The following is a 256099-nucleotide window of genomic DNA, read 5'->3' as shown; positions in this document are numbered from 1 at the left end:
CCCAGCCCGGCTCAGCCCAAACCACAGGTCCCAGCCCAGTTCCAGCCCCAAGCTCCATCCCCAGCCCAGCTCAGTCCCAGCCCAGCTCCAGCCTCTAGCTCCAGCCCAGCCCAGTCCCAGCCCAGCTCCAGCCTCTAGCCCCCAGCCCCCAGCCCAGCTTAGTCACAGCCACAGCCGGTGTGGAGTGGGGACTAGGCCCTAGTGCCTAGTCTGTCTGGGTTTACAGGGGCCCCACATGGCCAGCTGCCTATCTAGGAAAGTCCTGCTTCCTTCCAGAAAGGCTTGCTGAGGCCGCCTCCAGGGGAAGTGAGAGCCCACAGGGAGTGTGTGTTTAGGGCAGTGCAGGGAGGGTGCTGGGCCAGAGGGTGGAGGAGAGAGTTTGGTGGGTAACCTGGAAGCAGGGTGTCATATATATATATATATGTATTTATATATATATATATATCCTTTTGTTACCATTGTTTTATTGTTGTAGTTATTAGTGTTGTTGTTATTGATGCCGTTTTTTTTTTTATTGTTGTAGTTATTATTGTTGTTGTCGTCGTTGTTGGATAGGACAGAGAGAAACGGAGAGAGGAGGGGAAGACAGAGGGGGAGAGAAAGATAGACACCTGCAGACCTGCTTCACCGCCTGTGAAGCGACTCCCCTGCAGGTGGGGAGCCGGGGTTCGAACCGGGATTCTTATGCCGGCTTGATGCCGTTGTTAGATAGGACAGAAAGAAATGGAGAGAGGAGGGGAAGACAGGGGGGAGAGAAAGACAGACACCTGCAGACCTGCTTCACCACTTATGAAGTGACTCCCCTGCAGGTGGGGAGCCAGGGGCTACCACCCGACTCCCTAGCAGGGTGTTCTTTGCTGTGTGTGAGAGCCCCCAGAATCTGCACAACCCTAGTACTTAGGAAGAGAGACCCACGAATGTGAAGAAAGGTTATTTCTTTGCATAGAGTGGGACAAGTTTAACCTAGAGGTGAAGACAAAGGAGAGTAGATAACCAAAAGGCGGTCCCACCATGACAGAGGGCTTGGTTTTTCTATGACCACGAGGATGAAGGGATTGGGAGATTTACTCTTAGGATGATAAGGGCATTTCTCTGCCTTCTTTAGTTAAAAGAAAGACATAAGGGGCTGGGGATCACTCACCCAATGGAGCACTGCTGTGTGTGAGGACCTGGGTTCCAGTCTATGGTCACCACGTGGGAGCATCTACATGGGGAAGCTTCATGAGTCAGTGGAGTAGTGCTGTGATGTCTCTCCTATCTAGGTCTATCTTTAAAGCAAAACAACAAAAAGTGTGCTGGGGGCAGAAGGATTATGCCAGGTTGGAACCCCAGAAAAGAAAATTAAAGAGAGAGAAGAAAGATAGGAGTGAAGCTGCTCCTCTAAAGCTTCTACTACTGGGCTTCTGCTCCCTGTCTGTCATCTGCAGAAATTATTGGACTCATCCCACCCACACCTCTCATATCCCAGTGGGTGACCCATACTGCACTCTGTCATCTTTCCAGCAGTTCCCATACCTTTGCTTGCATTCCGGATACCCTAAGTTTTGTTTTGTTTTTCTAAGAGAGAGAAAGAGAGATCTGCAGCACTGCTTTACCACTTATAAAGTTTACCCCCTGCAGGTGGGAGACCAAGGGCCAGAACCCAGGTCATCAGACATGGTGATATGGGTGCTCTACCCAGTGAGCCACCACCCAGCCCTGGCACCCTTAATCTTTTATCTTTTTTACCCCTTCCTGTATTCCATTCTCTCCTTATCTGGCTACAGTTCCATTTTTCTCCATTCCATTTTGACCATCTCTTTTAATCTCCTGATACTCTGTCCTTGTTAACATTTGTCCAGCAGAATCCCAATTCCAGATAAACTCTGTCTTACTTTCTCCTCATCTGCCTAGTGGACAGAGGACCTTGCATGGTTAGGAACTCAACTGGATACTTGGTCCAGCTAGGCTTTCCTCTGTTCTCTGCAAGGACTTGTCAGGCCTTCACTCTCCACACCCTACATAGACTGTCTCTATGTGTGAAGAAAATCCAGTCCATCAGGTGGAACCTCACTTCTCACCATGCCAGTGGACAAGCTCAGCATAGGCATTCCTCCAGCCATCCCACCTGAAACTGAACATAGTATCTCTTTGGATCCCATCTTGCTCTCACAGTTCCTGACTCCAAGAAGTTGCCTTCATCTCTTCTTGAAAATAAAACAGGGACCAGGGACATTACTCAGCAGTAGAGCATAGACCTTGCATTTTTGAGGCTCTGCATTCAATCCATGGTACAAAGTATGACAGCATGCTGCTCTGGTCTGTCTTTCTCATCCTGTCTCTCTTCTGACCCATATTCTTAAAAAATTAATCTGGGGGTCAGGCAGTAGTGCAGCGGGTTAAGCACACATGGTGCAAAGCGCAAGGTCCCGAGAGTAAGGATTCCAGTTCAAGCTCCTCGCTCCCCACCTGCAGAGGGGTCATTTCCCAAGTGGTGAAGCAGGTCTGCAGGTGTCTATCTTTCTCTCCCCCCTCTCTGTATTCCCCTCCTCTCTCCATTTCTTTCTGTCCTATCCAACAACGACATCAATAACAACAACAATGTAATGACTACAACAACAATAAAGGGCAACAAAAGGGAAAAAAAGCAATTAAAAAATTAATCTGTGGTCCGGGAGGTGGCACAGTGATAAAGCTTTGGACTCTCAAGCAAGAGGTCCCAAGTTCAATCCCCGGCAGCACATGTGCCAGAGTGATGTCTGGTTCTTTCTCTCTCCTCCTATCTTTCTCATAAATAAATAAAATCTTTAAAAAAAATTAATCTGGGGAGTCGGGCAGTAGCACAGTGTGTTAAGCACATGTGGTGCAAAGCGCAAGGACTGACGTAAGGATCCTGGTTCGAGCCCCTGGCTCCCCACCTGCAGGGGAGTCGCTTCACAGGTAGTGAAGCAGGTCTGCAGGTGTCTATCTTTCTCTCCCCCTCTCTGTCTTCCCCATCTCTCTCCATTTCTCTGTGTCCTATCCAACAACAATGACATCAATAACAACAATAATAATAATAACTACAACAACAATAAAAAAATTAATCTGAAGTGAAAACAAACAGAAAATTTCTCAGAGCACATCCTTTCTCATTTTGTGTTTCACTCTCAAGAGTTTTAAGACTCCGGGGCTGGGTGGTGGCTGACCTGGTTGAGTCACCTTTTACTATGTGCAAAGACCTGGGTTCAAGCCCTTGAGCCCCACCTGCAGGGGGAAAGCTTTGTGAGTGGTGAAGCAGTGTTGCAGGTGTCTCTCAGTTTCTCTCCCTTTCTTCCTCCCTTTTCCTCTCAATATCTGGCTATCACTATTCAAAAAATAAATAAATAAAGATAATTGTTTTAAAAGTTTTAAGTAGTGGTCTGGGAGGTGGCACAGTCGATAAAGCACTGGGCTCTCAAGCATGAAGTCCTGAGTTCAGTCCCCAGTAGTACATGTACCAGAGTGTGTCTGGTTCTTTCTCTCTCCTATCTTTCTCAGGAATAAATAAATAAATTCTTTTTAAAAAATAAGTTTTAAGTACCTCCATATCCTCATTATTTAAAAAATATATTTATTTATTATTGGATAGAGACAAGCTAGACTGAGAGGGGAGGGGAAAATAGGGAGGAAGAGAGACAGAGTAACACCTGCCATGAAGCTTACACCCTGTAGGTGGGGACCAGGGGCTTGAACCTGGATCCTTGTGCACTGTAATGTGAGCACTTAACCCGGTGCAGTACCACCTGGCCTCTAATTTCCTCCTTCTAAGTCACTTCAGTCTGGTTTTTGCCCCATCACTCTGAAAACAAAATGGTTTTCATCAAGGTCCCAGAGAGTGTCAAATCTCTGTATTCATAAAATTTTTTCACTAATTTTAGGTATTTCTCAGGGACATTCATTTTTTTTAATTGTCTTTATTTAAAGATAGCAACAGCCAGAAATCACAGGGAATGGGGGAGGTAGGGAGGGAGAGAAACAGACACCTGCAACACTGCTTCACTACTCACAAAGCTTTCCCCCTGCAAGTGGGGACTGGGGGCTCAAACCTGGGTTCTTGCACATTATAACATGTGCTCAACCAGGTGTGCCACCACCTGGCCCCTTTCAGGAACATTCAGAACCTCATTGAACTCTCCTATTTTTTTTTACTAAGTTTTGATCTTTCCTTTTTGTAATTATTTTATTAAAATATATTCCCCTTGGAATATATATATATATATCACAGATGATGAAGCAGGTCTGCAGGTGTCTATCTTTCTCTCCCCCTCCTCTCTTGATTTTTCTCTGTCCTATCCAACAATGACAGCAATAACAATTCTTCTTCTAGCGTTTGCCCTTCTTCCGTAGCCAGTCAACAGCATCAGGTTGAGCCTGATGTCTGCTTGTTGCTGGCTTTGAAAGTGACTGGGATCCATGTGGATTCAGTCGGCTAGGAAGGTTCATCAGTTTCCCCAATAAATGGGTACTCACGGGATGCACCACGAGAAGGTCGATCCAATGCATCCCAATAACAACAATGATAAACAACAAAGGCAACAGAAGGGGGAAAAACAGCCTCCAGGAGCAGTGTATTCATAGTGCAGGCACCAAGCCTCAACAATAACCCTGCACGTCAGGGAGATAGCAAAATGGTTATGCAAACAACTTTTATGCCTGAGGCTAAGTGGTCTCAGATTCAAAAGGTGCTCTGGTAAAAAGGAAGGAAAAAAGACATCTATTCCTCTTATACTATGGAATCTATGAGATCAGGGACCCATGTCTCTGGGCCTTAATATCCCCCCAGTGACCTGTCTCTTTTTTTTTTTTTTTGCCTCCAGAGTTATCACTGGGGCTGGATGCCTGCACTATTAATCCACTGCTCCTGATGGCCACTTTTTTCCACTGTTGTTGTTGCTGGGTAAGACAGAAATTGAGAGAGAAAGACAGACACCTATAGACTTGCTTCACTGCTGATTAAGTGACCCCGGTGCAGGTGGGGAGCCGGGGACTCAAACCTGGATATTTGGCAGGGTCCTTGTGCTTCGCACTATGTGCACTTAACCCCATGCACTACCGCCTGCCCCACCACCATGACCTGTTTCTAATTACATTCTCTACATGGATGCCTGAGAGAGCCCAGATTTTTATATAGCTTAATCTGGTTGTCCCGTTCCTGTATAGAATTCCCCAACTCTTCCCAGATTATTTTTCTCCCCATTGGTAAGTAGCAAGACTGAAAATATATTGTGTTCAGTCCCCTGCATAATCATAAACCAGAGCTGTGTAGTGCTCTGGTAAATACATGTATTCTTCTTCTTCTAGCGTTTGCCCTTCTTCCGTAGCCAGTTAACATCAGGAGCTGCTTGTTGCTGGCTTTGAAAGTGACTGGGATCCATGTGGATTCAGTAGGCTAGGAAGGATCGTCAGTTTCCCCAATGAATGGGTACTCACGGGATGCACCATGGGAAGATCGATCCAGCGCATCCCAATACATGTATTAAGGAGGTGGAGGTAAAGTACATGCCTTGTGTGAGAGACCCTGTACCACACAATCCTCAATCACCAGAGCACTACACAGCTCAATCCTCAGCACCACATCAATGACAGAGCAGTGCCATTTACTTCTGCACTCCCCCTCTCATAAAAAATAAACTTGAGAAATAAAGAATTTTGAAATGGTTCTTAAAAATGTATCAGTAATAATTTTCTAGAACTTTGAGGTCTCAAACATTACCAGGATTCAAATTTGTAAGCCCATAATATTTAAGGTTTGGAATTCGCCATAAATCACAGAGTAGGATTGACTGGGTGAGAATCTTCCTTATGCTACCTACCCCCTCTGGCCTGAGAGTTACTTCTGTTATCAGGATGGTAACTTCTTTCTGTGGGTTTCACTGGTTGCTTTGTTAGATGCTTCCTTCCTCTTTTCAGTGTTCAGTTATTTATGTAATAGTTCATATTTCTCCTGTTGGTTTCTTTAGTTATTAAATTGATGAAATGATTGATGAAAAGCCACATGCTAAGGGGTCGGGCGGTAGTGCAGCCGGTTAAGCACACATGGCACGAAGCGCAAGGACCAGTATAAGGATCCTGGTTCAAGCCCCTGGCTCCCCACTTAATCAGCAGTGAAGCAGGTCTGCAGGTGTCTATCTTTCTCTCTCATTCTGTCTTCCCCTCCTCTCTCCATTTCTCTCTGTCTTATCCAACAACAATGACAGTAATAACAACAATAATAACCACAACAACGATAAAACAACAAGGTCAACAAAAGAAAAGGGGGAAAAAATGGCCTCCAGGAGCAGTGGATTCGTAGTGCAGGCACCTAGCCCCAGCAATAACCTTGGAGGCAAAAAATAAAATTAAAAAAGAAAAGCCACATGCTACTGTTTGGGGTTTTTTTTCCCTTGCTGCTGAATAATTCATGTCTAACATTTATGTTTTAATTTTTTGAGGGAGATGTGAGATTGCACCCCCTCAAACAGTCTTTTTTTTTTTTTTTAACCAGTGCACAGCTCTGGCTTATGGTGGGGGGGGATTGAACCTGGGACTTGGGGACTCACACATAAGAGTCTCTTTGCATAACCATTATGCTATCTACCCCCGCCCGCAAACAAATCTTGTAAAACACATTTCCTTAGTAAAGGTCAATAAACAAATAAAAATTAAAATGTTAATTACAGGGGCTGGGTGGTGGTTCACCCTGTTGAGTACACAGATTACTAAGCCAGAGAAGTGCAGTTATCACTCTGGCACTGGTAGTGCTGAAGACAGAACTCAGGACCTCACATTTGAAAGTCTTGTACTCTCTCCAAACACAATGAACTATTTCCAAATTTGAAAACTGTATTAGAGTGTTTTAAAAAAATCTATGGTTACTGATTACATTATACAGTCAAATCAATCATTGTTTGTATAGACTTCTACAAAAATCCCCCGGTTCCCCACCTGCAGGGGAGTTGCTTCACAAGTGGTAAAGCAGGTCTGCAAGTGTCTGTCTGTCTTTCTCTCCCCATCTCTGTCTTTCCCTCCTCTCTCCATTTCTCTCTGTCCTATCCAACGACGACAACATCAATAATTGTTACAACAATTTAAAAAAAGGGCAACAAAAGGGAATAAATAAATATAAAAAAAATTAAAAAAGAAAGACATATATTCAGGTGGGCAACCTCCAAGAGAGAACTGCCTCTAGTCTTATTTTTTGATTTTAGTTATTTTATAAGTTAGAAACGCATTTAGCCTGGGCCTGGTGGCGGCACACTAAGTTAAACACCCATAGTATGAAGCGTAAGGACCCACTGGAAGATCCCAGTTCGAGCCACTGACTCCCTACCTGTGGGGGCCAGGGGTGTGTGTGTGTTGTCTCTTCACAAGTAGTGAAGCAGGTCTGCAGGTGTCTCTCTCCCTCTCTATCTCTCCTCTCTCAATTTCTATCCTATCCAATAAAAATTTAAAAGAAAGAAAGAAAAAAGAAAGAAAGAAAGAAAGAAAGGAAGAAAGAAAGGAAGAAAGAAAGAAAGAGAAATTCATAGTGCTGGCACCGAGCCCCAGTGGTAACACTTGAGGCAAAAAAAAAAAAAAAGAGACAGAGATAGAAAGAAATGCATTTAGCTGTAACAGAAGCTTAACCAAACAGGGCTTTATCCCCACCCACAAAACAAGCAAGCAAACAACAAAAAACAAGGAAGTCCAGAAATAAGCCTTCAAGGCTCACCACAGAGGCTCCAGGACACCTTGCAGCCCTCCCCCTGTGCTTAGCCATCCCCCACCCTGAGTGTCCTTCATCCTCTAGTTTATCACCTGACTGCACAGATGGAGGCTTATTTTTTTTAAAAAAAATTTTTCCCTTTGTTGCCCTTGTTGTTTATCATTGTTGTTATTGCTGTCATTGTTGGATAGGAGAGAGAAATGGAGAGAGGAGGGGAAGACAGAGAAGGGGAGAGAAAGACAGACACCTGCAGACCTGCTTAACTACCTGTGAAGCTACCTCCCTGCATGTAGGGAGCTGGGAGCTCAAACCTGGATCCTTGTGCTTTGCGCCATGTGCGCTTAACCTACTGCACCACCGCCTGGCTCCCTGGAGGCTTACTTCTAACCTGGGACCTACACCCCCTTATTCCCACTCCACACCCCCACCCCCAGCAGCAAGGAAAAGAAGGGGGTTTGTAAAAGCACTTTCCTGGCTGAGTTTTTACCAGAAGGGAGCTGGAGATGGTTATACTACCCCCCCCTCAGATAAGAGAAGCAGAGTGAAAGAGACCACAACACCAGAGTTTCCTTCAGTGCGGTAGGGGCTGGGCTTACACTCATGGCAAAGCAACACAATACACAAGTGAACTATTTAGCCAGCCCTTTGGGTCAACTTTTTTTTTTCCCTCCAGGGTTATTGCTGGGGCTTGGTGCCTGCACTACAAATCCACTGCTCCTGGAGGCTATTTTTCCCCTTTTTGTTTCATCATTGTTGTGGTTATTATTATTGTTGTTGATGTCGTTGTTGTTGGATAGGACAGAGAGAAAGGAAGAGAGGAGGGAGCTGGGCAATAGCTCATTGGGTTAAGCACACATGGAGCAAAAGGATTCCAGTTGAAGCCAGGAGCTCACCACCTGCAGGGGAGTCACTTCACAGGCGGTGAAGCCGGTCTGCAGGTGTCTGTCTTTCTCTCCCTCTTTGTCTCCCCCTCCTCTCTCTATTTCTCTCTGTCCTATCCAACAACAACAACAATGATAACAATAACAACTACAACAAGTGCAACAAGTGCAACAACAAGGGCAACAAAATGGGAAAAATGGCATCTAGGAGCAGTGGATTCATGGTACAGGCATTGAGCCCCAGCAATAACCCTAGAGGCAAAAAGAAAAGAAAAAGAAATGGAGAGAGAAGGAGAGAAAGACAGACACCTACAGACCTGCTTCAGCGCCTGCCAAGCGACCCCCCTGCAGGTGGGGAGCTGGGGGCTCAAACCGGGGTCCTTACGCTCGTCCTTGACTTCGCGCCATGTGCGCTTAAAACACGGTGCGCTACCGCCTAGCCCCCTGGGTTGATTTTTGAAGACAAAGACAGAGACATAAAAAGGAGAGAAAGAGACCACAGCATCTGAGCTTCCTCCAAGGTGGTGGGGCCTTGGGATAGGAGCAGTATCCAGGTGAATTATCTTGCTGGCCCGTTGTACCATTTCTTAAAATTAAGATTTCCTGACTTGAGAAATCTCTATTTCAGTTGCAACCAGACTGTAACCTCTTCACAGACAAGCCTGTGGGGGACTGCTGTTCATTTAGTTGTGGAAGTCAAAGTTCAGCCTGAATATGAACTCTTCATTATGGTTACAGTGGCATAATCAGCACATGTTTTGAAAACTCCAATTTTGCACCAGTATTTTCTAAAGTTCTTTGGAGAACAGGAAATGTGTAAATTATTCATGATCCTAAATCCAAAAAGTTCAGTATGACAGCATGAATCACACATGAGAATTAAGGAATTGCAGCATAGCTAAGAAGGGCTCCCAGGAGTTACGTATGAACCTGTGCTATGAAGACTATGGTGCTCAAACAGAGAGAGAAGCTGGAGACAGCAGTGACTCAGACTGACAGGGAAGGGGCTTTACTTTAGAAAGAACACGTGAGAATAGGTGAGCCACAAACATGAGGGAAATAAGAAAACATATTTTAGAGGGACATGATACAATTTAATGTCTGTGGAGAAAAGACTGCTAAGTTATTGTCATCTTGTACAAATTATTTGTTGCCTTGCCTGTGAATCTACTATTTAAAAAAATTATTTCATGTGTTATTGGATAGAGACAGAGACACCTGCAGCTCTGCTTTACCACTTGCAAAGCTTGCCCCCTGCAGGTGGGGACAAGGGCTTGAACCTGGGTCCTTGTGCACTGTAATGTGAACACTTAACTAGGTGCACCACCGTCTGGTTCCCACAGTTCAATTTTCAGTTGAAAAACTTGGATGTTGGGGGGCCAGGCGGTAGTACACTGGGTTAAGCATACATAGTATGAAGCACAAGGACCCCTGCAAGGACCTGGTTCAAGGCCCTGGCTCCCCACCTGCATGGGGGTCGCTTCACAAGCAGTGAAGCAGGGTTTCAGGTGTCTCTCTGTCTGTCTCCATATCTATAGACACCTGCAGACCTGCTTCACCACCTGTGAAGCGACTCCCCTGCAGATGGGGACCTAGGGGCTCGAACTGAGATCCTTAGGCTAGTCCTTGTGCTTTGCTCCACCTGCACTCAACCCGCTGTGCTACAGCCCAACTCCCTGTTTCTTATTTTTAATTACTGTGACATACTGTGTGACAGCTGGGCCTAGCAGCTCTCTCGATTGTGGGTGATATTTATATACGAGCAAACATTAAAAAAGAAAATGCTGCAGACAGTGGGGAAAGGAAAACCTTCTTGCTGACTGCTTGTCATAAACGAGAGCTGCCTAACGGCCAGGCTGTTCTTCAAATGTCTGCGCTGCATTTAGATGGCCACAGAGCTGCTGTGCGTGGTGGGGAGGAGCAGAGGCAGAGGAAGGGCCTATGTTATGTGTCGCTGCCCAGCGTGGGCAGATGTGTGGGCGACCCAGCCCACAGGGATGTGTGGGCAACCCAGCCACACAGGGCCCTAAAGTCTACACAGGAAGGTCAATGTCATGCCTGATTATGTCTGAAGATAAACTAGATGAGAGAGAGAGACAGAGAGAAAGAGGACTTTCTCTTGTGGCTCCTAAACATTTTTTTGGTTAACCTAAAACATCAAAACGTGGACTAGGTAGCTTGTTTATTTTGTGAGAGCCGTTCTTGAACCTTCTCTGAAGGCCCTGGAGACTGCGTGCGTGCGTGTGTGTGTCTAACATTTAATGTCATCTGATTCTACAGTGAATCTGCTGCTTTGAAAGCTCTGGTTGAGAGGCTCGGGTATGCCAGAAAGGGGAAAAGTAAGACACTGGAAAGCTAAGCAAAAAAAATTTTTTTGGTGGAAAAGCAATCCTGGTAACTACAGGCTTTCACTGGGGCTTCAAGAGTTCCTCCAACCTAAAGAGTAGATGCCTTAAAATCAGGGGATGCTGAAGTGAAGCCTAATATCAAGTCACCCCTGTTGAAGATAGGGCACCAGGCCTCCCCTTGAATACCAGTGAACCAGCACTGACACCTTCTCCCTAGCTGGTGTTTTCTTCTCTCCTTGAACTTGGGTGTGTTTTGCAGGGGCAGCAAACTCATCCCTGTAACCGGTGCTGTTTGAGATAAGCAGCTGCACACACTTGTTGTCCTGTAATAGCTGCAGACATGCTTCTGGCACTTTCCAGAACTGAAACACAACACTCAGGCTTTTCTGAGGCTTGGGTTTATTTTTGTTTGGTTGGGCTTTTTCTCCCCCAGACTACTAACAGATGTCTGGCAGGGCTGTACCAACATGTATAATAGTGCTCACAACTTGGCAGGTGTTCATGTGACTCTCTCTTCTTTGAATTTTTGTTTTATTATTATTATTTTTTTTTTGACAAGAGCACTATTCAGCTCTGGCTTATGGTGTTGTGGGTTATTGAACCTGGGACTTTGGCACGTCAGGCATGAAAATCTGTTTGCGTAACCATTATGCTATCTACCCTCCACCCATTCTTTGAATTTTCTAAACCCTTGTTGTTCCCTGGGCTTCACTACTCCAGGCTAACCTTTTCAAAGAGAGACTGAGACGGGGGTTGGGGGGTGGGGGACAGGACGATGGGACACTGGTACCAGGCTCAAATTCCTTTCAGTGTTTTTGTTATTGAAAGGCTCAAAGCTGTGGTGTCTCCCATACTCTAAATGAAGGGTAAAGTTGGCTCAGGAGCAATGAAATTATGCATGCACAATGCCCTCGTTTAGCAGAGTTTTACAAAAATATGAATGGGGGGGTCAGGGGGTAGCGTAGCGGGTTAAGCATACATGGTACGAAGCGCAAGGACTGGCTCACGGATCCTGGTTCGAGCCCTGGTTCCCCACCTGCAGGGGAGTCGCTTCACAAGTGGTGAAGCAGGTCTGCAGGTGTCTCTCTCTCCTCGCCTTCCCCTCCTCTCTCGATTTCTCTCTGTCCTGTTCAACAACGACATCAATAACAACAATAGGGAGTCGGGCGGTAGTGCAGTGGGTTAAGTGCACATGGCACAAAACGCAAGGACCGGCATAAGGATCCTGGTTGGAGCCCCCAGCTCCCCACTTGGAGGGGAGTTGATTCACAAGCAGTGAAGCAGGTCTGCAGGTGTCTATCTTTCTCTCCCCCTCTATCTTCCCTTCCTCTCTCAATTTCTCTCTGTCCTATCCAACAACGATGACATCACAAACAATAACTACAACAATAAAACAAGGGCAACAAAAGGGAATAAATGAATATAAAAATTATGAAAAATAATAACAACAATAAGAAGAACAACAATAAAAAAACAAGGTTCAACAAAAAGGGGAAAAAAAAGCCTCCAGGAGCAATGGATTCACAGTGCAGGCACCAAACCCCAGCAATAACCCTGGAGGCAAAAAATAATAATAATAATGAAAATTGGACACGTGATATGTCATGGATGAGTGAACCTTGAAGACTTTAGGATAAGTTACTTAAGCCAGACACAAAATGACACATTAATATATTAAGCATTCAGAGTAGTCAGATACTGAGAAACAAATCAAATTTGAGAGGAAAGTAGGGGTAGAGAGAGAAGGAGAAAGACACATCCTCTCAAATTCTCTCACCCCATCAAAATAAAATAAAAAATTCTAAATATGAGAAATTATGGGAGAAAAGTAGAAAAAGAAATTATGGGGGGGGGGAGGAAACTACTTAAGATCACACTGCCTAGGGAGCAGGAAATAGCTTTACAACGTAGAAGCACATCTGACCAAACGTGACAGCATGATAGTGACACATGGAAACACTATAGGTGGCCCTTGGAAAGCTTCAGGCATAACGTATCAATGCTGTGCTAGCTCTCCATTCTCCTATGAGATGATGAAACATGGACCTGTGGTGCTGGCATCTAACAGGTTGACAGTCTCAGTGCCACATAAAAAAAGGGAAAAGAAAAAAAGAAGGAAAAGCACCGCTGAATTTTATACACAAGAGGTAAGCTGGTGCCAGATGCCAGAAAAAGACACACACACACACAGGCACATGCACACACAATAAAATAACTCTGAATTTCTTTATTTTTAATTTCTTAAAAGCCACATTTATAGCACACTCCAAGACTGTTACACAGCCAGTTTGCTGCTTTGTTACGCAGTTATGTCATCAAAATTTCAAATGGTTAGTGATCTTGAAAACTAGTTCTGCTATTTCTGTATAGTTGATAATCACTGCTTACTTACAATCTTTAAGAGCAGTAAACATTTCAGAAATGTAATGAGAATATAACAAAGACCATACCTTGAAATGTTATATAAAAATTATATAAGAAAAAGCAAAAATATTTATTTAGAAAGAAATATTTGGTATTTAAAATAATGGTAATGGGGAAACTTTCAAGTATCAATCATATATATATATATATATTTAAAAATTTGCTTTCTTTCTGTGACTAGGTGGAAAGTTTGGGATTCAGTGGTTCCAACCTGACTTTAGCATTAGGAGGGAAAGTTAATTGTGTTGTAGTGACTGCATTTAAATCCATAACCAAGCCAATGTACTTTTTGAGTGTGACACATGCTTTATATTTGAAATGACATAGTCAGTACTAAAAATGGTTAAAAGTGGGCCAGGCAGTTGAGATTTGTTGATTAATTTGGTATGTGAGTTATTTTATACACACTCTCCATAATTCAATGACTCATCTCTCAAAATTGCTTGCTCTATTTCTCTGAAAGCCAACAACAATGTAGTATGAATGGAATGTAGTATTTCACTGACTTCATTCAAATGTGAAGCATGGTTAAATGCATAACTGCACCGTGACTTACAACCTAGCCATTTCAACTAAATATACAAAAGTTGAAAGCTAACAATCTGGACAAAGGGCAGGGGTAGACAGCATAATGGCTTTGCAAAGAGACTCATGCCTGAGGCTCCGAAGTTCCAGGTTCAATGCCCTGCACCACCATGAACCAGAGCTAAGCAGTGTGCTGGTAAAAACAATTTGGACAGTTATTAAGTCCTTTGTCACTTACTTCTTTCAGAAACCTACAGTTCCTTTTCTTTGATGAGTACAGGAAAGCAGAAATCTTATAACACCAACTAAAAGAATACATTTCCTTTTTGAAATTGTGGTCACGGTGTGGAAAAAGAAGAGAAGGGCTCCTTTTAGGTCCATAAAATATTCAAGGACAAATGCATGCAGAGCAGGGAGGTCAAAGAAACAAGATGGTTGCAATATAACATCCCTTACAAACACACCTGTACTTTTCTCCCATGTTTGGAAATATTAAGTTAAAAAAGATTTCACTGAAACTTAATACTACCATAAATCCTGGAAAATCAGGTCTATTTTTAGGTAGGTAGCCTGTAGTTGTTAAAGGATAATATTATCCTGTTGGTAAGATGAGAGGTAGTGACACTTTATTCTCTCAATGCCAAGCTAAAAATTCCACACAAGTGGCATATGGGTTACAAGAAGAAAAAAGCACAGAAGCACCAGTGTACCCTCCTCATGTTTTGCTATCTCTAGTCATCCATAGCTTCCTTTGCCACTGGAGGCTGACAGTCACTGCTGATAGTCAACTCGGAAAGCAGGGGCTGTCTGTTACTCATCATGCAGGACTGGTGGACCTCCATCATCTTTTAAGAATGATGCAGCTTTTCTTCCATTCTTCTGAACATGATCTTCATTCATTTTCTCCAAAGCCTCTATCTACAAAATCAATACACCAAAACTATTAACATCCTACTTAGTGAAACTATGTTTTAGACTGAGTATTTTTTTTTTTTTGTCACCAGGGTTATTACTGGGGCTCAGTGCCTACAACGTGAATCCACTGCTCCTGGTATCTTTTTCCATTGTTGTTGTTATTGGATACGACAGAGAGAAACTGAGAGAGGAGGGGAAGACAGAGAGGGGGAGAGAAAGACATCTGCAGACCTGCTTCACTGCTTGTGAAGTGACCCTCCCCCCTGCAGGTGGGGAGTTGGGGGGGCTCAAACCCGGATCCTTGCACTTCTTACCATGTGTGCTTAACCTGGTGAGCTATAGCTTGACCCCCCCACCCCCCAGTTTGTGTTTTTACTCTCTGGAAATGAGGTCATTCCTAAAGATTTTGCCTTTGACATAGTTACAGTAGTGTGTGTGTGTGTGTGTGTGTGTGTGTGTGTGTGTGTGTGTGTGTGTGTGTAATTAATGAGGGGAAGGGCAGTCAGAACACCAGTCCATGGACATGGGGTGTCAGGGAACCAAGCCCAAAGTTGCATGCAAGCAATGCATCAAGTCTACTGTTGATTCACCTCCCCAACTCTTACAAGTATGTTTTTCACTTGACTATAAAACTAGTGATCCGGGAGGTGGCGCAGTGGATAAAGCATTGGACTCTCAAGCATGAGGTCCTGAGTTCGATCCCTGGCAGCACATGTACCAGAGTAATGGCTGGTTCTTTCTCTCCTCCTATCTTTCTCATGAATAAATAAATAAATTCTTTAAAATAAATTGTGTCACTTCACACTTTAAAAACAAACAAACAAAAGAAACTAGGATCAGTATTTATTATCTTTATCAAACTGATAATTGAAATCACGTCTTTACTATGCAAAGCTTTCAGCGGACAGGAAAAAGGAAGTCTCAGTCTATATTCAATGACACTGTCTCATTACTGCACAAATGCGTGGAGCTAGGGGCTGGGTACACTTCTTACTATTCTTTCTCCTCTGGCCTTAAGCTGTCTTACGGCTCAGTCAATTCAAGTGCTACCCCAGAATTCTGGGACAGACTATACTTATTCTCAGCCTTGAAATACTATTGGGAATTAGCCACGGCTTTACGTCTTTCAGTTTTTAAAATGGCACTTTTGGAAGGATTTTAAAATTGTGTTTATTCTGTCTGTTTTTGCCAAAGCATTGCTCAGTTCTGGCTTATAGTGGTGTGGTGGATTGAACCTAGGACCTGAGAGCCTCAGGCATGAGTGTCAGTTTGCATAACCATTATGCTATCTTCCCCACTGTCTTTTTAATTTTTATTGTCACAAGGTTACTACTGGGATGCAGTGCCTGCATGATAAATTCACTGCTCCTGGCAGGCTTTTTTCTCCCACTCTGATAAAGAGAAACTGAGAGGGAAGGCGGAGAGAGGGAGATACCTGAAGCGCTGCTTGCCCACTCATGAAGCTTCCCTCCTGCAGGTAGGACCAGGGAGCCTGGACCAGGGTCTTTGCACAATGTAACACGTGCACTCTGCAGGTGCATCACACCCACCCCTTAGTTTCCATTTTATTAAAAGTTCTGTAGTCCTACATTGTAATCACTGGGGGTATTTTTATGAAAGGCAACTAATAACTTTCTATGCTTAGAGCAAGAACCATATTTTAATGCTTCTTATGTCACTCAGAATGTTTATCAGTGACTCATTCATAAAATAGTAGTATATAGGAAATGTTTTATTTATCTTAACCAAACCATTAACTTGAAGAAGTGTTTAATGATATCTTTATCACACACTTAAGGTTGAGAAGAAAAAAAAAAAATCTCAAGAAAAGAAAAATGTCAGGGGCTGGGTGGTTGTGCACCTGGTTGAACACACATGTTACAAGGCTCAATGACTTGGGTTCAAGCTCCCGGTACCCACCTGCAGGGGGAAAGCTCTGAGTGGTGAAGCAGGACTGCAGATGTCTCTGTGTGTCTCTCTCTCTCTATTTCCCCTTTCCCTCTCAATTTCTGGCTGTTTTTATTCACTAAATAAAGACAATAAAACAATTAAGAAAAATATCCAGCTCCCCACCTGCAGGAGGGTTGCTTCACAGGTAGTGAAGCAGGTCTGCAGGTGTCTTTCTCTCCCCGTCTTCCCCTCCTCTCTGTCCTATCTAACAATGACGACATCAATAATGACAATAACTACAATAGTAAAAAACAAGGGCAACAAAAGGGAAAATAAATTAGTAAATAGATAATTTATAAAAAAAAAAAAAGTCAAATTAGTGGTCTGGGAGGTGGCACAATGGATAAAGCACTGGACTCTCAAGCATGAGGTCTTGAGTTCGGTCCCTGGCAGCACACGTACCAGAGTGATGTATGTTTCTTTCTCCCTCTCTCCTCCTATCTTTCTTATAAATAAAATATTTAAAGAAAAAGAAAGTCAAATTAATGTTGTTTTCAGGGAATAGCAACTCAATCCAATTCTCCATAAGCAGCAAGGTAAAGTTGGGCAGGAAAAACACACCTCAGCTAAGAAATCAGCTTCACTGTCTGCTGAGATGTTTAAGCCTGAAACAGCATTGAAGAGTTCTCGTTCGTTAAGGGCTTCTTTTACTCCTCCTTTCTGGAAAAACTAGTAAAGAAATAGAAGTTAGTAACAAAGGTCTCTCAGTAACAAAAGAGAGTAGCAAAATTCTCTTAGAACTGAAAAATGGAACAGTTTAAGACACCACTGAGTTATTTCCGTATTTTTGAATCATTGATTCACTCACTACAGCTCTAGCTTGTTCTGCCTCAGTTTGTCTTCTCTCACATTTGTATGTATTTCTGAATTCAGTGTCCTACAGTAACCTGTAATGTTGGAAAAGTAATGATATATTTTTCTATGCAAAAATGTCATGGCTTAAAAAAAAAAAGAACAAGTTTTTAATTTTTATTTATTTTACTTTTTTTTTTTTTTTTTGCCTCCAAGGTTATTGCCGGGGCTTGGTGCCTGCACCACAAATCCACTGCTCCTGGAGGCCATTTTTTTCCCTTTTGTTACCCTGGTTGTTTTACCATTGTTGTGGTCATTATTATGTTGTTATTGATGTCGTTGTTAAATAGGACAGAGAGAAATGGAGAGAGGATTGGAAGACAGAGAGGGGAGAGAACGACAGACACCTGTAGACCTGTTTCACCGCCTATGAAGTGACTCCCCTGCAGGTGGGGAGCCGGGGGCTTGAACTGGGATCCTTCTGCTGGTCCTTACGCTTTGTGCCATGTGCATTTAACCCACTGCGCTACTGCCCGACCCTCTTTATTTTTATTTTAATGAGAGAATGATACAGAGTGATAGATAGAAGCTAGAACACTGCTCAGCTCTGGCTTATGGAGGTGCTAGGGATTGAATGTGGGACCTCAGAAATGAAAATCTGTTTGCATAACCATTATGCTATCCCCTCAGCCCTGTTATGACCTTTCCAACAACCCAATTATTATTATTTCTCTTTCATTTATTTAATAGAACAGAGAAGAAGTTGAGAGGGGAAGGGGAGTTTGAGAGGGAAAGAGAAAGACACCTGCCATACTTTTACCACTTGAGAAGCTTCCTCCCCTGCAGGTGGTGACCAGAGACTTGACCCTGGAGCCTTGAGCATGGTGACATGCACTTTACCCACGTGTGCCAATGTGTGGGTCCTACAGTACTTAGAAAGGTCATGACTACATGATTTTTTTTTTTTTTTTTTTAGAAATAACTAAACAGATGTGGCCACCTCTCTGAGTACTGAATTTTACATCCTCTGATTCTCTTCTCTGACTCACAAAAACAGTGACCAGACAGTAAGATCAGCTTCAGTGGTAATAAGAGGGGCAGCTAGCAGGCAGGCTTGCTGTGTGAAGCTCAGAGCAGACAGTCCAAGTCTACTTGAGAGGGCCAGTGAGACAGTTCACCTGAGAGTGTGTGCTCTGCCATGCAAACAACTCAGGACTGAGCCTTCCCATATCCCACATGGGACCACTATGTCACTGGGCAAGGTTTTGATATTGTGGTATTCTTCCTTCTCTGTCTCCCTGACTCTACCTGAAGTCACTGTGGGAAGGAGAGAGGAGGAGGATGAATAAAATGTCATTGTTGAGAAGTGAAACCCCAGCAATGATAAATAAATATGAAATGTCTATTTGACTGTATAAATATTTGGAGACAAAATAATAACTTACTCTATGCAGAAATTTAATAGTCTAATAAAAACTTACTAACTTGGATACTTAACAGCTCCAATGAGGCACATAAGCCAATTCTCACTAAAAATGACATCTGATAACTGACCCTTATCTTTTTTTTATTATATTTATTTACTTATTCCCTTTTGTTGCCCTTGTTGTTTTATTATTGTCATCGTTGTTGGATAGGACAGAGAGAAATGGAGAGAGGAGGGGAAGACAGAGAAGGGGAAAGATAGACACCTGCACGGTTCAAGCCCCCAGGCCCCACCTGCAGGGGAGTCTCTTCTCAGGCGGTGAAGCAGGTCTGCAGGTGTCTATCTATTTCTCCCATTCTGTCTTCCCCTCCTCTCTCCATTTCTCTCTATCCTATCCAACAATGACGACAACAATAATTACAACAATAAAACAACAAGCGCAAGAAAAGGGAATGAATAAATATTAAAAAAAAAAAAAGATAAAACACCTGCAGACCTGCTTCACCACTTGTGAAGTGACTCCCCTGCTGGTGGGGAGCCAGGGGCTCGAGCCGGGATCCTTACCCTGGTCCTTGCGTTTTGTGCCACCTGCACTTAACCCATTGTGCTACCGCCTGACTCCCCAACCTTATCTTTAAAGCAGGTAGTAATTAGATGCTTCTTTCACTTTCTAAGAATATGGCACCTTACTTATCTCTTTTTTTTTTTTTTTGCCTCCAGGGTTATCGCTGGGGCTTGGTGCCAGCACTATGAATCCACTGATCCAAGCGGCCATTTATCACATTTTATTGGCAAGGTCAGAAAGAAGATGAGAGGGGTGGGGGAGAGAGAGAGGGCAAGAAACAGAGAGACACCTGTAGCCCTGCTTCACTGCCTGTGAAGCGACCACCCTGCAAGTGGGGAACCTGGGGATGGAACCAGGATCCTTCTACTGGTCTTTGCACTTGGTACTATGTGTGCTTAATCTGGTGCGCTACTGCTCAGTCCCCTTACCTTAATTATCTCAAGAATGTAAAACTTCAGTAAAAATAGCATAGTAATTTAAAAAGACATCCATTTTATTGATTTCATATGAGGCAAAGAGAAGCCAGAGAAGCATTCCAGTACATGCAATTGGGGTTGACTGGGGATCCTCAGGCAGGTAGCTGCTGCACTCTACCAGATGAGCTATCTCCCCAGCTATTGCCATTTCTTTACATGCCTACCTGTGAAACATTCCTACAGTCACGGAATAAAAACTCCAGGCCATGAGGATGTGTTGGCTCTACAGACTGACTGACATCAATCAACCAGACCTATTGAAATACAGAACACACAGTCATCTCCTTGGTCCAAGTCACTTACCTCAAATAATAATTCGAACTGAATAGTCATAAAAGGTGCCCCTCACCTTCCCAGCATGCCAAAGCATGTTGTATTCACTGAGGTCAGCATGCACCAGTGTGCACTCATGATATAACTGCTGCATCAGCTGTGAAGAGTCAGAGCAGACATTTATTTACAAAAATAGACAACTCTAGCTTACCTATACAATTTGCATGTCTGTAGCAATTAATACTTTCTAGGAAAAGCAACACTAGGTTAAAGAATTTACTTCTTTCTCTTTGTCCAGTCTAGGCCAGGGGTTCGAGGTAACAGTGAGACAGTGAAGAAAATACATGTAAGGCATCCTATGTGGCAGTGATGGGAGCAGGAAATTAACAGGTCAATTTGGATTCTCACATAAGGCGAAAGCAGCTGTGTTACACTCACTAACTAGAGGATCTACCTAAGCCTATCACCACAAATGTTAACCTAACACTCCATTAGGATCTCTGTAGGATGGACACAACTATGAGATACTAAGTATTTCTAGTCAAATATAGTGCGAGAGAGGTATTCATATAAATTAAGTGATAGTATACCACCCTTCCTACTGGCGATCTTTAGTTTTAGGATAGAACTAGTAAGCTTTGCTTACTAGTCTACACAAATAGGATCATCTTAGCTGTATCTTTAAAAAGTATCTAGGTAACACTTTATTTTTAAAATTTTTTAAAATATTTATTTATTTATTTATTTTCCCTTTTGTTGCCCTTGTTCAACATTATTGTGATTATTATTGTGGTTATTGATGTCGTTGTTGGATAGGAAAGAGAGAAATGGAGAGAGGAGGGGAAGACAGGGAGGGGGAGAGAAAGACAGACACCTACAGACCTGCTTCACCACCTGTGAAGCGACTCCCCTGCAGGTGGGAAGCCAGGGCTAGAACCGGGATCCTTAAGTCGGTCCTTGTGCTTTGCATCATGTGAGCTTAACCCTCTGCGCCACCGCCCGACTCCCTAGGTAACATTTTCATAGTTACAGCAGCTGTTCCAAGACACAGAGCTACATGAACACTGTACAAAGCATGCTTCTCTGCTGGCCAATTAAAACAATACAGAGGGCTGGAGAGATAGCCTAATCTGTTAGAGCACAGGATTTTCATGCCCGGGGCCCTAAAGGCCCCAGGTTCAATCCCTGGCACCATCATAAACCAGAGCTGAGCAGTACTCTGGTTAAAAAATTAAAAAAGTCTTATGCACACAAGATCAAAATATAAGCAGTTATATATTTCTAAATGCTAGTAATACATCAATCATCAGGATATGTTGGTTTATTTATTTATTTATTTATTTATTTTTAATTACCACCAGGGGTATTGCTGGGGCTCAGTGCTTGCTTCTGCCCGCCACTTTTTTTTTCCTATTTTGATTTCTGATAGGACAGAGAAATTCAAGGCGGGGGTGGGGAGCTAAAAAGATAAGACACCTGCAGACCTGCTTCACCACTTATGAAGCATCCCCCCTGCAGGTGGAGAGCAGGGGCTCAAATGCAGGTCCTCGTGCATGGTACCACATATGTTCGACCAGGTGTGCCATTACTCCCCTCCCCCATCACACTGCTTTACAACCATGATAGAACACAGGACTCTATGTCTGAGGTCCTACAAGTCCCTGATTCAGTCCCTTCCCCTCTGTATTTCTTGCCCATAAAAATAAATAAGCTGGCGTCTGGCCAGTTAAGTACTTATAGTACGAAGCATAAGGACCGGAGCAAGGATCCGAGTTCGATCTCCTGGCTCCCCACCTATAGGGGAAGTCATGTCACAAGCAGTAAAGCACATCTGCAGGTGTCTATCTTTCTCTCCCCCTCTTTATTTTTCCCTCCTTTCTAAATTTCTCTTTGTCCTATCCAACAGCAGCAATATGGAAAAAGTAGCCTCCAAGAGTAGTGGATTCGTACTATATTTACCCTGGAGGCTAAATAAATAAATAAATAAATAACAAAGATGGGGGGAGGCATGTGGTGGTGCACTGGGTTAGCCACATAATAAGTAGGAAGCACAAAGGCTTGCTCAATAAAGAAGGTTTGAGCCCCTACAACCCCACCTGCTGGGGAGGTAGAGGTCACTTCACAAGGAGTGAAGCAGTCAGCAGGTGTTCTGTCTTTCCCTCTCTATCTTCCCTTTCTCTCTCAATTTCTCTCCATCCCATCCAATAAAATGGAGAAAATGGCTTCCAGGAGCAGTGGATTCATACTACAGGCACCAAACCCCAGTGATAATCCTGGAGGAAAATTAATAAAATAATAATAATAATATAGAGGAAAAATGTAGTGGATCAGTTTTTTTTCCCTTCGAGGGTTATTGCTGGGGCTCGGTGCCTGTACTATGAATCAAATCCACTGCTCCTGGAGGCCATTTTTTCCCTTTTGTTGTCCTTGTTGTTTATCATTTTTGTTATTACTGCATAGGAAAGAGAGAAATGGAGAGAGGAGGGGAAGACAGAGGGGGGAAGAGATAGACACCTGCAGACCTGCTTCACTGCTTGTGAAACAATTCCCCTGTAGGTGGGGAGCCGAGGGCTCAAACCGGGATCCTTAGCCGGTCCCTGTTATTCATGCCACGTCCACTTAACCCGCTGTGCTACTGCCCGACCCCCCTTTTTCTTTTTATTTGATAGGATAGAGAGAAACTGAAAGGGCGGGGAAAACAGAGAAAGACACCTTACAGACCTACTTCATCACTCATTAAGCTTTCCCACTACAGGTGGGGAGTGGGGGTTTGAACCTGGGTCCTAGTACATTGTAACATGTGTGCTCAACTCGTGTGTGACTGAACTATTTAACACACACTTTGCTATTCAGACAATTCTTTAAAAAAAAAATTTTGTTTATTTTTTTATTGTATAGAGACAGAGAAATTGAGAGGGCAGGGGCAGATAGTGAGGGAGACATCTACAGTACTGCTTCACTGATCATGGGGAACAGAGGCTTGAAACCGGGTCCCTGTGCTTTGCAACATGTATGCTCAACTAAGTGTAACATTGCGTAGCGCCAAATACAACTTCTTCATGTTAATATTTCTTCATAATTTTAGTTGTACTTTTATATCAGCATAAAACAGTACTATTTTAGGTGTTTTTTTTTTTAAGTTTAGCAGAAATATTTTTAAACTATTTAAAGTCAGTTTTGGAAGTAATACTTACATGAAGAGTCTGACAGTAGGCTTCTTTCATTTCTTCACTATTAAGCTTTACTTCTTTTAATTTAGGGGCTGGGACTTGATCGTGGCCAATAAAAGACATGACTAAAATGTGTTTCTTGAGCAGTACAACTGTTGGACAGGGAATTCCAGCTCTCTGCATCCTATATAGAAACATATGATTAAGAATATAAAGTTCAGCAGGAGGACAACATTCTCTATTCAGCAACAAATATATCTGACATGGGTCTAACAAAAGAAGGCATTATATCTACTGTGGAGATGTGGGAATTCAGAGACAGTTAGACACAGTCTCTGTCATCATGAAAACCAGGGACTGGGGAAAACCACAGATAGGTCAGGAGAGAACAATGCAGAATGGTATATACATTGGCAGGGGTGGGCTATGTATGTAGCTATGGCTACACTTAGTCTATCAGGGAAGGCATATTAGAAGAAATGGGCCAACAGAATTAGCCAGATTAAGATAGTGCTAGGGGAGTGCTGTAAGGGCTTGCTGAACTGCACAGAGGTGTTAAAGAGCAAGTCCATTTGGGAAAATGTGAATAAATCCACACAGCTCATTTCTAGTAGGAGGAAGAGATCTATAGGTGATACTACAAAGCTAGGCAAGCTCCATGTCACAAAAGGACTTAGGGTTTTATAGTAAAGACTATGGGAACAGTTGAAGAATTTCAAGGAAGATAGTGATGAGACCACAGAGGTATAGAAAAATGATTTATTATTCTACTTAGCAGCTCAACTATGTATTGATAGAAGAATTTTGCAAATGATAAATAAGGAAAATTGTTGCTGGAAATAAACATCTAAATAAAATAAACATCTAAAAAAACCACTAAAAGAATTCACTGATTAAATAAACTGCTTAGAAAATTGAGTTCAATAAAGTTAAATGCAATTTGCCCCGTAAATCCTGTCCTCACCAAAATATCAAACATCACATATAACAGATTTTTTTCTGAAAGAAAGAAAAAAGTTACAAGCCTCATAAGAAGAAGAAGAAGACGGAGAAGGAGGAGGAGAAGAAGAAAGCATTTAGATATATGGCAAAATGTCTTAGTCAGAAAATGACTTAATTTCTTTAAAATTTTCCTGATGAACAAAAAAATTCATCCAAAGATGTTACATATATGGAAATATTTTCCTACAAAGTCTCAGTAGATACTAGCATTACAAGACTTTTCATAATTTTTTTCATAATATCTATAGATGAGTTTAAAAGAAAGCATGGATTTTATTATATTGGCCTTTCTAGTAGACCTAATAGCATCACCTGAGATGATTTCAAGCATGATGATTTTCTTTACCTTGTGAGGTTGTGCATTTCTTTTTCTGCCCACATGCGGATGATCTTACGTGGATTTAGTTTACTGAAGCGATCTTTAAACCTGAAATCATCTTTAATGTATTTGTCACGGTTCTTAAACTCATTAAGGGTTGTTTTAAATACCTTGATGGCACATTCTGGAGGTATTGCTTTACTGTCTTCCTTTTCATCCTCCATGCTAAGTGGAAGAAAAAAAAAATTGATTTAATAAAAAAGCAAGGTCACAAATAATGTCAAATTACAATTCTGTGGGAGCAAGAGGGAATCATTAAAAACAACAAAGTAGAACTGGTTTTCTTAGATGTGAAGATAAGTAGAGGGGTCCCTGCCCTATGTGTACACAAGGCGGTGATAGGGAGAATAAAATAAGCACATTAGATTAGAAAAACAACTAACACGAGCGGGGGGTAGATAGCATAATGATCAGCCTCATGCCTGAGGCTCCAAAGTCCTAGGTTCAATCCCCCTCACCACCATAAGCCAGAGCTGAGCAGTGCTTTGGTTAAAAAAAACAACAACAAAAAAAACACTACAGTTGAGAACTGGCACAGTACAAAGCACAAAGATCCCAGTTCAAGACTCCTCACCTAAAGGGGGGGGGGGTGTCACTTCACAATTTGTGAAGCAGGTCTGCAGGTATCTCTCTTCCTCTCTATCTCCCCATCCCTCTCAATATCTCTCTGTCCTATCCAATAAAAGGCCACTAGGAGCAGTGGATTCATAGTGCAAGCACTGAGTCCCAGTGATAACTCTGGAGGTAAAAAAAAAAAAAAAAAAAAGAAAAAGAAAAAGAAAGAAAAAAGAAAAAAATGATCAGAGCTACTGATACCCAAGTTCAATGGAGAAGCAATTAACAGAAGCCAGAACTCCTTCCTACCTTCTGCATTCATTCCCTAAAGAATTTTGGTCTCTACCCCAAGAGAGGGAGAAATGTTAGGAGAAGATGTCCAAAGGGCTCTGAACTTCAGTTCCATCAAGATGCAAAGAGAGAAGAGGGAAAAAAAGGGAAGGATATTCAGAAATTGTCATAGGTGTAGGTGTCACCTATACATATATCCTCAGTTTGTACCTTTGAGATCTTTACACCTATTTACCTAAATACCTAGCACGTGTCTCAAAACTAACATGTCTAAAACAAAAACTCTTGATAATTCATCCTAAATCTTCCCTTCCCCCGCTCTTAGAACTGGTACCACCCATGTATTCTCATCAAGAATCTAATCTTTCAAGTCTTTTCAATCAGACAGCATATATTATTGCCTTTTAGCTTAAAACATGACAACTGTTTGATACTCTTCATTTCAACTACCACCTCTTTGCCCATTTCAACCACTGCAGTATCTCCCAACCCAACTTTAAAAAATGCAGCGTCAGGGAATGAACACAAGACCTTAGGCACGTGAAATACCACAGTAGCCTTCCCAGCCCAATTTCCCACTTTTTTTTTTTTCTTTTGAGACGGGAAGGCGATACACTGCAACATGGCCATGTAGTTCAAGGTGCTCCCCCGTAAGGTACCAGTGCTCAAAACCAGATCTTCTTACAGTGATGAGAGACCCAAATATTTCACAACAGCTGGCAACTACTCTCCTTAGATCCCTGAATGACTCAGCTTTATGTGACAGGCTTCTGTGTATTCTATTTTCTTTCTTTTTTAAATATTTATTTTGCCTCCAGGGTCATTGCTGGGGCTCAGTGCCTATGCTATGAATCCACTGCTCCTGGAGGCCATTTCTTTCCCCTTCTGTTGCCCTTGTCGTTACTATTATTGTTGTCGTCCTTGTATAGGACAGAGAGAAATCGAGAGAGATGGGGAAGACAGAGGGGGAAGAGAAAGACAGACAGACACATGCAGACCTGCTTCACTGCTTGTGAAGCAACCCCTCTGCAGGTGAGAAGCTGGGGGCTCAAACGGGTATCCTTATAGCAGTCCTTGTGCTTTGTGCCATGTGTGCTTAAATGCTGCACTACCGCCCGGCCCCTGTATTCTATTTTCTTACTATTAGACTGCATAGACTTAAAGGAGGCAGACTTATCCAGAAGCTTCCCCAGAGCACCATTCTAGTATATGCAGTGCCAGGAATTGGAGCAGGAATGTTAGAAATCTCATGTCCAAGCCTCTACCAATTGAGCTATTTCCCTGGGTACTCAGTACCCTCCTCCTAGCTTAATACCAAAGGGTCTAATAGTGGTAAGATCATGGATATGGGGGGGCAAGTCCATATTCAAATTTCATCCTGCCACTTAGGGCTATCCGTATATAATTGCAATAGTGAAAAATAATGAAAAATAAGGGAAAATAAAAACGCTAGTGGAATATATATGGTTACCACTGGATGGTGGCATTAGGATGATTGTGTTTTTCTTTATCAATCCTTTATACTGTCTAGTCTTTCTATAATACATTTAAAATTACTATTAACATTAAATTTAATTTTGTGTAGGGGCCAGGTGGTGGTGAACCTGGTTAAGTGCACACATTACAGTGCATAAGGACCCAGGTTCCCCAGGTTCAATTCCCTGGTCCCCACCTGTAGGGGGAAAGCTTCACAAGTGGTGAAGCAAGGACTGCAGGTGTCTCTCTCTCTTTTCTCTGTCTCTATCCAATAATATGTAAATAAAGATTAAGAAATATTTTTTAAAAATCTAATTTTGTGTAAGTGCATTACAATAGGTAGAAAGAGTAAGTTTCTGTTGATGTGCAAGTACTATATTTCACCAATTTACCTCCCTCCATATGCATGAAAGACAACAGATTCCTTTCCTGTACTAATACAGCCAGTGATTGTCTCCAGCATTCCAGAGTTGACCATTTTATACATGAGTAAACGTGTCTTGGGGTCAACTGCTTTTTCCTGGAAAAGACAAAGTATTAAGTAAAAATGACCTTTAAATCATAAAATATTTTCTGAACCATTTCTAATATCTACCCTATGCAACAAATATGTGCTTATTAACTTTTATCATTTAATTTGTGTATATGTAGTACTTATAAAGGAGTTTCGACAAGGTATAATTAATTCCTCTAGTTATAATGTCTTTAAAAGTAAATATCTAAAAGAATTAGTAGCTCAGTCAAAATGATTCTATCTTCAAAGACTGTAACATCTTATCATATTATTATATTATAAATCTAATTAATATATTCAATAGTATTTGTATTACCTAGTTACTGTATTGACTTTATAAGCTAACACACTAGTATTATTGTTTTATATGAATCACTACACTATATGATTATTAATACTTATTTAACAATGTTATATATCACACTGCATTATAATAATCATCTTAAACATTTGAACAGTCATATGCAATTTAAACTAGACAGCGCGAATGAGGATCACCCTAAACTATTAATTTTGAATAAGTGACTAATAATTATTACAATGAATCTAAAAAGTCAACTAGCAAAGCTTGGATTTTATTTACATACTTGATCTGAAAAGTTATTCTCACAAAAAAAAAAAATCAAATGTGAAGTTTTCTAGTTGAATATTTCTACTGAAGAAAAATGTAAGATACTTACTGCAGTAGAATGCTCCTTTTTCTCATGGAGACGGGCACTTCGACGTTGCTCTGAGTAGGCGTGTTGTTTTAAAGCATTGAAAACATGGTTTGAGAGCTTTAAATCCATGCCAATCCCATCGCCTACCTGAAATCCAGGTGCAAACTGCCAAATAAGAATCAGCATCAGAATACTTTAAAATGTGGAGAGCAAAACCAAAAAACAGTGAATTCTATCTTTATTTGGAACAAATTCCCTATTCAATACATGTGCATGCAATGAAAACACAACACACAGACATTAAAGAAAAAACAAAGGCACCTGCTAATAAACAACAGGAATCGTAGCATTAGTATTATTATTTCTTAGTCTTTTTTTGTTACTGGGGCTTCACTGCTACAGGCCAATTTTTCCAGAGGAAAAAAAAAATCAGAGACAGAGAAAGACACCACAGTACTTCCTCCAGTAGGGTAGGGGTGGGTGTCCAGGCTTGATCCTGAGTCATGAGCATGACAAAGCAAGCATACAGTGGTCTGGGAGGTGGCACAGCGGATAAAGTATTGGACGCTCGCTCATGCATGAGGTCCGGAGTTCGATCCTCCGCAGTGCATGTACCAGAGTAATGTCTGATTCTTTCTCTCTCTTCTCCTATCTTTCTCATTAATAAATAAATAAAATCTTTAAAAAAATTTTTTAAAAAAGCAAGCATACGATGGAAGTGAGCTACCTTGCTAGCAACAGTTTTATTTAAGAAACTGCATACATCACCTTATATTTTCAACTTATTTTAATAAGCCCCTGATTTAGAGATAATACTCTCAGGCTGGGGAGACAGCATAATGTATATGCGAAACTTTCATTATTCCATTTTTAAAAAAATATTTATTTCCTTTTGTTGCCCTTGTTGTTTTACTGTTGTTATTGATGTTATCATTGTTGGATAAGACAGAGAGAAATGGAGACAGGAAGGGAACACAGGAGGAGAGAAAGACAGACACCTGTAGACCTGCTTCACTGCTTGTGAAGCAACTCTCCTGCAGGTGGGGAGCCGGGGGGCTCAAACTGAGATCCTTATGCCGGTCCTTGCACTTTGCACCATGTGTGCTTAACCCGCTGTGCTACCACTCAACTCCCTTAAAATAATTTTTAAAGATTTTCTTTATCTACTGGATAGAGGTAGCCAGAAATCAAGAAGGAAAGGGGAGATAGAGAAACACCTGCCGCGCTGTTTCACCACTTGCAAAGCTTTCCTTCTTCAGATGGGGATGGGGGACTCGAACCTGGGTCCTTGTGCATTGTAACGTGCACTCAATCAGGTGTGTCACCACCCAGCACCCCCCCCCCTTTTTTTTTTACAAGAGCACTGCTCAGCTCTGGCTTATGGTGGTGCAGGGACTTTGGACTTTGGAACATGGGACTTTGGAGCCTCAGGTATGAGAGTCTGTTTGCATAACCATTATGCTATCTACTCCCACCCAAGATTTTTCATTTCTGAGGCTTTGAGATCCCAGTTTCAATCCCCAGCAACACCATAAACCAGAGTTGAGCAGTGCTCTGATCAGTCAGTTGGTGTGTCTATCGTTCTATCTGTATCTTTTTCATTAAAACAAATAAATAAGTATTTTTAAAAAGAGAGATAATACTCTCTATTACTTACATTTTCCATTCTGGCTGTGTTCTTTCTTCCACATACTACTTCGTCATGTTTGGTGGTAATATCTTTTCCTTTACCAATAAAACCCTTTTTGGGAGTAGGAACAGGTTTTGCTAAAGGTGATTAAAACAAGTCAAAAATGTAAAAATAGCAGACTAAACTGTTACAGTCAACATTATCTGAAAAGATATTTAATCTAACAGTAAATCGCCAAATTAGAATTAAATATAAGACGCAAGGATTCAATGGAAAACTTACTTTTTCTATAGCCCCACTAAAAAAATAAAAGTAGGGGAAGGGGTAGGACAGTGTAATGGTTATGCAAAGAGACTCTCATATCTGAGGCTCCAAAGTCCCGGGTGGAATCTCTCTCCCTGTCCCCCTCCCCCCAAGCCATAGCTGATCAGTGCTCTGGTTAAAAAAAAGAAAGTAGGGAAAAAAAAAAGAAAGAAAAAGAAAAGTAGGGCTGGGGAGATAGCATAATGGTTATGCAAAAGACTTTCATGTCCAAAGCTCTGAAGTCCCAGGTACAATCCCCAGCATCACCATAAACCAAAGTTGGACACTGCTCTGATCTCTCAATCAATACATAAACCAAATATTATTTATAAAACAAGAGGGCAGGTATATATAGCATAATGTTTATGTAAAGAGACTCTCATGCCTGAGGCTCTAAAGCCCCAGGTTCAATGGTTCAATCCCCAGCACCACCATTAGCCAGAGCTGAGCAGTGCTCTGGGAAAAAGAAAGAAGGAAGGAGAGAAAGGCATCAGTACCTGGTCTGTAAGGATCATCACGGGTATCTTGCCAATCAACCTCATCTTCAGAGCTATCACTGTCTTCATAAGGATGTACTTTTCGGTAATTTTCAAAGGAGATGGAAACTTCAAAAACAAGAATAGTTGAAGATTCACTTAGATAGATGTTAGCAAGCACTTTTTTCTACCCAATGGTGCTGTCACAATAAGATCGTAGTACCTTTGCTATCTCCATTGAATTTTTTTTCTTCACGCCTAAGCTGTGCATCATATTCTCTGTCAAATTCCATCTGTAGCATCTGAGCCAGCATTAGGTCGCTGGAAGTGTCAATGTTTTCTCCAGTAATAAATGGTCCTTCAGCAACACTATTCAAAATAAGGCAATGTGAACTAATATAATGTGCTCATATAAACAGATGCTACCAGTTATGAAAGTAGGATGGACCTTGTCAGTGTCAAAACTGTTGAAAAGGGCAAAGAACTTTACCAGGTTATTTACTCTTTTAAAAAAATTTTTTTTGTATTATCTTTATTTATTTGTTAGATGGAGACAGCCAGAAATCAAGAGGGGAGGGGTGATAGAGAGGGAGAGAGACAGAGAGATACCTGCAGCCCTACTTCACCACTCACAAAGCTTTCCCCTTACAGGCAGGGATTGGAGGCTCGATCCTGGGTCCTTGTACACTGTGACATGTGCGCTCCCCTAGGTGCGCCACCACCCGGCCCCTATTTACTCTTATTTGTCCAGCTACCCTCTCCTGTGAGAGCAACAACTAAGTGGTGAGAGAAAACTAAAGAAGTTATATAACAATAATTCCAAACTGAGACCCAGAATTCATTTGCTCTGATCAAAGGAGGGAACATATTTGTAATCATAAATGTAATGGAGCACACATATGCTATGTATGCAAATTATATATATGATTAACACATAAAACAAAGATTTGATCAAGACTACTTATTAATTTGGAGATCATCTGGCTCAACCTTAGTATTACTAAAGCCCGCAGAAAAGAACACAAGACAATACCAGGAGGCCAGGTGGTGGCACACCTGGTTAAGTGCACATGCTACAGTGTACAAGGTCCTAGGTTCAAGACCCTGGTCCCCATTTGCAGGGGGAAAGCTTCGTAAGTGGTGAAATAGGGCTGCAGATGTCTCTCTGTCTCTTTCCCTCTCTACCACCCCCTCTCCTGTCAATTTCTGTCTCTATCCAATAATAAATAAATAAAATTTAAAAAATTAAAGAAAAAAAAAGATAATACCAAAAGCCAGCCACAGAACCTGGACCAAAATACAAACACCAGTTTCCCCAGCATGACGTTCTTCTTACTCACTACATTCCTTTCCTAGATATATTTCACCAGTACGGTGCCGGGAAATCACTAACTACGTCCTGAACTCTGTTGGTAATCAACTGCTGGTTAAATAGCCTCTTTATGAGTCTTACTTACACAACTTCAGGAAATGCAGCAGCCTCCTCTTGTAGTTGCAATTCCTTCGCCAACTCTTCACTCATCACATCAGTCAAAGAACACGATATTGTATTTGGAGGGGTAGCCCATGGACACTATTAGAGAAATATAAGGAGATGTGGATTAAGTCCATAATAATAAAGTGCCTTCCAAACATGAAAATAAGATTAATCTTTTTATTATTATTATTTATTCTTGGACACGAACAGAAAGAAATTGAGAGGGGAGGGGGAGACAGAGACACCTGCAGCCCTGCTTTACCACTTGTGAAGCTTTCTCCCTACTGGTAGGAACCAGGGGCTTGAACGTGGGTCCTTGTGCACTGTAATGTGAGCTCTTAAGCAGGTGCACCACTGCCTGGCCCCTTGAGGCTGATCTTTTTTTTTTTTTTTAAGATTTTTTTTAGTTATTAATGAGAAAGGAGAGAGAGAAAGAACCAGACATCACTCTGGTAACTTGTGCTACTGGGGATTGGACTCAGAACCTCATGCTTGAGAGTCTAGTGCCTTAGCCACTGCACCACCTCCTGGACCACAGAGGTTGATTTTTTTTTTATTTTATTTTCCCTTTTGTTGCCCTTTTTTTTTGTTATTATTGTTGTTGTTATTGATCTCGTCATTGTTGTTGGATAGGACAGAGAGAAATAGAGAGAGGAGGGGAAGACAGAGAGGAGAGAAAGACAGACACCTGCAGTCCTGCTTCACTGCCTGTGAAGCGACTCCCCTGCAGTGGGGAGCCGGGGGTTCGAACCAGGATCCTTAAGTTGGTCCTTGCGATTTGCGCCACATGCGCTTAACCCGCTGCGCTACCCCGACTTCCTAGGTTGATCTTTTTAAGAATATAAATAGTTGGGCTAGGGAAATAGCCTAATGATGATGCAAAAAGACTTGCAGGACTCAGGCTCCAAGGTCCCCAGGATAAACCCCAGCACCAGCACAAGCCAGAGCTGTGCAGCCCTAGGCAGTCTGTCAGTTTTCTCTAATAAGTAAAATATCTAAAGCATTTGAGAACTCAGATAAAAAAGAATTAAAATAATTAAATAATAAAACAAATGATGACCTAGTAGTACAAATCACCTTAAAAGATAAAGCAATGGGAGCCAGGTGGTGGCGCAGCAGGTTAAGCGCACACGGTGCAAAGCGCAAGGGCTGGCTTAAGGATTCCGGTTGGAGCCTCTGGCTCCCCACCTGCAGGGGAGTCACTTTATAAGTGGTGAAGCAGGTCTGCAGGTGTCCTTCTCTCCCCCTCTGTCTCCCCCTCCTCTCTCCATTTCTCTCTGTCCTATCTAACAATGACAACATCAATAACAACAATAACTACAACAGCAATGAAAAACAAGGGCAACAGAAGGGAAAATAAATAAATATTTAAAAAAATAAAAAAAAAGAGAAAACATCAGATAGCTCAAATCCAATCAAAGATAAATGTATGCTACAATAGCCAAAAGCACTTTTTAGTCTGTTTGGGGAGGACGTGCCCTTTTAGTTGAAGGAAAGCACAAGGCTGACATAGCGTCACTGTACCATAGGGAAAGAGTTAATGCAATAAATACCCTTTATTCTGATTCTCAGATCACCAAGCAGCCTTCTGAATATAGCTGGCTCCCCAGCTAGGTTTTCTTATAAGAACAGACTGTACCAACTAACAGAAGACAAAGCCCACCCAGAAGTTATACCTCATTCTAATGTATCAAAATTTTTTTTCCTTTCTTTTTTTAAATTTTTTTAAATATTTATTTTATTTATTTATTCCCTTTTGTTGCCCTTGTTGTTTTATTGTTGTAGTTATTATTGTTGTTGTCATTGTTGGATAGGACAGAGAGAAATGGAGAGAGGAGGGGAAGACAGAGAGGGGGAGAGAAAGATAGACACCTGCAGATCTGCTTCACCGCCTGTGAAGTGACTCCCCTGCAGGTGGGGAGCCGGGGGCTCGAACCGGGATCCTTATGCCAGTCCTTGTGCTTTGCGCCACCTGCGCTTAACCCGTTGCGCTACAGCCCGACTCCCCAAAATTTTTTTTAATTGAAAGAGAGGGAGAGGGAGAAGGAGAGAAAGAATGAGAGGGAGAAGGAGGGAGAGGGAGAAGAGGGAGAGGGAGGGGAGGGAGGAAGAGGAGGGAGAGGAAGGAGGAGGAGGGAAGAGGAGGGAGAGGGGGAAGGAGGAGGAGGAGGGAGAGGAGGAAGAGAGGGAGGGAGGAGGAGGGGGAGGAAGGAGGGGGAGAGGAAGGAGAGGGGGAGGGAGAGGGAGGGGGAGGAAGGAGAGGGAGAGCAGGGAGAAGGAGAAGGAGAAGAGGGAGAGGAATTAAGCAGAGCACTACTGGAACTTTTTATGTAGTACTACAGATCAAAGCCAGGGCTTTACACATACAAGGCAGATAGGTATTCAACCAGAGTCACCTTCATTTTAATGTAAAGAATCAATGATCTCTGTATAAAAAAGTGTATGGGAGTTTCTCAAGACATCTTAGGATACACTAATACAAAAGCAAAAATAATAAAAAAAAAAAAACAGATTTCTGAACTTTAGAAGCTGAGAAGGATTCTAGAAAGAGCATCACTACAATTACTTTCTGACACTCCTTTTGAATTAGCCTTCCTCAGTGATATCACTATCTCAGCCCCCTTGAAAATGTAAATTATATTGTGTTGGAGAGGGGGCTTACAAGATTTAAGCCCCAGCCAGCACTCCACATGCAAAGTAGTTTGGTTCTCTCTTTTGTGAAATGAATAAATAAACTACACACACACACACACACACACACACACACACACACACACACACACACACACTTTTTACTTTTTTTTTTTTCTTCTCTTTTTACCGGAGCACTGGTCAACTCTGGCTTATGGTGATGCGGGGGATTGAACCTGTGACTTCAGAGCCTCAGGCAAGACAGTTGGCACTTTTATAACTTCTGGCTTCCTTCTGTGAACTCTAGATGGAACATAACACTGTGTCTTTGCCTAGAAACGTTATGTTTGATCAATTTCAAAATCCAGCTTCCAGGGGGAGTCAGGTGGTAGCTCAGTGGGTTAAGCTCACGTGGCGCAAAGCGCAAGGACTGGCATAAGGATCCCAGTTCGAGGCCCAGCTCCCCACCTGCAGGGGAGTCACTTCACAAGCGGTGAAGCAGGTCTGCAGGTGTATCTTTCTCTCCCCCTCTGTCTTCCCTTCCTCTCTCCTTCCCTTCCTCTCTCCATTTCTCTCTGTCCTATCCAACAATGACTACAACAATAAAATAATAAGGGCAATAAAAGGAAATAAATAAATATTAAAAAAACAAAACTCAGTTTCCAAATGAAGCTCTAATTTAGACCTGCCAATCACATTTAAAAATGATTAGCAGCATTAAAAGACAACACTGAAATACTATGGTTGAGTCGCTTAGATACACAACTTACACAGATAAATTCACATAGTGGTGCAATTACCGTAATGATATGAATCTATTTTATAGATTTAGAAACAGATGCACTAAGTTTTTTTTTTCCCCTAAGATTTTAATCTTATTAAAATAAGATTGAATACATTGAAGAGACAGAAATTGAGAGGGGAGGCGGAGTGATAGAGAGGGAGACAGAGAAACTTGCAGCCCTTTACCACTTTGTGAAGCTTTCCCTCTGCAGGTGAGGACCAGGGACTTGAACCCAGGTCCTTGTGCATTGTAATGTGTGTGCACATAACCAGGTGCACCACCACCTGGCCCCTTGCACTCAGTTTTTTAATACAAGTTTTAACACAAATGAAAGTATTGAGATCTGAATCAAGGCAGTAGGACCCAAGAGGCTGTACCTTAGCATTTTACGCTATTAGTCACTATCCCGGGAGGTGAGAAGCAAACCAATACTGACTTTGGTCTCAAATGCGTCAGTTAGGAATGCCCTTCATGACCTGACCCAAATCATTCTTTCCAGCTGTATCTCTCACTTAGTCTATGGACTAGCATACTTCAATGCCTTCCTATGTATCTTTCTCCTCAATAATTTTTCTCTCTTCTCTATTTCTCTCAAACTAAATGTCACCTCCTCCATAAGGCTGTCTCAATTTAAAGCTAGGTCCTTTGACTTGTATCCCTACAGGGGCATGGCATACTCACTCTAGTAGAGATAATGCCGTCAGTCACAATAAAACATGAACAGTTTGAAATTCTTTACTCCTCATAGTCCAGAACAGAGTTTTAGAGAAAGAGACAATCTACTATTAAGCAACTAATATGTACCAAAAGAAAATACTGTGGTGAGTAGATAGCATAATGGTTATGCAAAGAGACTCTCATGCCTGAGGTTCCAAAGTCCCAGGTTCTGTCCCCCACACCACCATAAGCAAGAGCTGAGCAATGCTATGGTTTAAAAAAAAAAAAATTCAAGCCTGAGGCTCCAAAGTCCCAGGTTCCGTCCCCAGCTCCACCATGAGCCACAGCTGAGCAGTGCTCTGGTAGCTCTCTCTGTGTATCTTTCTCTCTGTATCCCTCTTTCACTAAAAATAAATAAATAAAATATTTTTAAAAAGAGAGAGAGAGAGAGAGAAAAAAATATTGAAAATTTCACAGAACTTTCGGCTTGTTCCCAGGCTATTGAAGGCTGGTGCTTTTCTATATCACTACTATAGTCCTTTTCTCTATCTTGAAGTTACTCCCTTCTGATGCTTCTAATCTTTTGCCAGCAGTCAAAATTTCCTACTATGGTGTTAAAGCTTGAGAAAAAAACCCTCAGAAGAGATGTAAATTGGTAAGCTTAACTGTGCTATTCTGAGGACAGAACTGATCAGGAAGGGAACTCAGAGACTGTGGACAGTGCGAAGGCACCCTAATTCCATTCCTGTTGATCTTGCTCAGCAGAGTCTTGGGCTTTCAGGCTGTATTTCTCTAAACCTCTGCTGACCAGCTACCTCAGCTGGGCCACTTCACACTGCAGCAACTTCCTCGAAAAAGGGTACGATTTCTAAGAGCTTGCCTTCTTCCACAGTTGAAATCAAATCCAAACTCTTTCAACAAGCAGTCAAAAGTTCTTCCTAAGTTTGCTTGAACTGTGTAAGGGATAGGTTCGGGACAGGGGCAGTCAATAGTCCTCTAAGGGCACAAGGAGCTCACCATCCCAAGTGGATGAACTGGGGCTGAGGTTGCTGCACCTGGTTGAGTGCACAGATTACAATGCACAAGGATCAGGGTTCGAGCCCCTGGTCCCCATCTGCAGTGGGAAAGATTTGTGAGTGGTGAAGTAGTGTTGTAGGTGTCTCTCTCTCTCCCTCTCTATCACCCCCTTCCCTCTCAATTTCTAGCTGTCTCTACCCAGTAAATAAGATTAAATAAATAAATAGAACCATAATCCATGGAGGGTTTCTCTTTTCTATTGACTCAGAAGATATAATCTAGACAGACACACATACACAACAGAATACTTAAAAGGATAATTCTACATCTTGAGATAAGAATCTCTGAAATATGATCTGTGATCTAGCTTGGTACAAAACCATTAATATATATTATTTTAAAGTACTTTTAGATTTGCAGAAAAATTATCACAAAAATAGTACAAAAAGTTCCCAAGTACACCAGACCCAGTTTCCCCTGGACTAGTATCGACATCTATCACAATTAATGGATCAGTATTTATACACTATTATTAACTGAAGTTAATTCAATACTTCAGATTTCCTTAGCTTTCCCCTGATGTCTTTTTTCTCTACCCTAGGATCTCACTCAGACCCACATTCAGTCATCATATCTTCTTAGTCTCCTCTTGGTTTTAGTTTTCTATGACTTTCGTTGTCATTGATGATCCTGACAATTTTCAAGAACACAAAGTATTGTTTCTTTGGGGGGTATAGGGGTGAGTAGATAGTATAATGGTTATGTAAAGAGACTCTCATGCCTGAGGCTCCAGAGTTCCAGGTTCAATCCCCCACACCACCATAAGCCAAAGCTGAGCAGTGCCCTGCTTAAAACAACAACAACTACTAATGTATTTTTTTTTTATTGGCTAGAGATAGAGAGAAATATAGAGTGGAAGACAGCTAGAGAAGGGGAGAGAAAAAGAGGCATACAGCACTGCTATACCACTGATAAAGCCACCCTCTGTAGGTAGGGAAAGTACTTTTTATAGTTCTCTCAAAAAGAGCTGCCCACTTTCTCACAGATTGCCTAGTTTTCTAATTTATATCTGCCCCCCTTTTTTAACCAGAGCACTAATCAGCTCTGGCTTATGGCGGTGTGGGGGACTGAACCTGGGTCTTGAGAGTCTCCGGCATGAAAGTCTCTTTGCATAACCATTAAGGGTTCCCAGCCTCCCCTTTTAAAAAATATTTATTTTCCCTTTTGTTGCCCTTGCTTTTTATTGTTGTTGTAGTTATTATTATTGATGTCAAGGTTAGATAAGACAGAGGGAAATGGAGAGAGGAGGGGAAGACAGAGAGGGGAAGAGAAAGATAGACACCTGTAGACCTGCTTCAATGCTTGTGAAATGACTAGCCTGTAGGTGGGGAGCTGGGGATAGGTGGGGAGCCAGGGATCGAACTGGAGTCGTTAAGCTGGTCTTTGCGCTTTATGCCACGTATGCTTAACCCGCTACTGCCCACCCAACTCCCCAATTTCCCCTTTTTAAAATGTCCCCTAGGGCTGGGGTAGATAGCATAATGTTTATGCAAAGAGACTCTCACGCCTGAGTCTCCAAGTCCCAGGTTCAATTCCCCGCACCACCATAGCTAGAGCTGAACAATACTCTGGTTAAAAAAAATAAAATACCACCCCCCCAAATTTCTTGTCCACAATATCACAACTATCCAAGTAACCTTTACAAAAAGGCAAAATAATTCTATACTCAATAATTTTTTGCTTGGGAAAATAGGTTTTTTAAAATAAAAATTCTATTAACATTAACATAGGATTTGCATATAATTTATTATAAATCTTTAAATTTCTCAGTTTTAATTCTTATGTGACAAATTATCAATAAATATGACCAGTGTAATAAATGTTCTTTGGGGTTCTTAATTAATTAATTAATTAATTAATTTTGGTAGTCTCCAGGGCTTCACTCCAGGCAGACCTTTTCAGACAGAAAGAGCATACATGGGGCTGGGTGGTGGCGCACCTAGTTGAGCGTACATGTTAAAATGCGCAAGGACCTGGGTTCAAGCCCTTGGTCCGCACCCGCAGGGGGAAAACTTCACAAGTGGTGAATCAGGGCTGCAGGTGTTTCTGTTTCTCTCCCTACCTCCCCCTTCCCTCTCGATTTCTGGTGGTCTCTATCCAATAATAAATAAAGATTAAAAGAGAGAGAGAGAGATAGCAGACAGCACAGCAACAAAGCTTTCTCCACCGCTGTACTCTCCTGGGGCATACTGGGGGCTTGACTTTTGGGCACATGCATGGCAAAATAATAAACTATCTCACCAAGCCCTTGTCCTCAATAATTTCTAAGAGTATGAAAGGGTCTTCATGAAAAAAAGCTTGAAAATCACTAGCTTTCAACATTCTTTCCATCTTTCAAGACTCTCCTCAAATCTCTATCTCTTCCAAGTAAGTTTCTGTAGTCATATCTTCCATAAGTTAAAGGAGAATTAATTAAGTACACCTGGTGTGAAGAGCAAGGACCCTCGTAAGCATCACGGTTAGAGGTCCCGGCTCCCCACCTGCAGGGGAGTCACTTCACAAGCGGTGAAGCAGGTCTGCAGGTGTCTATCTTTCTCTCCCCCTCTTTCTTCCCCTCCTTTCTCCATTTCTCTCTGTCCTAACAATGACGACATTAATAACAATAATAACTACAACAATAAAAAGCAAGGGAAACAAAAGGGTAAATAGAGGAATACATTTTTTTTTAAAAAAAGGAGAATTAAATAATACTTGCAGCTTCTTTCTACTAGTTTTGCCTACTGAGATACTGTTTTCTGTAAACCCCACAATTCTTTGCTGAATGATAAAAATGAAATATTATATTTCTGAGATGTACACTTAAAGGAAAACATGGATAAGTTAGCGATTATTACTGAATTGGTTTTGTATGTGAAATCTGTTCTGAGCTTAGTATGTATCTGAACACCACAGTTTGTTCGATTTGATGTTCTTACGAGTCATTATGTATGCTTAACTCGAGGAATTTATAAGTTAGTATCTATCTGCTAATTCTGTCTTATTTCCTACTGATCTTGGCTCTGTAAACAAGGTCTTAATAGAAAAAAGACACCCTGGACCCGGGTGGTGGAGCGCATATGTTACAGCGCATAAGGAGCTGGGTTCAAGTTCCCAGTCCCCACCTGCAGGGGGAAAGCTTTGCGAGTGGTGAAGCAGGTCTGCAAGTGTCTCTGTCTCTCCCTCTCTCTGTCTTCCTCTCCTCTCTCCATTTTTCTCTCTTCTATCCAACAACAACAGCAATGACAACAACAATAATAACAGCAATGACAACAATAACAACAACAAGGGCAACAAAATGGAAAAATATGGCCTCCAGGAGCAGTGTGTTTGTGGTGCAGGCAACGAGCAATAACACTGCAGGCAAAATAGTAATAAAAATAATGAAACTAACTGGAGTTGTTGTACTGCACCAAAGTAAAAGACTGCGGGGGGCAGGGGGGGGAAGTACAGGTCCTGGAACATGATGGCAGAGGATCTAGTGGGGGTTGTATAGTTATGTGGAAAGCTGGGAAATGTCAAGCATGTACAAACTATTATATTTACTGTCGACTGTAAAACATTAGTCCCCCAATAAAGGGGGAAAAGAAGAATAGGAAAGCTTTCAAGGGAGGGGATGGGGGAACGGAGCTCTGGTGGTGGGAACTGTGTGTGGAGTTGTGCCCCTCTGATCCTATGGTCTTGTCAATATCTCCATTTCATAAATAAAAATCATATACATATATGAAATATTTCATATAACTGTGTAGAGGGAGAGAGGCCATGCCTGGATTCATCTTCTACGGGAGGGAGGAGTGAATCAGAGGCAGGATGGCCGTACTCTGCTAGGCAAACAGCCTGTCCGCACCACCCCGCCGGCTGCGGACTATTCTGTTGACTCACTGGCCGACTATTCTGTTGACTCAGGGCCGACTCTCCCTGCCTCGCTCTCCGGCACCTGCCGGTCCGCCCGCCCGCACCCAAGGACGCGACCCCAAGGGGCAAGCCGGACCCTGCCCGCCCGCCCGCCCCCCCGCCCCCCCGCCCCGGCAGCCCTCCGCCGCCCCCCAGCCGCCGGGCCCCCACTCCACGGCCGCGGGTCCCCGCCCGTAGCCCCCCGAGTCTCCAGAGGAGCCGTCTGTCGGTCTGCCACCCCCTCCCGCACCTCCAGAGGGACCAGTCCCGGTGACAAGCCAGGTGCGCCAGGCCAGACTATCCCTCACCTTGCGGGGTTCCCAGGCCGCTGCCCGCCCGGCCTCTGGCGACGCCACTCCGACAAGATCCATGTGAGAGAAAGAACCCGCGACAGGACCAGAGAAGAGAATGCGGCAGGGCTGGGAAGCTGCCACCGCCGCGGAGAGAGGCGGCGGGGTAGGTGCAAAGTGTTGCGGGTGCTGGAGTTGAGGTGACAGATGGCGGCGGCGGCAGCAGCCGCGGCCGGAACTGCAATTCTTCTCTTCCGCCTCGTCCGCTGGGTCCGTCGCTTCCGATTGGCCGCTGCGGCGCCCCGGCGGCCTCCGGCCCCGCCTCCAGTAGGGGCGGGGCGTCAGGAGCGGGGCGGGGCTGGTGGTCGCTGGGCTGGTTGCCGGGACCCTCAGGCTGTGGCCTCCCCTGGTCGCGGTCTGTCGGTTCTCTCCTCGCGTCTCCTTCTTCCCCTGCCACTGCCCAAGTCACGGCTGAATCTAATTAAAGTGACTTAGGCTGCGTTAACGGCAAACCCTACTCATTCACCATCTCCTGGTTTAGTTTTAGATCGGGATGGCAGGAAGGACAAGTAATGGCACGTTGAGATAGGGAAGGAAGCTGAAGAAGGCGGATTCAGGTGTTGCTACCTTTGTCTTAGGAGGCGGGGTATGGACCAGGACAGTGTGTAAAGTGTGTGTTATGGAACTCTGAGCAAAAATAACGCTGTGTAGTGAAAGGCTTTAATTCTTTTTTTTTTTTTCCCAATGGGGAGTCTCATAAAATGACCACATTAAAAAAAATAACTAAGGGGGCGAGACGGTGGGCGCACCTGGTGAAGCACAAACCCTGGTGCCCACCTGCAAAGGGGAAGCTTCATGAATGGTAAGAGGGGTGCAAATGTCTCTCTGTGTCTCTCCCTAGCTCTTTCCTCGTCCCCTCTCAATTTCCCCCTCTGCCTTTATCCAATAATAAATAATAAATAAAAATGCTTTTAGAGACTTTAAAAATATAGCTAAGTATTACATTTCACTTACTATGAATGCATTGTTCAAACTAAAGTGTTAATTGTAGTCCCTAATTTACACCGAAAGGTAAAGTCTTGCTGGAGCTAAAAAACAGCTATTTCATTATTATATCGTTTATGGGAGGCTTACTAGATGTTGAAGTAAATACTTTAAACATAATAGTGAATTCTGATAAACTTCTTTTATTTTTAGTTGATAGGACAGAGAGAAATTGAGAGAGGAGAGACAGGGAGTAAGAAAGACCTGTATCACTGCTTTACCTCTCAGGAAGTTTTTCCTCTACAGGCTTCCCCTGGCCTTGAACCCTGGTCCTTATGCATGGTACCACTGCCAAGTCCCCACCCCCAATAATTCTATTTTACGGATTAGAAGACTGGAATTTGAATAGTCTGTTGTCACGCATAATGAATTTTGTGATTTGAACTGGCTCCTGAATTAAAAGAAAAAAGTTTTTTTTGGGGGGGGCATAGGAAATTAAAATACAAAGGATTTTAATAAAGTTAGAATAAATATAGTGGGGGAATGGCACAATGGAGATTAGGAGTTAAGAGATGGGGCCGGGCAGTTGTCTGTCTTTCTTTCCCCCTCTTCCCCTTCTCTTTGAATTTCTCTCTGTCCTATCCGACAACAACAGCAACAACAACAACAATGGCAATAACAACAATAATAACAAGGGCAACAAAATGGAAAAAATGGCCACAGGAGCAGTGGATTTGTGTTGGTGCAGGCACTGAGCACTAGCGATAACCCTGGAGGCCAATAAATAAATAAATAAATATTAAGAGATAAAAGGGGCTGGGTGATGGCACACCTGGTTGAACATTAAAGTGCTCAAAGACCAAGGTGTAAAGCCTCAGTTCCCACCGGTATGTGGAAAGCTTCTCAAGCTGTGAAGCAGTACCCTTCCTCTTCCTCTCACTCTCCCTATCTAGCCCTTCTCAATTTCTCTATCTCTATACAAAATAAATAAATAAATAAATATTATCTTCTATTATCTTTATTTTTTGGATAGAGACAGTCAGAAATTGAGAGGGAAAGGGGAGATAGAGAGACAGAGAGACACCTGCATCCCTGCTTCTCCACTTGCAAAGCTTTCCTGCTGCAGGTGGGGACCACCGGCTTGAATCCCAAGTCCTTGTGCGTTGTAACATGTGCGCTCAACCAGGTGCGCCGCCACCCAGCCCCCAAATAAATAAATATCGAAAGGGTTAAGAGATAGCAGACAAAATAACAAATGGTCAGGATGTGGAGAAATTGGAACCCCTTCGAATACCTAGTGGGAATGGAGAATGGAGCAGCAGCTAGCTGTCGTGGCAAACAATTTTATGGCTCCTCAAAAAGTTAAATAGAATGGATCCAGCAACTCCACTCCTAGACAGACACCCGAGAGAACTGGAGATAGGTACTCAATCAAATGAAAATGTCTCGGTCCATAATATAGGTGATAGTTGCGAAAAAGTCTAGAGACAACAATACATACTATTGTTAATGAAAGATGACAGGTGAACGCATCACCTATGTAAGATAGAAATTCAACATTCTGGAAAGACAAAAACTACAGAAACGTTAAGATAACTCCTGTAAGCGTTGAAGGGTTCAGTCTTGAGCCAATCTCACATTCTCCCCACCGGGTTCCCAGGTTCAGATTGTGTTGTCCTGCCCCGGGGAGGCAGGGCCCCTTTAAGAGGCAGCAGGGGCTTTCCTCGAGCTGATTGGCCGAGCCCCGAGCCACGTGGCCCTCCCAGCAGAGGCTCAGCACCAGGTCCTCCGAGATTCAGGCTCCTGTAGATCCTGGTAGTCAGGGGCGCGGATTCACCCATGTGCTTGAGGAACTGCCTAGTCATTGTCTCTTTCTGCACCTGCTTCGCGGCTTCTTATCTTATCAACAAGGTGAGGGGGTGACCAAGGGGAGGCTGCACGTGAGAGATCTGAGTTCTGTGATCAAACGTGGTGGAACGTGCAACTACAGGTTTTTAACTCCAGGTTTTTCCCTGATGATGATGAAGGGACATGGTGGAATGCACTCGTAGAAAAGGAATTTGCTGCATAATGTTCTAATCTGTAAAACACCTGTGAAGTTTTGTAGGAAGCCAGGTTTTTTTTTGTTTGCTTGTTTTTAATCTGGCTTATATCCGGGAATTTCATTTTAGACTGTGTGGACTACTATTAATAGAAAGAAAGAAAGTGACTGGTTCCTTCTGGAAGAGTAGAAGAAATAACACACATCCTGCTTTCTTTTTATTTTATTTTTTATTTGTTTATTATCTTTATTTCATAGAGACAGCCAGAAATCAAGAGGGAAAGAGGAGGTAGAGAGGAGAGAGACCTGTAGCCCTGCTTCACCACTTGTGAAGCTTTCCCCCTGCAGGTGGGGACCAGGGGCTTGAACCCGGGTCCTTGCACACTGTAATGTGTGCGCTTAACCAGATGTGCCACCACCTGGGTCCCAGCTGCTTTCTTTTTTAAAGACACACCCCTGTTCTAGAAATTTTATTTATTTATTTATTTATTTATTTTACCAGAGCACTGCTCAACTCTGGCTTATGGTAGTGTGGGGTATTGAACCTGGCACTTTGGAGCCTCAAGCATGAGATTCTCTGCATAACCATTATGCTGTCTACCACGCCCAGAAATCTGTAAGAGATTTGAGAGAGCAAATCAGCCCATCTCCTTCTGACACCTATGATTCATTCACCAATCTGTATTTATATTTCCATTGCAGGCATTTCCAATATAGTCAGAGCTTTTGGGTGAAATTAAAAATAAACGAAAATATGAGTTTATTTTTTCTTAAATCGTACCACGAAAGCCTTTTTTTTTTTTTTTTTTTGTGAAACCTTTTTATGAAGAGTAGAAAAGTACTATGTTCTTGTTTTGTTAGGAGGAGAATGGCTGACCTTAGACTTTGTGGTCTATCCTAGGGTAAGGCATCACCCCTTGTCCTGGATTTCAGAACCAAAGAGGTGATGCTGAGCCCCGGCCCACCTTCCCCACTCTACTGCTCTCTCCCCACTAGTATTTCTACCAACATGCCTCCCAGTCAAAAACAACAGAAAAGACCTGCCACCAACAACAAAACAAGACAAACCTCTTGTCTGGAAAAGTGTCGTGCTGTGCGGAGCGAAGAGGCACCTCAGAGTTGGATGAGAGAGAAGCAGGTTGGGCCACGTGGAGGTAGCAAAAATGGCCGCCTCAAGTAGTAACCTTCCCTGCATCTAAACACTGAAGTGAAGAGACAACAAGAGAGTGAGGTGTGGAAGAAGAAGGGTTTTTATGGGAATAGCTCTTGTGAGAATGGGAAGGGGGAGGAGTAACCATAGCACTCCAGGATAGGATAATAACTCTAGCAGGAATGGGAAGGGGGAGGAGTAACCAAAGCACTCCAAATATCAAGGGGCATAGATAATGCCCTGAGGGCACAACATGCCAGAACAGGCCTCCAAGAATGTCCCAACTCACGGGAACTAGCAATAGCCTGAGGGGACAACATGGCAGATGTGACTGCATCTGCACAATTTCCCAGCAGAAAAGAACACTGTATATTTGTATATATATATATTTTTTGGTCATTGAAGTTAACATGGGGGCTCTTCACCTGCATACTGTTTTTTGCTTCTAGTGGATTTTTTTTTCAACATAGGGTGAGAGATGGAGAGGGAAGACGAGAGACACCATAGCATTGCTCCACTGCTTATGAAGCTTCCTTAAGTGCAGGTGCTCCTATTTGGTAACCTGGGTCCTGGTACATGGCAAAGTGGGTGAATGATCTCCTAACCCCACTGTACCAGTTTTTGTTACTGTGAATGTCTGTCTTCGGTTTGTTCAGAGGATTCTTCTAAATTCCCAATCAAATGTTTCACTTTAAGACAGAATAACCTGCCTTTTATTTACACATAATTATCAGAAGAGGCAGAATAATACATCTTCCATGAATACCTACAAGTGGCAAACGCTAGAAGAAGAATACCTACAAGCCATGACATTAGTTTAAAAAAAAATGTATTGGGGCCAGGTGGTGGCGCACCTGATTAAGCGCACATGTTACAAAGTGCAAGACCTGGGTTCAAACCCCCTGTCCTCACCTGCAGGGGAAAAGCTTTGTGAGTGGTAAGCAGGGCTGCACGTGTTTCTCTGTCTCCCTCTCTACCACCCCCTTCCCTCTCAATTTCTGGCTGTCTGTATCCAGTAAACAAATAAAGATTAAAAAATTTAAAAATAAATTTTAAAAGGGAGTCGGGCGGTAGCGCAGCATGTTAAGTGCACGTGGCACGAAGCGCAAGGACCGGCAGAAGGATCCCAGTTACAGCCGCTAGCTTCCCACCTGTAGGGGAGTAGCTTCACAAGTGGTGAAGCAGGTCTGGAGGTGTCTATCTTTCTCTCCCCCTTTCTGTCTTCCCCTCCTTTCTCCATTTCTTTTTGTCCTATCCAACAACGACGACATTAAGAAAAACAACAATAACTACAACAATAAAACAAGGGCAACAAAAGGGAATAAATAAATATTTTTTAAAAAATAAAAAAATTTAAAAAATGTACCTGGGGACTAGGAGATGATTCACCCAGCAAAATGCAGATGTTACAGATGTTACCGAGCCACCCCATGGTAGCACCATGTAATGGGGACGGTTCGCCAGTCTCTATACTTCTCTGTTTCTTACTTTTTAAAAAATAAGTAAATAAAACACCAGCTGAAAGTGGTGTAATTGGACTAGTGTGGAGCCTCAGGGAAAAGCAAAAACAAACAGAAACTCTGGTTGCAAAAAAAGAAAAGGACAAAAGGAACTGTGCCTACAGGCTGGGAGGTGGTGGTAGGGTGCACATAGTACAGTGCTGAAGGGGGTAAGCTTCATGAACAGTGAAGCTGTGCTTCAGGTATCTCTCCCACTGTATCTCCCCCTTTCCTTTCAATTTCTGTCTATCCAAAATAAATTTTCAAAAATGTATCTTAGCAAAATAAATAAATAAAATCTGGTAAGCAGATAGCATTATTTAGTTCACAAGAATTTTTTCTTGGGGCTAGGTGGTGGTGCACCTGTTGAGTGTACGTGCTACAATACACAGGGACCCAGGTTCAAGCCCCCAGTCCCCACCTGCAGGGGGAAAGATTTGTGAGTAGTGAAGCATTGCTTGCAGGTGTCTCTCTCTCTCTCTCTATCATCCCCTTCTCTCTCAATTTCTGGCTGTCTCTGTCTGATAAATAAAGATAATAAAAAAAATATTTTTTGGGGGATTAATGGTTTATGGTCAACAGCAAAACTATTATTATTATTATTGATTTAATACTGATTGACAAGATTGTGGAATAAGAGGGATATAGTTCATACAGTTCCTACCAGCAGTGTACCATATCCCATTCCCTCCATTGGAAGCTTCCCTATTTTTTGTCCTTCTGGGAGTATGGACCAAATATCTCTTTGGAGCGCAGAAGGGTGAATATCTGGCTTCTGTAATTGCTTCTGAACATGGGCATTGACAGGTCAATCCATACCCCCAGCCTGTTTCTACCTTTCCCTAGTGGAATAAAGCTCTGAGGAGGTGGGGTTCCAAGATACATTGGTGAGGTCCTCTGCCCAGAGAAGGCAGGCTGGTGTCATGGTAGCATCTTTCAACTTCTGCCTGTGAGTGAGATTATCCCATATCCATCCTCTTTCTGACTTACCTCACTTAACAAGATCTCTTCAGATTCCGTCCAAGATGAGGGGAAGAAAATGAAATCACCGTTTTTAATAACTGAGTAATAGTCCATTGTTTATATAGACCACAACTTACTCAGCCACTCATCTGTTGTTGGACACCTGGGTTGCCTCCAGGTTTTGGCTGTTACAAATTGGGCTGCTATGAACATAGGTGTACACAAATCTTTTTGGATGGTTGTGTTGGGTGCCTTAGAGTATATCCCCAGGAGAGGAATTATAGGGTAGGTCCATTTCTAGACTTCTGAGAGTTCTCCAGACTGTTCTCCACAGAGGTTGGACCCATTAACATTCCAACCAGCAGTGCAGGAGGGTTCCTTTTTCCCCACAACCTCTCAGGCATTTGTTGCTGCTACCTCTTCTGATGTATGACATTCTCACAGGAATGAAGTGGTATCTCACTGTCTCTATTTGCATTTCTCTGACAATCAATGACTTGGAGCATTTTTTCATATGTTTCTTGGCCTTTTGGATCTCTTCTGTGGTGAATATTCTGTTCATATCCTCTCCCTGTTTTTGGATGGGATCATTTGTTTTTGTTGCTGAGTTTGGTGATCTCTTTATATATTTTGATTATTAAACTCTTGTCTCATGTATGGCATGTAAAGATCTTCTCCCATTCTGTAAGGGGTCTCTTTGGGTGGTAGTTTCTTTTGATGTACAGAGGCTGTTTAATTTGGTGTAGTCCCATTGGTTTACTTTTGTTTTATTCTTCTTTGTAATTGGATTCATTTCACTGAAAATGTTTTTAAAATTTAGATGGGAAAGATTTCTGACAATATATTAAAATTTTTTTTTTGTTATCTTTGTTTATTGGATAGAGACAGCCAGAAATTGAGAGGGAAGAGGGTGGTAGAGAGAGACAGAGAGATACCTGCAGCCCTGCTTCACCACTCACAAAGATTTCCCCCTCCAGGTGCGGACCAGGGGCTCAAACCTGGATCCTTGTGCATTGTAATCTGCTCAAGCAGGCACACCACCACCCAACCCTGTTGCCAATATTTGAGTATTTGATAGTTTCTAGTCTAACATCCAAGTCCTTGATCCATCTGGGATTTACTTTTGTGTTTGTTGAAGTATAGCGGATTAGTTTCATTCTTCTGCATGTTTCTACCCATTTTTCCAACACCATTTGTTGAAACTCCCCTCCCCCCATTTAATAGTCTGGGCACCTTTGTCGAAGATTAGATGTCCATAGGTGTGGGGCTTACTTCTAGGCTCTCAATTCTATTCCACTGGTCAGTGTGTCTATTCATGTTCCAGTACCAAGCAGTTTTGATGACAACAGCCCTATAATACAATTTGAGATCTGGGAGTGTGATGCCTTCAGTTCTGTTCTTTCTTCTCAAGATTGTTTTGGCAATTCTAAGTCTTTTCTGGTTCCAAATAAACATTTGTAGCTTTTGTTCTATTCTAAAAAATGTGGTTGGGATCTTGATGGGAATAGCATTAAATTTGTATATGGCTTTGGCTAGTATATTCACTTTAATGATGTTAATTCCAGCCCATGAACATGGAGTATTGTTCCATTTCTTTATGTCTTTAATTTCTTTGAATAGAGTTCACAAAACTTTTTTTTTTTGCTTACAGGGTTATTGCTGGGGCTTGGTGTCTGCACTACAAATCAAATCCATTGCTCCTGGATGCCTTTTTTTTTTTTTTCCCATGTTGTTATTGTTGTTGCTATTGTTGTTGGATAGGACTGAGAGAAATTGAGCGAGGAGGGGAAGACAGAGAGGGAGAGAGAAAGATAAATATATGCAGACCTGCTTTACTGCTTGCATAGCAACCCCCCTGCAGGTGGGAAGCTGGGGGCTCGAACTGGGATCCTTGCTCTTCACACTATGTGTGCTTAACCTGGTGTGCTATCGCCCAGCCCATACACAATTTTTAATCCATCTGGGTGTGTATTTGCATCTGTTACATTATTTTTGTGTTTACTGGGTTATTACATCATCTTTAAAATTAAAAAAAAATTATTATGGATAGAGATAGAGAAAAATTGAGGGGGAAAGGGAGGGTGGGGAGAGATGGAGAGGGAGAAGGGAGGAGAGAGAGGAAGAGGGAGGGGTGACTAGGTGGTGGTGCACCTGGTTGAGCGCATATGTACAGTGTGCAAGGACCTAGGTTCAAGTCCCGGTACCCACCTACAGGGTGAAAGCTTTGGGAGTGGTGAAACAGGGCTGCAGGTGTCTCTCTCCCTCTCTGTCTCCTCCTCCCTTTTCAGTTTTGCTCTGTCTTTATCCAATAAAAAATAAATAAATAAATAAATGTATTTTAAAAAGAAAGAGAAAGAAAGGGAGAAAGAAAGAAAGAAAGGGACCAGAGTACTGGTCAGCTCTGGTTTATGGAGGTGCTGGGGATTGACTTGGGACTTTAGAGCCTCAGTCCTGAGTCTTTTGCATAACCATTATTCTGTCTCCCCAGCCTTGCTCTTGATAGATATTTCCTTTCATAGTGTTCTTTCTTTGTTCTCTAGCAAGATGAGATGATTGCTTCAACATTTTCCTTTCTCCCTCCCTTCCTTCTTTCCTTTCTTCCTTCCTAGAAAAACACTGTTCATCTCTGGCTTATGATGGTGGTAGGGAGGATTGATCCTGGGACATTGGAGCCTCAGGCATGAGAGTTTGTTTGAATAACCATTATGCTATCTGTCCCCACCCTGCTTCAGTAATTTCTGTCTTTCCAATACCTAGGGCATAGCTAAAGTGCATCACAAAATGAACTAAAAAACCCTTATCTTCATGAAAGTTGTTACAGGAGGTGCAGAGCACAGCCCAGATGCTCATTTAAAAGAAATATTTATTTATTCCCTTTTTTGCCTTTGTTGTTTTATTATTGTAGTTATTGTTGTTGTTATTGATGTCGTCTTTGTTGGATAGGACAGAGAGAATTGGAATGAGGAGGGGAGGACAGAGGGGGAGAGAAAGATAGACACCTGAAGACCTGCTTCACTGCCTGTGAAGCGACTCCCCTGCAGGTGGGGAACCGAGGGCTCAAACTGGGATCCTTACTCAGGTCTTTGCACTTTGCACCACCTGCGCATAACCACTGTGCAACAGTCCAACTCCCCAGATGCTCATTTAACCCTTTTTCCTGCCTCTAATTTAGAATGAAAAAAAAAATACTGGGGGATGAGAGAGAGGCAGGTCAGGGGTCATCTTGACTTACTTTAGGGAATTCTGATTTTAGGGAATATTGAAGGTGCATCTAATAAATACAGGCGGTGGCAGTCACAGGTGCTTAGGCAAGAGGAGTCATGTGTAGACTAATCAGTGGGGAAAATGGATAAACTTGCCCAACTCCTGTGTACTACGTGTCTTATAAATCACATGAAGAACCATTGGAGTCCATTCTGTGTTCCATAGTAGAAACAATAAGAAAAGATATTCATGGAGGGAGATAACATAATGGTTATGCAAAAAGACTCTCACACCTGAGACCCCAAAGTCTCAGGTTCAGTCCTATTCCCACCCCCCACTCCCATTACCCTAAGCCAGAGCTGAGCAGTGCTCTGGTAAAAAAAAAAAAAAAAGAGAGAGAGAGAGAGAAAAAAAAAAAGAAAAGAAAAGAAATGGGGAGGGGACGGAAAAGATATTCAGAAGGAAAAAAATCAGAATTTTTTTCCGCTGATAAATTGCTGTAAATGTGCTCTAAGATGTACTCGGGGTTGGCCAAGTAGGTCACTTGGATAAAGTGCTGCTTCGCTGTGTGTATGTTCCAGGTCGAGCTCATCATCATATAGAAGGAAATGCCAGTTCTGTAGCCTCTTTCCCTGTCTCTCTGCCTTTCTTTCTATCTGAAAAAAGTCAGCCCTGAGTGGTAATGCCCAGGAGAACAAGCATACACACACACACACACACACACACACACACTGAACAGAAATACAAGCTTATAGGAGCTGGTTACTTTAGCTTGATTAACAAAAATTCTTCAAAAAAAATGCAGGGGCCAAGGGAGATAGCATAGTGGTTATACAAAGAGACTCTCATCCCTGTGCCACCATAAGCCAGAGCTAAGCAGTGCTTTGGTTAAAAAAAAAAAAAAACTAACTAGAACTAACTAGAACTAACTAGAAACATATTCTTAGGATGCAAAAACTAGACAAAACCTTGAAAGTGAAAGAGAAACGATAAAAGATGATGATGCTTTTCTTTGTTCTTCTTTTATCTTCTCTCCTCTTCATTCCTTTCCTTTTCCTTCTCTTTTCAAATCACTGTACTGGGGGAGATAATAAATATTTATAAGGCAATTACTGTCAAATGAGTGCATAGCATTATCTTTCTGTGGTAGCTCTTTGTACCCCACTCCCAACACCTGCTGTGCTGAGTCCTCCTCTTCCTCCAGGCTTTCCCCCTCTGATTCTCTTTAGATTCCTTGTCTCTACTGCTATGAATGTGTTCTCCTGGTCCTGTGCGCAGTACTGCATGTCTGTGTTCTCCTGGTCCCTGTGCACAGTACTGCGTGTCTATGTTCTCCTGGTTCTTGTGCACAGTACTGCATGTCTGTGTTCTCTTGGTCCTTGTGCACAGTACTGCGTGTCTGTGTTCTCCTGGTCCCTGTGCACAGTACTACGTGTCTGTGTTCTCCTGGTCCTTGTGCACAGTACTGTGTGTCTGTGTTCTCCTGGTCCTTGTGCACAGTACTGTGTGTCTGTGTTCTGTTCTTTGTACACAGTACTGCATGTCTGTGTTCTCCTGGTCCCTGTGCACAGTACTGTGTGTCTGTGTTCTGGTCTTTGTGCACAGTACTGCATGTCTGTGTTCTCCTGGTCCCTGTGCACAGTACTGCATGTCTGTGTTATCTTGGTCCTTGTGCACAATACTGCGTGTCTGTGTTCTCCTGGTCCCTGTGCACAGTACTGCGTGTCTGTGTTCTCCTGGTCCCTGTGTACAGTACTGCGTGAATATGTTCTCCTGACTCAGTGATATGCCTGACCCATTGAGAATACTTAGATTTATCTTTTTCCCTCTCCTTCTGCTCTGACTTATGGGAACTTTGTTGACTACAGCATGAACTTCTTTTTGCTTAACCCTTATGCTATCCCCCAAGCCCATACTTATGTTTCTACTATTAAGACTTTCTTTGATTATGTCAATTCTCTGATTCTTTGATTATATCAATGGTTTATCAATTCTCAATAATTTAAGAATGTCCATTAATCTCAGGGTTTTTTTTTTCAGTATGTCCTGTCTGTCTTGAAATTTACCTACCCTACATTATTTCAGGGGTGAGTATTTTCTCTATACTTTTTATGTATGTGTAGTAAATATCCAACTAACATCATTAAGTGCTCCTTAAAGCATGGATAGGCTGTTTCTCTCCTCTCTTCCTCTCCTTTCCCGGATCAACTAGGAATACCAAAGGACAGTACCTGAGACTGAAACAAGACAGGACTAGAATGACTACAGGAACCCACCAAATTACCAGTGAGTGCAAACACATGTGGCTGGTAACAGAGAGGAGCCTAGGGAGAGACTAAGTGGCTGGTAACAGTCCCGCGGTTTATCAATTGAGACACCACCTCCAGTCTGTCCCACCAACAAGAATACAGCTGAAGGGAGGAGAGGACTTCCCAGAGACTCACCAAGTGCAACTCTGAGTCTCCATTGCTACTGCCCTCTGAATCTGGAGCAGCAGCTGGGAGGGACACCAGGGGACAGAGATCTAACCAGGAAATTCAGGAGAAGACCTGTACCTCGGTGGCATAGCTGTGGGGCTGTGAAAGTCTCTTTGCATAACCACTGGATTATCTCTGCCACACCCTGCCTTATCTCTTGGTTAGGAGTCAGTGATTAAGTTAAGAAGTCTACTTATAGTTAGAAGCCCTTAGGCTCCCATAGCCTACAGAGAAGAAAAAAAAAAAGCTTTAAATCACTGAGCTCCAACTCAGGGATTAAAATACTATTGAAACAACTGTTAACTTTCACCACTGTGAACCCTTTAATTACCTCACTTAGACACAAGTCAATCCAGGAAATAGTGATCAGTAATTTGGAAAGTACTAAGAGAGGGAACTCATAACATAATATATAAAATGGATAAACCAACAAGAAGAAATATTGGAGAAACGAACCAGGACAACAGTCCAGCTAAAAGCCCCCCAAAGGGTGAAGCACAAAATAACAAGTTCAACATCCAAACATTAACTAAGGAAATAATCACAGGAGTGAGTAAAGAGTTGTAAGAATTGTAATCAGAAATACAGGAACAACAACAAAAAAAAATACAGGAACAACAAATGAGACTCTGGAAGAAAACACTAACTATCTCAAGGTTATTAGAGAGCTGAAAGCTGAAATAGCTGAACTAAAAACACAACTAGTTGAACAAGCTAAAACAGTATCAGAACAGGGAAACAAATAGATGAACTCCAGAAAACAGTAGAGGGCAGAGAGAATAGAATCAGTGAGGCTGAAGACAGAATTAGCAAGATCGAGGATGAATTAGAGACAACTAAACAAGAAGTAAGAGATCTCAAAAAGAGATTAAGAGATGCTGAAAACAACAACAGAGACCTATGGGATGACTTCAAAAGAAATAATATATGCATTATTGACTTACCAGAGGAAGAAAGAGAGGGAGAGGAAGAAAGCATTCTTCAGGCCGTAATAGCTGAAAACTTCTCTAGTCTAGACAACATCAAAGACATAAAGATTCAGGAAGCCCAGAGGGTCCCAAACAGAATTAACCCAGACCTAAATACACCAAGACATGTCATACTTAGATTGGAAAGGAATAAGGATAAAGAAAGGATCCTCAAGGCTGCAAGAGAAAAACAAAGAGTCACCTACAAAGGAAAACCCATAAGATTAGCAGCAGACTTCTCCATACAAACACTACAGGCCAGAAGAGAATGGCAAGATATCTATCGAGTGCTCAATGAGAAAGGCTTTCAGCCAAGAATACTATATCCTGCTAGACTGTCATTCAGACTAGATGGAGGCATCATAACCTTCTCAGACAAGCAACAGTTGAAAGAATCAACCATCACCAAGCCTGCCCTGAAAGAAGTTCTGAAAGGTCTCCTATAAACAACCAGACCACCACAAATAGGACATATATCAGAATACTCTAAAACTCTACAAGAATGGCGTTAAAATATCTTCAATCTTTGATATCAATAAATGTCAATGGCCTGAATTCACCTATTAAAAGACACAGAGTAGGAAGATGGATCAGAAAACACAACCCAACAATATGTTGTCTACAGGAAACTCACCTAACTCAACAAGAAAAACACAGACTTAAAGTGAAAGGATGGAAAACTATCATACAAGCCAATGGCCCACAAAAAAGGGCAGGAACAGCTATTCTCATATCTGACATGATAGACTTTAAAATAGATAAGATTAAAAAAGATAGGAATGGACACTACTTAATGCTCAGAGGATCAGTCAATCAAGAGGACTTAACAATTATTAGTATCTATGCACCCAATGAGAAGCCATCTAAATACATCAAACTTCTACTGAAAGAGCTACAGCAATATATTAACAGAAACACAATCATAGTAGGGGACTTCAACACCCCACTATCTCAACTTGACAGATCATCCAGGAAGAAAATCAGTAAAGAGATAAGGGAGCTAAATGAAGAGATAGATAAACTAGAACTATTGGACATTTTCTTTCATCCCAAGAAACTGGAATACACATTTTACTCAAATCCACATGGATCATTCTCAAGGATAGACCATATGTTAGGCCACAAAGACAGCATCAGCCTATTCAAGAGCACTGAAATCATCCCAAGCATCTTCTCAGACCACAGTGGAATTAAACTAACACTTAACAATCAACAAAAGATTAGTAACAGTCCGAAAATGTGGAAGCTCAACAGTACACTTCTTAACAACTTCTGGGTCAAAGAAGAAATCAAGGAAGAAATCAAAATGTTTGGAGAGTTCAATGAAAATGAAGACACAAGCTATCAAAATATTTGGGACACAGCTAAAGCAGTCCTAAGAGGGAAGTTCATAGCTATACAAGCACACATTAGGAAACAAGAAAAGGCACAAATAAACAGCCTGATTGCACATCTTAAAGACCTAGAAGAAGAACAACAAAGGAATCCTAAAGCAACCAGAAGGACAGAAATCATTAAAGTTAGGGCAGAAGTAAATAACATTGAGAATAGGAAAGCCATACAAAAGATCAATGAAAGTAAATGTTGGTTCTTCGAAAGAGTAAATAAAATCGACAAACCTTTAGCCAGATTCACAAAACAAAAAAGGGAGAAGACCCAAATAAATCAGATACTAAATGAAAGAGGAGATATTACAACAGACACTGCAGAAATTCAACATATCATGCAAGGCTTCTATGAACAACTATATGCCACCAAGCTAGAGAACCTGGAAGAAATGAATGATTTCCTAGATACTTACCAACTTCCAAAACTAAGTAAAGAGGAAGTGGATAACATGAACAGGCCCATCACAGCTAATGAAATTGAAACAGTTATCAAAAATCTTCCCAAAAATAAAAGTCCTGGACCAGATGGTTTTACAAATGAATTCTACAAAACTTTCAAAGAAGAACTAATACCTCTACTTTTAAAAGTCTTCCAGAAGATTGAAGACACTGGAATACTCCCTGCCAGCTTCTATGAAGCCAACATCACCCTGATACCAAAAGTAGACAGGGACACAACCAAAAAAGAAAATTACAGACCAATATCTCTGATGATCATTGATGCTAAAATACTGAACAAAATTCTAGCCAACCGGATACAGCAGTATATCAAAAAGATTGTTCATCATGACCAAGTGGGGTTTATCCCAGGCATGCAAGGTTGGTTTAATATATGTAAATCAATCAATGTGATCCACCACATCAACAAAGCAAGACCAAAAACCACATGGTCATATCAATAGATGCAGAGAAAGCCTTTGACAAAATACAACATCCCTTTATGATCAAAACACTACAAAAAATGGGAATAGATGGAAAATTCCTGAAGATAGTGGACTCTATATATAGCAAACCTACAGCCAACATCATACTCAATGGTGAAAAACTGGAAGCATTTCCCCTCAGATCAGGTACTAGACAGGGATGCCCACTATCACCATCACTATTCAACATAGTGTTGGAAGTTCTTGCCATAGCAATCAGGCAGGAGCAAGGAATTAAAGGCATACAGATTGGAAGAGAAGAAGTCAAACTCTCCTTATTTGCAGATGACATAATAGTATACATGGAAAAACCTAAGGACTCCAGCAAGAAGCTTTTGGAAATCATCAGGCAATACAGTAAGGTGTCAGGCTACAAACTTAACATTCAAAAGTCAGTGGCATTCCTCTATGCAAACACTAAGGTAGAAGAAATTGAAATCCAGAAATCAGTTCCTTTTTCTATAGCAACAAAAACAATAAAATATCTAGGAGTAAACATAACCAAAGAAGTGAAAGACTTGTATACTGAAAATTATGAGTCACTACTCAAAGAAATTGAAAAAGACACAAAGAAGTGGAAAGATATTCCATGTTCATGGGCTGGAAGAATTAACATCATCAAAATGAATATATTACCCAGAGCCATCTACAAATTTAATGCTATCCCCATCAAGATCCCAAGCACATATTTTAGGAGAATAGAAAAAATGCTACAAATGTTTATCTGGAACCAGAAAAGACCTAGAATTGGCAAAACAATCTTGAGAAAAAAGAACAGAACCGGAGGCATCACACTCCCAGATCTCAAACTGTATTATAGGGCCATTGTCATCAAAACTGCTTGGTACTGGAACATGAACAGACACACTGACCAGTGGAATAGAATTGAGAGCCCAGAAATGAGGCCTCACACGTATGGACATCTAATCTTTGACAAAGATGCCCAGACTATTACATGGGGAAAGCAGAGTCTCTTTAACAAATGGTGTTGGAAACAATGGGTTGAAACATGCAGAAGAATGAAACTGAATCACTGTATTTCACCAAATACAAAAGTAAATTCCAAGTGGATCAAGGACATGGACAGAATATTCACCACAGAAGAGATCAAAAAGGCCGAGAAACACATGAAAAAATGCTCCAAGTCTCTGATTGTCAGAGAAATGCAAATAAAGACAACAAGAGATATCACTTCACTCCTGTGAGAATGTCATACATCAGAAAAGGTAACAGCAGCAAATGCTGGAGAGGGTGTGGGGTCAAAGGAACCCTCCTGCACTGCTGGTGGGAATGTCAATTGGTCCAACCTCTGTGGAGAACAGTCTTGAGAACTCTCAGAAGGCTAGAAATGGACCTACCCTATGACCCTGCAATTCCCCTCCTGGGGATATATCCTAAGGAACCCAACACATCCATCCAAAAAGATCTGTGTACACATATGTTCTTGGCAGCACAGTTTGTAATAGCCAAAACTTGGAAGCAACCCAGGTGTCCAACAACAGATGAGTGTCTGAGCAAGTTGTGGTATATATACACAATGGAATACTACTCAGCTGTAAAAAATGGTGACTTCACCGTTTTCAGCCAATCTTGGATGGACCTTGAAAAAATCATGTTGAGTGAAATAAGTCAGAAACAGGATGAATATGGGATGATCTCACTCTCAGGCCGAAGTTGAAAAACAAGATAAGAAAAGAAAACACAAGTCGAACCTGAAATGGAATTGGAGTATTACACCAAAGTAAAACAGGTCCATGAAAAATGATGAATGAAATAGTGGGGGTTGTATTGTTAAATGGGAATCTGGGGAATGTTATGCATGTACAAACTATTGTATTTACTGTTGCATGTAAAGCATTAATTCCCCAATAAAGAAATAAATTATTTTTAAAAATTAAAAAAAAATTTATTGTGCACATATGAGGACCCAGGTTGGCAGAGCCAACCAACCAGCCAACCAACCACAAAAACCTGTGCTCCTTTAACCTATATGCTGAGGAAGTATGTCTCATGTGAATTTCATGATCTCAAGTATCTGTGATAAGAAAGAAATGGAGAACTGCCACTTGCAGCACCAGAAGGAATCAGTAGCTGTTTAAAACAGTGAAGTAGTACTTTGTACTTGTTATCTGTCAGTGGGAGCTTGAGAAGTATTTGCAGATTAAAGGAAGAGTGGTGGCTGTGGGTCAGGTTGTTGAGGAAAAGTCTAGGAGACAAGAAGAGTATCAGTGTCAGCACTGAAGGGGACAGCTTGACTCAGAAACAGTAGAGGCTGAGGAAGGATGAGTCTGAAAATTGGGATGGTAGTTAGGAGAGTGGGAGAAAGAGCCATGAAAGGATCAGGTGTCTAAGTGTGTGTGATTGTTTAGATCTGCTGTCTCAGGATGATGTTTGAGGCCTTTGTGACGTTTACTTTGGCTCTTCTCTTTGTCAGGTGGCAGACATTGATTGGTGGACTTTTGCTTCATGTGTCATGGAAACTGGGATGGGTGGAGATCAACAGAAATTCAAGGTACAGCAATTTCTTCTGTGTGTAATTCATGACCCAGATCCTACTACTTTTTATGTGATTTAATGTCTTTTGTTGTTATATTGGGGAATAGGAGTATTTATTTGACTAGTAGTTCCCTTCCACCTGGAGACTCAATAGTCAAATACAGCTTGGGGTGTTATTCCTACAATACAAAATTTGGTTGAGGTATATAGTTTATACTGCATCCATTTGGCTTTATTTTAAACCATATGAAGAAATAAATGAGTTATTAACTCAGCTTTAAAATTGCTTTAATATTTTTATTTCAAAATTATTTCTTACGTATAGAGGAGGTAGAAGTAGTGCAAAGAGCTTCCATACTTTTAACTCAGAGCCCCCAGTGATAATTCTCTCTTGATAAATACTTACGTACACATATACAGGTCTATAACTCTTTCCATGAAGTATTTCTAAGTGGATGTTTCACATAAAGTTTTTCTTCCCTCTGTTTCTAAGTTCTTTTTTTTAAAAAAATATTTGTTTATTCCCTTTTGTTGCCCTTGTTGTTTTATTGTTGTAATTATTGTTGTTATTGATGTTGTTGTTGGACAGGACAGAAAGAAGTGGAGAGAGGAGGGGAAGACAGAGAAGGGGAAAGAAAGACAGACACTTGCAGACCTGCCTGTAAAGCAACTCCCCTGCAGGTGGGGACCCAGGGGCTCAAATCTGGATGCTTACGCTGGTCCTTGCGCTTTGCACTTACGCTTAACCCGCTGCCCTACCGCCCGATTCCCTCTAAGTTCTTTAGTATGTATTTCCTAAGAGCCTGGTCATTCTTTTACATGACTAAATATAACCCAAAATCAGGAAATCAACATTGCTAGAATAATATTTTCTGTAGGTAATATCCCATTTTGCCATTTTTGTCAATGGTGTCCCTTGTAGACCACCCAGAATTCTGATTCGGTGTCTAAGTCAGATCACCTAGTACATTTGTTGTCACTGTTAAGGCAGCATATTGGGTGGTCGGAAAAGCCGTCACATTTTTATGGAAAAACATAGAAAGGGCTAGGAGATGGCATATCCTTTTTGCTTAGAGAAGCTTTGAGAATGTGTCCAGAATAAATATTAATAATTTTGACTTCTCCAAGCAAACATTTTCTTTTTTCTTTCTTTTTTTTTTGCCTCCAGGGTTATTGTCGGGGATTGGCGCCTGCATTGCAAATCCAGTGCTCCTGGAGGCTATTTTTTTCCCCTTTTGTTGCCCTTGTTGTTTTATCGTTGTTGTGGTTAGCATTGTTGTTGTTATTGCTGTAGTTGTTATTGGACAGGACAGAAGTCGAGAGAGGAGGGGGAGACTGGGGAGGGGGGCTGGAGGAGAAAGATAGACACCTGCAGACTTGCTTCACCGATTGTGAAGTGATCCCCTGCAGGCGGGGATCCAGGGGTTCCCGGGATCCTTAAGATGCTCCTTGCGCTTTGGGCCATGTGCGCTTAACCTTCTGCACTACTGCCCAACCCACAGAGCAAATGGCTTCTAAGACTTGTGGGAACTATGGTGGTTATCTTTGGAAGGTGGGAGGATGGGGACAGAGAACTTTGGTGGTGGGTATGGTGTGGAGGTATACACTGTAATTTTATAATCTTATAATCTACTATTAATCACAAATTAAAAAATGGAAAAAATAATTTTGACTTCTGCTGAAAATATGAAACTGGAGAGCAAAAAACTAGTACAAAGAGGTTTTATTAGAAGAGGCCCTGGGAATACAGATTTGGATTGATTTTCCTGGATCAACTCCATCATAATTCATATTTGAAATAATATTCTGTGCAAGATACATAGCTAATTGAAAGAAATAGTTAATTAAGTCATAATTTTGTGTTTCAATGGTATGGTGTCCTCAGCTTAATAAAATTACTTTTGGGCAGGGAGGTCGCATTACAAGCAGTAAAGCAGGGCTTCAAGTGTCTGTCTTTCTGTCTCCCCACCTTTCCTTCCCCTCTCAATTTCTCTCTATCCAGTCTAATAAAACAAGAAAGGTAAAAGGGGAGAAGGAAAAAATGGCTGCCTGGAGTAGTGGATTCATAGTGCTGTCACTGAACTCCAATGATAACCTGGTGGCATTAAATAAAAAAACAAAAATAATTAGATAGATCCTAGGCCAGATCGATAGGGTTAGCAGTTAATGATATTTATATACTCTGTCCTATCCAGAAGAGAAAATCGAAAAAATGGCCACAGGAGCAGTGGATTCGTAGTGCAGGCACTGAGCCCCAGCAATAACCCTGGAGGCAATAAATAAGTAAATTAATTAAAATGAATAAACTAGATAACTGGTTACTGAGTTTTGGACTGGGTTCCTCATGTGAATGGTCAACATGGGGTTCCTATTTTTACAGTGTTCACAACTGATGATTTTATAATTTCTGATGTGAATTCTATAATTACTAATGATAATTTTATTTTACTTTTTAACCAGAGAACTGCTCAGCTCTGGCTGATGGTGGTGTGGGGGACTGAATCTGGGACTTTGGAGCCTCAGGCGTGAGAGTCTCTTTGCATAACCATTATGCTATCTACTCCCCTAATGATAGTTTTAAAAGCATTAACCTTAGTCACAATTTTAAATCTTAAGAGCAATGTCATTGTTCATACGTAAAAACCTTTAAATTTTTAAAAAATATTTATTTATTTTCCCTTTTGTTGCCCTTGTTGTTTTATTGTTATAGTTATTATTGTTGTTATTGATGTCGTTGTTGTTGGATAGGACAGAGAGAAATGGAGAAAGGAGGGGAAGACAGAGAGAGGGAGAAAGACAGACACCTGCAGACCTGCTTCACCTCTTATGAAGCGATTCCCCTGCAGGTGGGGAGCCTGGGGCTCGAGCAGGTCCTTGTGCTTTGCGCCACGTGTGATTAACCCGCTGCGCTACCGCCTGACTCCTTATATAAAAACCTTTTAAGGACCAGCTAGTTGTCAGAGTGTACACCTTACCACGCATGTGGCTCTGGGTTCAATTCCAGGCACTATGTGGAGGCAGCTCAGACAAGCACCAGCTGGGACTCTATGCGTGTTAGAGTGGTCTTTTGGTGACCCTCTCACTCTCCCTAAGTACATAGAAATTGGACCAGGGAATCTATTTGGTGTTATTATGCACATACAAGATATTTGGTTTATTCTCTAATGTTGTGTAAAATTTAAAATGCTTTTTGTAGTAAGATATACATAAGACTTGCAGTTTGTAAACAGTGTTTGAATGTGTAGTTCACATATGTGCATCTCACATGGCACTGGTACATTGCCAGTGTTGTACAATTACTAGCCATTTCCAGAACTTTGTCATTACCCTAAACAGAAATTCTGTACCCATCAAACAATAACTTTCCTTTTTTTTTAAAAAAATATTTATTTATTCCTTTTTGTTGCCCTTGTTGTTTTATTGTTGTAGTTATTATTATTGTTATTATTGCCTTGCTGTTGGATAGGACAGACAGAAATGGAGAGAGAAGGGGAGGATAGAGAGGGGTAGAGAAAGATAGATATCTACAGACCTGCTTCACCACCTGTGAACCAACTCCCCTGCAGGTGGGGAGCTGGGGGGCCTCGAACTGGGATCCTTTCACCAGCTTGCGCTTTGCACCACCTGCGCTTAACCCGTTGCGCTACTGCCCAACTCCCAAATAGTAACTTTCTGTTCTCCCTCTCCTTGGTTCCTGGCAAATCACTGCTATGCTTTCTGTCTCTATGAATTGGCCTATTCTAGCTATTCTGAGTGTACCTGTTGTCCCCTTTTTTCTTTTCACTTGATAGGACAGAGAGAAATTGAGAAGGCTTGGGGTGGGGGTAGAGAAGGAGATGGCGAAACACCTCTTTCCCTGCTTCACTGCTTGTGATGCTTCCCCCCAGAGGCACTGGGGACCTGAATCCTTGAGCATGGTAATAATGTGTGTGTTCAACCAGGTACACAACCACCTGGCCTTTCCTGAGTCTACCTTTAAGTAGGATAATAGTCACCTTTTATGACTGGCTTATTTCAGTCAGTATAATATCTTTAAACTTAATCCATGTTGTATTATGTGTCAGATTGTCATCCCTTTATAAGCCTGAATAAAAATTCTATTATGGGTGTGGTTATAAAAAATGTCTCTCATGTCTGAGGCTCTGACATTCCTCCCCCCCACCTCTCTCTCATTTATTTTAGTCTTTTATCTGCTTCATATTTTCATTGCTTTCTGGGGGGGGGGGTTGGGAAGCAGAGAGGAGGAATAGCTAGTAGAACTGAATGAAGCCAAACATTGTCAGGATTGTTTTTTCTGAAATTTTATTTATTTTCCCTTTTGTTGCCCTTGTCTTTTTATTGTTGTTGTAGTTATTATTGTTTTTATTGATGTCTTCGTTGTTAGATAGGATAGAGAGAAATGGAGAGAGGAGGGGAAGGCAGAGAGAGGGAGAGAAAGATAGATACCTGCAGACCTGCTTCACCACCTGAGCCAGGGGCTTGAACTGGGATCCTTAAGCCAGTCCTAATGCTTTGTGCCATATGCGATTAACCCGCTGAGCTACCGCCCGACAGGATTGTTTACCAGGAGGAATTGGTTCCCTGGAAGTAGAAGATAGAGACCCACTGGACACTTGTGTTACCTGAACTCTTGGTGTTCCGAAGTCACACCCATCTCAGAAAGTTTATAATCATATCCACCTTGTAGCCCTTGATAAAGCTCTTTTTATTTTATTTATTATTATTATTATTTTGCCTCCAGGGTTATTGCTGGGGCTCGGTGCCTACACTATGAATCCACTGCTCCTGGAGGCCTTTTTTTTTTTTTTTTCCATTTTGTTGCCCTTGTTGTTGTCATTATTGTTATCATTGCCATTGCTGTTCTTGTTGGTGAATAGGACAGAGAGAACTCAAGAGAGGAGGGAAAGACAGAGAGGGAGAGAAAAGACAGACACCTGCAGACCTGCTTCACCGCTTGTGAAGCAACTCCCCTGCAGGTGGGGAGTCGGGAGCTCGAACCTGGATCCTTATGCCGGTCCTTGCACTTTGTGCCATGTGCACTTAACCTGCTGTGCTACCACCCGGCCCCCCTCTTTATTTTTATGTGTTCCTGGAGAATTAACTCAATTTCATGAATATTGATGAGTGATCTCAATCTCCCCACCTTTTTTAAATTTAGAGGGAGAAGGAGGGTAGCCTCACCATAGTACTGCCTACCATCTGAGGGAGAGAGGGTGAGAGAGGGCAGCCTTACCATAGCACTGCCCTACCATCTGAGGGAGAGAGAGGGTGGCCTCACCACAGCACTGCCCTACCATCTGAGATAGAGAGGGAGAGGGAGGGTGGCCTTACCACAGTACTGCCCTACCATCTACATAGCTCTGCACATACTGTTCAAGGTGCTTTCATGTGGCTCCATGTCACAGACCCTGGGCCTTAAGTCATGCATTCTACCAGGTGAGCTATCTCCTGGCCCCTCCCTTGTTACACTCCTTAGACACCATTTTTACCTCTGTCTCTTGTACATCCTTAAGCGATTTCTTTTTTTTTCCTTTTTTAAATTTTTTATATTTATTTATTTTCCCTTTTGTTGCCCTTGTTTTTCACTGTTGTTGTAGTTATTGTTATTGATGTTATCGTTGTTAGATAGGACAGAGAAAAATAGAGAGAGGAGGGGAAAACAGAGAGGGATAGAGAAAGATAGACACCTGCAGACCTGCTTCACCGCTTGTGAAGCGACTTCCCTGCAGGTGGGGAGCCGGGGGCTCAAACCAGGATCCTTCCGCAGGTCCTTGTGCCTTGCACCACGTGCACTTAACCCGCTGTGCTACCACCCGATTCCCTCTTTTTCTTTTCTTTTCTTTATCTTATTTATTTATTTATTTTACCAGAGCACTGTTCAGCTCAAGTTTATGGTGGTACAGGAGATTGAACCTGGGACTTTGGAGCCTTAGACATGGGCCTCTCTCCTTCCCTCTTTCTCTCTTTTAACAGAGCACTGCTCAGCTCTGCCATATGATGGTGTGGGGCAGATTGAACCTGGGATTTTGAAGCCTCAGGCATGAGAGCCATTTGCATAACCATTATGCTATCTATCCCCATACTATTTTTAAATTTTTTTTATTGCCACTAGGATTATTGCTGGGCCTCAGTGCTTGTATAATGAATCTACTGCTCGCATCAGCTATCTCCCCCCCCTCCCTCCTTTGTTAGGACAGAAAGAATTTAAGAAGGGGAGGGGGAGATTGAAGAAAGAGAGAGAGAGGGATATTGCTTGTAAAGTTTCCCTCCTACTGGTGGGGAGTGGGGGCCTGAACTCAAGTCTTTGCTTATGGTAACATGTATGCTTAACCAGGTGTGCCACTACTTGGCCCCTCCTTAGGTGACTTTATAGCCACAAACCTGAAGCCATATCAGTTAGGTTTGTCAGAGAGTCTGTGTCTCATTTTGAGTGGACCTTTTATTTATTTATTTATTTGTTTGTTTGTTTTAAAAAGAATTTATTTATTTATTTATGAGAAAGATGGGAAGAGAGAGAGAAAGAACCAGACATCACTGTGGTACATGTGCTGCCAGGTATTGAACTCAGGACCTCACGCTTGAGAGTCCAATGCTTTATCCACTGCACCACCTCCTGGACCACTATTTATTTATTTTTAATATTTATTTATTCCCTTTTGTTGCCCTTGTTGTTTTTATTGTTGTAGTTATTGATGTCGCCGTTGTTGGATAGGACAGAGAGAAATGGAGAGAAGGGTAAGATAGAGAGGGGGAGAGAAAGATAGACACCTGCAAACCTGCTTCACCACTTGTGAATCGATTCCTCTTCAGGTGGGGAGCTGGGGCCTTGAATTGGGATTCTTACCCCCATCCTTGCGCTTTGTGTCACGTGTACTTAACCCGCTGTACTACCGCCCAACTCCCAAGTGGACCTTTTATTTGATCACTGCTGGCACAGCTCAGCCCTCTAGTCACTCTGCCCTTAGCAGAGGCTTGCTACCTGGTGCTCAGGCTATGTCCTCTGTATGTAATTTGGGTGGGCTGCTCTTTCATTATCTCAAACAGAAATTCTGTACACATTAAACAACTCCCCATTCTCCCTCCATGCAGTTGCTGATAAACCACTGTTAATCTTTCTGTTTTTATGAATTGGCCTATTTTAGGTACTCTAAGTATGTCTAGAATAGGTGCTGTGTTGTGGTACCACCTCTTTTTCCTACTGGACTTGGTTTTCTGGATATGTCATTAGGGAACTGGAGCACAGTTTTAGGGTGTGACTGTACTTGTGCAAAGATATTAGGAGTTGGGGGGCCGCGTGGTGGTGCACCCAGTTAAGCACACATCATACTATTTGCAAGCACCCACACAAGGATCTGGGTTCGAGCCCATGTTCCCCATCTACGGGGAGACACTTCACAAGTGGTGAAGCAGATCTCTCTATCTCCTCCCCTCTCAATTTCTCTCTGTCCTATCAAATAAGATGATGGGGGAAAGGGGAAAAAAATGACTGCCAGGAGCATTGGATTCATAGTGCTGGCACCAAGCCCCAGCAACTGGAGACAAGAAAAAAAAAAGGTAAAAATATAAGAAATAGAGAAAAAGGTATCAGAAGTTGGATGATACTGAAAGTGGACACAACACACAACAGCATGAAGATAGAATCTCTTGTTGGTATTGTGGAGTTGGGGCTGTGTTGGAACTGGAGAAGGCTGGCACAGAGCATTCACTTAAACTGTTCTTATCTAGTGCACAGAGTTCAGATTGCCTCTCAAATAAATTGCAGAACTGGCACATTTCTGATGTGGTGGTGGTATGCCGCATCAGTTAGTCTGTGACCACACCTTTGTGGACTCCACCTAGTGACTCCAGGAGATTGTTCTCCTCCCAGGATGTTTGCCCAGCAACTGGCTATTACCACTGAGTATTGGATGATGCCCTCACTGCCGCCTGTCTTGGGAAAGATAGCACAGGCTTTCTGTGACAAGCTTGTCATTATATGGGAGTGACTGCCATTGCCAGGTCACTGTAGAGCACCGAAGTGATTTTTTCCTACCAGATATTGAAGTCCTGCCTATTAAGTCCTGCCTATTAAGGCTTTTGTGTTTCTCGAGCGTGACCTCAAAAGATTAGCATGACCTCGGTCACCTGACTGGTGGCACAGTGAAGCCACATCATCCTTCTGTTGTAGGGACATGACAGAAGACACACTTGGGTGGGCTTTCACTGGACACCAGATGCCATTTTCCATTTCCTGTACTACCAGGCTACACGCTCAGATTAAAAAAAAGTAGTTGAGGGGTTGGGTGGTGAGACACATTGTTGACCGCACATGTTACAGTGCACAAAGACCTAGGTTCAAGGCCCCAGTCCCCATCTGTAGGGGAAAGCTTTGCAAGTGGTGAAGCAGGACTGCAGGTGTCTCTCTGTCACTCTCCTTCACTATTTTCCCTTCCCTCTCGATTTCTGGCTGTCTCTATCCAATAAATAAATAAAGATAATAAAAAAATTTAAAAGTAGTTGTTAACCCATTGGCTACTTTAAAATTATTATTATTTTATTATTTTCTTTTTGGATAGGACAGAGAGAAATTGAGAGAGAAGGAAGAGATAAAGAGGGAGAAAGAAAGACAGACACCTGCAGACCTGCTTCACTGCTTGTGAATCGACCCCCCCTGCAGGAGGGGAACGAGGGGCTCAAACAGGGATCCTTGAGCAGGTCCTTGCGCTTTGTACTAAGTGTGCTTAACCTGCTGCGCCACTGCCTGACCCCTGGTATTCACTACTTTTTAAAACTAGTACATGATGCACTTCAAAACTGTAAGGTCATATGGCATAGTTCCACACCACACCCACCACTGATGTTCTGTGTATCCTTGCCCTATAACCACTGAAGTTCTCACAAAGTCATAGTTGGTAACTTTTTTCTGGAAGTTATATATTTATTACCAGGAGAGAAAAATGAGAACCAGAGCATCACTCTGGTATGTGTAGTACCAGGTATCGAATTCAGGACCTCATGCTATTTTTTTTTTTTTGTCCTCTATTTTTTTTTTATTTTTTATTTATGATAAGGAAACACTGACAAAAACCATAGGATAAGAGGGGTACAACTCCACACAATTCCCACCACCAGAACTCTGTATCCCATCCCCTCCCCTGATAGCTTTCCTTTTCTTTATCCTTCTGGGAGTATGGAGCCAGAGTCATTATGGGGTGCAGAAGGTGGAAGGTCTGGCTTCTGTAATTGCTTTTCCACTGAACATGGGTGTTGGCAGGTCGATCCATACTCCTAGCTTGTCTCTCTTTCCCTAGGACCTCATGCTTTTAAACCCAGTGCTTTAGTCACTGCACTACTTCCTGGGCCACAGAGATTAAAAAACTATTTTAATTTTTTAATAGTGATTGACAAGATGGTGGGATAAGAGGGGTTCAGTTCCCACCAACAGAATTCCACATCCCATCTCCTCCATTAAAAGCCTCCCCTATTCTTTCTCTTTCTGGGAGTATCAGCTATAGGTCATTATGGAAGCAGAAGGTGGAAGGTCTGGTTTCAATAATTGCTTCTCCACTGGACATGGACATTGACAAGTTGATTCATACTCCCAGCCTGTCTCTTTCCCTAGTGGGGCAGAGCTCTGGGGAGGGAGGGGCCCAGGACACATCGGTGAGGTTGTCTGCCTAGGGAAGTCAGGTTGGCGTCATGGTAGCATCTGCAATTTGATGGCTGAAAAGCATTAAAATATAAAGCAGAACAAATTGTTTAGTAAGCAGGAACCTAAAGGTAAGAGTATAGCAGATGAGATTTGGAGGTCTTCATGTTGGAAGAAGCTGAAAGTCTATTTTAGGTATATTCTAAAGGGCCCATAACTATTAATATTTGCCTGAGCCCTGTAGCAAACTTGCAGGTGGGCTGAAAGTATTGTCTGGGAAGATGATATTAGAGTTGGAAATAGGACTAGAAAGCTGGATCAGGGCTAGGGCAGCTCCCAAACAGGGAAGACTATATAAATACCCCATCGAAAGACCTAGAATTGCCAAAACAGTCTTGAGAAAAAAGAACAGAACTGGAGGCATCACACTCCCAGATCTCAAACTGTATTATAGTGCCATTGTCATCAAAACTGCTTGATACTGGAACATGAATAGACACACTGACCAGTGAAATAGAATTGAGAGTCCAGAAATGAGCCCCCACACCTATGGACATCTAATCTTTGACAAAGATGCCCAGACTATTCAATGGGGAAAGCAGAGTCTCTTCAACAAATGGTGTTGGAAACAATGGGTTGAAACATGCAGAAGAATGAAACTGAACCACTGTATTTCACCAAATACAAAAGTAAATGCCAAGTGGATCAAGGACTTGGATGTTAGACCACAAACTATCAAATACTTAGAGGAAAATATTGGCAGAACTCTTTTCTGCATAAATTTTAAAGACATTTTCAATGAAACGAATCCAATTACAAAGAAGACTAAAACAAGTATAAACCTATGGGACTACATCAAATTAAAAAGCTTCTTCACAGCAAAAGAAACCACTACCCAAACCAAGAGACCCCTCACAGAATGGGAGAAGATCTTTACATGCCATACATCAGACAAGAGTTTAATAACCAACATATATAAAGATCTTGCCAGACTCAACAACAAGACAACAAATAACCCCATCCAAAAATGGGGGGAGGACTTGGACAGAATATTCACCACAGAAGAGATCCAAAAGGCCGAGAAACACATGAAGAAATGCTCCAAGTCTCTGATTGTCAGAGATATGAAAATAAAGACAACGAGACACCACTTCACTCCTGTGAGAATGTCATACATCAGAAAAGGTCACAGCAGCAAATGCTGGAGAGGGTGTGGGGTCAAAGAAACCCTCCTGCACTGCTGGTGGGAATGTCAATTGGTCCAACCTCTGTGGAGAACAGTCTGGAGAACTCTCCGAAGGCTAGAAATGGACCTACCCTATGATCCTGCGATTTCTCTCTCTGGGGATATATCCTAAGGAACCCAACACATCCATCCAAAAAGATCTGTGTACACATATGTTCTTGGCAGCACAATTTGTAATAGCCAAAACCTGGAAGCAACCCAGGTGTCCAACAACAGATGAGTGGCTAAGCAAGTTGTGGTATATATACACAGTGGAATACTACTCAGCTGTAAAAAATGGTGACTTCACCGTTTTCAGCCTGTTGCATGCTCTCCCCCTGCCAAGAAAATTGGTTCAGTCCTGCTAGTTTTCGCTGACAAGCTTGTCCACGCCCCCAAGGAACCCCGCCAGAGTTCCAGAGTTTCAGAGTTAGAGAGTGCTGGGTGCCGCCACGGGGGAAAGAGGCAGCAGAGTTCTTGGCGCCGCCTTGTGAGAAGGAGAGTTTTGTTTGGTGATTAGTTTGGGTTAGTTTATAAATCATTGTTCCTGAATAAAAAATACAGCTTCTCTGCCCAGCTGTGTGACCTCGAGTCTCTGTTACCTGCCTGTGAAGCTAGCCCGGCCAGCTGGAGCCTCCGAATTTTAACAACAAATGGCGCCCACGTGGACCTGACCTGCGCATCTCTCAGATAAGTGAAGACAATTTGGCTACCTATGTACTATAGCCTTCTCTTCTGCTTGTGAAGAGATCTCCAAAGGCCTCTGCCCTTTCTTCACGAGACTGTTTTGCTGTTTCTGGAACATTTATCTCTGGACCACTCTGTGGTTTCCACTCGCTCGGGTGCACTCAGAACAGCCAGCGGAGTCGGAAAGAGCCAGCGGGCAAGAGGCGAGGCGTGGAGCTGCCTTTTCCAGCTGGTGGAGCAGCCAGCCAGCCGGCTGCGCCCAGACAACCCCGCGAACAGCGCCCACAGCCCCGCAGCCCCACAGCCCCGCAGCCCACAGGAGGCCGACGCCAGCACACAGGAGCGTGACGCCAGCACACAGGAGCCCAACACCAGCACGCAGGAGCCCGGTGCCATCACGCTGGAGCCCGATGCCAACACGCTGGAGCCCGATGCCAACACGCAGGAGCCCGAGGCCAGCCCACAAGAGCCGGCTCTCCACCGCGTGGCACAGGGCACTGGACATGAGATCCCTCCACACTGCTCGGCCACTGCGAGCAGGGCAGCAGATATGACAGGGCCATGGAACGGGGCAGCAGACATGGCAGGGCCATGGGGCAGGGCCACGGAGGCCTATCATGGCCACCACCCCTGGGCACCTCGGCCCGTGCCTTCTGCACGGCTGGCCTGCCCTCCCTTGGGCTATGAATTCTATACAGCTCCCAGACCTCCCGGACCCCCCGGGCTCCCTGCTGAAACTGGGCACCCTGGCCGAGATCTCCAGCTCTGGTCTGAAGGCAGACAAGCTGGAGTACGCAGAGATTTGTGCAGAGATTGCAACCTGCAATTCCTAGAAGTGGAGCTGCACGGGAAGCCACCTCCAGATGATGACCCCCCCCCAACAACTAAGACAGTACACATCTAAATTCTTGTTTAAAATGACATGTCTTTGTAACAAAGGTTTCTCTCCTTGTGTATTAATGACCATGTTTATGTGTGTGTTTAAAGTTTGGTAAACAGTAACTTTAAGGCTAAATTCTTACTAGGCAAAGTTAAATGAAAAAGGTTTTCAACATAATTCTCATAAAGATAAAATTAACTTACATTTAAAGTCTGAGGTAAAAATTAGTTAACATCAATATATTTTAACTAAGTTGGTCTAAACAAGACCTGCACACACCTAGGGTGTGTCTCCATCTTGAATGGATGTAACAAAAGGCTAAATAGACTTGTCGATATGTAAAACTCTCAATTACCTTCTCTATTAGAAATGGTAGATTGCACAATGGCTATGCTAATTATTCTCATGCCTGAGGTTTCCTTTCCTGTGCACACCTAGGGTGTGTCTCCATCTTAAATGGGTGTAACAAAAGGTTAAAAAGACATTGTTGATATATAAAAGTCTCAAATTCCTTCTCTATTAAAAAGTTTAGGTTGCGCTGTGGTTATGCTAATAACAAGTTTTGTTTCATAGTAAGTAAATTGTAGCCAGCTGCCTTTGGGACTCTAGGCCGTTCCCCGCCCCCATGCAAATGTCCGTCGAGACATGTACGCCCCCCAGAGGCAAAAAATGTTTTTTTTTAAGCTGATAAAGTTTTGTCCACAGAGACAAAAAATGGCCCCCTCAGGCCTTCCCTTGGCAGCACACTGGTTCTTGTTACTTGCTTACATGTTTCTCCATGTTTGTGCCAGCTTCTTTTTTAAAAATGCCTGTATGATATAGGTTTCTGTTCACCCCACACCCTTAATACTGTAGTCATTTAGTTAAAAAGAAAAGGGGGAATTGTTGTATGCTTTACATTGGGTTGTTCTAGCTCTCCCCCTGCCAAGAAAATTGGTTCAGTCCTGCTAGTTTTCGCGGGCCCGCTTGTCCCCGCCCCCAAGGAACCCTGCCAGAGTTCCAGAGTTTCAGAGTTAGAGAGTGCTTGGTGCCGCTGCAGGGGAAAGAGGCAACAGAGTTCTGTTTGGTGATTAGTTTGGGTTAGTTTATGAATCGTTGTTCCTGAATAAAGAAATACAGCTTCCCTGCCCAGCCGTGTGACCCCAAGTCTCTGTTACCCGCCCGTGAAGCTAGCCCGGCCAGCTAGAGCCTCCGAATGTTAACAACACAGCCGATGTTGGACGGACCTTGAAAAAATCATGTTGAGGGGTCGGGCAGTGGCGCAGTGGGTTAAGCGCATGTGGTGCAAAGCGCAGGGACCGGCGTAAGGATCCCGGTTCGAGCCCCCGGCTCCCCACCTGCAGGGGAGTCACTTCACAAGCGGTGAAGCAGATCTGCAGGTGTCTATCTTTCTCTCCCCTTCTCTGTCTTCCCCTCCTCTCTCCATTTCTCTCTGTCCTATCCAACAACAAATTGCGTCAACAAGGGCAATAATAATAGTAACCACAATGAAGCTACAACAAGGGCAACAAAAGGGGGAAAAAAATGGCCTCCAGAAGCGGTGGATTCACGGTGCAGGCACCGAGCCCAGCAATAACCCTGGAGGAGGAAAAAGAAAAAAGAAAAAATCATGTTGAGTGAAATAAGTCAGAAACAGAAGGATGAATATGGGATGATCTCACTCTCAAGCAGAAGTTGAAAAACAAGATCAGAAAAGAAAACACAAGTAGAACCTGAAATGGAATTGGCGTATTGCACCAAAGTAAAAGACTCTGGGGTGGGTGGGTGGGGAGAATACAGCTCCATGAAGGATGATAAATGACATAGTGGGGGTTGTATTGTTAAATGGGAAACTGGGGAATGTTATGCATGTACTAACTATTGTATTTACTGTTGAATGTAAAACATTAATTCCTCAATAAAGAATTAAAAAAAAAAAGAAAGAAAAAAGCAAACAGGAGTCGGGTGGTAGCACAGCGGGTTAAGTGCAGGTGGTGCAAAGTGCAAGGACCAGAGTAAGGATCCCAGTTTGAGTGCTCAGCCCCCCACCTGCAGGGGAGTCACTTCACAGGCAGTGAAGCAGGTCTGCAGGTGTCTATCTTTCTCTCCCCGTCTCTGTCTTCCCCTCTTCTCTCCATTTCTCTCTATCCTATCCAACAGTGATGACATCAATAACAATAATAATAACTACAACAACAATAAAAAAAGAAATTAGATATATATATTTCTTCTGTCCTGCTTTACTTATGTTTTGGGAAGCAGGAGAACTCATGTTTTCACCAAGGCCTGCCCTTTCATTCAGAGAGAGAGAGAAAGAGACAGAGAGAGAGAGAGAGAAAAAAAAAGAGAAGGAAACTGAGAGGGCTGGTGGAATAGATCATTTGGATAGCATGCTGCTTTGCCTTGTGTCTGACCCAAGGTTGGGTCTAGCTCCTATCACATTAAAGGAAGCCCTTTCCCCTCTCCTTCTGTTTCTGTCTTACAGGATTCTTGAGTTCATGGATGAGAGGAGTATGTAAACTGTAAAACAAATACTGACTTTCAATTGTGTGGCATTACAGTTTTAGGCAATGCCTAAAGTCAACATATGGACTTTGGTATCTTGGTTGCTTGCCATTTTCATGTTTGGAAACTTTTTAGGTCCACTAGATGTCAGTGTTACACAGAATTTTTGGGCATTTAGGAGCAGAGAATCTTGACTGTTTCAAGGGAGCAGTTGTGCATCAATAATACATGCTTTCTTGGTGGCGTAGTGATAAAGCTTTGGACTCTCAAGCATGAGGTCCTGAGTTCTATCCTTGGCAGCACATGTGCCAGAGTGATGTCTGGTTCTTTCTCTCTCCTCCTTCTCATTAATAAATAAATAAAATCTTAAAAAAATATATATGCTCTGTCTGGAAGGAAAAGAAGTTTCTTGATTTAATGAGCCTTTATCTTAATAACAACAATTTTAGAATTCGTGCCAACAAACTCTTGTTTACTTTATATAAAATGTTTACATAAAGTTGCCCTCCCTAGCCATAACTTTTCTTTTTGTGAGAAATGGGGGGTGGGGGGGACAGTGCACCACCTAGTTGAGCGCATATGTTATAATGCACAAAGTCCTGGGTTTGAGCCCCTGGTCCCCATCTGCAGGGGGAAAGCTTCACATGTGGTGAAGCAGGGCTGCAGGTGTCTCTCTGTCTCTTTTCCTTTCTCTATCTCTCCACCCCCTCTCAATTTCTTTCTGTCTTTATCTAATAATATATATATATGTATTTTTTAACCAGAGCACTGCTCAGCTCTGGCTTATGGTGGTATGGGGATTGAACCTGGGACTTGAGAGCCTCAGGCATGAAAGTCTCTTTCCATAACCATTATGCTATACCCCCACCCAATAAAAAATATTTTAAAAAATTATTAAAAACAATTTTAAAAATATTATTAAAAATTAAAAATATTATTAAAAACAATTCTGTGCTGGTTAACACTTTATTTTTATGTCTTATTTAATTTATTTTATTATATTTTATTTATTATTGGATAGAGACAGAGAGAAATTGAGAGAAGAGGAGGAGATAGGGAGAGAGACCGAGAGACACCTGCAGCCCTGCTTTACCACTTGTAAAGCTTTTCCCTTCGTGTGGGGGCCAGGGCTTGAACCTGGGTCCCTGTGCACTGTAATGTGAGTGCTTAACCAGGTGTACCACTACCTGGCCCCATTTATTTTATTTTTTAAATTTTCTTATATTTATTTATTTTCCCTTTTGTTGCCTTTGTTGTTTTAGTTATTGTTGTTATTGATGTCGTCATTGTTGAATAGGACAGAGAGAAATAGAGGAGGGGAAGACAGAGAGGGGGAGAGAAAGACTGACACCTGCAGACCTGCTTCACTGCCTGAGAAGTGACTCCCCTACGGGTGGGGAGCCTGGGAGCCGGGGGCTCAAACTGGAATCCTTATGCCGGTCCTTGTGCTTTGCACCACCTGCTCTTAACTCGATGCGCTACCGCCAGGCTCCCCATTTATTTTATTTTACTTATTTATTTATTTTTTATTTTCCCTTTGTTGCCCTTGTTTTTCATTGTTGTTATAGTTATTATTGTTGTTATTGATGTCACCGTTGTTGGATAGGACAGAGAGAAATGGAAAGAGGAGGGGAAGACAGAGAAAGGGAGAGAAAATGGACACCTTTAGACCTGCTTCACTACCTGTGAAGCTATTCCCCTGCAGATGGGGAACCGGGGGCTCGAACCGGGATCCTTATACCAGTCCTTAACCCTCTTAACCCGCTGTGCTACCACTGGACTCCCATTTATTTTATTTTAATGAGAGAGAGATACAAAGAAAGACCAGAGCACGGCTCAGTTCTGGTTTATGGTGGTGCTGGGGATTAAACCTGTGAGCCTCAGGCATGACAGTCTTTTGCAGAACCATGATGCTGTCTTCCCAGGCATATAACTTTTGAGCAGATACCTGAGTAGTGAGACACTAGGTCCTGAGGCTATCAGGAGAGAGAGGAGACTGGACTAAGAAAGAATAGCAAGCCTTTCAGTGCTTGGCTTATTCCACAACTTCTAGTTTTTCAGACTCCAGTCTCTTTCTACTTGTGAATGGAAGCATCATTGTTGGTGCTTTTGTTTATTTTGGCAGTGGAACCCCTAGCTAACTCCTTTTCAATTTCAGATAGAGACAGAAAGGAAGAGAGATATAGGCTGGGAACGAGAAATAGAAAAAGGAGAGGCTTCATAGCACTAGTACGCTATTTGTGAGGCTTCTGTTTTTCATGGTGCTCTCAGAGGGTTTGTACCCAAGTCCTTGCACATGGGCAACAAAATGGGGAAAAAGTGACCTCTAGGAGCAATGGATTCGTAGTGCAGGCACTGAGCCCCGCAGCTATAACCCTGGAGACAAAAAAAAAAAAAGGGCGGGGGGGGGGGGGCAAGAATAAGGTTCACTGCCACTTAAAAAAAGAGTCACATTTGTACTCTCTTCCAGCCTGCAGGAAGACTTTTCATTTCTAGATCACCTGTGGCCTACTGTGGAATCAGTGACTCTTGGTCCCATGCAGAATGGGACTGTAGGCATGATCTTTGTGGACTTCCATCACTCTAAATGAATGTCACAAGTCAGGTCATTTTAGGGGTCAGGTGGTGTTGTTCCTGGTTAAGTGCACACATTAGGAGTCATGTCACTTTAAATATCACTCAGCGGGGGTGGGCAATAGCACAATAGGTTAAGCACACATGGTACAAAGCACTAGGACAGGCTCCCCATCTGCAGAGGGGCCACTTCACAAGCGGTGAAGCAGGTCTGCAGGTGTCTCTCTTTCTCTCCCCCTCTGTCTTCCCCTCCTCTCTCGACTTCTCTCTGTCCTATCCAACAACAACAACAACAGTGACAACAATAACATTAACAACAACAAGGGTAACAACAAAGGCAATAAAATGGGAAAAATGGCCTCCAGGAGCAGTGGATTTGTAGTGCAAGCACCCCAGCAATAACCCTGGAGGCAAAAAAAGAATAAAAAATAAATATCACTCAGGGGTAGTTAGACAGCCTCTGTTGTAGTGTTTGGTTCACTTGAAGGGTCACACCTTTGAGCTGAGTCCTTTGGATACAAAGTGACAAAAGTATTCTGGTCTCTTTCCCCCTTTCCAGATCTGATGTTTTGACCTGGCTTCCTGCTTCATTCCTGTTTGTGGGTATTATCTACGCCGGTTCTAGAGCACTGTCCCGGCTGGTAAGTGCAACTGCCACTCTCTCCTCTTGCCTTTTGCTTTTTAACTTATTGCATCTTGAGTAGTATCAGAAAATGCTAGATTTGGGGTGGGGGAGATAGCATAATGGTTATGCAAACAGACTCTCATGCCTGAGGCTCCTAATTCCCAGGTTCAATCCCCTGCCCCACCATAAGCCAGAGCTTAACAGTACTCTTGGTGTTCATCTCTGTCTTTCTCTCTCTCAAAAATAAAATATATTAAAAAAAGAAAGAAAAGAAAATGCTAGATTTAGTGAGATTGGGGAGTAAGTCTTGAATGTGAGGTTAGCATGTGGTCTTTTAAAAAATTATTTAGTTATTCCCTTTTGTTGCCCTTGTTTTTTGTTGTTGTAGTTATTGTTGTCGTCATTGATGGATAGGACAGAGAGAAATGGAGACAGGAAGGGAAGACAGAGAGGGGGAAAGAAAGATAGACATCTGCAGACCTGCTTCACCACCTGTGAAGTGACTCCCCTGCAGGTGGGGAGTCAGGGGCTTGAACAGATCCTGACGCTGGTCCCTGCGCTTTGCGCCACTTGCGCTTAACCGGCTGCACTACTGCCTGACTCCCTGCATGTGGTCTTTTACCCACTTCCCGGGATCCAATAGGCAAAGAGAAGGGAAGAATCAGTTTATTCTGTAAGCTGGAGAGGCGCATACAGTGGGGAGATCATCAGCCAGTAGGGCACGCGCCTTGCTTCCGCATGAAGTGTTGAGTGTGAGCTCCAGCACTGCATGGGCACGCAATGGCAGGGGGCCCTCCGTGCATGGCGGAGTGGTGCTGTGCTATCGTGCTATCATCTCTTTCTCCGCTCCTCTTTTTTTTTTTTTTTTTTTAAAGTCTTTCTCAAAGAAATAAAGATGGTGGGCTGGGGAGGCTGTTCACTGGTGATATTGCTCATGAAGTGAAGCACTGGGTTCATTTTCTGGAGCAGCAGTAAAAACAAACACACACAACTAGATGGGGAGGTACAGGTGGAGGAGCAGAGTGACAGGTGGGAATATCCAAGGCCCCTGCACAGAGAACACCAACCCAGACTGTCGCCAAGAGCAGGCAGGTGGGCTTTGCTTCTGGACAACCAGAACTTTGTTTTCTAGTCACATGGGCCAGGGCATTCCCAGACAGCCGGTCATGAATGCAGATACCTGCCAAGAGTCCACCACCAACAGTTGGGAGTGCTAGTTAAACCAATACCCACTTTGTTCTCCAGACCTGCTCCTCAGAATCAAATTCATCAGAGGTGGGGACTGACAAGAATACGTTTCTTCTAGTTACATGATAGAGAATACCTCACACTTGGTCATTTTCCCACTAAGAGCAAATTCTCTTCATACAACCCAATAAGAACAACAACAGAAAGATAACTCAATGAAAAGAGGGACAAAATGGGGCCAGGTGGTGGGGCATCCCATAGAGTACACACGTTCACATGCACAAGGACATGGATTCAAGACTCTGGGCCTCACCTGCAGGCAAGAAGCTTTGCAAGTGGTGAAGTAGTACAGCAGATCTCTCTTTCTCTCTCTCACTCTCTCTCTTTCTCTCTCTCTTTTGTTTTTGCTTTTTCCAAAGAGAAATTGAAGGGGGTGGGGGATAGAGAGGAAGAGAGAAAGACAGACACCTGCAGGCCTGCCTCACTGGCTTCATGAAGCATGGCCCCCTGCAGGTGGGAAGCAGGGGTTCAAACCCAGGTGCTTGTACATGATTATACGTTTGCTTAACCAGGTGTGCCACCGCTCAGCCCCCCTCTCCTTCTTTATCTTCTCTTTCTCTCTGTTTTTTTTTTTTTTGTATCAGTGATTTATTATTGATTTACAAAATCGTAAAATAACAGGCGTATAATTCCACACCATTCCCAACACGAGAATTTTGTGTCCCCAACCTAGATGCTCACTAGCACATGACTGGATAAAGAAGTTCTAGGATATGAACTCAATGGGGGACTGCTTGGCAACTAAAAAAGATGTGTCCTCTGGTACAAAAAGGGTAGGACTAGAGGTGATCATGCTTAGTGAAACAAGTAAGGAGGTGAGACACTGCCAAATGGTTTCACCTATGTATACAATATAGGTAATTGAAACACACATGACAAAAACACTTGCCAAAAAAAAAAAGGTAGGCAAACTATCTGTAAGATTGTGAGAACTGTGGTGTTATTGTTTGGGAGGGAGCACAGAACTTTGGTGGTAGGTGCAATATAGACCTATTCTCTTCTAATCTTTTATTCAATTACTAATAAAAAAAAAGTAAAAGAAAAAATCTCTTATATCACCATGATTCAGATAGTCAGAACCAGGTTTGAAGATGAGTAACAGCAGTCACACATCTTCCCATCTTTGTACTATGATTGCTGTTTTGACCTCTCAAAAAACAGTATGGTCTGCCAGGCAGTGGCGCACCTGGTTAAGTGCTCACATTATAATGCACAAGGACCCAGGTCCTTGCGCTTTGTGCCACGTGCACTTACCCGCTGCACTACAGCCTGACTCCCTTGATATTAACATTTTTAGTTCATGATTCATACACTTGACTAGATGGAATGGGGAGAAGCATCCTGGGTGGGCCTAAGAAAGGACTCACAGTGCACTTTGCTGTTCCTCCTCAAATACAAGGCCTGCACTGGCTTACTGCTACCTCTTCCTGATTCCAGGCTTCTGTAGCTCTGCTGCCTCATTGTACAGAGAGAGGGTGCCTCTTCTCGTTTTTTTTTTTTTTCCTCCAGGGTTATTGCTGGGCTCGGTGCCTGCACCATGAATCCACCGCTCCTGGAGGCCATTTTTTCCCCCTTTTTGTTGCCCTAGTTGTTGCAGCCTCATTGCGGTTATTATTGCCATTGTTGACGTTGCTTTGTTGTTGGATAGGACAGAGAGAAATGGGGAGGGGAGGGAAAGACAGAGAGAGAGAGGAGAGAAAGATAGACACCTGCAGACCTGCTTCACCGCCTGTGAAGCGACTCCCCTGCAGGTGGGGAGCCCGGGGCTCGAACCGGGATCCTTACGCCGGTCCCTGCGCTTTGCGCCACATGTGCTTAACCCACTGCGCCACCGCCCGACTCCCCTCTTCTCGTTTTTTAGCAGACAAAAGATTTAATAAGGGGATTGGGTGGATTGGGTGGTAGTGCAGCGGGTTAAGTGCACATGGCAAAGCGCAAGGACTGGCATAAGAATCACAGTTTGAGCCCCTGGCTCCCCACCTGTAGGGGGTCACTTCATAGGCGGTGAAGCAGATCTGCATGTGTCTATCTTTCTGTCTTGTGGTGCTTGCTGGTGGCTCAAACCAGACACTTGTGCATGGTGAGCTAGCCTGTGAATGTTTTTTTTTTTTATGTTTGTTTCCATCATCATTTTATGATTGCACTTCTAGCAGAGCCACACAGAGAATGCCACTAGGATTCTTGCCACATCTACTTGAAGCAGCACTGGCTGATTTGGAAATTTGGTATCAGGATATGCTGCCAGTGTTTTCATCAGTACTTGAGGGATATAGGATCCACACGGACTAAGTGAACTTTATGGAATTTGTCTGCCGATGTGCTTGCTCACCCTTCAGCAGAAACAATACTAGCTCTTTGTACCTAAAATTAAAATTAATACATAAAGAAAGAATTCCCAGTGGTTAAAAAAAATCCTCAGAAGTCCATCATCAATGTTAATATTAAATTAACCTTCTCTGGCAGATGGGGGTTCTAACCCCACACGGTGTTTCTCAAAGCAGGTGACCCACAGGCAAGGGCCAACTGGCAGACTCTTTGTTACCTATCCATGAGGAGAGTATGGCAGTTCTACTCAAAGCATACTGTTTACTTAAACTCACATTCTCTTTTTCTTTTCTTTTTTAAAATTATTTTTAAAAACATTTTAATTTATTAATGAGAAAGATAGGAGGAGAGAGAGAAAGAACCAGATATCACTCTGGTACATGTGCTGCTGGGGATTGAACTCGAGACCTCATGCTTGAGAACCCAATGCTTTATCCACTGCACCACTTACCATTCTCTTTTTCATGATGAGACATTTTGAAGAAGAAAGAGAGGCATTGATTTCCATTCTGTGATGTTGTTTTCGCCGGGCTGGCTTCACGGGCGGGTAACAGACGACCCGGGACTCATGGCTGGGTTGTACGCAGTATCTCTTAATTCATGCAGGACTCAGCACAATCTAAGCCGAGCTAAGCTAAAACTCAAACTACAAACAATCTTGTCCTTATAAATATACTAGCCCAGTTGGGTGGGAACAGGATGCAACATAGAGAGGGTGGAGAGAAAAGTGACTGGTGAAAATCAAGAGTGTGACAAGGAGAGGGGGCGGGGCAAAAACATATGAACCAGTGGGGATTGAACCAATGTCCTGCAGTGGTTATGTAAATAGAATACAGTGGTTATGTAAATAAAATACAGTGTTAAGCAGGGGGTATTAAACCAATGAATCAGAAGGGGTCTCATGCATACCAACACTGTGAAAGCTTATTTTCTGGAGGGTCTGTGAGCTAAATGCCATTGACCTAGCTTTCGATAGTTTGTAGAGAGAAGCTGCAGCAATTCCCCCTGAGCAACGGGAAACAACCTCCCACAAAATAGACCCCATTTGAGTGAGAAGAGGGCAGAGTGGAGATGTTGATGGTTGCCTTGTAGTGAGATAATTCAACCCAGAATGTTTATGTTTTTATTTTTACATAGATGCTTAAAAATTCAGAGTGGATTAAACACGAGGCATGTGTACAGATTGTGTCAGATAGAAAACAGGCATCAACATGCTGGTGCCAAGCTGTCTGTTTAATGACTCCATAAGGAATGGGGGGAGGGTGATGCTCAGTGAAAAATCTGTGAGTGTATTGTTATGCAAAAACTCCTCCCACTTTGGAGGTAGCTCTGCTCCATAAAGAGCTTGATCTTTTTTTTTTTAGAATTTATTTTTTAAATATTTATTTATTTATTTATTCCCTTTTGTTGCCCTTGTTGTTTTATTGTTGTAGTTATTGTTGTTGTTATTGATGTTGTTAGATAGGACAGAGAGAAATGGAGAGAAGAGGGGAAGACAGAGAGAAAGATAGACACCTGCAGACCTGCTTCACCGCTCCCCTGCAGGTGGGGAGCTGGGGGCTTGAACCGGGATTCTTATGCTGGTCCTTGCGCTTTGCGCCATGTGCGCTTAACCCGTTTTGCTACCACGACTCCCAAGAGCTTGATCTTTTTTTTTTTTTTTTCCTCCAGGGTTATTGCTGGGCTCTTTTTTCCCCTTTTTGTTGCCCTAGTTGTTGCAGCCTCGTTGCGGTTATTATTGCCATTGTTGACGTTGTTTTGTTGTTGGATAGGACAGAGAGAAATGGAGAGAGGAGGGCAAGACAGAGAGAGAGAGGGAGAGAAAGACACCTGCAGACCTGCCTCACTGCCCGTGAAGCGACTCCCCTGTAGGTAGGGAGCCGGGGGCTCTAACTGGGATCCTTACGCCGGTCCCTGCGCTTTGCGCCACGTGCGCTTAACCCACTGTGCCACCGGCTGACCCACGAGCTTGATCTTTTAAGACTTTGAAGTTCTATTCTCCTGATGTGCAGCACCTGAGAGGAGGCTGGCTTAATTCTGCAAGGACGCCTGGCAGCTGACAGTTCTTTAGAGATTTTGTCACCTCCAACTCTTAATTAAATTATATGAAGAGTTAAGGGAAGAAAATGATTCTTCTGACTGTCCATCCAGCAATATATGTGTTAGGAATGTATTTTGCACTGTGGACTTGAACAAAGTGAGATGTGCTTATTCTTATTTTTTTAATGTACTTGTGGTTTTTGTTTTTTATTACTGATTTAATAATGGTTTACAAGACTATAAAATTAGAGAGTTATAGTTCCACACTGTACCCACCACCAAAATTTCTGTGTCTCCCCTCCCCCCTCCCCCTCCCCCCAGGTAACCCTAGTTCTGGCATAACATGGGATACTTTTTTTTTTGACCAGTTCCTATATTTTTATTCTGTTTTTTTTTTAAAGATTTTAATTATTTATTCATGAGAAATGATAGGAGAGAAAGAATCAGACATCACTCTGATACATATGCTGCCAGGGATTGAACTTGGGACCTCAGGCTTGAGAGTCCAAACCCTTATCCACTGTACCACCTCCCGGACCACCACTATATTTTTATTCTCTACATTCTACATAGGAACAAAACCATGGAGTTGTTGCATTCCACCTCCTTGCTTACTTCACTAAGTATAATCACCTCTAGTTCCACCCGTTTTGTCCCCCGAGGATACAATATCATCTTTTTTAATTGCGGAATTGCATTCCATTGAGTATAAACCCCATAGTATCTTTAATCCACTTGACTGTTGATGTGAATTTAGATTGCTTCCACTCCTTGGCTATTGTGAACAATGCAGCTATGAACATAGGTTATGACATGGTTTCTGACCGTAGGAACCTTCAGGGGAGTCAATGAGAGATACAGCTCAACTTGGGGATAGCCACCAGGCTTATCCACTGTTAGTGTGTACCAGATACTTCTAAAAATCCTCTTCAGAAAAAATGAAGTCAAACTTAACTGCTCTCATTTCAGGTGGGGAAACTGAGATGTCAGTGATTTGGCTAAGGTCAACAACTGATAGACTTTAAAACAAAGGTAGAAGCTCCAGCTAGTTCATCTCCAAAACCTTCCCTCTTTTACCTAGATCACAATCACTGGAGGAAATCAGACTGTTAGGATTGATATAGAGAGACAATAAACCCTTGTGGTTGTCTCCCTTCTACTCAGGATAATTTGTCATTCAGCTCTACTGCTCCAGTCCTCCATACAGAACAGTAAGATTTTGATGAGGGCTCTGGCAGCATGCATGGCCATTATCAGCTGTGAGTACTCTTATTACTGTTTTCCAACTGAAAGTCTTACCAGCTAGCTAGGATAGTCTCAAAACCTGTGCTGCAGACCAGATCTGCAAATTCCAGCATTGGTGAGCTTTCTGGGGAGAGACCAGTTCCTTGTTGGTCACGTGGCTGCTCAAACCATACTATTTTTTAATTGAGGAAGTCAGTCAGCAGCTTAAGCTTCTAAGCTTAGTATGTCTCGACAAGCCTGCACTTGGTTTTCTTACCCCGTTCTTTGATCTTGGTCTCTTCCCAAGTACTTGTCAGAGTTTCTCTCTTCCATGAGAACAACAGTCACTGAAGACATTGAGATGGGAATTGAGTGGAGATGTCAGTGAGAAAACACATGGAAAACCAGAGCCAGGTGGAGTAGGTTGGCTAAGTAAACAGGAGCTCACCTGTGGGTCTCCTTCCCCTTTCTTTGGGTCTAATATCATGTAAAGGAACTTGGACCTACAAGGGGAAAAATGTGTAAGTGTTGCAGTGGAGTGGAGACTCTTTACCTAGCAATCCTTGTTACTGCTGCTGAGAGGCAGCTGGCCTTCTCTTTCATCTGGTTTTCTTATCAAAGGTGACCAGACTTAATTCACATTATTTAAGATATGGGATAAGTAGCAAAATTGGAAACCTCTCCTCTGAATTTTAGTAATGATTAAAAAAATATTTTTGTTGTATAAGAGAGTCTACATTCTGGCAGGGGTAAATGGCATAATAGTTATGCAAAGAGACTCTCATGTCTAAGGCTCCAAAGTCCTAATTTAATTCCCTACACCATAAATTAGAGCTGAGCAGTACTTCTCTGGTAAAGAGAAAGAGATGGAGGGAGAGAACGAGGGAGGAAGAGAGAGACAGAGAGGGGGGGGGAGGGAGAGAGAGAAAGAGAGAGAGAGAGAGATCGTGATCGCATTCTGCTCCATTCTGTGCAGTTTCAGGATTGAACTCAGGGGCTCATGCTTGTGTGACATGCATTGTGCTTGCTGAACCACTTCCCTGGCAGCTTTCATCATCTTCTTTTTCTAGATAAATATGGATTTTGAGGGAGATACTTCATAAAATTGAATTTGGAAGTGATTTCTTAGATATCAAACATGCAACAACACAGAAAAACAGACTTCATTCAACTGCAAACCTGTTAAATATCAAAGTACATTATAAATGGCAAAAAAAAAAAAGATCACTAAATGAAGGGAAACGTTTCATTTGAAAATCATTCATCTAAAGAGGAGTATTGAATTTTCTTTCTCTTTTTTTAAAAAAATTTTATTAGTGATTTAATATTGAATTACAGAATTACAAGTCAACAATAGTATAATTCCATACCCTTCCCGCCACCAGAGTTCTGAATCCCTAATCCCTCTTTGTAAGCTACAGTAGTTCTCCCAGGGTTGCAAATATAGGTTAATAATTTTTTTTCTTCATTTTATTGGATAGGACAGAGAGAAACTGAGAGGAGGGGGAGATTGGGAGAGAGAAAGACTCCTGCAAACCTGCTTCACCCCTTATGAAGCAACTGGGGGTCTTGAACTGGGATCTTTGCTTAGGTCCCTGCGCCAAATGTATGCACACAATCCCCTAACTTTTATTTCTACAACCATCTCTTTATAGTTGTATATAGTTGCCTTTTTTTTTTTTTTTGAGGTCCCATCTTCTCTTCAAGTTACACATATCCCAATCACTACATCCAAATATCCCTCTTTTTCTCTTTCTTCCTCAATATTTATTCTTTTTTTTTTTTTTCTTGGTGGTAGAGTGTACTCTTTACCATGTGCAAGGATATGGGCTCCAGTCCCCCTTACATGGGAGCATCTACTTGGGGGAATAAGCTTCACAAGTGGTGGAGTGGTGCTGTTGTCTCTCTATCCTTCTCTCTCACTATCTTTTAATAAAGGAGTCCACCAGGAGGGGTGGAATTACAAAGGTATGAATATTTATTCATTTATTTGTGAGAGGAAGAGAGAGGGGGAACCAGACCATCTCTCATGGAATGTTGGGGATTGAACTTGGCAGCCTCATGCTTAAGAGTCTTTATTTTATTCAGTATATCATCTCCTGGGCTTCTCTAAGAAGGGATATTGAAATAAACTTCTAGGACCAAGGTGAAGCTGTTCCTGTCCCAAGTGCCGTATCTTCAAATTGAACTGTGCTTTGCTATTAGAATGTAAAGTGGGACCATTACTGTAGGAAACAATATGGTGGTTTCTCAGACAATTAAAAATAGAATTATCAGGAGTCAGGTGGTAGCACAGTGGGTTAAGCGCAGGTGGCACAAAGCTCAAGAACTGGTGTAAAGATCCTGGTTTGAGCCCCCGGCTCCCCATCTCTGTCTTCCCCTCCTCTCTCCATTTCTCTCTGTCCTACCCAACAACAACGACAACAATAAATAACTACAACAATAAAACAACAAGGGCAACAGAAAGAAAGAAAGAATGAGTGAATGAATGAATGAATAAATAAATAAATAAATAAAAGTAGAATTATCAGGGGTCAGGCAAAGTGCAAGGACCTGCGTAAGGATCCGAGTTTGAGCCCCCGGTCCCCACCTGCGGGGGGGGGGGGTCACTTCACAAATAGTGAAGCAGGTCTTCAGGTGTCTGTCTTTCTCTCCTTCTCTCTGTTTTCCCCTCCTCTCTCCATTTTTCTCTGACCTATCCAACAACAGTGACAGCAATGGCAACAATAACAATAACAAGAGCAACAAAATGGAAAAATTGGCCTCTAGGAGCAGTGGATTCATAGTGTAGGCACTGAGCCCTAGCGATAACCCTGGAGGCAAAAAAAAAAAAAGAATTATCATAACCCTGCAACTTCACTTCTGGACATACAGCCACCAAATTGGAAGGCAAGGATAGATACATACTTACACACTCATGTTCATGACAACCTTATTGACAATAGGCCCAAAGTGGAAGCAGCACCAATGTCTACCATCAGATAAATGGGTAAACAAAATATATTATGTACATCCAATAGAATATATTGGGTTGTAGGAAAAGTCATGGTGCATTTTTGCATAGGAAATGTCATGCCTCCTCTAAAAGCCTATATATATATTCATATTTTATATTGAATATATATTTTATATTGAATATTGACTATATATTCAATATTTTATTTATTTATCTATTTACTTTTACCAGAGCAATGATTAGCTGTGGCTTATGGTGGAGTGGGGGTGGAGGTGGGGCAGGGATTGAACCTGGGATTTTGGAGCCTCAGGCTTGAGAGTCTGTTTATATAAACCTTATGCTATCTAGCCCTGCTCCGTTCAATCTTTTTAAAAAGAAGGATATTTTATTTTTTAAGGTACTATCTTTTAAAAAATTAAAAAAATATATTTATTTATTCCCTTTTGTTGCCCTTGTTGTTTTATTGTTGTAGTTATTATTGTTGTTACTGATGTCATTATTGTTGGATAGGACAGAGAGAAATGGAGAGAGGAGAGGAAGACGGGGGAAGAAAGATAGACACCTGCAGACCTGCTTCACCGCTTGTGGAATGACCTCCCCTGCAGATGGGGAGCTAGTGATTTGAGTGTAAGTTCTAAGATCTTAGGAGTGTATTTTCACACTCACACTTAGGTGTAAGCCACTGCAGCCTCCACCAGAGCTCTGTGCCACCTACTCGGTGACTGCCATAGTTCTCACAAAACCCAAGAGACAATTTGATTACTATTTTTTTTACAAGCTCATTTGTTTTAGTACTCTGTATTCCACATATGAGCAAAACTGTGTGCCAGTTATCCTTCACTTAGCGTTGGTGCTTGGGTATTTAGATTACTTCCACATTTTGCTGTTATACATAGTGCAGCTGTGGACGTAGTGGGTGCATATATCCTTTTAAATTAGTACTTCTGTGTCCTTTGGATTTATGCCTAGAAGTAGTATACTACTTACATGGATTGTAAGATACTTCCATTTTTGTTTAAGAACTCAAGTGGTTTCCCATAGGAGCTGCCCCAGTTTGGTATGAGTGTCATGAGGGTCATTTTTCTCCACATTTTCATCAAGGATTTCCATCTCCTGCTTTGTTACTGTCGGCCATTCTCACATAGTGCAGCTATGTGTGAGGTGGCATCTCAAGTGGCCTTCCTTTGCATCTCCGTAATGGTAAGTCCTGTGGGGCATCTTTTCTTATGTCTGTGGACCAACTGTCTTCTTCAGAAAACTGTCTTTCCTAGTCTTTGCTTACTTTTTTTTTTTTTCCTCCTCCAGGGTTATTGCTGGGCTCAGTGCCTGCACCATGAATCCACCGCTCCTGGAGGCCATTTTTTCCCCCTTTTGTTGCCCTTGTTGTAGCTTCGTTGTGGTTATTATTATTGCCCTTGTTGACACAATTCGTTGTTGGATAGGACAGAGAGAAATGGAGAGAGGAGGGGAAGACAGAAGGGGAGAGAAAGGTAGACACCTGCAGACCTGCTTCACCGCCTGTGAAGCGACTCCCCTGCAGGTGGGGAGCCGGGGCTCGAACCGGGATCCTTACGCCGGTCCCTGCGCTTTGCGCCACATGTGCTTAACCCACTGCGCCACCGCCCGACCCCCTGCTTACTTTTTTATTGAGTTGTTAGTTATTGGATTTCCTCACTCTTCGCATTATATGTGCTTCACATTATATGTGTTTTGACATCGATTCCTTGTCAGATGTGTGATGTTCAAGAATCTTCTCCAAGCTGCTTGGTTGCCTTTTTATCTTGGTGGGAGTACCTTCCAATGTGTAGAAGCCTTTTCATCTGATCAAGTCCCATTTGCCTGTTCTTTTTTTTTTTTTTAATATTTATTTATTCCCTTTTTGTTGCCCTTGTTTTATTGTTGTAGTTATTATTATTGATGTTATTGTTCTTGGATAGGATAGAGAGAAATGGAGAGAGGAGGGGAAGACAGAGAGGAAGAAAAAGATAGACACCTGCAGACCTGCTTCACCGCTTCTAAAGCAATGCCCCTGCATGTGGGGAGCCAGGGGCTCGAACTGGCATCCTTATGCCGGTCCTTGTGCTTTGTGCCACATGCGCTTAACCCGCTGCGCTACCCCCCACTCCCATGTTCTTTGTTTTTAAAACAGTTTCCCTTGCACAGTTTTTGTTCAATATTTTTAGAGACCAAGGGAGATGGAGAGAGGTGCTGAAGTACCTTTCACCTTCCATGGAGTTCTATCCATTGTCCTTATTTGTTGTTAAAATTTTCGGGCTCTTGCTGGGCGGTTTAGCTTCACGGCGGGTAACAGAGACGCGGAGACAACGGCTGGGCAGGGAAGCTGTATTTCTTTATTCAGGAACAACGATTCACAAACTAAGACAAACTAATCACCAAACAGAACTCTGCTGTCTCTTTGCGGCGGCGCAAGCACTCTCTTACTCTGGAAGTCAGGAACTCTCCAACTCAGGAACTCAGGCACTCTCTCTCTTACTCTGGAACTCTGAAACTCTCGTACTGGGGAACCCTCTGAAAACTCTGGCACTCTCGAACTCAGGAACCCTCTCCCTTACTCTCGAACTCAGAAACTCTCGAACTCATGAACTCAGGAACCCTCCCTCAGGGTTCCTTGGGGCGGGGCCAAGCAGGCCCGCGAAATTAATTGGACTGATCCAATTCTCTTGGTTTGGGGAGGGCTAGAACAAACCAATGCAAAGCATACGACACTTATTGTCAGTGATCATGGAGCTCTCAGGTGGGACTGGGGAACAGCCCCAAGATCTTACACATAGAAGGCATACTTTCTACCAATGAACCACCTGTAAGCCCAAGAATTATCCTCATTAAAAATTATGACTTTGGGGGCCAGGCAATAGGGCACCGGGTTAAGTGCCCATAGTACGAAGCTCAAGGACCTGGTTTGAGCCCTCACCAGTAGGGGGTATGCTTCATGATTGGTGAAACTAATCTGCAAGTGTTTATCTTTCTCCCCCCTTTTTTATCTTCTCCATCTCTCTCAATATTCTCCCTGTCCTATCCAATAAAAAATGGAAAAAATGACCTCCAGGAGCAGTGGATTTGTAGTGCTGGCACTGAACCCCAGAGATAACTGTGGAGGAAAAAAAAAGATAAAGAAAATTATGATTTTTGGGGGCTGGGGGTGGTGCACCTGGTTGAGCGCATACATTACAGTGAGCAAGGACCCAGGTTCAAGCCCCCAGTCCCCACCTGCAGGGGGAAAGCTTCTGTGAGAAGTGAAGCAGGTCTTAAGGTGTTTCTCTGTCTTTCTCCCTATCTTCCCCCTTCCCTCTCAATTTCTGGTTGTCTCTGTCCAATAAATAAAGATTATACCAAAAAATTATGACTTTTTTTTTCTTGTAGTGTTGGAGTGTAAATTCAGGGCATCTTTCATGTGTGATATCATTGCAGAGTGGGCCATTTTTTTTCCTAATTATTTTAAGAGGGGAGGAAGAATGATGGTGAAACAAAGGGGAGATGCCATAGCACTACTCTACCCCCCATAGAGCTCTCCTTGGAGCTTTTCATAGCCTCCCATGTGCTCTTGAGACTCCGACTCAGGGCTTTGAACATGGCACATCATGCTTTTTACCAGGTGAGATTTCTCCCAACCTAGGATAACATTTTTACAAACTAGAGTCTTCAAAGAAATCTAGGCGAGATTTTGGAAATGTTTGGTTGTTGAAAGAGTCACGACGTATTTTTTTCTTTGCAGAAATGCAACATGCCTTTTCTGACAATCCAATAGATAAGATCACAGAAAGACATATCAGGAAATAGACATTTATGCTGTAATATCTTACAACATAAATCCAGTGAGGCTTTGAATTCAGCTTCAGCTTTCTGCAGTCAAATAAGAGAGAAGACTCTTGGGGTTTGTCAGATTAGATTAAGACCACTGCTTTTCTGAAGAAAGCAAAGACTCTTCCTTGCTCGTAGGTCTTGAATCCTAATAAAGGGTAAACAGGGTGACTTAGTGTGGCAGGGTTGTCATTAATGTCCTTATAGCAAATATAGAGATGATCTTTTCACTAGGCTTTGAATAGGACAGAGAGAAATTGAGAGGGAGGGGAAGATAGAGAGGTAGAAAATTAGACACCTGCAGACCTGCTTCACCACTTTTGAAGCAACCCCCCTGCAGGTAGCTAAGTGGGGCGTTTGAACTGGGATCCTTATGTGGGTCCTTATGCTTTGTACTATATGTGCTTAACTCGGTGTGCTACTGCCTGGCCTCCAACACTCACATATTTAAAAATCATTTAAAGAAGGTGTCGGGCTGTAGTGCAGCAGGTGGGAGTTGCTTTACAGGCAGTCTGCAGGTGTCTATCTTTCTCTCCCTCTCTGTCTCCCCCCGCCCCCGTTGCTCGCCTTCTTATCTAACAACAACAGCAATAGCAACAATAACAACAAAGGCAGCAAAATGGGAAAAATGGCCTCCAGGAGCAGTGGATTCATAGTGCAGGCACTGAGCCCCAGCAATAATCCTGAAGGCAAAAAAAAATTTTAAAGAGAAGATAATATTGGCTTTCTACTACAGAAATTAAAAGAGTGCTTTAATAAAAGAATCAGTCACATCTCTGCCAAGACAAGGCCAACCTTTGGGTGGATTTTCCACAGAAAACTGTTCTAAATTGGTTCTAACACCTGAACAAATACAAGCCTGCCAAGACTTCAAAATTCTACCCTAGGAAAAATGGAAATAATGAAAACATTTAAGTAATCATTACCAATTTCTTTTCATAGCCAGAGAAGAATTTCCAATGGTAATTGGACAAAATGTTGAATTTTAAGTTAGTGGAATCAAAGAATGAATTACTTGAATTTTGCACCTGCATAACTAAATGAATTAGCCTGCAGCATAGTTGAATTACATTTTGCATAAAAGATGATTAATCTGGGTGGAGGTAGACAGCATAATGGTTATGCAAACAGACTCTTCTGCTTGAGGCTCCATAGTCCCAGGTTCAGTTCCCTACACTCCTATAAGCTAGAGCTGAGCAGTGCTCTGGTTTAAAATAAATAAATAAATAAATGATGATTCTTATTTTTCTGGCGTTTGCCCTTCTTCCGTAGCCAGTCAACAGCGTCAGGTTGAAAGCTGTCAGGAGCTGCTTGTTGCTGGCTTTGAAAGTGACTGGGATCCATGTGGATTCAGTCGGCTAGGAAGGATCGTCAATTTCCCCAATGAATGGGTACTCACGGGATGTACCACGAGAAGGTCGATCCAATGCAACCCATAAATGATGATAATTTGATTTTAAGACAGTTGATATGTGGCCAATTTTTCATGATGGAATTCATTGGTGAGGCCATTCCTAGCACCTTGACAATGTAGAAGAACTTAACTTTTCTGATCCTTTTATCATCAAATTAGTATCTAAAACATCTAATTATTAAAAACAGATAGGGAGATGGCAGTTGGCTGTGTCAAAGACTTTCATGCCTGAGGCTCCAAAGCCGCAGGTATAATGCCTTCATTACTGTAAGCCAGAGCTGAGCAGTGTTCCAGTTAAAAGGATAAGTACAGAAATATTAAAAGAAAAGTTAAAAGTAGCGGAGTGCAATGCATTCCTTTATTGATCAGAGACAACACCTTTATATATATATCTTTAACCGGATGTGTCAAGTGGGAAAAGGAAATGACTAGGAGAGGGGGTGGAGAAAAGAGTGTGAAGGTAGAAAGCTTCCATAGCAGCTGTTGCGAAGGTCCTAACCAATGGGATTAACCAATACCCTGCAGGCAGGGCGGTTCTCAGGCAAAACAATGATTATGTAAATAGACCACAGCATCAAGCAATTCAGGGGAGCTGGCGTAATGCCCATCACTGTCCAAGAAGATAACGAATTATTTCACTTGCTGCTTTGTCGTGTATACAGTTCAAGTTCAAGCCTGACCCTCAGCACACTGAGGGAAGCTTTGGTATTGTGGCCTCTCTCACTCTCTCTCTAAGCAAAAAGGAAAATAAAACCTTTTCTTAAAAAAAAAGTAATTCCACCCAGAAGTAGGTTAGCAATATCAGTTTTAAGAAGATTTATTGTGGGCCCTGGTGGTGGCACACCTGGTTAAATGCACACATTACATTAGGCAAGGATCCAGGTTCAAGTCCCTGGTCCCCACCTGGAGAGGGAAAGCTTCACAAGTGGTGAAGCAGGGGTGCAGGTGTCTGTCTGTCTCTTGCCCTCTCTATCTCCCCGTCCCATCTCAATTTCTCTCTGTCTCTGTCCAATAATAAACAATAGGAAAAGAATACATTTCTTTATTCATCTGTAAGAAAGAGAGAGAACCAGAGCACCACCCTTGGCACATGTGTGAGATTCCAACACTTTATCCACTGTGCTACCTCCCAGATTGCTGGCTCTGTTACAGATATTCTTAAGTTTGTCTTCTGTGCTGGAACAGCTTCCTGCTCCAGGCCCTCCACTAAAGCTGTGGACATGCACTGTCAGTTATATTGACACCCTTTGCAGGAGTGTTGTCCAGCTTCCCCACCTCCACTATTGCTGTCATTTCTGCTAGGGGTTACAGGTTAGAGGTTGTTGTTTTCACTGGGCTGGCTTCACGGGTGGATAACAGACGACCAGAAACTCATGGCTGAGCTGAGAATGCAGTTTAATCTTTATTCACGAGCGGGCAAACAACCTAATCACCACACAATGTGCTCCTCCATCTTTCTCCCCCGGCGGCAGAGTCAGGAACTCTGGAAGTACATAGGATAGGGGGTGGGGAGAAGGGAGAAGCACGAAACTAGCAAGGCCTAAACCAAATCTCCCGGAGGTGGGGGGAGTGAGACCAAACCAGTGTAACAGAAAGATCATGTAAATAGACTACGTCATCAAGCAGTGTTAACAGAAGAGATTCCAGAAGCATACCAACAGTTCCCCCTTTTCTTTTTAACTAATTGACCATAGTATCAGGAGTGTGGGGTGAACAGAAACCTATATCGTACAGGCATTTTCAAAAAAGAAACTGGCAGGGAGTTGGGCTGTAGCGCAGTGGGTTAAGTGCAGGTGGCGCAAAGCACAAGGACCGGCATAAGGATCCCAGTTCGAACCCCGGCTTCCCACCTGGAGGGGAGTCGCTTCACAGGTGGTGAAGCAGGTCTGCAGGTGTCTATCTTTCTCTCCTCCTCTCTGTCTTCCCCTCCTCTCTCCATTTCTCTCTGTCCTATCCAACAACGACGACAACAATAATAATAACTACAACAATAAAACAACAAGGGCAACAAAAGGGAATAAATAAAATAAAATATTTAAAAAAAAGAATAAAAAAAAAAGAAACTGGCACAAACATGGAGGAACAAGTAAGCGAGCAACAAGAACCAGTGTGATGCCAAGGGAAGGCCTGAGGGGGGCGTTTCTTGCCTCTGTGGGCAAGGCTTTATCAAGCTAAAGGACCTTTCTTGCCTCTGTGGGCTTTTCTTGTCTCAACGGGCATTTCCTGTCTCTTTGGGAAATACCTAGCATGGGGGGGGGGGTATGGCCTAGAGTCCCAAGGCAGCTGGCTGCAGTCAGTCTTTGAGAAACCCAGCAGCATAAAGGAAAGCCACTGTAGTGTTGTGTACCAGTAAGTCCGATAGAAGTGCCAGTTCAAAGCAGATGTCCACTGAAGAATTGCCAGGGGGTGGAATGTTGCATGAGGAAGGTCAGCCGCTGGAATTCTGCTCTTCTGTAGAGAACTTGACAGCTGTAATTCACTTACATATGAAACTAAACTTGTAGCAGGTTAGAAGTTTACCACAATTGATATAATTAATGATTATAATTGGTTTAAGTATCTTTATAAATTTGGAAGGTCTTTTTTGTTTCATTTTAAGGCTCCTAACCAATCTAAGTGCAATAAAATGTGGTAAGGCAAAGAACTGTTGCTAGAGCCTCAGGCATGAGAATCATTAACATAACCATTGTGCAATCCACCATTTCTAACTGAGAAGGTATTTGAGAGCTTTACATATCAATCACGTCTTATTTAACCTTTTGTTATATCCGTATAAGATGGAGACATACCCTAGGTGTGCGCAGGTTTTTTAGACCAACTTAGTTAAAATATATTGATTTTTAACTACTTTTTACCTCAGACTTTAAATGTAAGTTAATTTTACCTTTATGAGAATTATGTTGAAAACCTTTTTCATTTAACTTTGGTAAGAATGTAGCCTTAAAGTTACATTTCTAACCTTAAAGTTAATGTTTACCAAACTTTAAACACACACATAAACATGGTCTTCAATACACAAGGAGAAAAACTTTTGTTACGAAGACATGTCATTTTAAACACGAGTTTAGATCTATACTGTCTTAGCCGTTCGGGGGGTGCGCCATCTGGAGGTGGCCTCCTGCGCAGCTCCACTTCCAGGAATTGCAGGTTGCCATCATTGCACAAATCTCTGCGTATTCTAGCTCCTCTGCCTTCAGAGCCGAGCTGGGGATCTTGGCCAGGGGGCCCAGTCCCAGCAGGGAGCCCGCGGTCTCCAGGTGGTCTGGGATCTGCCCAGACTTCATAGCAGGAAGGTGGGCGGGCTGGCCGTGCAGAAAGCGCAGCCCTGCCTGCCATGTCTGCCGCCCTGCTCCCGGAGGCTGAGCAGCGTGAAGGGAGCCCGTGCCCAATGCCCTGTATCCCGCAGCAGTGAGCTGGCTCCTGCGGGCAGGCGGCGGGCGGAAACCAGAGTGTGGCTTAGAATGAAATGTTCCAGAAACAGAGAAACAGTCTCATGAAGAAAGGGCAGAGGTCTTTGGAAACCTCTTCACAGGTATAAAAGTAGGCCATTGTGGCTTTACTTATCTGATCTTCTTTGGTTTGTTGCATGTGTGTGGAGCCGAGATTCTTGTCCCTGTTCATGGCACCATTATGTTGTTTTCGCTGGGCTGGCTTCACGGGCGGGTAACAGATGACCAAAACTCGTGGCTGAGCTGAGAATGCAGTTTAATCTTTATTCATGAGTGGGCAAACAACCTAATCACCACACAATGTGCTCCTCTATCTTTCTCCCCTGGCAGCAGAGTCAGGAACTCCAGAAGTACGTAGGATAGGGGGCGGGGAGAAGGGAGAAGCGGGAAACTAGCAAGGCCTAAACCAAATCTCCCGGAGGTGAGGGGAGTGATACCAAACTAATGTAACAGAAAGATCATGTAAATAGACCACGTCGTCAAGCAATGTTAACAGAAAAGATCCCAGAAGCATACCAACAAGAAGTATCTTGTCATCCTTATATTAAAGAAGAGAAAACTAAGGTTTTAGATGAGGTGGAACAGGGAACTGAAGTCCAAATACTGGTCTGAAACCCAAGCCTAGGCTTGTGCTTTACCTTTTCTGCCTCAGAGGAAAGTGGAGCAGCAACAACAAAGATAATAATTAAATCCCTTGCTCCTTAATCTTGCCCTCTTACCTTCTTAAGCTTATAAATTCATGGGACCAGGTGGTAGTGTACATGTTGCAGTGCACAGGGAGCTGGGCTTAAGCTCCTGGTCCCTACCTGCAGAGAAGAAGGTCCATAAGCAGTGAAGCAGGACTGTAGGTGTCTTTCTTTCTCCTTGTCTACCTCCCACTCCTCTCTTGAAATCTCTCTGTCTCTCTCCAAAACAAAACAAACAAACCAACAGTCTTCTCAATTCAGAGACAAGGGAGAGGCTCCAGTACTGTCACTTTGTGTCCATCTCCTACTCCTCTCCCTCCTCCACCTCTTCCTCCTCTTTCTTACTCTCATCATCTCATTTAGACTTTGCATTTCACTATATCCACAAAACTGAGTTCTACTCATTCTGGCTTAGGTATTTCCTCCTTTGTGCCTCATCACAACGCCACAGGGACAGTTTCCTTGTCATGTATCCACACGTTCATGAGAAGTGTCTGGACCTGGCACAGTGCGTGATGTGCAGTAGGTGCAGTAATTCTTGCGACTGAGGATACCCACAGGAGGGGACCTTCTACATCCACTCTACCCAGAGTAGTACTGTGAGTGTCAGAGTGCACTAACCATGCAGAAGTGCTTTCCCTGGAGAGATTAATATACAGGAGTGTTGCAAGTTTCCATAGTTCTTTATTTTTAAGTCCAAGTCAAGAATCATGCAGTTATGAGATCAGAGAAGATACTTTCATGCTTATTATTCTGTTTTCTTTTAGGCCATTCCTGTGTTTCTTACTTTGCATAATGTAGCTGAAGTTATCATCTGTTGGCACCAGAAGTGTTTCCGGAAAGAGGTAAATAATGCAAAAGACCAATTTTTCTTCATATGTTTAATATTTCCAAAACATACTAAAAAATTTTTTTTCACTTTTGTTGCCCTTGTTGTTTTTATTATTGTTGTTGTTATTGATATCATTGTTGTTGGATAGGACAGAGAGAAATTGAGAGAGGAGGGGAAGACAGACACCTGTAGACCTGCTTCACCGCCTATAAAGCAAACCCCGTGCAGGTGGGGAGCCAGGAGCTTGAACCAGGATCCTGATGCTGGTCTGTGCTCTTTCTGCCATGAAAAAAAAATTTTTTTTAATGGCCCAAATTAGTGTCTCCTGCTCCCTGCCATCTGTTTTCTGTTAAGACTGCCTGGTGGGGGAAGGGAGACAGGTGTTAGCTCACCTGGTAAAGCCATACTGCACGTGTGATACGACCCAAGTTTAAGCCCTCAGCCATACTTGGAAGCACTTGCATGAGTGGGAACTTCATAAGTGGTAAGATGATGCTGAGGTATCTCTTATCTCTGTTTTTTCTAATTTTTTAAAAATAATTATCTTTATTTGCTGGGTAGAAAAAACCAGAAATCAAGAGGGTAGGGGAAAGTAGAGAGGGAGAAAGACAATCAGTATTTTCCTTGGGGGTCTCAACTGTTATTTCCCTAATACTGCCATTCCTTTCCTCTAATGTTGTTTTCATCTCTGTGATTAATAAGTTTATTATTGCTTGCATACTTTTTTTTTTTTTCTGCATACTTTTCTTATCTATGGTTACTTCTGGCTGATTTGTAGTTTCTTCTGGGTTCTTGTCTTCATTCATTGGAGTAGCAGTTTTATTTGTTTTTGATTTACCCATTTTTTTGATTTATGTGTTTCTTAATTTTATGCTCTGTTGTTCCTCAGTTGTTGTGTCTTGAGTACAAGCAACACTGTACTAAATACCTTTCTGACAAATGCACTCACCAACCTCAGGAATTATAATAGCAACTGAAGCAAGTATTGAAGCAGTTTAGTCACTACCAGTTAGCCAAACAATGTCTCCAGTCCGTGAAAAAATAGCAACCATGTCCAAGTGAAGAAGAACGAGAAAAGAAAGAAGGGATAGCAAGAACAGACAGTTATGCAAATCTATTATCCACTGTATATTCTAGGGGTAACAAGAGGAGAAAGGGAAGTAGAGCAGAGATACACACATAGAGAGTCCGCTCTGAGTCAGATTTCTTCCCCAAAATAATTCACAAATTCAGAAAGACAAAGAAGGAAGAAGTGTATGACAAGTTAAAAAAAAATAGAAACAAGAGAGAGAAAAGAGAAAAGATAAGAAAAAGAGCTGTAATTAAAGAGCAGTGAAAGGAAAGTTTTTTTTTTTAATTGATTACTTTATTTTTTATTTTATTTTATTTTATTTATTTATTTTAATTAGCTAGGAGGAGGAAGAAGGGGAGAGTCTGTAGAGGAGGTAGGAGTAACGAGAGAAGTTCCTCTCACAATAGATAAGATGCCCACTACCCTAGCAATGAAACATACCCTAAGAGTTAATTGTGATCAACCTAAGGGGTGGGGAATATATGCCTTTATATAATATTAATAATAAAATAGAGCAGTGTAAAAAACCCTGACCCAGATTGCCTCAAGCCTCCTGAGCAGAGGCAGCTGATTGTTAAGAAAAGAAAACAAAAACCCTCAGGACTAGACAAGGATAGCAGGAATAGATAGTTATGCAAATCTGCTATTCACTGTATATTTGTATATTCTAGGGGTAGCTAAAGGAGGAAGGGAAGTTGAGCACAGATACTCGCAGAGAGAGTCCACTCTGAGTCAGACTTCTTCCAAAAAATAATTCCCAAACGTGTATCAGTGAATTCAGAAAGCTGTAGGATTAAGGAAGAAAGGATGACAAGAATGAGAAAAAGAAAAAGAAAGAAAGAGAGAGAAAAAAGAAAAAGATAAGAAAAAGAACAGTAATGAAAAAGTGGTGAAAGGAAAGAGTTTATTTATTTATTTATTTTTTATTATTTAATTAGCTATGCAGGTGGGGAGGGAGGGAAGGGAACTGCCTGAGTAGAGGCAGCTGGTTGGCTACTTAGAAAGAAAAAAGGTCACAGGTTTCAGAAGGGAATAGACATAGAATGAATGATACTCCTTGGTGGGACAGGAATCTTGGTAAAGAAGCTGAGCAGGGGATCCTGCTAGGAGCTGGTTCCCAGGGACTGGTTATGGGGGGGGGGAGGGGGAGGAGGTGCGCTTTGGGAATAATAATTTAAAAGAAAATTTTTTTTTAATATTTTATTTATTTATTTATTTATTTATTTATTCCCTTTTGTTGCCCTTGTTGTTTTATTGTTGTAGTTATTATTGTTGTTGTCGTTGTTGGATAGGACAGAGAGAAATGGAGAGAGGAGGGGAAGACAGAGAGGAGGAGAGAAAGATAGATACCTGCAGACCTGCTTCACCGCCTGTGAAGCGACTCTCCTGCAGGTGGGGAGCCGGGGTTCGAACCGGGATCCTTATGCCGGTCCTTGCACTTTGCGCCACCTGCGCTTAACCCGCTGCGCTACAGCCCGACTCCCAAGAAAAATTTTTTTTTTTTTTCTCTTTCTTTCTACTCTATTTTTTTTAACCCAAATTAAGTTATAGTCACCTCCTTGGTGTCACCGCTAGGACCCCTTATTGACTGGCCTACTAAAGGCAGAAAATCCTACTGTTTCCAGTCGATGTGGTCAGAGCTCAAGCCACTAGCAGCTTCTCAGTCCGCCATCTTCCAGGAACACCTCCCCCCCCCCCCGGCTCCCTATTCTTCATCCATCTCTCTGGGAGTATGGGCCAAAGATCTTTATGGGGTGCAGAAGGTGGGAGTCTTCTGTGTTTCTCCTCAGAACATGGACACTGGCAATTTGATCCATATCCCTGGCCTGCTTCTATCTTTTCCTGATGGGATAAGACTCTAGGGCTCTAGGGTGAGGTTCCAGTACACATTGGTGAGGTTGTCTTCCCAGGGAAGTTAAGATGATGTCATGGTAGTGTCTGCAACTTAGGCCGTAAGACATAAAGCAGGGGAGTCGGGTGGTACAGCAGTGGGTTAAGTACACGTGGTACAAAGCCTAAGGACCGGAGCCCCCAGCTTCCCACCTGCAGGGGAGTTGCTTCATAGGCGGTGAAACAGGTTTGCAGGTGTCTATCCTTTTTCTACCCCTCTCTGTCTTCCCTATCTCTCTTCATTTCTCTCTGCCCTATCCAACAGTGACAACAATAATAACTACAACAAAAAAACAAAGGCAACAAAAGGAAAAAAAAAGACATAAAGCAGGACAAATTGTTAAATAACCAGGAACCTAAAGGTAAGAAAAGAGCATATGGAACTAAGGGTCTTCATGTGGAAAGAAGCTAGGAAGTCTATTTTAGGTATGTTCCTAGAGGCCCATGATTTTAGTTAGCTGCCTGAGCCCGACAGCTAACATGCAGGTGGGCTGAAAGTATTGTCTGGGAAGATGGTGTTAGTGTTGGGAAAAGGACTGAAAAGCTGAATCACAGCAGAGAGTAGCTCCCAAATATGGGAAAAGTTTATTAATATCATTAACTGTAAATTCCATCGATCTGACCTAGGGCCCATGTCTATTTAGCACAGGAGCCTGTGGAACCTCTGTATCCATGTCAGTCTGAGCTCACAGTCCATGGTCACAGCTGGGAACATTCTAGGCTGCACTCATTTCAGGACGCGTCTTCTTCAAGTGGCATCATTGGCTGATCTAGTCTCCCTTCAGAGAGTGGGGGAGTCCCTACCACTGCTGCTCTACAGTGAGGGCAAGGTCTTGTAGTGACCAGCCTTTTGCCCTTATTGTAATTAAAAATTTAAATACTTTTTGGGAACATGGGTTGGAGTGGGCTTAAGGCAATGAAAGGTTTATTAAGTGGCAGTTCAACAGTATAGAACGGTAGCTTTCAGGTACAGCAAGATAGGCAGTTACCGGCAGAGATATAGGTTACTCATTATGGCTGTTGAAGAGAGTGTTAGAGTTTACTGGCTAGCTCAGTTACACATGTTCAATTCCCAGAAGCAGCTATGATGGGCACCTCGAGCACACAGGAAAGCAGGAAGCCAGGAGAGCAGAGTGCAGGAATAGAGAGCCTCTTCTGCCAGGTGCAGTTTAAGTTCCGTCCTGACGTCAGCCCTATGCTATTTATATCATGACACCCCTTATGCAGTTTTTGTAGTCCTTACTTTATCTGACTAACTTAGTTTGGTTTTTTTTTTTTCCTCCAGGGTTATCATTGGGGCTCAGTGCCTGCACTACAAATCTGCTGTTCCTGGAGGCCATTTTTTTCTCATTTTTGTTGCCCATGTTGTTGTTATTACTATTATTATTGTTATTGCTGCTGTTGGATAGGACAGAGAGAAATGGAGAGAGGAGGGGAAGATAGAGGGGGAGAGAAAAATAGACACCTGAAGACCTGCTTTACCGCCTGTGAAGCAACCCCATTGCCCATTGCAGGTGGGGAGCCGGGGGCTTGAACCAGTATCCTTATGCAGGCCCTTACGCTTTGCACCATTTGCGCTTAACCTGCTGCACTAGCACCCCCCCCAGGTTAGTTTTAAAGTGATTGAGAGAAATGAAGTAGGGGGTAGGAAAGGAGGGTGTCTAGGCCCAAGGTGTACATATGATCAAGTACTTTATGGTGTCTTTTTTTTGTTTGTTTTAAAGGCTTTCTTTATATATATATATATATATATATATATATATATATATATATATATATATATATGTTTATTCCCTTTTGTTGTCCTTGTTGTTTTATTGTAGTTATTATTGATGTCATCATTGTTGGATAGGACAGAGAGAAATGGAGAGAGGAGGGGAAGACAGAGAGGAGAAGAGAAAGATAGACACCTGCAGACCTGCTTCACCACCTGTGAAGCGACTCCCTGCAGGTGGGGAGCTGGGGGCTCGAACCGGGACGCTTACTCTGGTCCTTGCACTTGTGCCACATGCGCTTAACCCGCTGCGCTACCACCTGACTCCCATTATGGAGTCTTTTTTAGGTCTTTCTACTTGCTTGCTGCACTTGTTGAGTCTAAGTCTATTCACTGCAGACATTGAGCCCTCAGACCTCGAGGTATATACTACCCCCTAACTTAAGGATACATGTGCATCTGTACCTTGTCCCTAAAGATCAGGCTATACCCAGTATCTCTTTATTCATGCAGGACACAGCACAATCTAATCCAAGCTAAGCTAAACTAAAACTAATATACTTGCCAAGTAGGGTGTAAACAGGATGTGATGTAGAGAGGGTGGAGAGAAAAGTGACTGGTGAAAATCAGGGTGTGACAAGGAGAGGGGGCGGAGCAGGCGAGAATTCTACCACTGAACCACCAATGCCCTGGAGGGAGGGTGGTGCTTAGTTAACAATGGTTATGTAAATAGAATACAGTGTTAAGCAGGGGGGACTAAACCAAATGAAACAGAAGAGGTTTTTAGAAGCAGAATTAGAAGCATACCAACAGGGTACAGTATAGAACTGTACCCCGTAATCTTATAATCTTGTAAACCGTTATGAAGTCACTAACAAAAAACTAAAGATTAATCACAAAGGCTAAGCAGGAGTCAGGTGAGTGGAGGGGTAGGAGAACAGGGTGTCCCAGGAGGATGAGCGGCACGTATGAAAGACAGGATGGAGGAAGAGTCTGGTAGAAGGCACTCTGGACCAGTGTCGGTTAAGTGTGGTCAGAAAGAGAGGAGCACTTAGGGCAGGATTGGAGAGAGACACCGTTGCAGCTTAGCTAGGAGTTTGGGATTTGTGCTGGAGGCAATAGACAGTCAGAGATGACCAGATTCACATGTTTACTGTGACCCATCTGGGGGGTGGGGAGTGCTGAGAAGTTGTAGGAAGCCAGGGGACCCTGTAATAATCTCTGTCCTCGGTGCTTCTGACTGACTCCACACACTTGGTATCTCCCCTCAAGCAGGGAAGGGGCACCTTTCCCCTGACATTTTACTTATCTCACCATCTTGCAATTTCCATATTTCATCAGTTCCTACATTTACGGTTTTTTCACATTAAATCTTTAAAAAAAATGTTTTAATCTTTATTTATTTGATAGAGACAGCCAGAAATTGAGAGGAAGGGGGAGATAGAGAGAAGGAGACAGACACCTGCAGCACTGCTTCACCACTTGTGAAGCTTTCCCTCCTGCAGGTGGGAACAGAGGGTTTCAACCCGGTTCCTTGCGCACTGTAACATGTTCACATTAAATCTTTTCACTATGTAAAGTCAGGGTGAGGGGGCTGGGCAGTAGCACAATGAGTTAAGCACACGTGGTGCAAAGTGCAAGGACCTGTGTAAGGATTCTGGTTCGAGCCCCAGGCTCCCCACCTACAGGGGGGTCACTTCACAAGTAGTAAAGCAGGGCTGCAGGTGTCTATCTTTCTCTCCCCTCTCTGCCTTCCCTCCCTCTCAATTTCTCTCTATCCTACCCAACAACAACAGCAATGACAACAACAGTAGCAATAATAACAACAACAAGGGCAAAAAAATGAAAAAAATTGGCCTCCGGGAGCAGTGGATTTGTAGTGCAGGCATTGAGCCCCAGTGATAACCCCAGAGGCAAAATAAATAAATAAATATAAAGTCATGGTGCTGTTTTTTTTTTTTTTTTTGCTTCCAGAGTTATTGCTGGGGCTCATTGCCTGCACTACGAATCCACTGCTCCTGGAGGTGATTTTCCCCACTTTTTTTTTTCATTTAAGAAAGGATTAACAAAACCATACGGTAGGAGGGGTACAACTCCACACAATTCCTACCACCCAATCTCCATATCCCACCCCCTCCCCTGATAGCTTTCCCATTCTCCATCCCTCTGGGAGCATGGACCCAGGGTCATTGTGGGTTACAGAAGGTAGAAGGTCTTGCTTCTGTAATTGCTTCCCCGCTGAACATGGGCGTTGACTGGTCGGTCCATACTCCCAGTCTGCCTCTCTCTTTCCCTAGTAGGGTGGGTCTCTGGGGAAGCTGAGCTCCAGGACACATTGGCGGGGTCTTCAATCCAGGGAAGCCTGGCCAGCATCCTGATGGCGTCTGGAACCTGGTGACTGAAAAGAGAGTTAACCCCCACTTTTTTGTTGCCCTTGTTGTTGTTGTTGGATAGGACTGAGAAAAATTGAGAGAGGAGGGGAAGATAGAGAGGGGGAGAGAAGATAGACACCCAAGAGGCCAGGTGGTGACGAGCCTGCTTGAGCGCACATGTTACAGTGTGCAAGGACCTGGGTTCGAGCCCCTGGTTCCCACCTGCAGGGGGAAAGCTTTTTGAGTGGTGAAGCAGGGCTGCAGGTATCTCTCTGTCTCTCTCCCTCTCTATCATCCCTTTCCCTCTTTATTTCTGGCTGTCTATCCAATAAAGATAATTTTAAAAAATTAAAAAAATAAAATTCTTAATAAATTTAAAAAAAACACCGCAGACCTGCTTCACTGCTTGTGAAGTGACCCTCCTGCAGGTGGGGAGCCAGGGGCTTGAACTGAAATCCTTACTCTGGTCCTTGCACTTTGTACCATGTGCACTTAACCTGTTGCACCACCGCCTGGCCCCCATGAGGGTGTTTTTTTTTTTTTTAATTTTTTTGTTAACTTTATTTTATTTACTGGATAGAGACAGCCAGAAATTGAGAAGAAAGGGGGTGATAGAGAGGGAAAGACAGAGACACCTGCAACAGTGCTTACAAAGCATTCCCCCTGCAGATGGGGACTGGGGGCTTAAACCTGGGTCCTTGTGCATTGTAACATGTGCGCGCAACCAGGTGCACCATGCCCCATCAGGGTGCTTTTTAATCAGTCGTGTGCCTGTATACTTTCTCTCTCTTTCAGAAGTATATAAACTAATTTTTATAACCCGTGACAGCTTTGGTTCAGTGAAATATAGTCTAATTTTCACTTTGCCTGCCTCTTTTGAACTTTCTTGTGTGGGGTGGGGGCGAGGGGAAAGGATAACCTGGTTGTTTCTTTCTAGCCCCAGGGCCCAAATGGCATTGAATTAAATATTTACTAACTGGTCATTGAGGTTCACAGTCAGACCAAGAGCTGCTCAGGTTTGGGGAGACTGACTCATGCTTTTGGCTTCTTATTCACAAATGGATGCTCTTCTGTGAGTTCCAAGTGAAATGCTTTAAAGGAAGGTAGCTCAGGGGCCGGGAGATGCTGCACCTGGTGTGAGAGGCTTGTAACCACGCATGAGGATCTGGTTCTTAAACACCTCCCCACCCCCCCACCCCCCCACCCCCCCACCCCCGTTGCCTCCTGCAGTGGGGAAGTTTCTTAAGCAGTGAAGTAGTACTGCGGGTGTCTTTCTCTCCCTCCCTATGTATTTGTCTCTGTCTCTATCCAATAAGGAAAGAAAGATGAAGAAAGGAAGGGAGAAAGGAAGAAAAAAAAAATGGCCTCCAGGAGAAGTGGGTCTGTTGTGCAGATACCAAACCCTAGCAATAAACCTGGTGGCAAAACATAAAATAAAATGTAAGTAAATAGGTAAATGAGGAACAAACATGAAAAAAAAAGTAGCTGAGTGTTAGGGAGATTGCTCAGCATTAGAGTCCAGGACTTGCATGTTTGAGGCCCCAGGTTGAATCCCTGGCATCACTACTAGTCAGAGCTCTGCCTACTCTTGCTCATAAAAATAATAAATAAATTTTTAAAATGATAATTTCCTCAGTCTGGGGCTGAGATCTAGGCTTCCTTATAGGGCATTACTTCCTGAGAGGTAAACGAAGTCAGATTGATGATGCAGAGTGTAGCACAGGTCTGGAGGGTCCTGGTGGCCACTTCCATTAGGCAAAGCCCAGAGGCTAGTCTTCCAGGCAGCAAGGACCTGCCCTTGAAAAGAATTGGATGAACACCAGCATCAGTTCTTGTCAAAGCAAACTAGGAAACAATTGGATGGATTTCATATCTTCCTTGTTATTATAACATTCTTCTTCCCTTTATGAATGTAATAAAAGTAATGACTTGGAAACCGTGCAGAGAGAAAACCTCCAGAAATCAACTGTGATTTTATTTTCCAGAGGAAACAATTCTTTCAGACTGTTTTTTGTTTGTTTTAATTTTTTCTTTTTGCCTCCAGGGTTATTGCTGGGGCTCAGTGCCTGCACCATGAATCCACTGTTCCTGGAGGCTGTTTTTTCCCCCTTTTGTTGCCCTTGTTGTAGCGTTGTGGTTATTATTGTTATTGTTGATGTTGCTTGTTGTTGGATAAGACAGAGAGAAATGGAGAGAAGAGGGGAAGACAGAGAGGGGGAGAGAAAGACAGACACCTGCAAACCTGCTTCACCACTTGTGAAACGACTCCCCTGCAGGTGGGGAGCCGGGGACTCGAATCGGGATCCTTAGTTGGTCCTTGCACTTTGCGCCACCTGGCTTAACCCACTGCTCTACCCCCTGTTTGTTTTAATTTTTATTGGATGTCAGGCAATGGCATACCCAGTTGTACACACCTAACCTGGGTTCAAGCCTTTGGCCCCTATCTATAGGGGAAAATCTTCACAAATGGTGAAGCAGTATTACAGGTATCTCCCTTTTTCTTCTATCTCTCCTTACTCTCTCAATTTCTCTCTGTCCTATCAAATAAAGGGAAAAAGAAAAGGTTTTATTAAAGATGTATTTACTGGGGGCCAGGAGGTGGCGCACCTGGCTGAGAGCACATGTTACAGTGCACAAGGACCCAGGTTCAAGCCTCTGCTTCCCACCTGCAGAGGGAAAGCCTCATGAGTGGTGAAGCAGGGATGTAGGTGTGCCGGGATAGCCTGAGGGTACTTCTTCCCGAGCTAGTGCTCTCTGGGTTGGAGAGAACTCAACTGGAGCCGATCTAGGCTGCTGCGTGGGAGAGGGATCAGGAACTCGTGCCGCACCAACTTTGCAGGAGATACACTCTGGAACTCTCGGAGCCAGAAAGCAATTTCCAAGTGTCTTTAATCAGAAGAGCAGCTGTTTTTATACTTTCCAAGTAGGGTGGAAACAGGATGTGATATAGAGAGGGTGGAGCGAAAAGTGACTGGTGGAAGATCAGGGTGTGACAAGGAGAGGGGGTGGAGCAGGTGAGAATTCTACCACTAAACCACCAATGCCCTGGAGGGAGTGTGGTGCTTATGTAAATGTAAAAGTGATTTATGTAAATAGACCAAAGCTTTTAATGGGATTAAATCTATCCCTATATAGGCATATGGTTAAGCAGAAGCCAGGGGGAGCTGGCATACTATCCAACACAGGTGTCTGTCTCTCTCCCTCTCTATCTCCCTACCTCTCAATTTCTATCAAATACATAAAGATAATTTAAGAAAAAAATCTTTAAAAAATTTATTTATTAATGAGAAAGAGAATCAGAGTATCACTCTGGCATGTGCAATGCCAGGGGTCAAACACAAGACATCATGCCTGAGAGTTTAACACTTTATCCGTGGCAACACCTCCCAGGATGCTCAGAATTTTTTTTCTCTGCAGTTATATAGATGTATTACACAAATGACAAAAATATCTCCTATTTTCCATTGATGAATTTGTCAGGAACCCCTGTCCATATTCTTGTTCTTCTTCATAGGGAACATGATGTGTTAGGGAAAACGATGTGCTAGCCAGTCCGTTTGTAGACTCATAGGTGGCTGCGATAGTTCAACATTGAAATCTTTTTTGTGGACAGGGAAGATAGCTCAATGGTTATACAAAAGCATGAACAGGCTCCAAAGTTCAGGTTCCAAAGCTCTGAACTACCATAAGCCAGAGCTTAACAGTGCTCTGGGGAAAACAAGCAAATTAAGCTTTGTGGGGAAGACTGTTGTGGAATGTTCTTAACATATTGGGCTATTGGAAAGGTGATGACGTATTTTTCTGTGTAGTAATGTTCCATGACATTTCCAACAGCCTGGAATCACATTCCTGCTGATTCATCCTGGAACCTTGAGGCTGCCTTCCTTCCAGACTGTTACCTAGAATTGATTGAGGAGAGTGAAACTAACCTCCTCTGGACCTTGCTCCCAGATGAAGAGCACAAATTATTGAGCTGTGATTCATTGTCACATGTGATGCCTGTCACTGCAGAAATAGCAGGCAGATGCCACAGAACAGTGTCTACAGAACTAGTTCTTAGTGGATGTGTGTGCACACACGTGCAGTTTGACTGTTAGTGGTGTGTGGTCTTACAACCTTCACACACACACACACACATACACACACATACACACACACAGATTGATTTTTGTTTTGTTTGTTTAATCAGAGCGCTGCTCAGCTCTGGCTTATGGTGGTGCTGGGGACTGAACCTGGGACTTTGGAACTTCAGCCATGAAAGTCTCTTAGCATCACCATTATGCTATCTACCCCTACCCCATATATATATTTTTAATTGAAATTACTTTATTTAAAAAAATTTTATTAGTGATTCAATATTGATTTTCAAAATCATAAGGTAACAGGGGTATAATTCCACACCTTTCCCACTACCGGAGTCCTGTGTCTCCACTCTCTACACTGGAAACTGTGTTAGTTCTCCCAAGATCACAGATATGGGTTGACTACTATTTCTATAAATATATCCATTTTTTTTTCTATGTTCCTGCCTTCTTTTCCTTTCTGAGTCACACCTACTACTTCTGAGTGTCCTTATTTTTAGTTTTTTTCCCTCTCTTCTCTCTCCGGGTCCTGATGGAATTGGAGTTCAGAGCCCTCTGATCATCTTCCCCTAGCACTTATTCCTCTAAGAGTATGGGCTAAATTTCTTTATGGGGTACAAAAGGCGGGAGTTCTGGCTTCTTAACTTGAAGACATTATTCAACATTAAAATGTTGCCATCCATCCATTTGCTTCTTCAACATGTACTAACTATATACTATATACCAGATATCTTGCTACAGAGATCTGGAGGACATAACTTAGTACACTCACAGGACTCAGGTTAAGTGGAAGAACTGTCTATTAAACAGGGATGGTGATGCCTCCTGAGCTGGAACAGAGTTCAGGTGGAACCATCAGTAAGTCTGCATGGAAGTGTCATGGGCTAGCTCTGAACTGAGGTCAGATGGGACAGGCAGGGCTTTTCCAGGTGGACCAAAAGGGGAGGGACGGTGGGCGGGCACTCTGGGCAAGTAGAAGTGGCAGCAGTGAAGGCTAGTGTCCTGGAATGGTCAGTGCACTTGTCGCTGCAGTAATAGCAGATGGGCTTCCTCAGAATAGTAACCTACATGGTCATGTACTAGAGCTGGGTCCACCCAAACCCTGTGAACTTGGGCTACTGTAGTATCTACCTTGAGACTGTTAACTAACTCCTAATGAAGTGGTAATAACAATGGGCAAAGAGCAAGTAGCCTCGAGTTTGCTAGCTTCCCCAGAATAATGTTAGCTATTTATCAGTATAACATACTGACAATATGACTGTGTAATTTTTGTAGATGAATAGATAGAGGCTCTTTCTTCTGGAAATTGAAGTCTTTCAGACACAGGATGGGTTTGCTCCCCTACAAATTAAGTTCTAAATAGTTGCTGGCTGGACACATTGCTTGTGGACAAGCGTTCCTTGTCACACCCATTCATCTTGTTCTCTCTCAAACTGTTAAGATGCCTGTGAGATTTAGCTTGGGGATCTTTTAGTAATACATTTTCTGATAATGGAGGAGTTATTATCCAAGTGTTCTGAGTTGGGTCGCCTTTCTTTGTCATCCTTCTATACTGAGGGATGTGTTCTTCCCTGCCAGTAGCAGTGCAGTTAAGGTTGGCATTGTCTCTTTTCTTTTGAGGCAGATTCCACAAAGAAAAGAGATCAGAGGTTCTAAAGATTCAAACCATCTTTTTGTACACAACCAGTCTGCTTATTAATGATGTCTGTTTATTAAAATGATGAAAACTGGATTATTTAGGGGCCACACATTACCATGCACAAGGACCCAGGCATGAGCTCCTGCTCCCTACCTCCAGAGATGCTTCATAGGCAGTGTCTGTAGGAGTCTGTCTGTCTATTTCCCTCTTCCCACTCAATTTCTTTTTGTCCTGTCAAAAAAAAAAAAAAATAGAAGAAAAATAATATGTCCACTGGGAACAGTGGATTGGTAGTGCTGGTACCAAGTCCCAGAGATAACCCTTGTGGCAATTTAATAAAAGGGTTAGAGGGGCCGGGAGGTAGCATACTGGGTTAATTGCACATGGCACGAAGCGCAAGGACTGGCATAAGGATACCGATTTGAGCCCCTGGTTCCCCCCCTGCAGGGGGGTCACTTCACAATCGGTGAAGCAGGTCTGCAGGTGCCTATCTTTCTCTCCCCGTCTCTGTCTTCCCCTCCTCTCTTCACTTCTCTCTGTCCTATCCAACAACAACGACAGCAATAACAACAATAATAATAACCATAACAACGATAAAACAACAAGGGCAACAAAAGGGGAAAAAATAGCCTCCAGGAGCAGTTGATTTGAGTGCAGTCACTGAGCCCCAGTGATAACTCTGGAGGCAAAAAAAAAAAAAAAGGAAAAAAAGGGCTATTTAGTAATGCATAGGAATTTCAGATCACCTTCACAGTCAACCATGTTGATCCTGTCAACTCTTCATGCTTTTATTTTGGTCTTGGTTTTTTGTGTTTAGATAGAGAGGCAGAGACACAGTGAAAGCGACCACAGCTCTAAAGCTGTAGGGGTTCGGGCTTGAACCTGAGTAGTACCCGTTGCAAAGCAGTGCTCTACCCAAGGGAGCTATTTCATCAGCCCCAGCTCTTCATTTTTAAACAAATATGGTCACACTTCAGACTTTATCTGAACTGCTGTGGAAAAGTTAGTTTGTCCTCAATTAGAGAAAATAATCTTTCTTAAGTGTTCAGGATATTTTTAAACATATATATTTTAAACTTCTTTAATGGTTTATAGTCAAAAGTAAAATAAAATACAGTAGCTTGTACATGTGTAACATTTCTCAGTTTTCCACATAACAATTCAGCCCCCACTAGGTCCTCCTCTGACATCATGTTCCAGGACCTGACCACTCCCCCCACCCCAGAGTCTTTTACTTTGGTGCAATACACCAACTTCAGTCCAAGTTCTGCTTAGTGTTTTCCCCTTCTGATTTTGTTTTTCAACTTCTGTCTCTGAGTGAGATCATCCCATAATCATATTTCTCTTTCTGGCTTATCTCACTTCACGTGATTCCTTCAAGCTCCATCCAAGATGAGGTGAAGAAGGTGAGTTCACCATTTTTAATAGCTGGGCAGTATTCCATTGTATGTATATGGTATATACACTATAACTTTCTCCAGGATTTTTTTGTTTTTAATGTTCAGAATTAACCTATGATCCTATCTGACAGCTTTTTCCTAGCTTGTGTGTATGTGTGTGTGTATCATACCATTCCTTGGTAGAACTTTCTTTTTCATTGCAAAGAAATACTTCCCTTAAATGAACTAATTAGGGGTCTATAGAAACAAGTCTGCCTGAGAGTCTCCCTGTGGCTGGGGAGGTAGTTCAGTGGGTGGGTGGAGTGCTTACTTATGCTTACTTTGTAGGAACAGCCCTCCTTCCACCCCTAATAACACCATAGTCAGAGAGATGCTATGTTTGCTCTCCTTAAATAAATAAGTCTTTAAAAGAGGAATTTCTGGTCTGGGGAGATATACAAAAAAAACTTTCATGCCTGAGGCACCAAGCGTCCCATGTTCAACTCCCAATACCACCTTAAACTGAGCAGTGCTGTGGTTAAAATAATAATAATTATATATATATGTAAAGAATCTGGCCATTTCAGGGAGCTTTAAGTGTCAAGGTCCTATTTTCCAGCACTACCCCCCACCATAAAATGTTTCCTTTCTCCTTTTTTCTCTTTCTTTCTTTTTTTTTTTTTATTTTTTTTTATTTTTTATTTTTTTATTTAAGAAAGGATTAATTAACAAAACCATAGGGTAGGAGGGGTACAACTCCACACAATTCCCACCGCCCAGTCTCCATATCCCACCCCCTCCCCCGATAGCTTTCCCATTCTCTATCCCTCTGGGAGCATGGACCCAGGGTCATTGAGGGTTGCAGAAGGTAGAAGGTCTGGCTTCTGTAATTGCTTCCTCGCTGAGCATGGGCGTTGACTGGTCGGTCCATACTCCCAGTCTACCTCTCTCTTTCCCTAGTAGGATGGGTCTCTGGGGAAGCTGAGCTCCAGGACACATTGGTGGTGTCTTCAATCCAGGGAAGTCTGGCCGGCATCCTGATGACACCTGGAACCTGGTGACTGAAAAGAGAGTTAACATACAAAGCCAAACAAATTGTTGAGCAATCATGGACCCAAAGCTTGGAAAAGTGGAGAGGAAGTATTAGGGAGGTACTCACTGCAAACTCTAGTATACTTCTGCTTTCTTACTTTGGTGCCATATTCCAAACTCAGTCAATTTCTGCTTTGCGTTTCTACTTCTTTTTTTTTTTTTTTACATGCATAACATTCCCCAGATTCCCATTTAGCAATACAACCCCCACTATTTCATTCATCATTTTTCATGGACCTGTATTCTCCCCACCCACCCAACCACCCCACAGTCTTTTACTTTGGTGTAATACTCCAATTCCATTTCAGGTTCGACTTGTGTTTTCTTTTCTAATCTTGTTTTTCAACTTCGGCCTGAGAGTGAGATCATCCCATATTCATCCTTCTGTTTCTGACTTATTTCACTCAACATGATTTTTTCAAGGTCCATCCAAGATCGGCTGAAAACGGTGAAGTCACCATTTTTTACAGCTGAGTAGTATTCCATTGTGTATATATACCACAACTTGCTCAGCCACTCATCTGTTGTTGGACACCTGGGTTGCTTCCAGGTTTTGGCTATTACAAATTGTCCTGCCAAGAACATATGTGTCCACAGATCTTTTTGGATGGATGTGTTGGGTTCCTTAGGATATATCCCCAGGAGGGGAATTGCAGGGTCATAGGGTAGGTCCATTTCTAGCCTTCTGAGAGTTCTCCAGACTGTTCTCCACAGAGGTTGGACCAATTGACATTCCCACCAGCAGTGCAGGAGGGTTCCTTTGACCCCACATCCTCTCCAGCATTTGCTGCTGTTACCTTTTCTGATGTGTGACATTCTCACAGGAGTGAAGTGATATCTCATTGTTGTCTTGATTTGCATTTCTCTGACAATCAGAGACTTGGAGCATTTTTTCATGTGTTTCTCGGCCTTTTGGATCTCTTCTGTGGTGAATATTCTGTCCAATTCCTCCCCCCATTTTTGGATGGGGTTATTTGTTGTCTTGTTGTTGAGTCTGGTAAGCTCTTTATATATGTTGGTTATTAAACTCTTATCTGATGTATGGCATGTAAAGATCTTCTCCCATTCTGTGAGGGGTCTCTTGATTTGGCTAGTGGTTTCTTTTGCTGTGAAGAAGCTTTTTAATTTGATGTAGTCCCATAGGTTTATACTTGCCTTAGTCTTCCTTGTAATTGGATTCGTTTCATTGAAAATGTCTTTAAAATTTATGCGGAAAAAAGTTCTTCCAATATTTTCCTCTAAGTATCTGATAGTTTCTGGTCTAACATCCAAGTCCTTGATCCACTTGGAATTTACTTTTGTATTTGGTGAAATACAGTGATTCAGCTTCATTCTTCTGCATGTTTCAACCCATTGTTTCCAACACCATTTGTTGAAGAGACTCTGCTTTCCCCATGTAATAGTCTGGGCCCCTTTGTCAAAGATTAGATGTCCATAGGTGTGGGGCCTCATTTCTGGGCTCTCAGTTCTATTCCACTGGTCAGTGTGTCTGTTCATGTTCCAGTACCAAGCAGTTTTGATGACAATGGCCCTATAATATAGTTTGAGATCTGGCAGTGTGATGCCTCCGGTTTTGTTCTTTTTTCTCAAGATTGTTTTGGCAATTCTAGGTCTTTTCTGGTTCCAGATAAACATTTGTAGCATTTGTTCTATTCTCCTAAAAAAAGTGCTTGGGATCTTGATGGGGATAGCATTAAATTTGTAGATGGCTGTGGGTAATATATTCATTTTGATGATGTTAATTCTTCCAACCCATGAGCATGGAATATCTTTCCACTTCTTTGTGTCTTTTTCAATTTCTTTGAGTAGTGACTCATAATTTTCAGTATACAAGTCTTTCACTTCTTTGGTTAGGTTTATTCCTAGATGTTTTATTGTTTTTGTTGCTATAGAAAAAGGAACTGATTTCTGGATTTCAATTTCTTCTACCTTAGTGTTTGCATAGAGGAATGCCACTGACTTTTGAATGTTAATTTTATAGCCTGACACATTACTGTATTGCCTGATGATTTCCAAAAGCTTCTTGCTAGATTCCTTAGGTTTTTCCATGTATACTATCATGTCATCTGCAAATAAGGAGAGTTTGACTTCTTCTCTTCCAATCTGTATGCCTTTAATTCCTTGCTCCTGCCTGATTGCTATGGCAAGAGCTTCCAACACTATGTTGAATAGTAATGGTGATAGTGGGCATCCCTGTCTAGTACCTGATCTGAGGGGAAATGCTTCCAGTTTTTCACCATTGAGTATGATGTTGGCTGTAGGTTTGCTATATATAGACTCCACTATCTTCAGGAATTTTCCATCTATTCCTATTTTTTGTAGTGTTTTGATCATAAAGGGATGTTGTATTTTGTCAAAGGCTTTCTCTGCATCTATTGATATGACCATGTGGTTTTTGGTCTTGCTTTTGTTGATGTGGTGGATCACATTGATTGATTTACGTATATTAAACCAACCTTGCATGCCTGGGATAAACCCCACTTGGTCATGATGAACAATCTTTTTGATATACTGCTGTATCCGGTTGGCTAGAATTTTGTTCAATATTTTCGCATCTATGTTCATCAGAGATATTGGTCTGTAGTTTTCTTTTTTGGTTGTGTCCCTGTCTGCTTTTGGTATCAGGGTGATGTTGGCTTCATAGAAGCTGGCAGGGAGTATTCCAGTGTCTTCAATCTTCTGGAAGACTTTTAAAAGTAGAGGTATTAGTTCTTCTTTGAAAGTTTTGTAGAATTCATTTGTAAAACCATCTGGTCCAGGACTTTTATTTTTGGGAAGATTTTTGATAACTGTTTCAATTTCATTAGCTGTGATGGGCCTGTTCATGTTATCGACTTCCTCTTTACTTAGTTTTGGAAGTTGGTAGGTATCTAGGAAATCATTAATTTCTTCCAGGTTCTCTAGCTTGGTGGCATATAGTTGTTCATAGAAGCCTCGCATGATATGTTGAATTTCTGCAGTGTCTGTTGTGATATCTCCTCTTTCATTTACTATCCGATTTATTTGGGTCTTCTCCCTTTTTTGTTTTGTGAGTCTGGCTAAAGGTTTGTCGATTTTGTTTACTCTTTCGAAGAACCAACATTGATCTTTTGTATGGTTTTCCTATTCTCAATGTTATTTATTTCTGCCCTAACTTTAGTAATTTCTGTCCTTCTGGTTGCTTTAGGGTTCCTTTGTTGTTCTTCTTCTAGGTCTTTAAGATGTGCAATCAGGCTGCTAATTTGTGCCTTTTCTTGTTTCCTAATGTGTGCTTGTATAGCTATGAACTTCCCTCTTAGGACTGCTTTAGCTGTGTCCCAAATATTTTGATAGCTTGTGTCTTCATTTTCATTGAACTCTCGAAACATTTTGATTTCTTCCTTGATTTCCTCTTTGACCCAGAAGTTGTTAAGAAGTGTACTGTTTAGCTTCCACATTTTGGCACTGTTACTAATCTTTTGTTGATTGTTAAGTGTTAGTTTAATTCCACTGTGGTCTGAGAAGATGCTTGGGATGATTTCAGTGCTCTTGAATAGGCTGATGCTGTCTTTGTGGCCTAACATATGGTCTATCCTTGAGAATGATCCATGTGGATTTGAGTAAAATGTGTATTCCAGTTTCTTGGGATGAATGATTCTGAAAATGTCCAATAGTTCTAGTTTATCTATCTCTTCATTTAGCTCCCTTATGTCTTTACTGATTTTCTTCCTGGATGATCTGTCAAGTTGAGATAGTGGGGTGTTGAAGTCCCCTACTATGATTGTGTTACTGTTAATATATTGCTGTAGCTCTTTCAGTAGAAGTTTGATGTATTTAGATGGCTTCTCATTGGGTGCATAGATATTAATAATTGTTAAGTCCTCTTGATTGACTGATCCTCTGAGCATTAAGTAGTGTCCATTCCTATCTTTTTTAATCTTATCTATTTTAAAGTCTATCATGTCAGATATGAGAATAGCTGTTCCTGTCCTTTTTTGTGGGCCATTGGCTTGAATGATGGTTTTCCATCCTTTCACTTTAAGTCTGTGTTTGTCTTGTTGCATTAGGTGAGTTTCCTGTAGACAACATATTGTTGGGTTGTGTTTTCTGATCCATCTTCCTACTCTGTGTCTTTTAATAGGTGAATTCAGGCCATTCACATTTATTGATATCAAAGATTGAAGATATTTTAACGCCATTCTTGTAGAGTTTTAGAGTGTGTTGATATATGTTCTATTTGTGGTGGTCTGGTTGTTTATAGGAAACCTTTCAGAACTTCTTTCAAGGCAGGCTTGGTGATGGTTGCTTCCTTCAACTGTTGCTTGTCTGAGAAGGTTTTGATGCTTCCATCTAGTCTGAATGACAATCTAGCAGGATATAGTATTCTTGGCTGAAAGCCTTTCTCATTGAGCACTCGATAGATATCTTGCCATTCTCTTCTGGCCTGTAGTGTTTGTATGGAGAAGTCTGCTGCTAATCTTATGGGTTTTCCTTTGTAGGTGACTCTTTGTTTTTCTCTTGCAGCCTTGAGGATCCTTTCTTTATCCTTATTCCTTTCCAATCTAAGTATGACATGTCTTGGTGTCTTTAGGTCTGGGTTAATTCTGTTTGGGACCCTCTGGGCTTCTTGAATCTTTATGTCTTTGGTGTTGTCTAGACTAGAGAAATTTTCAGCTATTATGGCCTGGAGAATGCTTTCTTCCTCCCCTTCTCTTTCTTCCTCTGGTAAGCCAATAATGCGTATATTGTTTCTTTTGAAGTCATCCCATAGGACTCTGTTGTTGTTTTCAGCATCTCTTAATCTCTTTTTGAGGTCTCTTACTTCTTCTTTAGTTGTCTCTAATTCATCCTCAATTTTGCTAATTCTGTCTTCAGCCTCATTGATTCTATTCTCTCTGCCCTCTACTGCTTTCTGGAGTTCATCTATTTTGTTGCCCTGCTCTGATACTGTTTTAGCTTGTTCAGCTAGTTGCCTTCTTAGCTCAGCAATTTCAGCTTTCAGCTCTCTAATAACCATGCGATTATTAGAATTTTCTTCCATATTCTCATTTGTTGTTCCTGCAGTTCTGATTACAATTTTTTCAAATTCTTTACTCACTCCTGTTATTATTTCCTTAGCTAATGTTTGGATGTTGAACTTGTTGTTTTGTGCTTCGCCCTCTGGAGGACTTTTAGCTGGACTCTTGTCCTGGTTCGAGTCTCCAATATTTTTTCTTGTTGTTTTAACCATTTTATATAAGTTAACATTTTTTTCAATCCCTGAGTTGGAGTTCAGTGGTGTAAAAGCCTTTTTTTTTTTCCCCTGTAGGCTATGGTAGCCTGAGGGCTTTTAAACTATCAATAGGCTTCTTGGCCTAATCACTGACTCCTGACCAAGAGATAAAGCAGGGTGTGGCAGAGATAATCCAGTGGTTATGCAAAGAGACTTTCACAGCCCTTCAGCTATGCCACCGAGGTATAGGTCTTCTCCTGAGTTTCCCGGTTAGATCTCTGTGCCCTGGTGTCCCTCCCTTTTGCTGCTCCAGATTCTGAGAGTAGTAGCAATGGAGACTCAATGTTGTACTTGGTGAGTCCTTTCCTCCCTTCAGCTGTCCCCTTGTTGGTGGAGCAGACTGGAGGTGGTGTCTCCACTGACAAACTGTCGAACTGTTAGCAGTCACTTAATCTCTCCTTAGGCCCCTCTCTCCTCTCTGTCACCAGCCACGCGTGTTTGTACTCACGGGTGATTTACTGGGTTTCTGTGGTCATTCTAGTCCTGTCTTGTTTCGGTCCGGGTGGTCTCCTTTGGTATTCCTAGTTGATCCGGGAGAGGAGAGGAGAGGAGAGGAGAGAAAGCGATCTCTCTTTTTTTTTTTTTTTTTAGAGTAACATTATTTATTGCTTTTTATTGCAGAAGGTAATTGATACACAACTGTTGACTTGTTTTAAGGCCAAAAAGGAGTTAGCAGGAAAGTTAATCCTGGAAATAGTTGAATTAGGTCTATCTGTAAAGTAATTTCAAGAAGTTATCTTATTCTGTACATATAGTTTCTGTGACTTCACTTAAATGATGCTATTTGGTAATGAGTCTTCAGTATGTGCTGCTAATAAACCAAAGGGGGTAGGAAGAAAAAATACTCCTCTTTGTGAAGGAATATAAATAAGTAGTTACTGTGCTTAGCTAACTTCATTAAATAGCGTCAGTAAAATGGAGGCAACTGGCTAAGAATAATTGGTGAAAACTTTGCTCATTAATTTATACATGGTAGCTGGTGACAAGGCACTAAACTGCTATTCTGGTATAAACTGCTTGGTAAAGCTTTGCTGAAAAAAGCCCTCAGTATGAGCAGAAGTTGAACCCTATTAGATACAAAGCAAGAGGGACCTTTTTGCATGTGTGTGTCTTTCCATTTTAAGTTAGAGTTAATGCTTATATTTGGTATAAAAAGATAGCTCTGACTTTCAAATTGTAGAAATAATGATCACTTAATTGTCATCTGAGTAATAGCACTACTTCATAGCTCTATTTTCTTTTTTTTAATATTTATTTTATTTATTTATTTATTTTTAATTTTTAATTTTTATTTATTTATTTTTTATTTAAGAAAGGATTAATTAACAAAACCATAGGGTAGGAGGGGTACAACTCCACACAATTCCCACCGCCCAATCTCCATATCCCACCCCCTCCCCCGATAGCTTTCCCATTCTCTATCCCTCTGGGAGCATGGACCCAGGGTCATTGAGGGTTGCAGAAGGTAGAAGGTCTGGCTTCTGTAATTGCTTCCTCGCTGAACATGGGCGTTGACTGGTCGGTCCATACTCCCAGTCTGTCTCTCTCTTTCCCTAGTAGGGTGGGTCTCTGGGGAAGCTGAGCTCCAGGACACATTGGTGGTGTCTTCAATCCAGGGAAGTCTGGCCGGCATCCTGATGACACCTGGAACCTGGTGACTGAAAAGAGAGTTAACATACAAAGCCAAACAAATTGTTGAGCAATCATGGACCCAAAGCTTGGAAAAGTGGAGAGGAAGTATTAGGGAGGTACTCACTGCAAACTCTAGTATACTTCTGCTTTCTTACTTTGGTGCCATACTCCAAACTCAGTCAATTTCTGCTTTGTGTTTCTACTTCTTTTTTTTTTTTTACATGCATAACATTCCCCAGATTCCCATTTAGCAATACAACCCCCACTATTTCATTCATCATTTTTCATGGACCTGTATTCTCCACACCCACCCACCCACCCCAGAGTCTTTTACTTTGGTGTAATACTCCAATTCCATTTCAGGTTCGACTTCTGTTTTCTTTTCTTATCTTGTTTTTCAACTTCGGCCTGAGAGTGAGATCATCCCATATTCATCCTTCTGTTTCTGACTTTTTTCACTCAACATGATTTTTTCAAGGTCCATCCAAGATCGGCTGAAAACGGTGAAGTCACCATTTTTTACAGCTGAGTAGTATTCCATTGTGTATATATACCACAACTTGCTCAGCCACTCATCTGTTGTTGGACACCTGGGTTGCTTCCAGGTTTTGGCTATTACAAATTGTGCTGCCAAGAACATATGTGTCCACAGATCTTTTTGGATGGATGTGTTGGGTTCCTTAGGATATATCCCCAGGAGGGGAATTGCAGGGTCATAGGGTAGGTCCATTTCTAGCCTTCTGAGAGTTCTCCAGACTGTTCTCCACAGAGGTTGGACCAATTGACATTCCCACCAGCAGTGCAGGAGGGTTCCTTTGACCCCACACCCTCTCCAGCATTTGCTGCTATTACCTTTTCTGATGTGTGACATTCTCACAGGAGTGAAGTGATATCTCATTGTTGTCTTGATTTGCATTTCTCTGTCAATCAGAGACTTGGAGCATTTTTTCATGTGTTTCTCGGCCTTTTGGATCTCTTCTGTAGTGAATATTCTGTCCAAGTCCTCCCCCCATTTTTGGATGGGGTTATTTGTTGTCTTGTTGTTGAGTCTGGTAAGCTCTTTATATATGTTGGTTATTAAACTCTTATCTGATGTATGGCATGTAAAGATCTTCTCCCATTCTGTGAGGGGTCTCTTGATTTGGCTAGTGGTTTCTTTTGCTGTGAAGAAGCTTTTTAATTTGATGTAGTCCCATAGGTTTATACTTGCCTTAGTCTTCCTTGTAATTGGATTCGTTTCATTGAAAATGTCTTTAAAATTTATGCGGAAAAAAGTTCTTCCAATATTTTCCTCTAAGTATCTGATAGTTTCTGGTCTAACATCCAAGTCCTTGATCCACTTGGAATTTACTTTTGTATTTGGTGAAATACAGTGATTCAGCTTCATTCTTCTGCATGTTTCAACCCATTGTTTCCAACACCATTTGTTGAAGAGACTCTGCTTTCCCCATGTAATAGTCTGGGCCCCTTTGTCAAAGATTAGATGTCCATAGGTGTGGGGCCTCATTTCTGGGCTCTCAGTTCTATTCCACTGGTCAGTGTGTCTGTTCATGTTCCAGTACCAAGCAGTTTTGATGACAATGGCCCTATAATATAGTTTGAGATCTGGCAGTGTGATGCCTCCGGTTTTGTTCTTTTTTCTCAAGATTGTTTTGGCAATTCTAGGTCTTTTCTGGTTCCAGATAAACATTTGTAGCATTTGTTCTATTCTCCTAAAAAAAGTGCTTGGGATCTTGATGGGGATAGCATTAAATTTGTAGATGGCTGTGGGTAATATATTCATTTTGATGATGTTAATTCTTCCAACCCATGAGCATGGAATATCTTTCCACTTCTTTGTGTCTTTTTCAATTTCTTTGAGTAGTGACTCATAATTTTCAGTATACAAGTCTTTCACTTCTTTGGTTAGGTTTATTCCTAGATATTTTATTGTTTTTGTTGCTATAGAAAAAGGAACTGATTTCTGGATTTCAATTTCTTCTACCTTAGTGTTTGCATAGAGGAATGCCACTGACTTTTGAATGTTAATTTTATAGCCTGACACATTACTGTATTGCCTGATGATTTCCAAAAGCTTCTTGCTAGATTCCTTAGGTTTTTCCATGTATACTATCATGTCATCTGCAAATAAGGAGAGTTTGACTTCTTCTCTTCCAATCTGTATTCCTTTAATTCCTTGCTCCTGACTGATTGCTATGGCAAGAACTTCCAACACTATGTTGAATAGTAATGGTGATAGTGGGCATCCCTGTCTAGTACCTGATCTGAGGGGAAATGCTTCCAGTTTTTCACCATTGAGTATGATGTTGGCTGTAGGTTTGCTATATATAGACTCCACTATCTTCAGGAATTTTCCATCTATTCCTATTTTTTGTAGTGTTTTGATCATAAAGGGATGTTGTATTTTGTCAAAGGCTTTCTCTGCATCTATTGATATGACCATGTGGTTTTTGGTCTTGCTTTTGTTGATGTGGTGGATCACATTGATTGATTTACGTATATTAAACCAACCTTGCATGCCTGGGATAAACCCCACTTGGTCATGATGAACAATCTTTTTGATATACTGCTGTATCCGGTTGGCTAGAATTTGGTTCAATATTTTCGCATCTATGTTCATCAGAGATATTGGTCTGTAGTTTTCTTTTTTGGTTGTGTCCCTGTCTGCTTTTGGTATCAGGGTGATGTTGGCTTCATAGAAGCTGGCAGGGAGTATTCCAGTGTCTTCAATCTTCTGGAAGACTTTTTTAAAATTTTTTATTTAAGAAAGGATTAGTGAACAAAGGCATAAGGTAGGAGGGGTACAACTCCACACAATTCCCACCACCCAATCCCCATAACCCACCCTCTCCCATGATAGCCTTCCCATTCTCTAGCCCTCTGGGAGCATGGACCCAGGGTCGTTGAGAGTTGCAGAAGGTAGAGGGTCTGGCTTCTGTAATTGCTTCCCCGCTGAACATGGGCGTTGACTGGTCGGTCCATACTCCTTCTGGAAGACTTTTAAAAGTAGAGGTATTAGTTCTTCTTTGAAAGTTTTGTAGAATTCATTTGTAAAACCATCTGGTCCAGGACTTTTATTTTGGGAAGATTTTTGATAACTGTTTCAGTTTCATTAGCTGTGATGGGTCTGTTCATGTTATCCACTTCCTCTTTACTTAGTTTTGGAAGTTGGTAGGTATCTAGGAAATCATTCATTTCTTCCAGGTTCTCTAACTTGGTGGCATATAGTTGTTCATAGAAGCCTCGCATGATATGTTGAATTTCTGCAGTGTCTGTTGTGATATCTCCTCTTTCATTTACTATCCGATTTATTTGGGTCTTCTCCCTTTTTTGTTTTGTGAGTCTGGCTAAAGGTTTGTCGATTTTGTTTACTCTTTCGAAGAACCAACATTTGCTTTCATTGATCTTTTGTATGGTTTTCCTATTCTCAATGTTATTTATTTCTGCCCTAACTTTAGTAATTTCTGTCCTTCTGGTTGCTTTAGGATTCCTTTGTTGTTCTTCTTCTAGGTCTTTAAGATGTGCAATCAGGCTGTTTATTTGTGCCTTTTCTTGTTTCCTAATGTGTGCTTGTATAGCTATGAACTTCCCTCTTAGGACTGCTTTAGCTGTGTCCCAAATATTTTGATAGCTTGTGTCTTCATTTTCATTGAAATCTCGAAACATTTTGATTTCTTCCTTGATTTCCTCTTTGACCCAGAAGTTGTTAAGAAGTGTACTGTTGAGCTTCCACATTTTGGCACTGTTACTAATCTTTTGTTGATTGTTAAGTGTTAGTTTAATTCCACTGTGGTCTGAGAAGATGCTTGGGATGATTTCAGTGCTCTTGAATAGGCTGATGCTGTCTTTGTGGCCTAACATATGGTCTATCCTTGAGAATGATCCATGTGGATTTGAGTAAAATGTGTATTCCAGTTTCTTGGGATGAATGACTCTGAAAATGTCCAATAGTTCTAGGTTATCTATCTCTTCATTTAGCTCCCTTATGTCTTTACTGATTTTCTGCCTGGATGATCTGTCAAGTTGAGATAGTGGGGTGTTGAAGTCCCCTACTATGATTGTGTTACTGTTAATATATTGCTGTAGCTCTTTCAGTAGAAGTTTGATGTATTTAGATGGCTTCTCATTGGGTGCATAGATATTAATAATTGTTAAGTCCTCTTGATTGACTGATCCTCTGAGCATTAAGTAGTGTCCATTCCTATCTTTTTTAATCTTATCTATTTTAAAGTCTATCATGTCAGATATGAGAATAGCTGTTCCTGCCCTTTTTTGTGGGCCATTGGCTTGAATGATAGTTTTCCATCCTTTCACTTTAAGTCTGTGTTTGTCTTGTTGTGTTAGGTGAGTTTCCTGTAGACAACATACTGTTGGGTTGTGTTTTCTGATCTATCTTCCTACTCTGTGTCTTTTAATAGGTGAATTCAGGCCATTCACATTTATTGATATCAAAGATTGAAGATATTTTAACGCCATTCTTGTAGAGTTTTAGAGTGTTTTGATATATGTTCTATTTGTGGTGGTCTGGTTGTTTATAGGAAACCTTTCAGAACTTCTTTCAAGGCAGGCTTGGTGATGGTTGCTTCCTTCAACTGTTGCTTGTCTGAGAAGGTTTTGATGCTTCCATCTAGTCTGAATGACAATCTAGCAGGATATAGTATTCTTGGCTGAAAGCCTTTCTCATTGAGCACTCGATAGATATCTTGCCATTCTCTTCTGGCCTGTAGTGTTTGTATGGAGAAGTCCGCTGCTAATCTTATGGGTTTTCCTTTGTAGGTGACTCTTTGTTTTTCTCTTGCAGCCTTGAGGATCCTTTCTTTATCCTTATTCCTTTCCAATCTAAGTATGACATGTCTTGGTGTCTTTAGGTCTGGGTTAATTCTGTTTGGGACCCTCTGGGCTTCTTGAATCTTTATGTCTTTGGTGTTGTCTAGACTAGAGAAATTTTCAGCTATTATGGCCTGGAGAACGCTTTCTTCCTCCCCTTCTCTTTCTTCCTCTGGTAAGCCAATAATGCGTATATTGTTTCTTTTGAAGTCATTCCATAGGACTCTGTTGTTGTTTTCAGCATCTCTTAATCTCTTTTTGAGATCTCTTACTTCTTTTTTAGTTGTCTCTAATTCATCCTCAATCTTGCTAATTCTGTCTTCAGCCTCATTGATTCTATTCTCTCTGCCCTCTACTGCTTTCTGGAGTTCATCTATTTTGTTGCCCTGCTCTGATACTGTTTTAGCTTGTTCAGCTAGTTGCCTTCTTAGCTCAGCAATTTCAGCTTTCAGCTCTCTAATAACCATGCGATTATTAGAATTTTCTTCCATATTCTCATTTGTTGTTCCTGCAGTTCTGATTACAATTTTTTCAAATTCTTTACTCACTCCTGTTATTATTTCCTTAGCTAATGTTTGGATGTTGAACTTGTTGTTTTGTGCTTCGCCCTCTGGAGGACTTTTAGCTGGACTCTTGTCCTGGTTCGAGTCTCCATTATTTTTTCTTGTTGTTTTAACCATTTTATATAAGTTAACATTTTTTTCAATCCCTGAGTTGGAGTTCAGTGGTGTAAAAGCCTTTTTTTTTTCCCCTGTAGGCTATGGTAGCCTGAGGGCTTTTAAACTATCAATAGGCTTCTTGGCTTAATCAATGACTCCTGACCAAGAGATAAAGCAGGGTGTGGCAGAGATAATCCAGTGGTTATGCAAAGAGACTTTCACAGCCCTTCAGCTATGCCACCGAGGTATAGGTCTTCTCCTGAGTTTCCCGGTTAGATCTCTGTACCCTGGTGTCCCTCCCTTTTGCTGCTCCAGATTCTGAGGGTAGTAGCAATGGAGACTCAGAGTTGTACTTGGTGAGTCTCTGGGGAGTCCTTTCCTCCCTTCAGCTGTCCCCTTGTTGGTGGAGCAGACTGGAGGTAGTGTCTCCACTGACAAACTGTCGAACTGTTAGCAGTCACTTAATCTCTCCTTAGGCCCCTCTCTCCTCTCTGTCACCAGCCACGCGTGTTTGTACTCACGGGTGATTTACTGGGTTTCTGTGGTCATTCTAGTCCTGTCTTGTTTCGGTCCGGGTGGTCTCCTTTGGTATTCCTAGTTGATCTGGGAGAGGAGAGGAGAGGAGAGGAGAGGAGAGAAAGCGATCTGCTGCTCGTAGCTCCGCCTCCGGAAGTCGAAACTATTTTATTTATTTATTCCCTTTTTTTGCCCTTGTTGTTTTATTGTTGTAGTTATTATTGTTGTTGTCGTTGTTGGATAGGACAGAGAGAAATGGAGAGAGGAGGGGAAGACAGAGAGGAGGAGAGAAGCGACTCCCCTGCAGGTGGGGAGCCGGGGTTCGAACCGGGATCCTTATGCTGGTCCTTGTGCTTTGCGCCACCTGCGCTTAACCCGCAGCGCTACAGCCCGACTCCCATAGCTCTATTTTCTAAGGAAGTATAAGGCTTCTAGTTCTTTCTAGTCTAATAAGTTCTTTGATATTTTCTGGTCCTTCTCATCTTTGTTTGTAAGGAAAACATTCTTCAGATACTTTTTTTAAAAAAAGAAAAACATGTATTGGGCGGAGGGTAGATAGCATAATGGTTATGCTAACAGACTTTCATCCCTGAGGCTCCGAAGTCCCAGGTTCAATCCCTCACACCACCATAAGCCACAGCTGAACAGTGCTCTGGTTAAAAAAAAAAAAAATTATTCCCTTTTGTTGCCATTGTTGTTTTATTGTTGTTGTTGGATAGGACAGAGAGAAATAGAGAGAGGAGGGGAAGACAGAGAGGGGGAGAGAAAGACACCTGCAGACCTGCTTCACTGCCTATGAAGTGACTCTCCTGCTGGTGGGGTCCTGGAGGCATTATGCCAGTCCTTGCGCTTTGCGCCAACTGTGCTTAACCCTCTGTGCTACGGCCTGATTCCCCTTCGGATGCTTTTTAAAATAGTCTGCTTCCTTTTGGATAGTCCTGTCCAAGAAACAGCAGTCTGATTTTTTAACTTTCACCTCATATTCAAGCATTTATAGCACTATTCAGAGTCAACTAGATTAATAGGAAAGTTGGAAGAGACAAACTGGGATAGAATTTGAGTAAGGGGTCGGGTGGTGGTGCACCTGGTTGAGGGCACATGTTACAATATTCAAGGACCCGGGTTTGAGCCCCCAGTCCCCACCTGTAGGGGGAATGTTTCACGAGTGGTGAAGCAGGGCTGCAGGTGTCTCTCTGTCTCTTTCCCTCTCTCCCTGTCCCTCCCCTCTCAAGTTCTCTCTGTCTCTATCCAATAGTAAAATAAATATATTAAAAATAATTTGAATAAGAGCTTATATATACTTTTTCTTACATAGCTTACATTGATTTTTTCTCTCCTTTTCTTGGTGTGTAACTTTTGAAAGTTTGACCCTGATGTCATTTTCTTTTTTCTTGAGTAAATATAATTCTAGTGGTGCAAGTGATGAAACTGCACATCCAGAGGGCTTTGCCCAAGTCACTCAGTGCTGAACTGCTCAGTCATCCTTCATCTAGTCCCAACAGAAGAACTCCTGACAAGCACAATAGGTGTTTAAGTTCCAGTTGACTCACTCATAATTTATTTACCTCTTAATCTAAATATCTTCTAGGGGGAGGGGGAGAAAGTTTTGTTGTTGCTGTTGTCTCTGAGCCTTCACAATTCCAAGCAGACTTTCTCAGGTAGGAAAAGTGAGACCAGGGACTAGACATTAGCTCACTGGGTTAAGTGCACATAGAACAAAGAACAGGACAAGTGAGACAGATGGGGAGAGATGGGAAGATGCCACAATGCCACAGCTTCCTCCAGTGTGAGGACCTAGCTCCAGCCTAGGCCCTGTGTGTGACCAAACAGGTGCATTATCCAGGTGAACCATCTTGCTGGCCCGAAAAAAATCTTAAAATGTCAATTGTGGGGGTTGGGAGGTAGCACAGCGGGTTAAGCACACATGGTGCAAAGCGCAAGGACCAGCGTAAGGATCCTGGTTCGAGCCCCCAGCTCCCCACCTGTAGAGGAGTCACCTCACAAGTGGTGAAGCAGGTCTGCAGGTGTCTGTCTTTCTCTCCCCCTCTCTGTCTTCCCTTCTCTCTCAATTTCTCTCTGTCCAATCCAACAACAACATCAATGGCAACAGTAACAACAAGGGCAACAAAAATGGGAAAAATGGCCTCCAGGAGCAGTGGATTCATGGTGCAGGCAGGCACCAAGCCCCAGCGATAACCCTGGAGGCAAAAAGAAAAGAAAAAAAAGTCAATTATGTCTTTTTGTTTTTATACAGAAAACTGCCCCTGTGAAGATCTGTAGGTAAGTTTAAAAGAACAAACAAACAAAACCCCACAAACCACTAAAAATACAGAGAGTTAACAGAGGTAGCCTTTATAAACACTCCACTATTGCCATTTTTTCTTATCTTAACATTTACTGTATCTCACTCCTTTTGTTCTGCTGTTTAATTCCTAAGGGCACATGACTCCTGTTATATTTCAGCCATGGAACCCCAGAGCTTCACTAAGACTTGTACTAAACCAATAAGGAATGAAATGGAAAACTTCAGATATATAGTATCATACGATTGCATATAGCCCCCATGCTGTACCCTACACCTTCTTGACATAATTTCTAGCAGGGAGTTTAACCTCTCACTTCAGCCCTCTGATAATCATTAATCTAGTTTTAGTTTTGTCTTGTCAGGATGTTTTCTTCTTGTGTAAGTCGCGTAATTGTGAGTGGCATAACCGGGTCTGATTACTCAATTTTCCACTAGTATATTTTAGGGGATCCATAACTTTAAAAATATCTCACTGTGTTACATGCTTCAGAGGCACACTGTTTTTCTCACATGAGCCAGCTGTGGCCATGCGAATGTCCTGTCCAGAACCATCTCTGTGAAAACGGCTAGCAGAGCTATAGAGAAGGAACTGTCTAGCTAGCAGTAAAGCACTACCAGCTGGAAACTACACAGGAAGCAGAGTTCTCACACGACCCCAGGGGAGTTGGTGTTGAATCCACAGAATCTTTGCTTCATCCAAATTGTGATCAATGTATTTCAAATCTCACATCCTCTGCAGGTAGCCTTTGATGTTGAAAAGTGAAGCTGTGTGTTTCATCTTCTTTTCCACAGTGCCCTCTTCCTCTTGGCTGCTGCAGGGTGTCTTCCCTTCAATGATTTCCAGGTAAGTACAGGTCAGCTCACTTTGCCTTCCAAGTACCTTTTGCTCTCTGCAGCTTGTGTGTATGAGCAGAATTTCTTGGTTCTTCCTATGGGAATTAAGATAGCCCTGGTCTATGAAAAGGCATTTCAAAGCGCTCAGACTGGGTGCCTTTGGACTTCGGGCGCCTGTAATCTGTGCAGTCTGCCTTCTGTAAGTGCCACCTGCAGACCAAGGGCTGAGTGGCCCACGGCCTCTAGCATTTGAGGCAACGCTGAGTCTTTTCCTTCATCGCAGCAGCCTCATCTGCAGGGTGATTTTTTACCTTGTTATTCTGAGTTTTTCTAGACTAGGCACCAAGACCCTGTAGTCATCTCACTACTGGGTCTCTTTTTACTTTTTCTTTCTCAGTATTAAGTTCCCATCAAGTGTCCAGCATTGAAGCAGACTCTGGGATCATAAAGAATAATTGTCCTGTAGTAGGCCAAAGTCTAGTTAGGTAAGGGAGAGCAAGAATAGATAGCAAACAACTAATCATAACCCAGGAAGCCAGTACTCTGTCTTAAGGAGGTATGGGATGTTGGTGGTACCTGGGGAGCCTTGGGGTCTTGGGAAGAAGAGGACCTGCTGTGTCCAAAGCTATATATTCTTGATGACATTTCAAAATCCCACAGTGATTACACAAGGCTAGCCACTTAAAAAAAATTTTTTTTTGTTATTGGATAGAGACAGAAATTGAGATAGAAGGGAGAGGTAGAGAGGAAGAGAGACAGAGAGACGCCTGCAGACCTGCTTCATTGCCTATGAAGTGACTCCCCTGCAGGTGGAGAGCTGGGGGCTCGAACCAGGATCCTAACTGGTCCTAGTGCTTTGCACCACCACGTGTGCTTAACCCACTGTGCTACTGCCCGACTCCTAAAGCTAGCCACTTTTTTGTTTGTTTGTTTGTTTTCTCTTTCTTTTTTTTCAAATATTTTTGTTGCCCTTGTTATTATTGATTTTGTTGTTGTTGTTGGATAGGACAGAGAGAAATCAAGAAGAGGAGAAGACAGAGAAGGGGGAGAAAAAGATAGACACCTGCAGACCTGCCTCACTGCTTGTGAAGCGACACCCCTGCAGGTGGGGAGCCGGGGGCTTGAACCAGGATCCTTACACAGGTCCTTGCGCTTTGTGCCACGTGCGCTTAACCTGCTGCACTACTGCCCGACTCCCTACTGGCCACTTTTATTATCTCCATTTCCCAGCTGAAGAATAAGGGTTCCTGAAAGATCACCAGCTAACTAGAATTTAGCACAGACCTTTTTTATGCTAGAGCCAGATTCTGCTTACTAGACCTACACTGTGATGGGTTAGGAATCAGCCAGGAGAGCAGAGCAGATATGGGCCAAGCCCTAAAGCGTTCTGCTCATTCTGTGAGTCTACTTTCTGGAACACCTATTATGTGTGTGTCCCTGTGCTACTCTTGCGCTCAACTCTGACTTGAGGTGGTGCAGGGGATTGAATTTGGGACTTTGAAGCCTCAGGCATGAGAGTCTCTTTGCATAACCATTATGCTATCTACCCCGCCCCCTTCCTGGAATTTATAGTCCTGTGTATCTGGAGAGACAGACAGAATAGGTCACCTTGAGTATGGTAGATGATATACACTCCTCTGGAGAAAAATAAGAAAGCGAAGAGGAAGTGGTGGCCCTTGACAAAGTTACTGGAGGCAGATTCAGTCTTTCTCTGTAGGAGTGGGGGTGGTGGATGGAGCCGAATGGCAGCACAGAAGCATATTGTAGAATTCTTGGGCTTTGGATTTTGTCCTGAAGTCATTGGGGAACTATTGAACAATTTGAAGCAATAGCTGACTCCATCGGATTATTTATTTATTTGTATTTTGTTTTTATCATGAGATTAGTTTTTTTAGAGACACAGGGCAGGGGGCAGTGTGGAGAATAGAGAGGGGGTTCTGGAGACAGAGATCTCTGTTAAGAAGATGCTACAACCTCTGAGAAAGAGACAAAGAAGGCCTGAGCCGAGGCCCCTGGAGTCCTGTGTTTTTCCACAAGCTTTTGACCACTGCACTTGATGTTTAGAGCTTCCAGCCACCATCTTTGGTCTTACTTATAGAGTAGTCACCCTTTATCTGCAGGGAGTATGTGCCAAGACCCACAGTGAATACCTGAAATCATGAGTTAGACTGAACCCTATGGAAACTTTGTTTGCTCCCACCTGGATATACTGAAGTCATCTTCTAAATTAGGCACAATAAAAGATTTAACAATGGGAACCACTAACAAAACAGTTCTAAACATCCTTAAAAGTTATGTTAACTATATCTTTTTAAATTATTTATTGAATAGAGACAGAAATCAAAAGGGAGGGAGGGAATAGAAAAGGAGAGAAAAAGACATCTGCAGCCCTGCTTCACCACTTGTGAAGCTTTCCTCCTGCAGATGGGGGCTGAGGGCTTGAACCTGGCTCCCTGAGCACTGTAACATGCACACTTTACTGTGTGTGCCACCACCCAGCCTTCTCTGAAAATATCTTACTGTACCTAATGTCAGACTGTGTTGTACTTCGGGTAATTGAAAGCATGGAAAGTGAAACTGAAGATTAGAAGGGACCACTATATTTATAGTGGTTCTTGAGACAGAGATAGAGGCAGGGTACAAGAGTGAGAGACCACAGCTCCATGGCTCCTGTCCACATGCTCAGGGCTGGTCTTGAACCTGTGTTGTGCACATGGCAGAGAAGCACGTCCTTCGCTGAGCTATTTCACCCACTCTATTAATAACCATTTTTTAAAATCCTGTATTACAGTTTGATCCAGATGGATATTTCTGGGCTGTGGTTCACTTCTTCTGTGTAGGTAAGTTTCAAAATAATGCACTTTTAAGTGACCCTAGGTAGTTGAGTGATTGAATATACTGTGTCACAAGTAAAATTGAAGGGGTGTCTTCTGGTTTGATTTCCCTATTTTGGAGTTCTCTTTAAATGTTCCTTTTCTAGTATAGTCAGTCTCACTCTTACTCTCATTCTTGCTCTCTCTCACCACATCTTGGGCTCTATGTATACATGTCCACTTATGGACTGTTGGGTGCTCTCTAAAATTGATGGGAAGAGATCCAGAAGTTTGTATAAAAAGCTGTCATTCGGGTCATCTGGGAGGTGATGCAGTAGATAAAGCACTGGACTCTCAAGCATGAGGTCCCGAGTTTGGTCCCCAGCAGCACATGAACCAAGTGATGTCTGGTTCTTTCTCTCTCTCCTTCTATGTTTCTCATAAATAAATAAATACCCTCTCATTCAGCAGAACTGAATTTCCCCTTCCCCCCGAAAGTAAATGAATGAGCTAAAAGAGCTATCAAACTTTATTTCAAATCATATATGTTCAGTGTTTCTTGTCTGTTTTCTCTGGGGAGAAAAAACAGTGCCCTGACTTTGTTACGTATAGTTCAGAGATCTAGTGGTTCTCTTTCACATGTGTACCATGCAAAGGCAAACAAAAACTCCCTGTTAATTGTGCCCTTCTGCTGATTAGGAGCTGGGGATTATCAGGCCCACATTCTTGAAATCTTCCACAGCAGTTTTGGTTGCCCCCATCCATTGGGGTTAACCCATAGGGAAAGTAGTGACAGCCATCCTACTGGGACCCCCTTCTCATTGGTGGCCTTGTGCTTCCCTGGAAGTGAGGGTCGACCTTTATGCACAGTGCCCTGGTTGGTGGGTTGGTGACATATGTTGCTTCCTTTTCAGGAGCTTATAAGATCCTTCAAAAGTCCCAGAGACCCAACGCATTAAGGTAAGCTTAAAGTTTGGTGACTTCATTTGGTTCAAGGAAAGGGATGAAACTCACTGTCTCATCAGCTTTGTCCTTTCTGCCAGAGACTCTGCAAGTTTGGTGAGCTTTCTCTTGTTCAGTTTTCAGTACCTGAAATATATCAGCTGTTAGTGAAATCACACAAGTCTCTGTCTTCTTTTTTTCAGAAGCAGTCATTTCAGTGACATTTTTACAAAAAATATGTGAATTCAGAAGCACAATTTGCTTTTAAAAGATTTATCTGTTAAAGAGGTGGGGTGGGAGAGGCAGAGAACAAGAGAACCATATCATCACTCTTGCACGTGCAACGTGAGGAACCAGACTCTGGCCCAGTGCTCTCAAGCATGGTGCCACCTCCCCAGCCACACAGTCCTACCTTACTTCCTTGTCTGTTTCCTTACTTGACCTGGCTGAGACCCAGAGGTTCCCCCCAGCTTTATTCTAGGATAGAATGAGGTCTTTGTGGTGGGTACTCAAGGCATTGGCCTTGGTGAATATGTATGAAAAAGATGAGAATTCAGACCTCACCTGGACTTTAACTATAAAGTCAACAGACCTGGACTGACCAGCTGATCAGCTGGGACCTGCCTGGAAAGGTCTGAGCAACTGATGCCTGGGGAAAGGCTGTGTACTTTGAGATGTGTGATTTTGAATGCCCGAGGCATCTTTTGTTATTTTGATAATGGAATTTTGCAAAAAGAAGCTAGTGTAGTTTCTAGGGTAAAATATTGACTGCTCAGTTAAATTTGAATTTCAAATTCAGTAGAGAATCCTTTTTTATAAAAAACTAGACCATGACTCCTCCCTGACTATGGTGATTCTGGGGCTTAAATCTGGAACCATAGAGCCTAAGGTATGAAAGTCATTATGCATGACTATTATGCTATCTCCCAGTCTGCAGAGTCTTCAGATTTTTAAAAAATATTTATTTATTTATTCCCTTTTGTTCCCCTTGTTGTTTTATTGTTGTAGTTGTTGTTATTGATGTCGTCATTGTTGGATAGAACAAAGAGAAATGGAGAGAGGAGGGGAAGACAGAGAGGGAAAGAAAGAGACACCTACAGATCTGCTTCATCACCTGTGAAGTGAATCCCCTGCAGGTGGGGAGCCAGGAGCTCGAACCATGATCCTTATGCCAGTCCTTGCGCTTTGTGCCACTGTGCGCTTAACCCGCTGCACTACCACCCGACTCCCCAGATTTTTTTAAAGATTTTATTTATTTATTAATGAGAAAGATAGGAGGAGAGAAAGAATCAGACATCACTCTGGTACTGCTGGAGAGTCCAATGCTTTATCCACTGTACCACTTCCTGAACCACAATTTCTTCTTTTTTTTCACCAGAGCACTGATGAGCTCTGGTTTATTGTCATTAATGTTCGGGGCTCCAGCAGGCCGGGCTAGCTTTGCAGCGGTAAACAGAGACTCGAGGACACACAGCTGGGCCGGGAAGCTGTATTTCTTTATTCACAAACAACAATTCATAAACTAACCCAAACTAATCACCACACAGATCTGTCCTGCATCCTTCTCCTCCGGCGGCCGTGCCAAGAACTGTGGAAGTCTGTCAGGGTTCCGGGGGTGGGGAGAAGAGGGCCTGCGAAACTCGCAGGGGCCATACCACAATCTCCCAGAGGCGAGGGGGGGGGTGAGACCAAAACCAATGTGAAGCATACAACAATTCCCCCTTTTCTTTTTAACTAAATGACCATAATATCAGGGCTGTGGGGTGAACAGAAACCTATATCGTACAGGCATTTTTTTAAAAAAAGAAACTGGCAAAAACATGGAGGAACATGTAAGCGAGTAACAAGAACCAATGTGCTGCCAAGGGAAGGCCTGAGGGGGACTTTTTTTTTTGCCTCTGGGGGGGCGTTACTTGCCTCGACAGGCATTTTTTGGCATGGGGGCGGGGAACGGCCTAGAGTCCCAAGGCACCTGGCTGCAGTCAGTCTTTGAGAAACCCAGCAGCATAAAGGGAAGCTGCAAAGTGTCGAAGAGGTGTACCAGTGAGTCCGATAGAAATGCCAGTCCAAAGCAGATGTCCACGGAAGAATGCCAGGGGATGGAACGTTGTATGAGGAAGGTCAGCTGTTGGAATTCCACTTTTCTGTAGAGAACTTGACAGCTGCAATTTACTTACTATGAAACAAACCTTGTAGCAAGTTAGAAGTTTATCACAATTGATAACTCTATTACAATCATTAGCATAACCATAGCGCAATCTAACGTTTTTAAATGAGAAGGAATTTGAGAATTTTACATATCAATAAGTCTATTTAACCTTCTGTTACACCCATTCAAGATGGAGACACACTCTAGGTGTGCGCAGGTTTTTTTTGTTTTTTGTTTAGACTAACTTAGTTAAAATATATTGATTTTTAACTAATTTTTAACTCAGACTTTAAATGTAAGTTAATTTTACCTTTATGAGAACTATGTTGAAAACCATTTTCATTTAACTCTGTCTGGTAAGAATATAGCCTTAAAGTTACATTTTTTAACCTTAAAGTTAATGTTTACCAAACTTTAAACACACACGTAAACATGGTCTTTAATACACAAGGAGAGAAACCTTTGTTATGAAGACATGTCATTTTAAACACGAATTTAGATCTATACTGTCTTAGTTGTTGGGGGAGTGCGTTGTCCAGCGGTGGCCTCTTGAGCAACTTCAGCTTCAGGAATTGTAGGTAGTGATCTCTGGACGAATCTCTGCGTATTCTAGCTTGTGTGCCTTCAGACCCAAGCTGGAGATCTCAGCCAGGTGACCCAGTTTCGGCAGGGAGCCTGCGGTCTCCGGGTGGTCTGGGATCTGCCCAGACTTCATAGCAGGAGGGCGGGCGGGCCAGCCGTGCAGAAGGCACGGGCTGAGGTGTCCCGGGGTGGCGGCCATGAGAGTCTGCAGCTTTGCCTGCCATGTCTGGTGCCCTGCTCCCAGCAGCCGAGGAGCGTGGGAGGAGCCCACGCCCAATGCCCCACGCCACGCGGCAGAAAGCCGGCTCATGCGGGCTGGCGTTGGGCTCCTGCGGGCTGGTGTTGGGCGGAAACCACAGAGTGGTCCAGAGATAAATGTTCCAGAAACAGCGAAACAATCTCGTGAGGAAAGGGCAGAGGCCTTTGTAGATCTCTTCACAAGCAGAAGAGAAGGCTATAGTGCATAGGTAGCCAAATTGTCTTCACTTATCTGAGAGATGAGCAGGTTAGGTCCACGTGGGCGCCATTTGTCGTTAATGTTCGGGGCTCCAGCAGGCTGGGCTAGCTTCATGGCGGTAAACAGAGACTCGAGGACAGACAGCTGGGCCGGGAAGCTGTATTTCTTTATTCACAAACAACAATTCATAAACTAACCCAAACTAAACACCACACAGATCTGTCCTGCATCCTTCTCCTCCGGCGGCTGCGCCAAGAACTGTGGAAGTCTGTCAGGGTTCTGGGGGGGGGGGGGGAGAAGAGGGCCCACGAAAGTAGCAGGGGCCATATCACAATCTCCGAGAGGCAGGGGCGGGTGGTGGTGAAACCAAAACCAATGTGAAGCATACAAAAGTTTATGGTGGTGCAGGGGATTGAACCTGGGACTTAAGAGCCTCAGGCATATGACAGTCTGTTTGCATAACCATTATGCTACCTACCCCTGCACTGATTTTTTTAAATATAAAAGTATATCTTATACCTTAATGCTTATATGCTAGTCCACTATTCTTTATCTGAAATGTTAGCCCCAGAAGGCAATTCAGTGGCCTGAGAGAACTGGCATTCTGTTCAATATGACAAATATACACATAGTAAAGGATTCACCACAAATAAAAAGACATCAACTGGTTTTGAATATAACATGTTCTTCACAATATTTATAAATGTAACTGATGTGTGGGTGCACTCTATTAATCAAAGATCATGATTGTTTTGTGTATGCGAAGCACTTCTGTTATTTCACATTGTGTCTTTTTTTTTCATTCCTTAGTGACATTGACCAGCAGTACTTAAACTATATATTCAGGTAAAATCTAATTTATATATTTATTATTATTATTAACATCACTCCCACCACCAAAGGTCTGTGTCCCTACCCCCCAGCCCCTATAGTGAAAGCTGGAAAATCTACCCTCACCCTCTACCAGAGTTTTTTTTACTTTGGTGTAATACTCCAAACTCAATAATTTATATTATCAAATGAAATGGGATATGTTCAGGGTGGTATGGCTGTAGATATGGCTACCTTTTTCAGAGAGTAACTCATATCCTGCTGGAGCTGATGGCCTTCCCCCCAACCCTTAACAGCTTAATTAAAGCACTCTATGCTAATGTGGCTTCCAGGAAGGCAAGTTTAAAAACAAAATCATAAATGACCAAAAGTTGAGGAAGTAATCTTGTTCTTAGAGCAGACAAGAGGGATCTGTCTTGGAACCCAAACTTTAGAAGACCAGGCTTTCCCCATGGAATATGGAGTACACAGGCTAGGAGGAGCTTTCTTTCCAAAGCTCACTCTCTCTTCTGTTGTGCTTCAGGTCCTTCTGTTCAGGTGGTCCTGAGTGTAATCCCAGGACCTCCCTTGTTCTATCTTCTCAATTTATTCCTAGACCCATGGGTTATCCAAAGCAACACTGTTAGTGAGAACACTATGCATGATGACACCTGCAGACTGAGGTGTCATATGTGTGGCTGAGATCCTTGGGGTATAGGCTGGATCCTGGTTAGGGAAGCCAGGAGCCAGAGACTGAATCTCTGCCAGACTGCCACACTCAGACATGACGTTCCAAAGACACTGAGGATTCTCTTTTTTAATCTGGACTTCCAAGTTGTTTTGAGGAATAGCTATTAAGGTAGAATGACATCTGGGACTTGGCTCAATAATTAAATATGGTGTAGAGACTTCATGTATCTTTTAAAAAATATTTATTTATTTATTCTCTTTTGTTGCCCTTGTTGCTTTATTGTTGTAGTTACTATTAGTGTTGTTATTGATAGCATCGTTGTTGGATAGGACAGAGAGAAATGGAGAGAGGAGGGGAAGACAGAGAGGGGGAGAGAAAGATAGATACCTGCAGACCTGCTTCACCACCTGTGAAGTGACTCCCCTGCAGGTGGGGAGCCAGGGGCTTGAACTGGGATCCTTATGCTTAGTGCCACATGCGCTTAATTCGATGCGCTACCGCCTGACTCCCCTTTCATTTATTTTTAAAAATCTTTTAAAAAATTTTATTTATTTATTATTATATAGACAGAGAGAAATTGAGAGGGGAGGGGGAGGATAGAGAGGGAGAGAGACAGAGAGACACCTACAGCCCTGCTTCACCACTTGTGAAGCTTTCCCCCTGCAGATGGGGACAGGAGCTTGAACCCAAGTCCTTGAGCACTGTGTGTGTACACTTAACCTGACTCACCACTGCCTGGCCTGTGAACTTCATTTATCTTCATTTATACCCTTCCCCCAGGCCAGGAAGAGAATAGGGATCTACCTGCTGGATAGACAGTTGGGGAATGTCCCTGGAGTTCAGTGTTCTCAGACTTTGCATGGCAGGGACCTAGTTGACAGCCAGAGTGGGACTCACTGGTGGGGACCCAGCTTCATCTCTGGCAGCAGCATTTGCAGTGAAGGAGCAGGCTCAGAGATGAGTCTTTCAGCATTTGGTCACACTGGCTGCTAGAGGAAGTTCTCTACTTTAAAATATTCAGTGTCAGGAGCCAGGTGGTGGCATACTGAGTTGAGTATACGTGTGCTGAAGGACCAGCTACCATCTGCAGTGGTGGTGGTGGTCGTGGGGAGCTTCACCTGTGTTGCCTCTGTCACTTTCTATCTACTCCTCCCTTCTCAATTTGTCTGTCTCTATCCACAAAAACAAATCATGTTTATTTAATATATTCAGCATCTGCTATAGTCTTCATTTGTAGATCACACTTATAAATCTCCTAGTATTTATTAAAATGCCATTTTTGAAAACAGGGTTCACCTCAAGATTGACTGTGAGCCACTTTTGTACTAAGCTGAAGACCACTATTAGTTCATTCTGGCATGACACCCAGCTGCCTTTTAAATAGACTTCTCTAAACACAACAACAATGCTTCCATGAGGGGGCCGAGCGGTGGTGCACTTGGCTAAATGCACACTACTATGCGCAAGAGCCCGTGCAAGGACCCGGGTTCAAGCCTCTGTTCCTCACCTACAGAAGGGAAGTTTCACGAGTGGGGAAGCAGGTCTGCATGTGTCTGTCTTTCTCTTTCTCTCTCTGTCTGTCCTCCTCCCTTTCAATTTCTCTCTGTCCTGTTGAATAAAATAGGGGAAAAATATGTTTCCATGACATTGGACCACTTAAGGCAGTTCTTCTGTTTTACAGAACATACAGCTAACTCTGGCAGTAGAAGAATAAGGGGACTGGGGAAATGAGCCTCTGTGACCCCACCCCCCTTGCTGGCTCTCCTCTCCTTTCGCTCCGTCCCTCCCATCCCTTTCTTCCAACCTGAGGTTGGGACTCTCCCCTCTCTCTCTCTTAAAAATATATTATTCATGAGAGAGAGAGAGAGAAAGGGAGGGAGGAAGGGAGAGAGAATGAGAGAGAGAGAAAGAGATTATCAGTCTGGCACATGTGATGGCAGGGGTCAAACTCAGGACCTCATGCTCAAGAATTCATTCCTTTTTTTTTTTAACTGAGTTTTAATCTGTAGAACAAAAGAAAACCTGGACAAAAAAAAGAATGGAGAACTAGCTAAGGGAAGAAAAGCCATGTGTGACATTCTGTAATTACATAATTGCAAATAATTCTAAGATTGCACAATTTCACAAAACAGTTTTTTTCTTTCAACCCAACTATTTTTGGGTGGAAGAATACATATATAGTTGTTAGAAGTATAGAAATGAAAAAAATCTCAGAAACAGCAGTGTCTAGTGATATGTTAGGTTGAGCTGACAATTGAAACCTCTCAATTAAGGAAAATTCAGATGCAGCAATTTTAGGGGTGCCTGGCCAACTAGGATTACAGTCAGTCAAGTTAGCAGTTTGATTCATTCCCATCAAAATGATTCACCCTGTGGTCCGGGAGGTGGCACAGTGGATAAAGCATTAGACTTTCAAGCATGAAGTCCTGAGTTCAATCCCTGGCAGCACATGTACCAGAGGGATGTCTGGCTCTTTGTCTCTCCTCCTATGTTTCTCATTAATAAATAAAATCTTAAAAAAAAAAAAATGATTCACCCACTCCTTCTCTCTGGAACATATATTTTCTTTTTTTTTTTCTTTCTTTTCCTTCCTTCCTTCCTTCCTTCCTTCCTTCCTTCCTTCCTCCCTCCCTCCCTTCTTTCCTTCCTTCCTTCCTTCCTTCCTTCCTTCCTTCCTTCCTTCCTTCCTTCCTTTCTTTCGCCTCCGCCTCCAGGGTTATCACTGAGGCTCTGAGCCACCTGCACCACAAATCCACTGCTCCTTAAGGCTAATTTTTCCCCTTTTGTTGCCCTACTAACAACAATACTACTACTAACAACAATAATGATAAAAATACTACTAACATTTTTACTAGTAAAAATACTACTAACAACAATAATGATAACAGCAATGATTAACATAACATAACATAATCATGGCTGTTATCATTATTGTTGTTAGTAGTATTTTTGTTATTGTTGTTGTATAGTACAGAGAGAAATGGAGAAAGGAGGGGAAGACAGAGAGGGGGTGAGAAAGATAGACACCTGCAGACCTGCTTCACTGCCCGTGGAGTGAAGGAGTGGGGAGCCAGGGGCTCAAACCAGGATCCTTACACTGGTCCTTGTGCTTCAGGCCATATGCGCTTAACCCACTGTGCCACCACCTGGAGCCCTGTATGTTATCTTAAATTTGTAGATAAATCTAGTAGGTAAATCTAGTAGATAAATCTACTTTTACTATTATCAACGTAATAGTTTTCTAGTTTATCAGCTTTCACGGGTAGATTCTTCTCCCCCCCTCTCCCCCCCAGTCCTGATGGAATTAGAGTTTAGAGCCCTTTGGTCATCTTCCCCTAATATTTACCCCTGTGGGACTATGGATCAGAATTCTTTGTTTTTTATTATTTATTTATTTATTTATTATTGGATAGAAATAGAGAGAAATTGAGAGGAGTGGGGGAGATAGAGAGGGAGAGGAAGACAGAGAGACACCTGCAGCCCTGCTTCACCACTTGTGAAGCTTTCCCTCTACAGACAGGGACCAGGGGCTTGAACCTGGGACCTTGTGCATTGTAATGTGTGTGCTTAACTAGGTGCGCCACCACCTGGCCCCCGGATCAGAATTCTTTATGGGGTGGAGAATCCAATGCTTTATCCACTGTGCCACCTCCCAGACACTGGGGCATGCTTCTTGTGAGCCCCAGTCCAACTTCCTGGCTGTCTCAAGGTGTGATTCTGCTTCCAAGCCTTCTCTCAGTACAAGTGATAAAGATGTGTGAATCAGAACAACTTTCCCACAGATAACAGCTGCTGTAGACATTGACCATGCAGACCCTGTGTGAGGCTGTACCTGTGAGGGCTACCCACCAAGGCTGGTGTGTACTTTCTCACCATTGTTCAGAGAGCAGAAAGTTTGATGGTTCTCCACCTTTGACACATATTTTTATCTTCTCAGGATATATTTGCACCTTGATCCTGTTTTTCTTGGTGTTTTTCATGTATTTTTTTTTTCAAAAAAGCCATGATGCAGTTTTGCATAGAAAAATATGTCATGACTCTTTCAACAACCCAATAGATAGAAGTCTAAGGTCCGGATTATGTGTGCTGAAGGCCTGGGGTGTGAGCTGGAAGAAAGACTAAAATAGAAGGAGTTCTATATCTGGTTAAATGAAAATAAGGAGAACTTCTAAAAATAATACAGTTGTGATCTGCATTTTGAATAATGTGGGTTATTTACTGAGTTACTGGAAAAGTCATAGTACATACATAGAGAATACATCATGACTTTTTTTTGACAACCCAATATAAGGAACAAATATTATGATATGTATGCCTGTTATTTTGTTTTTTAACTTGAGGCCACACTAGTCAACCTTCACTTATTAAGTAGGAAACCATAACTTTCTTTTAAAAAAAAAAAAATTAGTGATTTAATATTGATTGACAAAATTATATGTCAACAGAGGTTTAAATCCACAACATTCCCACCACCAGAGTTCTGAATCTTTAGTTTCCCCACTGCAAGCTACCACAGTTCCCCCAAGGTTGTAGACATGGGCCAGCCATCATCTCTACAACTATCTGTCTATACTTATACATAATTGCCCCCTTTTTCTTCCTGATCCAGTTCTTTCTTCCCCTCCAAGCCACCCATGACAACATTACTACCTCCGTATGTCCCTCTCCCTTTCCTTCTTTCTCTCTGGGCGCTGATGGAGCTGGAGTTCAGAGCCCTCTTGTCTTCTTCCTATCACTTCTCCCCCGCTGGGAGTATGGTTGTTTTTGGGGAGCAGAAGGTATAAGTTCTGGCTTCTGTAATTGCTTCTCTGATGGATGTAGGTGTTAGCAGGTCGACCCATACCCCCAGCCTGGGAAACCGTAACTTTCCACGTTCATACATTTCTTCCTCTTTTCCGATGGCATCATGTCTATGTGAGATTGTGTGTCTGGGGATGGGGAAGGTATTCTCTTTAAAGTATTTTGAACCAGAAACCACATTGGAGGTTGGGTCAGGGAAGTTTATTTTCCCATTTTACTTCCCATGAGTGTAGGGGTCTATCCTGTCCGTTCGCTGCTGAATCTCCATATTAGAAGTGAATGCTATTGTTTCTCAGTACCTCCAAAGCTTTCTCACAGCTCTGCTGTTTCCTTTCCAGTGTGACGCTGTTGGCACTCGCATCTCATCCCACAGGTAAACAGTGATGACTTGTTTTGCTTGTCTATTATGCATTGCTCATTCAAGCCAGTGAGAATATCTTGTTAGAAAATATGGTTATCAAACTTTAAGGAAGATCCTTAAAGATATTTAAACTGTTCATAGTAATAACCTATGGTACCCATCATATTCCTACCCCTTTGTGAATTTTGCTGTCGTGTTTTTATCTGGTGCAATCTCAGATTTAAAGGCAGGTTCATTTTCTGCTCAGTAATCTAGTGCTTGTAGTGTTCCCTTCTAAAATTCCTTCTTCAGGCATCTAGAAGTGTTTGATTCTACTGTAAAATGTTTGGTGGAGAGCTGGGGAGATGGCACAGTGATTATTCAGAAAAGACATTCATGCTTGTGGCTCTGAAGTCACAAATTCAATCTGCAGCATCACCATAAGCCAGAGTTCCGTCTGTGCTTTGAATTAAAAAAGAAAAGAGGAAAAGAGAAGCCCAAGTGCCACAAACAGCAGACTGTTGACTATTCTGTGCTATGAACCAGAGTAGGACATCTGATGCCTAGAATAAATTCTTTCCTGTGCTTTCTGACCTATTTCTTTTTTTTTTCTTTCCAGAGTAATTTTGCTTTTCTATTCCATTTTGTTTTGTGATAAACATCCAAATTTATAATAATGGAAGATTTACATAAAATTACAAAAATAATAAGAGTTCTATGTCACATATCTTCTGTTAATGATCACGTGTTATGTATCTTGGATACATTTGTCAAAATGAGGAAATTCACATTGGGACTCTGTTCTTCAGTAATCTGAAGGCTTTATTCAGATTTTACCAATTTTCCTACTATGATAATTTATCCAGGCTATCATTGCTTGGTCTAATTCATCATATTCTATAAAATTTCTCCAACCTGTGCTAATTTATCACTCATGTGCTTTCATGATTTTGATACTTTTTAATGCTCATCATTAATATATTAATATTAATTATTAATGTTATTGATATTAATTATTATTTATGATTATTAATTATTAATGTTAATATTAATGCCCATCATTAATATATTAAGAACTAGGAATATAGCTTATGACTTTGTATGTGTGTATCCATTTACCATACACACCGCCTAAGTTCCAGTTCTATTATATCAGAGACCCCACTATCTGCCTCCCTAATTCCCTTCTCATTGCTTCAATAACCACCATAGTTTTCACAGAGTCTGAGTCAGTATGATTGCTATTATTTTTGTGAGTTCATTTCTTTTATTTATATTTCATGCCTGTACTAAACCAACCAGAAGTTGTCTTTTTACTTCCTTGCTTATTTCACTTAGCACAGTCACCTCCAGTTCCATGTTCTATCCCAAAAGACACAAGGCCGTCTTTTTAAATGCAGAGTAGAATTCCGTTATGTATATACATTCAACATCTTCCTTATCCAGTTATCTGTCCATGGGTCATTTAGATTGATCTCATGTCTGGTTACTGGGATTTCCTTGGGGTAGCTCACCTGGAAAGGCACCTGGTCTGCCATGCACACAACCCATGTTTGAACTCCAATCCTTACCACACTGGGAGAAGATTCAGTGTGAGAGTTCTCTCTGTGTGTGTGTCTCTTTCCTCTTTCTCTTTCATTGATTTATTTACTTAATTTATTATTATTTTTTTACTGATGATTATAGTGTTGACGTACAAAACTAAAAGATAATGGGGGTATAATTTCACACTGTTCCTACCACCAGAATTCTGTGTCCCCCTTCCCCTTAGTGAAAACTGCAGTAGTTCTCTCCCCAGGTCACAGATATGGGTTAACTCTGTCTCTCTGTGTGTATCTGTCTCTCTATCTATGTGGCCATTTTTATTCTCTTCTACAGTTCTACCTTCACTTTCTTTCTAAGTCACACCAATGCCTATATTGCTACTTCCACGTGCCCTTCCTTTTTTCTCTTCTCTCTCAGATAAGTGAAACAGTGCCTGATGTCCTCTGGGGTTATCCAGATTTGCTTCCCTTTTTTTAAAATTTTTTATTTTATTTCTTTATTGAGGAATTAATGATTACATTCAACAGTAAATACAGTACTTTGTACATGAATAACATTCCCCAGTTTCCCATTTAACAATACAACCCCCACTATGTCATTTATCATCCTTCATGGATCTGTATTCTCCCCACCCACCCACCCCAGAGTCTTTTACTTTGGTGCAATACGCCAATTCCATTTCAGGTTGTACTTCTGTTTTCTTTTCTAATCTTGTTTTTCAACTTCTGTCTGAGAGTGAGATCATCCCATATTCATCCTTCTGTTTCTGACTTATGTCACATAACATGATTTTTTCAAGGTCCATCCAAGATCGGCTGAAAACGGTGAAGTCACCATTTTTTACAGCTTAGTATTCCATTGTGTATATATACCACAACTTGCTCAGCCACTCATCTGTTGGTGGACACCTGGGTTGCTTCCAGGTTATGGCTTTTACAAATTGTGATCCCAAGAACATATTTGTACACAGATCTTTTTGGATGGATATGTTGGGTTCCTTAGGATATATCCCCAGAGAGAGGAATTGCAGGATCATAGGGTAGGTCCATTTCTAGCCTTCGGAGAGTTCTCCAGACTGTTCTCCACAGAGGCTGGACCAACTGACATTCCCACCAGCAAGGTAGGAGGGTTCCTTTGACCCCACACCCTCTCCAGCATTTGCTGCTGTTCCCTTTTCTGATGTATGACATTCTCACAGGAATGAAGTGGTATCTCACTGTTGTCGTTATTTTCATTTCTCTGACAATCAGAGACTTGGAGCATTTCTTCATGTGTTTCTCTGCCTTTTGGATCTCTTCTGTGTTGAATATTCTGTCCATGTCCTCCCCCCATTTTTGGAGGGGTTATTTGTTGTCTTGTTGTTGAATTTGGCAAGCTCTTTATATATGTTGGTTATTAAGCTCTTATCTGATGTATGGCATGTAAAGATCTTCTCCCATTCTGTAAGGGGTCTCTTGGTTTGGGTAGTGGTTTCTTTTGCTGTGAAGAAGCTTTTTAATTTAATGTAGTCCCATAGGTTTATACTAGCCTCAGTCTTCTTTGTAATTGGATTTGTTTCGTTGAAGATGTCTTTAAAATTTATGCGGAAAAGAGTTCTGCCAATATTTTCTTCTAAGGATCTGATAGTTTGTGGTCTAACATCCAAGTCCTTGATCCACTTCGAATTTACTTTTGTATTTGGTGAAATACAGTGGTTCAGTTTCATTCTTCTGCATGTTTCAACCCATTGTTTCCAACACCATTTGTTGAAGAGACTCTGCTTTCCCCATTTAATAGTCTGAGCCCCTTTGTCAAAGATTAGATGTCCATAGGTGTAGGGGCTCACTTCTGGGCTCTCAATTCTATTCCACTGGTAGTGTGTCTATTCATGTTCCAGTACCAAGCAGTTTTGATGACAGTGGCCCTATAAAACAATTTGAGATCTGGGAGTGTGATGCCTCCGGTTCTGTTCTTTTTTCTCGAGATGGTTTTGGCAATTCTAGGTCTTTTCTGGTTCCAGATAAACATTTGTAGCATTTGTTCTATTCTCCTAAAAAATGTGGTTGGGATCTTGATGGGGATAGCATTAACTTTGTAGATGGCTCTGGGTAGTGTATTCATTTTGATGATGTTAATTCTTCCAGCCCATGAACATGGAATATCTTTCCACTTCTTTGTGTCTTTTTCAATTTCTTTGAGTAGTGACTCATAATTTTCAGTATACAAGTCTTTCACTTCTTTGGTTAGGTTTACTCCTAGATATTTTATTGTTTTTGTTGCTATAGTAAAAGGAATTGATTTCTGGATTTCAATTTCTTCTACCTTAGTGTTTGCATAGAGGAATGCCACTGACTTTTGAATGTTAAGTTTGTAGCCTGACACCTTACTGTATTGCCTGATGATTTCCAAAAGCTTCTTGCTGGAGTCCTTAGGTTTTTCTGTGTATACTGTCATGTCATTTGTAAATAGGGAGAGTTTGACTTCTTCTCTTCCAATCTGTATCCCTTTAATTCCTTGCTCCTGCCTGATTGCTATGGCAAGAACTTCCAACACTATGTTGAATAGTAATGGTGATGGTGGGAAGGCCTGTCTAGTACCTGATCTGAGTGGAAATGCTTCCAGTTTTTCACCATTGAGTATGGTGTTAGCTATAGGTTTTCTATACATAGAGTCCACTATCTTCAGGAATTTTCCATCTATTCCCATTTTTTGTAGTGTTTTGATCATAAAGGAATGTTGTATTTTTGTCAGAGGCTTTCTCTGCATCTATTGATAAGACCATGTGGTTTTTGGTCTTGCTTTTGTTGATGTGGTGGATCACAATGATGGATTTACGTATATTAAACCAACCTTGCATGCCTGGGATAAACCCCACTTGGTCATGATGAACAATATTTTTAATATACTGCTGTATCCGGTTGGCTAGAATTTTGTTCAGTATTTTAGCATCTATGTTCATCAGAGATATTGGTCGGTAGTTTTCCTTTTTGGTTGTGTCCCTGTCTGCTTTTGGTATCAGAGTGATGTTAGCTGCATAGAAGCTGGCAGGGTGTATTCCAGTGTCTTCAGTCTTCTGGAAGACTTTTAAAAGTAGAGGCATTAGTTCTTCTTTGAAGGTTTTGTAGAATTCATTTGTAAAACCATCTGGTCCAGGACTTTTATTTTTGGGGAGATTTTTGATAACTGTTTCAATTTCATTGGCTGCGGTGTACCTGTTCATGTTATCCACTTCCTCTTTACTTAGTTTTGGAAGTTGGTAGGTATCTAGGAAATCGTCCATTTTTTCCAGGTTCTCTAGTTTGGTGGCATATAGTTGTTCATAGAAGCCTCACATGATATGTTGAATTTCTGCAGTGTCTGTTGTGATATCTCCTCTTTCATTTAGTATCCATTTTATTTGGGACTTCTCCCTTTTTTGTTTTGTGAGTCTGGCTAAAGGTTTGTCGATTTTGTTTACTCTTTCGGAGAACCAACATTTACTTTCGTTGATCTTTTGTATGGTTTTCTTATTCTCAACGTTATTTATTTCTGCCCTAACTTTAGTGATTTCTGTCCTTCTGGTTGCTTTAGGGTTCCTTTGTTGTTCTTCTTCCAGGTCTTTAAGATGTGCAATCAGGCTGTTTATTTGTGCTTTTTCTTGTTTCCTAATGTGTGCTTGTATAGCTATGAACTTCCCTCTTAGGACTGCTTTAGCTGTGTCCCAAATATTTTGATAGCTTGTGTCTTCATTTTCATTGAAGTCTCGAAACATTTTGATTTCTCCCTTTATTTCCTCTTTGACCCAGAAGTTGTTAAGAAGTGTACTGTTGAGCTCCCACATTTTGGGACTATTACTAATCTCTTGTTGATTGTTAAGTGTTAGTTTAATTCCACTGTGGTCTGGGATGATTTCAATGCTCTTGAATTGACTGATGCTGTCTTTGTGGCCTAACATGTGGTCTATCCTTGAGAATGACCCATGTGGATTTGAGTAAAATGTGTATTCCAGTGTCTTGGGATGAATGACTCTGAAAATGTCCAATAGTTCTAGTTTATCTATCTCGTCATTCAGCTCCCTTATGCCTGTATTGATTTTCTGCCTGGATGATCTGTCAGGTTGAGAGAGTGGGGTGTTGAAGTCCCCTACTATGATTGTGTTACTGTTAATATATTGCTGTAGCTCTTTCAGTAGATGTTTGATGTATTTAGATGGCTTCTCATTGGGTGGATAGATGTTAATAATTGTTAAGTCCTCTTGATTGACTGAACCTCTGAGCATTAAGTAGTGTCCATTCCTGTCTTTTGTAATCGTATCTATTTTAAAGTCTATCATGTCAGATATGAGAATAGCTGTTCCTGCCCTTTTTTGTGGGCCATTGGTTTGTATGATAGTTTTCCATCCTTTCACTTTAAGTCTGTGTTTGTCTTGTTGAGTTCGGTGGGTTTCCTGTAGACAGCATACTGTTGGGTTGTATTTTCTGATCCATCTTCCTACTCTGTGTCTTTTAATAGGTGAATTGAGGCCATTGACATTTATTGATATCAAAGATTGAAGATATTTTAACGCCATTCTTGTAGAGTTCTAGAGTGTTCTGATATATGTCCTATTTATGATGGTCTGACTGTTTATAGAAGACCTTTCAGAACTTCTTTCAGGGTGTGGTATGCTTCTAAAACCCCCTTCTGTTTCATTTGGTTTAAATCCCCCCTGCTTAACACTGCATTCTATTTACATAACCACTGTATTTTATTTACATAACCTCTGTTAACAAGCACCACCTTCCCTCCAGGGCATTGGTGGTTTAGTGGTAGAATTCTCACCTGCTCCACCCCCTCTCCTTGCCACACCCTGATCCTCTCCTTGTCACACTCTGATTTTCACCAGTCACTTTTCTCTCCACCCTCTCTATGGCACAGCCTGTTCACACCCTACTTGGGAAGTATATATAAAGACAACATTGTTCGTTTTAGTTAGTTGTTAGTTTAGTCTAGCTTGGTATAGATTGTGCTGCGTCCTGCATGAATAAAGAGCCAGCCATGAGTCCTGGGTCGTCTGTTACCCATCCGTGAAGCCAGCCCATTGAAAACAACACAGGGCAGGCTTGGTGATAGTTGATTCCTTCAACTGTTGCTTGTCTGAGAAGGTTTTGATGCCTCCATCTAGTCTGAATGACAGTCTAGCAGGATATAGTATTATTGGTTGAAAGCCTTTCTCATTGAGCACTCGATAGATATCTTGCCATTCTCTTCTGGCCTGTAGTGTTTGTGTGGAGAAGTCTGCTGCTAATCTTAATGGGTTTTCCTCTGTAGGTGACTCTTTGTTTTTCTTTTGCAGCCTTCAGGATCCTTCCTTTATCCTTATTCCTTTCCATTCTAAATATGATGTGTCTTGGTATCTTTAAGTCTGAGTTAATTCTGTTTGGGACCCTCTGGCTTTCTTGAATCTTTATGTCTTTGATGTTGTCTAGATTAGAGAAGTTTTCAGCTATTTTGGCCTGAAGAATGCTTTCTTCCTCTGGTAAGCCAATAATGCATATATTGTTTCTTTTGAAGTCATCCCATAGGTCTCTGTTGTTGTTTTCAGCATCTCTTAATCTCTTTTTGAGATCTCTTACTTCTTTTTTAGTTGTCTCTAATTCGTCCTCGATCTTGCTAATTCTGTCTTCAGCCTTGTTGATTCTATTCTCTCTGCTCTCTACTGCTTTCTGGAGTTCATCTATTTTCTTTCCCTGTTTTAGCTTGTTCAGCTAGTTGTGTTCTTAGTTCAGCTATTTCAGCTTTCAGCTCTCTAATAACCTTGAGATAGTGTTTTCTTCCAGAGTCTCATTTGTTGTTCCTGTATTTGAGTACAATTCTTTCAAACTCTTTACTCACTCCTGTGATTATTTCCTTAGCTAATGTTTGGACGTTGAACTCGTTATTTTGTGCTTCACCCTTTGGGGAGCTTTTAGCTGGACTGTTGTCCTAGTTTGTTTCTCCAATATTTCTTCTTGTTGGTTTTTATATATTATGTTATGAGTTCCCTCTCTTAGTACTTTTCATATTACTGATCACTATTTCCTGGATTGACTTGTGTCTAAGTGAGGTAATTAAAGGGTTCACAGTGGTGAAAGTTAACAGTTGTTTCAATAGTATTTTAATCCCTGAGTTGGAGCTCAGTGATTTAAAATCCTCTTTTTATTTATTTATTTTTTCTCTGTAGGCTATGGGAGCCTGAGGGCTTCTAAACTATAAGTAGGCTTCTTAATTTAATCACTGACTCCTAACGAAGAGATAAGGCAGGGTGTGGCAGAGATAGTCCAGTGGTTATGCAAAGAGACTTTCACAGCCCCACAGCTATGTCACTGAGGTATAGGTCTTTTCCTGAATTTCCTCGTTAGATCTCTGTCCCCTGGTGTCCCTCCCTGCTGCTGCTCCAGATTCTGAGGGCAGTCGCAATGGAGACTCAGGGTTGCACTTGGTGAGCTTCTGGGGAGTATTCTCCTCCCTTCAGCTGTCCCCTTGTTGGTTGAACAGACTGGAGGTGGTGTTTCAACTGATAAACCGCAGGACTGTTACCAGCCACTTAGTCTCTCAGTAGGCTCCTCTCTGTCACCATCCACATGTGTTTGCACTCACCAGTGATTTGGTGGGTTCCTGTAGTCATTCTAGTCTTGTCTTGTTTCAGTCCCAGGTGGTCTCCTTTGGTATTCCTAATTGATCTGGGAGAGGAGAGGAGAGAAACAGATCTGCTGCTACTCGTAGCCCCGCCCCCGGAAGTCTCCCTGTTTACAATTCTTAAATCACTTATTTGGGGATTAAACTGTGCTTCTACACTAGATGGTGCAGGAGTGTTGTCTTTTGAAATCATTACAGATTTTTTTTAGGTCCCCTCATGTGGTTCAGCCAGCCAACTGCATCCTGCAACCTCTTCAGAGATGTTTGTAACATAGCTGTAAACCGTTGCTGTTCTGAGACTGGTAGACATCTTCTCTATTTAAGTACTCTGGATACCAGGGTGGTAATATAGATTTTTCTTTTTTTTTTTTTAATACAGATTTTTCATGCCCAAAGCTCTGAGGTCCCAAGTTCAGCCCCTGCTCCACAATATAAGACAGAGCTAAGCAATGCTCTGATTAAAAAAAAAAAAAAAAAAATCTAGAGAAGAAGGCTGAAGACATCAGAAGGAATGCATTTGGAGGCAATTTGAAACTGACCTCCTTCATAGCGAACTAGAAACAACTGGGACCAACTCTCCAGGGAAAGCAAAGAAGTGTGCGTTTCAGATACTCTCTACCCCGTAGTCACATATTTTATATATGTCAGAATGGTGCTAAGGTGATTAGTTACAGAGTCCTTGCTCTCAAGGATTGGATAGCTCTAGAAGAGAGAGAGGCATGGTGTTAGCCTGGTGCTAAGGGAGAAATACTCAAGGTTTTAGACATGACTCAAAGATAAGAATGAACTTTCAGAGCAATCAGGCAGGAGCAAGGAATTAAAGGGATACAGATTGGAAGAGAAGTCAAACTCTCCCTATTTGTGGATGATATGATAGTATACTTAGAAAAACCTAAAGAATCCAGCAGGAAGCTCTTAGAAATTATCAGGTGGCAGTTGGGCGGTAGCGCAATGGGTTAAGCACACATGGCATAAATCACAAGGACCGGCATAAGGATCCCGGTTCGAGCCCCTGGCTCCCCACCTGCAGGGTAGTTGCTTCACAGGTGGTGAAGCAGGTCTGCAGATGTCTATCTTTCCCTCTCTGTCATCCCCTCCTCTCTCCCATTTCTCTCTGTCCTATCTGACAACAAGGACGACAACAATGATAACTACAACAATAAAATAGCAAGGGCAACAAAAGGGAATAAGTAAATAAATAAATATTTAAAAAAAGAAGTTATCAGTCAATATAGTAAGGTGTCAGGCTACAAAATTAACATACAAAAGTTAGTGGCATTCCCCTATGCAAACACTAAGTTAACAGAAGAAGAAATCCAGAAATCAATTCCTTTTACCAAAGCAACAAAAACAATAAAATATCTAGGAATAAATCTAACCAAAGAAATGAAAAACTTCTATACTGAAAATTATGAGTCACTATTCAAGGAAATAGAAAAAGACACAAAGAAGTGGAAAGATATTCTATGCTCACGGATTGGAAGAATTAACATCACCAAAATGAACATACTACTCAGAGCCATATACAAATTTAATGCAATTCCCATCAAGATCCCACCCAATTTTTTTTTTTTTTTTAGGAGAATAGAACAAAAGCTACAAATATTTATCTGGAACTAGAAAAGACCTAGAATTGCTAAAACAATCTTAAGAAGAATAAACTTTCAGTAGTTTATAGAAGCAATTTTCAGGATCTCAGTGAAGGTTATCTCTGATTGGGACATTCCGTAGGGTCATGAATTCTTTTTCTTTATCTTCCTTTGGCTCTACCTTTGGCCACTCCACTTGTCCTTAGACACTTCCACAGCTTGAGCTGGGCTGTGGGCCTAGTTCAGCTCCCTTCTTCTTCTTCTTCTAGCGTTTGCCCTTCTTCCGTAGCCAGTCAACAGCATCAGGTTGAGCCTGATGTAAAGTTTCGAGACCTCCTTTGAATCTGGAGAGGTGGCAGTCGTTGACTATGTGGGTCATAGTCTGTCTGGAGCCGCAGGGGCAGTTCGGGTCATCTCTGGCTCCCCAGCGATGGAACATAGCGGCGCACCGGCCATGGCCTGTTCAATAGCGATTGAGGAGAGCCCAATCATAACGTGCTAGGTCAAAGCCGGGTTGACGCTTGCAGGGGTCTGTGATGAGGTGTTTGTTCTTTACCTCAGCTGACTGCCAGCTCTGTTTCCAAGAGACTGGAACAGAGAAGTTCAGTGTAGGCGTAGGGGACCCAGATTGGGTGACGAGACGTCAAGCGTTGGACAGGGTGGGCGAAGATATCCGCGTATATTGGCAGGTCCAGTCAAGCATAGACATGGGAAATGAACTTAGATGATGCCGCATCCCGACGAATATCTGGCGGGGCGATGTTGCTAAGAACTGGCAGCCATGGAACCGGGGTGGAACGGATGGTTCCAGAAATTATCCTCATGGAGGAATATAATTTGGAATCGACCAAGTGGACATGGGGGCTACGGAACCATACTGGGGCACAGTATTCTGCAGTGGAATAGCATAATGCCAGAGACGATGATCGTAGTGTGGAAGCTCTCGCGCCCCATGAGGAGCTGGCCAGTCTTGCAATGATGTTATTCCTCACGCCCACCTTTGCTGCAGTTTTTATGAGATGTTTGTGAAATGACAGAGTGCGATCGAGAGTAACGCCAAGATAGACTGGCTGGGCTTCATGCCGGATTCTCGTATCGCCACGCTGCACTTAAGCTCATGCGAGGCCGAGGCATGGTGTAGATGGAAAACAGATGATACCGTTTTTGCAGTGCTAGGGATTAGTTGCCATTTTTTACAGTATTCAGATATCAGAGACATGTCTTTCGTGAGTGTTTCCTCGAGGATGTCGAACTTGGATGCCTGAGTTGCACAGCATATGTCATCGGCGTAGATGAACTTCCTTGAAGAAGTTTCTGGGAGGTCATTGATGTAAATATTAAATAGCGTAGGAGCCAGAACAGAGCCCTGGGGGAGGCCACTTGAGACAAGTCTCCATCTGCTAGACTTGTCACCCAGATGCACCCGGAATCTTCTGTTTTGGAGAAGAAACGATATAGTGTTGGCCACCCATGGAGTCAGGCATCTTCAGATCTTGACTAGGAGACCACAGTGCCAGACCGTGTCATAGGCTGCTGTGAGATCAACAAAGACAGCACCCTGAGCACTTGTGAGCACTTGTGTTGGAAGACTGGTTGCTGAGAGGAAGCAGAGCTTCAGGAGTCCATTGACTTTCCTCATTACCACACTGACTGCACTGCAGTTTCTTTCATACTGAGAGGGAAACTGGGAGGGAAGGAGCTAGCGTGCAACAGCTGCCCCAGGGACAGAGCAGGATGCTCTGGCTGCCTTCTCAGATCAGGGTGCCAGGGTGACCTCAGCTGTCGCCTCTGGAGGGGAAAGGGACTCCACAGTACATGATGTTCCTCACGCTAGACAGCTGAGTCTGATGATGTCCTTGACGGAGTTCCTCTGCCAGCGTTGGGCCTGAATTGATCACAAGGGTGTTTGGTGGCATCGTAGCAGAAAGAACTAAAGTTATTTTTAAAAATTATTTTATTATATTTATTTATTTACTAGATAGAGACAGCCAGAAATCGAGAGTGAAGGGAGAGATAGAGAGGGAGGGAGGGAGGGAGAGAGACACACACACACACACACACACAGACACCTGCAGACCTGTTTCACCACTTGTAAAGCTTCCCCCCTAAAGGTGGGGACCAGGGGCTCAAACCTAGGTCCTTGCACACTGTAAGGTGCACTCAACCAGGTGTGCCACCACCTGACCCCAGTTATTTATTTATTTATTTATTTATTTAAGAAAGGATTAATTAACAAAACCATAGGGTAGGAGGGGTACAACTCCACACAATTCCCACCACCCAATCTCCATAACCCACCCCCTCCCCTGATAGCTTTCCCACTCTCTATCCCTCTGGGAGTATGGACCGAGGGTCATTGTGGGTTGTAGAAGGTGGAAGGTCTGGCTTCTGTAATTGCTTCCCTGCTGAACATGGGCGTTGACTGGTCAGTCCATACTCCCAGTCTGCCTCTCTCTTTCTCCTGGGGAAGCTGAGCTCCAGGACACATTGGTGTGGTCTTCAGTCCAGGGAAGCCTGGCCAGCATCCTGATGACATCTGGAACCTGGTGACTGAAAAGAGAGTTAATATACAAAGCCAAACAATTGTTTGAGCAATCATGGACCCAAAGGCTGGAATAGTGGAGAGGAACTGTTAGGGGGGTACTCACTGCAAACTCTAGTGTACTTCTGCTTTCAGGTATATATTTTGCAGTAGTTTATGGATACGTGTGAACATATGCTCTCTCTCACAGAAACTGGTGTATATCTAGGTTTTGGGACTTTGTTAGAAAGTGAACCACCTGGGATGGAATTAGAGTGAGTATACTATGAAAGGAAAGGTCTCACCCGAGTAATAAAGCTGAAGGGTTGTCATTCCACACGTGAAGTCTGTGGACACAGTCTGAAGTGAAGCATGTTGAGGTGGCAATCGTTGTGTTGATTAGGTTGTGATCGGCAGATGCAATATTATTTGATATGGATTGGGAGAGGCATACAGGAAAGTCATATAAATCACTAGTTAATTAATATGAGAGGGGGAAAATTAATTGTATGTCTCGAAGTTTTTTAAAACACAGACTGAATCTTTTTAATATATAGGCTGTGTAATTGATATACAGACTCTCTCAATAGCCTAGACCAAGTAGATCAGAAGCAACCAATAGTACAGCTATATACAAGATACTGGGTACTCTACAGCAAGCCCTAACAAAAGGACTTTTCAAAGTTAACCCAATTACCAAATAATGTGATGATAACATTAACTATCGATTGTCTTTTTGAACCCTAAGACAGCAGGAACCTCACATCTCCACTATAGAGCCTCTACTTATTTATTTTTTTTAAAGTGTTTATGAGAAAGAGTAAATGATGATGGAGAGTGAGTGAACAAGGCAGCCCTCTGCCATCCATTAAGTTTCCCTGGTTTTGTTTCTGTTGCTGTCACTTAGTGCTAGGACCTGCCACATGTAAGGCATGTGCTTGACCACTGAGCCACCTCCTTGGCCCCAAACTTTGTTTTTTTCTTTTTAGGTATATTTTATTTTAATCCCCACGAGGTCCTCCTTTGTCATCATGCCAGGACCTGAACTCTCCCCCAACCCACCTACTCCAGAATCTTTTACTTTCATGCAGTATACCAACTCCAGACCAAGTTCTGCTTAGTGTTTTCTCTTCTGATCTTGTTTTTCAGCTTCTGCCTGTGAGTGCGATCATCCCATATTCATCCTTGTGTTTCTTATTTATTTCTTCCTTCCCTTTTGTTGCCCTTGTTGTTTTTTTTATTGTTGTTGTAGTTATTATTGTTGTTGTTAGATAGGACAGAGAGAAATGGAGAGAGGAGGGGAAGATAGAGAGGGGGAGAGAAAGATAGACACCTGCAGACCTGCTTTACCACCTATGAGGCGACTCCCCTGCAGGTGGGGATCTGGGGGCTCAAACTGGGATCCTTACACTGGTTATTGCACTTTGCGCCACCTGAGCTTAACCCTGCTGTGCTACCACCCAACTCTCCATCATCCTTCTGTTTCTGACTTATGTTTTTTTTTTTCTTTTTTAGTACAGGGAATTGAATTCAAAACTATATACATTTGATGAAGGTCTTTTAACACTGTGTTACATTCTAAGCCCCAAACCAAAAGTGTGTTCTCTCTCTCCTTCCATTTTATTTTTTTACAAAATTACGTTTTGTTGCTTTTTATATTTCTATCAACTAGTGATTATAATGTACCAGATTGTACAGAATCATGCATTTAATGGCATATGTGAGCTCAGGAAATAGCACATTAGCACATTCTTTGCAGAGGTAATAAAAAATGGTTAAAGGAAAATGTGCTTGCATCTCTAAAATTTAACCTGATTAATTTCTCTATATCTAATAAGTAAAAAATAAAATAATTTGGACTGGGTGGTGGTGTACCTGCCTGAGCGCACACATTATGGTGCACAAGGACACAGGTTCAAGCCCCCAGTCCCCACCTGCAAGGGTAAAGCTTCATGAGTGGTAAAACAGTGTTGCAGGTGTCTCTCTCCCTCTTTCCCTCTCTGTCACCCTTTCCTTCTCAATTTCTGGCAGTCTCTATCCAATAAATAAAGATAATTAAAAAAATTAAAAAAATTAATTTAACTATGAATAGAAGTAATAATCTATAATCACTAAATGAAAGTTTGAAAAGGTAAAATGCAACCAGCTTCAGAATCTTGGATCACTGCCCTTTTTTTTTAACATGCATTACTTTATTAAAATATTTTTATTAGTAATTTAGTAATGATTTATAGGATTACAGGAAGTAGCTCCACAGCAAACCTACCACCAGAATTCTTATTGAATAGCCTAAAAATCGGATACCACAAGACTCTCTCCTTTTAAACATACACATGTAAACAAACAAAAAATAACAGTCATAAAAAAACCCCTCCAGAAACATGAAATTTAGCATGTTCCCAAAATAGGGTTGAGTCACTTAAGATCATTTAGGTCTCCAGGGAAGTGTAACAGCCCATTGTTTCTGAAACTGAAACTCTAATAAGTGTTGTAGTGAAGGAAACACTGCCTGCATGTTTCCCTCACACTTATATTGTGAATAAGGAAAATCAGCCCTTCACCCTAATCCACCTAGAATGTGAGACAGAATCACAGCCCAGAGTCTTTGAGGCCCAACTGCTCTAGAATCCCAGAAAATTCAAATTTGTAAAGATTAAGCAACCCACTTGTGGAAATGCTTAATTCCTTTCCTTTGGACATTTTTGGAACACTTTCTGCTCTCTTAATCGTCTGACTTTGTGTTTATGACCAGGTTCAGATCCCAAAGTGGGAAGCAGCCAATATGTGTGATTATTTCCTCTTGCATCAAGTGGAACTAAAAGAATGAGCTTACTTCACTAGAAATAAATGTGCTCTTTGGCCTTTAAACTAAAATGAGTATACAGTCAGTCTTGTCCGTGTGCTGACTGTTATGTAATTAAATACGAACATAAAAAAGATGTTAGAGACATGCATTCACAATCTTTTTATAGATGCAAGATAGAAAAGAATAAGAGAATCATTAAGAATTCTTTTTGTTCCACACCCTACTTTGGGTAGGAATGGCTGCCTGGTAGGAGGAAGAAAGAGCTATTGGGGTTCACATTCTGGCTCCACAGTTTGAGTTGTGCAAGCCTAGACAAATCTCTAACTTCTCTGAGCTGCAGTTAAAATGGGGGTGGCAAAATGGCTCACTTGAAAAGTGTTCTTCTTTGCCACCAAGTTGAAGGAAGCTTTGATGCTATGGTCTCTCACACTTTTTTCTCCCTCTGTGTCTGTTAAAACAAAACAAAACACACACAGTTCATAGAACTGTCCTGAGGATTGAAAGATAGAATGTGCATAAACCTTGTAGTACTTTGGTCCTCTATAAAGCAGACTCTTACGATTGGGTTGCTGGAAAAGTCATGACTCATTTTTGCCTAGAAAAATACATCTTGACTTTTCCAACAACCCAACACATGGGCATTGTTATCATAGGACCATGACAATCACATCCAGATGGGGATGCCAGCAGATTTAGTGCTGGACCACTCAGCACCTGAGGGCTGCCACGCTCACCTGCATGTGGGGGTGGCTGGGGGCCAGGTTGTGTGAGCTGCTGTTTCACCCCTGCTGTATCCCTCAGGTGACCTCTTCAGCATCCTGGACTTCCCATTCCTGTATTTCTACAGATTCCATAGCAGCTGCTGTGCCAGGTAATCTGAACTTGTAGAAACTCTTCACACTATTAGCTTGTGTGTTTCTGTACTAATGGCTGTATCATTCAGTGGCATTCAGAGCTATTGCTAGTTATCTAAATGAGGGATGACAGAGTGGTGGTGCAGGTGCTGACAGCTCTCTGGCATCTGTGGGTTGTTATGAGCACCCTCAGGCATTTGGGGCCTGCCCTGCCCTGTTCCTCAGCCAGGAAAAGAGTTCCCAAACTTTTCCAAGAGCTAGGATTCCTCCAGTCCTCCCATCCTTCCATCCATTCGTCCTTCCTGCATTCATTTCAGGATCCATCTTCCTCGAGTGGTAGAGTATGTTGACTCGGCCTCCCTTTGGAGGGAGCCCACAAGAGAGTCCACAATGCTGTTCCTGATAGGGATGACTATTGTAGTTTTCTTAAAAATTTTTTTTCTTTTTTAAAATATTTATTTATTTATTTATTTATTCCCTTTTTGTTGCCTTTGTTGTTTTATTGTTGTAGTTATTATTATTTATGTCATTGTTGTTGGATAGGACAGAGAGAAATGGAGAGAGGAGGGAAGACAGAGAGGGAGAGAAAGGTAGACACCTGCAGACCTGTTTCACCGCCTGTGAAGCAACTACCCTGCACTTGGGGAGCCGGGGGGCTCGAACCGGGATCCTTATGCTGGTCCTTGTGCTTTGTACCATGTGCGCTTAACCCGCTGCTACCGCCAGACTCCCTAAAAAAAATTTTTTTTATTATCTTTATTTGCTGGATAGAGACAGCCAGAAATCAAAAGGGAAGGCGGTGATAGAAAGAGAGACATCTGCATCCCTGTGTCACCACTTGCAAAGCTTTCTCCCTGTAGGTGGGGACTGGGGCCTTGAACCCAGATCCTTGTGTATTCTAACATGTGTACTCTATCAAGTGGGCCACCTCCTGGCCCCTATTGTAGTTTTCTTAACAAGCACATCTTATATAGAACTTCTATATAGAAAATTGTTGAAGCTGATCCAGTACCATACCTTTTGGAGATCTTGATCTCTCTCTCTCCCTGATTTTATGTAAAGTCTTAAAAAAGAAGTTTTATTAGATTTATTTATTTTTGCCTCCAGGGTTATCTCTGGGGCTCAGTACCAGCACTACAAATCCACTGCTCCTGGTGTCCATTTTTTCATTTTTATTGGATAGGACAGAGAAAAATCAAGAGGGGTGGGGGAGATCGAGAGGGAGAGAGACAGACAGGCACCTGCAGACCTGCTTCACCGCTTGTGAAGCGACCCCCCTGCAGGTGGGAAGCTGGGGCTTGAACCGGGCTCCTTGCTCCAGTCCTGCGCTTTGTACTATGTGTGCTTAACCCATCAGCTGCACCACAGCTGTGATGGTCAGCACCCTGACCATTCTCGACCTTCTTCATGTTGGGATTGGTCTCCGAGAACTTCTGGGGCAACTTCCACACAGTGTCCACGAAGATGACGGTGTTGCCCAGCACGATGGTGGTCCCAGGAGCTCCAGAGGTAGCCATGGAGCAGTCAAGGGGGCTGCAGCCCTCGCCGTGGTGCACGGAGGCCCCAACACCCTCAATGAGCAGTGGTACACTGGTCGCTCTGCAGCAGGAGCCCAGGCTTGGCCAGGCCTTGACCTCGAACATGCCCACCAGCAGGAAGGATCAAGGCCTTTGCTTTTGTGCACTACATTGACCCCAGCTTTTACTGCTGGCCTTTTGTGTGATCTCTGAGCAAATTATCCAAGTTTCTCAGCCTTGGCTTTATTTTTTCTAATTTGTAAAATGAAAAGATATTACCAGTACACAGTGACCGCATGTATTAGATATGTAAAGTCTTAAGTATTTCTTGCCTTGGACTAACAACCCCAACTGTTGGGGCAGGAGGTGGAGAGCAGAGGACAGATGGAGGGGAAGGAGGGCCTGGAGATGGGACAGTCCCTAGGCAGTCATTCCTTCCTTGGACATGAGGGGAAGCTGCCTGAGGAGCCCTAGGTGCCTGTCAGCTGTCATGCTTTCTCTTCCCAACCTGCTACCACATCTCTGGAGCCTCTCTCTTCCCAGTCCCCATTGTATTTCCTTAGTAGTTTGTTATTATTACCAATATTATTATTGTCACTATTGTCTTTAACCAGTGCACTACTCAGCATTATCTTATGGTGACACTAGGGACAGAGCCTGAGAGCTCATGACCTCAGGCATGGAAGTCATTTGCATGGCCATTGTTATTTCCCCAGCTCCCTGGTAAAGTTTGACCATCACAGTGGCATTGAGCAGAACTGTTGAAAACACCAGGAATCTGGATTCAAATTGTACCTATGCTTCAGTTTGCTTATTGTTTTAAAAGTGAGATTTGAGATTGAGGCATCTTCCTGAGGGTCTCTGATTTCCGTAAAATGGGATGAGGCCCACTGTGCACATTCTCACTGTAAGGACACAGACTCTGAGGTTAGAAAAAGGGCAAAAGGAGTTATTGCCTAAGTTCTGAGGGCTGCTATGCACAAGCAAACACAAGTCACTATATTTCCTGCCTGCTGCTTGCTCACAAGTGTCTTAGGCCATAGCTGCCCAGTCTCCCCTGACTACAGATGCAGATGTCGATGGACTTGGCCAATCACTCCACCCAACGAAGCTCAGTGCACAGCAGGGAAACCCAGTGCTTGTCTCTGGCCCCAAGAATGTGGCTATGGACCAGTTTAATTAAGCAGAGGCTCAGATTTCTGTGAAATACGACCTTTGGTGTGTTTAGTTCAATTCAACCTGCTTCCAAGTAAACCTGACAACCATCTATGTTCTATCTACTATGACTAAGGACTGTGTTAGCTCTACTCTCTTAGTAGAGAGTAGCCCAAGATTGAGTTGTGCCCTCTCATGTTCAAGAGGAAGGGACACACCAGTGCTAGAATGGATGTAAGGTGGCAGTTTGACATCCCAGGGCCAGGACTACAGAATACACACGAATCACATCATCTGTCTCTCTGGCATAGAGTACAGCTGCTGTCTTGTCTTTTCTTTTTCTGTTTCAACTAAAGACCAGACTCAAACTTCACTTGCATGTGTTTTTGGGAAATCAACTTCTCTGGGGCACTTGTAACTTACCTTCTATCTCCTAATTGCCCTGCCTCCAAGTGGCAGGAAGGGTGACCATTCTGTCTGGAGTTTGCTTTGGCCCTGACCCACACAGTGATATTTCTAAAAGTGAGACCACTACTTCCGTCCCTGCTGCCATGTTGATGCCCTTGCTGGTTCAGACTTCTGAGTAGCCCCCGAGATACTGGCCCATTGTCAGACTTTCTTAAATAGGGGTAAGGATGTGGCTCTTTTGGGTCACACATGTGTGGGTTTAGGCATTATTTCCAGAGTGTAGCATCTGCATAAGTCTGTCTGTTTAGTGGGAACTTGTTATGGAGCCAGTTCTCCAGTCAAGACCTGTTGTCCTCTGTGGTGAATTTTGTTTTGGGAATCTTTTCCTAATACTTTGTAAGCACCAAGTTCCAGGAGTAATATGGGAGAACTGGAAGAATAACCCCCCCCCCTTTTTTTTTTAAATCTACTGCTCCTGGAGGCTATTTTTCCCACTTTGTTGCCCATGTTGTTGTCATCATTATTTGTTGGGCTAATGTAGAGGGAGGGAGAGAAAGAGAGAGAGAGAGAGAAAGAGAGAGAGAGAGGACACAGCACATAGAGATGACCCAGGAACCAAGCTTGAGGCGGTAGCAATACAAATCTTTATTCAGCGGACACCCCAGAGTCAGGCAACAGCACACCTGGTTAAGCCACTTGGTGCCAATAGCAATGGCTGGTGTCCACCTTCCAGTCTGCCACCCGCCCTCTTCCAGGTCAGACATGGAAAAAGAGAGGATTGTAAGGGAAGGGGCTTGACAACCCATAGTTGTTAGGAGAGGGGCTGCCTAAAAACTGGAACCTAGAACCTCCCTAGCAACTGTTGCTAGAGGTTCAACTGGCAGGGACTTAAGGATACCCTGTGTGGATATAGGATGGAGCAGGCTGAAGATGCATTTTGTGGGCGTGGAAGATTTACATGGCTGCCAACCTTGTGAGACTTATGCATTCCCCTATTTTGCTCAACACCTCTGGAGAGGGAGACACTTACCAGGAGAACTCATCTCATAGGTTAAGCTCTGCCAGGCTTTACCACCTCCCCATAACTTCCCTGCAATTATTATTGCTATCATTGCTGTTGTTGGCTAGGACAGAGAGAAATCAAGAGAGGAGGGGAGACAGAGAGGGGGAGAGAAAGACAGACACTTGCAGACCTGCTTCACTGCCTGTGAAGCGACCCCCCTGCAGGTGGGGAGCCGGGGCTCAAACCAGGATCCTTACGCCGGTCCTTGTGCTTTATGCCACGTGTGCTTAACCCGCTGAGCTACCACCCAACCCATGTGTTTTTACTTTAATGATATAGACAGAGACCCCCAAATTTCTATACCCCTCCCCCATCTGCAGTGAAATGCTCTCATCTTAGGTCCTTAGCAAAGAACTCAAATGTTTGTTTTTTTGTTTTTAACTTTTTGGTGTTTTTAATCTGGAAGTCACTAGAGAGAGGTTGTGTAATAGTAACTACAATTTGGTCAACTATAACAGAAGGTAGCTAGCTATTGGCTAAAGGAAAACAGGTTTCACTGACAAAATTATTTTCTTCTTCCAGTGGAATTTTAGGATTCTTACTCATGTTCAGCACGGTGAAGCTTAAAAGCCTTATGGCCCCTGGGCAGTTTGCAGCCTGGATTTTCTTTGCAAAGGTAAGAAAGAGGGAGAAGGATGGGAGAAACCTGTCTGCCTTTGTGTCCGGCGTCGCTCACACTCATGTCTGATCTTCACCATTCACTTCAAGTCACTGGTCCTGAATTGACCCTTCACTCATGCAGGTAGCAATTTGGGGAACTTTTCACTTATTTTATTTTTAAATATTTGTTTACTTATTCCCTTTTGTTGCTCTTGTTGTTTTATTATTATAGTCATTATTGTTGTTGTCCTTGTTGGATAGGACAGAAAGAAATGGAGAGTGGAGGGGAAGACAGAGAGGGGGAGAGAAAGATAGACACCTGAAGACCTGCTTCATCACCTGTGAAGTGACTCCCCTGCAGGTGGGAAGCTGGGGTCTCAAACCAAGATCCTTATGCTGGTCCTTAAGCTTTGTGCCACCTGTGCTTAACCCACCGCGCTACCGCCTGACTCCTTCCTTTTACTTATTTTATCAACATAACATAATTGGTATCACACATGTGAAAAATGTTCTGGGTAAATCATTATCTTGATTTCTCCATCTAAAAATGAGAAGTTTTGCCAGAAAATCTCCAAGGCTCCTGCAGTTCTGAGTGTCTGGACTCCTTGTGCCTGCAGGCAGCTTTCATTTTCCTGCCCACAGCCGCTCAAGTGGTTTGCTAGGAAAGTTTGGAGGTGATAGAGGAAAGAAATGAAAAAATGGCTGACTAGGGGGACTTTAATGAAGACATCAAAGGGCCAGAAGATAACTAACCTAATACAGCATGAGCCTTCCCATACACATGGCCTGCGTTTAAGCCCTGCTACCACCAGGAGTGCCATGAAACTAGGGGAAGCTCTCGTGCTGTGCTGCCTTTCCCCATTTCTCTGTCCTCTCTATCTGAGATAAAAATAGTGAGAAAGTCTAGCTAGGAGCAGTGAAATCATACATGTGAAGTTCTGGTGCTACAAAAAAATAGACGGATAAATAAATATGATACTATTTTAAGAATGTTCATTATGGATCTGATTATGGATCTGATTAACTATGATCAAAGCATAAACTAGAGAAAAGGGGGAAACTAAAAAGAAACGGGAAAAAGAAAAAGAGGGGCCAATCAAGTGCACCTGCTCAAGCACACACTACACACTGCAGTGAGTGCATAGCAGCAGTTCTGAATAGCTCACGTGGCAGAGGAGAAATCACATGGGAGAGTAAAGATATTTGAATCAAATGAGAACAAAAATATCAGAGTTTACAAGATGCAACTAAAATAGTACTTAGAGGGAAACTAATAGCTAAAAGCATTCATATTATAAAAGAAGATTTCAAATTAGAAACCTAAACTGCTTTCTTAAAAAACTAGAAAAAAGATCAAACTAAATCCAAAGGGATCAGAAGGAATGCTATGGTAATGCTTAGAGTGGAAATTAATGAAACAGAAAACAGAAGACAAGGCTGGGGAGACAGCATAGTGGCTCTGCAAATGACTGTCATACCTGAGGCCGTAGGTCCTAGGTTCAATATCCAGCACCACCATAAGCCAGACCTGAGCAGTACTCTGGTAAAAAAATAGAAGACAAAAATAATTAAACCAAAACAAACAAACAAACAAAAAAAGGAAACAGAATCAATGTTGGTTCTTTGCAAGTGTCTACAAAATTGACAACCTTATAGATTAAGAAAAAAGAAAGTCTGATAAGCATAAGCATGACTGATAATTAGAAATGAAGGGAGACATCAAGACTAGTTCTATAGACACTAAATGGATTATATATTATAAGTAACATACTCAGTCCTATTATGAGTAACTGTGCCGGTAAACTAGACAATTTAGACAAAAGGGACAAGTGAGGAGAACTAACTCAAAAAGTAGTGGAAAATTTCAACACACCCAGAGCAAGTAAATAAATGTTAAGTAGTAATTGAAAACCTTTCTGTTAAAATAAAAAAAAAAAGGTCCAGACCAACTTGAGTCCTATCAATTATTTAAAAAAATTATTCTTCTCTTTTATAAAGGAAAACTAGGCATGGAGGGGTGGCACTATATTCTGTTGTTGAGTTACCCTGATATTAGAACCAGACCTAAAAAAAAAAAAAAAAGATATGTACAGACCAACATCTCTCCTGAACAATAGCTCTTATTAACTAACCAAAATTGGCAACACATAAAATATAAATCATAATCATGTTAAAATTTTCATATGTATTTATTTTCCCTTTTGTTGCCTTTCTTGTTTTTCTTTTTTTTTCTGATTTTTTTTATTGGGGAATTAATGTTTTACATTCAACAGTAAGTACAATAGTTTGTACATGCATAACATTTCCCAGATTCCCATATAACAATACAACCCCCACTAGGTCCTCTGAATCCTTCTTGGACCTGTGTTCTCCCCACCCACTCACCCCAGAGTCATTTACTTTAGTTCGATAAGCCAATTCCATTTCAGGTTCTACTTCTGTTTTCTTTTCTGATCTTGTTTTTTAACTTCTGCCTGAGAGTGAGATCATCCCATATTCATCTTTCTATTTCTGACTTATTTCACTCAACATGATTTTTTCAGGTCCATCCAAGATCGGCTGAAAACGGTGAAGTCACCATTTTTTACAGCTGAGTAGTATTCCATTGTGTATATATACCACAACTTGCTCAGCCACTCATCTGTTGTTGGATACCTGGGTTGCTTCCAGGTTTTGGCTTTTACAAATTGTGCTGCCAAGAACATATGTGTACACAGATCTTTTTGGATGGATATGTTGTGTTCCTTAGGATATATCCCCAGGAGAGGAATTGCAGGATCATAGGGTAGGTCCATTTCTAGCCTTCTGAGAGTTCTCCAGACTGTTCTCCACAGATGTTGGACCAATTGACATTCCCACCAGCAGTGGAGGAGGGTTCCTTTGACCACACAGCCTCTCTAGCATTTACTGCTGTTACCTTTTCTAATGTATGACATTCTCACAGGAGTGAAGTGGTATCTCGTTGTTGTCTTTATTTTCATATCTCTGATAATCAGAGACTTGGAGAATTTTTTCATGTGTTTCTCTGCCTTTTGGATCTCTTCTGTGTTGAATATTCTGTCCATGTCCTCCCCCCATTTTTGGATGGGGTTATTTGTTGTCTTGTTGTTGAGTCTGGCAAGATCTTTATATATGTTGGTTATTAAGCTCTTGTCTGATGTATGGCATGTAAAGATCTTCTCCCATTCTGTGAGGGGTCTCTTGGTTTGGGTAGTGGTTTCTTTTGCTGTGAAGAAGCTTTTTAATTTGATGTAGTCCCATAGGTTTATGCTTGCCTTAGTCTTCTTTGTAACTGGATTAGTTTCATTGAAGATGTCTTTAAAATGTATGCGGAAAAGAGTTCTGCCAATATTTTCTTCTAAGGATCTGATAGTTTGTGGTCTAATATCCAAGTCCTTGATCCACTTGGAATTTACTTTTGTATTCAGTGAAATACAGTGGTTCAGTTTCATTCTTCTGCATGTTTCAACCCATTGTTTCCAACACCGTTTGTTGAAGAGACTCTGCTTTCCCCATTTAATAGTCTGAGCCCCTTTGTCAAAGATTAGATGTCCATAGGTATAGGGGCTCACTTGTGCGCTCTCAATTCTATTCCACTGGTCAGTGTGTCTATTCATGTTCCAGTACCAAGCAGTTTTGATGACAGTGGCCCTATAAAACAATTTGAGATCTGGGAGTGTGATGCCTCCGGTTCTGTTCTTTTTTCTCCAGATTGTTTTGGCAATTCTAGGTCTTTTCTGGTTCCAGATAAACATTTGTAGCATTTGTTCTATTCTCCTAAAAAATGTGGTTGGGATCTTGATGGGGATAGCATTAAATTTGTAGATGGCTCTGGGTAGTGTATTCATTTTGATGATGTTAATTCTTCCAGCCCATGAACATGGAATATCTTTCCACTTCTTTGTGTCTTTTTCAATTTCTTTGAGTAGTGACTCATAATTTTCAGTATACAAGTCTTTCACTTCTTTGGTTAGGTTTACTCCTAGATATTTTATTGTTTTTGTTGCTATAGTAAAAGGAATTGATTTCTGGATTTCAATTTCTTCTACCTTAGTGTTTGCATAGAGGAATGCCACTGACTTTTGAATGTTAAGTTTGTAGCCTGACACCTTACTGTATTGCCTGATGATTTCCAAAAGCTTCTTGCTGGAGTCCTTAGGTTTTTCTGTGTATACTGTCATGTCATTTGAAAATAGGGAGAGTTTGACTTCTTCTCTTCCAATCTGTATCCCTTTAATTCCTTGCTCCTGCCTGATTGCTATGGCAAGAACTTCCAACACTATGTTGAATAGTAATGGTGATAGTGGGCAGCCCTGTCTATTACTTGATCTGAGTGGAAATGCTTCCAGTTTTTCACCATTGAGTATGGTGTTGGCTGTAGGTTTTCTATATATAGAGTCCACTATCTTCAGGAATTTTCCATCTATTCCCATTTTCTGTAGTGTTTTGATCATAAAGGGATGTTGTATTTTTGTCAGAGGCTTTCTCTGCATCTATTGATATGACCTTGTAGTTTTTGGTCTTGCTTTTGTTGATGTGGTAGATCACATTGATTGATTTATGTATATTAAACCAACCATACATGCCTGGTTGGTTTAAACCGCACTTGGTCATGATGAACAATCTTTTTAATATACTGCTGTATTCGGTTGGCTAGAATGTTGTTCAGTATTTTAGCATCTATGTTCATCAGAGATATTGGTCGGTAGTTTTCTTTTTTGGTTGTGTCCTTTTCTGCTTTTGGTATCAGAGTGATGTTAGCTGCATAGAAGCTGGCAGGGAGTATTCCAGTGTCTTCAGTCTTCTGGAAGACTTTTAAAAGTAGAGGCATTAGTTCTTCTTTGAAGGTTTTGTAGAATTCATTTGTAAAACCATCTGGTCCAGGACTTTTATTTTTGGGGAGATTTTTGATAACTGTTTCAATTTCATTGACTGCGGTGGGCCTGTTCATGTTATCCACTTCCTCTTTACTTAGTTTTGGAAGTTGGTAGGTATCTAGGAAATCGTCCATTTCTTCCAGGTCCTCTAGCTTGGTGGCATATAGTTGTTCATAGAAGCCTCGCATGACATGTTGAATTTCTGCAGTGTCTGTTGTGATATCTCCTCTTTCATTTAGTATCCAATTTATTTGGGTCTTCTCCCTTTTTTGTTTTGTGAGTCTGGCTAAAGGTTTGTGGATTTTGTTCACTCTTTCGAAGAACCAACATTAACTTTCGTTGATCTTTTGTATGGTTTTCTTATTCTCAATTTTATTTATTTCTGCCCTAACTTTAGTGATTTCTGTCCTTCTGGTTGCTTTAGGGTTCCTTTGTCCCAGGTGGTCTCCTTTGGTATTCCTAGTTGATCAGGGAGAGGGGAGGAGAGGAGAGAAACAGATCTGCTGCTGCTAGTTTCCCTGCCTCCGGAAGTCCTTCCCAGTTTTTGTTGTTTTTCATTGTTGTTGTAGTTATTGTTGATGTTATTGATGTTGTCATTGTTATATATGACAGAGAGAAATGGAGAGAGAAGGGGAAGGCAGAGAGGGGGAGAGAAAGATAGACACCTGCAGACTTGCTGCACTACCTGTGAAGTGACTTCTCTGCAGTGGGGATCCTCGGGCTCAAACTGGGTCCTTATGCTAATCCTTGCGCTTTGCACCATGTGCGCTTAACCCGCTGTGCTACCACAGGACTCCCATTCATGTTAATTTTTATCCTAGAGAATGGAAATTTGGTTTAATATGAAAAATAATTTAATATATTAATTCTAGTAAAGATGAAAGGCCAAAGATACATGGTCATGTTAAGAGATTTAGAAAACCTTTTTTGAAAAAATTGAACATTGATTCATGAACAAAAGTGAATGAAAAAGCTCTCACCAACCAAATAGTAGAAAAATAGAAGGGAACAACTCAACCCATTTAAGAGCATCTAAGAAAAATCTATAGCTTATGTTATCCTTAGTGGTGGAGATGCTGAGTAGTTTCTCCCTAAGACAGGGAGCAACCCAAGAATGTTCACTCTATTTTTTTTTTCTTAAGTCTCTCAAGAACGTTCACGCTTACCACTTCAATTCAACAGTATACTGGGGATTTTGGAAAGTACAGTAATTGGGGAAGGAAGAAGACACCTAGATTAGAAAGGAAGAAATTCTATAAGGAAGAAATTCTACTTATAGATGACATCCTATAGGAAAACAACCCTAAGGAATCTGAAAAAAAATGAATTGAATAAATAATTTATTGAGGCCTCAAGATGTAAGATCAATACAGAACTAGTCAATCATGGTTTTATATACTAGATAATAATGTTCATAAAAATGAAATTCTGGAGTGACTGGGTGCTATTTGCGCTTAACTGAGTGCACCACCCCCTGGGCCCCAGAAATGATTGGGAAATGGCTCAGCAGAAACTACACGTCTTCCTGTGAGTGACCCTGGGCACTGAGTCTTCCCCCAGTGTTGTGGTGCCTCTGTATGGTGTGCTGGAACTCCAACATTCGAAGCATGTACTCTCCCGGGTCAGCTGTCTCACAAGCCCCTTCACTTCATTCTAAAGGAATGTTTAAAAATACAGATGCTCAAGTTTTATCTGTTATTTTTGCTCTTTAGGGAGCTGCTGTAGGCAGTGTTTTTGGCTACTGCAAACTAGATAAACACATACCTAATAAAATTGTATTCCTGTTTTCTTTTATCACAATGACATGTGTTTCTCTGCTTCTTTGTCTGAAACGATGGTCTAAAAGAAAACAGTCTTTTCAAAATCAAACACTTATAATTCTCTTGTAAGTAAGCCTGATCTTTCTGAAAGACCACTTGCCAAGTAGAATCTAAAGTAAAAAAACGGGCAAATTATCTGAACTGGTGAATCAAGCTTTACAAATTTTCTAGAAATTAATAAAAGCCTTCACAAAGATTTTGGCAAAAGATATTCATTTTAATAACATCTGTAAAATAAATAGAAGGCAAACTTAAATATACAAAGTCATAAATATGGATGGGTAACTTAGAGTATAGTTTATGAAATATTTAAGTATAGGACTTCTAAGAGGTATATAAGAAAATGCTTACAAGGTGATAAAGTTATTTATAAGGTATGAACAGTATATTTCACATAATAAACTATTGTGAGTATGTAGAACATACATACATGAGAAGAAAGGTGTTAAAACATGAAGAGGAAAAGAAATTATGAGGCACTGGATTCAACCCCCAGCATTATATTGGAGAAGGCCAGGGAGTGTGCTTTGGTTCCTCCCTCTCTCTCTGTCTCTTTCTCTTTCTCTCTCTCTCTCTCTTTCTCTCTCTCAACTAAAGGATTAACATTGGGTCAGAGAGGAAGGAGGCTTATCATCATGGCACTGGGTTCATTTCCTGGAACTGCATTAAAAAAAAAAAAATCAAGAAAATAACTACATTCATAGTAGCATTAAAAAGGTAAAGATACTGAGGAATTTTTTAATAATTTTTTTAGATTTATTTTCTAGTATTTATTTATTTATTATTTATTCCCTTTTGTTGCCCTTGTTGTTGTTTATTGTTGTAGTTATTATTGATATTGTTGTTGGATAGGACAGAGAGAAATGGAGAGAGGAAGGGAAGAAAGAGAGGGGGAGAGAAAGATAGACACCTGCAGACCTGCTTCACCACTTGTGAAGAAACTCCCTTGCAGGATACTGAGGAATTTTTAAAAGATTTACACACTGAAAACTTAAATCTTTCTGGGAGACATTAAAAAAAACCCTCAGTAATATTAATTGGTAAGGGGAAATTCTTTCAGAATATATCAGTAGATTTAATGCAATCCCTGTCCAAATCATAACAGATGTTTTTGTACAAATTAATGACTTGGTCAAAAAATTTATTTGGATATGAAATACCCAAAATGGGAAATGTAAAAGTGAAGTGGGAAGACTTAAACTACACAGCTTGAAAACTGACTATAAGGTTAGAATAAGCAAGACATTGTATTAGTTTCAGGACTGGCATTTATGGTATATTACTTTTCAGTAAAGACACCAGGGCATTTCATCAAATTGTGCTGGAACAATCAGCTATCTACATGTTTTTAAAACTGGTCTTATACCCTTGCTTCACATAATTAGCTCAAGATGGAAACTACACTTAAATATAAGAGCCCAGTCTGGGAAACTTAGAAGAAAACATGGGGGAAAAAAATAATGACCTTGTGCTGGTTAGGGGGTATAATAGAATTATAATTCAGTAATCCTATTATAGTAATTCTATTCCTAGGAATCTGCTGGGGAAAATGAAAGTATATGTTCATAAATAGACTTAAGTATGAATGCTCAGAGCAGCATTATTCATAATAGCCCCAAACTGGAGATAGTTTAAAAGTCTGTTAATATGACTGTAAACCACCATGGAATTTAGTAATAGAGAGAAATGAGCTGTTAACGCATTGGTACAGATGTATGAATCTGAAAAATACTAAGCTGTGTGAAAGAGATTCAGTCACAAAAGAATATACATAGAGAGATTCTGTTTGTGTGAAACTTCCAGGAAAAGCACATTTATGGAGGTGCAAAGCATACTGATGACTTCTTAGAGCCGAGATTAACTACAAATAGGCTGGAGGAAGATTTTTTTTCTTTGGGGGAGGGATAATGGAATTACTCTAAACCTGGATCTGGTGATGATTACGCCATTCTTTAGATTAATTTATTAAATTTATTCACTGAAAAATCATTGAATTTTACAGTTATAAGGGACAAATTTTATGGCATACAAATCATTCCTGAAAGCTGCACAGTAGTAGTGCTGAAAGCACTGTGTTTAAATCTTCATAGGATTAGTTTTTCCCTTGTATATAGCTTTGCCTGTTTGGACACTAGTTTTATGAGTCTCCATTTTATTACATCTCTTTCTTTTTTACTGAAACTTCAAGAGAGATTTGTAATTTTCCCCTTTGTAACTCAAGTTAACTGAAAAGGTGGAGAGATTTTTAACTTAGCTGCTGTGGTTGAATCCTTTTTTTTTATGTCTATTTTTTTATTTATAAAATGGAACTATTGACAAGACCATAGGATAAGAGGGGTGCAATTCCACACAGTTCCCACCACCAGAACACTATATTCCATTCCTTCCCTTGAAAGCTTTCCTGTTCTTTAACCCTCTGGGAGTAAGAACCCAGGATCATTATGGGGTGCAAAAGGTAGAAGGTGGGGCTTCTGTAATTGCTTCCCCACTGAACATGGGCATTGGTAGGTTAATCCATACTCCCAGCCTGTCTCTCTCTTTCCCTAGTGGGGCAGGGATCTGGAGAGGTGGGGACACACTGATGGGGTCATCTGCCCAAGGAAGTCAGGTTGGCATCATGGTAGCATCTGGAACCTGGTGGCTGAATAAGAGTTAAGATATAAAGCAGAACAAATTGTTGATTAATCATGAGCCTAAAGGCAAGAATATAGCAGATGAAGATTTGGAGTGTCCATTTTGGAAAAAGCTAGTAGGTCTATTTTAGGTATATTCCAGAGGGCCCATGACTTTACTAGTTTTTGCCTGATTGAATCTTTCTTAAATGTTGGGGTTGGATTAGATAAGCTATTACAGCCTCTTCTATTTTTAGTGTATCAATCAATCAATTTCTTTCCTTTTCTTTATGAATCCATACTCCTAGTTCCTTTTCTCATCACCTTCCTTCCTTCCTTCCTTCCTTCCTTCCTTCCTTCCTTCCTTCCTTCCTTCCTTCCTTTCTCTCTTTCTTTCTCACCAGAGCAGCTGCTCTGCTCTGGCTTTTGGTGGTGCTTAGAATTGAACCTGGTAGCTCAGAGTTTAAAAGGCTTTTGCATAACCATTATGCTGTCTCCCCAGCCCTCAATTTCTCTCTCCCTTTCTCCTTCTCCCTCCCTCAACCACTTTGGTATCATCTGTGGTAGAATATTTTCCATTCTTTGGGCCATTTGCACATCAATCTATGCTAACATTTGAAATATAATTATAACTGATGAAACAGCATTTCTTCATGATGTAATTGTAATTTCACTAGGTAACAACATATCCAGAAAATGATCCCAAAAGATATTCTATTGTCTCCAGAGAATAATTTGGATTCTGTAGAAACTCAGATACACAGACAGGGAAGTCATTCATAGGACTTGAGGTGTCTTTTTGCTCATTCCAACAGGACCAATATCCAACACATTGTGGCATCGACTCCATCACTTCCAAGTTTCAGAAGAAGGCACATGTGCTTTTCTCTGCATGTCGTTTTCTCTCTATCTTCCTTAGGTCTCCAATTTTTCAGAATGGGACAAAAGTGCCTTCTAAGTAATTTATTTTGTTTTCTCTACTATAGTTATTCTCTTTGATGATTCAGAAATACCTTATTAGGCTAAAAATTATAGAACATTCAGTAATTGTTTTAAAAAATCTGTCTTCATTTTGATAAAGGAAGTAGAAACCACTTCCCACCTGTAGTGTATATAAAGCATTGGTACAGGGGGAAAAAGTGGATGAATTTTTTAGAGCAAAGCAATGAAATAGCCATATAAAGAAGATATGGTGTGACTTTATATTTTTCTCTTATTAAGTTTTTCCAGCAATTTAACTTTCTCCCAAGAGAATTGGGTAGTGTATTGCCGCACCCTGTTAACATCAGAGCAGCTAGAGTTCTTGGCACTTATTGGGAAAAGGCAGCTGAGGCCAGAGTGAGTTTATGCTGGGATTTAACCAGGAGATGAGAGACATCTCCAGACAGCAGCACTGGCCCTCTAGGGTCCCAAGGTCCCAGTGTCTACTCCCATTTCAAGGCTGTCTGTGTAAGAACACTTTCTTTTGGCTAATGTCACAGGTGAGCCAGCCTTCCTTACATAGCCTGAAGGCAGTGGTAGACCAGAAAGCTGTGTCTTACTCTGTTCTTTACGGCTCTGGGTTTTTTTTTTTTTTTTTTTCTCAAACCAGGATCCTTACGCATGTCCTTGCACTTTGTGCCACGTGCTCTTGACTCAGTGTTTTTTAAAACCTATATAATTGTCGATTCACAACTGTTGGTTGTGCTTGTGAAAGGATGTGTTTGATATTACCATGGAGACCACCTTGCTGGCTCTCCCATGATCACTAGCCTTAATTATATACAGCAATTGCCAGCTAACCTTCAGAGCTGTTTCTATAACAACATCTTGTGAAGTAACAGGACTGCTTTCCTGAACTGTGCTTCCCATATAGGAGTTTCTCTTAAAGGATTCATGAGGAGGCTGGGCAGTAGTGCAGTGGGTTAAGCACACATGGCACGGAGCACAAGGACTGGAGCACAAGGGCCGGCTTAAGATTCTGGTCTGAGCCCCTGACTCCCCACCTGCAGGGGGCGGTCACCTCACAAATGGTGAAGCAGCTCTCAGGTCTGTCTTTTTCTCCCCGTCTCTGTTGTTGCCTCATCTCTCAATTTCTCATGTCTGATCTAACAACAATAACAACAACCAGGGTAACAAAAATGGGAAAAATGGCTTCCAGGAGCAGTGGATTCGTAGTGTAGGCACAAGCCTCAGCGATAACCCTAGAGGCAGGGGAAAAAAAAAAGATTTAGCAAGATGCTGCTGGCAAATTTCAACTTCCATATAATTTATTCATCTGAAAAACTTAACTGGATAGGAATTTTTCTGAATTTTCACTATCTCTCAGGCTATCTTGCCAGGACTTAAAAAAAACTACCTTTTTTCATTGACATGTTGGCATTCCTCTTGATTTACTATCAAGATATTGAACTATGAAGAAGTCTTAGTTACCTGTTTCGCATATTATGAGCTCATGAGAGCATTATGAATTAACGCTGATAGTATTCAGTGCTTAGAATTCTAAGATGTCTCCAGAAGTATTCATAAAATTCTTGCTGACTCTGGTGGGATTGTAAAATGAAGAAGCTTAGTGCCTTTTTAATGTAGAGTCATGTAGAGTTTATGACTTCTAAATAGTGGAATTTTTGTGCATGGTGCTATGTGTGCTTAACCAGTGTGCAACCACCCAGCCCTCAATAACGTAAGTTTCTGCTCTACACTATTTTGGTTTTTTGATAGAGACAGGGAAGCCCAATGCTCAGAGTGAGAAGGAGTCTATGGCACCAGAGTTTCCATAGTGTGCTAAGGGCCAGGCTCAAGCCTAGGTCATGCACATGGTAAAACAGCATACTATTCAAGTGAGCTATTTTACCAGCCTTCCACTTAATTTTTTAAACTAATAGGAAAATTCCCTCTTTTTTTTTTATTCCCACCAGTGTTATTTCTGGGGCTTGGCGCTTGCACTATGAATCTGCCGCTCCCAGCAGCCACCCCCCCCCCTTTTAAAAATAGGACAGAGAGAAATTGAGAGAGGAGAAGGAGGAGACAGAGAGGGGGAGAAAAAGACACCTGCAGACTTGCTTCACTGCTCATGAAGCAGACTCTCTGCAGGTGGAGATTGGGGTTCAAATCCATGTCCTTGCACTTGATGATATGTGTGCTTACTGGGAGGAACATCGCCGCCCAGCCCTAACCCCCATATAGGAAAATTCTAAGACTTACTGTTGAATCATACCTTGAACTTCTGAGAAGGTAAATAGCTTTTAGGCTCTGAAATAAGACTCTTATGTACACACACATGTGAAAAAAAACTGCTGGAATATACCTAGAATACCCATCATGCTTTTCTCTCACTGGGCCAAGTCTATGTTAAATAAGGTATAAGTTCTCTTCTTTGCACACTCTTAATACTATGACTTCCCTACCCCTGTTTTATTGAGATATAGTTTATACAAGACATAGTATTAAGAGTATAAAACATGTGGTCCGAGAACTGGCATAGTGGATAAAGTATTGGACTCTCAAGCATGAGGTCATGAGTTTGATCCCTGACAGCACATGTACCAGACTCAGGTGTGGTTCTTTCTCTCTCTCCTATCTTTCTCATCAGTCAATAAATAAAATCTTTTTTTAAAAAAGAGTATACTCCCAGTGATACTCTCATTCTCTTTCTCTCTCCTTTCATCTGTTTCAATAAAACACTAAAAAAGAAAAAAAAAGAGTATAAACCATAATGACATCTGCATATATTGTGAAATAGTTTCCATAATAAGTCTTATGAGCATCTATGACTTCACCCAGTCACAAACATACAGAATGCTTCATGAATTTTCACAGGGACTAGACCAATCTTTTATTTTTCCAAACTCAGAAAATTTAATTTTAGGACTTGCCTTCCTAACTGGTCTGAGTTTCTGCTACTAGTATGTTTGATATATCACTGGAAAATTTCTTCTTTATCTGCTTTGTGAGTCAGAGGACTTTTCATGGACAGAAATCTATTGACTATATTCTTCATTAACCTGTGCTCCCACCTGTACTCTCACACCTATAGAAATTTCTTTCTGCACTCTTCACTGTCACAATAGTGGAATTCTCTGGCAACTCTTTTTAAAAATTAATTTATTTATAAAATAAAGAATGAATAGAAAAATATCAAAAAAAAACCATAGAATAAGAGGGGTGAAATTCCACACTTTTCCCACCACCAGAGTTCCATATCCCATCCCCTCCCTTGAAAGTTCTCCTGTTCTTTGTCTCTCTGAGAGTATGGGCCCAGGATCATTATGGGATGCAGAAGGTGGAAGATCTGGCTTCTGTAATTGCTTCCCTGTTGAACATAGGCATTGACAGTTTGATCCATACTCCCAGCCTGTTTGTATCTTTCCCTAGTGGGGTAGGGCTCTGGAGAGTTGGGGTTCCAGGACCTCCAGGTGAGGTCGTCTGCCCAGGGAAGTCAGGTTGGCGCCATCTGCAACTTGGTGTCTAAAAAAGCACTAAAATATAAAGCAGAACAAATTTCTTAATAATCTGGAACCTTAAAAGCAAGAATATAGCAGATGAGATTTAGGGTCTGCATTTTGGAAAAAGTAGTTAGTTCTATTTTAGGTGTTATCCAAGGGGCCCATGACTTTACTAATTTTTGCCTGAGCCTGATAGTTCACATGCAGGAGGGCCAAAGGTATTGTCTGGGGAGATGGTGTCAGAGTTGGAAATAGGACTAGAAAGCTGGATCAGCGAAGAGAGTAGCTCCCAAATATGGGAAATATATATAAGTATCATCAACTGTAAATCCCATAGATTTGATCTGGGGCCTGTATTCAGTGCAGGAGCCTGTGTAGCCTCTGTATCCCTATAGGTCTGAGCTCACATGCTGTAGACCAATCTTTTTTCTGTATCTTTCAGTTTTATCATGCCAGGGTGAATTCAGTGCCTTCTTTTCCTTTTTTGTTATCTTCATCACCATCATCACTGTTGTCAATATTTGTTGAGTGTGGAAAGCCTTTGTTATTTTGCACTTCCTGACCATCTTCTTGGTTTCAGAAGTCTCCTCACCCCTTCTTTCTGGCACACTGAACAGTTTGTTTGTTTATTTTTTACTAGAGTACTGCTCATCTCTGGCTTATGGTGGTGCAGGGAATTGAACCTGGGAACTTGGATCCTCAGGCATGACAGTCTTTTTGCATAACCATTATGCTCCCTATCCCCGTCCTATTTAATCTTCCTTTCATTGTTACCCAGCACCTTACTCTGTTTTCAAATGGCCTGATGAAAATAAATTATTGAGCCCAGTGAAGCTGTTCAGTAATATAGCTTTCATGTTGAAAGAGTGTGCTTTTAAAAAATCTAATTATGACGGTTTCCCAGTTAAATAATTCTTCTCCTGCACAGTCTTAGCTGCTATGGCAGTGCAAATCACTTTTCATGGAAATTTAAAACCTAGAGGCAACAGCATAATTTCCTTTACAGTTTCTAGCTGGGCAATAATAATGGCATGTCAGTGTCTTTCCATGATATCACTGTTGAAGCAATGGGAACACGAAGTAACAAGTCAGGGAGCTGTTCTGTTATTGTTAGGCAGTGTGGGACAGTCAGCAAATAAGCTAGTTATCTGGGAATTACTCATTTATAGACAATGGTTTCCCAGAGGACACAAGGGAGGAGAAATGACAGTTTTGGATTAAAGGGGAAAAAATACTAATTCCATTTCCAATTGTCAAGATAATTCATAGCAATGTGGGTGATGTTAATGGATGATTTGCTATTTTGGATAAGGTTGTTGTTTTTCTTGTTTCTGACTATGAGCTCTTTTAATATTTTTGGAACTATTTTTAGTACCATTGATCATCACAATGTTCTGTGCTACAAAAATACGATAAAAATTCTGAGTTTCACAACTTTTGACCTGCATGAGTTTGCTTCAGTTCATTTACGCAGGAAATGCCCTGAATTTCTGTAAATTTCCTGTTAGGTTTTTATTGTGGGTGCTGTGAATAGACAAGATAATTTAAGATAACTTAAAGTGAGTTTTGCAACTTAAAGACCAATTTCCTGGAAACGCTTACAAGACTTCCTTTGGAGGATAAATTGATATTCATTTGGCTTACTGTAGGAAAGGGCGTGTGAAGTCAATGCTTATTGACAGAAATCTTACTGTACACACCTCTGTACGTTTGTGCACTCACATCTGGACTGAAGAGGACATTCTGCATGTAGCTTGTGGTCTATCTGACTAGCCCAGTAGTATTTTTATGAAACACACAAGTTTTTCTTTTTGAAAGATTGACTTACTTATAAATTATTTATTTACTTATGAGGGAGAGTCAGAGTATCACTTTAATACTTGCGATGCCAGGGACTGAACTTGGGGTCTGTGTAAAGAACCCAGTAGTTTATTCACTGCATCACCTCCCAGACTACAGTTTATTTATTATTTTAAAAGATATTTTATTTTATGTGAAAGAGACACAGAGAGGAAGATATATAAAGAGAAAGACCAGAGCACTGCTTATTAGCTCTGGCTTATGGTGGTGCAAGGATTGAAACAGATCTCAGAGCCTCAGTATGAAAGTCTTTTACATAAACATTAGGTTGTCTTCCCTTACAACTTATTTTTATGAGGGAGAGAATAAAAAAAAACAAAAAGAGGACTAGAGCACTGCTCAGATCTGGCATGTTTTGGTGCCAGGATTTTTCTTTGTTGGTGAAATATTTATTTATTTTGAATAGACATGAAAAAATCAAGAGGGAAATGTGAGAAAGGTGGGGAGAGGAAATGGGAGGGAAGAAAGAGAGGCCTGCAGCACTATTTCACCACTCATGAAGCATCATCCCCCCTGCAGTGGTCTGGGGGCTTGAACCCAGCTTCTTGGTGCACTGCAATGCATGAACTCAAACAGCTGTGCCTTTTTAACAAGTGATGTTGGGTGAATCGGGCAGATGCGTGCAGAAAAATGAAACTAGATTGCTGCCTAACACCATGCACCAAAATTAATATGGATCACAGATCTGGATATTAAACCTGATACTGTAAAATACATGGAAGAATACATTGATGAAACATTTCAGGACCCTCACATTAGAGATGTACTTGGAGGCCCCACCCCATGGGCAAGGGAAACAAAAGCAAAAATGAATAAACGATACTGTATCAAATTAAAATGCTTTTTCACATAAAAAGAAAATTCCATAAGGATGAACAGGAGGGGGTTGGGTGGTAGTGCAGTGTGTTAAGTGTACATGGCGCCAAGCGCAAGGACTGGCACAAGGATTGCGGTTCAAGCCCGGCTCCCCACCTGCAGGGGGTTTGCTTCACAAGCAATGAAGCAGGTCTGCAGGTGTCTGTCTTTTTCTTCCCCTCTCTGTCTTCCCCTCCTCTCTCAATTTCTCTCTGTCCTATCCAACAACGACATCAATAACAACAACAATAAAAATAACCACAACAACAATAAAACAACAAGGGCAACAAAAAGGGAAAAGAAAATTAGACACCATGAGTAGTGGATTTGTAGTGTAGGCACCGAGCCCCAGTAATAACCCTGGAGGCAAAAAAAAAAAGAAGAAGAAACAGGAAACCCAGAAAATAGGAAAATATATTTGCACACTACATTTCAGACAAGTGGTTAATATCAAACATCTATAAAGAACTCCTGCAGCTCAACAAAATGAAAAAAGAACAATCCAATTAAAAAGTGGGCAGAAGATATGAATAGATGGTCTCTAAAGAAGAGATACACATGACTCACAGACATGTGGAAATGTTCTAATTCATTCATCATTAGAGAAATGCAGATCATCAACGCATTGAGATTCCACCTCACACTTGTGAGAATGGGCTTCATCAATAACATAAAAGAAGGCCGGTGTTGGAGAGGATGTGGAGAGAGAGAGGAACTCTGCTACACTGCTGGTGGGAATGTAAACTGGTACAACCACTGTGGAGAACAGTGTGGAGAGTCCTTAAACAAATACAAATGGAAATGCCATATGACCCAGCAATTCCACTCCTAGGCAAGTACCCAAAAGATGTAACAACACTGATTCAAAGGGATATCTACACCCCCATGTTCATAGTGGCTTTAGTCACAATAGCATAAACATGGAAACAACCAAAATGTCCTTTGGCAGATAACTGAATAAAAAAGTTATGGGACATATACTCAACAGAGTATTATGCAGCAATAAAAAGGGATGATATTGTGTCCTTTAGGATAAAGTGGATGGAACTGGAGATTATACTCAGTGAAGCAAGTCAGGAGGTGAAGGAGAGCTACAGAATGGTTTCACTCATATACGGAATATTGACAATTGTGAATATACAAATGTGAAAAAAAACCCCACAAAATATCAACCTATTTTCAAGACTTTGGGAGAACTATGGTGGTTATCTATGGATGTAGGGATGGGGATACAGGCCTTTGGTGATAGAAATGATTAAAAAAAAAGAGAGAGAGAGAATAAAAATCAAGTTATAAAGGGGGAAAAAACCAGGTGTGTCACTGCCTAACCCTACATTGTTTTTTTAAAGAGAGGGACAGAGAGGCAAAGAAAGAGTGAGAGAGACCACAGCACTGAAGCTTTCTTCAATGCAGTGGAAGCCGGGCTGGAACCTGGGTTGTGCACATGGCAAAGCAGGGTACTGCCAGGATTGAACTTGACACCTGTGGGCTGCCAGGTGTGCAAGTCCTGAGCTCTTAGACTAAGTTGCCTCCCTGCCTCCACACTTATCTCTTTAATTGTGCCATCTACTCTTGAGTTTGCTTTTCTTTTTAAAGAAAAAAGTTTAGTTCTCCAGAACTAAACTCCCCAAGGTGTGGTCTATTGTCGGTTTTCAGCATGGAGCACTTCACATTTTGTACATGTCAAGCCTGATGGCCGCTGCGGGCAGCAGTGAGCACCTGTATCAGAATGTGCTGCAGCAGCCACAGCTAACAGAAACCCTTCTGGGGAAATCTGAGTGAGCATATTTTTATCAAGAGAAAGCTAATTTTTGATACATGACAGAAAGGAGTGACTTGTGGATTTGAAAGACTTGCAGTAGTTATTTGCTTCATGCAGTTTTGTGAAGTAAGTATCCTATGCTGTGCCCTTGTGAGGGGAATGGGGCAGGTATTCCACTGGCCCCACACCTCACACTTGCTCTCCTGTCTTCTCCCCCAAAGTGGGGTTGGTTTAAAATATGGTCATTTGTTCTCCTTATTCTCTCCCCCCCACCAACCTTTAAATGTTCTGGCTTCTCTCATAAGAAGTCCTAATTGCTTTCCCTCTGAGTCAGAATTGCGGCTTTGAACTAACTGAATCGTTAAGGTTTTTTGATGTTGCCATTGTTTACATATCAGTAGGCTGCTTCTGACTTTAAGACCAGGCAGTTAAGTGCAAGCAGGTTGTACTTGTTTATGTGCCTCCAAAATAGCCAGTAAGTTAGCTAAATATGTGGCAAGAAAAGTTTTTTTTTAAGTTCACAGCAATTTGCCTGGTACCATGTAAACATGAGAAGCTCATGGACTAAATGTGTAATTAGATTTGACTTTTCCCTGAGCATGTATGAGGTTGTAGTGGAGGAGGATGTGTGGGAAATGGGATTTCCCTTGCTGCAATGTCACATCTGTCTCTGTTGTATGGCTTCTGAGGGGCAGTAAGCCCGTGGCTACATCTGACTCCAGAAGAGTCCTGTCTTGTTTCTTTCCTGCTTTACCCTCAGACCATTGTTCCTTTTTGGGGGGTTCTGTGTTCTTTGAACAAACTTCTAGGCATGCATTTATATTTAACACAGTTTGGTGGATGAGCATTCAAGCTATGATAAATAAAATGCTTACTACTTTCCCTTACTTCCATATCAGAAGGACAATGAGGATTAAATGAATCAGGCTCAGTAGGAAAATAAAAATAATAACCAGATAGCTCTCCTTCAGAAACACTCACCAGAGAATCAGTCTGTGAGCCCCAGGAAGACTGAACAGATCTTAGCCAAGGTTACATCCCTAACTCCTAGCAGAATGCCCACTTCTCCATAATGTTGTCCAAAGAATGATTCAAGGGTTTTTTTTTTCTCCATCAGATGCATAATTTAGATTGCAAAGAATTGGTGCTTGTGAAAGGACCTCTTAACTCTTTTAGTGAAAGCAGGAATCAGAAGCCATAGTTTTCAAGTTTCCACTTAGTCCTTACTCCTCCTCTCCCCTACAAAAAAGGGGGGAAATCACCTTTTTTCATAATCAGATTACAAAATCTTTCTTTTCCTTGATTTTTTTTTTGATTGCTCTGTGGAAAAAATGTTATAGTCAGCTAATTTATTCAGCAAACGTTTCTAGGGTGGCCTATCCTATTCAAGATCAAGAAAATAAATAAGACAATAGAGAGCAATGGCGGGGTGGGGGTAGATAGCATAATGGCTATGCAAACAGACTCTCAAGCTAGAGGCTCCAAAGTCCCAGCTTCAATCCCCCATACCACCATAAGCCAGAGCTGAGCAGTACTGTGGTTAAAAGGGGCAGGGGACGAAGAAGAGCAGTAGCAAATGACACAATATTTGAGAGAAAGAAAAGCCTGGATCAGAACCTCACTCATTACAGAGTAGCCTTAGGAAGATTGTTCAGCCTCTCTGTTCAAGTCTTCACATCTGTAATGTGGGAATAACTGTGGAGTTCTCCACAGAAATGTTGGAAGGACTTCACACATAAAAGATGTGTGGGGCCAGCAGCTAATGTTCACTGATAATGTTACATGAAAGAGATGAACTTGCCCTTTGCATCTAGAGAAACAAATTAATTGCTGTTTGCACGTTGGGTTAGCTACACTGTGTGTGTATATATATATGGGGGGAGGGGCACTGTGTGTGTATGCGCAGGGCACTGTATATATGTGTGTGGGGACACTGTGTGTATGTGTATATGAGGCACTGTGTGTGTATGGGGCACTGTGTATGTATGTGTGTGTGTGTGTGTATGTGGAGACACTGTGTGTATATGTGTTTGGAGCACTGTGTGTGTATTTGTGGGGGGGCACTGTGTGTGTGTGTTGGGGCACTGTGTGTGTATGTGTGTGGGAACACTGTGTGTGTATGTGGGAGGACTGGCAAACCCCTAGGCCACATATGCCTTGTGAAATCATTTGGTCTGGCTCTGCCAAGCCAGCTGCAGGAAGCACTTAAATTTAATAAGTCTAACAGCTTTTATCATAGCAATATTAAGTGCTAATTTTTAGGTTGATAATTTTATATGGCCACAATGAATATTAATGTGAATAATATACAAGGAGGGAATAATATACAGGGAGGCCTTTTTAATGAAAGAGAAAAACATCAGCCTTGAAGATTGTTGGGTGACTCTTTCATAGGGAAATTGCAACTTGTTCTGTATTAGCTTCGTTGGAAGAGGTGCATCTCAGGAGAAATGAAGACATTTATTTACAGCTAGATACAGTTAGTGTCAGAGCATTAGATAGAAGTGATGGTTATAAGATATAAAAAATATACCATTGAATTGCTTGCTTTAATGGGATGAATTTTTAAATATTTATTTATTTATTCCCTTTTGTTGCCCTTGTTGTTTTATTGTTGTAGCTATTATTGTTGTCGTTGTTGGATAGGACAGAGAGAAATGGAAAGAGGAGGGGAAGATAGAGAGGGGCAGAGAAAGATAGACACCTGCAGATCTGTTTCACCACCTGTGAAGCGACTCCCCTGCAGGTGGGGAGCCCGGGGCTCGAATTGGGATGCTTACGCAAGTCCTTGCGCTTAACCCACTGCGCTACCACCCGACTCCCAACGGGGTGAATTTTTATGGCATGTGCTCAGTAAAACTGTTGCATTTTTTAGAAAAAAGACACACTTAAGAATTTCTTAACAATTGTATTGTTATATGGAAAACTGGGAAATGTTATGCATGTACAAACTATTATATTTATTGTTGAATGTAAAACATTAATTCCCCAATAAAGAAATTAAAGAAAAAGAATTTCTGTAGTGTTTTTACTGACAGTAACTCTAAGCTGGAGGAAATAGCACATACGTACAGGAGAAATAAATTGTCATTTAGCCACATGATAGAATACTACTGTAGTAAAAGAGCATGTGGCCACATGGGTGGTCTGGGAGAGGAGTGTATTGGCCGGGGAGGGCTTGAGGAGGACTTGAGATGCTAGAAACTGCACTCTCTGTCTTGGGATAGAGGGTGTTTCTGGAGGCAAACAGTCACTGAGCTGTGCCCTCACAGTTGTCTCCTGAGGCACTGCTGTACTTTTTCTGTGGTCATTGGAATGGTGCAGAGCCCACAGTACTGAGCCTTCTCTCCTGTGGGTCACTGGGAAAGCCCAGGAATTGAACACAGGAGCTTCTCCGGCGGACCCTCCTGCTTCTTGCTTTTACACTGCCTTTCACACTGTGCTGTCTGGGAGCTGTACCTGCTGGGGTAAGGGCAGCACCCACAGCTGCTATTTTGCCATCCTGGACAATGGATGCCAGTTTTCTTAAATGTTGTTTAAGAAGATTCCTAATAAATATTTAGCTCAGTGCCAGGTAAAGAAAATGAGTTCAGTCCTGCCTTCTGCACCCCAAAAACAACCTTGATCCATACTCCCAGTGGAGGAGAAGAGATAGGAGGAGGAAGATAAGGGGGCTCTGAACTCCAGCTCCACCAGCAGAGAGAAGGAAAAGGAGAGGGACATATGGAGGCAGTAATGTTGTCATGGGCTCAGAGGGGAAGAGAGGACTGGATTAGGAAGAAAAAGGGGGCAATTATATATAAACATAGACAGATAGTTGTAGAGATGATGGTTGGCCCATGTCTTCAACCTCAGGGGAACTGTGGTGGATTGCAGTGGGGAGACTGAAGGTTCAGGATGCTGGTGGTGGGAATGGTGTGGATTTAAACCCCTGTTGACATGCAATTTTGTAAGAAAAAGAAAAAGAGAGAGAGGAGAGAGAGAGAGGGAGAGAGAGAGAGAGAGAGAGAGAGAGAGAGAGAGAGAGAGAGAAAGTGAGTTCAGGCTTCTAAGTAACACAGCAGTGTATTAATTGTTCCGCTTGCCCTCCTTGATGAGGATGTGTCTTGTCGTCAGCATGCTCTGTGCTTGGGGCTGTGGCTCATTAATGGCAGCAGCCCTGCCTTGCTGCCAGGCCTTGGGGGGGGGGGAGGGGCTTGCAGTGTGGTTAAGTGAATACTTACTGCTCACTGGGGCCCTCCCTGGGGAGTGCTGCCAGGCTTGCAACATTGGTCCAGTCTTCCTGGGATTTTCAGGTCCCCTTTGCATTCTGGTTTTGGAGCTGGGAGTTGATCATGCTTTGGCACACATGGACCAAATTGGTGACTGTCCCCACACACACACCTGGCAGAATGGGATGCAAGTGTGTGTTAGTTTGTGTGGTGGGGGCAGTGATGGTAAGGTGGGGAGAGGGGACTGCCAGCTTTGTGTGGTGTGGCAGGAGGAGGTGGTCCTTGAAGGGTGAAGGGTAAAGGCTCACTCACTCAGGCTCTCCCATCAGGTTCCTGCTGTAGAAGGGGGCCAAGAGTAGCCTTAGCCAGCAGCCTGTACTCCATGCAGTGTGAGGGCATCTCCTGTTCCTTGACAATATGAAAACCGCCACCTCCTCCCTGGTGCTTTTGGCAAAAAAAAGAATGTTTGTGAGCTGGCAAGATAGTTCTCTTGGGAAGTGCACCTGCTTTGTCATGTCCATGACCCAGGCTGAGCCTCTACCTCACAAGAGGAACTTTTGGCACTATGCTGTTTCTCTTTCTCCCCCATGTCTGTCTGTCTATCTCTCTCTCTCTCTCTTCCTGTCTCTCTCTCTCTTCCTTCCTTCCCCCCCATCCCCTACATACACACACAATAGCATAGCTTCCTTCAGTGTGATGGGGGCCAGACACAACTTGAATCTCAAATACAGCTTGCTTTACCAAGCAAGCACTCTATCAAGATGTTTTCACTGGCTCTGTCTCTGTCTAAACAAATAAAATCTAGTCCAGAGTGGTGAAGCTCTGGCAACAATGGCAACCACACAGACCACACATACAACAAAACAAAACAAACAACAGTATGATTTTTACTCTAAATGTAGCAGCTCATTAACCCATCAGGACATAAGTTTAGATACCTTACCATTAACTGAATATTTGATGTAAAAAAAAGCAGTTTCTGCTAACATGGATTGCATGCCCACTATGTGGTAGGTATTTGGACACACACTTCATATCTTCCTTTTTTTATTGCGGGAATTAATGGTCTACAATAAATACAGTTGTTGGCACATGAGTGAAATTTCTGTTTTCTGCAAAATACTTGACTCCCCACCTAGGTCCTCCTCCATTACTGTGTACCAGGACCTGAACCTCCAACCCACACCCTTGAGTCCTTTACCACGGTGCAATACACTAAACAAAGTCCAACTTCTGCTTTGTGTTTCCCTTTCTGTGACCACAGCCCCTTCTAGACCACAACTTGCTCAGCCACTCATCTATTATTGGATACCTGGGTTGCTTCCAGGTTTTGGCTGTTAAAAATTGTGCTGCTATGAACATAGTTAATGCTCACATCTTTTTGGATGGGTGTGTTTGGTTCCTTAGAATATATCCTCAGGAGAGGAATTGCAGGGTTGTAGGGTAGGTGGACATATACTTCTTATTTTGTCCTCAGTACTATCTTATGTGGTTCAAGCTGTGCTTCTCCCACTTTATTTATTTTTAATTAAATTAAATATTTTTTTTCAGAGGGGGAGTCTGCCAGAAATGGTGGAATTATAATATGGGCACAAAGCCTTAGCAATAACCCTGGGGCAAAAATATCCCCACTTTATTTTTTAAACTTTCTTTATTTTCATGAGAAAGAAACAGGAGGAAGGAAGGAAGGGGAGGAGAGAGAGAGAGAGACCGACTACATCACTCTTCAGCTATGGGGTCTCAGGTCTCCTCTTCCTTTAGAAAGGAGCAAATGAAAACTATGCAAATTGTTTAAACTAGAAAAGACAGGTCAGACTCTTAACTCAGGTCCTGACAGTGAGTCCTACACCCCTCCAGGAGGGTCTCTTTGGAAAGACTTGGTGTGGAGGCTCTCCTTTGCAGTACTGGTAGACTTGGGTAAGAGAGTCTGAGTGTAGCTGTAATGAGTATAATCTCCCAGGAAAACTGTATCCTAATTGGTCTCTCTCTCCCTCCCCCCTTCCTCTTTAGTGGATAGCTGTTGCACAATATAGAAAATAACTACAGAAAACTGAGAGCTGATGGGGAACTGATGGAAGTAAAAGAGCTAGGGGGCAGGGAGATAGCATAATGGTTATGCAAAGAGACTTTCATGCCTGAGGCTCCAGAGTCCCAGGTACAGCCCCCCTCATTGCCATGAACCAGAGCTGGTCAGTGCTCTGGTTTAAAAAAAAAAACAGAAACCTCGACCTGCAGCTGGGGCTGAGTGAGACCATGCTGTCATTGTCAGGCTGTCTCTCAGGGACACCCATGGCCACAGTGCAGCTGCGTCCAAATGTGAGCCAGGAATGCAAATACATGGTGCCTTGACTAATCTTGAATTTCGTGGAAAGGGTTAAACTGTCAGGTTTGCTCACTGTTGAAGCAAGAAACTTTCCTCTTCATTTATGGCTTTAATTTTATTTATTTATTTATTTATTCCCTTTTGTTGCCCTTGTTGTTTTATTGTTGTAGTTATTATTGTTGTTGTCGTTGTTGGGTAGGACAGAGAGAAATGGAGAGAGGAGGGGAAGACAGAGAGGAGGAGAGAAAGATAGACACCTGCAGACCTGCTTCACCGCCTGTGAAGCGACTCCCCTGCAGGTGGGGAGCCAGGGTTCGAACCGGGATCCTTATGCTTTGTGCCACCTGCGCTTAACCCGCTGCACTACAGCCTGACTCCCATGGCTTTAATGGCTTTAATTTTTATCATGACATTTCTACAATTTTTTTTTAAAAAAAACTTAGAAATGATGTGGTCCAACTCTGTTCACTAAAAGGATATAAAAAGATTATTATTTAAACTTTGCAGCTTGGGGGCAGGGAGGTAGAGTGGTAAAGTACTTGTCCTGCATGCTTGAGACCTGGGATTCTATATCTGGTACCAACAAGAGTGCCAAAGACAAGCCAAGTGAAGTTCATGGTACGACAGTGCCCACTGCCTTCACCTTCTCTCTCTGCGTCATGAAGAGGAAAGGAGAACTAGGTGGTTCAGTGGTAGGGCATATGCATGAGTCCTTGGCCATGCTTTATTAAGAAATATTTTTAAGAGTTAAGTTAGATGGAAAAAAGAAACAAAAAGAAGAATAAAGAAAGGAAAAAGGAGGGAAAAAACTTATGTCATTCCACCACTGTGAGATGGTTTGGAATATCCTTTGGAATCTTGCTCAGTACACATGTAACTGGGTTTGCCCATTTTATAAAAATAGGATCATTCTTGGGAGTAGGGCAGGGTAAGGCAGTAGGTTAAGCGCAAATGGCGCGAAATGCAAGGACCAGCATGAGGATCCTGGTTCGAGCCCCTGGCTACCCACCTGCAGGGGAGTTGCTTCGCAAGCGGTGAAACAAGTCTGTAGGTGTCTGTCTTTCTTTCCTCCTCTCTGTCTTCCCCTCCTCTCTCCATTTCTCTCTGTCCTATCCAACAACAACAATATCAATAACAACAACAATAACAACTACAGCAATAAAACAAGGGCAACAAAAGGAAATAAATAAAAATAATAAGAAACTTTAAAAAATAAGATCACTCTCTACCTATGCTTTGGTTTGTTTGTTTGTTTATTCATAATTGGCTAGAGACAGGGAGAAGGAGTAGGGAAGGAGGGAGAGAGAAAGAGACCTACAGCAGTGCTTCATTGCTGGTGAAGCTTCCCCTACATGTGTACTTAGTTTCATCAGCACCTACTCCTCTCCCTCTAATGTTTATGAAACAATTTTAGGAATATTTCTCCCCTTTGGGGGGGTGATAAGGAAATGACTTATTCAAGGCCTTCTGTACCAGACCTGACCTCGAAGAAGCAGCCTGTGCAATTGTCTAGTCCAGAACTTTCTTGATCTGAGACTCTGTGAGTTCAGGGCACTAGGACAAGCAGGTGAATAAACATTTCACAATGTCTGACACTTGCTAGGTCGCTGGGAAAAGAAAGAATGAAAGAGAAGAAAGCTTGCTTCTTTGGCCAAAGCCACTCTACATCAACCTATCTTCATTTCTGGCTTGCCCACCATTTTGCTTTTAGAAGCCCTCTTGCCCTCCCCACCAGCCCCACTTGCAAATCTTCGCTGCCTTTGTGGGAAACTCAGAAATGCCCGTTTTAAGTTTGCAGCAGTAGAGTGATCACAGGACACACATTCTAATGGCTAAAATTCTATTTCCAATTCCAATGGTGGGTGAGTTCTCTGATTTTATCAATAAGCTACAAAAACTCCAAGTGCCTTGGCAGGCTGAGGTGGTGGCCACAGAGTGGATTCATAGGAGCTCTTGACCGAGATGCTGATCAAGCTAAACTTACCCCAGTGTTGGTTTTTGTTTGTTTGTAATGTGACTCAAAAGTCTTTTACTTAGAATTATTTATTCGACCCGTCCACCTTTGCAACTAGCCTGTGGTTGATAATACTTGACTGAAACTGTGACAAAGGAAGATGACATAGGGGGACCAGGTGGTGGCACACCTGGTTAAGTGCACACATTTCAGTGCCTGAGGACCTGGGTTCAAGCTCCTGGCCCCCACCTGCAGGGGAGGAAGCTTCATGAGTGGTGAAGCAGGGCTGCAGGTGTCTCTCTGTCTCTCTCCCTACCTCTTGATTTCTGACTGTCTCTATCCAAGAAATAAATAAAGATAATAAAAAAAAAAAAAGAAAGAAAGATGACATAGTAAAATGTGTAAACTAGTTAAGGTACCATTTACAGAAATAGAGAAATGAACACCTTCACAATCTACTTTTCCTCAGACTGGTCCAGACGCACAAGAAAAGTGATAATGCCACACGTACCCCTAAAGTAGATCCATCACAAATTCTTCCTTTACTCGTGGAGTAGATGTGCTCCTCAGACTCTCACGAAGAAGCTGCCCCATCCCTCAGACGTTGTCTTCTGGGCCTGGACATGTGCTTCTTGCCCCTACCTCTCACCTAGGACCCATGCACCCAGCAGCTGTTCACTGAGCATCCCAGGTTCTGGGCCCTGCTCTGTGCACAGACCCACAGATCTAGCGTCTGCCCCCAGCCTGAGTGCACTTTCACTGGCTTGAACCTCTACTTGGAGGAGCGGTTTTGAGTTTGGGAAACCAGCACATGGTAGTTGATAAGGCTGCTTGGAAAGTTGGCTCTATTTCTTTCTTTCTTTCTTTCTTTCTTTCTTTCTTTCTTTCTTTCTTTCTTTCTTTTTTTCTTTTTTTCTTTTTTCTTTAAGAAAGGATTAATTAAAAAAAAAGAAAGGATTAATTAACAAAACCATAGGGTAGGAGGGGTACAACTCCACACAATTCCCACCACCCAATTTCCATATCCCACCTCCTCCCCCGATAGCTTTCCCATTCTCTAGCCCTCTGGGAGCATGGACCCAGGGTCATTGTGGATTGCAGAAGGTAGAAGGTCTGGCTTCTGTAATTGCTTCCCCGCTGAACATGGGCGTTGACTGGTCGGTCCATACTCCCAGTCTGCCTCTCTCCCTCCCCAGCAGGGTGGGTCTCTGGGGAAGCAGAGCTCCAGGACACATTGGTGGGGTCTTCAGTCCAGGGAAGCCTGGCCGGCATCCTGGTGGCATCTGGAACCTGGTGACTGAAAAGAGAGTTAATATACAAAGCCAAACAAATTGTTGAGCAATCATGGACCCAAAGCTTGGAATAGTGGAGAGGAAGTGTTAGGGCTGTATTCGCTGCAAACTCTAGTGCACTTCTGCTTTCAGGTATATATTTTGCAGTAGTTTACGGATACGTGTTAACATATGCTCTCTCTCACAGAAACTGGTGTATATCTAGGTTTTGGGACTTTGTTAGAAAGTGAACCACCTGAGATGGAATTAGAGTGTACTATGAAAGGAAAGGCCTCACCCGAGTAATGAAGCTGAAGGGTTGTCATTCCACACGTGAAGTCTGTGGACACAGTCTGAAGTGAAGCATGTTGAGGAGTACACTTTCACTGGCTTGAACCTCTACTTGGAGGAGCGGTTTTGAGTTTGGGAAACCAGCACATGGTAGTTGATAAGGCTGCTTGGAAAGCTGGCTCTATTTCTTTTAAAAAACATTTTTTTTAAGTTTTCATTCCTGAATACTACTTAGCTATGGCTTATGGTGGTGCTGGGGATTGAACCTGGGACCTTAGAGCCTCAGGTTTGAAAGCCTGTTGCATAAACCTCTATGCTCTCCATAGCTCACCTCTCTGGTAGAAATGCTAGTTGCCTCAACGCAGTGAGTGGCTAATTGACAGTACTCACTACGTTTATGAATGATTATTCCTTTTGCCCATGGCTCCCAGTTTACCTGGGAGATTATCCTTGGGATATTTGCACAGATAGAAAATGGCATATGTGGTCTGAGTCTATATGGCCAGAATTCTATACAGCTGTAAACTAATGGTAAATCAAAATCCCAGAGAAATTGGTGCTGGAGATCGCTCACCTGGCAGAACATACACCACCTGCAAGGACCCAAGTTTGAACATCTGACCACCACACAGCTGTTGTGTGCAATAGGCAAGCTCCACAAGTGGAGGAGAGATACGATGGTGTGTCTCCTATTTCTCTCTCTTTCTCTGTTTAGGGGAAGGGGGGAGAGTCTATCCAGGGGAATAAAAGGAGTGCTGGGTACAGGCACAAAGCCCTGAAGAATCCCTGAGATGGAGGAGAAAAAAAAGAAAGAAAAAAAATATATATATATGTTCAGGGTTATTAAGCAGTATTGTTTATAGAGGCATAAAACAGAGTAAATCTGATTAGTAAATCTTAGTGCCTATGAATAGAGGACTGGGATCTGTTGGTCAGTGTTTTAAAATGATGATGCTCTCCATTTATAACATAAATTTTTGCATTCTATTGTTACATGAAAAAGCAAGGAGTAAACTTTCATTTTTCTGTAAATGAAGGGGGCAGAAATTATATTCATATTCACTTACACAAAGAAACAATAGATCAGACACATGGTGTCAACTTCAGGGGGAAAGAACTGAGCAGATGGGGGCAGGGATATGCTTCCCGATGCATATTTTTTAAATTTTGGGCTTTTGGAAGTAAGATTGTATCACTCATTGGAGAACACAGAATGAAAAAATCAAATGGGCTGCTGCAGATGCCCCCAAATAGGACACTATCAATAGTTATACTTTTGTCTCTACAGAACTTAAACTTGGATCCAAAAATGTTTGAACTAGAAAAAGCTGATTGAGGGGCCAGGTGGTAGCACATCTAGTTAAGTGCATATTACAGTGTGCAAGGACCCAGGTTCAAGCCCTTGGTCCCCACCTGCAGGGGAAAAGCTTCAAAAGTGGTAAAGCAGGGCTGCAGGTGTCTCTCTGTTTCTTTCTCTCTCGCCCCCAATGTCTCTATCCAATAATAAATTAAAAAAAAAAAGTTGATTCATTTCTAGATGCCTGTATCTGAAAGAAAGCAGAAGTTTCAGTATGGTGGGTCTCACTGGAGAAGAGAGAGTGGGATCTTGACTAAGGAGACTTGCTGTGATGGGACTGCAGATGGTATGTGAGTTTCCATGGGTTCTCATGTCTGGCCAGTGACTGGAATGCCTGGTCAGGTGTATTCGTTGAATGTGAGTTCTCTATAGCAGTGACCACACAACCTAAGTCTTGGTATGACAAGGTACTCATACTCAGGAGATGACCCACTGAAACATAACTGAGCCATCCAGGTTCATGGTCGGAACTCTAACACAATTAGGTAATCAATCAACAGAGTCTTACTGCATACTTGAGTGAGCTGAGTTCTTTGGGAGTAGTACCAGGGGACGCTGAAATATGTGCTTGCTGACTCCCTAATCTCTCTGTGTCTGCAGCCACAGACCTGAACAGTTCTTCAGTGACAAGTAGCCACTGATGACCATTGTCTTCTTGATGGAGAAGGGCTCTTGATGGACTGCGTTTAAGATGAGGCACTACCTGATGAGGCTCCTAGGCATCCAGAAGAGGGGTGGACACAAGGCAGCATTCCTGCAGTCCAGGCAAAGACCATGGTCTGGATTTCTCCATTGTTAGGCTTCTGAGTTTTTTTTTTTTATATATATGTATTTATTTATTCCCTTTTGTTGCCCTTGTTTTATTGTTGTAGTTACTATTGTCATTGATGTCATTGTTGTTGAACAGGACAGAGAGAAATGGAGAGAGGAGGGGAAGACAGAGAGGGGGAGAGAAAGACAGACACCTGCAGACCTGCTTCATCACCTGTGAAGCGACTCCCCTGCAGGTGGGGAACCAGGGGCTTGAACTGGGATCCTTATGTTGCCAGCCCTTGCGCTTTGCGTGTACCACCTACGCTTAACCCACTGTGCTACTGCCTGACTCCCGCCTTTTGAGTTTTATGAGGGGATGTGTCTTAGAAATTGGATGGAAAGAAGACAGGGCATTCTTCACTCTGGACTGTTACACCAGTCCTTGTTTTGGAAGTTGACAGGCTCACTAACTTAAATGTTCTTTACTTATTTCTGGAGAACATGTAATTGAATGTTTATAACCACATGTTCATTTTAAACTTAGGAGACAGGATAATATTAAATGACTTCTCCTAAGTAATAGGCCTGCCTTTCTCTTAGGGACATCCACTGTGTTGCTGATTGTGTGCCTTCTAGACTCTGGCCATCAGAAAGCGTGCGGCAAGAGCTAGGCTGTGGTTCCTCCAGCTGAGTGCACACATTACAAAGTGTACACATTACCAGTGTACATATTACAAGTGTACACATTACCAAGTGCACAGATCCATGCTCAACCTGTAAGAGGAAAGCCTCCTAAGTAGTAAAGCAGTGCTGCAGGTGTCACTCTTTATCTCTTGCCCTTAATCTCCCCATTCCCTCTCAATTTGTCTGTCTCTTTCCAAAATAAAGAAATATATATACATAACCATCAGCCAAATGAATCCCCTCCCTACTTTGTAGGTAGACACCCTCATGTGTCTTAATCTCTGCCTCCTTGGCCTTGATTTCCTCCTTCCATCTATCTTTCTTATTTTTGTTTTGTTTTGTTTGCTTGTTGTCAAGTATTGCTCGGCTCTGGTTTACGGTGGCATGGAGAATTGGACCTGGGACTTTGGAGCTTCAGGCAGAAAAGACTTTTTAGATAACTATTTTCTTTCTTTCTTTCTTCTTTCTTTCTTTCTCTCTCTCTCTTTTTTTTTTTTTTTTTTTTTTACCAGAGTACTGTTCAGCTCTGGCTTATGGTGGTGTGGAGGATTGAACCTGGAATTTTAGAGCCTCAGGCATGAGAGTCTGTTTGCATAACCATTATGCTATCTACCCTCCACAGATAACTATTTTTTATCTTTACTGGAGATTGTTTACAGTAGACAGTAAAACATATGTTTGCACATGTTTAACATTTCTCAGTTTTCCACATAACAATTCAGCCCCCACTAGGCCCTCCTCTGCCGTCATGTTCAAGGACCTGAACCCTCCCCCATGAGAGTCTTTTACTTTGGTGAAATACTTCAACTCCAGTCCAGGTTCTGCTTTGTGTTGTCACTTCTGTTCTTATTCTTCAATTTCTGTCTATGATTGAGATCATCCCATATTCATCCTTTTCTTTCTGGCTTATCTCACTTATCATGATTCCTTCAAGCTCCTTCCAAAATGAGGTGAAGAAGGTGAGTTCATCATTTTTAATAGCTTAGTAGTTGTGTATATAGACCACAACTTACTCAGCCACTCATCTGTTGTTGGACACCTGGATTGCTTCCAGGTTTTGGCTATTACTAATTGTGCACACATCATTTTGGATGGGTGTGTTTGGTTCCTTAGGAGAGGAATTGCAGGGTCATAGGGTAGGTCCATTTCTAGCCTTCTCTCCACAGAGTTTGGACCCATTTACATTCCCACCAGCAGTGCAGGAGGGTTCCTTTGTCCCAACAACCTCTTCAGCATTTGCTGCTGTTACCTTTTCTGATGTATGACATTCTCACAGGAATGAAGTGGTATCTCACTGTTGTCTTTATTTGCATTTCTCTGACAATCAAAGACTTGGAGCATTTTTCCATGTGTTTCTCAGCCTTTTGGATCTCTTCTTTCTTGCCCTTTATTTTTTACTCCTCTGACACCTGCTGTAATATTTGGTGGATATAATCTGGTTTTAATTTTATTCTAGCAATAACTCAATGTTATTTTTCTTTTTTTCCACTTCTAATTTAATTTAATCTCTGAAAGTCTTTTTTTTTTTTCCTTTTAGCTATTCAAAAGAGCAAGGAATAATCGTGGTCAGTTCAGGACACTATAACAAAATATCATAGATAGAGTGGCTTAGCCACCAGGCATCTGTTTCTTGCAGTTCTGGAAACTGGGAAGGCCAAGATCAAGGTGCCAGCAGGGTTTGTGACCAGTGAGGACTATCATCTTGGGTTGCAGATGACCCTTCTTTCAGCTCTGTTTTCACATGACTAAGATAGTGGGAACATGGAGAGAGGAGGGGGCGACACGTGCAACATTTCCCCATTACTGTGCAGCTTCCCCCCTGCAAGTAGGGACTGGGAGCTTGGTCCCTCCCAAATAATTATGTGTCTACTCTTCCTAGTAGGCCAACCGACCCCTGAATTTTTGTAGAAATCCACTAATCCCATCATGAGAACCTCATCCATCCTAATTATCTTCAAATGGCAGCACATTGGAGATTAGGGTTTTGACATGTGCATTCACAGAGGGGGGCGGGGCACATGATTCAGTCTGTAGCACAAGAGTTCAGAGGTGACCCATTGGCATTTTTCAGTGAGTTGTTGAAAACTGTGGAAGACTGAAAAAGTCTGATGGTTTATATAAACTCTTTAAGTGGAGTTGAGCTGGTGGAGTGAGTCATGTATAACCTATGCACATTTTGAAGGAATTGTGTATTTTTCACTCTTGGGTCATATAAAGCTGAATGTAATCATCTTAGAGCCAGGGCTCAGCCCTTGGTCTATTAGAATCCTTTCTAATTGGTACTTCTTTAGGAATTGTTGAGGTTAAGGAAGGAGGCAGATCAAAAATAGCAGATTTTTTTTTCTTTTCCTAAACAGTACCACATTTCCTATCTCTGAAAATTCCAAGGTCTTATTGTATATATATTTTTGACATATCTATTCATTCTCCTACATTATCACTAAGTATAACAATAGTGTGAACTAAAGTTATTATTACATCGAGAGCAGATTAAAAAATCTTCACAGTCCTGGGTAAGTATAATTATGGTGCTTTTATTTAAAGCTCCTGTGAACTTAAATTCATTTCATTTCTAAGAATAGACTGCAGAGATTAGATCTACCCTTTGAGTGAATCAAAACAGCTTAGAAAATAAAACCACCTTAGCTACATGCCCTTCCTTTCCAGAAGTATAGAGAACTGTGTAACTTAGGAGACTGATAGAATTGTTTAATCAGCAGGACTAAAAAAAAATGTTAAAAATAATATTGGCAGAAACTCATCACTCTTAAAGTAAGGTTCGTAGCATAGCAGTACATTTGCATTTACATTTTCTGTGTAAAATGAAACTAAGCATGTTGATAAAGTACTTTGTAGTAAAGAATCTCTTGAACTTGGGCTAGCAAGATAGGTTATGTTACTAGTTTGCTTGCTTGGCATGTTCAAGTATGCATATCAGTTTCAGGTCTTTTTTCATACACGTAATACATGTAAGTCAGTATATCCCCTGCCAATATTCTGTGTCACCCCCACCAGCCCTCACCCCCTCTTCATTATCTTAGTTCTCATAAAAGAGATGGCATGGTTATTTTATTTTATTGTACACTCATTTAACAACCTTTTTAGATATTTGACTTGCTACATTACTTAGCAAAGAAGCAGTACTTGGTGGTTGGTGATTCTGTGGTAGACAGTAGACTTGTATGAGTGAGGCAAGTTTCAGGTTTGCACCCTGGACTGATTTTTCTGAAGTGGTGCTCTGGATTGTCTCTCTCCTAAATAAGTAAATATATATTTTAATAAGTAGTATTTGACAAGTTTATAGCCCCTTTATTTAAATAAGTTGATAATAGCAAATAAAAGGAATCTGACCTGGTATTTTTGAATGAGCTGAAGTGGAAGGCCCACAGGGAACAAATGAAAAGAAGAAGCCCTCCAGAGGGGTCAGGAAATACTAGTTGAGCAGACACATTATCATGGCCTCTTGGAAATGTAGACACTAAAAGAAACGATTTACATCTACCGTGGGGAAGAGCTAACACCTTCATTATGGCACTACTGGGGGAGAAGGTCCAAAAGCCTACAGATTTCTAAGGTTATGACTGAAAGACTAATGTCAAATGTTGTGTGAAGACACACTGGCCTTTGAGAGTTCAGTGCTAGGAGAGGTCAGCATCTTCTTTCTTAAACTTTATTACCAACTCCTCCCATCTTGTGTATACACTGAGGGAACATATGGACAAGGCATAGTAGGCAAGTGAGAAACTAAGCTAAGTTAAAATAAGATAACTCAACCTTAAAGACTCTTGAGGAGACCTGATTTCTTCACCGTTTTTTTCTCTCACACCTAACAAGCAGAGACAGAGAGTGAAGAGAATTGCCTTACATGAATTCAGAGATAAGAGAGAAGCCATATGGTGTCTTGTTCTTGCTTTTATAGCAATGGAGTCCTACTAACTGGAGTAATGAGCGTCAGTAAATGTATAGTCACATTCATAATGCTACCTATCGCAGTGAACTGGGAAGAGAGGGAAAAGGACAGAAAGCAGAAGAGTCTCCTCTTTCAGGGGTAGAGAGGATCATGAGGAAGAGAAATTGAATGTTCCTCTCACCTTTGTTCTGCCTTATTAATAATCACACTTGAAACTCTATATTTGAAGAGAAAGATACCGTGTCCTTGAAGAAGTCTTTTGCCCCATGTTGATAGACATAAAATATTGAACTCTGTGTGCATGATGAATTAATAAGACTTTCACTGATTAAGAAGATGCTCAGAATAAATCAAGTAATGTTTCTCCACTTGCCTAATGAGATCCAAAATGAGTTTAGAAAATCAGTGGCTTAGGGGGCTGGGCAGTAGTGCAGTGGGTTAAGCGCACATGGCACCAAGTGCAAAGACTGGTGCAAGGATCTTGGTTCGAGCCCCTGGCTCCCTGTCTTTAAGGGGGTTGCTTCACAAGCAGTGAGGCAGGATTGCAGGTATCTGTCGTTCTCTCTTCCTTCTTTATCTTTTCCTCCCCTTTTAATTCTCTTTGTCCTTTCAAAAAGAAAAAAAAAATCGAAAAAATAGCCACAGGAGCAGTGGATTCGTAGTGCAGGCACCGAGTCCCAGAGATAACCCTGGAGGTAGAAGAAGAAGAAGGAGGAGGAGGAGGAGGAGGAGAAGGGGGAGGGGGAGGGGAAGGAGATGGGGAGGGGGAGGGGAAGGGGAAGGAGGAGGAGGAGAAGAAGAAAAAAAAGAAGACCATCTCTTTGTGTCTTCGTTTACTCATATATATGACAAAAGGGAATCTTCCCACTTCAGAGTAGAGTGTCTTCTGTTGTGACAGACCAATATTCAGCTGAAACAAGTAGAGGAAAGCACATAAATGGCAGAAGTTATATTTATAAAAAAAAAACAAACTAGAGATCTGCAAAAGCAATGGAAAATAGGTTAGTATCCAGAGCAGGAAGGGCCATCCTGGGCATACTGAGCATCACAGGCAGTATTTCAGAAAAGTAGGGGAAGGGAATATTCTTGCTGATTCTGGGTATGGATTCAAGGTCTGGCAGGGTCCAAGGAGAGGAAACACTGCAGGGAAAGAAAAACTTTGCAGAGATTTTGGCAGTCAGTGAGAAACTGGCTCGATGGATTGAAAACTAGAGGAGCCCATATGCAAGTCCAGTTTTCCCAAGGGATATTTATGAGTTCTGGGGCAATTCAGGAGACTGAAAACTGATTCAGAAAAGAAAAATGAAATTCTCAGTCTTGGAGTGGTTAGAAGACAAAATCCTGACCAAAGGAGGAACCAGCAGCAAATGTACAAGGAGACTTCCCCTAAATACAGTTTCCAGATTTTGAGTCTACATAGGATAATCAGCTATAAAATATAAAACCAAGGTCCAGATTCCTGAAAGGCAGAATTTGGGGCATGAAGAAACAGATTCACTAAGCTCTTAAATACAAACCTAGGAGAACCATACCAGAGAGACTTAATAAAATACAGGTGACTTAATAAAATACAATTCATGTCTAAGTCACTCAGTCCCTAGTTAAATTGAACCTATCATTCCATTAGAGGAAAGAGGCAAACATTTTTTGGGACAAGTTATCATTTGGAATCACTGCAGAGTTTTTTTAAATTTAATATAATTATAATTAATGATTTTGTAATGGTTTATAAGATTTCTACAGTTTTCTTACACAGAATATGTAACCTATAATCAAGGTTATATAGTGCCATGAAAACATGTTTGATAGTCAACTAGAAAAAATAATAGAAGTCAAACTAGAGATGATCCAGTATTGGGACCTGTAATAACTTAGAAGTCACTGAATAGTATCTTTAAAAATAGAGGGGAAAAAATGAATAAAATGATGGAGAAATTCTAAAACAAAATTGAGAATTGTAAAATATTTGTTAAATAGCTATTATTGAACTGGAAATTAATAACTTACTGGATAAATCTAAATACGTTCTGGACACAGCATAGCAGAAATAGTGAATTCAGTGCCGATATAAAATACACAAAACAAAACACAAAGAGGAAAAAAAACGAATGGAAAGAACAAAACAAAGCATATAGGATATGGGTTGGGGAGATATCACAGCAGTAATGCACCAGACTTCCATGCTTGAAGCCCCAGAGGTCCCAGGTTCCATCCCCTACATGACCATATACCAGAGCTGAGCAGTGTTCTGGTCTTCCATGAAAATAAGTATTTTTAAAAAATTTTTAATATTATTTTTTTAACCACAGCACTGCTCAGCTGTGGTGGTACGGAGGATTGAACCTGGGACTTTGGAGCCTCGGGCATGAGAGTTTCTGTGCATAACCATTATGCTATCTACCCCTGCCCTCTTTTTTTTTTTTTTTTAAGGTGTGGGAGGAATTGTGGAAAGTCCAATAGCGTATAATTCTAGCATCTAAAATTAAATTGCACAGAAGCGGTATTTGAAAGAATAAAGACCAGATTTTCTAAAATTTTGGGAGACACCACATCTTCTAGAAGTTTACCAAGCAGCTGGGGGGGGGGTGTTAAGTGGGTATGGTGCAGCTTTTATAGGCCTAAATTCTAGTGTTCAGTCCCTAGCACTTCATATGTCAGAGTGGTGCTCTGGTTAGTCTCTCTCTTAGAAAATAACCAAATACATCAAACCCCAAACAATACAAAGAATATTTTTTTAAGGCATATCCTCATCAAGCTGTTGAAAACCAAGCAGGAAAATCTTACAACCAACAGGGAGAATTATTTTTTAAGACAAACTGAAACTATGGAACCTTTTTAAAGTGCTGAAATAAAGAGGAACGACAAGGTATTCTCAACACTATATTTACCCCCCCCACGCCCCGTTACTATGTGTAATTTTCAGGGCAGTCATTACAAATGTAAGTTTAGTAGATTGCTATTAGATCACAAACTCTGATTTTTAAAACACATAGTTTAATATTGACTTTTCTAAAGTGTCAGTGGAAACATCATAAATTAAGTTCAGTTGTTCATATACTTGGATAGACTAATCATATTCTAGAGTGTTTGACCATAATCATATTCTAGAGTGTTTGACCATAATTTGAAGACAGAATGAATGTCTCAAAGGAAATATGATATAACAGTAGGGAACACGTATGGTGTTGGATGAAATAATGATTTAGAATTTCTTGTTAACTAAAATGTGGTCCTGATACTTTAGCAAAAACAACAAAAGAAAAGCAGATTGGATTCCATTAAAGTGTAAAACCTTTATACTGTGAAAATCATGATCCTATAAGTGGAAAGATAATTCACAAAGTCTAATTTGATGTCATTTATCTGTGGATTGTCTTAAAGTTTAAATGTATTGATTGAATAGAAACAGAGAAATTGAGAAAAGACAGGGGGAGACAGAAAGGAAGAAAGAGACATCTGTAGCACTGCTTTTACTGCTCATGAAACTTTCCCTTGTAGGTGGGGACCAAAGACTTGAACCTCAGCCCTTGCACATTGTAACACATGCTCAACCAGGTGTACCACCACCCAGCACCTGGATTGCCTTTTTAGAGTATGATATTGGAAAAGTTAAATATATCTTTCTTGAAGTAGATATTTATACCATATTTTTTCTAATTTTGTTGTCTTATTTCTTCTTCTGTTCAATGTAGGAATTTGTTAAAAGGTCATACCCATTTCTCTAGCTTTAAAAAATATTTTTTCCTTCACATGACCCTTATCTCTCTTTGTTTCTCATTTATATTCTCAACCCCGTTGTGTTTATGGTGTCCTTTGAAATTATATTACCAGTTCTGAAGAGCTAATATAGCTCCATAAAATGTGAGTCTCCATTGTGGTGAGGCAGTGCTGCAAGTCTCTCTCTCTCCTTTTTTTTTTTTTTTAATATTTATTTATTCATTTATTCCCTTTTGTTGCCCTTGTTGTTTTATTCTTGTAGTTATTATTGATGTCATTGTTGGATAGGACAGAGAGAAATGGATAGAGGAGGGGAAGACAGAGAGGGGAAGAGAAAGACAGACACCTGCAGACCTGCTTCACTCACCTGTGAAGCGACTCCCCTGCAGGAGGGGAGACGGGGGCTCGAACCGGGATCCTTATGCCGGTGCTCCCGCTTTGCGTGCACTTAACTCTCCGTGTTACCGCTGACTCCCTCTTTTGCTTCTTTTATATTTCTCCCTCCCCTCTCAATTTCATGTCTCTATACAAATAAATAAAATATTGTAAATAAATTAATTGTATGTGTCCTGTGAAATTATTTCAGGCAGAGAGAATTTTCTGAGCAAAAGCAAGATATGAAGCCATACTAGAAAAAGAACACCCAGTTTAAATGCAGGGAGAATGGCACTATAACTAAGGCTGTTAGTCAAGGGTCTCCCATGCAGACTGAAGTCAGTCTCTTTTTTTTTTCTCCTTAGGTTATATTTATTTCGGAAATAAAAACAGCAAAACCATAATAAACAGTAAGCCCAAATCTGATTCTCCCCCAAACGCGTGACTATCTGGCAAATTCCCACCAACAACTACTTGCCGTCATTGTCCCTTCTACAAATAGAAAATCTGTTTCAGGACTGAAATGAATGTTTCAAAAACAAATCTGATCTACCTTCAATACTGAAATCTGTTTAAATAATACAGAGATTGTGACACTGGTAGACAAAGCCAGGAAGTTCAAAGCCCCTGCTTTGGACATTGTGTATTGAGTTCTGCTGTTGTTGGCATTCCCCTGAACTTGGTGGGGCCTGGTATTTGTAATTCATGTCTGCTTGTGAGAAAGAGACATTCCTCAGACCACAAGACTCTTTCTTCTTTGGGGCAAGAATGTGTATTTTTTAAAATGCTTCTGAAAGCAAGGCAACAATTAGTGGTAATGACTGACTGCCACTTGAATGACAAGTTCCAGGAGTAACTTGTAGTCATTTTCATGAGCAGATTTTGACCATTTTAAAAAAGTTTTTTTTTTAATTTTACTCTTTTACTGACATCCATCTCTAGAACTTTTTTTATTTTCTGAAACAGAAACTGTAACTTTTAAACAGTAACTCATCATTTCTATTTTATTTTTATCTCTATGTCTTTGACTGCTCCTTCATATAAGTAGACTCACAAAATTTGTCTTTCTGTGTCTGACTTATTTCACTTGCCTTAATGTCTTCAATATTCATTCATGTTACAAAACAGCAGAATTTCCTTCCTTTTGAAGGTTTAAGAACATTCTAGTTTATGCACTCTGTAATTTTCTTATACATTCAAATATCAATTTATTGGCTAGAGACAGAGAGAAATTGAAAGAGAAAAAGGAGATAGAGACAGAGAAAGAAAAAAGAAATACCTGCAATACCACTTGTGTAGCTTTCCCCTTGCAGGTGGAGACCAGGGCCTTGAACCTGGATCTTTATGCACTGTAACATGTGTGCTCTACTGAGTGTGTCCCCATCTGTTAAGTCTTTGATCACTTCCAAATGGTGACTGTTCTGAGGAATACTGTAGTGAACAGGTGGTACAAATATCCATTCCTTTATCTGCTTTGAGAGGATCCATTTTTTTCTCTCAAATAAGCTGCATCTTGCAGGTCATTTCTTGAGTTTCTGGCCGTGAGAGCTGAGAGCTGTGAAGCTGACTGGAAGGAGTCAGGGCATTGGTTCTACTCCTCACTACCAGGAGGAGGCAGCAACTCCATCGGTGGGTCAGTTTCCCCTCATGTGCACTTAAGAAGTCCTGTTCCCCTCTCCATCTTTGTCCCTTAACTTACGCATGGGATATTCTGCACAGAGACTTTCACATTCATTCAACTATTCCTGTCTTCTGTTTGCTCCATGATAGAGTTAGAAGAGAAGTAGACTTCTGGTACGAACAGATTTAGCTTTCCTGCCCAGCAGTTTGGAAGGCCTGTGACATATAGAAACCTAGCACTTTGTGGAGATGTGGATTTGAACCTCACACATGATGAGGTGGATATGTGGATGAGTGGCCCAGTGTTGTTTTCTCCGGGCTGGCTTCACGGGCGGGTAACAGACGACCAGAAACTCGTGGCTGAGCTGAGAACGCAGTTTAATCTTTATTCATGAGCGGACAAGCAGTCCAAAAAACTAATCACCACACTATATGCTGCTCCATCTTTCTCCTCCTGCGGCAGCATCAGGAACTCAGGAAGTACTTAGGGTAGGGGCGGGGAGAAACAAAAAGTGCGAAACTAGCAAGGACTAAACCACAATCTCCCTGAAGTGGGGAGAGTGAGACCAAACCAATGTGAAGCATACCAACAGCCCAGGGTCTGCCCTTCAGCAAGGTTGTTGTCAGCTGCCATTTGCTCCTCTGCTGTGGTGACTTGTGAAGTAGAAGAACTTTGGTGAATGTGTGAAAAAAAACACCTCCAGAGAAAGCTGACTTCAAGTGTTAGTGGCGGAATTAAAAAGGAAACAGAGAAGTCTAAAACACCAGAAGTAGAGTACAGAGACGAAAAAGCTGCCCAGCTAACCCCACGGTAGGTAGCTTGACAGTACAAACAACTTCTCTATCTATGCTCTGTAGAAGTAAGACAGACCTGTTTGTAAAATATCAGTGAGTATCTGCCAGTGTAAATTTTGTTTATGGAGCGGGAAAAGTTCAGAAACTTTTTAAATGCACCTTAGGGGAAAGGCAAATTACTACACAGGCATTTCTAGGAAGTAGCAGCTGACAGAAGTGCTGGATGGCTACTAAATAAACCTTACTGTCAAGGAAAAGCTCACTTAGCTTTTTTTTTGTCATTGCCAGGACTTCACTGCCTCGGGCCAACTTTTTCAGACAGAAAGAGAAACAGAGAAGTAGAAGGAGAGACACCACAGTTCTGTAGCTTCTTCCAGTGTGGTGGGCAGTGGGATCCAGCCTCACAGAGGCCTGGCCAGAGTTCACCTGGACAGTGTGCCTGCTTTGTCACATGGATGACCCAGCTTTGGTCTGGCCCCCACCGCAGTGAATAAAACCTCAACACTATGGTATCTCTCCTTCTCTTCTTGTCTCTTCCTATCTGATAAAAGTCAATTTAGAGCAGGAAAGCCTTGGCAACAACAACATCAACAGAAAGGAAGCTCCCAACTGCCTGTGGGAGTGACAGATTCATATACCAGAGCATCACATGCTTCACTCAAAACATGTGAAGGAGGCAGTTACAGAATGAGGAGCCATGACACAGAGTCAAAGAAGTCATGACTGTGTGTGTGTGTGTGTGTGTGTGTGTGTGTGTGTGTGTGTATACACTTTATTTTTATTATTCCTTTTTATGGGTGTCAGTGAGACCTTGTGAGTGTGTGATTTCTACCACTCTCATCTGACTTTCTGAGATAGACAAAGACAATAAGAGAGGGAGAGACCCCAAAGCACCGAAGCTTCCCCCAGCGCTCTAAGACTAGTGGTAGAGCCCACACCTAGGCTGTGCCTGTGATTGGACAGGCTTCTAGCAGGTGAGCTAGTTTTCTGGCCCCATGCTGTGTAATATATATGATTTTATTTCCAAGTGTTTCTTGATAAAGTTGGAAAAAGATATGGGCAAAGTAAATGAAGACAATGCTGAAGACTTTGGGCCCTTGGTAAATGCAGTGAGGTGTTCTGTTATGCCCAGGTGCCCACATCTAAATGCCCTTGAGTGAGTCACTGAAACCTTACTCAGCAACCAAAAATTCATCTCCACTGGCACCTTTCAGAGGCTATCCAAAGAGTTTCAGTAGGATAGAGGAATTAAGAAGATACTTAACAGGAGTTGTGCAGTATCGCAACTGGTTAAGCGCAGTTGGTGCAAAGCACAAGGACCGGCATAAGAATCCCAGTTCGAGCCCCCAGTTCCCCACCTGTAGGGGAGTCGCTTCACAAGTGGTGAAGCAGGTCTGTAGGTGTCTATCTTTCTCTCCCCCTCTCTTCCCCTCCTCTCTCGACCTCTCTGTCCTATCCAACAACAACGACATCAATAATAGTTACAACAATTTAAAAAAGGGAATAAATAAATATTAAAAAAAAAAAAGAAAAAAGAAGATACTTAACTCTACAGGGTCAAGTGGAGGCATACCCAGTTAAGTCCACGTAGTACTGAACACAAGGACCCGAGCAAGGATCCAGGTTCGAACCCCCAGCTCCCCACCTGCAAGGAGGATGCTTCACAAGTGACAAAGCAGGTCTGCAGGTGTCCTTATTCCTCTCTATCTCCCCCTCTTTTCTCAAATTCTCTTTGTCTTATCCAATAAAATGGAAAAAATCGCTGCCAGGAGCAGTGGACCAGGAGCAGTGAATTTATAGTGCTAGCACTGAGCCCCAGTGAATACCCTGGAGGAAAAAAAAGTTAACTCTGGTCAAAACTAAGGAAGAAAAAAAAGGCATGGGAGACAGTAACAGAAATAAAAATAATAAGGAAGATGATATAAAAGGGATGAGATAAACTTTTTTTTTCAAACAGGTAAAGCTTAGTGAATTGAAAGACCTAGAAGAAATTGTTTTTTGGAAAAAAATCTGAAAATGGCAAATGTGAATTAAAAGAAAGAGGTGCTAGGGAATATCTCAGTAGTGGGATGCAGTGACCCTGGGCTCACTCTCTGGCACCAGAGAAAAACTAGAAAGCCAGAAACAGAACTCTCAGTGATGATGTAGTGGTACCAAGGGTATTCTCTCTCTGCTCTCTCTCTCTCTCTCTCTCACACTCTCTCACTCTCTCACTCTCTCTCTTACACATACACATAATCTTTCTTCCTTTCTTTCTCTCTCTCTCTTTTTTTTTTTTTAATAAAGAAGATGATAAGGGCAGTGGACACGCTACCACTGTATTTCACTTTCAGCTGGAAACTCTAGGTCCAGGGACTTCAAGGCAGGATTAACTTCCATGGTAATGAGCAACTTTTATGGGCTGGGGAGAGAACTATGGTGGTAGTACACTGGCCTTTCATTCCTGAGACCCCAGAAGTTGTGCACATACCCTATTACCACCATCTGCCAGAGCTGAGCAGTGCTCCTCTCTCTCCCACTCCCTCCCCATGAAAATAATGAATAAAATCTGTAAGAGAAAAAGATAAACTTTGGGGGCCAGGTGGTGGTGCACTGGGTTAAGTGCACACATTACAGTGTGCAAGGACCCAGGTTCAAGTCCCCCAGTTCCCACCTGCAGGGGGAAAGCTTCATGAGTGATGAAGCAGGGATGCAGGTGTCTCTCTGTCTGTCTGTCTCTCTCTCTACCTCTCTCTCCTTTCTCAATTTCTCTGTCTCTATTCAATAGTAAATAAAATTATTTTAAAAAAGAAAAAGATAAACTTTATCTGCAAGAAGGCAGATAAAATAAACTAACTTATGTGATTAGAGTGACTTCCTCATCACAACCAGACATTTACATAACAAGGTAATACACATTTCAGAACTGTCTCATTCTGTGGATATAACCCTTAAAAAAAGGTGGGGGTGGGTGGGTGAAAGGACACATGCATTAATTGTGTTCTTTAAGATAAAACTGTCTCTCATCACTTTGAGAATTCTCTTTTACCTGGTTTTTTGGGTTCTGCTTAGCAATTATCTCTGTGACCTGTTATCATTTTGTTCCTGAAAAACACACTAGTCTGTTTTTCATTATTAAGGTTGTTTACTGCAGATTAATAAAGAGAATCAAACAGAAAGTGACTCCCAAATTAAAAGCTATCAGGCTTCACAATCTCAAAGTTTATATACTGAAACTTCCTGACTGACATGTTTTTGAGATGGTAGTTGAATAGTGATCGGTGAATGATGATGAGGCCTGTTAAGCATCCTCTTGCCTTCTGACCACTTGCTTGCAACCTTGCTCCCAGTCTGAAGAGGCCTCCAAGACAGCATCAAAAGTCCCCTTAAGGGACAGTGTCCAGTCTGAGTGACCCACTCCAGGAAAGCCTGCTTCTTATTGTAAGAAAGCACATCCTTGAGGTTATCATCCTAATGGAAGCCAGGATGGGGAACTCTGGAAACAGTCACAGCTTTTCCATGTATTCACAAAGTTGGGTTCTTGGTTCATGCACTTTTTTGCCAGCTGTTTAGAGTCTCCTTACTGAGTCTCCTGACTGCCCTTCCTGAGGGACATCTATGTGATTTCTGGTTCTGAGAGATATTGGGGTAACCTACCCTCTTGTCTTGTTCTAATTGCCCCTTTCCCCAGGAAGCACCTGGCTTCTTAGAATATGTGACATAGCCAGAGAGATGGAATTTGAAGACAGGAGAGAGACTTTGCTTTAGGTAAAGCAAGTCGACACCTGCATTTTTATCTGGTGGATCTAGGAGCAGGTTAATGAGCTCTGCTGACTTTGGAGATGGATTCTGCACAGCGGAATCTGAATGGAAATGAGTGTTTTCCCCAGGGCCCTGCCTGCCCTGGGGAGTGAGATGCTGGCTATGCACCCCCTCTGTTGAAAATTTTGGAAGCCTAGTGCTTCTTTGAAGATCCCAGTCTCCAAAATAGACTAGACCATGACATTTTTCTACCCCATACGTTATTCAGAGGCTAGGGAGCATGTGGAAAAAAGGGCACAACGTGGAAAGAAATGGCTAATGTCTTGGGCCTGCTCTGACAAACGGAGCTTGTGAAAATGACTTTGGAGAAGCTTACCGAAGCCCTGCTGCTCTGATGACCTTTCGTTGACATTATTTTGGCAGGTAATCACAGCTAGTCTATCAGTGTTGCTGTTTGATGTGTTCCTGACCAGTGCGACTGTGGGATGGTAAGTTCTTTGCATGGAAGAGGCAATGCAGATGCATTGTTTGGGCTTCATTAGGATAGCAATAATTTGGTATTCATTTATAAGGTAAAAAATATTGACAAGACCACAGGATAAGAGGGGTACAATTTCACACAATTCCCACCACCAGAGTTCCGTATCCCATCCCCTCCTTTGGAAACTTCCCTATTCTTTATCCCTCTCGGAGCAAGGACCCAGGATCATTATGAGGTGCAGGAGGTGGGAGGTCTGGCTTCTGTAATTGCTTCTCCACTGGACCTGGGCATTGACAGGTCGATCCATACTCCCAGCCTGTTTTCTTTTTTTTTTTTTTTAATTTATTTCTTTATTGTGGAATTAATGTTTTACATTCAACGGTAAATACAATAGTTTGTACATGCATAATATTCCCCAGTTTCCCATTTAACAATACAACCCCCACTATGTCATCTATCATCCTTCATGGACCTGTATTCTCCCCACCCACCCACCCCAGAGTCTTTTACTTTGGAGCGATATGCCAATTCCATTTCAGGTTCCACTTGTGTTTTCATTCCTGATCTTGTTTTTCAACTTCTGCCTGAGAGTGAGATCATTCTATATTCATCCTTCTGTTTCTGACTTCTTCTTCTAGCGTTTGCCCTTCTTCCGTAGCCAGTCAACAGCGTCAGGTTGAGCCTGATGTAAAGTTTTGAGACCTCCTTTGAATCTGGAGAGGTGGCAGTCGTTGATTATGTGGGTCATAGTCTGTCTGGAGCCGCAGGGGCAGTTCGGGTCGTCTCTGGCTCCCCAGCGATGGAACATAGTGACGCACCGGCCATGGCCTGTTCGATAGCTATTGAGGAGGGCCCAATCATAACGTGCTAGGTCAAAGCCGGGTTGATGCTTGCAGGGGTCTGTGATGAGGTGTTTGTTCTTTACCTCAGCTGACTGCCAACTCTGTTTCCAAGAGACTGGAACAGAGAAGTTCAGTGTAGGCATAGGGAACCAGATTGGGTGACGAGACGTCAAGCGTTGGACAGGGTGGGCGAAGATATCCGTGTATATTGGCAGGTGCGGTCAAGCGTAGACGTGGGAAATGAACTTAGATGATGCCACATCCCAACGAATATCTGGCGGGGCGATGTTGCTAAGAACTGGCAGCCATGGAACCGGGGTGGAACGGATGGTTCCAGAAATTATCCTCATGGAGGAATATAATTTGGAATCGACCAAGTGGACATGGGGGCTACGGAACCATACTGGGGCACAGTATTCTGCAGTGGAATAGCATAATGCCAGAGATGATGATCGTAGTGTGGAAGCTCTCGCGCCCCATGAGGAGCTGGCCAGTCTTGCAATGATGTTATTCCTCGCGCCCACCTTTGCTGCAGTTTTTATGAGATGTTCGTAAAATGACAGAGTGCGATCGAGAGTAACGCCAAGATAGACTGGCTGGGCTTCATGCCGGATTCTTGTGTCGCCAAGCTGCACATTAAGCTCACGCGAGGCTGAGGCATGCTGTAGATGGAAAACAGATGATACCATTTTTGCAGTGCTAGGGATTAGTTGCCATTTTTTACAGTAATCAGATATCAGAGACATGTCTTTCGTGAGTGTTTCCTCGAGGATGTCGAACTTGGATGCCTGAGTTGCACAGCAGACGTCATCGGCGTAGATGAACTTCCTTGAAGAAGTTTCTGGGAGGTCATTGATATAAATATTAAATAGCGTAGGAGCCAGAACAGAGCCCTGGGGGAGGCCACTTGAGACAAGTCTCCATCTGCTAGACTTGTCACCCAGATGCACCCGGAATCTTCTGTTTTGGAGAAGAAACGATATAGTGTTGGCCACCCATGGAGGCAGGCATCTTGAGATCTTGACTAGGAGACCACGGTGCCAGACCGTGTCATAGGCTGCTGTGAGATCAACAAAGACAGCACTCGTCTTTAAATTCTTCTGGAATCCATTTTCAATGTAAGTTGAGAGGGCCAGGGCTTGTTCGCAGGTAGATCTTCCTGGGCGGAAACCAGCTTGGGCGGGTGATAGGAATTTCTCTGTAAGATGAGAAATATGTGACAGAAGCAGCCTCTCAAGGAGTTTGTAACACATGGAGAGGAGAGAAATTGGTCTATAGCTGGCGGCCAGTGTTGGGTCTTTCTTTGGTTTCAAAACCGCTATTATCTTCGCACGACGCCAAACTTTGGGCATAGACTCAGATTCCAAGATGTGGGACAGAAATGAAGCGAGCCACTTCTTTGCCGTGGGACCCAGGTTAAGAATGAGTTCTGGGGTGATGTTATCATAGTTTCTGACTTATTTCACTTAACATGAATTTTTCAAGGTCCATCCAAGATCCCCAGCCTGTTTTCTCTTTCTCTAGTGGGGCAGGGCTCTGGGGAGGCGGGGCTCCAGGACACATTGGTGAGATTGTCTGCCCAGCTCCCTGGTCAGGAAGGCAACAGGGTAGCATCTGCAATTTGGTGTCTGAAAAGGCATTAAGATATAAAGCAGAATAAATTGTCTGATAGTCAGGAACGTAAAGGCAATAATATAGCCAATGAGTTTTGGGATCTCCATTTTAGGTATATTCTAGGATAGTGATTTTTGTTGTCAGTTGGAAATGGTAAAGAAAGAGCATATGTATGTTGGGTCTGTATAATGTACAGTCAGAAGAGGGCATATAGAATGAGTGTAACCTGAGGATTTCTCACACAGTGAACCTTGTAAGCCAACATCCAGACCAAGAAATAGCACATCATCACCAGTATGCCTTCTAGCCACTCACCCACGAAAGGGTTAAATCACTATTTATCTGTAGCTGTATAAGGAATATAATCATCTTCCTATATGCACATGTGTGTCTTTATAGATACATGTTGCATATATAAATGTATGTAATATATAGGATCTGTATATCATCCATTTACATCTGTATTGCTATGCTTGAGTTTCATGTTTTCCTTTGACCCTCATATTCATTTTGTTTTAGACAAGCTCCATATCGCTCTTGTTTAGAATGCACACACCCATTTGCTTAAAGGTAGTTCTTCCTCTCTCTGTGATAGGTGAGGAAAGACCTGAAGGAAATGGAAGAATGATCCATGGGAGACTGGGGGGTAGAGCAGCAAGTGCAAAGGTAGAAAGTGTTTGATCTGGACAAAACAGTGGGAAGGGTAGTGGGGATCAGTAGGAGGTCAGCTGACTCTGGGCTCTTCAAGGCCATTGTAAGCATTTGGCTCTACCCTAAGTGAGAAAGGAAGCAACTAGGAGATTTTGAGCAGAGGAGCCTATCTTTTGTTTTGAAAAGAAAAACAAGTCTAGGGCACTTTAAAATCATGCTTATTTCCATTCCAGCTTTGATCTGTTGTTTGGCAAGTTTACATGTGCCCTGGCAGAAGAGCACTCTCTAAAAATAAAGTGAGGAAAGTTTTGCAATAGTTTTTTTCTTTTTTACATTCATCAGAATTATGGGAAGGAAAAGAATTAGTTTTGCTCAAACAAAGCATAGTTCTAGAAAGTCAATCTTTTCCCCCCACTCATGCTTGGGTTCAGAATATTGCTACCACCAGATCTCCTCTTTTTGGGGGTATGGGGACATTTGTTTGTAAATTGGATGTGCAGAGTTGTTCCATACTTACTCAAGGACCACAAAGCTACTTGGTTACCACAGAGTTGCAGTACTGGTGTTCCCATGGCAACCTTCCAATGGTGTTGTCATACCTGCAGAAATTAGGAGTCATTTTTACATGTCAGTATAAACACATTGAAAATATAAAATATATCCTTTTGTACTGCAGAAAGTCTAGGCAGTGGAAACTGCCTCTTGTGTGGCCTTTGGCTTAAAGAAGTTCCTTTATTCAATGAGCAAGTTTATCAGGGATCTAACATTGCCATGAACCATTCCTGAATAGAAGTAAGAAACAATTGTTTCTGTACTATCTATAACCACCCACTTCCCTTCCTGAGGGCAGGCCATATTGCAGACCAACAGAAAGACCGTCATAGGAGCCTCTAAAAAGACACATTCACTTCCTCCCCCAAGTGGAAACACAGGAGGAAAAATAAAGATTAGAAAATACTCCTTCACCCTCCTTTTCTTCTTCTGTTTCTTTGTCTTCCAACCTCTTCCTTTTAATAATGATAACTAACCATTTATTACCTCCTGTACCCCAGACATTCTGAATTAATTGTTTTATTGGTTTTTGTAACAGCTGTTCACGTTACCCCCATTTTAAATATGAAGAAGCTGGGAGTCCAGCGGTAGTGCAGCTGGTTAAGCACACAGCGCCAAGCGCAAGGACCAGCATAAGCATCCTGGTTCAAGCCCCCAGCTCCCCACCTGCAGGGGAGTTGCTTCACAGGCAGTGAAGCAGGTATGCAGGTGTCCATCTTTCTCTGTCTTGCTCTCTTCTCTCTGTTTCTTTCTATCCTATCCAACGATGACATCAATAACAACAACAGTAGTAACTACAACAATAAAACAACAAGGGCAATGAAAGGGAAAATAAATAAATAAATATTAAATATGAAGAAACTGTGGCATTGCAAGATTTTAGAGTTAGTAGGTGATTAGATGAGAGTTCAGACTGCGGTATACGTGTATGTGTATTTGTGTGTCCACATGCCCCAAACCTGCCATGTACTTTATCCAGGAATGGCTGAGCACTTAGCAGCAGTAAAGACAGTGTGTAGGGAGAACAGATCATAAGGAAGTACAAGAAGCCTATGTCTTCCTCTCCCTACATGTTCTTGTTCAGAGGTTGGCAGCAATCAACTAAGTGGTTATTGTTAGGAAAAAGATCTCACTGCCTTCTATTTTAAAAATACTATAAATGGAGTTCTGGTGGTGGGAAATGTGTGGAGTTCTACCCTTCTTATCCTATGGTTTTGTCAATATTCCCTTTTTATAAATAAAAAAATTTAAATAAAAATACTACATGCTATTTATAATTCTGCCAATATGTCACTCCATCAAGTGACTGCTAGAGTATGTAGAAGCTATTAAGAAATATATAACATCTTCCAATCCTCCAGATGTTTTCAAGGGAAGAGCAAAGTTGCAAAGGTGATCTTTGGGGCTGGGCAAAGACACATCCTGCTGAGTGAGGATGTTACCATAAGCAAGGACCTGAGGTCAGGCCTCACTTCCTGCCTACAGAGGGGAAGCTTCAGAGCAGTGAAGCAGTGCTGCAGGTGTCACTCTTTCTCCCTCCCTCTCTACTTCCCCTCCTCCCCTCTACTTTCTGTCCTATCAAATAAAAGAAATAGAGAAATAAAAAGTGGAAAAAATGGCTGCTAGGAGTGTGGATTCATTGTGCAGGCACCGAGCCCCAATGGTAACCTGAGAGAGAGAGAGAGAGAGAGAGAGAGCAGAGAACCAAGTGATGGTGCACCTGGTTAAGCGTGCATGTTACAATGTGCAAGGACCTGGTTCAATCCCCTGGTCTCCACTTGCAGGTGGAAAGCTTTACATGTGACAGAGCAGGGCTGCAGGTCTCTGTCTCTCTCTGTCTCTCTCTCTCTCCCTCTCCCTCCCTCTCCATCTTCATCTTCCCTTTCCTCAATTTCTTGCTGTCTCTATCCAATAAATAAATAAATAAAGATTAAAAAAAAGACTGAGCCTGAAATCTCAGAACCTTAGGCATGAAAGAGAGAGAAAGAGCAAACAATTTATGGGGTAGGTTAGTAACTGTTCAAATGCCCAATGAATGTGAAGACTGAAAGAGGGAGGGAGAACAGGGTGATCAGAACTGGTTTGAAAGTGGACCTTTGGCAGGAAGAGGAGACTTAACTGGGCTGAAACTGGAAGAGGAAGATGGCAGAATGGCAGGGGAAATTTAGTTACCAGTTTGTGGGCAGAGCTGGGACTGGGGCAAGGAGCTGATCTTCTAGTCATCTTTTTCCCTCTACAGCTGCTCTTTGGGAAGGGTGGACGCCAATCCTGAGCAGATTGACATCTAAAACCCCAGCTCTCAAGAGAAGAAATATTTATATCCTGGAACCTTACTAAGACTCTTCCCCAAAGCTCTATAGCTATCGTAATGACAGTCTAAATTCTGGATGGGATTTTTCTTTTGTACAAGTGAGTGTTCACTGGGTATATTTTGCACAGAATTTCAGAACACCCCCACTCCCACCCTACAATGTAGCTGTTTAACTACGTGTGAGAAAGCAGAGTGAGACAACCCTCCAGAAGGAAAACAGAGTGAGAAACCCTCCGATGGGGAGGAAGCGCCATGTCTGCCTCTTCCCGTGGCCTCTGTCTGTACCAGGCCATGTCTGCGGGCTGTGTCATATCCTGTGAACTTTCTGGTTTGCCCTGAACTAAATGGAAAGAAAGGCTGTGAGTACCCAGATGAAGGAAACAGCATGTGCAGCATGTGTGATCACTGCAGAAGGAACCTTGACTTGGAATTTCCTGATTTTTTAGAACTCTTGACTTAAAGGATGGGGTGTTTTCAGCCTCAAAGAATTTTCCAACCACAAAGTGAACCAACAGAAGAGAAGTGTCAGACCCTATTTCAGATTTTCTGTCTTTTGCACAGAGCTGGTCTGTATTTTCTGTGTCCTTAAGGATGCTTAAGCTGGGACAAAGTAATCTGCTCACAGATTCTGGCAAGAGCCTGTGCTGGTCTCTGCCTTGGAGTTTAGTCAGGTCAGATGCCACATAAGAGACCACTGGCCTGTTTTATTTGGACCTACTGTGTTTGCCTTATTGTTTCTTTTTTTTTCTTTCTTTTTTTTTTTGCTTTTTAAAAATTATTATTATTTTTTTTAATATTTATTTTATTTATTTATTCCCTTTTGTTGCCCTTGTTGTTTTATTGTTGTAGTTATTATTGTTGTTGTCGTTGTTGGATAGGACAGAGAGAAATGGAGAGAGGAGGGGAAGACAGAGAGGAGGAGAGAAAGACAGACACCTGCAAACCTGCTTCACCGCCTGTGAAGTGACTCCCCTGCAGGTGGGGAGCCGGGGTTCGAACCGGGATCCTTATGCCGGTCCTTGTGCTTTGTGCCACCTGTGCTTAACCCGCTGCGCTACAGCCCGACTCCCTTTTAAAATTATTTTTAAGCATTTAGAAATCAGGTAGCTTCTTTATAAAATCCAGATTTTTTTTTTTTTGCACCAGGGTTATTGCTGGGGCAATAACACTGCTCCTGATGGCCTTTTTTTTTCTTTTGTTTTTGATAAGAGGGAGAGACAGAGACCACCAAACATGTGCATCACTGCTGTACTGGTCATGAAGCTTCCTTCCTGCAGGTGGGAAGGGGAACTTGAACCCAGGTCTTCCAGATATGCAATATGCAAGCCTGCAGGGGAATCACTTCACAAGCGGTGAAGCAGGTCTGCAGGTGTCTATCTTTCTCTCCCCCTGTCTGTCTTCCCCTCCTCTCTCGATTTCTCTCTGTCCTATCCAACAACGATGACAGCAATAACAGCAACAATAATAACTACAGCAAGGGCAACAAAAGGGAATAAATAAATAAATAAAATACAAAAAAATGCAGTTGGCAGCAGTCTCAGACATAAACAGGGTTTTCTACTGCAGTCAGGAAATAGGCCTTGGTCAGTGGCCTTAGAATCTGCTACTTCTGAAGTGTGGTTCACCCAGGTTAAGTGCACAAGGATCCTGGTTTGAGCCCCCGGCTCCCCACCTGCAGGGGGGTTGCTTCATAAGTGGTGAAGCAGATCAGCAGGTGCCTACCTTTCTTTCCCCCTCTCAATTTCTCTCTGTCCTATCCAAAAAAATCGAAAAAAATGGCCACAGTAGCAGTGGATTTCTAGTGTAGGCACCAAGCCCCAGCGCTAACCCTGGAGGGAAAAAAAAAAGAATCTGCTACTTCTGCCCAAGAGTCTGCTAATATCCCAAACAAGTAGTACTCTCTTTATACAGAAAAAAAAAAAAAAAAAAAAAGACCTGTTAAGCTTGTTGCTGTGAGTTACTGTGGGAAAGTTGGTAACTGTATAAGTCTAAGCACCATTGCTCCCGGGGTCCAGTCTTTTGTAGATCTGAGTCCAGCTGGGTCTGCCAGCATAATAAACACTTGATTCCTGCATTAAAGTCTTGGTGTGTCCTGTGTCTCTGCCTGAGAAGCTGATAACTCTCTCTTTCTCTCTTTCTGTCTATCCTCTCTTTCCTCCCTCCCCTCTCAATTTCTCTGTCTCTATCCAGAATAAATTAAGTAATAAAATAGCAAATAAAACAAAGGCAAAAACGAAAAATTGAAACCTATGTAAAATTCTACCTAGGAAGGGCTTTGTGAATGACTGTTGGTTTCCACCTCTCAACACAGAACTTTCACTTGGCAAGACTCCAAAGGAATGGGACACTGGGCAGATGTATTTTGGTGAGGAAGAGAAAACAAAAAAAGTATAGTCAGTCGAGAATGCCCTCACCCATTAGCTATTTAGTGGCTGTTGCATTAAGCCCTGTATCCACGGTAGGGAGAAAGATCGTCTCTCCTCAGGATAATTCAGCCAAGAAGATTTCACTAAATAAGCATGCTTACAGATGTAGAAGTGAGATAAGCTCTCTGGGACATGGTGGGAGAAAAGAGATGTGCTGAGGGCAAGCCCTTGTGTGAGGAGCTGGTGCTGGCTGACTTCTGCCTGGGCAAGTGAGCTCAGCAATCTGATGTTTGTGCCTTAGTTACATGAATTGTGTTTATTTTGAGAATGTTGGGGATTACAAGATTTGCAAACTGTTCAGTTAAGCTCTGACTTAAATAGTTGTAATGCTATTAAGATTCCTGCAACCCGTGTCAGTTTCTCCCGCTGTTTAGAAAACAGCATCAAAACTCACCTCCCTGGCGCTCTTTCACAGTACATGGAACCAAGACTTGTTTTTATTTGGCATTCACTAAGCTGCTTTGGTGGCTCGTAAAATAGCTAAGCTGGAGGGTAAAAGGCAAGGTTATTACACTTCGGCATTGTTCTAAGGCTGTGTGAGCATAAGTGGCAAAGTTCCAGCCACTACCCTGATCTTCTCTCTGGTGATTAAGGAGGATTAGTGAAAAATGTAGAAACAACTAAGTCCTGGGTAACATTTGCAGAAACAAAACCCTCCCCAGCCCAAAGCTCTGCATGGCCCCTCTCTTGGGTCTTGAGAACTCTGCTTTTGTCCAGGTGTTGAAGAAGACTGTGTGTGAATTCCCAAAGGAATGCTGGGAGGTGGGGGGAGGTGAGCAGATATGTTTAAAAGGTACAGCCAGGCAGCTGCACACACACATCACTGTGTGCAGGGACCCTGGGTCAACTCCTTCATCCTCACCTGCAATGGGAAAGCTTCGTGGGTGGTGAAACAGTGCTGCAGGTCTCTCTTTTTCTCTCTCCCTCTCTATCTTCCCCATCCCCTCTCAATTTCTATCTGTCCTATCAAGTAAAAGAATGGATAAATAAATGGCAGATCTGGCCACTGGGAGCATTTGGTTTATTATACAGGCACTTAGCCCCAGTAATAGCCACAGTGGCAAGAGATGAGAGAGAGAGACAAGAAAGAGAGAGAGAAGTTCATGGGGTAGGGTAGTAACTATTCAGATGCCAGTGAATATACAGACTGAAGGAAGGGTGAGGCCAGGGTGATCAATTTCTCTCTGTCTCTACCCAATAAGTAATAATATATATTATGTTTTATTTTAGAAGGGAGCATGTGTAGGAGAAGATTCCCCTTCATAGACACTTCTTAATCCAAAGGGTCACTACAGTAGCTCCGGTGGCCCTGAACTGTGTATGCTAGGGACAAGCCCAGATGGGCCAGTTTCTTACAGGCATAATACCATTCAAGATGACTTATACCTTGGTGAGTACTGCAGCAGAACTAACTTCAGCTGGGACCAGGTGGTGGTGTCTCTAGTAGAGCACACATGTTAACATGCACGAGGACCCAGGTTCAAGGTCCTGATCCCCATCTGCAGGGGAGAACCTCTTATTTATTTATTTATTTATTTATTTATTTATTTATTTATTTCCCCTTTTGTTACCCTTATTGTCTTTTATTGTTGTTGCAGTTATTGTTGTTGTCTTTGTCAGATAGGACAGAGAGAAATGGAGAGAGAAGGGAAAGACAGAGGGGGGAGAAATAGATAGACACCTGCAGACTTGCTTCACTGCCTGTGAAGTGACTCCCCTGCAGGTGGGGAGCCAGGAGCTCAAACCAGGATCCTTAAGCCAGTCCTTGCGCTTTGCACCCTGAGCACTTAATCTGCTGCGCTACTGCCCAACTCCTAGGGAGAACCTTTATGGCTTCATGAGTGGTAAAGCTGTGTTACAGGTGTCTCTCTCTATCAGTTCCCTTCCTCAAAAAATAAAATAAAATCAACTTCAGATCCAGCTATCTCATAATGAGTTAAATGCTCAGTAAGGAGAATTTATGAGCTTGTCATCTCTATACTATTTCTGTAAAAAGAGTAAGGTACCTTCCAACCTGGAGCTTCAGGTTCTCGACTTGTTTTCCCTCATATCTGTCTCCTCTCTGCCCCAGATGTAGTCCACTTTGCTAAACCTTCTAGCTCGCTCCCGTAGTGCTCGGCTGCTCAGACTACAGTCATCAGTGAGAGGTCACCACATATTCCTGGGAACTCTCTAGGGTTGACAGTTGGGTGGTGAAAGACTATTTCTGGACTCACAGGTGAGATGGTAAGGAACAGCTTTTGGGTGAGTGTGAGGAAAGGCTACCCCTTTAGAAGGAGGAACAGAATACCAGAGTCTCCACAAGCAAATGCCCATGAAGGCATGCTTGAATCTGCTGACTTTTGCTGCTCCAGTGTGGACAGTTTCTCTCTCTCTCTCTTTCTCTCTCTCTCTCTCATAGGTCTTTATTAGAGAGATAGGAGGAGTGCAAGAGAAAGATCAAGAGCATCAGTCTGGTACATGCACTGCCAGGAACTGAACTCAGGCCCTCATGTTTGAGAGTCCAGTGTGGTCTGCCACCTTCCAGACCACCAGACTTGCTTCCACACTAGCAGTCTTCCACAACAACCGGCTTTGAGGGCTACTGCAGAAGGGCTTTCTGCTCTGGCAGGGCAGTCAGTTGGGAAATAAAACTCTAGTGAGTGTCCATTAGAGGCCAAGCATGCCCTCACCTATGTCCTCCTAAGCCTCTGAGACGACTGGATGTGAGTATCTCCCATGGCAGTGTGGCAACTAAAGCTGAACAGTGGCAGCTGGTAAGTGCCCAAGCCACTTTTGACTATAGTTTATTGTTTTTATACTTTCCATGAGTCACTTCATGTTTATACTGAAAATACAAATGGCACATGTAGTCTCTATGTCAGAATCCCCACATGGGCAGACATTTCCTCTGGGGATATCTTGAGCACAGCCTCTGTGTGTTTCAGATACCCAGTACCCTGGGCAAAGTTAGAAATTCAGAGGACTTCCCTGGGCCCCACCAATGTGTGCTTGGAGCCCCGCTTCCCCAAAGCCCTGCCCCACTATGGAAAGAGAGAGATAGGCTGGGAGTATGGATGGATCTATCAATGCCCATGTTCAGCAGGGAAGCAATTACAGAAGCCAGACCTTCCACCTTCTGCACCCCATAAAGATCCTGGGTCCATACTCCCAGAGGGATAAAGAATAGGAAAACTCCCAACTGAAGGGATGGGATACAGAGTTCTGGTAGTGGGAATTGTGTAGAATTGTACCCCTCTTATCCTATGGTTTTGTCAATGTTTTCTTTCTTTTTTTATTTATTTTGTAAATGAAAATTTAAAAAAGAAAGAAAGAAATTCAAAGGCACCAGGGCCAGGAGATAGCACACATGTATCTCAGGTCCTCGGTGGACTGGCACCTATTGTAGCAGTTTCAGGAAGTGAGAAGGGGGAAGGGAGGACTCCTAAGTCCCTGTGGTAGAATAAGATGATGGTTTGGTTGGGGGTGAAATTTATTGATACAGACCTTGGAGAAATGTGGAAATGTATTCTTGTGACAACAACAAAGCTGTAACCAACATTTCCTCAATAAAGTGATATTGGGATTGTGGAGAGAAGAAAGGAAGGAAGGAAGGAAGGAAGGAAGGAAGGAAGGAAGGAAGGAAGGAAGGAAGGAAGGAAGGAAGGGAGAAACGAAAAGCCACATAAGGGGAAGGGGTGTGCAAAATGGCTCCATGATCAGAATACATATCTATTGTGCACAGGTCACAGGAGGACTGGAAAATTGAGTAGGGGGTGGCAGTAAAGGGGAGGAAAGGTCTAACTGCAAGGCCAGGTGGCACCATTCATCAAGAGTGTTTCACCACTGAGGACCCCCCCAGCCCACGCCCATACTGAAGACCCAGCCCTGTCTTCAGGAGTGCTTTATGGAAGAATGACGGAAGATTTAGACAGACACCAGATTGTCTGCTGAGAGGTTTAAAATAGGAAGTCTGTCTAGACCTTTGGATGCATTACACTTGAGGCATGTTAAAAAAATATTCAACTCCCGCTTTTTTTTTTTTTTTTTTGCCTCCAGGGTTATTGCTGAGTCTGGGTGCCTGCACTATAACTCTACTGCTCCTGGAGACCATTTTTCCCCCTTTTGTTGCCCTTGTTGTTTTATCATTGTTGTGGTTATTATTATTGTTGTTGTTGCTGTCGTTGGATAGGACAGAGAGAAATGGAGAGAGGAGGGGGGAAAGAAAGATAGACACCTGCAGACCTACTTCACCGCTTGTGAAGTGACTCCCCTGCAGTTGGGGAGCCGGGGGCTCGAACCAGGATCCTTACACCAGTCCTTGAGCTTCATGCCACGTGTGCTTAACCCTCTGCACTACTGTCTGACTCCCAGCTTTCTTTCTTTTTTTTTTAAGTTTATTTTTAAATTTTTTTCACTATGTAATTATTATTTTTTATTATTTTAATTTATTTATTAAAAGGAAACATTGACAAAACCATAGGATAAGAGGGGTACAACTCCATACAATTCCCACCACTAGAACTCCATATCCCCTCCCCTTCCTTGATAGCTTTCCTATTCTTTAACCCTCTAGGAGTATGGACCCAAGGTCATTGTGGGATGCAGAAGGTGGAAGGTCTAGCTTCTGTAATTGCTTCCCCACTGAACATGGGTGTTGACAGGCTGGCCCATACTCCCAACCTGCCTCTCTCTTTCCCTAGAAGGGAGGGTTCTGGGAATCGGAGCTCCAGGGCACATTGGTGGGGTTGTCTGTCCAGGACAGTCTGGTTGGCATCATGCTAGCATCTGGAACCTGGTGGCTGAAAAAAGAGTTAACATATAAAGCCAAAAAAGTTGTTGACTAATCATGAACCTAAAGGCTGGAATAGTGCAAATGAAGAATTGGGGGGCGGGGGGGTCTTCATTTTGTAGATAGCTAGTAGGCATATTTTAGTTATATTTCCAAAGCGTCTGTGGCTATACTAGTTCCCCACCCCCACCCCCCAAGCCTGAAATCTGATATGCAGGCGGATCCAAGTTATTGTTTGAGGAGATGATGTCATGGCTGGATAAAGGACCAGAAAGCTGAACCAGGGAAGAGAGTAGCTCCCAAATATGGGAAAGGGGTATAAATATTGTTGACTGTAAACCCCACCAAGTTGATGTGATCAGGAGCCCGTATTTCAGCTTAGGAGTCTATGTGACCTCTGTATCCCTGTAGATCTGAGCTCACATTCTGTGGTCATGAGTAGGAACATTTCAAGCTGCCCCAATTTCAAGACCCATCTTCCTCAGGTGGAACATAGAGTATGTTGTCCAGCCTCCCTTTAGAGGATGGAATATCCTCTACCATTGTTGATCCAAGTTGAGGGCAAGGTCTTATGTAACTCCCTGCTTCTTCTTCTTCTTCTTCTTCTTTTTTTTTTTTTTTTGACTGATTTTTTTTATTGGGGAATTAATGTTTTACATTCAACAGTAAGTACAGTAGTTTGTACATGCATAACATTCCCCAGTTTCCCATATAACAATACAACCCCCACTAGGTCCTCTGAATCCTTCTTGGACCTGTATTCTCCAGAGTCTTTTACTTTGGTGCGATATGCCAATTCCATTTCAGGTTCTACTTCTGTTTTCTTTTCTGATCTTGTTTTTCAACTTCTGCCTGAGAGTGAGATCATCCCATATTCATCTTTCTGTTTCTCACTTATTTCATTTCACTTAACATGAATTTTTCAAGGTCCATCCAAGATGGGCTGAAAACGGTGAAGTTACCATTTTTACAGCTGAGTAGTATTCCATTGTGTATATATACCACAACTTGCTCAGCCACTATCTGTTGTTGGACACCTGGGTTGCTTCCAGGTTTTGGCTTTTACAAACTGTGCTGCCAAGAACATATGTGTTCACAGATCTTTTTGGATGGATATGTTGGGTTCCTTAGGATATATCCCCAGGAGAGGAATTGCAGGATCATAGGGTAGGTCTATTTCTAGCCTTCTGAGAGTTCTCCAGACTGTTCTCCACAGAGGCTGGACCAATTGACATTCCCACCAGCAGTGTAGGAGGGTTCCTTTGACCCCACACCCTCTCCAGCATTTGCTGCTGTTACCTTTTCTGATGTATGACATTCTCACAGGAGTGAAGTGGTATCTCACTGTTGTCTTTATTTTCATTTCTCTGACAATCAGAAACTTGGAGCATTTTTTCATGTGTTCCTCAGCCTTTTGGATCTCTTCTGTGGTGAATATTCTGTCCATGTCCTCCTCCCCCATTTTTGGATGGGGTTATTTGTTGTCTTGTTGTTGAGTTTGGCAAGCTCTTTATATATATGTTGGTTATTAAACTCTTGTCTGATGTATGGCATGTAAAGAACTCCCTGCTTTCTTACAGTTGCCACTCTCCTGCTGCCTTTTCATTTGCAAACCACTGGCCATGTCTCTTTCTCCTCTTATGGGAAATTTATAACTTCCCATTTGTATATTTAAGTGTCCAATTAGTCTAAATGAAATAAAAAAATTGTAAGATTGTAGATACCTGCATGCTTTCATACATAGCTATTAAGCATTTGTAGCCAGAAGCACCAGAAGGTTCTTTGTGAAGACCTCTTCTGGTATCCTCCAGAGAACATCAACCAAATATCAGTCACCTTCCCTGTGGGGCCAGCACTCACTGGAAGGAATTAGAACTTCCCCGCAGCCCACTCCTCTCCCTCCACATAGACTCATTTTGCTCCAGAGTTAAGGGGCAGGTCTTGAACCTGAGTTCAAAGGGGAGCAGTCAGAATGGAATGTGAATTCCTGGATGAGCCTCTTGGTTCAAAGCTGTACAAAAAAATCACCGACTGTTTCTGTTTGTTTGTTTCCAGTATCTTGCTTGGTGGACTTGGCGAGGCCTTGCTGGTTTTCTCTGAATGGAAGGTCTCCTGAAGGTGACACACAGAAAAGAAACTCCTGGCTGCCCACTGGAGAACACAGCTCCGGATTTCAGTGCTCTCTGTTGAATGTGCTGGAAGGAAGAAAGCAAGATGGATGTCTCTGTCTCCCTGTGTCAAGGAGAGCGAGTGTGTGTTGGGGCCTCTTGGCTGTTACAGAGAATGGACTGTGCGGTCTGCCTACTTTGAGAGTTAATTCTTTGCAAGTTCTGTAAGACTCACCAGTGATAGGGCTGCCTCTGCTCACCTTGACTGCCAGAAGGGTCTCAGACGTCCTGAATGCCCAGGTGATGTCTTGGGACTCTCATTCATAATGATGCCTGCTTCTTTCTTAGGTCTGTACCTGCTTCCCTACATGACTTTATTCACTCATTCACTTATATATTCCAGAAATGTAAACAGAGCATCATTTATCTTCAGGAACTGTGCAGGTACTGAGGGGACACCATTAATAAGAAACATTTAGGATGGGGGGAGAGAGTACAGGTCCAAAAAGGATGACAGAGGACCTAGTGGGTGTTGTGTTGTTATGTGGAAAACTGCATATACAAAACTGCATATGCATATACAACTATTGTATTTACTCTCGAATGTAAAACATTAATCCCCAATAAAGAAATTAAAAAATAGTTAATATTCAAAAAAAAGAGAGACAGAAATATTTAGATCCTGAGAGACTGCCAGACAGGTCTAATGAATGTCCTTCCTCAAACACTGCATGGTTGGTTAGTTGGTTGGTGTCTACATCTTTGAATACACCTCTGGGGTGTTTTTTCCACGCTGTGAAGTTGACTTGCCTAGAGCCTACACTCACCCACTTCAGAGCACAGAGAAACTCCAGGCAAGGGCTTCCATGGGACCAGGGGGGCGGGGCGGGAGTGGGCATTGAGTGGTAGTTCTGGGCCAAATAAGAAGCCAGTAAATTCCAGAGTGAGTACTGAAGCCTTTTTGTGATTGTATGTTGTGTTGTGTTGAGTTTTTCACACTTCACTTTTTTTTTGCCCCCTCTTCAGTTCATTTGGCACTAAGTGATCATCAGGGTTTATAAGAACTAATGACTATCCAGCTTGGGCAGTGAAACAAACATATAGCAAGTATATACACAGGGACACTTATACATATTATATTTACAGTCCTTAAAGCTTTTAATTCATTTCATTACCTAATAGAAGATACAAACCACTGAAGTGTGTGTGTGTGTGTGTGTGTGTGTGTGTGTGTGTGTGTTTATTGCTACGACTGATTAAAAGCCCTATTGAGGCTAGGGGTATGAATCAACCTACCAACACCCATGTCCAGTGGAAAAGCAATTATAGAAGCCAGACCTTTCACCTTCGCACCCCATAAAGAATTTTGGTCCATACTCCCAGAGGGATAAAGAATAGGGAAGCTTCTAGGGGAGTGGGGCGGGCAGTAGCACAGTGGATTAAGCACACATGATGTGAAGCACAAGGAGCAGCATAAGGATCTGGGTTCAAGCCCCTAGCTCCCTACCTGTGGGGGGTGTTGCTTCACAGGCGGTGAAGCAGGTCTGCCTGCAGGTATCTATCTTTCTCTCCCCCTCTGTCTTCCCCTCCTCTCTCCATTTCTCTCTGTCCTATCTGGCAACAACAACAGAGAAAACAACAATGACAATAACAACAATGGTGACAAGGGCAACAAAGTGGGGAAAATGGCCTCCAGGAGCTGTGAATTCGTAGTGCAGGCACCAAGCCCCAGTGATAACCCTAGAGGCAAAAAAAAAAAAAAAAACAACGAATAGGGAAGCTTCCAATGGAGGGGATGGGATATGGAACTCTGATGGTGGAAATTGTATGAAAATGTACCCCTCTTACCTTGCAATCTTGTTAATCATTATTACATCACTAATAATAAAAAAAGAAGCCCTATTAACTAAAGCTCTAAACCATACCTCTATGGTAGTCATAAGAGATGGACTTGTGTGAAATGGTCATTTGATTTTGAAACCACAATGAAGGTTTAAGAAATCATTATCTACATTCTACACACAGTAATTTACTCAGCCTTCATTGTTGATTCAAAATCAATATAGATGTCTTAAACAAATGAGCTTGCAAAAGATAAAATGGTAACCAATCTATCTCCTGGGGTTTATGAGAATGATAGGGTTTTTTGGAAGAGGTGGGTGAAGAGGGTAGACACAAAATGTGGATGCAGGATGTGATGATGCACATATATTTTGTGTATGTGTAAAAATATGTCCTTGAAGTTTATAAGTTTTGTAAAACATTGTTAAATCATTAAAACAAAGGAGGGAAATAAAGAAAAAATTGTTTAGAGACTAGGAAATAGTTCACTTAATAGAACACACTTTACCATGTGCTAGGACCCAGGTTGAGCCTCCAACACCACATAGAGGGATCATGTAGGGGAAGCTTCACATGAAGTTGAGCAGTGCTGTGGTGTCTCTATTTATCTGTCTGTCTATCTACCTGTGATTGAAGAAGAGGGAGTGGGAGCGAGGCCTACTGGAGATGGTGGAATGATGCAGGTACGAAGCCCAGTGAAACCCCTGCAGCAACAAGAGGAATGATTATCTGTGCAAATCCACATATTTCCACTGTTACTAATTTTTTTAACTACTACTTTGCAAGATCCTGGTCTTGGTTGCTTGACAAGGTAGAGGGTATGGCAGTTCAGTGCGTCTGCTCCAGGCTGCGCTGCATGTTGATGCCATTGATAGAGAGGCCCTGAGAGACAAGAATGGAGTCAGCTCAGCCAGCAGTCACTCCTTCTGCCTGTCTCTCTAAACTGTTGAAAAAAAGAAGAAACAGGAAGAGAATCATATCTTTGGAACCTGAATGTCTTAAATTGCTTTCCTGGTCTCTGTGTGCCATTTCAAGTTGTTGAATGGCGCCTTCTCATCCATTTGGCTTCATTTTGTGTATGTACCTTATCTGAGGTGTCCAACTTTCTGTAGATTGAAGAGGAAGTTAGAAATCTGTGCTTTAAGTCTTGCTGTTTTTTTCATTTTCATAGAAATCTGAGATCCATTCTTTTCCACGTGTAGAAAGTGATGTCTGTCCAAATGTCATCTTTTAAAAATTTTTTTATTTATTTTCCATTTTGTTGCCCTTGTTTTTATTGTTGTTATGGTTATTGTTGTTATTGATGTCATCATTGTTGGATAGGACAGAGAGAAATGGAGAGAGGAGGGGAGACAGAGAGCGAGAGAAAGATAGACACCTGCAGACCTGCTTCACTGCCTGTGAAGTGACTATCCTGCAGATGGGGAGCCAGAGGCTTGAACTGGGATCGTTAAGCTGGTTCTTGTGCTTCACACCACGTGTGCTTAACCCGCTGCACTACAAATGCCCGACTCCCCAAAATGCCATCTTAAGCCTACTGTGATTCAAGCAAATGGAAGTTCTTAGGGCTGGAAAAGAACTGCTCACGGTTAACTAGCCAAGCCCCCTCTTTCCAGAAGGACTCACCATCACAAGTTTGTTGAGGTGGTACACCTGGTAGAGTGCCCATGTTACAATGTGCAAGGACCCGGGTTCAATCTCCCTGGTCTGTATCTGCAGGGGGAACATTTCACATGTGGTGAAGCTATGTTGCAGATGTTCTTCTGCTTATCTCCCCCTTTCCTCCTGATTTTTTCTATGTCTATCCAATAATCAAAAAAATATATATATATTTTTTTAAACAACAGCTTTGCTAAGACCAGGAAAGGAGAGATGAGTAATGGGCTTCAGGGTTCACTTTGAGATCCTGGTCCATGATGGTAGAAAAGGATTTAAGTTGAAGGTGAGAATAATTTGCTCTCATGGGGAGATGAAGAATGGTACACACATTATCAGCTACTGTTCTTTAAAACATTAATCCTCCATGATAAGATGTAAAATAAAAATAATACTTAAAAAGATTGTATCTCAGAGTCCCATTGGTTTTAAATCTCAGATCTTGGAGGCTGGGAGTTAGCTTCCCTGGTATAGCTCACATTTTACCATGAGTAAGGACCCCAGTTTGGAAAGTCATATAGAGAAGAAGCCGGAGGTACAGTGGAGCAGGTGGTTGTGGAGTCTCTCTCTCTGCATCGTACCTCTCTCTGTGTGTTTTTAATCTGCCAATAGTAGAATTTCTTAGATGCACAGCCCCAGAAAAAAAACCTTGCTTTCAAAATCAAAATAAATCAGAGTAAATAAAATAGCAAATATTTTCTCACTTTGGAGAAGGTTTTTCTTCAATATGTATCCTGTTTCCTTGAGCTTCTGTTGTTTTTTGTTTTGTTCTCTTCAAGCTGCAACATTACCTCTTCTGCTCAGCTCTGGGTACAGGGTGACCTTGGGCTCTGTAAGTCGGGGCTGACCCAGGTCACCCCACTTCCTATAACTCTGGCCCTGAGGACTCCAGGTCTCCCCATCACTCCCTCCCAATCTAAAACAATCTGTTCAGTCATGTTCTGTTTACCTTAGGCCTTGTTGGTCTCGAGTCAAAATTCAAGCTAGTTCGGTTTTTCCTATTTGTACAAAGGACATGTTCTCTGTCAAGAGAAGCAAGATTCTGTATGGTCTTTACTAATATATTGTGGATGTAAAGAAAAACAAACCATTACATTTTTAATAGTCTGATTTTTTCTTCAGCCTCAGCAGGACAGCATTACAGTAAAGAGGAAGGGCTGGTTGGTGGTCTTTTGATTCTTGTTCAAGGTAAGGGAGTAGACCTTTGGGGTTTCACCACCTCATTGCAGTGTTCCAGGCTGTAGACTCTGTCCCTAGGCCAGCATGGAGGGCGACTGTGCAGACTTATCTTCAAGATGCCCTCATCACTTCCCCAGTGCAGTTAGAGCTGTGTGATTCCTGTCTCTTCCTCTTAAATCTGGCTGGCTTTTGTGACTTGCTTATTGCCAGCAGGATATGGTAAAAGATGTTTCTAAGGCCAGGCCAAAAACAGTTTTGCAATGTCTGCTTGGTTTTATGAAAGAGAAAAAAACAAAAAGATGTATCTATTTATTTATTCAAAAGAGAAAGAACATATATGGTGCTGGGATTTGAACTTGGAACCCCAGGCTTTCAAGTCCAGTGATTCTAAACTTGGGGCACTACCTGGGTCACTGTCCTGCTGTTTTTTTTTTTCCTTTACCTGGGGGGATTAATGGTTTACAGTCACAAGTAAAATATAGTAGTTGGTAATGAGTAACATTTCTCAGTTTTCCACATAATCTACCTAGGTCCTCATCCGCCATCATGTTCCAGGACCTGAACACTCCTCCTGTTCTGGTCTTCTTGAATGAGGTATGGGGAGATAGCATGACAGTTATGCAGATGGCTTTCATGCTTGAGGTCCCAGGGCCCCAGGTTCAATTCCCAGCATTACTATTAGCCACAACTGAGCAGTGCTCTGGGAAAAGTAAGTCTGACCCTGATCACTTTGAGGACACCAAGCTGGAAAGGCTGCATAGATGCTCCAGTGACAGTCCCTATTCAATACAGCCTCCAGTCAGGCTACTAGACGCTTTAGGGACATGGCCCCTCTGCCAGCCAAATGCCATCAAGTCGCCTTCATCACTGTCACGAGGCATCCAGGCCAGTAGCACCTAGATGACTTCCTGGCCACAAAACCAGATGTGTTTGTCTCCTAAAGCTAGTTTCTGTGTGGGTGTATATACTGGACTTCTCACACCAACAAGGAACTTCTGTATACCAGTGAGGGCCGATGTAAAAATTCAGCTCAGCTCCACTCCGACACTGTGAGCAGCAGAGTTTGCAGTGGGACATAGCTTAAGGGCTCAGTCTCCCAAGACCATCTTCCTCTTCAGATGCCAATGTCCATTGCTAGCTGTCACCTGGGCTTCTGTCCAGTCAACTGAGGTGATCAGAACACGCTGCTCAGGTTTAATTAATTTGTACAACAACTCCCAAAACTTGGGGAACCTGTGCAGTCACTTAAATCACCAGTTTATTACAAAGGATATGATTCTGGAACAGGCAGATGGAAGAGGTGCTTAGGGCCAGTTATGAGGAGAGGGCACAGCTTCTATGCCCTCAGCAGGCCTGCCCATTCTCCCCAGATCTCTGTGTTAACTACCTCTGAGTTCTCTGCAGTCTTTGCCTTTGGCCCTTAATGGCGGGTGAGTACTCAGCATGATGGCTTACACCAGGGCTCACGGGGTGGGGGGTCCACTCAACCTCCAGGTCTTCTCCCTTCCTCCATGAAGTCCTGAGTGTCTTGTTTTCCATGTCAATCAACCCCCTTTAAGAACTCAAAGGTGGTTCTTTAAGTTCTTGGCATTATAACAAGAGATGACACTTATCACTGGGAACAGGTAGGAAACTCAGGGTTAGGGGAGACTGAGCCTGGAACCAGGGCAAAACCAATGAGCATAAGAACTAAATATTTTCTTTCTCTTTTTAAAGTTTTTTAAATTAGTAATTTAATTCTGATTTACAAAAGTATGAGGTAACGGGGTGGGGCTGGTGGTAGCACAGTGGGTTAAGGGCACATGGCACAAAGCACAAGGACCGGCATAAAGATCCCAGTTCGAGACCCTAGCTCCCCACCTGCAGGGGTTCGCTTCACAAGTGGTGAGGCAGGTCTTCAGGTGTCTATCTTTCTCTCCTCCTCTATGTCTCCCCCTCCTCTTTCAATTTCTCTCTGTCCTATCCAACAGCAGCGGCAATGACAACAATAACAACAACAAAGGCAACAAAAACGGGACAAATGGCCTCCAGGAGCAGTGGATTTGTAGCCCCAGCAAATAACCCTGGAGGCAAAAAAAAAATGCTATAACCTATTAAACACACACACACACACATACACACACACACACACACACACACACACACGGTTAAACTACAGATCCTGCCTTATATAACTGGGCTTAGCAAGCCCTGGGCAGGCAATTAGCAGTGGCCCTACTCCTTTGACTCTGGGGCTGGAGGAGCTGGAGCAAAGGATGGATTTCCTGCATCAAGAGTTGATAGATGGAGGCACCAGGTTGTGGTGAACTCAACAGAGTGCACATACTACCATGCACAAGGACCCAAGTTCCTGGTCTTCACCTGCAGGGGGAAGCTTAATGAGTGGTGAAGCAGGGCTGCAGGTATGTTTCTCTCCCCTCCTCTTTATCTTTGCTTCTGTCTCAATCCAAAAAATACATGAATAAAGTAAGATATAAAAACAATTGTTGGGCCAGGTGGTGTCGCACCTGATTGAACATACAGGTTACAGTGCACAAGGACCTGGGTTTGAGCCCCACGTCCCTGCCTGCAGGAGGGAAAGCTTTGGGAGTGGTGAAGCAGTGCTGCAGGTGTCTCTCTTTCTCACTCCCTCTCTACCTCTCCCTTCCCTCTCAATTTCTGTCTATCTCTATCCAATAAATAAATATGTAATAAAATTTAAAAAAATATTTTGACAAAATAAAAGATACAGATGAGTGACTTGAAGAACCAGGACATCGGCTCTACTGCTATTGTGAATGGGGTCCCCCCAAATTTAGAGGTTAATATTTGTTTCACCATGTTCCCTGTAGGGTTTATAAGAAAATATTTAAATGGTCAAATATATATAGATATTGATCGTTATAGAAATAATAGAACATCTCTGTGACCTTGGGAGAACTATTGTAGCTTCCAGTGGAAGGAATGGGGAGGACACAGAACTCTTAAGGTGGGAACCATTTGGAATTGTACCAGTTATCTCATTTTTTTTTTTGACTCCACGTTTATTGCTGGGGCTTGGTGCCTGCACTATAAATCCTCTGCTCCTAGAGGCCATTTTCTCCATTTTTGCTGCCCTTGTTGTTATTGCTGCTGATGTTGTATAGGACAGAGAGAAATGGAGAGAGGAGGAGAAGACAGAGGGGGGAGAGAAAGACACCTGCAGACCTGCTTCACCGCTTGTGAAGTGACCCCTCTGCAGGTGGGGAGCCGGGGGCTCAAACTAGGACCCTTACACTGGCCCTTGTGCTTTGTGCCATGTGCACTTAACCTGCTTCGCTATCACCCGACCCTCAGGTTACAATAGTTTATGATTATCCCCACACCTATGAACAATCTTTGATAAGGGGGTCCAAAGGATTAAATGGAAAAAGGAGGCTCTCTTCAATAAATGGTGCTGGAAAACTGGGTTGTAACATTCAGAAGAATGAAATTGAACCACTTTATCTCACCAGAAACAAAAATCAACTCCAAATGGATCAAAGACCTAGATGTCAGACCAGAAACAATCAAATACTTAGAGGAAAACATTGGTAAACAGTTTCCCACCTACACCTCAAGGACATCTTTGATGAAATAAACCCAATTGCAAGGAAGATTAAAGCAGAAACAAACCAATGGGACTACATCAAATTGAAAAGCTTCTGCACATCCAAAGAAACTATTAAACAAACAAAGAGACCCCTCACAGAATGGGAGAAGACCTTCACATGCCATACATCAGACAAGAAACTAATCACCAAAATATATAAAGAGCTCAGCAAACTTAGCACCAAAAAAGCAAATGACCCCATCCAAAAATGGGCAGAGGATATGAACAAAACATTCACCTCAGAGGAGATCCAAAAGGCTAACAAACATATGAAAAACTGCTCTAGGTCACTGATTGTCAGAGAAATGCAAATTAAGACAACACTAAGATACCACCTCACTCCTGTAAGAATGGCATACATCAAAAAGGACAGCAGCAACAAATGCTGGAGAGGATGTGGGGACAGAGGAACCCTTTTACATTGCTGGTGGGAATGTAAATTGGTCCAGCCTCTGTGGAGAGCAGTCTGGAAAACTCTCAGAAGGCTAGACATGGACCTTCCATATGATCCAGTAATTCCTCTCCTGGGTTTATACCCCAAGGACTCCATAACACCCAACCAAAAAGAGGTGTGTACTCCTATGTTCATAGCAGCAATTCATAATAGCTAAAACCTGGAAGCAACCCAGGTGCCCAACAACAGATGAGTGGCTGAGAAAGCTGTGGTATATATACACAATGGAATACTATGCAGCTATCAAGAACAATGAACTCACCTTCTCTGACCCATCTTGGACAGAGCTAGAAGGAATTATGTTAAGTGAGCTAAGTCAGAAAGATAAAGATGAGTATGGGATGATCCCACTCATCAACAGAAGTTGAGTAAGAAGATCTGAAAGGGAAACTAAAAGCAGGACCTGACCAAATTGTAAGTAGGGCACCAGAGTAAAAACCCTGTGGTAAGGGGTAGACATGCAGCTTCCTGGGCCAGTGGGGGGTGGGAGTGGGTGGGAGGGATGGGTCACAGTCTTTTGGTGGTGGGAATGGTGTTTATGTACACTCCTAGTAAAATGTAGTCATATAAATCACTAGTTAATTAATACGAGAGGGGGAAAATTAATTGTATATCTCGAAGTTTTTCAAAACACAAACTGAATCTTTTTAATATATAGGCTGTGTAACTGATATGCAGACTCTCTCAAAAGCCTAGACCAAGTAGATCAGAAGCAACCAATACCACAGCTATATACAAGATACTGGGTACTGTACAGCAAACCCTAACAAAAGGACTTTTCAAAGTTAACCCAATTACCAAATAATGTGATGATAACATTAACTATCGATTGTCTTTTTGAACCCTAAGACAGCAGGAACCTCACATCTCCACTATAGAGCCTCTACTTCCCCCAGTCCTGGAACCTTACGATAGGACCCACTTTCCCGTATGTCTCTCCCAATCCATATCAAATAATATCGCATCTGCCGATCACAACCTAACCAACACAACTATTGCCACCTCAACGTGCTTCACTTCAGACTGTGTCTTGAGACTTCAGGTGTGGAATGACAACCCTTCAGCTTTATTACTCGGGTGAGACCTTTCCTTTCATAGTATACTCTAATTCCGTCTCAGGTGGTTCACTTTCTAACAAAGTCCCAAAACCTAGATATACACCAGTTTCTGTGAGAGAGAGCATATGTTCACACGTATCCATAAACTACTGCAAAATATATACCTGAAAGCAGAAGTACACTAGAGTTTGCAGTGAGTACCCCCCTAACACTTCCTCTCCACTATTCCAACCTTTGGGTCTATGATTGCTCAACAATTTGTTTGGCTTTGTATGTTAACTCTCTTTTCAGTCACCAGGTTCCAGATGCCATCAGGATGCCAGCCAGGCTTCCCTGGACTGAAGACCCCACCAATGTGTCCTGGAGCTCTGCTTCCCCAGAGACCCACCCTACTAGGGAAAGAGAGAGGCAGACTGGGAGTATGGACCGACCAGTCAACGCCCATGTTCAGCGAGGAAGCAATTACAGAAGCCAGACCTTCTACCTTCTGCAACCCACAATGACCCTGGGTCCATGCTCCCAGAGGGACAGAGAATGGGAAAGCTATCAGGGGAGGGGGTGGGATATGGAGATTGGGTGGTGGGAATTGTGTGGGATTGTACCCCTCCTACCCTATGGTTTTGTTAATGAATCCTTTCGTAAATAAAAAAGAAAAAAAATGAAAAAAAACAATAGTTTATGATTATACCATACCAAATTCTGTGTCCCCACCCCACCCTCCTACCTCCCAAATATAACCACCATAGTTTTCTTGTTTTTGTTTTTGTTTTTGTTTTGCAAGTTAATGTGTACCAGATCTCTAGATTCCACATATGAGTGGAACCATCTGATAGTTTATCTTTTGTCTCTTTACTTGTTTTGCTAAGCAGTCACCTCCAGTTCCATCCATTTTGTCCCAAAGGACACATCTTTCCTGATTGCAGAGCAGTATTCCATGGAATATATATTCCATAATTTCATTTGTTGATGGGCATTCAAGCTGCTTCTGCTGTTTGGCTTTTGTGAATAATGCAGCTATGAACATAGGGGTGCGTACATCCTTTCAAGTTAGTGTTTGAACATCCTTTGAATAAATTGTGGGCTTTAACCTTCTAATCAAATGATATAGGGAGCCCATTCTGTGCCAGGCTCTGTTTTGAGGAAATTGTTTTCCTGTCAAGGGCTATTTGGATATTTACAACATTATTCAGGGGCCCTACAAAATTAACAACTTAAAAAAATAGCACTTAATTTTTTAAGAAGATTAAGCTGCTAATAAAAAAAATTAAGTTGCTAAGAACAAGCTCCAGTTGCCCCCTCAAATGGCTTTGGCCTGAGACCCAAATATTCTCCATCCCTGGGGTACAGCCCTGAGCAAGATAAGTGCCCTGAGACTTACTTTCTCATTGTGAAGAGAGACAATAAACAAGTCAAGTTGGGCCTTTATACATGTGTGTCTGATTCCACTGCCCACAGGGCTGACTTGTTCATTTTCTCTATTTCAGACAGGGAGAGAGACAGAGAGGGAGAGAGACACAGAGTGAAAGACAGAGAGAGGAGAAGCACCACAGCAGCGTTCTGCTCTCCATTAGTCTTCCTCTAATGCCATCAGTGGTGCTCCCATGTAGTGCTGGTGTTCAACCTCAGATCCTCGAACCCAGGTCCTTGTGAATGGTAAACACGCACTCTATTGGATGAGCAATCTCTGAGCCAACAGTAGAATTTTGGAGAAAGGTACTACTTATTTTGGATAGAGACAGAGGAATTGAGAAGGAAAGGGAAAGCAGAGAAGGAGAGAATAAGAGATGGCTGTAGGATGGGGGTTGAAAAATTTTTTAAAAAATAGGAAAAGAAAAGAGATACCTGCAGCACTATTTCACCACTTGTGAAACTTTCTTTCTGCAGGTGGGGACCAGGGGCTTGAGCTCAAAACAAGTGTACCTCCACCCAGCCTCAGTTAAGTGTCCTTTTTTTTAAAAATCAAGTTGTGATGGGAAACAAACTCTTTTGAGCACTTGGTGAAAGGTAATAATTTTTTCTTCCAAATTAGGTCAGTTTATCATGTAGTTAAGGGGGGCTTTATTCTCCTTAAAGTCCAGGTGCTGGATTTTTGGGGGGCAGGGAGTCTTGGGTAGGAGTGGCTAAGTAAAAACTGTTATTGGAGACACAGAGTGAAGTTACGGATTCCCAGGTGGAATGTCTGCCCATGGGACAGTGTGTGTGTGTGTGTGTGTGTGTGTGTGTGTGTGTGTGTGTGTGTGTCAGGGGGTTCTGGGCTCACTTGGGCTGGTGGGTGCAGGCAGGTGTGTAGACTCCAGATAGACCTGTGGTTAGTTTATAGGCCATGGCACACTCTCGGTAGGGGCCAGAGGGGGAAGTGCCCCTCCCCCCCCGGACAGCACCAGGGTCATTTGGGCCACATTGTGTGGCTCTAAGATTTCACCCTCACATTATCTCACTTGATCCTCACCAAGAACTCTGACACAAGAAGCGGTATTGGCCTTGTTTGTGGAAAGGCAGGCAGACGGTGGAAGTGAGTGACTTCCCTGGGGTCACTGCCAGTTAGGGGAAGTTTGAGAGTGTGAAGGGGGCCATCTAACCGAGCAACCCTGTCCACCAAGTCCTAGGGTGTCTCCTTGTGCAGGGTAGTCGGGGTGAGAGGAACTAGAGGTGGGGGTATAGCCCTGCTCAGGAACCCACCTCCAGAGCAGCAAGCCAAGTCCATGAAGGGGCACAGAGGCCTCCAAGGGGATAAGCTGATTCAACCTGGGGTGTGATTTGAACTCTGGGACAGGAAATAACATTGGCGGGAGCCTATTGTGCTTCTGACTGGATATGCCCCATGTGAGATATGTGTTCTGGGACAGAAACACTCACACCTCATTTGCATTTGCACTGCTGTGTGCCATATTTTCATCTGGACAGAAAGAAGAGACAGAGAGAGAGGGAGTGAGAGTGCCAGAGCTTCCTTCACTGTCATGGCACTTCCCCTTTGGTGCTGGGGTTCAAATTTGGGCCAAATACATGGCAGCCGACTATGTGCCCTGGCATACACCCTACATGCTGAGCTATCCAGCCATGTATTTTTCATGAGTCTGGATATTCAACTTCTGGATGAGGCTTCCAATACCCTGAGAAGACAGGCAACCTTCCCAAGCTCACCACTTCAGAGCCAAGATCCCAATGTCCTTCTCACAAACAGTCATCTTGGTCCTTCCCCATGCTTTGGTGGTCTCCAGGCGTTGCCATCCCTCTCACCCAGCCCCCCAGAACACTGGGTTCTGAACAAACTGGAGGGGCCAAGCCCTTCTCTGGCAGGACCCAGGGCAGGGGTGCTCACTGCCAGACTCGGGCAGCAAACCACTGGGAAGGCCAAGCCTATTCTGGGGTTTGCACAAGGCTCCCTCTGTTCTGGATGCATTTCAGAGACAGCGGGGATTCTGTGCACCCAGTGAAGTGAAGGATTCTTCACTACTGTCCCCAGCCAAATTTTGGAGGTCTGGCCAGCTGGCCTTGCCCTTAGTAAAACAAAAGGACACATAAACCTTCATTCAGTTCCATCCACAAGTGGCTAGGGAAGGTCGCCAGGAACTGTGTCCCTCCCATCCCACCCCCAGTCTCCTCCCTTGGCAGCTAGAGGTGGAATCCCATTTACAACTGCCTGAGCCAAAAGGAACATTTGAGTCACTTATTTCCTGCTCACTGTGTGAAAAGGCCCAGAGGACTGGCAAAGGCAAGGCCTTTGTACCCCTTCATCTCCACCAGGCAGCCAGGCCAGGGAATCATCTTGACAAACAAGTGAAGTAAGCAAGACAGATCAGCTGGGTGGCTGCCTGACTTGTTATTTGTGCCACCCAGGTTCCAGCCTAACCTGGCCATAGTGGGGGAAGCTTTGGGGCTGTGATGTCCTCCCCACCCCCTCTCGATCTATACAAGGTCAGTCCAGAGTGATGATGAGAACAGCAGCTGTGGAGTCATACAGTGCAAACAGCTGTGGAGATAGTCTAGTGCTAGTGCAAATTCACACTACACTGACTGGTCATGCAAGTCATTTTTATTATTAATGCCTTTATTATTGGCAGTTTATGAAATTTTAGTATTTCAGGAGTTTAGGTTCATACATAAAGGTGTGTACAACACTGCATATGTCCACACCATATCTATCCATCACCAAAGTTCTGTGTCCCCACTCTCCAAAAGATAACAGATAATTACAGTTTTCACAAAATCTTAGAAACAGTTTATCTGCCTTTTTTACTTTTAATTTTATTTCAACTTCATATATTTCAGTTCTCTAGATTCCACACGTGAATAAAGCCATCTGGTAGTTGTCAAGCGTAGTCACATTCACTTCTATCCATATTGTCCCAGAGGACACAATATCATTTTTTTGATTGCAGAATAGTTTTCCATGATATATATATATATATATATCCAGAGCACCAAAGCTTCCTTCAGTGTCTTGGGGCCCAGGTTCAAACCTGAACTGCACACATGATATATGTGTGTGTGTGTGTGTGTGTGTGTGTGTGTGTGTGTGTGTATATATATATATATATATATATATATATATAATTTCTTTAGTCATTTATTCTTGATGGGCATTTTGGCTGCTTCCCCTCTTTAGCTATTATTAATGATGCAGCCATGAATATAGGAATACACATATCCCTTTGAATTTGTGATGGAGTGTTCTTTGGATAAGTGCATAAGAGTGGTATTGCTGGACTCTTCATACAGTCCTCCAAAGGTGCTGCCCCAGTCTGCATTCCCACCAGCAGTGTAGCAGAATCCTTTTCTCCACAACTTGCCCAACACCTGCCATTTCCTGGTTTGTTGATGTAGGCCATTTTCTCAGGTGTGAGATGGAATCTCAAGACTGAAAATTTTCAGTTGAGATATGATCCACATGTTCTAAAGTACACCCAGTTAAGGTGCACAATTTTGGGAGTGGAAGGTAACTCGATGGCAGAGTACATGTGTTAGATGCCTGAAGCCCTGAGTCTGAACACTTGCATGACATAAAGACTGTGTGATGCAGTTCTAGCTATCTAAAGAGATCTATGTACACTGATGTTCAGTGCAGCACAGCTTGTAATGACCCAAGCCTGGAAGCAACCCTGATGCCCAGTGACAGATGAGTGGCCAAGAAAACTGTGGTATGTATACACAGTGTAATCCTACTCAGCTGTGAGGAGTGATGCACTTCTTTTCCTCTCCATATCTTGGATGGGATTTAAAGGAGCCGTATTCAGTGAGGTGAGAAGGTCAACTACCAGACGACCTCACTGGTAGGTGGAACTCAAGAAGCAAGGCAAGGAAGAGGAGTCACATCATGAAACTTGGACTGAATTTGGTGTATTGCAGCAAAGCAAGAGTTTCTGGATTAGGAGGAGATGGGTGGGGAGGGCATTAGGTGGCCAAGACACTCATGGGGAAGAGAGACTTGGGTAGGAGGAGGAGTGAAGAACAGATATCTGCCAGGAAAGAAATAATTGTCCTGTAAACCATTGTTCCCTCCAACAAAAACCAAAGACAATACAAGGACCTCATAAAGGTCAGAGGCATACTTTGGTCTTCCTCTTACAATAAAATAAGAAAAGTGTGTTTAAAAATTAAGTCTAGAGCATGGTGGGTTTTAGTGCACAGAATTCCATCACCATGGCACTGTCTTATTTCAGAGCATATTCTCATCTCCCCAGTACAGAAATCTTGTGCCATGTCATTCCTCTCTTCCTGGGACCCCTGACCTAGGTGATCCACTTCTTGTTACAACAAATTTGTCTGAAAAAGACTTCACATGAGTGGGCTTAAGCTCAGGTTTTTAAGAAATTCACAGTTTCTACCAAAGGCTGCCTTCCTAGTAGTATGTCTCTGTCTGGGATGGAGAGAGCGCTGGGGTGGGAGTCTTGAACCTAAAGAATGGGTCCCTTCTGAGCTTCTGAGAAAGGCAGCAGGAAGGCTTGCTAGTCTTCTAAAACCCTAGGATTCAGGTTTAAGTTTTTCCTTCTAGTCTTCCTTCTTCCTCCTTCCTTTCCTTCCTTCCTTCCTTCCTTCCTTCCTTCCTTCCTTCCTTCCTTCCTTCCTTCTTTCTTTCTTTCTTACTTTCTTTCCCTCTCTTCTTTCCCTCCCCCTCACTCTTTCCCCTCTCCTTCTCCCCTCCCTTCTTTCCTTCTTCTCTTATAGAGACAGAGAGATAGAGAGGACATGAAAGAGACCAGAGCACCAAAGCTTCCTTCATTGTGTTGGGGCCTGGGTTCAAACCTGAGTTGTACACATGACAAAGCAGTACACTATCCAAGTAAGCTATTTCACCAGTTCTTACATTTATTTTCCAAGCTATGCTCCTCTGGTCCTCAGGCCTTCAGTGAAATCTGTGATGCAAGAGTGTTAGCTGTGTCTGGGAGAATAAAGGGTCCCAGTCCTCTATTTTCAGTGAATCTGGATCAGCAGAGGAGGCATGGGCAACTCTCCAGGCCGGTGGCATTACTTTACCTTTTCAGGTCCCCATCACTGTCCTCTGGCAACTGTGAGTCTTGAAGGATCAGCTGAGTCAAGACCAGGCATGTGTCTGTGGGTGCTGGCAGCAGCAGAAGTCAAATCAGCCCTTGAGGAATCTGTACTCCAGCAGGGCAGACTCACATACATGGGGATCTCAACAGGGCTAAAGTCGAGTGTCACTGTGAGCTGCCCTCAACCGGTCCCCGGCTGCAGCCTTGGTTTGGCTGTAGGAGGCCTGTTGATACCTCACCCCTGTACAGGAGGGTTGGACCTGGTAGATGGAAGGTCCAGAATGACAGCCCCCCTCAATTATATTGATTGATTGAGTGATTGCTTTCAGGGTTATTGCTGGGGCTCAGTGACTGCACTACGAATCCACTGCTCCTGGAGGCCATTTTTTCCCTTTTGTTGCCCTTGTTGTTTATTGTTATTATTGTTGTTGTTGTTATTACTGTTGTTGTTGTTGGATAGGACAGAGAGAAACTGAGAGAGGAGGGGAAGACAGAGATGGGGAGAGAAGGATACCTGCAGACCTGCTTCACCGCCTATGTAGTGACCCCCCTGTAGGTGGGGAGCCGGGGGCTCGAACTGGAATCCTAACACCGGTCCTTAGCTTAACATTTTGTGCTACTGCCCAGCCCTCGCCTCAGTTATATTTAAAAAGACTCTGAGTGGTTAAGTGCAGGTGGCACAAAGCGCAAAGACCGGCTTAAGGATCCCGGTTCGAGTCCCCGGCTCCCCACCTGCAGAGGCGTCACTTCACAGGCGGTGAAGCAGGTCTGCAGGTGTCTGTCTTTCTCTCCTCCTCCCTGTCTTCTCCTCCTCTCTCCATTTCTGTCTGTCCTATCCAACAACAATGACATCAATAATAACTACAACAATAAAACAACAAGGGCAACAAAAAAAAGGGATAAATAAATATTTTTAAAAATTAAAAAAAAAAAAGACTCTGAGTTCCAGGTTCTCTATGCTGGCCTGACTGGAGCACTAATGGGGAGCTCTGTGGTGAGGCTGGGGGCACTACAGATGCTGATAACAGACTGACTGGGACTGCTCAGGCCAGCAGGTTCCAGCCCAGACTGATCACCTGGAGTGTCAGGGGAAAACTGGAGGCCAAAGAGGTCAGGCTGTGGTATGAAGGTATCATGAGAACAGTCACTGCTGGTGGGTAATCTGTGAGTCTGACCCCTCAGGCAAGTGGACATGTCTAACTCCACTGCCAGAGGCCCAGGCCTCTTCTAGGTCCACTCAACTGTCCTTAGACCAGAGTGTTCAATTTCAAGGTTGTCTTAAGGCCCAAGGATGTCAGAATGCCAGTTATGTCTTCAGTCCAGGCAAGAAGCAGGAGGAAGGCAGAGCATCTGTCTATTTGAGTTCTTTTAAGGAAATCCCCAAAGTCTCACCCACCAAATTCTGCCTGCATTTCCTGGGTCAGAATCCAATCAGAAAAGCTGCCTGGGGGCAGGGGTGGGGTGGGTAGGGTGGGAGCTTGGTGGTGCAGCGTTCCATGTTTAAGGGCCCGGGTTCAAGCCTTCAGTCCCCACCTACTGGGGGGGAGGGGAGCTTCATGAGCAGTGAAGCAGTGCTACAGGTGTCTTTCTATTTTTTTTTTATTTCAAAGCATCTTTATTGCTTTAAATTATACACGTCCACCTACTTTTGAAGTATTTTTTTATTTCTTTATTGGGGAACTAATGTTTTACATTCAACAGTAAATACAATAGTTTGTACATGCATAACATTCCCCAGTTTCCCATATAACAATACAACCCCCACCAGGTCCTGTGTCATCCTTCTTGGACCTGTATTCTCTCCACCCACCCACCCCAGAGTCTTTTACTTTGGTGCAATACACCAATTCCATTTCAGGTTCTACTTTTTTTTTTTTCTTCTGATCTTGTTTTTCAACTTCTGCCTGAGAGTGAGATCATCCCATATTCATCCTTCTGTTTCTCATTTATTTCATTTCACTTAACATGATTTTTTCTTTTTTTTTTTTAATTTTTTTATATTTATTTTATTCCCTTTTGTTGCCCTTGTTGTTTTATTGTTGTAGTTATTATTGTTGTTGTTGTTGTTGTTGGATAGGACAGAGAGAAATGGAGAGAGGAGGGGAAGACAGAGAGGAGGAGAGAAAGACACCTGAAGACCTGCTTCACCGCCTGTGAAGCGACTCCCCTGCAGGTGGGGAGCCGGGGTTCGAACCGGGATCCTTATGCCGGTCCTTGTGCTTTGCGCCACCTGCGCTTAACCCGCTGCGCTACAGCCCGACTCCCTTAACATGAATTTTTCAAGGTCCATCCAAGATTGGCTGAAAACGGTGAAGTCACCATTTTTTACAGCTGAGTAGTATTCCATTGTGTATATATAGCACAACTTGTTCAGCCACTCATCTGTTGTTGGACATCTGGGTTGCTTCCAGGTTTTGGCTTTTACAAACTGTGCTGCCAAGAACATATGTGTTCACAGATCTTTTTGGATGGATATGTTGGGTTCCTTAGGATATATCCCCAGGAGAGGAATTGCAGGATCATAAGGTAGGTCCATTTCTAGCCTTCTCTGAGTTCTCCAGACTGTTCCCCACAGAGGTTGGACCAATTGACATTCCCACCAGCAGTGTAGGAGGGTTCCTTTGACCCCACACCCTCTCCAGAATTTGCTGCTGTTACCTTTTCTGATGTATGACATTCTCACAGGAGTGAAGTGGTATCTCACTGTTGTCTTTATTTTCATTTCTCTGACAATCAGAGACTTGGAGCATTTTTTCATGTGTTTCTCTGCCTTTTGGATCTCTTCTGTGGTGAATATTCTGTCCATGTCCTCCTACCCCATTTTTGGATGGGGTTATTTGTTGTCTTTGTTATTTGTTGTCTTGTTATTTGTTATTTGTTGTTGAGTTTAGCATGATCTTTATATATTTTAGCTATTAAACTCTTGTCTGATGTATGGCATGTAAAGATCTTCTCCCATCCAGTGAGGGGGTCTCTTGGTTTGGGTAGTGGTTTCTTTTGCTGTGAAGAAGCTTTTTAATTTGATGTAGTCCCATAGGTTTATACTTGCCTCAGTCTTCTTTGTAATTGGATTTGTTTTATTGAAGATGTCTTTAAAATTTATGTGGAAAAAAGTTCTGCCAATATTTTCCTCTAAGTATCTGATAGTTTCTGGTCTAACATCCAAGTCCTTGATCCACTTGGAATTTACTTTTGTATTTGGTGAAATTTTGTGGTTCAGTTTCATTCTTCTGCATGTTTCAACCCATTGTTTCCAACACCATTTGTTGAAGAGACTCTGCTTTCCCCATTGAATAGTCTGGGCCCCTTTGTCAAAGATTAGATATCCATAGGTGTGGGGGCTTACTTCTGGGCTCTCAATTCTATTCCACTGGTCAGTGTGTTTATTCATGTTCCAGTACCAAGCAGTTTTGATGACAATGGCCCTATAATACAATTTGAGATCTGGGAGTGTGATGCCTCCGGTTCTGTTCTTTTTTCTCAAGATTGTTGTGGCAATTCTAGGTCTTTTCTGGTTCCAGATAAACATTTGTAGCATTTGTTCTATTCTCCTAAAAAATGTGATTGGGATCTTGATGGGGATAGCATTAAATTTGTAGATGGCTCTGGGTAGTATATTCATTTTAATGATGTTAATTCTTCCAACCCATGAACATGGAATATCTTTCCACTTCTCTGTGTCTTTTTCAATTTCCTTGAGTAGTGACTCATAATTTTCAGTATACAAGTCTTTCACTTCTTTGGTTAGGTTTACTCCTAGATATTTTATTGTTTTTGTTGCTATAGTAAAAGGAATTGATTTCTGGATTTCAATTTCTTCTATCTTAGTGTTTGCATAGAGGAATGCCACTGACTTTTGAATGTTAAGTTTGTAGTCTGACACCTTACTGTATTGCCTGATGATTTCCAAAAGCTTCTTGCTGGATTCCTTAGGTTTTTCTGTGTATACTATAATGTCATCTGCAATAGGGAGAGCTTGACTTTTTCTCTTCCAATCTGTATCCCTTTAATTCCTTGCTCCTGCCTGATTGCTATGGCAAGAACTTCCAACACTATGTTGAATAGTAATGGTGATAGTGGGCACTCCTGTCTAGTACCTGATCTGAGTTACAGGTGTCTTTCTTTCTCTTGTCTTATCTATCCCTCTTTCCCTCTCAAAATCTCTCTCTTCATTAAAAAATAAAGGAGGAAGAGGAGGGAGAAGGGGCAGAATAAGGGGGAAAAGATGTGTAGGCACTGAGCCCAGGTGATAGCTATGGTGGCAATAATTTATTATTATTATTATTTATTTATTTTAAAAAGCAGACATTAACAAAACCATAGGATAGGAGGGGTACAACTCCTCCACACAATTCCCACCAGATCTCTATATCCCCTCCCCTCCCCTGATAGCCTTCCTATTCTTTATCCCTCTGGGAGTATGGACCCAAGGTCATTGTGGGTTGCAAAAGGTGGAAGGTCTGGCTTCTGTAATTGCTTCCCCACTGAACCTGGGTGTTGACTGGTTGATCCATACTCCCAGCCTGCCTCTCTCTTTCCCTAGTAGGGAAGCAGAGCTCCAGGACACACTAGTGGGGTCCTCTATCCAGGGAAGTCCTGTCGGCATCATGCTGGCATCTGGAACCTGGTGGCTGAAAAGAGAGTTAACATACAAAGCCGAACAAATTGTTGAACAATTATGAACCTAAAGGCTGAAATAGTGCAGATGAAGTGTTGGGGGGGGGGGGTTACTCACTGCTGACTATTGTATACTTTTGCTTTCAGGTATATATTTTGCCCTAGTTTATGGATATGTGTGAACATATGCTCTATCTCAGGGTACCTGGTCTATATCTAGGTTTTGGGACATAATATTTTTTTAATGTTATAAAATAAGATCTGCTTGGGTGGAGTGAGAAAAATAACTCACTGGGTAAGGTGCCTGCTTGGCTATATGCATGGCCCAGGCTTGAGTCCCAACTCCACACAGGCGGTGGCAATGGTGATGCCCCCCCAGGGGTGGGCAAGGCCAGCATCAAGACCCAGCTACTCTGCTTCACCATAGTGTGAAGCTCAGAGGGCCAGATGCTGGCTTCAGACTCCACTTGGCCTTATCTTTCCTCAGTAGTTCAGCTGGAGGGTAAATGCTGGAGGCTACGAAGGAGGGGGCTGGGAGAGCACTCTGAAGTCTGTGTGCAGTCCCAGTGTTAATGCACTCTCCAGAAGCTTACACTGACTCTCTTCCCAAAGGTGACCACCTCCCCTGCCTCCCCAGGCTAGAGATGGTCAAAGAGCTGGTTCCCACTCGCTCTTCCACTTCCCAGACTCTCCTCCTTTCTCTGGCCTTTCCAGTGCATTCTTCTCTCCCTGCCTAAGGCTCTGGGCAATTAAGTGTATGAAACTTGTGTGCGGCACAGTTCCCACCACCTGCAATGGCCGGCACACCTGTTCTGTGGCCATGGACTTCAGGGAACCCACAATCCCTTTGCACCTGATGCGAGTCACATGGCCTTCTGGTCCTCCACAGCCTGGCTGCCCTAGGACTCTGGGAGCTAGTGTCCCTTTGAGAAGGAACTGGGAGGGCCAGGGGTCATCTCACTGGACTGGCAAGGGTGCTAGGCACTCCCTCTGTCCCTGCCCTCCCTCTCCCTCCCTCCTGCCATCCAACAGCTGCAAAAGAGCAGGAGCAGGTAGCCCTTCCTGCAACTGGCCGGAGAAAGTGTTTCTTCTGAGCCTGGCATCAGAAAGGCGTCCCTTCCCCTTTTCTGGTCTCTGTCTGGGAGAGGACTGACTAGACTGAACCACTTGCCTGCAGGAACCCTCAGGGTGAGGCTGTCAGAGCCACCAGGGTTACGTAGACCTAAATGCAGGTGGAGCTGTGCCCCAAAAGCTTCCCCTGCAAGGCAGGATGTGTTCTTTTTCTCTGCCTGCTAGCTCATTAAGTTCAATGGCAGATACCCAAAGCCTTGTTTCCATTTCTTCAGCATCCAGAAGTGCTCACTGCAGCATCTCCAGGCAGTGTAAGAGCCTCTGAGCAGATGAGTGCTATTCAGTAGCAGGCTGGAGGGGTTATAGGGTCTGTCAACTTTTAGATTGTTTTCCTTTTGTTCTCCAGCTGCTTCTCTCCAGGCTTCTGTGCTTCCCCAGGCTGCTGCTGACCACTGTCCCTCCTGTGCCCAGCCCTCCTGTCACTAAGTTGTCTGCTCTTCCTAGAAGCCCTTGCTGCAGACCCCTCTACACAAACCACTGCTGCCATACTTGCCCACATGCACAGAGAAGAAAGGAGGGGAAGCATCTATCCCATTTGTGTCTTCTTTTCATTTAACAAATAAAAATGAAAAATCGATTGTATGGGAGCAGGCAGCTGCCTTGGTAAACAATTCTATCTGAGTTAGGATTTTAGAGGACAGAATGTGAGCCTCATGGGAACTTCCAGGCATATATCTTATTTATTTATTTGTGTGAATGTTTACCTACATAATTTTTAATTGGTAATTTAATATTGATTTACATAATTACATGTCAATAATTCTGTAACATTCCCACCACCAGAGTTCTGAATCTCCAGTCCCTTTACTGGAAGCTACAGCAGTCTTCCTAAGGTTGCAGGTATGGGATAATTATTATTTCTACAACAATCTGTCTATATTTGTATATAATTGCCCTTATTTTTTTAAGCTCCCATCTTCTCTTCCTTTCCAAACTACACATAATCCTATTACTGTGTCCAGATATCCCTCCCCTTTTCCTCCTCTCTCTCTGGGACCTGATGGAGCTAGAGTTCAGAGCCCTCTTATCCTCTTCTTCCTATCACTTTTCTCCCACTGGGAGTAAGGATCAAAAATTTTTTGAGGGTGCAGAAGGTGGGAGGTTTGGCTTCTGTAACTGCTTTTCCATTGGACATGGGCATTGGCAGTTTGATCCATACCCCCTAGTCTGTTTCTATCTTTCCCTAGTGGGGTAGAAGTCACTTCCAGGCATATCTCAAAGGGTATCTACTTTTTTTTTGCTGGGCTAGCTTCATGGGTGGGAGACCAGGAACTCATGGTGGCATGGTAATGCAATTCTTTATTCACATGGGAATGCCCCAGAGTTGGGTGTGAGCACAGCAGGTTAAGCCACATGACACCAAACTGCAATGGCTGCCTCCTGCTCTGCATGCCCAGCCCTTCTCCAAGTCGGGACACGGGAGAGAAAAAGATAGCAAAACCAGGAACAGAAGTGGGTTTTATGGGATAAAACCTGGAAGTGGCAAGTTGGAAACGGAAATGGCTAGGAAAGGGGGTGGAGAGAGGCAAAAAGCATGCTGGGAAGGTGGAAGCATCCTTAGCAACTGTTGCAATGGTTTTAACTGGCGGGAATTAGCAATACCCTGAGGGGATAATGTGGTGGGGATCTTTCAGGCAAAACAATGGTTATGTAAATAGACCATAGTGTCAGCAATGGAGGATGGAGCAGGGAGGCTGCCTGACACTTTTTCTCAAGCCAGAACTTTAAAAAATTAATTTATAGTGAATACTTGAGCCAAAGACACCACCAGCCTTCCCATCACCCCAAAGAGTTTTCCTTCTGGTCATATTTTGTAACCTACTTCTCTTCCCAAGATTCGAGGACATACCCAGTTGGAGAGGACAAAGCCTGAACCCCACTACTTTTGCAAAAAACATTTTAAGATGCATGTGATCTTCTTAAACTTTCGCATCCACTTCTAATAGTTCTTCCATGGGACAACTTCTGCTTTCCAGAATGATTTTGAAGTACACAGACAGCCTGATTACCCAGATTTGATGAGACACCATGTCTTATGCTACCAAATGAGTGTGCCAGGCAGGGATGGCACATGCCAGAGGAGCAGAGGAAGTGAGTTCATTGAAGAGAGTGTTTGTGAAGATGTGGACAGGCTAGTGGAACAGGAAGGGGTAATGGGACCCCATGATAACATAGCCCTTGGTTGTACTGGGAGCTGGGCTGCAGGACTCAATCTTGTCATCTTCCTCTCATTTTTTCCTCCTCCTTTTTTCTGTTATTCCTTTTCTTCTTCTTTAATTGTCATTAGGGCCCAATTGCTGAGGCTCAATGCCTCCACAATGAATCCACTGCTCCTGGTGGCCATTTTTTCCTTTCCTCACTTTTAAAATTTTATTTGATAGAACAGAGAGAAATTGAGAGTGAAGTGAGAGACAGAGGAACAGAGAAAGAGAGACACCTTCAGCACTCATGAAGCCTCTCCCTTGTACCTGTAGGTGAGGACTGGGGCCTTGAACTCAGGTCCTTGCACATGGTAACATATATGCTCCACTGGGTGCTCCACCACCCAGTCCCTCTCCTTTCATCTTGGCAGAGTTCTACTGGCCACTGGACAAAGGAACCTGCAGCGTGGGCTGTCAAGTCAAACTTGAGTGAGTGCTGAGCTAAGATCTGATTCAGAACTGCAAATGAACAGGCTATGCAATGAGGTGATTGTTTCGTGATGATTTTTTCTCCTTTTGTTGCCCTTGTTGTTTCTCGTCGTTGTAGTTATTATTGTTGTTGTTACTGCTGTTGTTGTTGGATAGGACAGAGAGAAATGGAGAGAAGAGGGGAAGACAGAGAGGGGGAGAGAAAGATAGACACCTGCAGACTTGCTTCAACCCTCTGCAGGTGGGGAGCCAGGGGCTTGAACCAGGATCTTTATGCTGGTCCTCGCGATTCGCACCATGTGCACTTAACCCTCTGCACCATCACCCATCTCCCTCATGATGATTTTTATTTGGTGAATCTTGTGTGCTGAGTATGGTGATGAACGCTGTTTCTGACTTCCAACCTCTAGAGCAGCAGTTAAGGAGCCTGGAAGTGCCTCTCCACAGACATGATGAGGGTCTATTGTCTGGGGGCTGGGGCATGAATAGTCTCAAGCTTCTTTGGCCTCCAGTGTGTGACGTGGCCTCCCTCCAGTTGACTGCTTGACAAAGGTCTACTTGTCTCAGCCTCAGAGCAAAACCAGTGTGCATTTCCTAGCCCCATGCCGACAGAAGAGACAGCAGCCAAAGAGCACGCAGAGTGCCTGGGCAAAAAGAATTAGTGTTAATTATAACACACCATGGGAAGCCTCTGGTGAGGTAGTGAGTGTGATGCCAATGGGTAGACAGAGCTGGCCAGGTGTTGGTGGATCTGGGCATCAGTCACATCACAAGTCCCTGTGTTTTTCTGCTTGGGTTCAAAAGTCCTTCACTCACCTGTGTCAAAAGGATGTTTTCCAGAAGGCCCCTCTTCTATCAGGGAGTATAAATGTGCCCTATATCAGCTCTGAAGGGACTGTCACTCTGCTTTTAGCAGCTTCTCTCTGTGTGACAGGGCTCATGGCTGCTGGGTGGGGAGATAGCCCCACAGGTACTGAGAGGTTCAGAGTGGTATCTCAAGGGGCTGACTTCAGCCTGGTTTGGGTCTTCCACATTTCCTACTTTACTATCAAGGCTTGAGGCAGGACAGCTGGTTGGGCTTGGGAATCGGACACACCAGGGCTGAAACTTGACTTTTGTTTACAAAAAACAAAACAAAACAAAAAGTAACCGATTTGCAAACTAAGAGTTTGTGACCTTCCACATCTTAACTTTCCATTCATGGGTCAGAGGACTTAATGCCAGGTCTCATCTGAGCTGCAGTCTTAGCCAACATTGTAAGGAGGGTCTCTGTAAGACAGCTCTGAGCTAAGGAAATACAATAGACCAACTACAACTTGGTCCAGCTTCACACTCTCTGCCCACAGACATCTAAAAAATGTTAAGACAATCGTGGTCTGGGAGGTGGTGCAGTGGATGAGGCACTGGACTCTCAGGCATGGGGTTCTAAGTTCAATCACTGGCAGCACATGTACCAGAATGTTATCTGGTTCTTTCTCTCTACTATCATTTCTTATTAATCAATAAATACATCTTCAAAAAAAATGTTAGAGGGAGTCAGGCGGTAGCACAATGGGTTAAGCACACATGGCACAAAGCTAAAAGACTGGCCTAAGGATCCAGGTTCAAGCCCCCGGCTCCCCAACTGCTGAGGAGTCGCTTCACAAGTGACGAAGCAGGTCTGCAGGTGTCTTTCTCTCCCCCTCTCTGTGTTCCCCTCCTCTCTCCATATCTCTCTGTCCTATCCAACAATGACCACGGCAATAATAACTACAAAAAAGGCAAGAAAAGGGAATAAATAAATATTTTAAAAAATGTTAGAGAAGGCAGCTAAACAGCCACCACTATTACTTTTCTGAGAGAGACTATTTCTGTGACTTTTGGTATTAGAAGCCTCTTCAGGTGTCAGGGGTTCACTTGGTAGAACACACATGTTACCATATGTGAGGACCCAGGTTCAAGCACCTGCTCACCACATGAGAGCCCCACATAAGGGAGAAACTCCGTGAGCGGTGGAGCAGTGTTGTGCCATCTCTCCTCTCTGTCTTTTTTCCTTTTTATCTAAATAAAGTGATGAAATTGTGCAGGAGTGAAGTCACCTCAAAAAACCTACCAGAGGTGTGGAGGAGATAGCATAATGGTTATGGGAAAAAAATCTCTCATGCCTGACACTCTGGGGTCCCAGGTTCAATCCCCCACACCACCATAAGCCAGAGTTTCAGTGCTGTGGTAAACAAACAAACAAAAGTCTAGCAGAAAAAAACAAACCCTAACTACCATCTGCCTTGTACCTACATCTTTATTTCAGATGACTCTCTCAGGGTAGTTGTTATTATTTCTTAAAAAATAAAAAGATTTGCTATGTTTTATGGAGGAAAAGTACTTCTTAGATTTCAGTGCATGTGCATCACTGCGGGAGCTTGCTTCTTCTTCTAGCGTTTGCCCTTCTTCTGTAGCCAGTCAACAGCGTCAGGTTGAGCCTGATGTAAAGTTTCGAGACCTCCTTTGAATCTGGAGAGGTGGCAGTCATTGACTATGTGGGTCATAGTCTGTCTGTAGCCGCAGGGGCAGTTCGGGTCATCTCTGGTGGCCTGTTCGATAGCGATTGAGGAGAGCCCAATCATAACGTGCTAGGTCAAAGCCGGGTTGACGCTTGCAGGGGTCTGTGATGAGGTATTTGTTCTTTACCTCAGCTGACTGCCAACTCTGTTTCCAAGAGTCTGGAACAGAGAAGTTCAGTGTAGGCGTAGGGGACCAGATTGGGTGACGAGACATCAAGCGTTGGACAGGGTGGGCGAAGATATCCGTGTATATTGGCAGGTGCGGTTGAGCGTAGACGTGGGAAATGAACTTAGATGATGCCACATCCCTACGAATATCTGGCGGGGCGATGTTGCTAAGAACTGGCAGCCATGGAACCGGGGTGGAACAGATGGTTCCAGAAATTATCCTCATGGAGGAATATAATTTGGAATCGACCAAGTGGACATGGGGGCTACGGAACCATACTGGGGCACAGTATTCTGCAGTGGAATAGCATAATGCCAGAGATGATGATCGTAGTGTGGAAGCGCTCGCGCCCCATGAGGAGCTGGCCAGTCTTGCAATGATGTTATTCCTCGCGCCCACCTTTGCTGCAGTTTTTATGAGATGTTTGTGAAATGACAGAGTGCGATCGAGAGTAACGCCAAGATAGACTGGCTGGGCTTCATGCCGGATTCTCGTATCGCCAAGCTGCACATTAAGCTCACGCGAAGCCGAGGCATGGTGTAGATGGAAAATAGATGATACCATTTTTGCAGTGCTAGGGATTAGTTGCCATTTTTTACAGTAATCAGATATCAGAGACATGTCTTTCGTGAGTGTTTCCTCGAGGATGTCGAACTTGGATGCCTGAGTTGCACAGCAGATGTCATCGGCGTAGATGAACTTCCTTGAAGAAGTTTCTGGGAGGTCATTGATGTAAATATTAAATAGCGTAGGAGCCAGAACAGAGCCCTGGGGGAGGCCACTTGAGACAAGTCTCCATCTGCTAGAGTTGTCAGCCAGATGCACCCGGAATCTTCTGTTTTGGAGAAGAAACGATATAGTGTTGGCCACCCATGGAGGCAGGCATCTTGAGATCTTGACTAGGAGACCACGCTGCCTATTATACGATCCCAAACAGCCAGGCTCTTTTCACAGTACTAGATGGAATAAAGACTCGTCACCCGACCTGTGCTGGATTAGCACAGTCAACGGCCAAGCGTTTCCTGCTACGAGACAAGTTCTCAAGATCTTCCCACACAGTCACCACCGCCCAGCTATCATCCACATTGGTCTCCAGCTCCCACTGATTCTGTCCTCGGAGAAACTAAGATGGAACTTTTGGAAAGCAAACTGGCGTCTGTTCAGTGATCTTACCAACAAATCTATTCCTGCAATTCCAATTAACTCTATCCCCTCTGAAGATTCCTACAGGCGCTTCTGCCAAGCCATCTTCAAAGCAGCTTCCCAAGCCATTCCTCGTGGGAGACGTGCTAACTATACGCCTTGTCTTGATGCTGAATGCGAGCAACTACTAAAGCAATATGATGAATCGGGCGACCCAGATGTGGCTGACCATCTCATTGCCTCCCTGGATGCAGCACGCCAAGCCCACTGGCAACAACTCACGGAAAGTCTGAACTTCACCCACTCAAGTAGGAAGGCCTGGAAGCTTCTTCACAGACTGGGTGCCGGTAGCCAACCCCCTCCCGTCTCCCATCCTCCCGTATCTCCAAACTCAGTGGCCAGTCACCTAACTCAAGTTGGACGTGCTAAGATTGACCCAGTCTGGAAAAGAGAAATTTCCCATGAGTGGTCATCCCACTTCCAGTTATCTTGTCCATCTCCAAAACTCTCTCCCTTTACACTGAACTGGAAGACTCTTTGAAGAGGGTTAAACCGGGAACAGCTGCTGGCTATGACATCACCCCAGAACTCATTCTTAACCTGGGTCCCGCGGCAAAGAAGTGGCTCGCTTCATTCCTGTCCCACATCTTGGAATCTGAGTCTATGCCCAAAGTTTGGCGTCGTGCGAAGATTATAGCGGTTTTGAAACCAAAGAAAGACCCAACACTGGCCGCCAGCTATAGGGAGCTTGCTAAGATGCAGATTCTGGTTTTATGACACGTCCCCAGGGACCCAGAGTTGAGTAGCCAGTTGGTGTGGGAAGATGGCACAAGACAAGCCCTGTGAAGGCCACGTGTGTTCTTGTGGCTTGATCCGTCCTGGACTTGCAGACTTTCTGGAAGATCTACATACGAGTCTGAGTGCTTCTGCATGGGTTGGGTGCTTTATGAGCTAGCATGCTGACGTTCTGCACTGGGCTTCTTTGGTACTAAGAGGACAGCTACTTCTAACTATCATTTTCTTTCTTTATTAAAAATAGTTCATTTCTGGGGTTGGGTGGTAGCGCAGTGGGTTAAGCACACGTGGCATGAAGCACAAAGACTGGTGTAAGGATCCTGGTTCAAGCCCCTGGCTCCCCACCTGCAGGGGAGTTGCTTCACAGGTAGTGAAGCAGGTCTGCAGGTATCTGTCTTTCTCTTCCCCTTTCTGTCTCCTCTCTGCTCTCCATTTCTCTCTGTCCTGTCCAACAACAACATCAACAACACAACAACAACAACAACAATAGCCACACAATGATAAAACAAGGGCAACAAAAAGGGAAAAAAATAGCCCCCAGCAGCAGTGGATTCATAGTGAAGGCATCAAACCCCAGCGATAACCCTGGAGGCCAAAAGAAAAAAAAAAGGGAAGAAAAAAACAGTTCATTCTTTATTTTAAAGAGAAAGAGAGAAAAAGACACAGAGACCAAAGTAGAAGAGGAGGAGAAAGATAAGAGACCAGAGCATTGCTCAGCTCTGGATTATGTTAGTGCTGGGGAGTGAACCTGGGTCTTTTGCATATCATTAACCAGCCTCTATCATTTTCTTTTCAAAGCTTTTCCCCTCAGTTCTGCCTTATAGTCATGTTCCTGGAAGCTGTCTTTAGTTTTAATTGGGATTAGCAAAAATGTGACCCCGATCTTTTTTTTTTTCTTTAGTTGAGACAAAGGCAAAAAAAGTGCACAGAATTTCCTTCAATGCAGTGGGAGCTAGCCTAGAATCTGGCAAAGCAACACACTATCCAAATTCCAAATGTGCTATTTCACAGCCCCAAGATGTGACTCCAGAGTTCATCTTCGTGTTTCTTCCTTCCTCCAGCCCTGAGCACTCCTGTACCCAGTCCTGAGTGACCTGGTTAGTGCTGTCCTCAGCCAGCTGGCCTGACAGCTCTGATGTGGGAGTGGAGGTAGGAGAACTGCCCCTGACACTCTGCATCACACATACCCTTCTAGAAGGACTCTCCTCCCTCACTGGGCAGTGGCACCATTACCAGGTGACTAGACCAGCAGGCTCAACCTCACTGCTTTTCCAACCTACTGCTTTCTGTTCACTGCTCATTTGCAGATTACTAAGGGGGCAGAAAAGTCCTAATGTCAAGGAATAAGAGGGCCCACTGAATAGCACCAGAGTGGAAATGTCTGATAGAGAGATAAAGAAAGCAACCAACAGCTTTACTTGCAGTTGGAAGAGTGAAGGGGACAGGAAGGAGCAACAAGGATTAAGGAAAGGGGCCTCTAACGGCCTCCCCCATCCCCTGCTCCTTCCCGTCAGCAAGGGGGGGAAGCAAGGCCTGTGGCAGTGTGGTTTGTATAAAAGGATCACACCAAAACAGGCCTGCTGGGAGTCAGATACTAAGGGAGAGGAACTTTTCATCAGAGAAAAAGTGTAGAATAAGTTGGGTTGGGGGCTGGGAAGTGGTATACCCAGTTAACTGCATATATCAGAAAGATTTTGGCTTGTTGGAAAAGTCAGGCATCTTTGCATAGGAAAACATAGAAACGTGTTGTAATTTTCCCAACATGGACATTTTTCTTTATTGTTATGTTTGGTAGGGAGGAGGGAAAGTAAGTGATGTCAGCTAGGTAGCCCTGGGCTGGTGTGGCCTCAGGCCCCTGGGTCTGTTGGGGTCTGAGGGCCAGAACACATCCCAGCAGGACACATAGTGAGCCTATCCTCTGTACAGGGCAGCTGCACCATTGCCTGCCGGTCTGCTCCTCATTTTTCTTCTGTTTGTTGTTGTCGTCACTAGTTTTACCACTCTGGGATGGGATGACTTTTGAGAGACAGAGATAAAGAGGGGAGAGATAGAGAGGAGACACTACAGACCAAAATTTCTCAGGCTCTGACCTGGGTCATGTTCTTGCTTCCCATTTTTTTTTTTGATATCTTTTTTTTAAAATTTATTTTTTATTTAAGAAAGGATAAATTAACAATACCATAGGGTAGGAGGGGTACAACTCCACACAATTCCTACCACCCAATCTCCATATCCCATCCCCTCCCCTGATAGCTTTCCCATTCTCTATCCCTCTGGTGGCATGAACCCAGGGTCATTGTGGGTTGCAGAAGGTGAAAGGTCTGGCTTCTGTAATTGCTTCCCCGCTGAACATGGACTGACTGGTCAGTCCATACTCCCAGTCTGCCTCTCTCTTTCCCTAGTAGGGTGGGTCTCTGGGGAAGCTGAGCTCCAGGACACATTGGTGGGGTCTTTGGTCCAGAGAAGCCTGGCCGGCATCCTGATGGCATCTGGAACCTAGTGACTGAAAAGAGAGTTAACATACAAAGCCAAACAGATTGTTGAGCAATCATGGACCCAAAGGTTGGAATAGTGGAGAGGAAGTGTTAGGGGGGTACTCACTGCAAACTTTAGTGTACTTCTGCTTT

The 256099-nt window shown here is 42.5% G+C and overlaps 2 protein-coding genes across 12 annotated transcripts; one reads left to right on the top strand and one right to left on the bottom strand.

Annotated features, from left to right (window-relative positions):
* Positions 1-13125: 13125 nt before the first annotated feature.
* RIOK3 (RIO kinase 3) lies at positions 13126-41732 on the bottom strand. 2 transcript variants are annotated; one of them, XM_007528179.3, is made up of 13 exons: positions 41519-41732; positions 32172-32287; positions 30938-31083; positions 30736-30843; positions 29963-30072; positions 28327-28470; positions 27525-27652; positions 24778-24975; positions 23454-23613; positions 20336-20416; positions 20151-20240; positions 17289-17396; positions 13126-14780 (listed from the first exon to the last, which is right to left on the bottom strand). In XM_007528179.3, exons 1-13 carry the CDS (start codon positions 41579-41581, stop codon positions 14673-14675), a joined length of 1560 nt encoding a protein of 519 aa, XP_007528241.1. In that variant the 5' UTR covers positions 41582-41732; the 3' UTR covers positions 13126-14672. The 2 variants fall into 2 exon arrangements, with proteins under 2 accessions (XP_007528241.1, XP_060029583.1); XM_060173600.1 differs by having other exon boundaries at positions 41461-41589.
* Positions 41733-44236: 2504 nt separating this feature from the next.
* On the top strand, positions 44237-225925 carry TMEM241 (transmembrane protein 241). 10 transcript variants are annotated; one of them, XR_009545056.1, is made up of 17 exons: positions 44237-44395; positions 53382-53428; positions 59532-59609; positions 77631-77712; positions 88531-88689; positions 97625-97702; positions 128048-128073; positions 128891-128942; positions 131724-131772; positions 132660-132705; positions 136686-136721; positions 142515-142549; positions 158394-158463; positions 163112-163205; positions 204949-205146; positions 208825-208889; positions 224105-224168. XR_009545056.1 is itself a non-coding variant. In XM_060173603.1 (16 exons), exons 1-16 carry the CDS (start codon positions 44324-44326, stop codon positions 224163-224165), a joined length of 990 nt encoding a protein of 329 aa, XP_060029586.1. In that variant the 5' UTR covers positions 44237-44323; the 3' UTR covers positions 224166-225925. The 10 variants fall into 10 exon arrangements, 9 of the variants coding, with proteins under 9 accessions (XP_060029586.1, XP_060029584.1, XP_016045954.1 ...); XM_060173603.1 differs by lacking the exon at positions 204949-205146 and having other exon boundaries at positions 88591-88689; positions 224105-225925; XM_060173601.1 differs by lacking the exon at positions 204949-205146 and having other exon boundaries at positions 224105-225925.
* The last annotated feature ends 30174 nt before the right edge of the window (positions 225926-256099 follow it).

Source organism: Erinaceus europaeus, chromosome 15 (assembly GCF_950295315.1).
Source record: "Erinaceus europaeus chromosome 15, mEriEur2.1, whole genome shotgun sequence".
Classification (NCBI taxonomy): Eukaryota; Metazoa; Chordata; class Mammalia; order Eulipotyphla; family Erinaceidae; genus Erinaceus; species Erinaceus europaeus.
Note: the sequence above shows the minus strand (reverse complement) of the source record. Positions and strands in the feature narration are given on the sequence as shown.

Bases quoted from the DNA above. Each gene is read 5' to 3' on its own strand.
- TMEM241 (XM_060173601.1), top strand. From the start codon at position 44,324: ATGTGCTTGAGGAACTGCCTAGTCATTGTCTCTTTCTGCACCTGCTTC. The intron at 132,706-136,685 runs GTAAGCTTAAAG...TTCATTCCTTAG, and splicing joins CAGAGACCCAACGCATTAAG to TGACATTGACCAGCAGTACT. The intron at 163,206-208,824 runs GTAAGAAAGAGG...TTATTTTGGCAG, and splicing joins CCTGGATTTTCTTTGCAAAG to GTAATCACAGCTAGTCTATC.
- RIOK3 (XM_007528179.3), bottom strand. From the start codon at position 41,581: ATGGATCTTGTCGGAGTGGCGTCGCCAGAGGCCGGGCGGGCAGCGGCC. The intron at 30,073-30,735 runs GTACTGATGCCT...AATCACCTTTAG, and splicing joins TGATGATCCTTACAGACCAG to CAAAACCTGTTCCTACTCCC. The intron at 27,653-28,326 runs GTAAGTATCTTA...TGTCTTTTCCAG, and splicing joins AAAAGGAGCATTCTACTGCA to GAAAAAGCAGTTGACCCCAA.